At 40.8% G+C, this 288,358-nt stretch overlaps 9 protein-coding genes, 3 non-coding genes and 2 pseudogenes across 49 annotated transcripts; 7 read left to right on the top strand and 7 right to left on the bottom strand.

Annotated features, from left to right (window-relative positions):
• Positions 1–10,568: 10,568 nt before the first annotated feature.
• On the top strand, positions 10,569–10,642 carry TRNAT-CGU (transfer RNA threonine (anticodon CGU)). The gene has a single exon. It is a non-coding gene; the product is annotated as a tRNA-Thr (tRNA).
• Positions 10,643–25,983: 15,341 nt separating this feature from the next.
• On the top strand, positions 25,984–26,065 carry TRNAL-AAG (transfer RNA leucine (anticodon AAG)). Its single transcript has one exon. It is a non-coding gene; the product is annotated as a tRNA-Leu (tRNA).
• Positions 26,066–30,060: 3,995 nt separating this feature from the next.
• TRNAT-UGU (transfer RNA threonine (anticodon UGU)) lies at positions 30,061–30,134 on the top strand. The gene has a single exon. It is a non-coding gene; the product is annotated as a tRNA-Thr (tRNA).
• Positions 30,135–53,059: 22,925 nt separating this feature from the next.
• LOC117980555 (cytochrome c oxidase assembly protein COX11, mitochondrial-like) lies at positions 53,060–57,795 on the bottom strand (annotated as a pseudogene).
• A 3,393-nt stretch (positions 57,796–61,188) lies between these two features.
• ZSCAN23 (zinc finger and SCAN domain containing 23) lies at positions 61,189–83,277 on the top strand. 3 transcript variants are annotated; one of them, XR_008955653.2, is made up of 8 exons: positions 61,189–61,286; positions 64,192–64,323; positions 68,340–68,824; positions 69,075–69,222; positions 69,604–70,230; positions 77,969–78,080; positions 78,279–80,337; positions 80,840–83,277. XR_008955653.2 is itself a non-coding variant. In XM_063605214.1 (7 exons), the coding sequence occupies exons 4-6, from the start codon at positions 68,417–68,419 to the stop codon at positions 70,215–70,217; spliced, it is 1,170 nt and encodes a 389-aa protein (XP_063461284.1). In that variant the 5' UTR covers positions 61,189–61,286; positions 64,192–64,323; positions 64,481–64,613; positions 68,340–68,416; the 3' UTR covers positions 70,218–70,230; positions 72,625–76,180. The 3 variants fall into 3 exon arrangements, 2 of the variants coding, with proteins under 2 accessions (XP_063461284.1, XP_063461285.1); XM_063605214.1 differs by lacking the exons at positions 77,969–78,080; positions 78,279–80,337; positions 80,840–83,277 and adding exons at positions 64,481–64,613; positions 72,625–76,180; XM_063605215.1 differs by lacking the exons at positions 77,969–78,080; positions 78,279–80,337; positions 80,840–83,277 and adding an exon at positions 64,481–64,613 and having other exon boundaries at positions 69,604–76,180.
• Positions 83,278–94,361: 11,084 nt separating this feature from the next.
• LOC112440319 (U2 spliceosomal RNA) lies at positions 94,362–94,451 on the bottom strand (annotated as a pseudogene).
• A 10,506-nt stretch (positions 94,452–104,957) lies between these two features.
• On the top strand, positions 104,958–132,102 carry ZSCAN12 (zinc finger and SCAN domain containing 12). Of its 5 annotated transcripts, XR_004671884.3 has the most exons (6): positions 104,958–105,101; positions 106,291–106,760; positions 111,709–111,853; positions 113,011–114,157; positions 122,146–122,564; positions 123,884–132,102. XR_004671884.3 is itself a non-coding variant. In XM_063605216.1 (5 exons), the coding sequence occupies exons 2-5, from the start codon at positions 106,359–106,361 to the stop codon at positions 122,264–122,266; spliced, it is 1,815 nt and encodes a 604-aa protein (XP_063461286.1). In that variant the 5' UTR covers positions 104,958–105,101; positions 106,291–106,358; the 3' UTR covers positions 122,267–132,102. The 5 variants fall into 5 exon arrangements, 4 of the variants coding, with proteins under 4 accessions (XP_063461286.1, XP_054969255.1, XP_034817545.1 ...); XM_063605216.1 differs by having other exon boundaries at positions 122,146–132,102; XM_055113280.2 differs by lacking the exon at positions 123,884–132,102 and having other exon boundaries at positions 113,011–114,335; positions 122,146–122,254.
• A 3,490-nt stretch (positions 132,103–135,592) lies between these two features.
• ZKSCAN3 (zinc finger with KRAB and SCAN domains 3) lies at positions 135,593–155,211 on the bottom strand. 4 transcript variants are annotated; one of them, XM_063605217.1, is made up of 6 exons: positions 154,852–155,211; positions 144,796–145,259; positions 143,283–143,430; positions 141,390–141,472; positions 140,960–141,083; positions 135,593–139,348 (listed from the first exon to the last, which is right to left on the bottom strand). In XM_063605217.1, exons 2-6 carry the CDS (start codon positions 145,195–145,197, stop codon positions 138,489–138,491), a joined length of 1,617 nt encoding a protein of 538 aa, XP_063461287.1. In that variant the 5' UTR covers positions 145,198–145,259; positions 154,852–155,211; the 3' UTR covers positions 135,593–138,488. The 4 variants fall into 4 exon arrangements, with proteins under 4 accessions (XP_063461287.1, XP_003829715.1, XP_034817533.1 ...); XM_003829667.5 differs by having other exon boundaries at positions 154,749–155,210; XM_034961642.3 differs by lacking the exon at positions 154,852–155,211 and adding an exon at positions 154,398–154,723.
• ZSCAN31 (zinc finger and SCAN domain containing 31) lies at positions 150,344–196,157 on the top strand. 17 transcript variants are annotated; one of them, XM_057302454.2, is made up of 7 exons: positions 150,346–150,928; positions 151,308–151,432; positions 167,394–167,488; positions 168,344–169,204; positions 175,507–175,982; positions 177,751–177,901; positions 178,430–180,545. In XM_057302454.2, exons 5-7 carry the CDS (start codon positions 175,602–175,604, stop codon positions 179,116–179,118), a joined length of 1,221 nt encoding a protein of 406 aa, XP_057158437.1. In that variant the 5' UTR covers positions 150,346–150,928; positions 151,308–151,432; positions 167,394–167,488; positions 168,344–169,204; positions 175,507–175,601; the 3' UTR covers positions 179,119–180,545. The 17 variants fall into 17 exon arrangements, 13 of the variants coding, with proteins under 13 accessions (XP_054969262.1, XP_054969260.1, XP_034817542.1 ...); XM_055113287.3 differs by lacking the exon at positions 167,394–167,488 and having other exon boundaries at positions 150,344–150,928; positions 151,308–151,472; positions 168,344–168,497; positions 175,571–175,982; XM_055113285.3 differs by lacking the exon at positions 167,394–167,488 and having other exon boundaries at positions 150,344–150,928; positions 151,308–151,472; positions 175,571–175,982.
• A 2,330-nt stretch (positions 196,158–198,487) lies between these two features.
• PGBD1 (piggyBac transposable element derived 1) lies at positions 198,488–232,197 on the bottom strand. 2 transcript variants are annotated; one of them, XM_055113279.2, is made up of 8 exons: positions 231,875–232,197; positions 225,857–228,009; positions 223,566–223,999; positions 222,069–222,225; positions 220,611–220,699; positions 208,262–208,391; positions 207,229–207,325; positions 198,488–204,505 (listed from the first exon to the last, which is right to left on the bottom strand). In XM_055113279.2, exons 3-8 carry the CDS (start codon positions 223,959–223,961, stop codon positions 202,945–202,947), a joined length of 2,430 nt encoding a protein of 809 aa, XP_054969254.1. In that variant the 5' UTR covers positions 223,962–223,999; positions 225,857–228,009; positions 231,875–232,197; the 3' UTR covers positions 198,488–202,944. The 2 variants fall into 2 exon arrangements, with proteins under 2 accessions (XP_054969254.1, XP_003829718.1); XM_003829670.6 differs by having other exon boundaries at positions 223,566–224,019; positions 225,857–232,197.
• Positions 232,198–232,349: 152 nt separating this feature from the next.
• Positions 232,350–244,182, bottom strand: ZSCAN26 (zinc finger and SCAN domain containing 26). 7 transcript variants are annotated; one of them, XM_008955054.6, is made up of 5 exons: positions 243,150–244,182; positions 238,427–238,507; positions 238,022–238,339; positions 237,583–237,700; positions 232,350–234,175 (listed from the first exon to the last, which is right to left on the bottom strand). In XM_008955054.6, the coding sequence occupies exons 2-5, from the start codon at positions 238,439–238,441 to the stop codon at positions 233,274–233,276; spliced, it is 1,353 nt and encodes a 450-aa protein (XP_008953302.3). In that variant the 5' UTR covers positions 238,442–238,507; positions 243,150–244,182; the 3' UTR covers positions 232,350–233,273. The 7 variants fall into 7 exon arrangements, with proteins under 7 accessions (XP_008953302.3, XP_008953303.3, XP_003829719.3 ...); XM_008955055.5 differs by having other exon boundaries at positions 242,910–243,151; XM_003829671.7 differs by having other exon boundaries at positions 238,022–238,507; positions 242,910–244,182.
• Positions 244,183–249,393: 5,211 nt separating this feature from the next.
• Positions 249,394–251,924, bottom strand: NKAPL (NFKB activating protein like). The gene has a single exon (XM_003829679.5). The coding sequence runs from the start codon at positions 250,968–250,970 to the stop codon at positions 249,771–249,773; it is 1,200 nt and encodes a 399-aa protein (XP_003829727.1). The 5' UTR covers positions 250,971–251,924; the 3' UTR covers positions 249,394–249,770.
• Positions 251,925–258,007: 6,083 nt separating this feature from the next.
• ZKSCAN4 (zinc finger with KRAB and SCAN domains 4) lies at positions 258,008–265,946 on the top strand. 2 transcript variants are annotated; one of them, XM_008955046.4, is made up of 5 exons: positions 258,008–258,695; positions 260,733–260,880; positions 262,424–262,506; positions 263,481–263,604; positions 264,594–265,946. In XM_008955046.4, the coding sequence occupies exons 1-5, from the start codon at positions 258,360–258,362 to the stop codon at positions 265,454–265,456; spliced, it is 1,554 nt and encodes a 517-aa protein (XP_008953294.1). In that variant the 5' UTR covers positions 258,008–258,359; the 3' UTR covers positions 265,457–265,946. The 2 variants fall into 2 exon arrangements, with proteins under 2 accessions (XP_008953294.1, XP_008953293.1); XM_008955045.5 differs by having other exon boundaries at positions 258,011–258,782.
• Positions 265,947–277,353: 11,407 nt separating this feature from the next.
• Positions 277,354–288,112, bottom strand: ZSCAN9 (zinc finger and SCAN domain containing 9). 5 transcript variants are annotated; one of them, XM_055113276.2, is made up of 5 exons: positions 285,454–288,111; positions 283,329–283,821; positions 282,996–283,143; positions 280,346–280,432; positions 277,354–278,279 (listed from the first exon to the last, which is right to left on the bottom strand). In XM_055113276.2, exons 2-5 carry the CDS (start codon positions 283,746–283,748, stop codon positions 277,663–277,665), a joined length of 1,272 nt encoding a protein of 423 aa, XP_054969251.1. In that variant the 5' UTR covers positions 283,749–283,821; positions 285,454–288,111; the 3' UTR covers positions 277,354–277,662. The 5 variants fall into 5 exon arrangements, with proteins under 5 accessions (XP_054969251.1, XP_034817527.2, XP_003829724.1 ...); XM_034961636.3 differs by having other exon boundaries at positions 283,329–288,112; XM_003829676.7 differs by lacking the exon at positions 280,346–280,432 and having other exon boundaries at positions 285,501–288,100.
• Positions 288,113–288,358: the final 246 nt, after the last annotated feature.

Raw genomic sequence — 288,358 nt, 5'->3', positions numbered from 1 at the left:
CCTCTGGCCAGCAGCAGTAGCATCACTTGAGAACTTAGAAATGCAGTTTTCAGATCTCTCCTGGGCTCACTGACCCAGAAGCCCTGGGGTAGGTCCAGCAGTCTGTTTTCAAAAGGCTTCCAGTTGATCCTAATACATGCTAAAGTTTGAGGACCACTGCTCTAAGGAATGGAGAATTTACAGAAAATATTGTCATTTTGACATAGGATGAGTAAGGAGAACTTCTCTTGTACTTCATGTGGCTACTGACTGCTCTGCACAATCAAGCCACACTGCCTCCCACTCAGTCCTTAGGTGCCCCCAGAGTTAACATGGACAATCCAGCCATGCCCTTGGTTTATTAGTTTCCTCAGTCTCTGATCCACATCATCTTCATTTAGGTCCAAATTCAATATGTGTTATCTGACAAAGACTCCCTCCTTGACCCAACTTTAGTCAGGGTTCTCTGAGCCTTTGTGACATCATAAGAAATATGTTTATTTAGTCTTTCCTCCCAACTCGTGGCACAGAGCTTCTAAAATCCTTGTAACTTCCTGAGTGATAGGGATGATAAGAGGTTCTTTTGTTACATTTGGTCTTAGTCCCTGGTTCCCAACACAAGAGCTTTTAAGACCCGTGGAATCTCCTAAATAATAACTGTCTTTGTGTATGTTAATTAGATGACTGGTGGCTGAAAGTCCCCAGATAGCTTCAGAGTGAGGTCTGGTTGCCAGAGAAACCATCCATGGCGATTAAAGATTTGGAACTTTCAGCACCCCAGCCCACTTCTGAGGAGGGCAGAGGAGCTGATAATTGACCCAGTCATCAAAAGCCAATGATTTAATCCATCATGCTTGTGTAATGAAATCTCCATAAAACTCCTAAACAACAGAACTCATAGAGCTTCTGGGCTAGTGAACACACGGAGTTATTGGGAGTGTGGTGCCCCCAGAGAAGACACGAAAGCTCTATATTCCTCCCCATACCTTGCCAAGTGTATCTCTTCATCTATATCCTTTGTCATATCCTTTATAATAAACTGATGAACGTAAGTAAATGTTTCCCTGAGTCTTGTGAGTTGTTATAACAAATTATCAAACTTCAGGGGGAGGTCATAGGAACCCTCAATTTACAGCAGTTGGTCAGAAATATGAGCGACAACCTGGGACTTATGATTGACATGTGAAGTGGGGGGCAGTCTTGTGGAACTGAGCCCTTCACCTATAGGGTCTGCACTAATTACAGGTAGTTAGTGTCAGAATTGAGTTGCAGTGTCAACACCCAGTTTGTGTCTGCAGAATTGGAGAATTGCTTGGAGTGGAAAACCCACACATATGGTGTCAGAAGTATTGTGAGAGTATAGAAACACAGTCTTTTCTTTTAGCCTTCTCAAGGAGGCCTTGGCTTTTGACTACCTTCAGCAAGACTCCTTCTATCAGTTTACTGAGAATCTCCCCAAGTCTGGTATCTGCACAGATTATTAATCCTCTACCCTTAATTTCTAAGTCCTTAGCCTACCATTAGCAAGAATCCTGTTAGGCCAGTTTAGCAAGACTCTTCCTCCTTTTGATATTTGTGCTTAGTAATTTTCCATCATCTACGACACCTTCACTCTGCCTGTTGGCTTTAAATCCCCATTTGTCCCCATTGAGTTCAGTCTCTCTCGCTACTTGCAGTAGTCTTAGTCTTTACTAGCACTTTATCAAGTGCCAAAATAATCTTTCTTTAATATATATTTTCAAATACATTGTGATTTGGAGTAAAATTAAAAGTTCTCATTTTCTCTTCTTTCTTTACCGCTTCCCTTCCTGACCTCCAGCTGGCATTGCTCTGATTGCAAGTTTTCTCTTGCTCTTTCAAGTGTTAGTTTACAAACTTTCTTTTCTTTGAATCTCTGTGAAGTTCCTGGATAGGGATTCCATGCCCCTCTAAAATTTTCCTTATGAAACCATATTGACTGTCTACCTTTTCTTGATTCCTTGTAAAGGGAAAAGCAAACCAGTTTTAATTCTTTTGGACTCCTTTTGGCCTTTGAAATACAGTGGGGTCAGGAGTGGTGGCTCATGCCTGTTATCCCAACACGTTGGGAGGCCGAGGCAGGAGTTTGAGACTGAGCAACATAGTGAGACCCCATCCCTACAAAAAATAAAATTAGCCAGGTGTGGTGGCACACACCTATAGTCCCAGCTACTAAGGAGGCTGAGGTGGGAGGATTACTCGAACTCAGGAGGTCGAGGCTCCATTGACCAGAGATTGCACCATGTACTCCAGCCTGGGTGACAGAGTGAGACCCTGTCTCAAAATAAAATAAAATAAAATGAAACAAAACACAGTGGCCTCAACTCACCATATGAACCATTTTATAACCTCAGAGTGCCACCTAGAGTGTATGTAGAGCTTATACCAATTTTTAGATTATAACTTCAGAGGAACTAAGGCAAAGATACCTCAAGGATCTTCCCTTTTTCCAGGTCTTTATTCTTTTCTCTCTTTCCAATTTCCTCTGTATTTCTTTGCCTCCAGCCAGACAAGTTAATAGAAATGGAATTATCACCTAATAAGTTATGTTTGAAGACACTCTACACCTGGCAAAGAGAGCTTTATCTTTATCTGTAGAGCCTCAGAGTCATTTCTATTCAGAATACTGACTTTCTAGGGCTCCCCTTCCAAAAACAAAGAGTTCTAAGTTCAATGGCTCCTGAAATATGAGTTTGCTGTATGATTTTATTATATTCAGATATAGGAAATAGGAAAACAAATTGGATGGATAAAACCAATATAGATAGTACGTAAGCTAATAGCTTACAAGATAAGGCAAAATTCAGAAGATGTGTTAACTATAGATAAATTAATAAGTAGCTTGTGAGACAGAGGCAGAATTCATAAGTTGTGTTAAATACACATACAAGTACATTAGTAACATGGAAGATATGTTACAGATAGAATAAATAGAATATATGATGGAACAAACAATAGTGTTATTTGGAAAGGAGCAGAAAGATGAATGGTAATCAAAACTAAATGACATTCAACTTTTCTATCCTCTTATTAGAGAAAAATTGAGTCCTCAGACTGTAACTTTCCACCAAAGGAGGAGAGGAATTATTAATGGCTTTAATAATCTATTTTAAAAGCCTAATATAAAGTTTAAAAAATTGGCCAGGCATGGTGGCTCATGCCTGTAATCCCAGCGCTTTAGGAGGCCGGGGCAGGCAGATCACCTGAGGTCAGGAGTTTGAGACCAGCCTGGCCAACATGGCGAAACCCCATCTCCACTAAAAAATACAAAAATTAGCCAGGTATGTTGGCAGGTGCCTGTAATCCCTGCTACTTGGGAAGCTGAGGCAGGAGACTCTCTTGAACTCGGGAGGTGGAGGTTGCAGTGAGCCGAGATTGCGCCACTGCACTCCAGCCTGGCTGACAGAGCGAGACTCTGTAAAAAAAAAAAAAAAAAGTTGAAAAAGTAAATTTGCATAAATCACTGTATTTTAAGAGTTATAAGGGCACATGAGTACCTTCTGGCTTCAATCTATATTCATAATTTGCAACATTATGTAAAAACCAAGCTCTCAATGTCTGCTGTCAAGGAATTCTGAAACCAGCCACTTCATGCCTTCCTAAACCAGCACTGCATTTTCACAGACCCTATCTAAGTCCCAAATATAAACAAACTTTCAACTCTTTTTTCTAACTTGTCTTCTGTCAATTTAAGAGTGAATGGATAACTGATGTGGGCCTTGCATTATATGTATGGGGTATAAGGCCCAGGGGGAAAAAAAGACTTCCAGATCCTCCATAACTGGGTCCTTTGATAAGAACCAAAGCTCAAACCCATCCTACATTTTAAGGGGCCCCATCAGTTGGGGGACAGAAGGGACAGAAAACAGTATTCATGTGGGGGATGAAAAGCTTGTCTCAGGATTTTGAGGTGCTGTGGGGATTATGGTTCAACTCTGCTCTTGACAGTCCAAACTAATCAGGTCAATTTCCACAATTCCCTTCATGCAAAAAAAAAAATAAATTTGGCATAATATATGCCATCATTTATGATTATTTCTCATAAGTATTTTGGCAAATTTAAGTATCTCTTTATGCCAAACTTGATTCAGATTTTTTAATGTGTGCATCAAAACATCAGGTTTGTATCTCTCTGTTTAGAATAAAAGCTTCTCGAGAGACAAAACAAATATCAAATTAAAAATAGAACTTTACATTTGGCATATTTGACTCACTAAGAGTTTAACTGAATAGCAAAAACTCTCAATTCCATCAAATTATGTTTTCACAACAGCAGGTTCTGCTTAGAATATCATACTAATTGCCATGGCTAGTTAGGGAAGGATCACTATTTGAATCTAAACAGCAGTGACATCATATTCACTTGATGAAAAAAAATGCATGAGGGGACAAAGAGAGTCATCTACAGTAATCACACAGTTTTCACTTTAACAGACTAGGTTGTGGTGCTACTCAAAAAGAAAAGCAATAATAGGAGGAACTTGATGAGTCCACGGTGTCTATGAGATACTAAGGTGGAAATGTCTTGTAGGCAGTTGGCTATAATCATATGGCATTCTAAAAAGGTTTATGCAAGATTGTAGGGGTGGGTTGCCCCTACACACCTGTGGGTGTTTCTCGTAAGGTGGAACGAGAGACTTAGGAAAGAAAAAGACACAGAGACAAAGTATAGAGAAAGAAATAAGGGGACCCGGGGAACCAGCGTTCAGCATATGGAGGATCCCATATGGAGGATCCCGCCAGCCTCTGAGTTCCCTTAGTATTTATTGATCATTTGTGGGTGTTTCTCCAAGAGGGGGATGTGTCAGGGTCACAAGACAATTGTGGGGAGAGGGTCAGCAGACAAACACGTGAACAAAGGTCTTTGCATCATAGACAATGTAAAGGATTAAGTGCTGTGCTTTTAGATGTGCATGCACATAAACATCTCAATGCTTTACAAAGCAGTATTGCTGCCCGCGTGTCCCACCTCCAGCCCTAAGGCGGTTTTTCCCTATCTCAGTAGATGGAACGTACAATCGGGTTTTATACCGAGACATTCCATTGCCCAGGGACAGGCAGGAGACAGATGCCTTCCTCTTGTCTCAACTGCAAGAGGCATTCCTTCCTCTTTTACTAATCCTCCTCAGCACAGACCCTTTACGGGTGTCGGGCTGGGGGACGGTCAGGTCTTTCCCTTCCCACGAGGCCATATTTCAGACTATCACATGGGGAGAAACCTTGGACAATACCTGGCTTTCCTAGGCAGAGGTCCCTGCGGCCTTCCGCAGTTTTTGTGTCCCTGGGTACTTGAGATTAGGGAGTGGTGATGACTCTTAAGGAGCATGCTGCCTTCAAGCATTTGTTTAACAAAGCACATCTTGCACCGCCCTTAATCCATTTAACTCTGAGTTGACACAGCACATGTTTCAGAGAGCACGGGGTTGGGGGTAAGGTTATAGATTAACAGAATCTCAAGGCAGAAGAATTTTTCTTAGTACAGAACAAAATGGAGTCTCCTATGTCTACTTCTTTCTACATAGACACAGTAACAATCTGATCTCTCTTGCTTTTCCCCACACAAAATATTTGGAAGTTATCAGTATTCCAAATATGCAAGATATTTGGAAGTATTTTGAAAGGTTCAAAGATATGAGTGTGTGGAATATTCCTTTGAATACCATCTCAGAAAAAAGGGCAACCAAATATGGAACCTAGAAAACATCAAAATTAAAAGGTTGAATCTTCTACTTGCACTAGATTTTCAAGTTGGGAACATTTTACTCAAGCCTCTGGGAAGTTCTTGGCTAGAATCAGAGATTCCAGTGCCACAATTTCTCCACAGAGCTACACATTTGATATATTCAATATCTCAACTGTAATTTTCACTATGACCACATAAACCAGTGGAAGATTAAGTATCTCTTAATTAGGGTCATTGGCTTTTAAAATGCTGTGAAAATAAAAAACTAGTCTCTCTGAGCTCTTTGTTTCCTGCATATACCTTGTCACACTGCCTCCCCACAGCTTGCTACTTACCCACAGGCTTGGAAACAATCAGGAAGTTTGAAAATAAAGAACAGACAAAAATATCAGGCAAACTCACAAAAAGAAAGGACTCAAGGACTTAAAATCATGTGAGGTGGGATTTTGGACAACACTCATTAAATAAAACAAAGAAAGGTACTGCAAAATGCTAAAAATTACAGTTTAAGTGGAGATAAAGATTTTTGGTTTTTTTGATATTCATGCTCAAAATAAAGCAGCAACTTTCATTCAGCAGAAATTCAGTGGAGACACAAGTAGAAAGGCAGAGACAATTTAATAATTGACTTCAATTTATTGCTTTAAGTTCAAGAAATATCAGTGGACAAAGAAATAAGTAATATTATAAAAGACAAATAAGAATAAAACATTGACCTGATAGATATCATAAAATTCTTTATAGAGAAAGCACAATTTTTAAACTGCCCAAAGAAATTAAAGAATTGACTATACAATGATCTAATAAGAAAATAGCAAAATACTTTTTAATTTAGAAAATTAATACTGTGCTAGAAAATAGAGATAGAAATCAGCATCAAAATATAATCAGAAAAGTATAAAATGTTATACTTAATGTCAAATGCTTCTAAAAATATCTTTGCTCAAAGAGAAAATCAAAACTAAAATTACAGGCCAGGTAGAATGTCAATAAGACAACATATGTCATTACTGTGGAATGCTACAAAAGCAGGTCAGAGGGGAACATTTGTAACTTAAGTGCATTTTTTAAGTAAATGAGAAAGACTTTAAATAACTGAAATGCTGGTGAGTATTTCTCTTCAGAAGCAAGTAAAAGACCAACAAAACATACCAAATGAAAGCAGAAGAAAGGAATCAACAGAGAAAATCTGTTTACATGCTAGGAGAGCTAAGAAAGTATTTTTTGTAAATAAAACTGAAATACAAATCTGTGGAATGTCTAATTAAGGGAAAATATAAACTTAGAATTCAAAATTAGTGAAGAAGACACATTTACAAATAGAGATGAGATGTGTATCTCAAATAAAAAGCATTTTTTTTACAACTTTCTACCTCTGTATCTGATAATCCCTGATAATCTAAGCATAGTGAATGAGATAGGATTTAGGACAATATAAATTACCAATATTGATGTGATAATAATAAATAACATTGATTGAAGGCTTGCATGGCCCAGGCATCATACTAGAATTTTAAAAGCAGTAAGTCATTTAATATTCAGTATCATTATCTCTCAACAAATAAGCAACTGAGAATCAGAGGCACTATATGACACACTCAAGTGACACATCCTCACAGAATAATAACCACGGTAATAGATGAAGAGGCTGTCAAAAGTCTCTTTCCATTTCTAAGCCCCATGAAAAGGCCCTATTCTCTTAGGCCAGGTGCTGTCAAATTGTCAAGGATCAGGTAACTCTTGTGGGTTGAATAGTTTCAGGGCATAAGAAGTGGAAAACTGCCGAATCCATTCATTAAGGTTACCAAAACCTGACATAAATAGAACCCAAAGTAAAAACAAAACAAATCAAATGAAAACAATCAAATTCATACATCTAAAGATCAACATATCAAATAAAATGTTAATAAGTGTACGGACCAGCCCCACAGGGTCGGTGGGTCTCTCCCTGTGTGCAGCGACGAGAAAGTGTAGAAATAAAGACGCAAGACAGATAAAAGAAAAGACAGCTGGGCCCGGAGGACCACTACCACCAATGCGCGGAGACCGGTAGTGGCCCCGAATGTCTGGCTGCGCTGTTACTTATTGGATACAAGGCAGAAGGGGCAGGGTAAAGAATGTGAGTCATCTCCAATGATAGGTAAGGTCACGTGGGTCACGTGTCCACTGGACAAGGGGCCCTTCCCTGCCTGGCAGCTGAGGCAAAGAGGGAGAGGAGACAGAGAGAAAGACAGCTTACGCCATTATTTCTGCATATCAGGGACTATTAGTACTTTCACTAATTTACTACTGCTATCTAGAAGGCAGAGCCAGGTGTACAGGATGGAACATGAAGGCGGACTAGGAGTGTGACCACTGAAGCACAGCATCACAGGGAGACGGTTAGGCCTCCGGATAACTGCGGGCGAGCCTGACTAATGTCAGGCCCTCCACAAGAAGTGGAGGAGCAGAGTCTTCTCTAAACTCCCCCGGGGAAAGGGAGACTCCCTTTTCCGGTCTGCTAAGCAGCCGGTGTTTTTTCTTGACAATGAGGCTTCTGCTAGACCATCGTCCGCTCGGCAACGGGCGTCTTCCCAGACGCTGGCGTTACCACTAGACCAAGGAGCCCTTCTGCTGGCCCTGTCCGGGCATAACAGAAGGCTCGCACTCTTGTCTTCTGGTCACACCTCACTATGTCCCCTCAACTCCTATCTCTGTAAGGCCTGGTTTTTCCTAGGCTATGATTATAGAGCGAGGATTATTATAATATTGGAATAAAAAGTAATTGCTACAAACTAATGATTAATGATTTTCATACATAATCATATCTAAGATCTATATCTGGTATAACTATTCTTGTTTTATATTTTATTATACTGGAACAGCTCGTGTCCTCTGTCTCTTGCCTCGGTGCCTGGGTGGCTTGCCGCCCACAAATAAGTAGAATCTGGTTAGTGTGTGTAAGAATAACAAATTCAACAGAACCAAACAAAATTCACTCCAATAATTCCATTTTAAGTATCAAAACTCATTATTTAACAAATACCACATAGTGGTTTCATGACTTCTGTGGCTAAACAGGCTAGAACCTCCACACCCCAAGAGATTAGAGCCTTCATCCAGCGCTTTGGACTGCTTAGCCACTTTGCCTCCACGAAAAGCAATTATTTTAGAACGTTGTGTATATTACCTTCTCTATTCCCTTTTAACATACACTCATCAGGAATTTCATGTCCTCCAAACTGGCAAAAGTAGAGTTAAAATTGTGTGCACAGACCGTCTCAAAGATTCCCACCTGCCAAACATCCATCCTGATTATCTACCCTGTTATGAGTCCTCCCAGATATTGAGAAAAGACAGAATTCTTTTCGGGGCGTTCATTGCCCCTCTCTCCAGCCAACCAGGACCCAGGAGACCCGAGTTTCGGTCCCAGCGCTGTCTTTTATGTTACCCGGGTGTGAAGCAGGAGGTAGCCTTTACACCTGGGAGAATAAAATCCATTCGCTTCTAGAAAAATCAGTCATCGAGAAAACGCTTGAAAACCCCCATGGACGACCTGGCTCTGGGACTGAAACGGCGCTTAGTTGACGTCTCATTTTTGCCGGCTGCGTTTAGGAGTAGGCAGCAGAGAGTTATTCTTAATGTGCACAACCAGAAAACAGAGGACGTCCCCATCCCCAGCCCCAGCCTCCCATCTACCCACCTAGGATTCGAGTGCCTGCTTTTTAATAAAGTCCTTACTATGAAAGACGTGGAAAGAAACGTCTGTACAGACAGATCTACTTTTTGCTCAATGTGTTCAGGGCCTTAATTCCCAAAGTCCAGGACGGGAATCCTTTTGCGTTATGCGTGTCTTCGCATACTACCGGGCCCAGAGACGCTGTGTCCTGCCCTCTCCAACCCCACGAAAGCGTTCTGGGCGGGTCCCGGGTCTCCCCTCCCCAGTCCCAACCTCCTTGTCCCTCAACCCTCAGTCGTCTCAGTCCCCGCCTGCCCTGGGTGCCCTGGGCCCCGCAGACGCACCTGAATTCCCCCGGCCCTACGTAGGGCCTGCTCCTGGACGCGGAGCCGAAATCGGTTCAAAGCCCGCGGGCGGGGCTCCTTGCAGGTCCCCGAAAGGATGAGAACCGGGACCCCCCCCCCACCAACGGGACGTGCAAGGACGGGTTACAGAGGAGAACGCGTTATCTCCTCTGGGAGGCGATTTTCAGAACTTACTGCGGGAAAAAAAAAAAAAAAGAAAGAAAAGAAAAAAGAAAGAACCCCCAAAAAAACAAAAACAAGCCCAAGAGGAGCAGAAGAAAACAAAGGGTGGGAGAAAACTGGGACAAATTACTTTTTCTTGGTCAGTCTTCAAGTGTCGACCAAACTCCTTGAGGCCAAAGCAGTGGAGTCCTGCTCCCCGCCCCTCCCCCACCTCCGCACCCCTCCTGAGAGGCCCCACGTGACACAGAACTTTACTGGCCTCTTGAAAATGACATCACAAGACCTTAAGAGGAGCTAAACGGGCTGCCACCTGTAGCTGAAGAGTGCCTTAACGCCGAGGCCCACGGCTCCATGCGAGAAATGCCTGTTCCTTCTCTGATAAATTTGGCAGCTTCACGTACCCTAAGTGAGTGACTTTCAAGATTCAAAGGTTTTTTAAAATTATGTATAGATATATTCCTTTTAATCGTCTTCACGTATTGTATAGCTTTCTGTAATGCTCTTTCTTGGATTAATAGAAAAATCCTTTGACACTGTAGACTGCCGAATACGTTTCCCCGTGTATTCGTATGTCTTCAAAAGATACTGAGGAAATGAAGTGTTTCTCGAGTTGACATATTTTTTGAAGACAGCAGATAACTAACTAAACTCATTTTGTCAAAGTAAAATGAGATAGATTCACTTCTAAAAAGCGCTTCCGCGTGGCTCTATGGCTTAGTTGGTTAAAGCGCCTGTCTCGTAAACAGGAGATCCTGGGTTCGACTCCCAGTGGGGCCTCATGTTTTCCAGAGAAAATCAGCTGTTTCTGAAAATTGTTTTCTTGACGAGGAACTGCGTCCTCCCACTAATTGCCAAACATTCTCACCAAACTTAACAGCAGTAGAACACAATTGGATAAATCCCAAGTTGTTTAACTGCATCCTGCTCAGATTCCTTACTTTTAAAAAGTAAATTTTTAGGAGGAAGACAATGCAAATGCAAAACAGTGCGAAAGAATAATGCATGTGACCCACCTCAATCAATTTCGTATGTCTTGCTTTAAACTGTGGTAAAATGTTTTTGAGCACTTACAATGTGTTACAGTTTAAAGCATGTAGATAATTGTTGTAGGCATGCAGATAAATAAAATCTCTCTAGATTCTAAAAATCTCCAGCTCTATAATTGAATTCATAAGATAAGAAATTAATGAACAACAAACCCATTAGTAGCTACAAACAAAAATTAGGACATTTGCAGGGGCATGCTTGCCTTTTTTTTTTTTTTTTTTTTTTTGAGATGGAATCTCGCTCTGTCGCCCAGGCTCCAGTGCAGTAGCGATTCTCATGCCTCAGCCTCCAGAATTGCTGGGATTACAGGCGTGCACCACCATGCCCAGCTAATTTTTGTATTTTCATTAGAGACAGGGTTTCACCATGTTGGCCCGGCTGGTCTCCAATTCCTGCCTCAAGTGATCCGCCTGCCTCAGCCTCCCAAAGTGCTGGGATTACAGGTGTGAGCCACCGCGCTTGGCCTGTTTTTTTACTTTTTAATGAGAAATATTCACAATGTGGCTACTATGTTACTCTAAGTATCGTAAGTAGCAAGGTAAAACATTGGAAAATTGTCCCTATGTTTGGACCTCACTGCTGTTCATTTTGATTGGGACCTTGTTGAACTAGGTCACATCGGCTGTATTCAAACCTCAGCTGCTACATTTGATGGCTAAGGGACCTTTAGCAAATTGCTCTAGCTCCATGGGCATCACTTTCTTCACATGTGGAATGGAAATAGTAATAAGCCTACCTAATATAGTTGATGGGAGAGCTTGTTGAGTAAGTATACAAAATATTTTAGAAGGATATTTGGCACCTAAACAAGCAATAAAGTTCACTATATTGTTGCTTTTTATAATTTTTCTTATTTATTGAACAATTAGGGACAAGTGTTTAATCCTTTTACTCTGAAACTGCCTTTGCAAACCTATGACAGTAACAGAAATCTGACATGGCTGTGGCTGACTCCATCTTGCTTCTAGCCTCATGGGCTGGCTGTCTTCTCTCATTTCTGGGCATGGACCAAGTTAACTGTGGAGTCCCAATTGGGAAAAGGAGTCAGACTGGCGGGACCAAGGGAAAGCAAGAACAGAAAGCAGATAAGCTATAAGTCTGCCTTTCTTCATGGTCCAGGACACATAGCCCTCTTGTACAAACAACTCACAATCTTCCTGTGCTCAACTATCACCACACACCTGCAAGGCAGTTCATTTCAACTTTGGCATTATCAGTACTGCACAAAGCCCTCTTCAGTTTACAGCATAAACACTATTCTATAAAATCTCCAGCAAGCCTTTGTTTCTTTGCAGTCAGCTTCTCTCATGCTGATTTAGCCATTGCTTTCTTGCAACCTATTTTCATACTTTCTCTAATAAATCTGCCTTTCTAGGGTCTTTGCAGAAGTAATCAAGTTATGATGAGGTCATTCTGGATTAGGATGGGGCATAATCCAGTGACTGGGATCTTTATTCGAAGAGAGGGAGGTTTGGACACAGAGACACAGACATAGTGGGAAGACGGCCCTGTGAAGATGGAGGCAGAGATTGCAGTTACTGGCCACAAGCCAAGGAGTGAGACTGCCATTGCAAAATTATAACTGAGAAAATTATTACAGTAAAAGAGATCTGACCTAACTGACTCCATCTTGCTTCTAACCTCCAAGCTGTCCTTGTACATTCCTGGGTGTAAGCTGCAGTAACTTTGGGAGGAACTTAGTTTATAGTTTAACTTTGAAACAAGGATGATAACAGCTCTTTCCCAAAACAAACCCCCTTCCTGCCTAGGGACTAGACTGCTTTTGTAGGACTAACAAATTAGCCACAAGATTAGAAATTATGGTTTAGGAGTCATGCGGCTGGAGGCTACAAGATTCTGACACTCCCCAAATTGCTACTGGGGATAACATCACTATTCTATTGTAAACCCTACACTCAATGGATCAGCTGTACCACCCAGGTCAGTAAACTGGCTCATCTGATCTTGTGGCCCCCACCTAGGAACTGACTCAGCACAAGAAGACAGCTTCAACTCACTATGCTTTCATCTCTGACCCAGCCAATCAGCACTCCCAACTCACTAAACCCTACCCACCAAATTATCCTTAAAAACCCCAATCCCCATGTTTTGGGGGAGACTGATTTAAGGAATAATAAAACTCCAGTCTCCTGTACTCCTCTGCATGAATTAAACTCTTTTTCTATTGCAGTTCCCCTGTCTTGATAAGTTGGTTGTGTCTAGGCAGCAGGCAAGGGGAACCTGTTAGGTGGTTACAGGAACACCAAGGATCTCTGGCAATCATCACAGTTGAAAGAGGCAAGGAAGGGTTCTTCCCAAGAGCTTTTAAAGGAGCATGACGCTGTCCACATCTTGATTTTAGACTTCTGGCTTCCAGAACTGTGAGAAAGTAATTTCCTATCACTTTAAGCCACCCAGTTTGTGGTAATTTGTTATGACAACCCTAGGAAACTAACACAAAACACTAAAACAAAATTAGTGATTTATACTAGCAAGTAAATGAAATCTATTATTTTTCCTAAATAACAGATGACATCTGGGATATTCACACCTCAACTTAAAATTACAAACCTAGGGTATTCCACTTCTGTAGTTGTTTTACAGTAGCACAGAATCTTGGAAACCCTCTCAATTCTTTTTCTTCTTCCTAGTTTGTTTTTTACAGGCCACTACACCTGAAACAGCCATTGCAAAATTATGACAGTAAGAGAAATCTGGCATGCTGACTTCATCTTGTTTCCAGCCTCACTGGTTGGTTGTCTTTGCTCATTCCTGGGCATGGGCCAAACTAATTTTTGGAGAAATTTAGTTTATAATTTAAATGGTAATACCCCTTCCCAAAGACTAAACTGTTCTTATAAAACTAATGAAAGGCCACCAAGTTAGAGGATGAGAAGGGTCTGAATTCTAAATAACTACCAGCCATTATACTGGAGGTAATATGATTTGCAACTTCCCCAATTACTCTTGCACATAACATCACTATTGCACAACCTACAATATGGTGATGTCTTTTCAGGTTTTTGCATTTCTGACAACCACGTGTCCTCACCTGGACCCGCCAACCCATCCTGTGGCCTCCACCCAGGAACTGACTCAGCATGAGAGGACAGCCTCAATTCCCCATGATTTCATCTCCAACCCAACCAATCAGCTTGCCCCCTACCCTGGTCCCCTGCCCACCAAACTGTCTTTGAAAAACCCATAACCTCCATGCCTTCAGGGAGATAATTTGAGTACTAACGCCATCTCCCATGGGGCATGGCCGACCTCGTGTCTATTAAACTCTTTCTTTACTGCAATGTTGTGGTCTTTCTGGGTGCAGTGGACAGGAAGGACTCCTTGGGAAGTTACACACCTATCCCCACAATGGTGTAACTCTGTGAAGTTGTCCCATGAATCGCCCTTGGCTGTTTGGAGACATCTAGTAGATTACACCACCATTCCATTCCCAGCAGCTAATAACTGACGGATGGGGGAAGAAGTATAAAAGTCAAGTCCCTTGACTCAGTGACCACTCTGCTATGCAATTTATATTCCAGAGCCCCTGTCTCATGGGTCAGGCCAAAGCTAGACTTTGTGTGAGACCACATCTTTGTTTTGTTACTTGTCCTTCCCCATCCAGAGGATCATTTCCTCAATAAATCACATACTCATTAAGGCACATCCTTTGTCTTGGGGTATGCTTTAGAGAGTCTGACTTTGCTTCCCAGGCTGGAGTGCAGTGGTGTGATCTCAGCTCACAGCAACCTCCACCCCCCAGCCTCAAGCGATCCTCCCACCTCAGCCTCCCAAGTAACTGGGGACTATAGACGCAGGACACCATGTCCAGCCAACAAGTCCGGCCTAAAAAGACTTTCAAAGTAAATTTCTGGCCAGGCATAGTGGCTCACGCCTGTAATCTCAGCACTTTGGGAGACTGAGGCAGGCACTTGAACCTGGGAGTTCAAGACCAGCTTGGGCAACATGGCAAAAATCCCTCTCTATCAAAAATACAAAAGTTAGCCAGGCATGGTGATGCATGCCTGTGGTCCCAGGTACTGGGGAGGCTGAGGTGGGAGGATCGCTTGAACCTGGGTGGGTGAAGGTTGCAGTGAGCCAACATTGCACCACTGCACTACAGCCTAGGTGATAGAGTGAGACTCTGTCTGAAATAATAATAATTTAATAAATTCGTTTTACTAATTCTCCACACTCAATCAATTGAACAAAGTTTTCACATGGTAAAGTTCAGCCCAAGAACTTTACACATGAGGAAGGCATTCACATCGTGCATCAGATCCTGAAAATGAAACCTTTTGAAAATCCAGTGTGGAGAATGTGAGGGGTACCAAACAAATTGGTGGTTGATTGACCTTCATTGTTATGCTATTATAACTCTGTTTTCTTTCAGTGTCTTTTTTGCTTTGAATCAGAAAAACAAATTCCATTTGAAAGTCATTACTCAGGATTTATCTTCATTATTGAATTTACAAGGTGCAAGACCCTGTAAGGTATTCAGTAAAGTACCTATACATTATGACTGAGTATGAGCCCTCAAGTTACGACAATCTAGTACATGAGATAACAGCTTTAAAAAAATAAGACCTACATTGTAAGTCCGTAAATTATTAGTTTCATGGATATGATGTAGAAAATAGAAATAGTGCTATTCTTCAAATAAAAAGACATATAATACAGTATTTCTATGAAATTATCCTTTAAAAATGAAGGAGAAATAAAGACTTTCTCAGAGAAACAAAAATTGAGGGAATCTGTAGTCAGAAGATCTGCCTTGTAAGAAATGATCAAAGTTCTTGAGAAAGAAGGAAACGATACAAGTCAGAAACTTGGATCTACATAAAGAAAGGAAGAGGGTTAAAGGAGAATTAGAGAAAGTAAAATAAAACATTTTAGTTTTCTTATTCTTAATTGACCTAACAGGTAACACTTTGTTCAAAATAATATCAACAATGTTTCAATGATATAGCTTACAGACGCTGTGAAATGACTGACAATAATGTCATAAGGGGCTAGAGGGAGGAACTGGGAAGACTTATGAATACCTTTGTAGTGGTATAGTGTAATTCGAAAACGGAGTTGAATTAGTTGTCAGTGGATATTGCAAATACAAGGACAACCACTAAAAATGACAAAGTAAGAAATGTAGGCTGGGCACTGTGGCTCATACCTGTAATCCCAGCACTTTGGAAGTCCAAGTTGGGAGAATCACTTGAGGCCAGGCACCACTGTACTCCAGCCTGGGTGACACAGCAAGACTCTGTCTCTAATAAATAAATACATACATAAGAAGTACAGATGAATCCTGCTGGGCGTGGTGGCTCACGCCTGTAATCCCAGCACTTTGAGAGGCCGAGATGAGCGGATCACCTGAGACATCAGGAGTCAGAGACCAGCCTGGCCAACATGGTGAAACCCCGCCTCTACCAAAAATACAAAATTAGCCGGGTGTGGTGGCACATGCCAGTAATCCCAGCTACTCGGGAGGCTGAGGGAGGAGAATCGCTTGAACTCGGGAGGCGCAGCTTTCAGTGAGCCGAGATTGCGCCACTGCACTCCAGCCTGGGTGACAGAGCGAGACTCCGTCTCCAAAAAAAAAAAAAAAAAGCCGGGTGCAGCGGCTCACGCCTGTAATTCCAAAACTTTGGGAGGCCAAGGCGGGCGGATCACAAGGTCAGGAGATCGAGACAATCCTGGCTATCACGGTGAAACCCTGTCTCTACTTAAAATACAAAAAATTAGCCTGGCATGCTGGTGGGCGCCTGTAGTTCCAGTTACTAGGGAGGCCTAGGCAGGAGAACCGCTTGAACCTGGGAGGCGGAGATTGCAGTGAGCCGAGATCGCACCACTGCACTGTCGTCTAGGACAGAGCTAGACTCCGTCTCAAAAAAAAAAAAAAAGGAGAGAGAGAGAGAGAGAGAGAGAGAGATGAATCCACTATTAGAGCTGCAGAGACTTCAACAACCCTCAATCAGTAATTGACAGACCCAGCAGGCAGAAAATCCGTAAGGACACAGTTCAACAGAACAGCACCACCAATCAACTGTAAATAATTGACATCTATAAAATACTTCATCCAACATCAGAATACACATTCTTCTCAAGCTCACATTCACCAAGGTAAACTACATTCTGGACCATAGAACACATTTTAGTAATTTTAAAAGAAAAGAAATAATGCAAAATATGTTACCAAACCACAATGGAATTAAACTAGAAATCAGTAACAAAAAGATAACTAGAAAAGTCCAAAATACTTACAGATTAAACAACATACTTCTAGATAACAGATAGGTTAAAGAAGTTTCAAAAGAAATTTTAAAAAGTTTCATAATTAAAATGAAAATACAACTCATCAATCATTTATGAGATGAAGAAAAAACAATGTTTGGAGGGAAATTTATAGCATTGAATGCACATATTAGAAAAGAAGAAAGATCTAGAATCAATAATTTAAGGTTGCACCTTAAGCTACTAGAAAAAGAATAAATTAAACTCAAAGTAAACAGAAAAAAAGAATTAAATATTAAAGCGGAAATCAATGAAATAGAAAACAGAATTAATAGAGAAAATTAACAATACTACAAGCTGGTTCTTTAAAAAAAATCAGTAAAATTGATAAACCTCTAACTGTTAACTAATAAAAAGAAGAGAGAAGACACAAATTACTAATATCAGAAGTGAAGGAGAGGCCACTACTGAGTCCGTGAACATTAAGACAATAATAAAAGAATTTTATGAACAACTCTGTGCCCACAAATTTGACAACCTAGTTGAAATAGACCAATTCCTTGAAAGATATGGTCTACCAAAACTAACATGAGAAGAAATAAATAACCCAGTTAGGTTTATATCTACTAAAGAAACTGAAGCAATAGGAGAAACAGGCCCAGCTTTCACTGGTGAAATCTACCAAATATTAAAGAAAGAAATTACACCAATATTCTAAAATGTCTTCCAGAAAATAAAAGCAGTGAAAATACTTCCTAACTCTTTCTATGAGGCCAGCATTACCCTAATACCAAAACCAGACGAAGACATTACAAGAAAGGAAAACTACTGACCGTTATCTCTCATCAATATAGATGCAAAACTTCTCGACAAAATATTAGCAAATCTAATCCAACAAGACATAAAAAGAATGATACATCAGAACCAATTGGGATTCATTCCAGGTATGCAAGACTTGTTCAACCTTCAAAAATCAAGGCAATTTATTACATAAAAAGGCTAAAGAAGAAAAATCATATGATTATATCAATAGGTGCAGAAAAAGCATTTGACAGAATTCAACACCAATTCATAATAAAATCTCTACTAAACTACAAATAGAGGGGAACTTCCTCAACTTGATAAAGCACATCTACAAAAAATGCCACAACCAATACCATACTTAATTGTGAGAAACTAGTTGCTTTCCTGCTAAGATTAGGAACAATGCGAGAGTCTTCACTCTCACCATTCCTATTTAACATTGTACTAGAAGTTTTAGCTAATGCAATAAGACAGGAAAATGTCATCAAAGATATGCAGATTGGGAAGGAAGAAATAAATTATCTTTATTCACAGATAACATGATTATCCATGTAGAAAATCCCAGAGTTAACAAAAACTCCTGAAACTAATATGAGACTATAGCAAGGCTGCAAGATACAAGGTTAATATACAAAAGTCCATTGTTTTCATATATGCCAGCAGCGAACAATTGGAATATGAAATTTAAAACACAATACCATTTATGTTAGCACCAGAGAAGAAATACTTAGATATAAATCTAACAAAATATATGCCATACCTGCAGGCGGTAATCTACAAAACTCCTGATGAATGAAATCAAAGGAAATATATTAATAGAGAGATATTCCCTTTGCATGGTTAGGAGGACTCAATATTATCAAGATGTCAGTTTTTCCCAATTTGATGTATAGATACAACATAGTCCCAATCAACATCTCAGCCAGTTATTTGTGGATATTGACAAATAGATCCTAAAGCATATATGGAAAGGCAAAAGATGCAGAATAACTACACAACATTAAAGAAGAACAAAATTGAAATACTGACACTATCCCAGTTTCAAGACTCACTATAAAGCTATAACAATTGAGACAGTCGCAGTGACTCACGCCTGTAATGGTAGCACTTTGGGAGGCTGAGGCAGGTGGATCACCTGAGGTCAGGAGTTTGAGAGCAACCAGGCCAACATGGTGAAACTCTGTCTCTCCTAAAAATAAAAAAATTAGTCAGGCCTGGTGGCACATGCCTGTAATCCCAGCTACTCGGGAGGTTGAGCCAGGAGAATTGCTTGAACCTGGGAGGCGGAGGTTGCAGTGAGCCGAGATCGTGCCACTGCACTCCAGCCTGGGTGACAGATGGAAATTCAATGGAGAAAGGATAGTACTTTCAACAAATGGAACTGGAACAACTGGACATCTACATGCAAAAAATGAATCTAGACACCGACTTTACATCTTTCACAAAACTTAACTCAAAATAGATCACAGACCTAAATATAAAATGCAAAACTATAAAACTCATAGAAGATAACATAGAAGAAAATCAAGGTAACCTTGAGTTTGGCAACAGCTTCTTATGTACAACGTCAAAAACATCTTCGATAAAGAAAAAGACTGATAAGCTGAACTTCATTAAAATTCAAAATATCTGCTCTGCAGAAGACAAGTAAGAAAACGAAAAGGCAAGCCACAGGCTGGGAGAAAATATTAGCAAGACACATATCAGATAAAGGACTGGTATGCAAATTATACAAAGAATTTTTAAAGCTCAACAATAAGAAAACAAACAACTCAATGTAAGAAATAGGCAGATCTAAACATATATAAGATATACAGATAGCCAAGAAGCATATGAAAATATGCCCCAAATCACATGTAATTATGGAATTGCAAATTAAAGCAACAATGTGATACCCCTACACACCTATTAAAATAACTAAAATTCAAGACATTGACAACACCAAATGCTGACAAGGATGTGGAACAACAAGATGGTAGCTGATGGCTGAAGACTGCCAGTGCAAGTGCCCCAAGAGAAAATGGTAGATGCTGCAAAACCTTTTCTAACCTAGACTTTAACAGTTGCATAGCATTGTGTTTACCGCATTCTATTAATGGAGGCAGTCACCAAAGTCCATGTAGGTGTAAGGAAAAGTGACATACAATATAACTTGATGGGATGAGTTGCAAAAAAGAAAAAGTTCAGGCATGTTTTAAAACTATGAAGTCCACATCTTTATCTGAGTGACTGCACACATATATGATAATATAGAAGACAATATATATATATACACATTCTTTCAATGTGTGTATGTATGTGTATATATATATATGCATAATCATTGAAAGGATTAAAATCACAGAGAGTTTTTTCTTGTACACAGCAAAAATAACCTGAACATCAATAACATTTGGAGATATTTGAGAAAGCCACACATATCTGGAGATTAAACCATGGAGTTCTAATAACCCATAAGTCAAAGAAGAAATCACAGAGAAATTAGAAAACACTTTAAACTGAATAAAACTGAAAATACAACATATCAAAATTTGTGGGATGCAGCAAAAACCATACTTAGTGGGATAATTTTAGCATTAAACATTTATATTAGAAAGGAAGAAATGTCTCTAATCAATGTTCTCATCTTCTGCCTTAGAAATTTAGTAAAAAAGATAAGCAAATTAAATCCAAAGCAGGCAGAAGAGGAAAATACTAGAGTAAATGCCAATGAAATAGAAAACTGAAAAACAATAAGGAAAAACAATAATGTCAAAAGCTGGTTCTTTGAAAAGATTAACAAAATTGATACATTTCTAGCCATACTCTTCAGGAAAAAAAGAGAGAAGAGACACAAATATCACAAATGACAGTAGCCTGGGCATGGTGGCTCACGAACTAATTCCTGAGCAACATACCGAGACCCCATCTCTATATTTAAAAAATAAAAAATATATTAACAGAAAAACAAAAGAAACAAATGAAGGAGTAGATATCACTAGGGCTTCTACAAATAATAAAAGGACACAAGGAAATGTTTGTGTTATGAATGTATTTTACCAATAACTTTGACATCATAGATGAAATGGAAAAACTCCTTGAAAGACACAAAAAGTGTATTCAAGAAGAAATAGATAACCTAAATAGACCTACATCGATTAACTAAATTAAATCCGTGCTTTATAACATTCTTACAAAGAAACAAAATCTGGCCCAGATGGCTCCAAAGTAAATTCTACCAACTTTTTAAGCAATAAATAATATCAATTTTACACAAATTATTTCAGAAAGCAAAAAAGGAGGCCACACATCTGAACTCACTTATCAGGCCAGCATTACCCTAATACCAAAACCAGACAAAGCCATACAAGGAACGAAACTGCAAACCAGTGTTCCTCCTAAGAAGAAAAAAAATCCTTAAAAATTCAGCAAATCAAATTCAACCATTTATAAAATGATAACACATCATGACGAAGCAGGACATTCCCGGGATTAAACTCCAAGAATCCAAAGTTAGTGAAACATTCAAAGGAAAGACAAATTGGATTTTTAAACAAAAAGATACCGTTTACAAGAGCTTCAAAACTATCAAATACTTAAAGGTAAGTTAAAAAATGTGTGCAAGACCTGCACACTGAAAAACTACAAAAGATAACTGAGAGGAAGTAAAGAAGACTTAAACAAATGAGAGAAATACCATTGTCACTGGGTGGAGGATAACAAAGAGTGTAACACAGTCTACCACCAGAAGAAATAGTCCAGGATGTCAACCTACTGCATAGATTGTTTTAGTTTTTTGTTTGTTTGTTTTTGTTGTTGTTGCTTGCTTGTTTTTTTGAGACAGGGTCTTGCTCTGTCACCCAGGCTGGAGTGCAGTGGCTCAATTGTGGCTCCCTACAGCCTTGACCTCCAAACACTGTGGTTGGATATACTGAGATAGGGATTCCTCAGGCGTAGACACGTCAGGCAACCACGCTTCCAAAGTCAGCATTGCCCAGCAGGCATTGCAATGCCATGTTTCCCTTTCACTGGAGGGCACAATTTAAGGTCCAAATACTTTCATTAAGCAGGAGTACCACCCTTCGTTGAGTTGTCCTTCCTGATGGTCCTTTTTGTAGTTGTTGCTTGAGTTATTCATTCTAGTGCTTTAACACCACCCCTCCCACTCTGGGTGCCTGGAAGTGATGGAGCAAATCAAGGTCATTGTACGCCATAGGAACATGCCCATTGCTGCATTATCTGGGCTGTGAAGAAGGTGCCTTGGTCAGATTAGAGTCTGAATAGATATCTGAACACATGGCAGAGGTGTTTCTCCAGTATTTCAATTTTGTTCTTCTTTAATGTTGTGTAGTTATTCTGCATCTTTTGCCTTTCCATATACACTTCAGGATCTATTTGTCAATATCCACAAATAACTGGCTGAGATGTTGATTGGGATTATGTTGTATCTATAGATCAAATTGGGAAAAATTGACATCTTGATAATATTGAGTCCTCCTAACCATGCAAAGGGAATATCTCTCTATTAGTATATTTCCTTTGATTTCGCCATGTTGGCCTGGCTGCTTAATTATCCGTCCAACAGTCACTGGACCATATGGCTAGCCCATTTATAACAGCCCATGAGTCTATAAATAAATAGCAGGGAGTTGCTGTTGGAGTAGCCTGCACGGACATCAGTACCTCACAGAGTTCAGCACATTGGGCAGAGGGTCCTCATCCACTCTTAGTCAAAGCGTGGCCACCCTTGGGGTGGAGGACCACTCTTCTTGCATGTGTCCTGACTTTACTCCCTCCAGAAAGAACAATTAGGGGTAGGGCCACGGTCTCCTGGTTTTTGCTATGGTCAAGTGACCCTACATACCAGCAAGGGTAGAAGGGGAGAAAGGAGTGGGGGTTCAGATGTTTATGGGGTTTTTGGACACTGAGGTTTAAAAGACAAGAATCCTGATTTCTCGCAAGGGTAGAGGTAAGCCGATAGCATTGGAGGGCTTCAGGAGTGACACCATGATCCGTGGCAGGCAGGTGCTCATGCGCTATGGGTGGGGCCCTTTGGTCCATTTCTGACGGGGCAGGAGGACCTGCCTTTGAGGAGGATCTTGTCTCGTAAAAGCCTCCAAGGTCACTGGGACGGGACCACGTTGTCCACATCTTGTCGGGGAGCAGGATCCTATTTCTACCTGTCTATTGCCTTCCCACGCAAGACAGTTATGACTTCATGGACAGTTTTCTAGAGGGTTCTTCCTCTTGGGGAAGCCTCCTGCAGTAGGGAATACAGCCCTCTTGTTCCTATCAACACAAACTAAGAATGGGATAGGTTTATCTCGATCCCTGTCCTGCTGGTTCTGTCATTGGGTGAAGGCAAAACTAGAGCTGCAACACCAGAGTTATGGTCAGTTTTCTCAAACTGCGCCAGTCGGGTGACATTGAGTTTGCACTCCCCGTCACCAAACAGATGCATCAACCAGGCTGCATGAGACTCCCCAGAGTTGGAGAAGATGTAACAGCAGAAGCAGAGATCAATGATGCAGCCATGAGCCAAGCAATGTGGCAAGGAATGGATTCTTCCCTAGAACCTCCAGAAGGAAATCAGCTCTGCCACATGTTGATTATAGCTCCCTAAGACCCATTTTAAACTTCTGACCCCCAAAAATTTAAGATAATGCATTTGTATTATTTTAAGCCACAAAATTCATGGTAATTTTCAAAAGCTGCCATAGGCAACTGATACAGATTTATGGTATTTGGTGTAGATTGTGGTATTGTATAATACAGCAGTCAGGGCATTAAAATAGCATCTAGCTCACAAAGGAAGTTGGTAGGGTTCTTGAGGGACTGCAGCCTCATTTTTCAGTTGTGTTGTCTGTCAGTGATCCAGGAATCCAGATTTCATACCGAAAAGTTTAATGGGTGGGATATTTCTTTCTCAAGCAGAAGTATATGGAAACTACAAAATCACCATGCCCTCTCTGAGGTTCAAGCTCGGGACCTTCAGATTATGAGACTGATGTGCTGCCTCCAGGGCTAAGAAGGCACTGCTAACTGTCTTAGCAAGTCCGTTAATTATACTCTTTCAAGTTTATGTGAACTTTCTGAAAAGTTAGATTTTAAAAATAGAGTGTAAAATGAGAATGTATGCTATGTCATGTGTTTACTGTCCTTCCAAGTATGTCGTATGACTTGCAAAAATCATCTCGGGACTTTCCCCTTGTTTAAATAAATGTACAACACAGTGGATTTTCCCACTGTGCCTTAAACACCACTTTCTCCTGGGAGATGTTAGACTTCATTAGATTGCACACTACCCCCCAGCACAACATGTGTAAATTATGTAACTAGAAGGTGACATATGGACGCAAGGGGACTGAGCTGGGTCCACAGCCTGAAGATTCCCAGCCGGAAGCAATGACAGACGCAGAAAGCAGATAAGTTCTAATGAGATCATAGCTGCAGGCTTACCTGGGTCTGAAGCTACACCTCCTTGCCTGCCAAAGTTCTCCTTAAAATCAGTGTCCCTAACCATGTCACCTGAAGGATCTTTACAGGTCTAGAGCCCCAGAATAGTGTAAATAGAGGTGAGAGAAGGGGGAAGAGATGAGGTGAAATGATTGAGAAGGGAGAAACAATATACAAGGTAAAGTGATCTGACAAAGTGAAAATTGTCCGACGTTTGAAATTGTAGGGTTGAGGTGTAAATTTTCCACGTGCCATCTTAACTTAGGAAAAATAATTCACTCGACTGTCTTGTAAATATGTTACTTTAAAAAACTTCACTAACTGTAAAATGAGATATCTCACTGTCATTCATGAGACTGAGCACTTGATATAAAAAGTTCAGTAAATGCTAATAAATGATACCAATACTGATAGTAAACTTCACTGAGTGCTTATTATGAGCCAGGTGCTGTTTTAAGCAATTTACATGCATTTGCTAAAAATAAAAATTCTGCTATAGTTTTTTAACTCTTTTATTTCAATAGGTTTTGGGGGGAACGGTGGTGTTTGGTTACATGAGTAGGTTATTTAGCGGTGATTTCTGAGACTTTGGTGCATCTGTCACCAGAGCAGTGTACATTGTACCCAATGTGTAGTCTTTTATCCCTCAACCCTCCCCCACCCTTTCCCCCGAGTCCCCAAAATCCATTGTATCAAAACATTCTGCTGTAATTTTTAAAGGCAAGTTTTATTGTCTCGGTTTTACATATGAGGAAAGTGAGATCCAGTGAGCTTAAGTGACTTGCCAATGACCCTGCAGCTATTAAGTGGAGCTGCTGGCATTTGAAATATTCCAACTGGGGCTCTTTTAAAAAGGGTCAGCATCTAATGGGACAGGTGGGACTAAATAAGAAGATGAGCGGCGTTGGGGCTGCAACAGGGAAGAAGTCGGAGTGCCAGCCCAGACGGCGTTTGTGGGGTTGGAGCGAGCAGGCGACACATCCTGTTAGGGTCCGGAGAGGATGTGATACTCCGCACCAAATACAAACTGGTCCTCGCCCTGAACTTTAAAAACTAAGGTCATGAACACATTCAGCAAAAAAAAGCAGGTCTGTTTGCATAGTTCTTTCCACCTCTTTCACAAGAGGGAATCACGCACAGACACATAAACCAAGACGCGAGTTCCGGGTGGATGGGGATGACAGCTCCTCTGTTTTCTGGTTGCAAACATCAAAAATAACATCTTGCTCCAGACCCCCAAACGCAGCTGACAAACTGGAGACTCGATCTCAGAGTCCACAGAGTCCCCGTGCTGCGTCGGCCTAGGCGTGGGATTTCTAATCATGTTCTTAAGAACCGATTCTCTTGGGATTTGTTGGATATTAGGTACTGGCTTCCTGTCCCTTTACTCTCAGGTATTAGAAACAGCATGGGAGACAAATGCAAATCTCAGCTGCAGGACAAAGGACTGGGACTAGGAACCTATTTGTAGATTTTATCGGTAGTTGAGACCGCTACGGAATCATTTGTGTAGAAATGCTCTGAGAAAAAAAAATAGTAAGACGCAGAATAATCTTGTGTCTTTTAAATCATTAAGATGAGTCCTAATGCTGCACTAGCGTGGTAGCGTGGCCGAGCGGTCTAAGGCGCTGGATTAAGGCTCCAGTCTCTTTGGGGGCGTGGGTTCGAATCCCACCGCTGCCAGCTTTATTGCAAAATCACTAGGGATATCTAAAGCTCATTGAGATTTGCAAGAAAAACGTTTTCCACTGCGAGCACAAGGTAGGTGTTTAATCCTGATAATGGTAGGTTGAAAACCAAATAGCTGCAAAATCAGACGGCCATCAGTTATTTCTAAGACCTCCCCTCCAAGGGAGTATGTTCCTTTTTATGTTTTAAAAATGCTCATACAAAAAGTACAACTCACATGATTCAAAATTACAAAAATTCAAGAATACATACATAATGACAGTCTATTTGTGCCCCCACCCCATCCTGCCGGACACCCAATTCTGGACCCTCAGGCAACCAACCATATTAAAATCTGGAGTTCTATTAAAGGCATATTCTTTGCATATAGTTTTTTCACTATAAATACGCTTTCCAAACCCATTCTATTACACCTTGCCTTTTTCACTTTATGTATGTTGCAGCAATTTCCATGTCAACAAAGAAAGAGCCTCTTCCCTCTTTGTTTTGTCTGTATAGCATTTAGTTTTATAAATGTATCTGAATTTATTTCAGCAGCCATTTTTAACAATATAAATAATGTTGCAATAAATTAACTTGTATATCCGCATTTAATAAGTGCCTGGGATTAGAAAACGTTCTAAGAATGCAATCGCTAAATCAAATCATATGTATGTGATGATGATTTTGGTGGCTCTTGCCTTATTCTCCTTCCCTAAATATTACTAATTTATTCTCCTATAGGGCCCAGAAAGGACCTGTTTCCTCAACACCCTAACCAGCACAGAACATTGTAATAATGACAATTATCAGTCATTTAGCTCCAACTAAGCCCCAGATATTGTCATAAATTCTTTACATATATTGAGTCATAGAATAATCTCAATAATATATAAGGATGTTCATATAATCCACATTTTACAGAAAAGAAAATTGGAGTTGTGACCAATTAATCACATAATCACAGTCGTCTAAATCACATAGATTGTAGATGGAGGAATAAGAATGTCAGTGCCTGTGATTGAATGAAAAATGCCCCCAAAAGGTATCCATGCTCTAATTCTTGGAATCTCTGAATATTACCTTACTTTGCACAGACCCCCAAAAGGGGGGTCTTCGGAGAAAAAGTTAAAGATGAAGAAATTATCCTGGATTATCCAAGTGGAGCTCAAATACCATCACAAGTGCCTTTAATAGGGAGAGGCACAGGGAGATTACACAGTTACAGAAGAGAAGAAGACAATGTGACCACACGGACACAGATAGAAGCAATGCCACCACCAGCCAAGGAATGCGAGCAGCCACCAGAGGCTGGGAAAAGGTAAGGACATATTCTTCCCTAGAGCCTCCGGAGGGAGCATAGCCCTGCCAACACCTTGATTTCAGACCAGTGATACTGATTTTGGACTTTTGGCCTCCAGAACTGTGAGAAAAGAAGTCACTTATTTTAGGCCATCAAGTTTGTGGTACTGTAATTTGTTACAGAAGCTACAGAAAACTAATTCAACATCTTTAAGTGCTATTCGGCAACACTACCACAAACAACTGTTTTTGTTTTGCTGTTGTTTGCCAATCTGATATATTAAAGACATTATCTCACTGTATTTCTATAGTTTCATTTTTTAAACTTCTTTTACTTCTTACTTCTATATTGCTTTTATTATTAAATTGGTTGCACCAACTGGGAACAACAGATTTTATTGTGTCTGCTATCAACCTTATCTCAGGCAACAGATAGAAATGAATAGAATTAACTCTTTAAAACATAAGTTACAAATATTTTCCCCCCAGTTTTACTTGATGTTTTGTCACTTTGTTTATGCCTTTTTTGAGGGGATGAGGGTACATCCCAGCGGAATTTTTTAAATGTCGTTTAATGCAGTGAATTATGTTAAACTCTCATTGTCTCTGAATTTTGTGTAAAAAAATTAGTTTTCTGTACCAAAGTTATATAAAATTTCTGTCTTGGAATTTCTAGTAATTATAACTGTGGGTTTGTTTCATTCTTTACTTTTACAATTTGCTTGTATATGGAATTTATTTTAGTCTCATAGCTTTAAGCTTTTCTTTTCCTAAGTGGCTGTCCAATTAGCCCAACACATGTTTTGAATAATCTGCCTATTTCTATTGATTTAAGTTGCCAATGATTACAGTCTTAACCATTTTTTTCCCTCAACTTTTGAGTGTTTCCATTGGAGAAAAAAAACTATTTTGGTGGCCTAACAATGGTTTGTTCACTCTCTCATAATACCTGAGCATGTCATTTACTCAAGGCATACATTGACAGAAGATTCAAGTGTGGGAATTCAGTATGTCTGTTGTTTACTATTCTATTTATGAAGCAGCAGAGTCAGCCTCAAACATATTAGCAATCCCTGTTAATGTTTTTATAAATACAAATATTTATTTTTAATTTTCTAAAAGTAATACAAAGTTGTAACTAATTTAAGCTTTTATTATTAAATTAGTTGCACTGACTGGTGACAACAGATTTTATTGTGTCTGCTGTCAACCTCATTTCAGGCATAGATAGAAATGAAGGTGATTTCCTTTATTTTTAAAATCTAATAAATGTAATCCTTTATTAAAATTGTGTCTGTGGAAGATTCAAAATCTACAAACTATTAGAATTAATAACTAAATTTAATAAGGTGTCTTTATGCAGGGTAAATATAAAAATGAATTGTACTTTTAAACACCAGCTGTAAACAAGGGCTGGGCGCGGTGGCTCATGCCTGTAATCCTAGCACTATGGGAGGCCAAGGCGGGCGGATCGCTTGAGGTCAGGAGTTCGAGACCGGCCTGGGCAGCATGGTGAAACTCCGTCTCTACCAAAAAATACAAAAAAATTAGCTGGGCGTGGTGGCATGTGCCTGTAATCCCAGCTACTCGGGAGGCTGAGGCACAAGAATCTCTTGAACCTGGGAGGCAGAGGTTGTAGTGAGCCGAGATCGCGCTATTGCACTCCAGCCTGGGTGACAGAGTAAGATCTTGTCTACAAAAAAAAAAAAGAAAAAAAAAAAAGAAATAATTTTAAAGTATAATTTATAATAACATAAACATCAAATTTATAGGAATAAATTTAATAAAAGAATAAATTGAATGTTATGCCATATGTATGGATTAAAAGTTTATCAGTTCTCCCTAAAATTTATCTAGCAATCCAAAGGAATTCCCATCTAAATCCCAGGATAATTTTCCTTATTGCTTTTGTGGCAAAGAAATGAAGGTGATTTCTGATTTTCGCCCTGAGCTCTGTAATTATAAATCTTGGTAGAAACTTCAGAATTAATTGCTCAAATAATTCATTTTGGAAACAAGACTGAGATTCCAGAGAACGTTCGGAAGTTTCCTTTAATCAGCTCTAAATGTATTAACCTTTCCTAACCCAGAGACACATTCAAACAGATTCCCCTGTCTTGCCAAGTGCAGCCCAGAGAAGTAAGATATTATAAAATAGAACCTGACTGGTCCTGAGAGCGAGCTGAGATCAAGTCTAAAGAAAAATAAGCCCAGAAGACAATCTCTAGAGCGATGCTCACATTGGGAAGGGGTTGACGCTCCGGTCCTCCAAATAGCTGCCTCCTGAGTGCAAATGACTGTCAGAACACCATATGCCCAACTTGGTAGCCTACGAGTCTCTTGTGGAGTTCTTTTGTTAGAGGTTTTCCCTTAGGACATTGGAACGACGAATCATTAAAATGATAAAGAGTAGCACCTGCAAAATTTAATTTTAGGAAACTTTATCACATTTGGACAAACTAAGTAGCCTTGACTTTTACTTGTGGTTATCCTTGGACTAGCTGAAGCATTAATGGTCCTAACATTTAAGCTGCCCGAAAATTTTTTCGTTTGTATTAGTTCCGCAGTGCATCTAAGTAAGCAAAACGTATTTTTGGAGTTTGCCCCTTTTCTCACCGCAAATTGTTGCAGACTGTAGAGACGCTATGCCAAGAAGCTTTTACTTAAAAGCAGGAATAGATTCAATAGGCAACTTTACTGCGTATGTGGGCTCTATGGCTTAGTTGGTTAAAGCGCCTGTCTTGTAAACAGGAGATCCTGGGTTCGAATCCCAGTAGGGCCTCAAGGTTTTCATTTTCACTAGAAAGCCAGTTCTTCATTAACCTCTACTGTACCTAAATCTTCCACTGTATTCACTATACTGCAAGTTCTAATGCAATCAATTATAGGTTACGTGAAGGCAAAATTCCCAGGCTCAAAGAAGAAAATGAGAACTTTGTGAAGTTTTGAATTAAATTCTGGCAGCAGATCTTTTTTTCCAACAAATATTTATTGAGCTTCTCTGTGTATGCACAGATTCAAAACCTATGTAGATGTAGATTATGTCATCCCTAGAATCCAATAATCAGCTCTTTGGCTGATTTCACAAGAGTTCATATAAATTAATATACTACCATAAATTAATAAGTCTACCATAAAACAGATGGGAAATTAGCATATTTGCAGGGTCCTACTTGCCTTTTGAAGAGAACAGGAGGAAAATAATTTTTAAAACCCTGTTAACCCTCTTATAAAATGAACTAGGAACACTTTATAGTGACAGCCAGTTAGAAGCTATATTTGCCAGAGGCTGGTGCATCTCTGGGGTTGGAACAAAAGTGCTGAAGGAATAGAGCAAATCAAAGAAAATTTTCAAACATCCAAAGCTAATAAGGGCCAACCTTACTTGATTAGTTTCATTTGCATGTGTTTGCATATCTCATTATTTTGACCGTTAATTCAACACAGACGTATTGACTGCCTTCTATGTGCAAGGTACTGCTCCAAGTGCCAGGGGTAGGGCAGTTTAATAAATGCCAACCCCTCACCATCCCTCCACCCCCAAAAAATCTTACCCTCATGGACCTTATTATCTAGAAGAGTATGGAAGATAATGAATAGATAAAAACATAAAATAAATATTACGTCAGATTGTGGTGAATTCTATGGAGAAAAATTAAGCAAACAAAGAAGACGAGGAGTGTATGAGTAGAAACCAAGATTTCTCTGCCCTTCTTATAAGGCACTAGCAGATCTATTTTTTGTTTTCCTTTATCTTTTATGAGAAGTGATCATAGGATGACTCTGATCGCCATGTTATTCTAACAACCCTAGGTAACATCCTTAAACAGTGAATTGACTTTCAACTTTACCTTTGCTGCACCCTATTACATGCTGCCCCTCATTAGATCCCGACCCTGGACAGGGATCCATTCGAAGTCATATCAGAATGCCTGCGTACATCCCTCAGCTGTCCTCTTTAATAACTATGTAGTTTTGGCAAACTACATAACTTCACTGGGCTTCACTTCCCTTGTTTGTTTAATGATAATGGAATTGTTATAAGAATGTTTTCAAGAATAAATACAAATAAATTACTTTTTAACAAAAATGCTTTCAATAAGGGTCAGCATTATTATTATTATTTGAACAAACTTTTTTGGGGCCAAGTGTTTCGTTCTTTAAACCACACTTTAAGCTCTTATTTCATTTTATGATAAAAATCCCAAAGCTTAACAATTTACTAACTTCTACTAGCAAGTAAAAAAAAAACTATCTTTTTTTCTATTCATATATGTACAGAAACAATACAGAATTTTAAAATAATTAGGGAAATAGATCAACAGTTAAATAAAATATTTAAGAGAGTGCATAAAAATGTTAGCCTCATATATTCTAATTGAGGTAGCAAACATATATAGAAATTTACACAATAATAAAAATCAGGATCATCATGATTAAATTACATGCCTAAAAGCTCTTCTCTGAATTAAATTATGCTATGCACAAAAAATTTGGTTCATAAATATGCATTTTGGTGCATTCAGTGTGCTTTTGATTATGGCCACCAAGTATTTGGATATGTAGAAACACCTCAAAGCATTTCTAAGTTTAGCAATATATCTGTTTAACAGATAGAATTATGCTTCTGTTTTATTTGCTTTTTGTGAAATTTCTGAATCTCAAACTGCTATCAAAAGACTACATCTGGTTAATAAATTATTTGTAGAATAGAAAAACAATGAAGAAAACATCAAACAACTGTCATTGACAGTGGAACACTGTGTATTCAGAAAATAATTGTAGCACATCATAATGTAATAGATTCTGGCTGCATATGATCATAGTGGCCAATTTCATTATTTTTATTTATTCAAAAACACAGTAGACAATCCACACATGATTTTGCAACTGTTTTCTTTTTTTTGTACTTTTTTTTTTTTTTTTAGTAGAGATGGGGTCTCACCGTGTTAGCCAGGATGGTCTCAATCTCCTAACCTCGTGATCCACCCGCCTCGGCCTCCCAAAGTGCTGGGATTACAGGCGTGAGCCACTGCGCCCGGCCACAGCTGTTTTCTTATACAGTTGTAATGATTTTACATACTACGGAATAGTTGACCTAACATATTTTAAAAGTTGCATATGATAGTCTCAATACTTCAAAACTTACTGATAATCACAAATTATTTGCCCCAAAACTAGATATATGCTGGAACTTGCTGAAAAAGTAACCAAAATAATAGGCCTTGGGAGCAAACGGTTTTCTTATACATCACCTATTAAAAAGATTCTCCTATCAGCATCCCAGGATGGAACTCATACTGTGACAAAAGAATATACCTGTGTTACAAATCTATAAAACAACTTCATTGAAGGAAGTAGAGTAGAAAGCTGCTGAACTAAGTAACTTTGGAAATATAGTAGAGTCTGCAAGACTAAAGTCAAAAAGAACTGTATATAACATTGTACTCTAGTTGATTAAGTCGTTTAACAGGGGAGTATGGATTAAAAATTCTGAAACCCCTCTACATGGGTACTGGAATTGAACAATTAAATAAATGAATGCTAGATGGTGAGAGCCAGGCTTCTCACTTTGGGAGTGAAATTTTATAGACAAGCAAGGGAAGAAGGCTAGAATGATACAGGTGGTAATGGATTAAAATTGGAAATATCAGTATGAACTCAAATTTAGCTTAATATGGATACAAATGGATATATATTTATAGATATTTGTGTGTATATAATATGTATACATATTATGTATGTACACATGAAACACACATGCATGTATTTTGTTGGTCTGTCAGCTGAGAGGGCCTAAAGGCAACAATATCCCATTAGCAATAAGGACATCTATTGCCCAGATCTTGGTTTCTAAAACTATTTTCCAATAAAAGGAACCAGGGCTCCTTGGAGAAGTGGTGAATGGTAGGACCGGGTAGGAAATATACAAGATGAGCCTGGAGAATCTTGTAGTGCCAGAAAGTATGAAAGTGCTCAGAAACAACACGATGATGAGGGTATGTCAAGGGACATAGAACTCAACTAAAAGTCTTTCTAATTGCCAAAGAACCTCTGCAGATCTTCAGAACTCTCCCTCTCTGTAGCCCTCTTCTCCTTGGTACTTTGCCCGAGAATTTTAGTTACTTTGGCTTCCTTGAATGCTAACTCCCCAACTCTAGAAGATAGTTGGGCTCTGTTTAGGTTCCTGTGACTAAATGAGTAGTACTTTTTATTTACTGATACTGGATTAAATTTATAAATTTAATATAATTTATATTAATTTTTAAAGAAAAGTGATATATTTATGATGACCAATCCAAGAGCATAGAATGAATGTCCATTTATTTAGGTCTACTTTTACGTCTTTTTTCTTTGTTCTTAGTTGTTTAATGTGAATGTGGGATTGTTTTGTTTTTTGAGATGGAGTCTCTCTCTGTTGCCCAGGCTGGAGTGCAGTGGCGCTGTCTCGGCTCACTGCAGCCTCTGCCTCTCTGGTTCAAGTGCTTCTCCTGCCTCAGCCTCCCGAGTAGCTGGGATTACAGGCACGCACCACCACTCCTGGCTAATTTTTGTATTTTAGTAGAGACGGGGTTTCACCATGTTGGCCAGGCTGGTCTAGAACTCCTACCTCAAGTGATCTGCCCACCTCAGCCTCCCAAAGTGCTGGGATTACAGGCCTGAACCCCTGTGCCCTGCCATGGTGTGGGTTTTTACTATAGAAAATTCCTTCATTTCAAGGGTTCACAGGGCCCAGACAACCTCGGCTCCTTGCACTTACTTATGAATCAGAACCTGTAAAGACTCTCCCTTTTAGCCACTGTAATTAGATCAATTTGCTGAGCTTCTATTCTTAGATGGAGCCCTCTCCTCCTTTTAGCAGGCGAATTTCTGGATTTTCCAGTTCTGAGGGCCATCAGACGTTCATTTCCTTTCTCCTCATTTCCTCTCTTACAGTTGTTGTACCTTGCATTTGTTGGTGAGTAGTTCCTACTCAGTCATATTTGACAGTTTGTGAGAATACTTAATTACCTAATTTTGTTGAGGATATTGCTGATGGGATTTTGGTTGGTTTTCTATCCTAATTGTTATGCCTTTTTAATGGAGTGATTCAGAAAGACTCAGCACGTATATTACATCAATCATCTTGCCACAAATCTATTATTTTATACTTAACCAAAGTACTCTTTCTTCCCAAGCGACATATTTAAGTGTATGTTTTTAAAAGGCAGGATTATTTTCTACTGTTTAAATGTGGACAATCATATCACTCATTCCAAGTATCACAGAAGAAATCTGCTTGTCTTCCAGAGTTAGTGTCTATAGTGTTTCGTCTTCAAATCACTTATTCTGAGCTCCTCTCCTGCTTGATCCAGTCAAGTCTCTGAAACGAGCTCACAAGCTCATAGCAGTCACTTCAACCAGACATAGTGAGAGGTGACAGCGTGCTGGCAGTCCTCAGAGCCCTCGCTCGCTCTCGGCGCCGCCTCTGCCTGGGCTCCCACTTTGGCGGCACTTGACGAGCCCTTCAGCCCACCGCTGCACTGTGGGAGCCCCTTTCTGGGCTGGCCAAGGCCAGAGCCCACTCCCTCAGTTTGCAGGGAGGTGTGGAGGGAGAGGCGTGAGCGGGAACCGGGGCTGCGTGCGGCGCTTGTGGGCCAGCTGGAGTTCCGGGGAGACGTGGGCTTGGCGGGCCCCGCACTCGGAGCAACCGGCCGGCCCTGCCGGCCCCGGACAATGAGGGACTTAGCACCCGGGCCAGCGGCTGCGGAGGGTGTACTGGGTCCCCCAGCAGTGCCAGCTCACCGGTGCTGCGCTCGATTTCTCTCCGGGCCTTAGCTGCCTTCCCGCGGGACAGGCCGCGGGACAGGCCTCGGGACTGCAGCCTGCCGTGCCTGAGCCTTCCCCCGCCTCCATGGGCTCCTGTGCAGCCCGAGCCTCCCCGACGAGCGCCGCCCGTTGCTCCACGGCGCCCAGTCCCATCCATCACCCAAGGGCTGAGAAGTGCGAGCGCATGGTGCGGGACTGTCAGGCAACTCCACCTGCAGCCCCAGTGTGGGATCCACTGGGTGAAGCCAGTTGGACTCCTGAGTCTGGTGGGGACGTGGAGAACCTTTATGTCTAGCTCAGGGATTGTAAATACACCAATCGGCATTCTGCATCTAGCTCAAGGTTTGTAAACACACCAATCAGCACCCTGTGTCTAGCTCAGGGTTTGTGAATGCACCAATCGACACTCTGTATCTAGCTACTCTGGTGGGGCCTTGGAGAACCTTTGTGCGAATACTCTGTATCTAGCTAATCTAAGTGGGGACATGGAGAACCTTTGTGTCTAGCTCAGGGATTGTAAACGCACCAATCAGCGCCCTGTCAAAACAGACCACTCGGCTCTACCAATCAGCAGGATGTGGGTGGAGCCAGATAAGACAATAAAAGCAGGCTGCCCGAGCCAACAGTAGCAACCCGCTCGGGTCTTCTTCCGCTATGTTGGAGCATTGTTGTTTTGTTTTTTGTGATAAATCTTGTTGTTCATTCGTTGAGTCCACACTGCCTTTATGAGCTGTAACACTCATGGGGAAGGTCTGCAACTTCACTCCTGAAGCCAGTGAGACCACGAGCCCACCAGGAGGAACAAACAACTCCCAATGCGCAGCTTTAAGAGCTGTAACACTCACCGTGAAGGTCTGCAGCTTCACTCCTGAGCCAGCAAGACCACAAACCCACCAGAAAGAAACTCTGGACACATTTGAATATAAGAAGGAACAAACTCCAGATGTGCCACCTTACGAGGTGTAATACTCACCACGAGGGTCTGTGGCTTCGTTCTTGAAGTCAGTGAGACCAAGAACTCAGCAATTCCAGACCCAATAGCATTCCACCTTCAGACCTTCACATATGCCCTGCTGTTATGTACTTTGTTCATATTCTTTAGTATTAGATAAATGATATTTTTCCCAGGAAAACAACTCTCAGCAAAATACCTCTGAGGATAGGAACTTGTTTTTGTTTATTGTATTCCTAGAACATGGAAAGCCCTGGCATGTTATAGGTTTTTTCTGAAATATGACTGCTTCCATAGCAGTCTGTATTTCACCAGTGAGAATTTGTGACTTTTATGTTTAGTGTATTTTTTAATTTCGTTTAGAGACGGGGTTTTGCTATGTTGTCAACGTTGGTCTCAAACTCCCACCTCGACTTCCCAAAGTGCTGGGATTACAAGTGTGAGCCACCCGTACAAAGCCTCCTATTTTACTAGAGTCAAGAGTGAAGTTTCTGGCCACACAGCTAAACAAAATTAAGCTATTTAGACTGCTCTCAAACCTTAGCCCTGTGGGTTAGGAAACCTGAGTTAACTTTCCATTTTCTGTGAGGAGAAGATAGCAGCCTAATAAACAGCTATTTAGCCATTTTAGTGTTGGAGAAGTTAAATAGAAAATAAAATGTTAGATATCTATGTAGGAGGTTCTCCATGAAGAATGAACAGGCCATACGAACAAGCTGTATATGCATCTTGTCTATCTCTTGGGCTGTGTATATCTGCTTCTGTTTTGGATTCATACTCCGTTCATCTTGATTGTTTAGATTTACAAGTAGGAAGAAGGGGGAACTGTGTGACATAGCGCTGAACAACTTAGTGACAGCATCTAACAGCTTCTGAAGGGCAACTTAGAAAGGGAGCTTTGTGGATGAAAAATGTTGAGGTAAAAGTATTGTCAATTAAACAAGGATTTGGCCTTTAAAGCACTGTTTAAATTGCTTCTGTTCCACCTTGTCCAAAGGAGTGATTCACTTTGAGATATTCTTCATGTGATGGAATGAGTTAAAATTAAACCAGCCTGCTTAAGAAATAAAAGTAGGACCTTAATTTGATTGGCATTGTGCATAAGCCAGTTGAAAAAGATCATGAATCTTTTTTTTTTTTTTTTTTTTTTTTTTTTTTTTGAGACAGTCTTGTTCTGTCGCCCAGGCTGGAATGACGTGATCTCAGCTCACTGCAACCTCCGCCTCCCAGGTTCAAGCTATCCTTCTGCCTCAGCCTCCCAAGTATCTGGGACTACAGGCAAATAACACCACGCCCAGTTAATTTTTTTGTATTTTTAGTAGAGATGGAGTTCACTATGTTGGCCAGGCTGGTCTCAAATTCCTGACCTCAAGTGATCCACCTGCTGTGGCCTCCCAAAGTTCTGGGATTACAGGCATGAGCCACTGCACCTGACCAAAAGAACATGAATCTTGTCCTCAAGAAGCTTTTAATATGATTGAAAAGACCAAATAAGCACATACCCCAAATACTATAGACATGAGAAAAACAATTGTTTACTCATAACGTGTGCAAAGCACTCACTTAGTGTTTGAATTCTGAAAATGTGTGAGCCTTGCAAACCTTGGACAAATTACTTACCTTCTTTAAGTTTCAAATACCTCAATGAAAAAGACAATTAATAGTGTCCACCTCAAGGAGTTGTTAGAAAGCATTACAGAATCCATGTAAAGTGTCTAGGATATATTAAGCTATTATTATCATTATTATTATTAACACAATATTTATTTGCTTTCTGAAAATTGATGGGGTAAATCTGCCTTCCCTTGCTATTAAGATGAGATTAATGAGTGGAAAAACTGATGCAATCTATAATCATAACCAAAATGGTAAATTCAAGACTGGGTTAAATGATGTTTCTCCAGGGAGATTCACTCACAGTGACAGTCTCTAAGGGATCACTTATATACTGGGTAAGAACTGGTTTTAACTGCCTTTAATCAGACTTGGAGTGAGAGAATGTTCTCTGCCTTCAGAATTACATTCACCCTACCTGCTGTATTAAGACCTTTTGTGGCTCTTATTTAAGCCTTGGCCTGATCGTACCTGCTCCCATCTCTCAGGACTTTCTCCTGAGACTTTTCTCCTATCTAGACTTCAATAGCCGACAATGCCTGCTTAATACAAGCTCAAATGGAAGAGGTATGCTCTAGTGATGTCTCTTTCTACTCACACCAGCCTAAATAGCCTTGGATTTAGTTTTATTTTATTTTATTTTATTTTGAGAGAGAAAATGAAGGTTCTGAATGCTGGATAAAATCAGCAAAGGTAAGATGCCTCAGTGAAGCATTATGCCAAATCAATGACTGTCACTTGTTCATCTCAATCCCAAGTTATGTCCAAAAGATCCAGTTGTCTAGGAAAAAGGAAGGCATGAGAGAGCAAGTCAAGTCACTAAACATCAATTCTCTAAAAGCCAACACTCTGAAGGTCAATTTGAGAATCAAACAATATAAACAATGAATAATAAGCAAAATATGGAGAATATTTTTGAGCGGGAAGGATCTTGTTTTGCTTTTCTCCTCTGCCATTCTATATGTTAATGCATTTACTTTCTGTCAAATGTAGCTTATTGTCTTCTCTGTTTGTGGAGGCATATTCCTTTGCCACTGCCTCTGCCTCTATATTTGTCCTGGTCCCTGCCCTTGGTCATTCACCAGCAGCAACAAACCATCCTAGCCATGGATTCAGGTAGTTGTATGACATTTTGCAGATGAGTGGCTGGTCAAATTGACCTAGAGGTGACTGGAAGAGTCAGGAATCCAGCCTAGGATGAATAAATCCTCAAGCTAATCCTTACAAGCCAAGCTTAAAATTTACCATGTTTAGGAGGTCTTTCTTAATTAAATCATCTATTTCAATCAGTCCACACATAGGGGCCCCTTTCTGTTAATTGCATTTCTAATCTCCCAGCATCTCAGATGAAAGCTTCAGTTTCTTTTAACTCTTTGCTTTTATACCCATGCCTTGTTCTTGATTTCCACTGTCACTAAACAGCTGATCCTCTCAGCCTCTCTCCAGTAGCCTTCCAGACTTCCAGATGACCTCCTAACTTCGTGGCTTTTATTTATTTATTTATTTATTTTTCCACAAGAAAACATCTGCAAGTACCAGGCTCTTTTTTAATTCCCCATTTTGTTGCCATAAGAAATGTTCTAAAGTGCTGCTCCAATCATTGCATATCCCTCCTAAAAAATCTTTGTTTGATCAGACTCCTTAACCTAGTATTTAAGATTTCCATATCCTGAATCCAAGTTACTTTTACAGCCTGATTTGCCATTACACCACTTTATGCATGCTGTGCTGCAATAATCAATGATGTGTGTTTTTCATCCTTTCAAACAATGCATATCCCTCTAATGTTCTTCATAATCATTTACAAATATTAAGATACCTTCTATTCTTTATTTTTTATTTTTATTAAATACATATATGTTCAAGGTTAAAAAGTAAAATAATACTATGAGTTTGCAATGAGAAATAGCAGTTGTCTTCCTCATCACTCCTCACCCTCAATTCCTGTTCTCCTGAAGCAACAGGCTCTTAATATTTCAATGTTTTCTTCTATTTGCCCATTTTTCATTGTTTTTTTTTCTTTTTCTTTTCTTTTCTTTTTTTTTTTTTTAAAGACAGAGTCTCACTCTGTCGCCCAGGCTGGAATACAGTGGCACCATCTCAACTCACTGCAAACTCCACCTCTCCAGTTAAAGCAATTCTCCCGCCTCAGCCTCCCAAGTAGGTGAGATTACAGGTGCCCGCCACCACGCCCAGCTATTTTTGTGTTTTTTTTTTTTGTTTTTTTTTTTGTATTTTTTGTAGAGATGGAGTTTTGCCATGTTGCCCAGGCTGGTCTTAAACTCCTGACCTCAAGTGATCCCGCACCTTGGCCTCCCAAAATGCTGGGATTACAGGCATGAGCCACCATGCCTGACCTATTTGCCCATTTTTCTAATAATGAGCTTTACTCTATTTGAATTTTTCAGTTTTAAATATTATTTCTTACTTATCATAAGAAAATAAGATCTTTTTAACCCTTAATAACAAAGAGAGCAAGCAAGTGAGCAAAAGAGAAAAACGTATGCCTCACCTTTCAGATACTCACATATCACACTTTGGGCTAGATCAGCATTCAAGGTTTACACTTTTTTTGTTGTTGTTGTTGAGATAGTGTCTCATTCTGTTGCCCAGGCTGGTATGCAGTGGTGTGATCACAGCTCACTGCAGCCTCGACCTCCCAGGTTCAGGTGATCCTCCCACTTCAGTCGCCAGAGTAGCTGGGACTATAAGCAGATGCCACCTCAGCTGGCTAATTTTTTGTATTTCTTGTAGAGATGAGGTCTTGCTATGTTGCCCAGGCAGGTCTCAAACTCCTGGACTCAAGTGATCTTTCTGCCTTGGCCTCCCAAAATGCTCGGATTATAGGTGTGAGCCACTGTGCCCGGCCCTACACTTTCAAAATGCATAAGCATTAGCCATGGTGGAATCATGTAATGACCTATAGTTACCTAAAAATCTCCTCTCAGTGAGTTGTGTCATACTAAGTGTGACAGATGTTACCAATTTCATTCTTACTCTTTTCTTGGAGACATGGCTCCTGGTGCCTGTTCAATCCTGGTTGTTTTCTAGCAGTATCCAGAGCCCTGCCTTCACCATTGCCTTGGAAGTTCCTGTCATCCTCTTGTGTGGGTTTTCTGTTTCTTGTATGTTTTCCTCTTTTTCTACTTAATCCCTTATTTTGGTGACACATAACCTCTGAATAGTGGAGTTCCAGCAAGAAAGAATAAAAAAAATAGGGCAGAAAATTAGCAAAGAGATTCATAATAAAAATATTATGGCAGGATAATGAGGGGTTAAAGATTAGAAGAGGTGGAAGTTGAGGGGTCATCTGGAAGGCTACTGGAGAGAGGACTGTGGCAGTGGAAATCAAGGACAAGTCATGGGTATAAGACAGATGAAGGAGTTAAAAGAAATTGAAGCTTTAATCTGAGATGCTGGGAGATTAGAAATGCAATAAACAGAAAGGAGCCTATATGTGAAGATTGATTGAAATAGACGATTTAATCAAGAAAGACCTTCTAAAAAATGATAAATTCTAAGCTTGGCATATGAGGATTAGCTTGAGGATTTATTTATCATAGGCTGGATTCCTGCTTCTTCCAGACACCTCTATGTCAATTTGTCCAGCTACCCAGCTGGTGTCCCCAAGCTGGTGTCTCTAATAGCTTCCTAAGAAGCTGTTTCTGGAAAATAAAAACTACCCAAAAATGTCTTATTCTAATTTGATTGATTTTTTGCAGATAGAATTCTAGGTTGGAAATTATTTTTCTTCAGAATTTTTCAATCATTACCCCTTACCTTTTAACATCTAGTGTTGCTGCTAGTCCAATATAATTTTGATTTACACACACACACCCCTTCTGGAAGTCTTTGGGATCTTATCCTGATTAGTCTGAAAATTCAAGAATAACACAACTAGTCGTTAGTCTTTTGCCTTTCAATGTGCTGAATACCTGGCCACTCACCAGGTCCTTAGTTTGTCCTTAGTTTGGGAATATTTTTTTACTGTGAATTTCTTTGCTAATTTCCTGCCCTATCTTTAAAATTCTTTCTTGGTAGAACTCCACTATTCAGATTTGAACTTTGATGAGGGAGGAGGGAACACTGATTCTCTAATGTGCATTTTTCACAGAGTACAAGCATTTTTATTACATTCACCAGGGAGGAAATGTCTGGGAACAATGTTTCTAGTTTTTCTCAACTCTGTCATTCAGTTTTGAGAAAGGAAGAGGAATTTATCAGATTGGTAAATCTGACAGATGCAACTAAGCATCTTTGACTCAGCCACTTCCCTTCTGTCTGGTTGAATCCAGTCTGTCTTCAAGATTCATTCTGCTCTGCTTCTCCATACCCCGACCTACGCACAGATCCATTTTCTGTGTGTGTGGGGGGGTGTGTGTGTGTGTGCATGTGTTGAGGGGGTGGCTGTCCAATTGAGTCAATGACTGACAGGTACATCCTCTCAGGGATGCAGAAAAAGCAAGATGATTTGATTGCATAACTAAAACCATGATCTTCAAACAGCACTAACAACAAGGTGAACATTTTGACCTAAGTCTTTCTGGCATCAATGTCCATTTTTCATTTTGTTCTAAATTCAGGAAGAGAAGGCAGATGTGTTATTAATTAATTCCCCTAAACTCTGACAAGTCATGTACATAATCCTTTTTAATATATTTTTATTCATTTCTATATATTTTTGTTCTACTTTCTGAAAAATTTCCACAACCTTTCAGCCTTTTAAATTTTTTAATTTATACCATATTCTTAAGTTTCAACTGCTGTTTCATGTACTTTGTACCCTCACTTTTCCAGTAATCCTGTTCATGTTTCAAGGTGTCAATATCTTTTCTATGTTATCTCTCCTCCCTACACTGTTTTCATTCTGTTTATTTTTTTAATTATGTATTTATTTTTGTATCTCTAATCAGAAGCTTTCCTAGGACATTCAGTTATCCTGGTCCATTCCTACTTAAGAGTGAGACGCTACCATGCTAATTGACAGCTCTGTGTTAATATGTGGAGCTTGGCGATGTGTGGGTTTTGCTATTGGGTGATCAAGTGCAGATGCAGATTTTCATTTTAAAATCTTCATTTGAAAATGTAGGTGTTTCCAGAACTGTTTCTCAAATGATAAATCCTCAAAATTCTTATTTAGACTGTATAGGCATGACTACCAATGTTCTGGTTATTGAAAGGGGTTGAGAGTTGGGGGTCTCATAAGTCAGCAGGCAGACTGTAATTTAGTTGCCCCATTTTAATTCGGCTCCGTTACTCCTGTTCTCAGGTTTGCTGGTGTCCCCAAGCCTAGGGTGCCTTTAGTTCACCCTTACAAAGGAGCAAACCTGCTGCCCTGTGCCAGGGTAGGGGAGAAACAGGTATTTGCTATCATTGAAGAAGTTGGGCATCCAGGGCTTTAGCTGTTTTTAATACAGTCTCTCAGACAATGCTTTTGCTTTCAAGTCCATGCCACGCCCCTCACCTTCAGTGATCTGGTTCCTCCAATTCTTATGCCTTTATGGGTTTCTCCCATATGAATCTATTTGCTTGTTGACTCCCGGCATTGCTGAGTAAGTTTTCTGCTTTCTCAGGTCTTCTAAGACAATTACCACTAAACTACCTAATTATCAGCTTCTACAAAGTTGTTGACATTGTGTTTCTGCTGTGATCTCCTTTCTCATCCTCTTTTTAGGAGTTTATACTTTTTTATTCTTTTACCCCCATTTTAGTAGGTATAGACAAATGCATATGTTATATATGCCATGTTTAGCCTGGAATCTGTATCTTCAAGATCTAGTTAAATAGCACTCACAGGCCGGTCACGGTGGCTCACGCCTGTAATCCCAGCACTTTGGGAGGCCGAGACGGGCAGATCACGAGGTCAAGCGATCGAGACCATCCTGGCCAACATGGTGAAACCCCGTCTCTATTAAAAATACAAAAATTAGTCGAGCATGGTGGCGAGCACCTGTAGTCCCAGCTACTTGGGAGGCTGAGGCAGAAGAATCACTTGAACCCGGGAGGCAGATGTTGCAGTGAGCTGAGATCGCGCCACTGCACTCCAGCCTGGAGACAGAGCAAGACACTATCTGAAAAAAAAACAAATAGCATTCACATTCATGATCCCACCATCGGCTGGATTCCTACTTACAAGTAATTTATTTCATTTTCAAACTGTCCTTGTCATCGAGGATGACACTTAGCACATTCTTGGTTGTTGTTAGTTATTTATGCACATGTAGAAAGGTCCTGGTGTATAGATTTCTTGGAACAGAGGGTGGGTATGGTTGGTTTTTCCTATCCCACACTGCATAATATGGTGCCCCATGCTTGGTAGGCACATAAGTAATATTAATTTAATGAGTGAATGTATAAATAAATGACTGAATAATCAACTAATATATTCTCTGAATTTAAACATTAAGACTACATTCTATGTTTTGGGAATTGTAAGTATGATAATTTTCTTTTGAATGTATTTCATCTTATGAAATATTTGTCTCTAAGATTAGTTTATAAGGTCTTTAAATGGAGGAGCCATGTATTTCATATCATTTCTTGCAGTTACTACTTTGCCCTTTAGATACAAAATGCTCAAAATTAATTCCTTCTGAGTGGGAGGCAGAGGAGATGCAGGGCAAATTTAGCTCTCCCATTCAAAGGGTGATCTTGAGGGATACCTGCACCATCTGAAAACTGGATTTGGAGACATGAACTTACTCTTGGTGAGTAAGGCTTATGATTTAGAAGAAATATAAAATTACCTATGACCTTTTATCCATTCTTTCTATTCTCATTTTCCTCTCTAAACAGACAGCTAAAATTTTACTTTTTCTGACAAGCAGTCCACAATTACTGAGCTCTTATTGCAGTATATTTTTGCTTCTACTCAGTCACACCCAGTACACCTCTGTTTCAAGATTTATGCTGTACCTTCTACCTGAATGCTCTTTCCCCAAATTTCACATCTCCTTCCTTCTCTTTATTCAGGTCTTCACTCAAAATGTCACTTTATCAGCGAGGACTTCGTCAACTTCTTTATATAATAAAAATCCTTTTAGCATGCCTTATATCCCTTTGTGCTGAGTTATTATTCTCTCTAGTACTTATCACTACATGACCCATTAGTTATTTATCTATGTGTCTGGCGTCTGTTCCCTCCAACTGCACTGTAAGATCTGGAAGGGCAATATCTATTTTTTCCAATTGTGTACCCCTAGCACCTAGAATAGCGAATAATCCTTAATAGGTGCTCAAATAATTCTTATCGAATAAATAATTTCCTAAAGTATAAATATTTCTAAAGCATGGTCCAAAGACCACTTGCATCATCTGAAGTAATGGTTGAAAATACAAATTCCTGGGTCCACCAATGACTTACAGAATCAATATCTATGAAGATGCAAGGCATGAATATATATTTTGAACATTTACATTAAACAATGACAACACAAAGATAAAATGGCCTAATTAAATGCATAATCCAAAACCCAGTAAGAACAAACTAACATAATGAAGAGTAGATACATTGGTTCATAGGTGGATAAAACAAGAAAAAATAAAAGAATAAGCAGATTTGCATAGAATTAATCAGAAGAATTTCTTGGGTTTGACATAGTTATCCAAAGTGGCATAAATAATGTAATTATTGGCTTGGAGCTGGATGAAAGGCAGACCAGCTGGGTAAGGAGTATGTGATTTCTATAAAGAAACCTGCTCCAGCTTCAAGTACAAGTGCAAGATAAGAAGAGACGCAGATCTAGATCAAGCAGAAACCTCTCTCAGTGTATTCATTTCAAGAATTCTTTCTAATTATACTTGCACATAAATGTAGTTAACTTCACTGGGTGCAGTGGCTTACACCTGTAATCCCAGCACTTTGGGAGGCCAAGGTGGGAGGAGGATTACTTGAGTCCAGGAATTCGAGACCAGCCTGGGCAACATAGTGAGAACTTGTCTCTGAAAAAAAAATTTAGTTAATCATGAATTAGATGCCTATCTCTTGTTTTACGTGACACAAGCATGTATCACTATTACTCACATTTCATACAAAACATTCTCCTTCATATACTATAAAGATAGAATTGATAAAAGTCGAGGTTTCTTGTACTTTGAGTTGCTTTTTAAGGAGAGGGGTTACTTTGTGCTGATCCATCATCACATGATGTCACTCATTTAAAATAGCTTAGAATAAGGGTGTAGTCTGATTGTAGATATGGTCCTTTCCCTTTGAAACCAACTGAGCCATGTGCAATAATGATCTTGTCTTCATAACCAGTCTGTTCTTATTTATTGACTTAACTCATCTGTTACATACACCCACAATCCCTTCAGGGTTCATAGACCACACACTAAGGGAATTCTGATAAATCAACATTGTTTAGGTGGATCACTTTAAAACCAGATTTTAGTCACCCAGCAGAGAAAGAAATTAAAACCACACTTATAGATCCAGCCAGCAGACTGAAACAAGTCTCTCTGGTAGAGATAATCATTATGACAAATAAATATGTACTTTCTTTGGTAAAGCACTCTCAGAATTCATTCTCACATCTAATCTCCAAATCTCTGCTCCAAACTAGCAAACTCCTACAATGTTTCTTATGTATTATCCTTTTGCTCAGCATTGTCTTTTAATTAGCCTTGGAAGAGCCTGCTAGGATCTAACCCTGTTTACTTGATAGGTATGGAGAGGGCCATGAGGAGACTTGGCTTCCTTTTACCCTGTGTCCGTCTCAGTAAGGAGGTACAGCATTTTGTAAATATTTCATTTTTTAGAGCAATTTTAGGTTCATAACCCTCTGCCCCCACAAATGCATAGTCTTCCTCATTATCAACATCCCCACTAGGGTAGTTCATTGGCTACAACTGATGAACCCACATTGACACATCATTATTAACCAAAGTCCATAGTTCACATTGGGATTCACTCTTGGTGTTACACATTTTATGAGTTTGTACAAAGTTATAATGACATGTGTTCACTGTTATAGTATCTTACAGAGTAGTTTCGGTGCCCTAAAAATCCTCTGTGCTCCACCTGTTTATTCCTCCCTCCCCCTTAATCCCTGGTGACCACTGATCTTTTTATTGTCTGTGTAGTTTTGCCTTTTCCAGAATGTCATATAGTTGAAATCATATGGTACGTAACCTTTTCTTATTGTCTTCTTTCACTTAGCAATATGCATTTAAGTTTCCTGCATGTCTTTTTATGACTTCATAGTTCATTTATCTTTAGCATTGAATAATATCTCATTGTCTGGGTGTTCCATAGTTATCTATTTACCTACTGAAGGATATCTTGGTTGCTTCCAAGTTTTGGCAATTATGAATAAAGCAGCTATAAACATCTGTGTGCACATTTTTGTGTGGACATAAGGTTTTAACTCCTTTGAATAAATACCAAAGACTGCAACTTCTAGGTCATATGGTAAGATTATGTTTAGTTTTGTGAGAAATCACCAAAGTGTCTTCCAAGTGACTGTATCATCTTGCATTCTCTACCAGCAATGAATGAGAATTCCTGGTGCTCCACACTGAACTGGTATTTGGTGTCATCAGTGTTCTGAATTTCGAACATTTTAGGTGTGTAGTGGTATCTCATTCTTTCAATTTGCATGTCCCTGATGACATACGATGTGGAACATCTTTTTATATGTTTATTTGCCATCTGTATATTTTTTTTGGTGAGCTGTCTGTTAAAACCTTGGCCCATGTTTTAGTTGGGTTGTCTGTTTCACTTATCATTGATTTTTTTTGGCGTTTTTGATGTATTTTTAACAGTCTTTTATCAAATATGTCTTCCGCAAATACTTTTTCTTTCAGTCTATGGATTTTCTTTTCATTCTCTTGATGGTATGAGATTTTCAAGCAAGGCAACTTTATCAGACAAAAGAGGAAGACCATCTTGTCTAGAATAGGAAGGTGGGGGTGGGGTATCATGAACACTGTGTATGTACCATATACCCTCATTCTAATTCTTGGGTCCTACTCTTTATCATCAGTGCTCTGACTTACAAGAGACCTGCAGAATATTTTCAATTTATTATCTGGTGCCATTTTCTGTATTAGTCAGTTGTAAACAAGAAAAGCAAGTCTGATAACAAAAAGATAAGCAAAAAGAAAATATTAGAAGAGTAGTAGTTCATAGAATCAATAAGAAGGGTAAAGAATAAAACTTGGCACACACACAAAAGGCAGAAATGAGGAGAAGCAAAACAACCAAGATGCCACCCCTGGAAGAAAGCATATAGGACACATCGTTTGAAGTTGTCATTATGGGACATCAATCCAGGAAGGCAGCTTCTCTGTACTTTTGACAATCCCTTTCTCCTTCTTCATTCTTTTGCATAATTTCTACCCAGACTCAAGTCAGGGGTAGAATCATGTGATTAACCAAACTGAGGTGACATACTCCCTTTGCTGCCAGGCATCTGGGAGAATATGCAGCCCACCTTCCACTGGTTTCCTTAGTCAGACATAAAAGCCATAACAACTAAAGTCTACTAACCTATCACACATGGTTTTGAGTTGGGGGAAAAATGTGAAACCACTTTCTTTACTGAAAGAGCTTTTCAAATATTACTTCATAATGTTAATTATAGTAATTATTATATTCATTCATTCATTCACTGATTCATTATTCATTATTATTGTTATGATTTCTATTTAGGGTGTGTCCCATCTCTCCCTACTAAAACTATTTTTTCCTAGAAAAAGTTCTGTCTTCAGAACTTCTACCAACTCAGAACATTTTAAAAATCACTCTTATCTTACTTGATTTTAGCAGGTTGGTGTCACTGAGATTCAGTGAAGTACTTGAATGAAAGTTTCCCAGAGGATTTCATTCTCATGGGCTTTGTCAAATATCCATGGCTGGATTTTCTTCTCTTCTGTGTCCTCTTGACCTTCTACATGTTCACATTGTTGGGAAATAGTGCTATTATTCTGGTCTCTCAACTAGATTCCCAACTTCATAGTCCTATGTATTTCTTTCTCACCAGTCTTTCCGTCTTATATCTCTGTTTCACCACCACAACAGTACCTCAAATGCTGTTCAATTTAGGGGGCCCAACAAGAACATCACTTAAATAGGCTGTATGGCCCAGGCCTATGTATTTCACTGGCTAGCCTGTATTGAATGTGTCCTTGTTGGCATCGTGGCCTTAGACTGCTATGTGGCTGTCTGTAAGCCTCCAAGGTACACTATAATCATAGACCATAAGGTCTGCCTGCACCTGTCCAGCACTGCTTGGCTAATTGGTCTGGCCAATTCACTGCTGCAGTCAACAATCACAATTCAGTTGCCCCTGTAGAGGTGTATAGCTCAGATCTTCCTTTAGTTAGAGTCTGTCACCTAACAGTCTCTAACTGTAACAACCTTTGAGATCTGCTACAGCATGCTATCTGAGGCCAACTTCATGCCAGGGAGCTCCAAACCAAAGATTGAAGATGGTGAAGATACCAGGGCCTGCCAATTTGTCGCATACCTGGGATTTCTCTAGTGAGAAACCTTTATTCTAGAGCTCCCCATTGGCTGGCAATGGGGATGTGAAGTAAGAAGGTAGAGCTTAAACACCAGCAACCAAGGGACTGCAATTATCATAACAACCAGCACACACATAACTAGCACAATGAGCATGTGAATGGAGTGGCCAAGGTGGCAGAGATAAAGACTACACAAGAGTGCAATAGAATAAACTCCCATTTACTAAAGCAGAAATAACAGATGCTGCCTGTAAAGGTCCAAAGTTCCAGCAATAGATACCAATGCTAAGACTTCCAATGTCTTAGCTATTCTTGGTATGGGTTTAACATTCTTGTTCATATAGCCCCAGTCAAGACCACTATATAGGGATATTTGGGTTCATAAGCATGGAATCTCACAAAAGCTAGTGTGTGACCATACAAACTGGTGAGGAGACCCGCTTCCAGTAAGCCCATAATGATGGGACTCACTGGTCCTATTCCAAACCACATTATCTAGAAGCACCTGATCTGACAGAGAGTTGAACTGGCTTGCTGAAGGCACAGCTGCAGTACCAGCTCAGAGGTAATACGGCATTCTCCAGGATGCAATGTATGTACTACTGAATTAGAGCTCCTAAATGGTGCTGTGTCTCCAAAAGGAAGAAAACGTGAGTCCAGGAACCAAAACATGGAAGCAGGAGTGGCCCCATTAATCATTACTTCCAGTAGACCACTTGGGGATTTGTATTTCCCATTCCCACAATTCTGAGCTTGGCAAAATTAGACTCCTAGTCTCAAAGACAGTCCACTCTTGCCAGGGGATATAGCAAGAAGCCCATTGAAGTAAAAGCTACAACTGCCACCTAGGCATTTTGAGATCTTTGTGTCCAGGGATCAGAAGAGAAGAGAAGAGAAGGTAGAGCTGTTTTTACATAGTGAGATCAGGGTGGAATACATATGAAGCTCAGATGGTTCACTTAGTTGCCTCTTGATATACCCTTGTTCAACTGTAGTCATAGATGGACAACTAGACAAACAGAATAGAACAAAGAACCAAGAGAAAAAAATACTTTTATTCATAAATAAATGGGCCTGAGGATTAGTGAAGAAAAATGAATTATTCAATAACAAGTGTGAGACAATTGAGTATTCATGCAGAAAAATACAAATAAAATGGAATCACTGACTCATATCATACCCCTCCAAAATGTATCCTAAATGTAAAATATTACTTTATAAAAACAAAATTTTATATCATTTGAAAAAAATATAAGATCATATTTTAATCTTATAGGGTTAGAAAAATTTTTCTTAAACAATATCCAAATAGTACAATCCATATAAAAATAAAAATAAATTTAACTAAATTAACCATAAAATCTTCTGTGCCTCAGAAGACACCAATAAGCAAAACAGAGAGATAGGCCTCCAATTGGGATGTCAGAGATGGATCCAGGTTTTGTAGAACCTGAATCCTGTATAATCTGGGGGACCCTTTTCAAAAGTAGAATACAAAATTATGAATGTATAATTACTACAAATGCTCTTGCAGCCTTCAAAGCAACCCAGGCAAGTGAAGAATCCTAAATATCAAAGACGTGTAAGGAGCTTTTTATAAATCAGTAATAAAAAGACCAGCAGTCAAAGAGGAAAGCATAAAATGATGTGAAACTAGTAATTAACAAATAAGGAAATACAAATTAGAAGATTCTCACTAGTAATAGAAAAATGCAAATTTTAAAAATCATATATAAAATTATACCAATAAAACCGGAATAAGTTTTAAAGTCCAGGGATATCAAAAGTCGAAGAAGCCACTGTACTCCATAGGCGACAGAGCCAGACTCTGTCTCAAAAAAAAAAAAAAAAAAGGTCAAAGAGGATGTTGACCAGCAAGAACTCTCACACACTATTAGAAGGAGTATAAACTGAGAGTAAGTTAGCAATATCTAGTGCACAGATTTCCAGGTAGCCCACTGTGGCACATAGTTGGGCTATGAATGTGTGACAGGTGTGCTGTTGAGATACGGATCTCCTTACAGAGGCCAGGCAAGACCATAGGAAATTAATAACTATAGTTCTGGTTGCTTCTAGCCACAAGCAGCTTTATACATCGCTTCCAGTTTGTTATACAATTGTCACTTACTTATGTACCATGAGAGAAGAAGGGTTGAGAATAACTGTTTCTGTTAGAATTCTTAGTTGCAAGCATCAGAATCCACTCTACAGATGAAATAGTATAAGAATTTATTAAGAATATCAGTTGACTTAGAGTCTCCTGAAAGGCCAGAGAAACACTAGAATTATGCAGTCAGGAAAAAAAATGCCCAAATTTCACTCCCAGACTGCTCATACAAGCAATCCCACAACAGTGGATAATTATCATCACTTTCAATATGAACACGAAACACAGGACACTACAGCATGGATCTTGGTCACTTTTGCTTCTAAAAGTTCTTAACATGACCACACTGCTACCTCATTAACAGAATTCGGCATAGCATCCCCTTCCTCACAGTGCTCTCTTCTAAATTGAAGTTTTTCATGAATGCATCTTATTGGCAAAACCTATGTTACATGCCTGCTCACTACCTGCAGAAGAAGTTAAAAAATGGGTTTTTCTAGCACCTACCTTAAAAAGGTAGAAGTTATAATGGGGGAAAGTCATAGCTATAGGAAGGGTGCTCCAAGTATTCTGGGTAGCCACAAATATGTCAAATATTCACAACATCCAATACAATAAAGAGAAACATATCCCCTTCAGCAATTTCACTACTGGGTAAATGTCATTTTAAAAAAGCTAAATGCACTAGTGATGTCCTCACACATGCACAAAAGAAGATGTACAAGAATGTTCATGACAACATTGTTTGTAAACAATTTAATTCACACCAATAGGAGAATGATGAGTAAATTGGGGTACATTTATAATCTGGAATAGTGTACAGTAGTGAAAACGACCAGGCGTGGTGGCTCACGCCTATAATCCCAGCACTTTGGGAGGCCAAGGTGGGCAGATCACGAAGCCAGGAAGGAGTTCGAGACCAGCCTGACCAAAATGGTGAAACCCCCGTCTCTACTGAAATACAAAAATTAGCTGGGCATGGTGGCACATGCCTGTAATCCCAGCTACTCAGGAGGCTGAGGCAGTAGAATCGCTTGAACCCAGGAGGCAGGGGTCACAGTGAGCCAAGATTGCGCCACTGCACTCCAGCCTGGGTGACACAGCGAGACTCCTTCTCAAACAAAACAAAACAAAACACAAAACATGTAAAGCGTTAAGCAAAACAGATTAGTAAAGAAATAGTTTTAAAACATATATATATATATACACACACACACACACACACACACCACTTACGGATATTTTTAAAGTTATAGATAGATGCACAATCTAAAATGCACAAAAATGAAAGCCATCAAATTCTGGGATGATGGTTGCCATTTCTTTTTTGTCTTTCTCTCTTTCTTTTCTTTACTTTTTCAGACAGGGTCTTATTCTGTTGCTCAGCTGGAGTGGAGTGCAGTGGCACAATCACAGCTCACTGAGGCCTCTACTTCCTGGCCTCAAGCGATCCTCCCATCTCAGCCTCCTGAGTAGCTGGGACTGCAGGCATGCACCACCTCAACATTACTAATCATCAGGGAAATGCAAATCAAACTACAATGAGGTATCATATGATTCCAGTTAGAATGGCTATTATCAAAAGATGAAAAAAAAACATGCTAATGAGGATGCAGAGAAAGGGGAACTTTCATACACTGTTGGTGGGAGTGTAAATTGTATAGCCATTATGGAAAACACTATGGAGTTTCTCACAAACTAAAAATAGAACTATCAATCCAACAATCCCACTCCTGGTATTTATCAAAAGGAAAGGAAATCAATATATCAAAGAGATCCATGGACCCCCATGTTTATTGCAGTATTATTCACAATAGCAAAGATACCAGATCAATGTACATGTCCATCAGTGGATGAATGGATAAAGAAAATGTGGTACATTTAAGTAATGAAATATTATTCCACCATTAAAAAAGAAGAAAATCATATCATTTGCAGCAACATGAATAGAACTGGAGAGTATTATGCTACGTGAAATAAGCTAGACACAGAAAGACAAGTATCACATATACTCACATGCGGGAACTAAAAAAGTTGATCTAATGAAGGCAGACAGTAGAATGATAGTTATTAGTGGCTGGGAAGGATGTAGGTGTGGGGGTGAAGAGAGGTTGGTTAATGGATACAAACATATGGTTACATTAAAGGAATAAATTCTAACGTTAGTTGAGTAGGGTGACTATAGTTAACGATTTATCATACATTTTAAAATAGCTAGAAGTGAGGACTTGAAATGTTCTCAACAGATAGAAGTGATAAATGCTTGTAGTGATAGATATCCTAAATACCCTGACTTGAGCATTACACATTCTATGCATGCAACAAAATATCACCTGTACCCCATAAATACGTACAAATATTATGCATCAATAAAATAAATAAATACATAAATATTTTGAAGATAAATTTGATAGGAGTTTGATGGATTTTATGTGAGGGTTAAAAAACAGAAATGCCCAAGTTTCTGATTTGGACAAGTGAACAAAAGGGATGTTGGAAGATCAGATTTGGGTGCAGAGATTACAAGTTTGGCTTTGAACATGTTTTGTTTCAGATGCCTTTAAGGCACTTAAACATAGAAGGAAAAACAATCATGACATTCAATCATGGATTCAAATCAAATCTGGAGATGTGAATTTGAGACACATCCACAAATAAAATGAGATACCAGTAAACTGACCAAAAATTTAGAAAAGTTGTAACACTTGTTGCTCTTTCAAGTGTGAGGTGGTTACAGCCTTTTGGAAAGCAAACTAACAGCATCTATTGCTAAAAATACATATGTTTTTCCATCTATCAATACTACTTATGAGAACCTATGTCCTATAAATAAAATTGTCTGTGCAAAACAGGCGTGCATAAGAATGTATATTGCTGGATAACGAGGTTAAGAGATGGAGACCATCCTGGCTAACATGGTGAAACTATTTTGTATTTTAGTCTCTACTAAAAATACAAAAAATTAGCCGGGCGCGGTGGCAGGCGCCTGTAGTCCCAGCTACTTGGGAGGTTGAGGCAGGAGAATGGCGTGAACCCGGGAGGCGGAGCTTGCACCACTGCACTCCAGCCTGGGTGACAGAGCAAGACTCCGTCTCAAAAAAAAAAAGTGTATATTGCTAACTTGTTCATGATGATACAAACTGGAATAGTATGACTGTTAATAAATTAGCTATTAAAATAAACACGTTGGGGCCATTTTAAATAATGCTTAATAATCATTCCAGATGACTCACAACAGTTTCTAGTAGGATTCTAGAGGTATAAAGAAAATATGGCCAGGTGCGGTGGCTCACACCTGTAATCCCAACACTTTGGGAGGCCAAGGTGGGTGGATCACCCGAGGTCAGGAGTTCGAAACCAGCCTGGCTAACATGGTGAAACTTCGTCTCTATTAAAAACACAAAAATTCGCCAGGCATGGTGGTGGGCACCTGTAATCCCAGCTATCGGGAGGCTGAGGCAGGAGAATCGCTTGAACCTGGGAGGTGGAGGTTGCGGCGAGTTGAGATTATGCCATTGCGCTCCAGCCTGGGCAACAAGAGCAAGACTCCCTCTCAGAAAAAAAAAAAAAAAAAAAAAAAATCCACATATAAGGGTACCTAGTTAACTAACCCCTCAAAGCCAAGGGAGCTAGCGGATCAGGAAAACTGGATATGAGTCCTGGGTCTGTTGAGCTCAGCAACACACTTCATGTATCTGAGCTCTGGTTCTTTCAGCTCTAAAATGAGTAGTTTGCATATTTTTTAAAAAATTATTGAAATATGCATATACTTAGAAATACATAGCAATATGTGCACAGTGAAATGAAATACTGCAAAGTAAAACCATTCATATAACCACTACCAAGGTCAAGAAATAGAACCGTTACCTGTGCCCCACAAGGCCCCAGTTGTGCTCCCTGCTAAACTCTGTTCCTTTCCTTCTCCCTGTTGTGACTTCTAACATCAGATATTGGTTTATTCTGTTCTGAACCTTATATAAATGAAATCATGAAGTGTGTGTTTTTCATCTTTTTTTTTTTCATTTTCTTCTCTTTATTTTAGAAGAAAGTGGATGATCAGCTCACTAGCCACATCAAAGGTGCCAATTCTCTAAAGGGTAGACTCTGTGCAGCTTTGAAGCCTGGAAGACAATACCTACCAACATGTCAAAGCCACAGTGGAGCATTTCTGCTATGATGAAGATTAAATGGAAGAATAACAGTTCCAGGATAACATTGATTCCTGACAACAGCGTGAGATTTCAACAGAACTTGTTTGGAACAAATACTCACTTAAAACTTCAGCAGAAGAAAAATTACTTAGTCCTTAGGCCAACAAATTTAACTGCAGTGTCATATGTTTCACAGGCCTTCCTACATTTAGAAATCATCACACAGCTGTGATAACAGTAGATTATTTTACTACAAAATAATTGGAACAGATGAAAACATAAAATGTGAGAAACTGAATGTATTATTCAGGAAGAATATTGAGTGCCTTCATTTAACTAAAGTTGAATGTAAAAGTCAATTTGCACTTCTTTATAATCCTCTGGTTTGGAATTATAAATTGTTAAAACCTTGATGATTGTCATTTAATTATATTTCAGGTGTCCTGAACATGTCACTAGACTCTACATTGGGCAGCCTTTAAATATGATTCTTTGTAATTCTAAATAGTCTTTTTTTCTCTTTTTACTGCAACTTAACTTTTCTGTTTGGAACACAGAAAATGAAAATATTCAGAATAAGTTGTACATTTGATGACAAATAAATCACTATTAAAATAATTTACACTTTTTTTTTTACAAAGGTTTGTTTCCAGAAGAACTTTTGATGTCAGTAAATCTTCACAATCCCACTTGTACATTTTAGCATTCATGGACTTGTAATGATGATGCTTTGGCTAGCAGCCTAGTAGATGTATTTTATTTCAATTTCATGACACTACAATTTCAAAGTAATTATTCAGAACTCTGAATATAAAATAGCCCTAAATCTTAAAGGACAAATCAAATTTGAAATAAGAATTTAAATATTTGGACAAGCTGTTAGGGCTTGGTGACTCCTCTTCTACTTTGAGCTTTTAAAATACTGACTGTTCATAATGAAGGAAAATAGCAACCAACTCTTTTAGACATAATAAACATGGTCAGAAGTTCTGGCCTATGACTTGAAACAAATAACCCTGAGCATTCATTTTTGAAAAACATTGTCAGATTCTTTGCTATAAGTATGAAGAGTTAATAATCTGGAAGGGAACTATAGAATTAAGCTGAACCCATGCCTGCATATTTAAAAAACAAAGCGGCTTATTTTAATGCTATCAAACTCTTCAGTATGGTATTGAATAGTCACTCATACATTCTAGCTAGGCATGTGGGTTTGTTATGATAAAAGCTGAACTTGTTCTCTCAATTTTAAGTGAAATAAATTAGTTGAGAAAAAATAATTATTTAAAATATAAGGCTTCATATTATTGTACAATATTTCTCGTTTGAGAAGATAGGATACATGATTTTCCCAAAAATCACAACTTTGAAGGAAGACTTAGTTGCTGACTTCAGTTATATCCTGGAACTGGCAAATTGTGCCCTTCCTTTGCTTCAAAAAAAGTGTAAGAAAGAGTGATAAGATCAACATTAATCATTCTTGGGTCTTTAGCAAATTCAGGATCAATGTAGAAAAACACTGGCATATCTACTTCCTCTTGGGGATTAAGCCTTTGTTCTTCAAAACAGAAGCACTGTATTTTATTGAAATACTGTCCAGCTTCAAATGGAACAACATTGTATGTAGAAATTCCAATTAGTGGTTTGTCAGCAGGATTCTTAGCTCTGTAAAACCCCAGTGCAGTGTCTCCTGGCACCACATATATTTCTGTTTGCTGAGGTCTAAAGTTCCACTGAAGACTTGCATGCACATCTGCATCAAAGTTAATTTTAATGATTCGATCCTTAACAGGCACCATGTTTTCAATCTGGTCTGAGGCATGACCTGAAACTGCTGATCCTCCAAGTCCAGTAGTCTGGCAATAGAGCCGATAAAGGGGAACGGCAGCGTAGGACGCCCCCAGCATGCCCACGGCGACAGCGGCCACGTTAAGTGAGGGTCGTCTTGTTCCGCCGCCGCCGCCGCTCCTCCTCTTGCGCGCGCCTGAAAGGGTTTGAGCTCTTAGGCCGCCGCGGCGGCTGCAATGCTGGATACCGGGCTCAAAGGCTGCAGCGCTTCCATGTCTCAAGCCACCACAGTCGTCTCTGGGCACCTCCTGTCCCACTCCACTCTGGCCTAAGAAACCGCTCTACCCTCTCTGCAGCCGTGGCTGGAGACCCAGGGTGGATCCAGCGCCAGCCACAGAAAGCGACGCGCCTCCATCCCGGATGCCAGAGCCCTCCCATAACCCCCTGAACTAACAACCACCCGCCTCTCAGGGACGAGAGGTCAAATGTCGTGTTTTTTGTCTTCTTTTACTCACTGTTCTGGCTCCTTTTACTATTATGTTTGTGAAATTTATCAACGTGGTTTGTAGCTGTAGTTCATTCATTTTCATTGTTACATAGTATTCAGTTGTCTGAATAAACTTTTTTTTAAAACCCATCCTACTGTTAATGGACATTAGGGTTGTTTCCAGTTTAAAGCAATCACCAAAAAATGCTTCTAAGACATGTCTTTAGATGCAAGCACATATGCGTTTCTGGTGGCTGGGTCACAGAATACGGATACATTCAACTTTAGTAGATATGCCAGAGTTTCCCCAAAATGGTTTCACCAATGTACACTCTCATGAAAAATATGTGAAAATTCCCATTGTTTCATAATCCTTGCTGAAATTTGGCACTGTGAATCCATTTCTAGCAGGGATTTCAGCATTGCGTTTGTGATTCCTTAAGAAATATCAAAGGACCTATCATACTGACAATATGTAAAAGCCTGAAAACATACAGTTCATGAGGCTGTGTGAAGACAGGCACTCTCACACTTTGCTGTTGAGAGTACAAAATAACACAACCTCTACAAAAGTCTCTCTCTTATTGTTCATTGCAGCATTATTTGTTAAAGCAAAATATTGGAAGTAATCCAAATACCCACCCCCAAGAAACTGGTTAAAAAAATTATGGTACATCCACAGAATGAGTTATTATGCAGGTGTGGAAAAAGAGGACTACTTCAAAAACAGGACATTTCTAGGCTTTTCTGTTAGATGATAAAGCAAGGCATGAAAGAATGTATATAACATAACTTATGGGGTACAGAAGATAAATACTCATTTTTGCAAGAAAAAAGAGAAAAAGTAGGGAAGGGAGGAGGGAAGGAAGAAGGAAGGAAGGAGAGGATAAATAAATAATGAAAATTGGGTATGAGTATATGTGGTAAAGGGACTGGGGATGGAAGCAGAACTCCTCTAAACATACCTTTTTATATAGTGTGGATTTTGAACTAAGTAAATGTTTTGAATTGTCAAAAAAATTAAAAAGGGATGAAAGCAAACGCTGAAATGGAATATAAACAGAAACAAATGCTCCTAACCATATATCGTTTAAAATATAACCACAGAGAAAAGAATTAATTCAAATAAGGTATTTATACAGCTATACTCCCTTAATGGGATATAATTCAAAAACAAAACAAGCAAAGAAATTTTGAATTCTACATAGTAGATATGTTATTGCTAGTGATGTATTGGTATTATAATCTTGAAACTATTTTGTTTATAAGAAACTATTTTGTTTGAGTGAATTTATTTATGCTGTCGGGAGCCAGAGTTTTCACTGTGGGTGAAAAGAAAAAAAACAAATGTGCAACGGTGAAAAATGTAAAAGAATTCTGTGGAGTTGTTTTTGAACAGAAAGTATCTTATAAAATCCTCCATAAATATATAATATATATTATATATGTATATGGAGGATTTTATATCTGTATATAATATATATTATATACATATAATATATAGTATATATTATATATGTTATATATAATACACATATTATATATAATATAAAATCCTCCATATATAATATATAATATATAGGATAATATATAATATGCATTATATATAATATATAATATATAGGATAATATATAATACGTATTATATATAATATATTATATATGTAACATATTCATATATTCTAGCTCTTGTCCACTGAAGGAGCCTAGAGGCAATAATATGTCCTAGTAGTGAGAGGTGAAGCTGGCTGGGCTTCCGGTTAGGGTGGGGACCTGGAGAACTTTTCTGTCTAGCTAAAGGATTGTAAACACACCAATCAGCACTCTGTGTCTAGCTGAAGATTTGTAAATGCACCAATCAGCACTCTGTGTCTAGCTGAAGATTTGTAAATGCACCAATCAGCACTCTGTAAAAATGCACCAATCAGCACTCTGTGTCTAGCTAAAGGTTTATAAACACACCAAGCGGCACTTTGTAAAGATGGACCAATCAGCACTCTGTAAAATGGACCAATCAGTGCTCTGTAAAATGGGCCAATCAGCAGGATGTGGGCGGGGCCGAATAAGGGAATAAAAGCTGGCTACCACCCCCGCTCCAGTCAGCAGTGACAACCTGCTAGCATTGATTTTTGTGCTGTGGGATCTTTGTTGTTTCCCTTTTCACAATAAAACCTTACCACTTTTCAGTTTTTGGGTCTGCACTACTTTTAAGCATTGTAATGCTCACTACAATGGTCTGCAGCTTCAGTCCTTAAGTCAGCGAGACCACGAACCCACCAGAATGAAGAAACAACTGTAGGCACGCCACCCTTAGGAGCTGTAACACACTGCAAAGGTTTACGACCTCACTCCTGAAGTCAAGTGAGACCACGAACCCACCGGAAGGAAGAAACTCTGGACACATCTGAACAGCAGAAGGAACAAACTCCAGACACACCATCTTTAAGAACTGTAATGCTCACCGTGAGCATCCGCGGCTTCATTCTTGAAGTCAGAGCAGGAACCCACTGGAAGGAGCCAATTCTGGACACAGTAGACTGGCAGGAACCAATCCCGGACACAGTAGCAATGAGGTTATTCATTGCCCGAAATCCAGATCTTGGTTTCTATATACCATTTTTCACTGATGTACTGTAGCTTCATGAAGTAATGGTGATTCTAGGTTTAGGGTAGGAATAGTATAAAATGGGACTGAAATATCTTTTGTGAGAAAGTGAAGTGCACAAAAGCTGTTGGGAACTTATCAAAGGACATAGAAACCTGTTTGTGGCCGGGTGCGGTGGCTCACTTCTGTAATCCCAGCCCTTTGGGAGGCCGAAGGGGCAGATCACTTGAGGGACAGGAGTTCAAGACCAGCCTCACTAAGGCATAGTGATGTGTTCTTGTAATCCCAGATACTCAGGAGGCCGAGACAGGAAGATCACTTGAACCCGGAATGCGGAGGTTGCAGTGAGCTGAGATGAGATCGCATCCACTGCACTCCAGCCTGGAGACTTTGTCAAAAAAAAGAAAAGAGAGGGAGCAGTGTGAAAGGGCTCCAACTGACCAAATTTTAAATAATTTGAGCATCAACATAATAATGACAGTAATTATTTGTAAAGGAATCCATGAGTTCATCGTGATAAAATGAGACGGCAGGGAAAAGAAAAGGTATTCTTTGCAGGAAATGGCAACTAATAAATGTAGAAATGTGCTTCAGTTTCCTCACCTGTTAAATGGAGATAATTGTACCTAACTCACAGGGTTGTTATGCGGGGTAATGAATTAATACGTGTTAAAACACTATGTTGGCCGTTATTATATTGCCACGTGGAAGACAATGTGTCACCTAGTATCTCACTTAAGACTACAGACGGGATTCAGAGTGACGACCACAGAGGTGTGGAAACCTCCGGCCTTCCTAGAAGGAACACAGCCGGAACCGCTGTTCCGCGGAGAGCGGGCCGCGGTGACGCATTTCCGGCCTTTGTAGTTTATCATTCTTTGGGCTGCGGTTGTCAAGGATTCAGAGCCGGTGTGATCTGCGCCAGGTGGCATCTCCTCTCACGGATTCCTCGGTGAGCTTCGGAGTCGGGCTACCGCTGAGGGGCTTCGGAAGGGCCAGTCTGTGCACTGCGACCTGGACTGGGTGTGGGGATTTGGCGGCAGGGTCTTCCTGGCCAGAGATGGGCCGGGCAGGTGAAGGGCAGAGGAGGTTGCTCCGCAGCCTGGAAGGGCCTTGTTAACCAAAAGTCAGCGTCGTTGCCCCTACCCCTTTCCCCCACCCTATGTCTGTTCCTGAGCTCTTCAACCTCTCTGCCCTGTACTGATGGCACTCTGAACTCTCCGTATCTGCATCTTAGGATTCAAATAGATTCGGATATGAAGAAATGTTTGTATTTTCCGATGTCTTATTGTCTACTGTGGACTTATTTTAAAGAATGAGCAGGGATAGTTTTAAACTATGCCACAGCCTTTCTTAGTCTAACTCACATAGTATAAAGGCTCTTGCTGCTATCGAATTTTTTAGAAGAATAAATAGCATCTACTATGTGCCAGCCCAGCACTGTTCTAAGCACTTTACAAATATTATCTGCTTCTCATAACTCTATGAGATAGGCACTGTTATTATGTAGACTACACCCCACCTCTCTGTCCCGCCCCTTTTTAAAATTAACATACAAGAAGAAAATGAAGTTAGTAACTTGCCCAAGGTCGTAGAGCGAGTAGGGGGTGTAGGCAGGATTCAAATACAGGCAATTTGGCTCCAGACTCCATTTTCTTAAAACCTTTGCTATGCTAACTCCACTCTGTTCCTATATTAGCTTTACAGCTATAACCCGGGAAGTTACTTCGCTCATTTGAATCCCGTCCTTCTTTTGTACCTCAGTAGTCCTGGGCTTCTAGTTAGGATTTGATTGGAGAGAATATATCTGAAGACGTATATCTTTCAGTGTTTCTGCAAACCTGATGAAACAGCCGTTTCATTGGTTTGTGTGCATGTTTTCACCCACTCATCTTGTTCTTTGAGCAATAGAAAAAGATTACAGTCTTGGCCCTAAGGGAAAGTAGCAACTATTAATTAAACTACCATTGTACCAAAATTGTACATTATCTTATTAAAAGATTAATTTGCATGTTTATATGCCAGGTTTTGTGCAAAAACACTTTGTATGCATTATCTCATTTAATATTCTCAACAAGTTGGCAAGGCAGTTGTTGACCTCATTTCATATATGAGCTTGAGGCTTAGAAAAATCAACTAACTTGCCCAAGATCACTGCGTTAAAATTCACAGATGGCCTGGCACTATGGTTCATGCCTGTAATCCCAGCACTTTGGGAGGCCGAGGTGGGCAGATCACCTGAGGTCGGGAGTTCAAGACCAGCCTGACCCATATGGTGAAACTCCATCCTACTAAAAATGCAAAAATGAGCCAGGAGTGGTGGTGGGTCCCTGTAATCCCAGCTACTCCGGAAGCTGAGGCAGGAGGATTGCTTGAACCTGGGAGGCAGAGGTTGCAAGTGAGCCGAGATCGCACCACTGCACTCCCGCCTGGGCAACAAAAGCAAGAGTCTGTCTCAAAAAAAAAAAAAAAAAAAATTAACAACCAGATCTGCCTGTGTTCTCTGCTATCTCATACTACCTTCTGCTTGTCTAAGGTAAATAAAATATATGGGCTTATATCAACTCTATGTGTGCACATGTGTATACATGTGTATATACGATTGCAAACGCATAGAAAAGGACACATTCCAGTATTTAAGACTGTTTATTTCAGGGTAATAGAACTTGGTGAAAGAATTCTATATTCCTCTCTACTTTTTGGATTTAAAAAAATGGTTCTGAAGAGAAGTAATGGTACAAGATAGATTGTGACTGAGGGTGAAAGGTGGGACTCATACAGTACATGACATATGAGTGGGCAGTTGGAAGAGGGTGAGCTGAAATGGATAAAGAAGACTTCAGAGAGGATGTGAGATTTGAATCAAGCTGCAGAGATTGGGTAAGGTTCGAATAAGGGAAGAAGGCAAGACCAAGCTCATGGCGCAGGGATGAGAAACGCCTGATTAGAATAGTGAGAAGAAAAACCTGACTGGAGCTGAGAGTTTTTGCTTGTGGAATAGAGGAAACCAAGAGTGGAGCCAGACAACAGAAGCTAAAGGTCTGACTGGTTTTAAACTGTGCTTGAGAGTTTGGGAATTCATCCAATTAGTGAGGAGCCATAGATGGTGTCAGCGGAGGTGAGGGTCGTGGGATATATGATGATAAAGGCACATTTGTATTACATGCTGCTTAGTCTTCACCTACGTGCATGTCCTTGGTTAACAGCATCCTTCCATGAGGATGATGGTAGATTTGGGGGTGTTCAGCTTGCTGAGGCTCTAGGAGGAACCAACTTTAAAATGCAGATGTATTTTTTAAGGTAAGACTTATTATGCTAATTATATACCTGGCATATACATTGAGGTTGTGATCCTGAATGGAAGATTAGGAACTCTATGTTTGTGACGAGGAGGGCAGTATTACAAAAAACTGGGGAAGCCTTTTGGAGACACCGGGTTCAAAGAAGAACTCAGGTATGCTGGTGCAAGGATCTGGGTATTAAGGCCACCAGATAAAAGCAAAATCAGGTGAAGGAAAGCAAAAATGAACCCAGAGTATACACAGAAAATAGGGAAATTTGTATTTGGGAAACTGTATAAAGATTTGAAACACCACATCCCAGAAATGAATTTTTCTGGGCAGAGCTCTAAGCTTCAGCTGCATTGCCTTTGAATAGAAAAACTTTGACTTGAAACCAAGCGGCACAGGTGGTAAATAAGAAAAAGACGTTTTCGGACCCTAAAAGATTGAAAAAACAAGAAAGCATAAGTGGCTGTTTCATCCTTTGAATCCATGGTACGTTTATTGAGTAATGTGCGAGTATATATTCTGGATTTAGCTATTTGATATTTCTACCACAAAACTTTCTTACCCTAGAACAAATTCAGCAGACCATGTTTCAAGCCATGATGATCTCTTCCCTGGATGATTATCATAGCATCCCTCTCTGCCTCCACTTAACCCCAAGGTCATTGACACAGCGGCTAGAGTTATGCTTTTGTGTTAAATGTAAGTAAAATTTTGTTACCCCTTGGCTCAAAAATCCCCAGTGGTTTCCATATCTCATAGAATACAAGTTAGAGCCCTTACCACTGCCTTTCATGATCAGTTCCCAAGCTCCCTGCTTTATCTCCTGTTACTTTCCCTTTTGTTTTCTTTGTTCCAGCCATTGTTCAACTAGCTATTACCTGAAGAATCCAGGTGTGTTCCCACCTGCAAAAATTTGCACTTGGCAGTTACCTTTGCATGGAACAGTCTTTCTCCAGATAGCCATGTGACTTGCTCCTCACTTCCTTCAGGTCTGTTCAACCATTACCTTATCAAGGCCTTCCCTGACTCTATAAAATAGCAACCTTTCTTTCCCCTTACTCTCTATCTCCTTACCTTTATTTTCTCTATAGCATTTATCACTACTTCACAAATACTTAATTATTATCTGTTTCCTCTGACCCCTTTTCCTCATCCTGGCCCCTCTTTTCCCCAACAGAAGTTAGTGTTGTAGCAGTGGAGACTGTAAATTCTGATGTCAGATTTGTTGGGTTTGAATTGCAGCTTCACTGCTTACTATCTGTAACTGACTTGAACTTTGGACTAGTAACTTAAACTTTTCATATCTCAGTTTTCTCATCTGTGATATGGGGGTAATAATAGCACCTTATTTATGGTCGTTTTGAGGATTAAATGGGTTAATATATATAAAGCATCTGTAACAATACCTGGCACGTTAAAAGCACTATAAATGTCTGCTATTATTAATACTGTTATTAGGATGTAAATTCCATGAGACTAGGGACTTTGTTATAATTGCAGCTGTATCCCCAGTGCCTAGAACAGTACATGGAATATGGTAGGCTCTGAATATATATTTGCTGGTAGGCTCTGAATAAATATCTGCCAAGTGAATGAATGGTGTATGAAAAGTTATGACAGAAAAAGATAGTATGGTAGTCACAGTGGTGGTGAGTCGCACCAAGAAAAGTGGAGGAAGGCTGGGCGTGGTGGCTCACACCTGTAATCCCAGCAGTTTGGGAGGCTGAGGCAGGCAGATCACGAGGTCAGGAGTTCGAAACCAGCCTGGCCAACATGGTGAAACCCTGTCTCTACCAAAAAAATACAAAAATTAGCTAGGCATGGTAGCGGGTGCCTGTAATCCCAGCTACTCAGGAGGCTGAGGGGAGAATCATTTGAACCTGGGAAGCAGTGAGCTGAGATCATGCTGTTGCACTCCAGCCTGGGCGACAGGGTGAGATTCCGTCTCAAAAAAAAAAAAGTGGGGGAAAACATGAATTTGCAGATTCTGTCTTTAGAGGAAAAAAATCCTCTGTACACTTCCTGGGGTAGTGATTACAGAAGGTAACCAAACCAAAGATGTCAGAACTTTATGGAGAGGATTATGTGTGCAGGTTATCCGGAAGGATGCTGTCCCATGCCAGTAGTTTGTTTCCCCTTTGATAAATATAACCAATAATCACAATATGAATCTAATTTTTCTTCGGGTTGTAATGTGATTAGTGTTCACTTGTAATTTAAATACCTGATATGGTTTGGCTGTGTCCCCATCCAAATCTCATCTTGAATTATAGTTCCCAATTTCTCATAATCCCCATGTGTCGTGGGAGGGACCCGGTAGGAGATAATTTAATTATGGGGGCAGGTACCTTCATGCTATTCTGGTGACAGTGCGTTCTCATGAGATCTGATGGTTTTATAAGGGGCTTTTCCCCCTTTTGCTCGGCACTTCTCCTGCTGCTGCATGTGAAGAAGGACATGTTTGCTTCCCCTTCCACCATGATTGTAAGTTTCCTGAGGCCTCCCCAGCCATGCTGAACTGTGGGTCAATTAAACCTCTTTCCTTTATAAATTACCCAGTCTTGGGTATGTCTTTAGTAGCAGCTTGAGAACAGACTAATAAAATACCCTATTCTTATTTAATTTCACAATGCATGTCAACACCTTAAGAATAGTGTAGGGTTGCTGGGCACGGTGGCTAATGCCTGTAATCCCAGCACTTTGGGAGGCCAAGGCGGGTGGATCATCTGCGGTCAGGAGTTCGAGACCAGCCTGGCCAACATGGTACAACCCTGTCTCTACTAAAAATACAAAAATTAGCCTGGCCTGGTAGTGGGTGCCTGTAATACCAGCTACTCAGGAGGCTGAGGTAGGAGAATTGCTTGAACCCAGGAGGCGGAGGTTGCAGTGAGCTGAGATTGCGCCACTGTACTCCAGCCTGGGCAATAGAGCAAGACTCCTCAAAAAAACAAAAACAAAAACAAAAAACAACAAACAGAATAGAGTAGGGTTATTTTTGCAATGGATTACAACAATTTTACTTAAAACAAAAATATTTTATTCTACAGGTTATTATTCATTTGTGGGTCATAAAATCTATGTGGTGTGTCACAACCCACCACATAGATTTTATAACCCACAAAATCTGTTCCCAGCCTTTTTTTTTTTTGTCTTTTAATGAAATAGGTTTAAAAATAATTGTATGTCACTATATAGAGCAAGGATACATAGTGTTTTGTGAAATTATTATTTTAGGTATTTGTGTATCTCATAAATGCACAAACATATACTTATATACATATGCATGTGTGTTCTGGGTTATAATATAAAATATTTCTTAATAAGAGTCCTGGTCAAAAAAGTTTGAAAGTCTCTACTCGAAGATGGTGCTTAGAAATCACTGGGTCATATAATTGTTTTTCTTTCAGAAAATTGTCTTCATTAATTACTATCCTGGTAAAGATTGCTCATAAGTTTGTTATTGTTTTTGTTTTTTTGAGACAGAGTCTTGCTCTGTCGCCCAGGCTAGAGTGCAGTAGTGTGATCTCAGTCCACTGCAACCTCTGCCTCCGGGGTTCAAGCGATTCTCCAGCCTCAGCCTCCTGAGTAGCTGGGATAACAGGCGTGTGCCACCACGCCCAGCTAATTTTTGTATTTTTTAGCAGAGACGGGGTTTCATCATGTTGGCCAGGCTATTCTCGAACTCCTGACCTCAGGAGTCATAGACATTTGTCTTTTTATTAGCAGTAATTTTATTTTACATAAAATTGCCTACTCTCCACCTTCAAGTAGCTTCAAAGAGAAAAAGTTTCAAAGAAATTAAAGGGCAAGAGAAAGGTCAAATTCTACTCCTGTTTTAAAGTACTGGAACCAATATTTCCGTCATTTTAGTATCTCTGAGCCTAGACCACTGCAGTCAACTACTTTCTGATTCTTTTGCCTTAGCCTTAAACCACTAGGATATTCATTTAATCATACAATAACATAAGAAAAATAAGTGTTACCACTTTGGAGTTTACTAAGTAGCCAACTTCTTTGTGCTCATTATCCTCGTTTTATCTTTGTATCAACCTAGAAAGATAGGCAGTGTTGGTTTTAGGATTCCTGTTTTATAGATTGAAGAGACCAAGGCTCAAAACATGAAGCCCAAGACTCTGGAGGGAATACCTGCAGGTTGATGTCTCAGTCCAAGACCTTACACACTTTAAACCTAGATCTCCCTCCTCCATACCTCCTATGGCTGGAGGGACTCTACCTTCTATGGCTGGAGGGACTCTGCCTCCTCTCTCCAAGTGCATTTCTTACGGTTCTTATTCTTTTTATATTCTTTACTTTCCCTCCATCCTCCATTTGTTTCCCTTTTCTTCTTGATTCTTGGTGTCATCTGTGACCACTTGGGCCCAAAGTGTTTTTTTACCTTCATACAGCTAAAATTTACCCTGAATTTAGTATCTTGCTATTCAAATGGAAACCCAATATACTCAAGCTGATTTGAGCTGTTTCGGTCAGGATGATTGAAACAGTACCTTCCTTCAGAAAACTGTAGGCGTTTTTGTTCCATTTCTTTTTTCTTCCTATATTATCTGGATTCGTATTTCTAAAGTATCTATCATTAATCAGGTTTTGGTGTTCCTTCATGAGACAGAGTGACTGATTTTAGTGTAAATACTCCAGTCCCTCCTTGTCCTGAGGTTTTCTGCATTTTTATATTTTTTTCTTCGTAAATTATTGTCTAGATCTCGGGGTTTCCAGAAGAAAAGATCAAGGGAGAATTATCAAGAATAGATTATTTTTCTGAATAGTTAAACCTTTGATGGCCATAACCTTGACCCTTCAGACTGCAGAGATGCAGGAAGGACTTCTGGCAGTGAAGGTAAAGGAGGAAGAGGAGGAACATTCCTGTGGGCCAGAATCAGGCCTGTCAAGAAATAACCCTCATACCAGAGAGATCTTTCGTAGACGCTTCAGGCAGTTCTGCTATCAGGAGTCCCCTGGGCCCCGGGAGGCTCTTCAAAGACTCCAGGAGCTCTGCCATCAGTGGCTGAGACCAGAGATGCACACCAAGGAGCAGATCCTAGAGCTGCTGGTGCTGGAGCAGTTCCTGACTATCCTGCCCGAGGAGCTCCAGGCCTGGGTCAGACAGCACCGTCCTGTGAGTGGAGAGGAGGCAGTGACTGTGCTGGAGGATTTGGAGAGAGAGCTGGATGAACCAGGAGAGCAGGTGAGAAGATGGGAGAACAGGGATTTATACCTGTAAGAACAAGTATGGGGTTTCAGTGCAACAAGAAAAGGTAGAGGAGGAGGATTTTTTTTTATGCCAGACTTGATCTTCTGTAGGCTTTTAGTCTCTCTGCCTCTGTTTTTTCTTTGCCAGCTTCTTGGTCCTTCTTTTCTATCCAGTGGCCCTGAGGAGGCCTCCTTGCCATGTTCTCTCTGATATTGGGTTCCCAACTGTCCTTGATTTCCACCAGGTCCTGAGCCATGCTCATGAACAGGAAGAGGTTGTAAAGGAGAAGGCAACTCCAGGAGCAGCTCAGGAGTCATCAAATGACCAATTCCAAACCTTGGAAGAGCAACTTGGGTATAATTTGCGAGAGGTGTGCCCAGTTCAAGAGATTGGTGAGGATCAGAATTTCCTCAGACAGCCTACCTCATTCCCTGAATATTTATCAATTCAACCCATTTATTTAGTGTCTGCTGTATGCCAGGCACTGTGCCAGGTACCAGGGATACAGTGATAAACAAGGCAGATGTGGTCCCCACTCTCACGAAGTTTACAGTCTAGTGGGAGAGGCAGACAATTAAGTAAGCAGTTATAATACCGTGCATCTTTTCCCTGAGGTCTGGGTATAATAGCTTTAGAGTGGAAAAATAAACAGAAAAAGTGGCTACTTGTCCCCTTCCACCCATTCTCCTGGCCACTTTTTTTCTTTTGTCTTTGGAAAGATAATCTGTTATTTTTCATACTTCATGTTATCTTTCATGTTATCATTATTTTAGATGGCAAGGCTGGGACTTGGAATGTGGAGTTAGCCCCAAAGAGGGAGATTTCTCAGGAAGTGAAATCTCTTATACAAGTTCTTGGAAAACAGAATGGTAATATTACTCAGATTCCTGAGTATGGAGATACCTGTGACCGTGAGGGCAGATTGGAAAAGCAAAGGGTGAGCTCTTCAGTGGAGAGACCCTATATCTGTAGTGAATGTGGAAAAAGCTTCACCCAGAATTCCATCCTTATCGAGCACCAGAGAACACACACAGGTGAGAAGCCTTATGAATGTGATGAGTGTGGGCGGGCCTTCAGCCAGAGGTCAGGCCTATTCCAGCACCAGAGACTCCACACTGGGGAGAAGCGCTACCAGTGCAGTGTTTGTGGTAAAGCCTTCAGCCAGAATGCCGGGCTTTTCCATCACCTCAGAATTCACACTGGGGAGAAGCCTTACCAGTGCAATCAGTGCAATAAGAGTTTTAGTCGACGTTCAGTCCTCATTAAGCATCAGAGAATTCACACTGGAGAGAGACCTTATGAATGTGAAGAATGTGGCAAGAACTTCATTTACCATTGCAACCTAATCCAGCATCGGAAAGTCCACCCAGTGGCTGAATCAAGCTAGCTCCTTGGAACAGGTAGGGGATAATATTTCTTACTTTGTCCCTGCTGTGTCCTCTAGCATAGAAAAGTTCAAGGGAAAGCCAGTAAAAATTCCCTTACTTTTATGCAGACAGAAGCATAATATCTTAAATACATCTGCCGAGTTCTCTGATCAGTGACATCCACAGCTTTGCAATACTGAATGTTGCCTCTTGTGTTGATTTCATCATGTATGCTGTAGACCTAGTTTCACACACATCTGTGCAAGAAGTTTTCTATTTCAGGAAAACTTCTTCATCCTAGTTTTTAAAAACTTTTTTTAAAAGTTTAAAATAATTATATGTAGGCTGAGTACAAAATAATCTCAAATGCAGTTCACCGAGTATTTAAAAATTAACTTAAAAATAATTGTAATAAAATTCATAATATAGGTTTCCTGATTTCTTTCCATTCACATAAAATATGATAATTTGCTTTGTAACCTACAAAAAGGGGCAGATGAATCCTCCTATATAAATGTAGATTTATAGTAAGTTAGATTTCTATAGATTTTTTAGGTAGCCTTTAGGAACCAAGGAACTGAAGCAGCCATATGTTATTAGCAGCTCAGTGGCTCCTCATAACAAATATTGCTCATGATTTTAAATTTACGCAGAGGCTAAGAAACTTAGCTAAAAATCTGATATCTCACCTCAGATTTCTTATTGGAAAATACAGGCCTCTTTGTATTTTTCCCGTAACATATAATGAGCATTTTTTTGTTTTTGTCTTTTTCTCCTTTATTCAATATTTTGTATGGAAAATTTGAAACATATTCAAGATTGAAGAGTATGATCACTCTTTCATGTTGATTGTTTTTATAACCTCCACATTTCTCAGCATTTACTATTGATTACCACCAAGATCATAAATAAAAAAATTTATTTCCCTTAACATTGACTTAGTAACTCTTTACAAAGCTTTACACAACGTCCAGGAGACAAAGAAATGGAAAACCTATGGTGAAAACAATCTGGTTTGGAATACACCCAAATACCCAATACATAGCAAGTAACTTAAGAATAACAGAATCACTCTAAGGGACCTTAGAGATCACTTCTGCTTGCTCTTATTTGACAGATAAAAGGAAGTTCTGGGAAGTAACTAAGATCATACAGCCAGTTAAAAGCAGAGCTGGAACTAGAACCCTGTCTCCTACTTCCTAGTGTAACACTCTATTAAGCCACTGGAGGCATTATATCACCAAATAAAAATTACAAGTATATGGAATTTATAGGATTTATAAGTCACTGAAGTTGCTCAACAAACCCACCCATTTATATGTTTCAATAAATGCACAACTCCTCTATTTAATTTACAGTGGAGTCCAGGAAAGACTCTTCTCATTTATTCCTCATTGAAAGCATTTTATTTTTGTAATTATTATTTTTAGCTTTTAAAATTTAATTTACTCAGTAGGACTTTTTTAAAAAGATAATTCATTCTTCACCTGGTTCAAAAATCAAAATAATACAAAAAGGTCTACTTTCCCTTTATAAGTAGCCATTGTACTAGTTTCTTATGTATCTTTCAGTGTTTCTTTATGTAAATATAGGCAAATATGAATGTATAATCTTATTTCTTCCATTACTCAGGAAGATGGCATATTATTTATACTCTTCTAATACCTTGCTGTTTTCATGAAAGAATATAATCTTTAGAGATGTCCACATCGTAACAGAACTTCTTCATTCTTTTTATAAGTGAATAGAATTTTATTTGTTCATACTCCATAGTTTATTTAACAAACTCCTATAGATGAAAAATCTCACTATTTTAAAATGTTACATATTCTGTTTCATTCTTTTCCCCAGTTTAGTCCAAGTTAAATTCCTTCTGTTCAAAAGCTAACAGCTTTCATATGAGCTAGGAAACAAGGCGTGGGCAACCAGAATTGCACATAATTCTTCTACAGAGAAATGGAGAAGTGATGGGTGGTATTTTTCAGTTTAGTGTATTTAGTTCTATCACATATTCTTACACCTTACATATCAAACTGTTTGTGTCACTACTTAAGGCTTATTGTGGGTATTATAAAAAACTTATATTTCCTGAAAAGTATTTTTTATTGTGTCTTGAGGTTAAATTATTTCCAAGATAAATAGCTACAGATTTTTGAGTGAAGTTAAGAAAAATATAGTAGACTCGATTTTGAAGTAAAATCAACTTCTTAAGTAAATATGTATTCCATAAAGTGATGTAATACATATTCTATAGTATTCTGAGTTTATAAATATCTTAAATGCTTCTCCATTTAAGATAATGAGAAAAGTGAAGTCCAAAGTGCTTAAGCACTTGTAGTAATCTTTCTGTCTTTTATTGCCTTAAAAATTTTGTAAAGGAAACCAATTATGAACAAAGATAATTGTGAATTATATATGGTTTCATAGACACTTACACTTGGAGCCCTGAGACCCACTGTAGGCATCTGCAAACAACAGCAACAACAAAGTGGGATGGAAAGAAAAAAGAACAAAATATAAGAACATAAAAAAGAATCAGACAGAAGGTAAAATTAGATGCTAAAACTCTAGATTGGGCAAAAAATGTTGACCAAAGGAAAAATAAAAAGATAGATGCAGAGACAGAGTGTTGCCAAGAAACATGCTTCATCTTCATAATAATTATTAGAAATCTCTCTTATTTATCAACTGGTCCAAGTTTTTAGATACTATTGTCTTAAGCAGTGAAAATCTCACTGCCTTTTACTCCTCACACTTTTTATTACTTTCCATAAAATGGAGGACAGGGAGAAAAGCATAGTCTATAAACCACTGTGATTTTTAGATCTCCTTGAACCTATCCCCAGTTTTCTATGCCAACTGCCAATGGGCAGTGTTGAAAGCACTATTTCTTGATGATACCTGCACTAGAATCACCTGGGTTGTTGGTTTGAAGTGCAGTTTTCTCAGCCCCACCCCAGACCTACTGAATCAGTTTCTGAGGCAGAGCCTGAAAATCTGTATCTAATTAGCATATTAGTGGTCCACACACATAAGGTAACTATATAATTTATTGTCCAATCTGGGACACTTGAAAATGAAAAGGAGTGCTGTTAATAATTACACCAAGACAACAGGTATAAACCAGGAGGTATGGTCCCCATACTAATAATTTTTGCAATAGGCAGTATTTTTTCAACCAAGCATATAGAAAAGACAGAGAATCAGAAAGATTACAATGTTCTAGCATGAAAGCTAAGGCAGAATATATATGAAAAAGGCTGTTGGAGACTTAGGTGTAGCCACCTAGCCTGGTAACCCCCAGTAATAGATCTATTGGATTAGGAAAGAAAGGATGGGATAATATGTCTGCACAAACAAAACAGAGGGCCCCCCCATCCCGCCCCTAATTAAGACAAACCCATTGTTAACATAACTAGTTACCTAAGATTAACCTATTGAGTGAATGGTTTACCAGACAAGATGGACAACATCCTGGAAGCACAGGAGTGTTTCAGTGGTATAGGGACCGATGGAGTACAGTGTTCAACCTTATACTGTAGAAGAAAGTGAGAAGATAGAGTACTGGATCAGAGCTTGCAGTGTTAAGGCAAACAGTGAGCCATTTTAAGCAGGTAGTCGGATGAAGGGGAAGGGGGCAGATATTGTACCAAGTAGTTTCATAATTTATCACATTCACTCCACATCATTTGTTGGCTGTGGAGGAGTCCTCTTGCCACTTGATGGTACCAAAGACAGCTGACCCTGCCTTAAGTGTGTCAATAGATCTTCATAGCTATTCAGCAATTGACTCAAGATCATTGACTGCAGGGGTGGGGGTGGTGGTGGCCTCCCCTCATCACCCCTGACTTCTGCTAATTCATTGTAGAGGGGTATGTAGTCAGGGATCTATAAGCCCCAAACTTGCTAGTGGTTAAGTTACTCGGGGGGACCTGATTTATTTAAACAGTTTTAAAACAATGGAGAGCAAGCCAACATCTTCCCCGTTTTCCTCAGGTGGGTGTTGATTATTGCATTTGACCCTTGGGGGCAGAGTGAAGGTAATTGGACAATTTGTGTGGTACAGATAATACCAGACCTGGGGTTGGTTGGTTGGTTGGTTGTTTTGTTTGGAAAGCCCTTTATCTTCTGAGAGACATGACTAGGGCTGTGGGAGGAGCTCTGAGTGTGCCTGTGCCCAGACTCCTACAGCCCCATCAGCCATCCCAGGATCTTGGTTGGGCTCTAAGGTGCTCGCTGGGGCCGAATTGAGGAATCTCCCTGAGGATAGAGGGAAAGACCCTGACGCCTGAGACCCTGGAGGACCGGGGACCTAGGGAATGGAGGACACGGCAGGATCCAGTGCGAGCAGTCAAGTGTCTTCAGCAGGGGAGAGAGAGAAGTCAGCCCAGACTGAGTGGCTGCTGGACACAAGAGGTTACGACCCCTGTCGGCCTCAGCCTTTTTGAGGCGGCTTCTGCGCTCACAAAGGCGAGCCAGGTGGTGTGCACAAATGAACCACTGAGATTGATGGATCCTCCAAGAATCCTAGAGAGGCGGCAGAGGAGCCGGCCGAAGTGCGTCCTTTCTCCTAGAGAGGTGTTCAGGTTTTAGTGTCCTGGGACTGTGTGTGTAGGCGGTGTCCTGGTCTCTTCTACCCATGCAAGATGCTTTATACTTTCTCAGCGATCCAGAGATAACGGTACTCGGAGGGGGTGCTGTTGCCCCCTTTTCCAGGGCTTGCTGGAGTTCCCCTCTTTTACGTAGATCTCTCAGGATCAGGATTTTGTGTTTTGTGTCGGCTCCATCAGACATTTCAGAGATACAGAGAACTGAACAAAGCGCCGTACAGAGCTAGGTCTGTATGGATCACCCCCTTCTGAGATGAGGGCACAGACTTACCAGCAAGGAGGCCTCACCGGAATCCATCAGCTGACAGGTCCTTATAGCCAAAAGCTGGCTTCCGTATACGTTTTCTGAATCCTACGGCCGTTTTAACCTGAACAGTTTTTTCAGAGTTTTCATAAAAATCCCCTATGCTAATGGTCACGATATTGTGTATCTGTAAAGGCTTAGTACTTAAAGAAAAATACTTTACATGGTCCCCACAATTCTGCAAAACAGAGGGAGGTGGTACGTGAATTTCTCTGGGTAAGAAAACATTCAGAAGTTAGAACATTCAAGCAAGCATTTATTGAGTGCCACATAATGGGCCAGGCTTTATGTTGCAAAAATGGGAATAAGCCAGATAAAAGGCATTTCTTACTGTATAGTGTAATGGGAAAGACATGTTGCCTTGAGGAAAATAAACTTCGTACATAGGGATTTTGGAGGTGGAACGTTAAAGATAACTTCCCTGAGTAGGCAATAGCAGAGCTGTCTCTGTGGACTCTCAGAAGTTGGATAGCAAAGAGGAAATGGACCTTGAGGGATAGTTATAGTATGTGAAGGAGGGATCAGAAAACCATTTCAGAAAACCACAAGTAAATGAAGATGGGTGCATTCCAGCCTGGGCAACAAGAGTGGCAGAGGTGGGGCAAAGAGAGTAGAGAGTAACTGAAATATGCTGAGGAATTTAAAGTTTATAGGGTGGTGTGCTTTTCCATTTTCTTAATGTCACAGCACATAAAGAAAATTTGTATGCACACTTCCTGGCCACCCTGGTAGCTGAAGAGATCAGTATGCTGGTGGTACTCCTATAAGCCATTTGAAGCACCCAGTAAACTGTGGCAATGCACAGTAGTTGGGCAGTTATATGCTCTGTCTGGATTTAAGCAGAGGAGTAATGTAATCTTACTAGCTTTCTAGAAATATTCTAGAAGTGGTGTGGTGAATGAATTGGAAAGGGGCAAAACTGAAAGCAAGAGAGATAAGAGACTTGTAGTTGTTAAAGAAAGAACCAAAACCATAAGTTGGTGAAAGTAAGTCACTGGCTATAGAAATAAAGAGGGCACCAAGTGGAACTGTGTTAAAGATTACAGATTTAACTAGACCTGATAACTAATTAGATTGATGAAAGTGAGAAAGAAAAGGTACTGAGAGCACTGCCTGTCACATACTAAGTGTATTCTTTAAATAAAATAAATGTAGCCAGGGATAAATAGGCAGGTTTTTGGATTAAATTATTAGGTAAGTGTGGCACAATTTTATAAGAGATGGCTAATATTGGAGAATAAATTGGTCACAAGGGGAAAATGATGAATTTTTGGTGGTGAGTTGAAGATGCTTGTAAGACATACAAGTGAAAAGGTCTAATGCACCACTGGACTGTAAGGGCCTGGAGCTCCAAAGAAAGATTGGTATGAGAGAATCAGGCTTAGGAGTTTTCAGGTGAAAGCTGATGTCATCAAATGGTTGAGATTGCCCAGAATAAATATGGGATGAGAATAAGGCTGGATTTCAATTTAGGATACTAAACATTTTTTTTTTGATGGAGTTTTGCTCTTGTTGCCCATGCTGGAGTGCAATGGCTAAACCTCAGCTCACCACAACCTCCGCCTCCTGGGTTCAAGTAATTCTCCTGCCTCAGCCTCCCAAATAGCTAGGATTACAGGCACGCGCCATCACACCCGGCTAATTTTGTATTTTTAGTAGAGATGGGGTTTCTCCATGTTGGTCAAGCTGGTGTCGAACTCCTCACCTCAGGTGATCCACCCGCCTCAGCCTCCCAAAGTGTTGGGATTACAGGTTGGAGCCACCGTGCCCAGCTGGATACTAGACATTTTTGACAGGCAGAATAAGAGCTACGAAGTAGACTATAATAGTCATTAGAAACATATTTAACAGGTACTTATATAATACAGTCATGTGCCACATAGCAATGTTTCAGTAAACAGCAGACCACGTGTATAATAATAGTTCCATAAGATTATAATAACATATTTTTACTATACCTTTTCTGTGTTTAGATATGTTTAGATATACAAATACTTGGCTTTGTGTTATAGCTGCCTACAATATTCAATACAGAAACGTGCTGTACAGGTTTGTAGCCTAGGAGCATTAGGTTATACACTATAGCCTAGGTGTATAGTAGGCTCTACCATCTAGGTTTGTGGAAGTACAGTCTATGATATTCTCACAATGATGAAATTGCCTAAAGACACATTTCTCAGAACATAACCATGTGATTAAGCAATGCATAACTGTTCTTCCTCAGTGCCAAGCATTAGGCTAAACGCTACAAAAACCAACTTATGGAAGAACAACCAGAAGAGTATAGTGTTTCTTAGAAGATTGGGGGTAGTTAGCAGTGTTAGGTGCTGCAGGGGCATCTGGTAGGAAAAGGACTGAAAAATACCCACTGGGTTTGTGTACCAAGGGGGCCCTGTTTGTTTAACTTGGGACTGATAAGTCAGATGTGAGGTCCCCTGACTGACATGCACACTATTCTAAAATTAAAAATACTTTTGGGCCAGGCGCGGTGGCTCATGCCTGTAATCCCAGCACTTTGGGAGGCCGAGGCGGGTGGATCACCTGAGGTCAGGAGTTTGAGACTAGCCTGACCAACATGGTGAAACCCCGTCTCTACTAAAAATACAAAATTAGCTGAGTGTGGTGGCACATGCCTGTAATCTCAGCTACTTGGGAGGCTTGAACCCGGGAGGCAGAGGCTGCAGTGAGCCGAGATCGCGCCATTGCATTCCAGCCTGGGCAATGAGAGAAAAACTCTGTCTCAAACAAACAAACAGACAAACTTTTGAAATCATCTAGCACAATTCTTGGCACAGAGAAGTTGACTTATACAGGCATATGTCATTTTACTTGCACTTTGCTTTATTGCACTTCACAGATACTGTGTTTTCTGCAAATTGAAAGTTTGTGGCAACCCTGCATCAAGCAAGTCTGTCAACACCATTTTTCCAACATCATGTGCACACTTCGTGTTTCTGTGTCACATTTTGGTAAATGAGTATTTCAAAATTTAAAATTATTATTATATCTATTATGGTGATCTGTGATCAGTGATCTTTGATGTAATTTGCAATTGTTTTGGGGCACCGCTAACCACACCCATATAAGATGCCTAACTTAACTGATAAATGTGGTGTGTGTTCTGACTCTTCCACCAACCAACCATTCCCCCTTTTCTCTCTCCTCAGGCCTCCCTATTCCCTGAGACACACAGTGTTGAAATGAAACCAGTTAATAACACTACAGTGGCCTCTCAGTGTTCACATGAAAGGAAGAGTCTCACATCTCTCTCTTTAAATCAAAGGCTAGAAATGATTAAGCTTAGTGAGGAAGACATGTTGAAAGCTGAGATAGGTTGAAAGCGAGGCCTCTTGTACCAAACAGCCAGTTGTGAATGCAAAGGAAAAGTTCTTGAAGGAAGTAAAACCACTCCACTGAACACATGAGTGATAAGAAAGCAAAACAGCTTTATTGCTGATACGGAGAAAGTTTGAGTGATCTGGAAAGAAGATCAAACCAGCCACAACATGCCTTTAAGCCACAGCCTAATCCACAGCAGGGTCCTAACTTTCTTCAATTCTGTGACGGCTGAGAGAGATGAGGAAGCTGCAGAAGAAAAGTTAGAAGCTAGCAGAGGTTGCTTCATGAGGTTTAAAGAAAGAAGCTGTCTCCACAACATAACAGTGCAAAGTGAAGCAGCAAATGTTGGTGTAGACACTGCAGCAAGTTATTCAGAAAACCTAGCTAAGATAGTGGATGAAGGTGGCTATACTAAACAACATATTTTTAATGTAGATGAAACACTTTATATTGGAAGAAGATACCATCTTGGACTTCCATAACTAGAGAGAAGTCAGTGCCTGGCTTCAAAGGACAGTCTGCCTTTCTTGATAGGAGCTAATGGAGCTGGTGACTTGAAGTTGAAGCCAATGCTCATTCACTAAGCTGAAAATCCTAGAGTCCTTAAGGATCATGCTGGCTGGGCATGCTGTAATCCTAGCACATTGAGAGGCCAAGTCAGGAGGATTGCTGAGCCCAGGAGTTTGAGACTAGCCTGGGCAACATGGAAAAACCCTGTCTCTACAAAAAAATACAAAAATTAGCTGGGTGTGGTGGCACACACCTGTGGTCCCAGCTACTAGGGAGGCTAAGGTGGGTAGATTGCTTGAGCCTGGGAAGCAGAGGTTGCAGTGAGCCAAGATTGTGCCACTGCACTCCAGCCTGGGTAACAGAGAAAGACCCTGTCTCAAACACACAAACAAACAAAAAGAATCATGCTAAATCTACTCTGTCTGTGCTCTAGAAATGGAACAACAAAGCCTGGATGATAGCACATTTATTTACAGCATGGTTTACTGAATATTTTAAGCCCACTGTTGAGACCTACTGCTCAGAAGAAAAAAAGATTCCTTTCGAAATATTACTGCTCATTGACAATGCACCGAGTCACTGAAGAGCTCTGAGGGAGATGTGCAAAAAGGTTAATATTGTTTTCATGCCTGCTAACACAGCTAACCATTCCACAGCCCACAGATCAAGGAGTAATTTCAACTTTCAAGTCTTATTATTTAAGAAATACATTTTGTAAGGGTATAGCTGCCATAGATAGTGATTCCTCTGATGGATCTGAGTGAAGTACATTGAAAACCTTCTGGAGAGGATTCACATTCTAGATGCAATTAAGAACATTTGTGATTCATGGGAGGAGATCAAAATATCAACATGAACAGGAGTTTGGAAGAAGTTGATTCCCATCCTCATGGATGACTTTCACAGGTTCAAGACTTCAGTGGAGGAAATAACTGTAGATATACTGGAAATAGCAAGAGAACTAGAATTAGAAGTGTAGCCTGAAGATGTGACAGAATTGCTGCATTCTTATGATAAAATTTGAATGGATGAGAAGTTGCTTCTTATGGATGAGTAAAGAAAGTGGTTTCTTAGGATGAAATCTACTCCTGGGGAAGATGCTGTGAAATTGTTGAAATAACAGCAAAGAATTTAGAATGTCACATAAACTTGACTGATAAAGCAGTGGCAGAGTTTGAGAGGATTGACTCCAACTTTGAGAGTTCTGTGGGTAAAATGCTATTAAACAGCATCACATACCACAGAGAAATAGTTCATGAAAGGAAGAATCAACTGATGCAGCAAACTTCAGTGTTGTCATGTTTTAAGAAATTGCCACAGCCACCTGAGCCTTCAGCAGTTATCACCCTAATCAGCCATGAGTCAGCAGACATTAAGGTAAGACTCTGCAGCCTCAAAGATTATGACTCAGTGAAGAGTCCTGCATTTTTTTAGCAATAAAGTATCTTTTAATTAAGGTATATGCATTTTTTAGACATGCTACTTCACACTTAATAGACTGTCATGTAGTGTAAACATAACTTTTATATGCACTGGAAAGGCAAAAAAATTGTGTAACTCACTTTATTGCAATATTTGCTTTTTTGCAGTGGTCTAGAACCAAATCTGCAATATGTCCAATGTATGCCTGTAAATGTTAATTGACCCATCTGACATGCAATATAAGCATACCAAGTTGTGTGCATTACTTTTTGCACCTATTGCTTTTGATAATCATCTGAATATTTCACTGAATTTTCTAGATCTAAAAGCTAATAGTGTCTTATTCTTCACTCTTGAAGTAACTGAAATGTCTTTTAGTTAATTTTATGTCATTTTTTGCTTATTTATCTTTCACAGAAATTTTTTTTTTACCTTCACATTTTTTGCCTTGATACAGCCATTCACTCTGAGTAAATATGTTCCAGTTTGGAGCTGATCTCAACAATGATGTGTTATGCCTTACCATCAGCCTGAAGCATACGCACTGCTGCAGTGAGCCAGTCTTCTGAGCTGTTTCACCCAGGAATGCATTCAGACCAACTGCAGAAGAACGAAAGAAGTGTCAAATAGTTAAAGAATCTAGCCCGCACAGAAAGGGAGCTTCTGGTCAGGAGTTCTTCAGAGAGGATATGGTGGGTATTTACTTGGGCCTCAAGGGTCCAGCTTCAGGTTCTTTGCCATCAGTGGTGGAGACCAGTGATACACAGCAAGGAACACGTCTTGGAACTACTGATCCTGACCATCCTGCCCAAGAACTCCAGGCCTGGGTATAGGAGCATCCCAGAGTATAGGAAAGAGGCTGTCTGTACTGAAGAACTTGGAGAGGAAGCTGAATGATCTGAGAGGAAAGGTAAAATGAAGAAATGTCTTGTCAGATAGCAAGTATTATCTCCAGAGAGAGATAAGAGAGTTGAGATAACTTCTCTAGCGTAGTTAGAGAAAATGGCTAACATGTTATTGGCCAGAGTTATTTATTTTTGTTCTAGTTTGGTGAGTTTTTTTTAACTTGTAGGCCCTGTGTATTTTCCCCTCTTTGTCCGTTTATCCCTGCCCTTGCAGATGACAGAAAACTGCTTTCTGCCCTCCCATCGTGTGTTCCACAGTAATAATGGGATTTTAAGCTCTAACTTTCAGCAAATGTCACCCTCATTGAACTCCATCTAATTGTGCCCAGTTCCCCACCCTCCTACAGGGGACAAGAAGTGTCCCAACGCAAATAGTGTATCTGGCAGCCTCATAGGACTCACCTGGAGTCCGGCTCCAGCCAGTAAAGGGTCAACTCAGCTCTGAATGTTGGGAGTTTCACACTGTTAAGGAGAATGCTGAGGAGGAGATAGCAAAGAAGTTAGGAAATGTTGGTGTCTTTTTGCATTTTTCCAAATGAACCTTGTCACTAAAATCTCTGCATACCTTTCATTTAATCTCTATTGCCTATTCCACTTTTAACCTGTTCCTCTAAGCATACCACTTTAGCCTAGATTATGATTCTTTTCTTTCTTCACTTCTTTGCCTTAAAATTGTTTTTTTTTAAAAATCCTGCTACTCATGTTACCTTGCATGGTTCAGTTTCTCCCTTCTAATACTGCCAACTTCCTTAACCCAGACCTCTTATCACAAAGACAGGAGAATGTTTTTCTATATTGAAGCCAATAGAAAACTACTAAAAGGCTACATGCAATTAGTAAATTTTTAAATGTACATTTTTTAAATGAGTGTAGGAAACATAAAACTTTAGTAGGTGCATGCTTACTGGGAAAGCACGCATGCATGCTAAAATGTCATTATACAGTACATATTGTTTACCACTTGTTTTTTAGTTTAATATTACATTATGGATATCTTTTCAAGTTACATATAATACCTATATGTAGCTGACATACATTTCACTGCAAGGGTATTGAATTATTTTGTAACTGGCCTTAGAGGGTTTTTACATTGCTGCTTTTTTCTTTTTTTAAATACTACCAACTAAAAGCCATAAACTCTTTTCTTTTTCTTTTTTTCTTCACTCTGTACTATGAAAAAAGTTTAAGCATATATAAAAGTACAATTGTACTACTTCTAATAAATCCCCACAAACCTGTCACCCAGCTTCAACATTATCAGATTATGGCCAATCTTGTTTCACTTACAACTCTACTCATATCCCATGCTTTTATATATATATAATTTTAAAGCATATCTGAGCTAGCATAGTCTTTCAAATGTAAATATTTCAATATTTGCTGTAAAAGATATGAATTTTAAAAATGTAAACATAATACTATTTTCATACCTAAACAATTAACAGTAATTCCTTAATATCAATTTTCCAGTTTTCTCAAAGATGTCATAAACTTTTTTTTGTTCATTTTGTTTTTTAACTTATTTGAATCAAGATCCAAGGAAGAAAACACATTGTGATGGGTTGATATGTCTCCTAAGTTTCTTTTAATATATGGGTACCCTCTCCTGTTTTCTCTTCCAACTCACTTGTTAAAGAAAATGAAGTTGTTTGTCCTGTAGAGTTGCACACAGCATGGGTTTTGCTGTCTGCAGCATGTGCTATAGTCTAAGATGTTCTGTTGTCCTCTGTATTTTCTGTAAATTGTAGTAATGTACAGGCTTGATCAAAATCAAGTTTTAAGTTTTTTTGACCAGATAAATTTAATGAATTTGGCAAGATGGTGTGTTCTATTTGAAGCCTATTATTTTCTGTTTGTCTCTTTTTCTGTGGTGTTAGCAGCTATTGATCCTCAATACCTATAGCCAATAATCCATTAGGGGTCCCAAAATGGTGACATTCTAATTGTATCCTTCTTTCTTCATTTAATAAAGCTGGAATAGTTATATAAAGAGACATTTCCCCTGATTTTTTGTTTAGTTATTCAATGGTTTGTTTAGGAAAGGCAAGATAATTGCTTAAGTCACTCCCCACTACTTTGCTTTTTAAATCAGTTTTCAAAACAATGAATTAGTTTGTAGTCATCCTTTAAAACAGTGACCAGTTGTTAGTAATAGTGTCATTAGGAACTTTTGGATTGAAGCGTTATTTGATGTTTTTCAGTCCATAATACTATCCTTACTAAAGCTCATTTGTCTCCTCTTTGAGCAGTAGAAACCTTTTCAGTTTGGCATGTGAATCCTTATGACATGAACCTAGTCATCTTTGATAGTTTTCTTGCTGATCTGTATGATAAGATGTACGAGGCCCATCTTATAGTTTTCCTTACATAGTCCTAGAATTAATACTTTTTCCAAGGACCCCCGATTCTGCCTAATGGGAAATGGTATTTCAAAACCAAAAATAGGGCATTAGGAGTGCTTATGGCTTAGTCATTGGTCCTAGGCCTTTCCAGTACTCAGAGTTAGGAAAAAATTTAAAAGAAAGTGTGTATCATGAGTTCACATTGATAGTTCTAATTCACATTTACTACTTCGGGGTCTTAATCTCTTATCTTCATCTGTATCTCCTTTTAGAGGATTCTCAAAGACACCAGGAATGATAGAACATCAAATAATTACTCATTTGCTGTCCCACAATATATACACAATAGCCTCATAATAAAAAACATCAGCATTACCCACAAATATGATTACTGTAAATAGCTTAATGGTGGCGTGTGTGTGTATACACATGTTTTCTGTTCTTTTTGTTCTTAAGATATATCTCACTTGGGCTATACAAAAAAAAAAATTTACTGCTTTAAGGACATATGAAATAATTACTCTTTTATATGGTTATGCCACCAGTGGATATACACATAAGTTCCTTCTGTTATCTCTTCTGGCATGTAGTTCTAAAAAGTGCTTATTTCGTGAGCAAGTGATTGAGTAAAGTATATGTGAATGAGTGAATTATGCTGACATTTTCAGTCTCTTCTTTCAGATGATTTGATCAAAATGAAGAATGAGAATGTTCTTCCCAAACAAAAGAAATGAAATAACATGCCAACAGGAAAACACTGTCAGATTTGATGGCAGTATTCCTGAGAACTTTGTGTAGATGTCCAAATGTATGAGGAAAGACTAGGAAAATATCCAGAAAATACCACAGTGATGAATGTGGAATAATTTCTGCTCCAAACTCTGTCCTAATTCAGCATCAGAAATTCACACTGGTGAGGATTCCTATGAATGTAACAAGTATGGGAAAGCCTTTACTCAGGAGTGTAGGCTTCATGCAAATAAGAGAATTCACACTGGAGTTAGATATATAAATGAGAAGAATATGGGAAAGCTTTCAGTGCAAACACTGGACTCATTCATCGTTAAGAGAATCCATACTGGAGAGAGACCCTATAATAAATGTGACAAGTGCAACAAAGCCTTTGGCCAGTGGTCAGTCCTCAACCAGCACCAGAGGCTTCACACCAGGGAGATATGTTACTACCAGTGTAACAAGTGTGGTAAAGTTCACAGTCAGAATTCAGCTTTTTCATCATATCAGAATCCATGTTGGAAAGAAACCCTTTCAGTGTAATCAGTATAGTAAAATTTCTCTTTAACGTTCATTCCTTATTCAACACCAGAGAATCCACTCAAAAGAGAACTTAGGAAGTTGATAAATATGGATGGAAAAGGCTTTGCATAATAGCTTCTCACCTGACATTGAAATTTTGTGAGTGTCCAGCATCTGAAATTGGCAAGGCAGAATTTCTTCCCACCAGACCTTGAACTTGGTTTGGATGAGAACTGGCCCTTCAAAATGGTCCCCACCAAAATCCTGTCATTTAACAGAACAAGCCACTTTTCCCCTAACTGCTAATCAAATAAAACACTTTTGTGATTCAGAGTGGCCTGTGGACCACCAGTTCAGTTTCCAGATGTTTTACTAGTTGTTCCAAATTACAGTTCTCACAAAAGCTTAGACTGTTGTTTAATAATACTTTTTAGTGAAAACTTAAGTTGTACATAACATGCAAATATTAGATGATTAATGTATTTTAAATGTAGCTGCAGTGGTGATAATTTGTCAAGTCAAACATGTTCAGCATCCTTTTAGGGACAGCACAGTGAATTCTTGGGCCTTCCATTCCTACCTAAGTTCTGATGTATAACATGTACCTCCCAGCCAAGACTCCAAACAGGAAAGATGCTTTTTTTTTTTCCTCTCTCTCTCTCTTAGAGACAGGATCTTGTTATGTCACCCAGGCTACAGTGCAGTGGTACAATCATATAGCTCACTGTAACCTCGAACTCCTGAGCTCAAGCAGTTCTCCTGCCTCAGCCTCTTGAATAGGTAGGACTACAAGTATATGCCAACATGCCCAGCTAATTTAAAAAAATTTTTTTAGATGGAAACTCACTGTGTTGCCCAGGCTGGTCTTGAACTCCTGGCCTCAAGCAATCCTCTCACCTCAGCCTCCCAAAGCTCTGGTATTATAGGCATGAGTCACTGCACCTAGCTGCATTTTTTTTTTTAATAGAGGTGTGTTAATTTTAATTTGCATTAGGAAAACACTGGAGATACCCAAGCTGGTCTTCAAAGGAAGGGAATAAGCAGACTCAGATTTTGTTTATGGGCCAGGCAGGTAAATGAGTAAAGTAGTCCTAGAGTCAAAAAAAAAAAAAAGTGAAAACAAAACAAGTTTTATTGATTTATTATTATTATTAATACATTTTATTAGGGGTTCAGGAAAATTGCCAAAATCCTCTTTATTGATTTTGAGTTCTACTGCAGGAGAAAGATGATCAAGTTAATTGTTCATTTTGACCACCATAAACATAATGATCTTTTTATACTTTTGAGTATAGTGTAGAAAAGCTTACTACGTTTTACTGCTGAATCATTTAAATAATCAACTAATAGTCTTTGAACCATCATTAATTTTAATACCAGTCTGTAAATTATGTCATATGTATCCAGATGTGGTGGCTCATGCCTGTAATCCCAGCTACTTCGAAGGCTGATGTGGGAGGGTCGCTTAAGGTCAGGAGTTAGAGGCTGCAGTGAGCTACATTTGTGCTGCTGCACTCCAGCCTGGGTGACAGAGTGAGATCCTGTATCTAAAAATAAATAAATAAATTGGCCGGGCATGGTGGCTCATGCCTGTAATCCCAGCACTTTGGGAGGCCAAGGCAGGCAGATCACAAGGTCAGGAGATTGAGACCATCCTGGCTAACACGGTGAAACCCCGTCTCTACTAAAAATACAAAAAATTAGCTGGGTGTGGTGGCGGGCACCTGTAGTCCCAGCTACTCGGCAGGCTGAGGCAGGAGAATGGCGTGAACCCGGGAGGCAGAGCTTGCAGTGAGCCGAGATGGCTCCACTGCACTCTAGCCTGGGAGACAGAGTGAAACTCTATCTAAAAAAAATAAATAAATAAATAAAGTATGGCTATCCCATTCTCCATTATGTGCTTATTTCACATTGCATGCCTGTATCAAAATATCTCATGTACCTTATAAATATATATACCTACAGTGTACCCACAAAAATTAAAAAATTAAAAATAAATAACATAATCATACAGTGTTTCACAACTTGAAGTCAACTTCACAGGGGTCTTACTGTGTTGCCTAGGCTGATCTCAAACTCCTGCCTCAAACTATCCACCCATTTTGGCTTCCCAAAATGCTGGGATTACAGGCATGAGCCACTGCACCTGGCCTTAATATTCTTTATCATGAATATAATCTGTATTCTTATGTGAATGCAAAATAATAAATGGGAAGCTCTGGAGAAATAATTTGTCTTTTATCTTTGATACTCAAAATCACTTAGTAAGAAATTTTCCTGAATGGTCATCAGTATAAATTCCTCCAGAGGCATTTGTTTATTCCTCAGTCTAGTTTTGAAATGAAACCAGAAGAAGGTAAATAATACACAGCTATAAAGAAGTGAAGCTGGTCTGACTCCAGAGTCTGCATTCTTTACCATTATACCACCTCACACTTCTAACAGCCTTGAAGAAATATTTTTACATATATTACCTTTTGATTCACATAGTCACCCTATGAAGTTGTCAGGACCAGTTATTCCCGTTTTGCTGATAGGAAGTTGAGACAGTTAAAAACAAAATATGTACGTACATACCCAATGCTAGGAAGCAAATTAATAAATACTAGGGCTCTGTATCCCAGTCCATTGTTCTTTCCACTAGATGTCCATGGACTTCAATATCAGAAGCCCCCAGATTAAGATGATCTGGCTCTTATGTAAACTTTATCTTAGCCGGGCGCGGTGGCTCAAGCCTGTAATCCCAGCACTTTGGAAGGCCAAGGTGGGTGGATCATGAGGTCAGGAGATCGAGACCATCCTGGCTAACACGGTGAAACCCCGTCTCTACTAAAAATACGAAAAAAATTAGCCGGGCGCGGTGGCAGGCGCCTGTAGTCCCAGCTATTAGGGAGGCTGGGGCAGGAGAATGGCGTGAACCCGGGAGGCGGAGCTTGCAGTGAGCCGAGATCGCGCCACTGCACTCTAGCCTGGGCGACAGAGCGAGACTCCGTCTCAAAAAAAACAAACAAACAAACAAAAAAACTTTATCTTAAAGCAATTGTTTTCCCTTTCAGGAGTTGCACAGGGAAGAAAATTATCTCTTACAAGCCCTCAGAAGTGCTTCCTTCTTAAGCTTTTAGCCTCCAACTCTTAGAAAAATTGTTACATTTTCAGCAATTGTTCCAAGTGTCATGAATTCACAACTGAACGTAGAGTTTTTAAAAATTGCCTAGCCTACCTACTAGTTATCTGCGTAGGAAAACAGCTTACTTGGATGCTATCTTTAATCATAAGCATGAACAAGATGATTGTTTACTATCTTTCTTCAATAGGTTTAGACTCTTTTTACTCAAAGTGGTCAGAGATCAGCAGCCTTGGCATCACCCCAGACCAACTGAATCAGAATCTGCATTTTAACAAGATCCCCAGTTGATTGTTATATACCTTAAACCTTGGAAAACACTGCTCTACCCTATTTTCCAGATTTCCCCATGAAAAACCTCACAAATATACTGTTTTTAATTGCCAAAAGTATGTGAACTATTGAACAAAACCTCTTAGGTTGGTTAAAGAACAAATAAATTGTTCTATTTCATGAAACTTTTTTTGAGGCACAGGGAGAAAAAGTTTATCAAGTTAGTTCCCAATAACAAACGTGCCTAGCACTAAAACCTACTGTGAACAATTTGGAATTTACATCTTTATCGTTTTTTCTAAAGCTTATAAAATGTTTTCAGATGTTCTCCATTAATCATTACAACTCTGTGAACTAGTTATTGTCTGTTTTCTACAGATAAAGAGGCTAAGAAAGGTAAAGATTTATTTAATGTTAGAAAGTAATAAGCCAGAGAACTGGTTTAAGTTCAGTGGATTCCAGGTCAGTGTTCTGCAGTCCAGATCAAACAATTCAGCAGCGTCTATAAATTCCTAGAACATAGGCTGTGAGCAACTGAAGACATGTAAAAAAAGTTGAGTGCCTATTGTATGCACAATACTACGCAAAATGCAATAATATCTTGCTAAATTTTGAAAGCAATGTGAATTGGGTATTTCAAAGCCATGAAGGAGGGGTACCAAATAATTTGGTTTCTCTTGCCATTTAAAGTGGATTTTTCCTCCCAGAATCATAAGAGTGTATACATTTTACCTACTGAACGAACACTGATAAGTAGCACAGGAAGTTGAACTTTTGTTTTATTTAATCAGTTACTGACTAGAATAAAGTGATTGATTTATGATTAAATTGACTAATTTCTATTCATATTTGAGTATTTCTGTATCTCCCAAGTTGTTTTATTAGTTGTGCATTTCAAAGTTCTTGTTAATTGATGAAAACGTTTTGCCTTCTAGAGTAATTCTGCAAACTACCACTTTTCCTGTTACTTCCACACCTAATTAGGTACTACTCATTTGAGTTAAATGAAAATGATTTGAACACCTATGTGTAGTACAATGTAAGCTGCTACAGGATTGCAAAGATAAACATGGTGTCATGCCTGCATTTCAGGAAATCTAAGTTATAGTATATGAGAGTCAATATTAATAATTACATTTGCTTTGAAAGTCCTTTCAATTATATTAACTAATCCGATCTGTCATGACAGTGCATTGGTAGTTATATCTCCTAGCCTAGGAGTAGGTCTCAGTCTATGCCACGTGGGATGACTGAAAAAGGACTGGAAAATCCGCAGTCTTACTGGTTTGAAGAACCAAAGGACAGAGTTTAGGGGATCCCAGCAACTGTAAAGGGAGTGGGGTGGGAATCCTAGGAAGGCAAAAAACAGATAAGGGCAGCCCCAAGTTCTATATATAAAATCCACCCAAATTTCCCCATAGTTCCTGAACCATGCATCACAGAGTAGATTTCAAGTAGTTCAGCTATGGCTAAAATGTCAACTTAGGTTTCAGTTGCCATCCAGTACAGGAGTGACAATTTAAAGTTATCTACCTGCAGCCAGGCGCGGTGGCTCACGCCTATAATCCCAGCACTTTGGGAGGCCGAGGCGGGTGGATCACCTGGGTCAGGAGTTCGAGACCAGCCTGGCCAACATGGTGAAACCCCGTTTCTACTAAAACTACAAAAATTAGCCAGGCGCCTGTAATCCCAGCTACTCAGGAGGCTGAGGCAGGAGAACAGCTTGAACCCGGGAGGCAGAGGTTGTGGTGAGCTGAGATTACACCACTGCACTCCAGCCTGGGAGACAAGAGCAAGACTCCGTCTCAAAAAATAAATAAATAAATAAATAATAAAGTTATCTACTGCTTAAAAATACAAAACTCAATACTTTGGAAGAACATAACAGAATCCAGAGAGCCTACAACATATTCCCTTTTCCAGGGCTGCATCCAAAATTAGTTTATTAAAATTAGTAAATTGTGGTTAATTTTCAAGAGAAAGTAGAAACCACCCATAAGATGACCAAGTTTTAACATGTGAAGTGTAAAAATCCACATGGAAACTTATGTTTCTGAAATCCTTAGGTGACAAATATATTGAGCACATATTGGATGCCATCATCTCATTATTAATCCCTTTTAGATTAGGGAATCCCTTTCCTCAAGGAATACACATTCTAGGGACAGAGAACCGACAAACACAGAAGTATTGATAATTTTAGGTACTGATAAATGCTATAAAGAAAATAAAATAGGATGTTGTCATGGTGACTGGAGTGTGGTTAAAGGCTACTCTACCATAATCAGGAAAGGCCTCTATTAAGAGCTTAATAATTGACTGTATACTGTTTTTAAACCTCACAAATTTTTTTTTAATGTTCCCAGACAATGATAAGCAAGTTTATTTTTTAACCTACAGACACTTTAAGCATATTAAAGGCCTATAAAAGGCCTTTAAAAATCAGCACAATCATTGGCTTTCAAACTGTTCTCCAGAACCTTAGGTGACTCCTCAGATGTTACTTGGCAGTCAGCCATGGGCAGGATCAGGTCAGTCAAGCAGGGTTCTGGCATCCAGCCCCCTTTGCTTCACCTGAGAAAAGGCTCTGCTTTATTTTTAGGAATTTATTCAAATTCCTAAAAATGGTTTTTGCCAAATGCAGTAGTTCACACCTGTGATCCTGGCATTTTGGGAGGCCAAGACAGAAGGATCACTTGAGTCTAGAAGTTCTAGACCAGTGTTGCAACATAGTAAGACCTCGTCTCTAAAGAAAATTTAAAAATTAGCTGGTCATGGTGGCGCATGTCTATAGTCCCAGCTACTCTGCAGGTTTAGGTGGGATCGCTGGAGCCCAGAAGGTGAGGCTGCAGTAAGCTGTGATCGCACCACTGCACTCCAGCCTGGGTGACAGAGCAAGTTCCTATTTAAAAAAAAAGAAAAAAGAAAAAAAAATTCCTTTTACTGGTCTGTAAAAAGGAAGGGGGAATGGGATTAAAATCTAATGGCCTAATTTCTTGTTTCATTGGTTACAAAATAGACTCAGAGTTTATGTTACTTGCTCGAGGTCAATTTTTTAGTTGGAGACAAAATGAGGCCAAAATAATTGAGACCCCAGTCTGGTGCATATTCCTTGGCAACCCTGTCTCCATATTTATCAACCATGGCTAGTGAGTCTTCTCATTTTTGAGCCTGATTGGGTTTCTATTGTCTTTTTTTTTTTTTTTTTTTTTTTAAGACGGAGTCTTACTCTCTCACCCAGGCTGGAGTGCAGTCGAGCAATCTCTGCTCACTGCAACCTCCATCTCCCAGGTTCAAGTGATCCTCCTGCCTCAGCCTCCCGAGTAGCTGGGATTACAGGCAAGTACCACCATGCCCAGCTAATTTTTGTATTTTTAGTAGAGATACGGTTTCACCCATGTTGGCTAGGCTGGTCTCAAACTCCGAGGCCACCCAAAGTGCTGGGATACAGGCATGAGCCACAGCACCCAGCCAGGTTTCCATTGCCTTTCATATATTATTTCACTTCCTTTTCCTTAAAAATTCCTTATTTCGGTGAAATTACTACTTTTTTAAAAAAAATTTGCTTTATCAGAATGTATACTGCTGCTATGGTCTGAATGTTTGTGTGTCCCCAAAATTCATATATTGAAACCTAATCAGTCATCACTGTGATGGTATTAGGAGGTGAGGCCCTTTGGAGATACCCTCTTAAATAAGATTAGTGCCCTTATAAAAAAATGGCCACAGAGAGCTGCCATACCCTTCCACTGTGTGACGACATAGCAAGAAGTCACCATCATTGACCCTCACCAGACACCAGATCTGCTGGGGCCTTCATCTTGTACTTCTCCACTTCCAGAACTGTGAGAAATAAATGTTTGTTGTTTATACATCACCGAGTTTATGGTGTTTTTGTTATAATAGACTGAACAGATTAAGACACATGTACACTTTTTTCTTTCTTCCTTTTTTTAAGAGACAGGGTCTCACTCTGTTGCCCAGGCTGGAGTGCAGCAGTGCAACCATAGCTCATTGCAGCTTCAGACTCCTGAGTTCAAGGCTCAAGGGATCCTCCCACCTCAGCCTCCTGAGTAGCTAAAACTACAGACATGTGTCAACATGCCCAGGTAACTTTTAAATTTTTTGTAGAGACAGGATCTGACTATATTGCCCAGGCTGGTTTTGAACTCCTGGCCTCAAACGATCCTCCCTCCTTGGCCTCCCAAAGTACTCAGATTATAGGCATGAGCCACCACACCCAGCCACATGTATACTTTGCTTTCATTCCTCCTTTCCTTCCTCCTTTCTTTCTTCCTTTTTCAACTGAACCATCTAAAAGCAAGTTGTATGCAATCCCATTTACAATAGATACAAAAAAAAAAATACCTAGGAATATATCTAACCAAGCTTCAAAGACCTCTACAAAAAGAACTACAAAACACTGCTGAAAGAAATCATAGATGACACAAACAAAGGGAAAAGCATTTCCTGCTCATGGATTGGAAGAATCAATATCACTAAAATGACCATACTGGACAAAGCAATCTATAGATTCAACACTATTCCTATCAAATTACCAATGTCATTTTCACACAATTAGAAAAAACTATTCTAAAATTCATATGGAACCAAAAATAACCCAAATAGCCAAAGCAACCCTAAGCAAAAAGAGCAAACCTGAGGGCATCACATTAGTTGACTTCAAACTATGCTGTAAGACTACAGTAACCAAAACAGCACGGTACTGATACAAAAACAGACGCAGAGACCAATGGATCAAAATAGCCCAGAAATAAGGCTGCATACCTACAGTCATCTGATCTTTGACAAAGAACAAAAACAAGCAACAGGGAAAGGGGCTCCCTATTCAATAAATGGTGCTGAGATAGCTGGCTAGCCATATGCAGAAGAATGAAACTGGATTCCTACCTTTCACCATATAGAAAAATTAACTCAAGATGGATTAAAGATTTAAAAGTAAGACCACAAACTATAAGAATCCTAGAAAAGCATGAACCCGGGAGGCAGAGCTTGCAGTGAGCCAAGATTGCACCACTGCACTCCAGCCTGGGTGACACAGCGAGACTCCATCTCAAAAAAAAAAAAAAAAAAAATCCTAGAAGAAAACCTAGGAAATGGCATTCTGGACATCAGCCTTGGGAAAGAATTTATGATAAAGTCCTTTAAAGCAATCTCAACAAAAATGAAAATTGACAAGTGGGACCTAATTAAACTAAAGAGCTTCTTCACAGTAAAAGAAATTATTAACAGGTAAATAGACTACAAAATGAAAAAAAAATACTTGCAATCTGCATCCAGCAAAGATCTGATATCCAGAATTTATAAGGAAAACAAACAATTCAACATGCAAAGAACAACCCCATTAAAAAATGGGCAAATCACATGAACAGACGCATCTCAAAAGAAGACATACAAGCATCCAACAAACATATGAAAAAATGTGCAACATCACTAATCATCAGAGAAGTGCAAATAAAAACCACAATGAGAACCATCTTACACCAGTCAGAATGGTTGTTATTAAAAAGTCAAACAATAAGAGATGCTGGTGAGGCTGAGGAGAAAAAGGAATGCTTATACACAGTTCGGCCACTGTGGAAAGCAGTTTGGTGACTTCTCAAAGAACTACCATTCAACCCAGCAATCCCACTACTGGGTTATGTACCCAGAGGAAAATAAAGCATTCTACCAAAAATATATATGCACTTACATGTTCATCACAGCACTATACACAATAGCAAAAATGGAAGTAAAGGCTCCCTCATGTACCCCATGCTCCATGGAATCAACCTAGATGGCCATCAGTGGTGGAATAAAGAAAATGTGGCAAATATACACTGTGGAATACAGGTAGGCGCCACCACGCCTGGCTAATTTTTTTGTATTTTTTGTAGAGACGAGGTCTCGCTATATTGCCCAGGTTGGTCTCGAACTTCTGGGTTCAAGCGATCTGCCCACCATGGCCTCCCAAAGGGCTAGGATTACAGGAATGAACCACTGCTCCTGGCCAAATTACATATTCTTTATGTTTTTTATACATTTAAATAAATGTGTAAATGTTTTTTATACATTTAAATAAATGTGTAAATGTTTTTTATACATTTAAATAAATGTGTAAATGTTTTTATACATTTACACTTGATCTTAGCCAAAAGGCCGAGAAGCAATGTTTTTATACATTTAAATAAATGTGTAAATGTTTTTATACATTTAAATAAATGTGTACATGTTTTTATACATTTAAATAAATGTGTACATGTTTTTATACATTTAAATAAATGCCAAAACCACAGTATACTTTTATTAGACATATTTAACTTCGTTTCTTATACTAAGTAGCAGAGAAGGATCTATTTAAGAAGTCTTGGATAAAAAGAGACTCCAGGGTACCATCAGTTGTTGACTTAGGATAATAAGTATCCCAAATGGAGCAAGACTTCCACTAAACCTTGACTTGCTTATTTCTAGAGTGTCTCTGTCACATACTCTCATATTTACTGTGATCCCCTTTTTATGGTTGTCCATTATTAGTGAGTATAAATCAACCTCAGAATCATCATCTTTAACGGTCCTTTCCTGCTCCTTACCACTGGCTACTTTTCCAAAGATTTTATACACTTAGTCCATATTTCTACACTTACCCATATGCATCACTTTACCACTGCAAAAGTTTCAGACAATGTCTCCTTGCTCTCAAATATTGTCCCTTCTACACATCTTGATTGGCTTCCTATTGTGCTTTGCATTTTTTCAGTGACCTTCATCAGTCTTCTTGCTAACTACTTCCCTCTCCTACATGCAGAAGCCCTGTTACCCTCATCCTAAAATACTTGCCTCATAAATCTAAATTGTACTCATTGAATTTATGTTCTTCCTTGGATAGTTCGTCTATTTGTAGCTTCAGATGGTGATTCTAGAAACAAATACAGAAATATGTGTCCAAAGCAAGAAACATGAAGAAAGGGAACCACATAGGGAACTATCTGGCAGACCCAAAGGAAAATTTTGCAGAATCTCAAGGAGCAGTTAGGTACACTCCACGATTAAGAAACAAGTCAAACTCAATGACTCCAAAACGAACGTTATCCAGAATTTAGTACATAATCAGCATCAGAGGCTCATCTGAACACAGAAAGTCTTGCAGCATGGGGTACATGGGGGAGCCTTTACTCCAAATACAGACCTCGCTGAGCAGCAAAGAAAGCAAACTCTGAGCCCACCCACTGTTATGTGAAGAGTGTGGGAAGACCCTTAGATCAAAAAATGGGCTTATTCGTCAAATGGGAATCCAGGTGGAAAGAAAAACCCTGTAATGTGATGGGTGTGGGAAAACTGTTAAAGATCAGTTTTTAGTCAACATTGGAGACTTAATACAAGTGAAAAACACTTGTTGAAAAGGCTTTACTCAGAATGCAAGAGTTTTTGATGATCTTGAAAAACATTCGGAAGAGAAATGCTTTGGCTGGAATCAGTGTAGTAAAACCTTGATTCATCGGTCTGCCTTGATTCAGCATCAGGTAGTTTATATAGCAGAGAAAGCTTGTAAGTGCCATGACGGCAGGAAAGCTTCTGTACACAACTTATCCCTCTTCAGGAGATCCACTAGATGAAAACATTCTTTAAATGTATTCAGTGTTAGCCTTCAGTTAGAGAGCAGGCCACACTCAGCAGCAGAGATCCACTACGAAGATCCATTATGAGGTCCTATTTGCAGGATTTCTCCTGCGAATAGGACCGGCATGGGCAACCCAACATCTGTACTAAGAATGCTCACTCAGAGGAGAAAGAAGATACCCAGTAGGAAAGTGAGAGTCACAATGGAGGCCTTCCTGGAAATGATTTTCTGAAAAACAAGCTCTGTGAGCATAATGAGATTGAGACTAGTGACTCAGTAAAAGTCTTGTGAAACATCAGAACATACACTCTTCAAGGGAGAAATACCTCGAAGGTACTGACTGTGGGAAGCACTTAAGCCCAGGGCTTACTGAACTTTAGAAAACTTATGCAGGAGACCAATCCTACAATCTTCATTTTACATGAAGAATGTAAAAAGACTTTAAGTGCAAATGGTAGCTGTATTAGACATTTTTTTAAAAAAACACACTGGAGAGAGGCCCTACAAATGTAATGAATGTCAGAAAGCATCCTGCCAGTTGTTAGCCCTTAACCAGCACCAGTTTTTCCATGCTGGAGAGGAGCACTGTTATTGCAATGAGTGTGGCGAACATTTCAGAACACAGGCCTGTTTTACCATCTCTGAGTACAAACTGGAGGAAAACCCTTTTCAGTGTAAACTATGTAGTAAGTTTAGTAAACTATCTTTTAATTTGAGACTATCATAAAACAGCATAGTAAACAATATTGATTAAACATCAGGACAGATTTTATGATTGCTTTTAAAGTGGGAAATCTGCCTTTACTGTAAATACCTTATTTATCTCCCAGATTATTGACAAAGAAATTGAATAAACTGGTGTCAGACATCAAAGCAAGTTGTCTATATTATTGTAAATTCCATTTATTGTGAATGTATTATAACTAGGTACTAGTAGTAGAAGATACTTCACACATGGAAATTTTTTAGAGGTGAGGCAACTGAAGCTCAATGGAGTGGTCGTGTGCTCAAGGTCACTGTGACATATTTCACAAATGCTATCTTGACCCAGTTTGTAAGTTATGGCTAACAAATCTTCAATTCCCCTTTGCAGATAGTTTGCTAACCCCTATCCCAGTCTCTTTACTTATTGGTCCTCCACTCTCTGAAGCCACTGTGCACACACCACAACTGCCTCCCTTATTAGGGCCTCATTCTCTGAGGACAGGTACTAGACAACTAGGGACAGCCCCTATGACCCAGAGGCTATGAAATTAACCAGTTCACATGGAGCCCCTGAAACCGAGCTAACTCCACCTCCTTGCCATATATACACTGCCTTCTGCAACTCCAGCTTGCCGTTACTCTGTCCCTGGGTCCAACTCTGTGTAGCCCTGCATGGCAGCTTCTCTCTTTTGGAGTTGTAAGTAACAAAGTTCTGCTTTTCATCATCAGTATGTTGTGTCCCTTCATCAACGAATCTTTAAATTTTATAAAACAGTCACTCGGTTATTAAGTGCCAGAAGTGAGGTTCAGACCTATATCAAAATCTCTTAGATTCAGACTCTCTCTTAAATTGATGCTCTGCTTCTGTGTCACACTGACTCTCTCCTCGTGCTATCAAAATTACCTACTGTTGCAGCTCCCAACAGTGTTTCTTTTAGTGTTTGTGGAAGATATAGATTGCAGCCTTCCTCTTTTCCTTTATTCATACTCATATTCTTAATGCTTTGATTCAATCCTAGATGGAACTCAACAGTCTTCAATGTGGGAGTAATTTCCTACAGGGTCTCTAAGAGGTCATACAAAAATATCAGTTTTATCAAAAGATCAAAGTCTATGTTACACATACACACACACGCAGCAGATATTGTAGATTGGCCATGATATCTTAGTGATCTGTGAGTTTCAAAACCTAAGGACCTGTAACTCAGAGGACAATCCAGCCCTCCCAAAGAAACCATTTGTATTAAACAACAGAACTGCCTAGATGATGCTTCTAGGATAGGTACATTTTACTATTTTGTTAATATGTTCATATTGTTCATCTTGGGTATTGTTCGCCTTGGGCAGTAGCATCCGCATTTTGACAAATACTCAAAATGTTAATTTTCCTTTTTCGGGGACGGAGTCTCATTCTGTCACCCAGGCTGCAGTGCAGTGGTGCAATCATGGCTTACTGCAAGCCTCAACTTCCTGGCCTCAAGTGATCTTATCACCTCGGCCTCCCAAAGTGCTGGGATTACAGGCATGCACCACTGCCCTTTAATTTTTCTTTTGCTGTTGTCTTTTTCTTCTCTCTTTTTTTTTAAAACATGAAAACTGCCAACATGCTGTTGTCTTTTTCTTTAATCAAAGTTAGATAGGCTTATAATTTTTATCGACCACTTTGCACTGAAAGGTTTATAATATTTAAAAAATCAAACAGCAAACCAGGTTTTATGATGAAAAGCAGCAGACCTACTTTATTATTTGACAAACTCCCTGGTAGTCCTGAGGGGTACCTTTTCTATCTCTGGTTCTCCTAATGGTCACCTCCATATCACTAAGCAATTTAGTTCTATTACTTGTTGTTGTTAATTTTGTTTATTTACTCTTAACACTGCCTATTGAATATTTGCTATGTTCAATTAGAACTTAAGTCACAATCTTCAATATATGATTATGTTACTATTCTCAGTTTCTACTTTTGTCTCCTTGGGATGAAGGGCAGCTTAAATTTTTACTCACTTTTTACTTTTTTACTCGCTCACTTTTTAAAACAAGGTTTTATTCAATTTATGCCCAGTTATATGGCTCAGTATCTGCTTACCAGCATGGACCTATTGAAATAGTTTTCAGACTTCTTCTCAATCTGTCGCACATTTCTTAAAGGTAGATGAGAGATGACCAGCAAAAAACAAATGGTATCAATGGTTCATCAATTAGATACAATTTGATTTTTTTTTTAAACAGCTAGTTATGGACTCTCCCATTAGAGCTGTAGATAGGAAACAAAACATTCTATTATATCCATGTGAACCCTGAAAGTTCTTCCTTTATTGACATATTTACCTGTGTTCTTAACTATATGCTTTCTCTGAAGTACCTGTTTTCTCAACTATATACTTTCTGAAGCTCACAGAATTCACATCACAAAACTTTGTTTTGCTTTTGGCTTCTGTTTTCAAATCTGTAAATGAAATACTTCCTTTATTATCACTAATGATGATTTAGAGTTAAGAAATTAGTTTTTTGTTTTGTTTTGTTTTGTTTTTGAGATGGAGTCTCACTCTGTCGCCCAGGCTGGATCCAGTGCAGTGGCGTGATCTTGGCTCACTGCAACCTCCGCCTCCCAGGTTCAAGCAGTTCTCCTGCCTCAGCCTCCCAAGTAGCTGGAATTACAGGTGCCCACCACCATGCCCAGCTAATTTTTGTATTTTTAGTAGAGACAGGGTTTTACCATATTGGCCAGGCTGGTCTTGAACTCCTGACCTCAGGTGATCCTCCCCTGTCGGCCTCCTAAAGTGCTGGGATTACACGCATGAGCCACCACGCCTGGCCAGAAATTAGTATTTTTTAATAAATATGAGAATTTAAAATTTGGCAATATGTTAAATGTTTATATATTGAGTTTAAATACTAACATTTTTCCAGGTGAGAAATATGGATTTAAAATACAAAAATGTGATTTGACAACAACTGTTTTAGTATAGTTACCACAGGATCCCACAGTTTGATTTTTTAAAAAGGTTTCAGGTCTAACCCTGATTTGGTTTAGTGTCTAATGTGATTAAGAAATTGGTTAGTAACAAGAAATGGGCAAAGGATTCCCTATTTAATAAATGGTGCTGGGAAAACTGGCTAGCCATATGTAGAAAGCTGAAACTGGATCCCTTCCTTACACCTTATACAACAATTAATTCAAGATGGATTAAACACTTAAATGTTAGACCTAAAACTATAAAAACCCTAGAAGCAAACCTAGGCAATACCATTCAGGACATAGGTATGGGCAAGGACTTCATGACTAAAACACCAAAAGCAATGGCAACAAAAGCCAAAACAGATGAAGGGGATCTAATTAAACTAAAGAGCTTCTGCACAGCAAAAGAAACTACCATCAGAGTGAACAGGCAACCTACAGAATGGGAGAAAATTTTTGCAATCTACCCGTCAGACAAAGGGCTAATATCCAGAATCTACAAAGAACTTAAACAAATTTACAAGAAAAAATCAAACGACCCCATCAAAAAGTGGGCAAAGGATAGGAACAGACATTTTTCAAAAGAAGACATTTATGCAGACAACAGACAAATGAGAAAATGCTCATCATCACTGGTCATCAGAGAAATGCAAATCAAAACCACCATGAGATGCCATCTCACACCAATTAGAATGGCAATCATTAAAATGTCAGGAAACAACAGGTGCTGGAGAGGATGTGGAGAAATAGGAACACTTTTACACTGTTGGTGGGAGTGTAAACTAGTTCAACCATTGTGGAAGACAGTGTGGCGATTCCTCAAGGATCTAGAACTACAAATACCATTTGACCCAGTGATCCCATTACTGGGTATATACCCAAAGGATTATAAATCATGCTACTATAAAGACACATGCACACGTATGTTTATTGCAGCACTATTCACAATAGCAAAGACTTGGAACCAACCCAAATGTCCATCAGTGATAGACTGGATAAAGAAAATGTGGCACATATATACCATGGAATACTATTCAGCCATAAAAAAGGATGAGTTCATGTCCTTTGTAGTGACATGGATGAAGCGGGAAACCATCATTCTGAGCAAACTATGGCAAGGACAGAAAATCAAACACTGCATGTTCTCACTCATAGGTGGGAACTGAACAACGAGAACACTTGGACACAGGGCAGGGAACATCACACACCAGGGCCTGTCGTGGGGTGGGGGGATAGGGGAAGGATAGCATTAGGAGAAATACCTAATGTAAATGATGAATTAGTGGGTGCAGCAAACCAGCATGGCACATGTATACATATGTAACAAACCTGCACGTTGTGCACATGTACCCTAGAACTTAAAGTATAATAAAAAATAAATAAATAATAAAAAAAGATAAAAAAGAAATTGTTAACTATAGCCTATAAAAAATTACCTTATACTGTACATAATAATTTCCATAAAAATTGGAGCTATACCTGGCCTAAAATTTAGTTCAAGTCCTCGACATCAAGCTTTTTCCTAACTGGAAATTTAAATATCAACTACAAATTGAAAATTGCATGTTGACTATGTCATTGAAACGAAGGAAAGTTAATATTCTTAGGAAATAGTCTAATCAAACCGTTACAATCTAGTAAACATCTGATCTTGTTATCTATTGCTGCATAAACAGTTACTCCAAAACAGTGGACAAAAACACACCACCATGTTTTGGGCCAGGAATTTGGGGAGGACTTAGCTGAGAAATTCTTCTGTTTCATGTGGTGTCAACTAAGATCACATGCTGGTATTCATCTGGCAGTATAATTTGTCTGGAAAATCCAAGACAGCTTCACTGCCATGCCAAGTGCCTTGGCAGGGACAGCCAGAAAAGTGGGCTTAGCCGGGCTGATCTTCTCCATGTGGTCTCAGAGCTTCTTTATGTGGTCTCGGAGACACACAAAGCTCACTTTGGGGTCATTTTTTTGGCATCTTGAAGGATTCTTGCAACTCAGTCACTGGAAAGCAGGGTTGGCAGACTTCTTCCATGGTGGCTCAGGACTTCAAGAACAATTGTTCTAAAAGACAAAAAGTGAAAGCTGCTGCTCTCCAAAGGCTCAGGCCAGAAACCACAGCATCACTTTTGCAGTATTTTATTGGTCAAATTAATGATTAACCCCACTCAGATTCAAGGGAAAGTGACATAGACCCCACATCTTGATGAGAAATGTCAAATAATTTGTAGTCATCTTTAATTTTCCACAATACCTTTATCCACCTCAGATTTAAAGTCTGAAGGAAAAATAAGCCTTTTTTTGAAATCTTTTCCCAAATAACTTTTTTCTCAATTGTCTCCATCCCCTTTCAACCTCACTAAATAAACCTGGCACAATTATGAGCTAATCAAGTTTATACATGCTTTCATTTTCACAAAGTAACAAAGTGAGCTTCCAATATTACAGTTTTACCTTTTCTCTTAGTCTTTGAGTCCTAGATCTCAACATCTGCTTTTTTTCCCTTTTAAGTGCAGTTAGAAGGCTTATCAATATATCACAGGAAGCTTTCTCCTTTTTAAATGTTAGAGTTATTTGATTAGTAAAATGGTCAAAAAGTGTTAGTAATAATGTTAGACAAAAATTGTTTAAAATAAAGGTATTCTGGAGATCCATTTTGTCTGCTCTTTGTCTCTATATCCTTGTGTTTCTCTAGTGTCAAAAGACGGAGATTGGTTTTACTCAGAGTTCTGTCTTAAGCTCTCTTTGTGCTTAGATGCTCTTTTCTTCTGGCTACATTGCATCTGTGACAAAAAGTTGACTGTTTCACCTAGGTCCCTGGGAACTATGCCAAGTCAATCATCCTTGGTGCAAGCTGACTTTTTAAGTGAGACTTTCATATCAGCTTCTTACAGTAAGTCATGCCAAGTGGAACTTGGAAAACAACTGCGTTGCAAAAATCCTTCAAGATGCCTAGAAAAGGACCCCAAAGTGAGCTTGAGGGTCACTTCCAGGTTGAATTCAAGTTGTTGTCCAATAATTTCTCTGTCTGTTGTTTTCTGAGATGTTCTATGGCTTCAGGTGAGATTTGAGCCCTGGCACAGTGTGAGGAGGGATCTCTCTCTCCCTTCTCCGCAGACGCCCTGAAAGAAGAATCTATAGGGCTGGCAGTAGGGGGCAAAGGGCACTCCAGAAATCTGTCTTAGGCTGTTTTTTAGCACCACACACTTCATGAGATATCTTAATCGTTTTAACCATTACTGAAAGGTGGAAGGCTCCAAAATATGGATCTCAAGCTAACTCTCTTCTCATGACTCCTAGACCCACAAATCCCTAAACCAATCCATTAACAAATAGCAACATCTACAATGTAATGCTTCCTAGGATTTTGAACTTAACATGGCCAAGCTGTGCTCATAAATTTCTTCTCAAAATGCTACTTGTCATTTAGTGTCCCCTGTCTTGGTGGAGGGACCACCATCCTCTGACGATACCAGGCTTTTTTTTTTTTTTTTTTTTTGTTCTCTTATCCCCCACATAATCAATGATGAAGCCCTGATCCATTTTTCCTCCTGAGAATTTCTCAATTTCATCCCCTCATATTTAGCATTTTAAAAATCAGGCCTCCCCTGATCCCATTTAATCTTGTGTGTGTGTCACTTCATATTTTTGTCAAAGTATCTTTGAGATGGATTTCTAGAAGTGGTATTGCAGGAACAAAGGGTAAACTTACATATATAATTTTGCTGTATAGTATTATCTTTCCTACCTATGGGTTGTACCATTTTGCATTCCCACTAGAATGTTAAGAGTTTCTCCTTCCTCATGAGTAGAGCATGCTGTCAAACTTTTGTACCATTGCCAATCTGATGACTAACGGTACCTCAGTCAGCATAGTTTTTAATTTGTATGTTCATATTTTGAGTGAAGTTGAACATATTTACAGATGTTTGAGGGCTGCTAGCATTTCTTATTCTGTCAACTATTTATTTCTTTTGGCCATTTTCTCTATTGGGTTATTGGTTATTCTCAACTTTTAGGAGCTCTTTAGATATTTGGAAAACTAGCCCTTGCCTGTGATATGTTGCAAGCCTTTTTCTTTCCTTATTTTTTTTTTTTTGACAAGCAATACATTTTATTTTCATGTAGCCAGATTTATTATTTTTATGGGTTTTAGATTTTGAGTCATATGGTTAGATAATGTTTCCCCATTCCCACGTGTTAGAATTATTATTCATGTTTTCTTCTAATACATGTATAGGTGGATTTTTTATATTTAGATCTCAGATCCATTTAGAATTTATCTCTATTGTGATGTGTGGTGGGAAATACAAATCCAGTTTTACCTTTGCCAAACGGTTATCATCCCAGCACAACTTCTAAGTTCTTCATTTCCCTGTTGATATGTGGTGTCACCTTCATCATTTACTCAATATCCTTACATACCTGGATCCATTTCTGGTCTATTCTTTCTCTCTGTTAATACACTAAAATTATATGGGTATGTTCCAGTATCTGATAAGGTTGACCCTCACCATTTTTCTTTTTCTTGGGTTTCCTGGCTATTCTTATTTCCCCACTTGAATTTTATAATCAGTTTATCTAATTCCAGAACAATATTTGTTGATATTTTTGTTGGAATACTACAGTTGCATATGTATTTAGGGAGGACTGACCTCTTTGAGTCTTTCCAAGAATCTCATATCGCTTTCTGTTTGTTTAAATGTATACTTGGCCTTTTAGGAACGTTTTAAAGCTTTCCCCATAGAAGTTTTGTCCATTTCTTGTTAAGTTTATTCCTAGTTTCACTTTTTTGCTGCTCTTGTAAATATGGTCTTCTCTTCCATTATATCTCGTAACTCGTTATCATTGATTATTCACATATATGAAGGCCGTTGATTTTAGTGTGTTAACTTTATATCTTGCTATTTTACTAAATTATCCTTTTTTTATAGTTTTTCCATTGAACCGGGTTTTCTGACATATAATCATACATCAGCACATAAAAGAGAACATCAAAAGAATCGTGGATGGCGAAAGAGCCGGCAGAAACCAGCCGGCTGGCCGTTGAGAAGTCTGTGTGGAAGAAGTCCCTTCGCCACCGCTAAGCGCGGATTTGGGAAGGTCCCCCGGAGAACATCCCTTTGAGGCATCTCTAACCTCAGAGACACAGAATCCCAAAGTGAATGGAGATGCAAGGGATTTCCCTGTCTTAAGATCAGTTCTACAAGCCTCGACCACCCATCGGGTCGGGGGAAGTGTGGACAATGGCTGGGTAAAGAAGAGGAGAAAGATAAACCCGTTCCATTTACCCGCGGGCCTGAAAGCCATCAGCCTTCCTCTCACGTAGACGCGCGGAAACACTACCGAGTTGAAAGCCCCTTTCGCTCCCTTCCTAGAGCGGCCGCGGAAGTGCGCCCCGCGCGGGCTGGTTCTTAGACCCCCCGTGGCCGCTTCCGGTCTTTGTGGGTCACTTTTGATCGGTTCCGGGTCCCAAAAGGGTTCGAGGCCTCTTGCCTTCGCTCCGTAGGAGAGAGTTCTCTTCTGGCCCTGGGGGCCGCAGGTGAGCGATGTTGTGCTCTGTACTCTGCAGGCAGGTGGGCGGGAGATTGCTGTATTCCAGCTGCTGGGCCCCTCAGGCTCTGGCCGGTGCAGAGTGGACCCCGGTCCTCCCAAACCCAGGCGGATCCGCGGGAAGCTCTCCCTCCCCAAAGTGCGTTGGGACATTAGGATGAGGGTTTGGCTCCCAGTCTCTGCAGCAATTCCAGGCTGTAAGGCCCATCCCTTCCGCGTTTGCTTCGGGCTGTGTATCCTTGGGTTCAGCGCCTACCGACATTTCTGGACAGTGGTGGGTCACAGACGCTCGCCGGCGTCCTAGGGACCCTTTCCTGGGCCTTCCTCACTTCAGATTATAATCATAGACCACGAGGTTAGAGGGAAGCCTTAAAGAGTAATCTCTTCAGCCTTCTCACTTTATAAATGAAGAATGAGGAGCAGAAAGATTAAGTCCCTGAAGAAATAAATTTACATGACTGTAGCTTTTGTGATTTCATGGTTTCCACCAGACATCTGGACATTCAAAAGATAAAAGTAACTAATCAAGGATGTCCTAACCTTTTGTTATTATTATTTACTTGATCTAAATGTTAGTTTTATTCCATTTGTCTTTCATTTAGGACCAAATGAGAATAAGTTTACCAACAAGTCTTACTCTTAAGTCCTGAAACAACTTGGCACCTTTCCTCAGTCTTTCTCTTTAAATTAGTCCAATCTTTTTTTTTTTTTTTTTTTTGAGACGGAGTCTCGCTCTGTCGCCCAGGCTGGAGTGCAGTGGCGCGATCTCGGCTCACTGCAAGCTCCGCCTCCCGGGTTCACGCCATTCCCCTGCCTCAGCCTCCCGAGTAGCTGGGACTACAGGCGCCCGCCATCACGCCCGGCTAATTTTTTTTTTTTTTTTTTTTTTTGTATTTTTAGTAGAGACGGGGTTTCACCATGTTAGCCAGGATGGTCTCGATCTCCTGACCTCGTGATCCGCCCGACTCGGCCTCCCAAAGTGCTGGGATTACAGGCGTGAGCCACTGTGCCCGGCCTAAATCGGTCTAATCTTAAGTCTTTTCTATCAGAGTATTTTTCTGAGTAAGTATTGTACATTAATCCGGAGGTCAGATTTCAAAGGTCATAGTTAAGTTCTCAGAATTTGCAGTTTTACTTTATGGTGGAGTTTGTATTAATAATGATGGCTTATTCTTCAGGACTGTCCAGGAATACATTTTCCAGGTGAGATCTTACTTGAAACACCGGTAGCTCTAGCACAGCTAAAATGGCATCTACTTGGGCTATCCAGGCCCACATGGACCAGGATGAACCTTTGGAAGTAAAGATAGAGGAAGAGAAATACACCACCAGACAGGATTGGGACCTGCGTAAAAACAACACCCATAGCAGAGAGGTCTTCCGTCAGTACTTCAGACAGTTCTGCTACCAGGAGACATCTGGTCCCCGTGAGGCTTTGAGCCGACTCCGAGAACTTTGCCATCAGTGGCTGAGGCCAGAGACCCACACCAAAGAACAGATTCTGGAGCTGCTGGTGCTGGAGCAGTTCCTGACCATCCTACCTGAGGAGCTCCAGGCCTGGGTGCAGGAGCAGCATCCAGAGAGTGGGGAGGAGGTGGTGACTGTGCTGGAGGATTTAGAGAGAGAACTGGATGAACCAGGAGAGCAGGTGAGAAAAAAGATGTGACTTCTGCTTGAGAAAACATAAATTGTGGATTTCTAGGCCAGAGTGAAGAACAGCCATTTTTTCACAAAGCATGTTTTTGACAGTTTGGTGCATCAGAAAGGGGCATGAGTTTCACGGAAAGTTGGCTAATGTGGTCCCAACTTATTTATAACTTTTCTGTGGAAGGATTTTATATTTCTCTATTAAGCTACAAAATTCTGTTTGATAAACATGCTGCTCATCTTAGAAAACTTCTAAGACAAGAGAAGGTATCAAAGAGATGACAGTAGCAGGATGGGAAGCAGTCTCTTGGAGGGGCATCACTCTGTTGCACAATACAAATAATTAAGAATTAAGGTTTTGCAGATATATCCATTGCTCTGACTCCATTACAGGGTTTTAAAATGAAGAAATTAACTATTTCAGGGGAATGAGATGTGGGAGTACAATGGAAAGTTAGTGAGGAGAGCAGGGTGGGGAATCTGTGTTTCTTTGAGTAGCAGAAAGCCCAGTTAGGTTGGAAAGGTGAATTCCGAATAGCAGAGTTGAGATAGTGTCCAGGACCTTGAATCTCAACCTCTGGAATTGAGATTTTATTCTGTAGGACAGATGCCCCTAACCTTTTCTCCTTGAGTCTAAATGAGCTTTACTAATTGTAAGATGTAAAAGAGAACCAAATTATGTAGAACGTTTTTGTTTTGTTTTTAATACTAAAATGAGACAGTGGTTCTCAACCAGTGCCAATTTTGTGCACCAGAGGGCATTTGGCAATGTCTTGGGACATTTTTGGTTGTTATAACTTGGGGAGGTGCTGCTAGTATCTAGTGGATCACTCGGGGAGGTGCTGCTAGTATCTAGTGGGTAGAGAGGGCAAGGCTAATGCTAAACCTCTTACAACACACAGGACAGCCCCAGACAACAAAGTCAGTAGAGCCAATGCTAGGAACATGTCAGTAGAGCCAATGCTAGGAAACCCTGGTATAAAGAGTTTGAAACTTAGGGAAATAATGAAACAGAAGTATAATCTAGCACTGTGATACAAAATGCAATAGAGAGGGTAGGAACATGTGGCAAAAATATCTAAGTTTGAAATAGGATCATGAGGCCAGGCACGGTGACTCATGCCTGTAATCCTAGCGCTTGGGAGGCCAAGGGAGGTGGATCACCTGAGGTCAGGAATTCAACGCCAGCCTGGGCAACATGGTGAAACCCCGTCTCTACTAAAAATACAAAAGTCAGCCGGGTGTGGCGGGACATGCCTGTAATCCCAGGTACTTGGTAGGCTGAAGCAGGAGAATCACTTGAACCTAGGAGGCAGAGGTTGCGGTGAGCCGAGATTGTGCCACTGTACCCCAGCCTGGGCAACAGAGTGAGACTCCGTTTAAAAAACAAAACAAACAAACAAACAGAAAAAAGAAATAGGATCATGAAAGCGTGATTACCAAGGATGAGGCATGTCTTAGGTAAGAACTGTTTGGAAGTGATGACAGATTAGCTCTATTAAATAAAGAAGGAAGAACCAATGGAGAACTCTTTACAGAGCAATGTATTCTAAGCTAAACACTAGGGATTTTAAGCTTGAAAGACTAGTATAATGGAGACACTCCTAACAAAGTTAAAGACTGCAGGAAACAATTAAGCACATATTTACCGAATGTCTGTTTGGACTAGGTACTGTTTTAGGCACTGTGAATGCAACAGTGAACAAAACACAGGGGTTGCTGCTCTCATGTAGGTTCTGGTCCACTGAGACAGATAGTAAATTAAAAATCAACAAACCAGCCTGGGCAACATAGTGAGACCCCCATCTCTATAAAAAATACAAAAATTAGCCAGGCAGGTGCGTGTAGTCCTAGCTACTTGAGAGGCTAAAGTGGGAGGATTGCTTGAGCCCAGGAGATCGAGGCTGCAGTGAACCACGATCATACCACTGCACTCCAGCCTGGGCGACACAGTGAGACCCTATCTCCAAAAAAAAAAAAAAAATCAACAAACACCTACAAGATGTAGGTGGTAATAAATTCTGTTCAAACAACAACAACAATAAAAGCAGAGAAAAGGAATAGTGAAATAAGTGGGGATTGTGCTGTTTTCTGTAGACTTGTCAGAGAAGGTTTTTCAGACAGGTGACATTTACAGGAGAAATCTGAAAAGAGCAAGCCATAAGCTATCAGGGATAACAGCATTCAGGCAGAGGGTCTTAAAGTGAGAATGTACTTATCATGGTGGAGATGTGTTTGTCAAGGAGGAGATGAAATAAAATGCTTATAAGATTATATTATGTCAGAACTTGTAGGCCATTATAAGAATTTCGAATTGTATTCTGAGATGGAAAGTCATTGGAGAATTTTGAACAGAAGCGAGATATAATCTGACTTGAATTTTAAAATAGTCACTCTGGCTACTGTGAGAAAGTTCCACAATGGGGCTGGGGTAGGCATAGGAGTAAAAGGTAGAGGCAACGAAACCATTTTAGGAGCAATAATAATAAGCAGTAATCCAGGCAAGAGATATTGGTGACTTGGACTAGAATAGTAGCAGTGGGAGTGGTAAAATGTGATTGGATTCTGGATATATTTTGGAGCTAGAGCTTGACAGGGTTTGTTTTTATATAGAATGTGGAATATGAGAGAAAGTAAGTTAAGGATTATGCCGAAATATTTGGTCTGAACATCAGATAGAGTGGATTTGTCATTCATAGAGATGGTAAAGACTGGGAGAGAAGTGGGTTTGGGGTGGAAAGACAGGAATCAAAACTTAGGGTTTGAGCCAGGCACGGTGGCTCAAGCCTGCAATCCTAGCACTTTGGGAGGCCCACGTGGGCAGATCACCTGAGGTCAGGAGTTCAAGACCAGCCTGGCCAACATGATGAAAGCCTGTCTCTACTAAAAATACAAAAATTAGCTGGGTGTGGTGGCAGGCACCTATAATCCCAGCTACTCAGGAGGCTGAGGCAGGAGAATCGCTTGAACCCAGGAGTCGGAAGTTGCAGTGAACCAAGATCTTGCCACTGCACTCCAGCCTGGACGACAGAGTGAGACTCTGCCTCAAAAAAACAAAAAAAAACAGGGTTTGGACATGTTAATTTTGAGATTCCTATTAGAATCCAAGCAGAAAAGTTGAGCAAACAACTAGATATAATAAACTGGAATTCAGTGGAAGGGTCTGTGCTAGAACTACAGAATTGGGGCTTTTCAGAATACGCATAGTATTTAAAGCCACGAGATAGGATGAGATCATGAAGGGAGTAATGAGCAGTAGAAACAGAGTAACTAGGGAGGTACAAAGAATGGGATTCTTAGATGCAGGCAAAAGTAATTTGGTTTTAAATGTGCTGAACTTGTATTGCCAACCAGTTCTTTCTCTGAAAGCACTGCAGGGGCATATAATGGAGTTTACAGCTTGATTTCTGAGGCCTGACCAGAGATCCCAGAATAGAAGGCACAGCTCACAGTACTGGCCTTTTCCCCTGGCTTTCTTTTTTCAAAATATGAGATATCAAAACACCATTTTCTATACATCTGAGATAGCATTTTGCTGACTCTCGCTTTTATTCTGAAGACTGAGGCTACAAAATGAAAATGTATCAGGGAATAGAGGCAGTATATGGTGATTTCTTAGTTATAAAATTTAACCTTTGAAGAGAATGGGGGAGTAATTTGAGAACCTGTTGTATGCCAATCCCTGTGCAAGGTGGTTTATACAAATGTTATTTATAATCTCAGAGAGAGTAAGTAACTAGCCCAAGGTCACAGAGCTACTAGACTAAGAGAGAGAGTAAGTAATCCATGTGATTCCAAATCCCTGCTTTTTACAATACCTTGCTGAAGAAACCTGTTATTTTTAAATGCAAGAGGAAATAGGCCCATGGAAGAATGGGAGCCACCCAGTGGCTGAAATTGAATAAATGAGTTAACTGAGGGAGCAAGGGTCAGAGGGAAGCCAAAAGATTGAAGGCAAAAGTAGAGATGTAAGCCTTGAAAAAGAGAAGACATCATCCTAAGATAGAAGAAATGGAGAGGAGTATGAGGGTGGAGATAGATAAAATGAAGAGTAGATGATTTTTGAGATGATTGTGATCTTGGATAAATAGAAAATAAGATAATCTTCCCAGAGAGAAGTGGGACGGGCACCTCAGAAGAGCAGAGACTATTGGGAACAGCTTAGGGAATGAATATGGAAGAGATTTCTCTCCTTCCCTTCTTTTCCCTTTCTTTCTCCTCATTTGTTCCCTTCAACCTTTTTTTTTTTTTTTTTTTTTGGAGCTACAGTGTCTCTGTCACCCAGGCTGGAGTTCAGTAGTGTAATCATAGTTCACTATAACCTTGAACTGGGCTCAAGCAATCCTCCTGCCTTAGTCCCCTGAGTAGTTAGGACTACAGATGTGCACCACCATGCCCAGATCATTTTTAATTTTTTTGGAGAGATGGGGTCTTGCTATATTGCCTAGGCTGGTCTCAAACTCCTGGCCTCAAGCAATCCTCCCACCATGGCATCCCAAGGGTGCCTTTTTTTTTTTTTTTTTATCATTTCTCTACATTATTTACCTTTACATATCCCCTTTCCTTTTCCTCTTTCTCTCTTAATGTTTTATTTTACCCTAAGTTCTATCTTATTTCCTCCTTTCTGCCTCTTTTCACCTTTTTCTTCTCTCCTTTGTTTTGTCTTTCTCCCTTTCCTTTCTCCACTTCTTTAAGCATAAGATAAAGAGGTAAAAGTGGCACAACCAACATACTTTAGCGGTAACAACAGGAGAAATTACATCTGGGTGGAGAAGGGAAGATTCCCCAGAGGAGGCGACATTTATATTGGCCTTGAAGAATGGGTAGGGTTATGGCAGGCTTATATCTGGGAAAAAGGTCATTTCAGGGTTCAGCCACTGCCACAAATAGTATACTTTTTGTTTTCTGTTATCAGAGTGAGTCTGTCAGCTACATCTCATTTTCCTCAGGTCTCAGCCCACACTGGGGAACAGGAAATGTTCTTGCAGGAGACGGTACGTCTACGAAAAGAAGGAGAACCCAGTATGTCCCTCCAGTCCATGAAAGCCCAGCCAAAGTATGAATCTCCAGAACTTGAATCCCAACAGGAGCAAGGTAAAGAAGAAAGACCCATCTTGGGAGGAAGGGGAAGATGGGTAACATAGGACATTGGGGCTTTTTTGTACTTGCTACTGTTTCTGATCATTAAAGTCAAAAAGGCCGTCTCAGAATCTGATGGCTCATATATAGACTCTCAGACAGCCTAGTTTGTCACTCTTCAACCCTTACTTTTTTGTATATTCATATTCTTCTAAATTCTGGCTTTACCACTTAATTTAGTCCTTCTGATATTTATCTCTATTTATACTGACCTCCTTGCTATTTTTAGCCTTTATCCTATCAGACAATACCTCTATCTTCCACTTGCACTATATCCTTTCTGCTTCACTAAAGAAGCCTTTGCTCCATTATGTCTGCAACTAACTTTCAGATGGTTCAAGAAAAAAAAAATTTGTATACTTACAAAGAAAAGGAGTAATAGGCTGGGTGCGGTGGCTCACGCCTATAATCCCAACACTTTGGGAGGCCAGGGTGGGTGGATCACGAGGTCAGGAGTTCGAGACCAGCCTGACCAACATGGTGAAACCCCGTGTCTACTAAAAATACAAAAATTAGCTGGGCATGGTGGCGCGTGCCTGTAATCCCAGCTACTCAGGAGGCTGAGGCAGGAGAATCGCTTGAACCTAGGAGGCGGAGGTTGCAGTGAGCTGACATCGCCCCACTGCACTCCAGCCTGAGCAACAGAGCAAGACTGTCTCAAAAAAAAAAAAAAAAAAGAAAAAATAATAAAACAAATGTTGCAAAATATTAAAAGTTGGTGAATGTGTGAAAGATCCGCTACCTTATTTCTACTTTCTCTGTATCCTTTTCATTTTCATTTAATTTTTTAAGTAGGTAAAAATGTACATGGCTCAAAAACAAAAATTTTTTAAGTTATTTAATGAAAAGTTTCTATTCTACTCGATTTTCCCAGCCACCTAGTCTCTTCCTCCTACTCTGAAATAGGTTGTAACTGTTACTAATTTTTTGTGTGTCCTTCCAGATATTTTTTTGATGCATATGTTTTCCATATTGAAACAAATATATTTTGCTCTCTTTATCACTAAGATGGTAGACTCTTGCATTTTTTATTTCTAAACAGCTGCTTAATATTAAAATGTATGGATACATTTTAAAGGTAGAAAGAGGTAACATTTATGATCCCTTCTTAGTTTTAGATGTTGAGACTGGAAATGAGTATGGGAATTTAAAGCAAGAAGTTTCTGAAGAAATGGAACCACATGGGAATACATCCAGTAAATTTGAAAATGATATGTCCAAGTCTGCTAGGTGTGGAGAAACTCGTGAACCTGAAGAAATAACAGAAGAGCCCTCTGCTTGCTCCAGAGAAGATAAACAACCTACCTGTGATGAAAATGGAGTAAGCCTGACTGAGAACTCTGACCATACTGAACATCAGAGAATCTGTCCAGGAGAAGAATCTTATGGATGTGATTACTGTGGAAAAACTTTTAGTCAGCACTCACACCTCATAGAACATCAGAGGATCCATACTGGAGATAGACCCTACAAATGCGAAGAATGTGGAAAAGCTTTCCGTGGGAGAACTGTGCTTATTCGACACAAAATAATACACACTGGAGAGAAACCGTATAAGTGTAATGAGTGTGGCAAAGCCTTTGGCCGGTGGTCAGCTCTTAACCAACATCAGAGACTTCACACAGGAGAAAAACACTATCACTGTAATGACTGTGGCAAAGCCTTTAGTCAGAAAGCAGGCCTCTTTCACCATATCAAGATCCACACAAGAGACAAACCTTATCAGTGCACTCATTGTAATAAAAGTTTTAGTCGGCGTTCCATACTTACTCAGCATCAAGGAGTTCATACCGGCGCCAAGCCCTATGAGTGCAACGAGTGTGGAAAAGCCTTTGTTTATAACTCATCCCTTGTTTCCCATCAGGAAATCCACCACAAAGAAAAATGCTATCAGTGTAAGGAATGTGGGAAATCCTTCAGTCAGAGTGGCCTTATTCAGCATCAGAGAATTCACACTGGGGAAAAACCCTACAAATGTGACGTATGTGAAAAAGCCTTTATTCAAAGGACAAGTCTTACAGAACATCAGCGAATTCACACTGGAGAAAGACCCTATAAATGTGATAAGTGTGGGAAGGCGTTTACTCAAAGATCAGTCCTCACGGAACATCAGAGAATCCACACTGGAGAGAGGCCCTACAAGTGTGATGAGTGTGGGAATGCCTTCCGAGGAATCACCAGCCTCATTCAGCATCAGAGAATCCACACTGGGGAGAAGCCCTACCAATGTGATGAGTGTGGAAAAGCCTTCAGACAGAGGTCAGATCTTAGTAAACACCAGAGAATCCATAATAGAGGTGGTACCTATGTATGTAAAGAGTGTGGGAAATCATTCAGGCAGAACTCAGCTCTTACTCAACATCAGACTATCCACAAAGGAGAAAAATCTGTTTCTGTGTGATGACTACAGGGAAGTTATCTCACAGAGTTCAGGCCGGTGAGAAATACTATTTAGCTTTACAATTACTGGGGCAAAACTTCAGTCACCATTGTTATAAGGAAACCTCAGATATTTAATAAGAATTCACTGTGTGCTGCCCATTGTACTAGGTGCTGTGGAGAACAAGAAGGTAACCCCAAACTCTTTTCTCAGAGAGTTTGTAGCCTAGTTTGGGATAGATAAGATCCACATATTTAGTCATATAAGACTACAGGAGAGTAGAATAGATGCACCAGATGGTGTCGAATGAAAGTGGTACTTTGTAGACTATAAGTGCTGTAAATTCTAAAGGACAGGTTACTTTTGCCTGGAGTGGTCAAGAAAGATTTTATTTAAAATAAGGATTTGATGGGCAGACTTAGCAGTCAAAAGGGAGAAAGCGGGTAAAACAAATGTAAGCCAACGTAAGAGTGCGTGTGGTTTGGAAGCATCAGGGAAAAGACTAGCCAATCTGAAGTAAAAGGTTCATGCAAATTGGGCAATCAATAGCATTAAGTTGGAAACAGCTTGGGGACAGACACATAAGAGGGCCAGAGTGTGAATAATTTCATCTAATACTTTATAGCACTTGGACATTTACAGAGCACTTTTCTCAATTCCTAAAATACCTTGGTAAATCAAAAGCATTCTCCATTTTAAAAATGAGAATACTCTTGCCTATGGAGATGGCAACATAGCTATAATCCCACACAAAGAAAAAGACCAGTAACCTAAGTGCAGGTCTTTTGACTTCTAGTCCTGGCCATTACTCTAGTGATCCTCCAACTTTGATGAACATCAAAATCACGTTTGGAGCTTGTTTAACATCCCTGAATCCCACTCACATTCTGCTTCATTAGGCCTAGGATGGGAGTTGAGAATCTTCATTTTTATAGCTCCACAGTTACTTAATATACTTTAAAATTTGAGAAACGTTGAGTTGAATGACAGCTGACTTCATGGCTGTCTGTGAAGTGGGGAAGCCTGAACACAGTCCTATAAACTAAAGGCCACTGCAGACTTTTAGCACAAGGAGATCCTTACGGGGAACATGTGCCATCAGCTCTTTGGAGTGAACAAGGAATTAGACCCCCATCATGCCAAAAAACTAGGATTTTTAGGTGGTCTCTCCATCCCTTCAGATTTAAGTATTCAAAGAAAGAGAGACAGACCTACATTCCAAGGGTCTTCTGAGTGCAAGGCCTTGTGTTGTTTGTTTATTTAGGGGAGGGCCTGGTGCTCTTCTGTTTTATGCTTTACCTTCTTTTATTTCTCAGATCTCATGTTAGCACTATGTTCTGAATTCCCTAATAATTGCTCTTGAGAACTGATTTACATTTTGTTGGTTTGTTTACTTCTTGAGCACATAAAAGGACCCCAAATTAGAGATACTATCCCTTGGGCTTCTGAAAAATGAATCAACCAAAACTAGTTGACTCTAACCTTGCCTTGCTGAGTAAAAATTCTGCTTTGGATGAGAACCTGTCTTGATTATTTTAGTGGACAACAGATAAGCCACATGGAAGTACACATGGCTCCTGATCTGTCTTTTTATTTACAGAAATCATTCTTAATCTCTACTGAGATGGCCTGTTATTTCCTTCCTTTTCTACCCTGCCACAGCAAACTCCACAATTTCTGGGACTAACTTCCTACTACACCCCAACACAACTCCAGTCCTCTCTTCTCTTCACACTTCTAGCTGGTTAGTGGGTTTGAAGTGGTGAGACAGTGACAAAAGGGGAAGGGGAAAAATAAAAGAAGGGTAATCTGCATTCTTCCTTAGTAAGTCCCACTCCTAATTACCTTTCTACACAGCCCTGTGTCTTTGTCCCATCTTCTCTTCACTCCTGTAATATACTCCCCACCCCCATTTTCTTAGTGCCCCTGTCTCTTGCCTCTCTAGCCATAAACCCTGTATAGAATTTCATCCCTGGGTTGGAACTAGAAGCGTCTCTGGTCCTATAGGAATATTATGTTTCTAGCTAAGTTGTAAATATGAACACATATTCCCATAGAAATCATAATGGTATAAGTATTATAATTCAGGTATATTAGGTGTCAAATTGGCTTCTGGGATTGGAACTTACATGACTTTCTGTGTGGAAAAATCTTCTTGAGTTCACAAGAGAGAAAGGCAAATGAACAGTTGAAAAACAACTTACTCATAAGTTGAGGACTGCTTAGTTAGGCTTTTTTCATAACCCCAGCATTGGAGTTGCACACATGAGGCACTGAGGCAACTGGGATTGGAAACCTAGTTTTTTTCCTCCAGGAAACAAGGAACCCAGAGTGAGTCTGGGAGCTCTGTAGCTCTAAGTATGTGAGGCCTATGCTCTACCTAAGTTTACCCTGCCTCCCATTTCTCACATAATGAGAATGCAAACTTGTAACCAAACCAAGGTTCAGCTGCTTGCGGCTCCAAAGCCAAAACTCGGGAGAGAAGAAAATTGGTGCGAGGAAAAGCAGATTTATTCGGAGAGCCAGCAAACTGAGACGATGGTAGACTACTGTCCTAAAGTACCATCTTAAGTCAGTACAAATGTTGGGCTCGGCTCTTTTTATGTTAAGGGCAAAGGGAAGAGGACAGAGTTGGGATGAAGAGGTGACCTATGACCACAGACATCTGGGCGCCAGCAAGAGTCCAAGGAGGTTGGGAACTTCTTTGTCATTGGTTGGGTCACAATGCTCCTGCAAATCTTCAACAAAACATAATTGTTATACATACTTCTTTAATCCCAGAGTTAGTTTTTAAAACTACATGATTGCTGTTTTTGCATATTATCTCTGCTCTAAAATTAGCCTACATGGAGGAATAGGTAAAGGGTCCTTAAACAAAAATGGAGTTAGTTATGGTAGTTCTTTTGCTGTTTCACTGTTAGAAACTCTTCTCAGTGGAGGGGACTTTACTTAGTGATGAGAACCTGTGTGAGAATGTTCTCCTTACCAAACATGCTATGCATACTCCTTATCTAATCTGATTTTATAGACTTGTTATCCAAACTGAAATTACTGTTCATAGTAACTTCAGAGCCTCTCTTTTAATCTGACTGCTCACTGGAATGCAATCGTTGTTTTAAACTTGCCTTCTACTCCTCTGAGTGCCTTTACTTGGGGTCTTTCCAGTTCATTTTCTGCTTAATATGTTCTGTCATTGCGCACATTCCTCCATTTGCCTTTCTGCACACTACTTAATCTTTCTTATATACCTAATATTATAAAGAGACCATAAACAAAGACTCAGAACAATGGAATATGCCTATTATAGGAGGGTACAGTTCATACTTGTTTAAAAATAAATGTGGAGGCTGGGTGCAGTGGCTCACACTTATAATCCCAGCACTTTGGGATGCCGAGGTGGGCAGATCACGAGGTCAGGAGGTTGAGACCATCTTGACAATGTGGTGAAACCCCGTCTCCACTAAAAATACAAAAATTAACCGGGCGTGGTGGCACATGCCTGTAATCCCAGCTACTCGGGAGGCTGAGGCAGGAGAATCGCTTGAATCCGGGAGGTGGAGGTTGCAGTGAGCTGAGATGGCACCACTGCTCTCCCGCCTGGTGACAGAGCAAGACTCCATCTCAACGTAAAATAAAATAAAAATAAAAATACACGTGGGGGTTTTGTTCTGGTTATTTCTCATGCTTAAATACAGTTGTAGTACCAAAAAAAGGTGGAGTGACATGGAATTTCCAGGTAGGCATCAAAGAGGATTAAACTAGCTTTCCAGGATAAAGAGGAAATATAGTAGAATAAGGCTACTAATTGGAGCTAAATTGGCAATATAGGCAAATTGAAGGCCCTGAGGGGCAAATGGAGGATGTGACATGTTAGATATGGAATAGGAGTGCTACATTAGGGAATGCAGTGAAGAGAGAATGCTTTGTGATAAAGTCAGGAGTACATTTTGTGGATAAAATATAGATGTGGTGTGACAGTGACAAGATCCTAGGAAACCAGAAACCTCTGAAGCATTTTATGTATGTGGATTTTGAAATAACAATAACAGGGGGTGGGATGGAAACGAAGAATATAAAAGCGAAGCAGGTGCAAGGTAGAAATAATGGTCATCAATTGTAGTAACAATGGCCAGACAGAAGTATCTGTTGTAAAACTTGAATGAATCATAAAGCTTGCAAATAATATTAAGAATAAGAATAAGATTGACTGGCTTGTCTTTTCTAATTGGTTCAAGGTAAACAAGACATTAAGTGTTTAAGGCAAAAAGCATGGAGAGGTTGGGGAAGAGCCAAGTTTCTAAAGTAATGAAAAGTGAGGTGAGTTTCAACACGGGCTGTGAATGAAAACGTAACCTGACAATCAAACTGATTCCAGAGAGTGCAGTGGGAAGTGACTGCAGAGGAAAAAAGAATGGGGCCCTCCTTCCAAAAATAAATTGTATTAAGAGGTTGCCAGAGTTTGAGGTATGAGATGAAGCTAATGAGGAAAGACAGTGGGATTGAGCAGGGCTCCAAATTGAGACATCTCAACTGTATAATGAGGTTGGTTGTAGAGACCTCTAAGATACAAGAACTTAGACAAGTCTGCATTCCTGTACTCAGTACAGAAGTAGCCACTTTTGTTAATATACAGATTATTTGTAGAGTTGTTATAGTCAAAACAAAGCTGTTCTTATTGGCCATCTTTTGGAATTGAGAAAAGGATTTATTAATGACAATACTGCACACTTATTAGCTGCTTACTAAGGGCCAGACATTACTAAATGCTTTACTTACAACATTTCACTTTCAGCTGGGGAAACTGAAATAGATAAGCTAAAGCTGCTCAAGGTCCCGAAGTTAGTATGTGGTCAGGCCAAGATTTGAACCCAAGCAGCCCAGTTCCAGAGTTCACACTTTTAACCTCTGTGATACACTTCCTCTCTTTATTTCAGTTGAACAAACCATGTGTTGCAGTGGTAATTCAGTGTCTTGAGTAATTATCTGTAAAAACTTTTTATCTCCAGTCATTATTCTGAAAAATGATTCAGAAAGTCCTGGAGTCCAAACACCTCAGGTAATAATATTATCACCCCCTCTGCATACCAAATCTTGGATGAGGTTTGGCCAGCATAAACAGCTCTACTTCTTGTTGCCTGCACAGTGAGGGTGTCACAGGAGACATTCCACTTTAAAAACGGGCTCTTTATATGAAAAGATCACCCTTCTTAGCTTAGAATGATAAATCACTCTGCATTATTCTCACAGAATAAGGAATATTTGGCTGTCTAATTTAATACAGAAAGATTTAAAGATTTGTCCCCAAGTGTTGATAACCCATTATGTATCTATCTTTAATGCCAGTTTTCAAAAGTGATTTTATATTAGAAGATACTTCTTGGATTTAAAAATGCACACACACACATATATGTGATATATGATATTTTTCTTTGCTTAAGACTTACCAATTTTACAGTTCAAATGGTGACCCTCCTAACTCCACAAGGCCAGAATTTGAGCAAATGCTTGTTGTTCAACCTAGACATAATCATTCGATAGCCTTTAATTGAATCTCTTCCCAACTTTTATCCTTTAAACCGAAAAGTTATATACCACAGTCACTACAGCAGCTCATTTTATTGGAATTTCTTTGGATCCTCTCCCTCTCAAACGTTCTGTGTGCGTTTGGTAAGGAGTCCTCACACATTATTTTTTACTTGTATAGTATTTCTACATATATATATAAATGTGTAAAAAGTATGTATGAATATTTTTGTGTTGTAATTTGTATTTTATATATATATGACCTCATGTATATAATTTGATGTTGACAAAGCCAACTATGATAAGTGTTTTAAACTTTTCAGTTGATTAGCCCCCTAGCTTACATTGTAAGACCATCATTTACAGCCAGCAGTTTTCCCTTGATTTCATCTCTTGAAGAGACAGTTGATTCTCTTCATACACGTTAAAAACACCATTTAGGTGTCAGAAACCCATCAGTCAAGGCTCCCAGAGCTTTCACCTATCATAGTTCAAGTTAATCTCTAGGGTATATGTCTGTTTGCTCCTGCCAGTCATTTTCCTAAGCCCAGTTGGCCTGCTCCTGGAAGTCCCAAGAAGGGCTCCATAGTGGAAGCCATTTGTTACTTTTGATTTATGATTACATCATCATTACTCCTCTTCAAGCTTAGTGGGCATATCTTAGTGTTTTGATCTAGTGCCTTAGTTCTGCCTACTTCAGTAACGAATTTAGGAGTAGATGTCTCCTCATTTCATCCCTGATAAAGATTGAGGCAGTTTAGGGACTCTGCAGCTTCCTCTGGCCAAATTCCCTACTTATTCCTGAGATAGGGTTTAAGAACCTGGATTCTAGAGACGGATTGCCATGGTTCGAATCTCAGTTTACTAGCTAAGTGACTTTGGGCAAGGGATTTAACCTCTCGTCCCTCAGTTTCCTCCTATGTAAAATGACAAGGATAATAGTACCAACCCAATGTAGATTAAATGAGTTTACGAAGTGTTAGAATAGTGCTTGGCACATTAGTGCTTTACAACTGCTATTTTGATTGTTGTTGTGGGCTCTCTCAAATGCATTGTCTCTAGATGCCAGTGACCCAGGTCAAAATTTACCTTTAACCAAGCTGCATGTTTCCCAGACTGCTGCACAGTCCTCCTAGCCCTGAGATAAAAGCTCCCACCCAGGTATACTTTTACTTTCCTGCTGGAGAACTGATGAGCAGTGGCCAGCAGAGGACACTTATCACCCAAGCTGGAAAGGAGAGATTTCTTCCCTTTTGTCTCCGCCCCTGTTAGTTATCAGAGGTACCTAGCGGCCCCTGCTATCCGAAGTTTGCCTTCCGAGCTGCTCTTCCGACGTTCTGCAGCTGGAAGGCCGGCCTCGCACGGGTCTGACGCGCCCCGGCCTGGGAGCATGGGCCCCTGGGGTTACCTGACTGCTCAGCTGGAACTCGCGCTGCTCAGCTGGGGCGGGGTTCGGCCGGGCAACCACAGAGAGGAGAAAGCCTCCAGAATCCTAGAGAAGCTGAATGCTGAGACAGCCGTTGACGGCAGCGGCACGTGAAAGTACCGACCTTTCTGGCCTTTGTGACGGACCTTTGGAGGCGGGTAGTCTCAGGTTCGTGCGCTCCGGCCTTTCAGTGTCTCTGGTGAGGTTGGGCCTGATAGGTTGAGAGCTGCCAGGGGAAGTTAAGGATGACTTCCAAGTTTTGAGGTATCAGGAAAACTGGCTGTTGAGAAAAAGGAGTCTGGGTTCCCCGTTTGGTGAAAGGAAAGTTGGGTTCATTTGGGGAAATTATGTGATTCATGATTTTCCCAAGATCGACGCTGAGTACAAGAAAAGACAGAATCCACCTAGCTGTTGTGTGACTTTGAGCAAATTACTTAATCTCTCTGTGCCTCAGTTTTATTCCTCTGTCAGTGAGATTATAAGTGTCTACTTAAATGGCTGCATGCATGGTGCATTTTAAATAAATATTAGCTGTTGTTATTTTTCATTTCTGATGTTCTTATCTCCGCCGTTTATATAGGATATTGCATGTATGGTGCATTTTAAATAAATATTAGCCATTGTTATTTTTCATTTCTGATGTTCTTATCTCTGCCGTTTATATGGGTATTTTGAAGTGGGGGGGAGCCAAGGGAAGAGGGTCATGATCTTTAAAGTTTTATTAATAAAAACTTTTAGAGAGTAAAAGGCTAGCAGATGGGGCTAGCTAATAATTTGCAGTCACTTCTGCTTTCCTAATTTATTTACCTTCCTGACAGAGTGCCGTTTTCTTTCAGTGCCTTGTTCAGATAAGTGAGTTCTTGGCTAAAGAAGTAAACAAAATTTAGCTTCTGTTAACATTGTTATTTTATGCCTCAGGAAGAAGACCAGCTACAAGGAAATACTTCTGAAAAATCACTCTGAACCCCAAGCTGGAGTGAATCTTCTCCTGAGCTCTCTCATTCCAGAATGGCAATCTTGTTTCAGGAAAGATCTCTAATAGTGACTGATGGTAAAGGAAGAAGGCTGTGCCTAGAACAAAGAATCAGGCTGGCAAAGAAATCACAGGTCTTTCCTCAAACTTTAAATTGTTACTCTCTGGAGATAGCTACCTGGACTTTACAGAGCTGTCAGAAGACTTGGGAAGGTTTGCCAGCATTGGAAAAAGCCACTTGGACTTCACAGAGCTGTCAGAAGACTTAGGAAGCTTTGCCAGTAGTTCCTGAGACCAGAAATACATATTATGAAGCAGGTGCTGGAACAGGCCCTGGCCCCTACTTGTGAAGCTGCAGATATAGGTAAGATAATATCATCCAGAATGTGGAGACGAGGCAATCGATGATGCTGGAAAAGTTGAAGAGACAGTTTGAATGAAGGACAAACCACCGATGGGAAAGCTTGGGAGGATCACTTATAGCTTGACTAGCAAAAGGCTTTGGGAATAGGATAGAAAGCAGCAAACCTGAACTTTAGGATCCACCAGATGTCTCTGGAGCCATAACCCAACATTTCCCATAAATAGTAGGTTTTAATTCTCCTGCTATTTAGGTGCATCTCTGGGACCTCCTCTTTCTATATTGGGTTTTTTGTTTGTTGGGTGTTTTAACTTAGGATTTAGCTTCAAATTCCATTTCCCAAGACCAATTTTATCACATTGCCTTTAGGTCTCAGGCTAAAGGATATAACAAGATATGCTTTTGGCAAAGATAGTACCTTGGAATGAAAGGTTTCAGATCAAACCTAAGATCCTACCTTAGTTTACCTCTCAGTGTTATTGCCTTTTGATATGGAAAGCTGATGAGAGAGCATCTCTGGAGAGAAAGAAGAGGAGAGCCTCACGGGAAGCTTTTAGAACTTTTAGTAGCATCCTGTCCCCAGAAAACTTGTCTCTACTCATCTCCTTCTCATTATCTACCTGATTCGTTAAGTAGGAAATCTCAGCCATATTTGTAGGGGATTGGGGTTTTGATTTTTTCGACCCACTTAACTCCTTTAGCTTCAAAGTGTTGCTTTCTTACATTTTAGACATGAATATTACCTAGAAAATTTATTTCCCCACTGTTGATTTTCCAGTTTATTGATTTCCCCACATCAGATTAGTGTGTATTTTGAAACTGGTTTAGCTATTGTTTCAAGTTAACTTTGATCATATCCCGTTGTTTACTGATCCACTCAACAAATATTTATTGAACATTCTGTAGGTTTATAGTAGTAGCCAAGATACTTAAAGTGAGTAGAAATAGTCCTTTTAACTGTCCTTAACAAATTAAACTTTCTCTTGGTTTCATGATATTCCTTGTTTCTCAGCTTTGGATTCAAACTGATCTTCTCTTTTTTGATTATACTTTCCTGATTTCTTTTATTGTCATATTTTTGTGAAGAGTCTTCCATGCACTTCCAGTCTCTTTCTGCCTAGCTGTCTCTTCTCACCCAAATTGGACCCCCCTACTCCTACCCTGCCACGTGCCTTCACAAAAATGAGATGCTTGTTTAGAGACTTAGAAAAGGCATGCACTTTAGGTAAAAGTGGGTTTTATTTTTAATCACTGTACCCTATCATAAATCTCATTTCAGAAGAGACAACTGACATTTGAATTGTCTGTGCATTTTGTTTTAGATGGTGTTACTGAGAAGGAAACTAAGGACTTGGCTCCAAAACAAAACAAAACAAAATCTGGAGATGCTGAATTTTGTTGGGGGGAATGTCTGTAGAACTGCAACATCAATGCAGTAAGTGTAGTAAAAGCTTTAGTTTCTGGTGAGTCATTACTCAGCATCATGGAGTCCACGATGATGAGAATCTCTTTGCAATCTGTGCAATCAACAAGTTTTTGAAAGGCTTTTGTTTATAGTGGAACCCTCTTTTCCCCCTAGAAGAACCACCACAAGGAAAAATGCTGTCACCATAAGGAATGTGGGAAAGTTTTCAGCCACATGGCCTTATTTGACTTCAAAGAATCCACATGAGAGAGAGACTGCATAAATGTAATAACTGAGGAGGCCTTTGTTCAGCAAAGAAACCTTATACAAACTCGTATAAGGAATGTAGGAAGACCTTCACCCAGAAGCCAGGACTGACTGTGCACCAGAGAATCTGCACAATAAACATGATGAATGTGGAGATGCTTGCTTCAGCATTGGAGAATTCACAGTAAAGGGAAACCCTGCCAGTGTGATGAGTACGGAAAAGTCTTCAGAGGTTGGAACTTGGGAAAAATCAGTGAGTGAATTCATATTAGAGAGGCTCTTATAAATGAGAGGATTGTGGAAACTTGTATAGACAGAGATCAGACCTCAACAAGGGAGCCTCCACAGTATTGAAAAGTTAATATAATTAATGTAAGTGAGCAAGTTGTATGGGGAATGGGTAGTCTAAATTGCTCATTTTAGCCAGTAAAAACATTAAATTAGTTTCTTAGATCAAGAAAAGGAAATGTTAGAAGTTATTTTTCCCTTCCAGAGGGGTCTATATGTGTAAGCAACCAGGACTTTTGAAATAAGTTGCATCTCTGGATTTGTGATCTGTCTCCTGGATGATTATCTCTGTTTTAGGAGACAGGTATTTTTTCTTCATGCCTGCTCTAGTCTCATCTCATATCTTTAATTCATTCAGCAAGTATACACAATAGTATTATCATCTACTGTTTGTTGTAAATATATATATATTATTTTCTTTTTGGTCTGAGTAGGCTTGTATTGGTACCCTAGGACATAAAAATCACATATATCATGTTTCAGTAAATGCAGTGAAAGGAACTATATTATTAAATTGCTGGGAATTTCTATAAATTTGAGACTACCTTTATATTCTCCAACACAAGACCGTGTAGGTGTCCCTTCAGAGAGTATATTTTTCTAGCTTTGGCTTCTTTATTTTCTTTATTTTTTTGAGATGGAGTCTTGCGCCTGTCGCCCAGGCTGGAGTGCAATGGCACGATCTCGGCTCACTGCAACCTCCGCCTCCCAGGTTCAAGTGATTCTCCTGTCTCAGTCTCCCGAGTAGCTGGGATTACAGGCACTTGCCACCACTCCCAGCTAATTTTTGTATTTTTAGTAGAGACAGGGTTTCACCATGTTGTCCAGGCTGGTCTCGAACTCCTGACCTCGTGATCTGCCCACCTTGGCCTCCCAAAGTTCAGGGATTACAGGCATGAGCCACCATGCCCGGCTGTTTTTTTAAGATAGAAAAATATACTTCACGTATAGCCTATTGACAGATAATGACTGATATTTTTTCTTATAGATAACACATAATAAACATTGTGAAGACTAATAAGTAACTTGCTTATTCTTTTCAGTTCTAAAACCTGTAGGAAAGAATCTTTAGAAGCTGTCAACAAGTTGATAATGTAGCCCAATCTCTACCCATGATAGGAGAGTAAGGCTTATATATTTTATAGTAGGGCACTAAATACAGGAACCATGTATTTAAAAACTTTTTAGTGATTATCTCAGAATTCTAGGTGTCCCTCTGCTGTACATCCCTAAATTTTTTGCGTAGGTATTATTAATAAATTCATTATTTTCAAAGATGGACTGTGTTCTGTAAAAAGCTTTTCCAGTATCTGCAAATCACACAGTTTTTTTTAACTCTATTACTATTATATAAAATGATTTCTTAATATTGAACCAACCTTGCATTCCTAGAATAAACCTCACTTAGCCATGATGTGTTATTTTCTTAATATATTAATGGGTTTACTTGTTAATATTTTGCTTAGTACATTTCCTTCAATATTCATGTGAAATTGGTCCATAATTTTTATACTATATTTTTCAGGTTTAGATTTCACTCTTTTACTTGCATCATAAAAATAATTTAAGTCTGTGTTCATTTTTAATGCTCTAGAACAATTTATGAAGCATCAGAACTAGCTAATCTTTGAAGGATAGATTCTGATGTGAAACCTTCTGGGTCATATGCTTTTTTGTGGGATAATTTCTTGGTAACTTCCTCTATTCTATGAAAGTTATCTATTCAGGCTTTCTATTTATAATGGGTTCCATTTTGGTAATCTTTATTTGCCTTGGAAATTATCCATTTCATCAAGGCTTTCAAATTTATTTGCCTAGAATATGCAATGTAACCTAATGATTTTTAAAACAAATTTTATTTATTTTATTTTTTTAGAGACAGGGTCTTGTTCTTTTACCCAGGCTGGGGTGCAGTGGTGCAATCGTAGCACACTGCAGCCTTGAACTCCTGGGCTCAAGGAATCCTTCACCTCAGTCTCCCAAGTAGCTGGGACTACAGGCACACACCACCACACCTAGCTAATTTTTTTGTTTGTTTTTGTAGAAACAGAGTCTTTGTTGTTCATGCTGGTCCTAAACTCCTGGCCTCAAGCAATTCTGCTGCCTCAGCCTTCCAAAGTGCTGCGATTACAGGCATGAGCTACCATATCTGGCTTCCTTATGACTTTTTAAACAGCTTTATGGAAGGAAATTGATATGTAGTGAACTGTATAAGTGTACAGCTTGATAAGTTCTAACATGTATACACCTGTGAAACAGTCACTACTATCAATATGTCACCCAAAAAAGCTTCCTCATGTCCCATGATAATTCCTCCCACCCTTACCTGCACTCTTCCCCCCTCTCCAGGCAACCTCTGTTCTGCCTTCTATTGCTAATTTAGTTTGCATTTTCTGGAATTTTATGTAAATGGACTCATACAGAATGTTCTGTTTCCGGGGGGGTCTTGCTTGTTTTATTCAGCATAATGATTTCAACATTCATCGATATTGTTGGATGTATAAATAATTCTTTTTTTTTTTTTTTTTTTTGAGACACAGTCTCACTCTGTTGCCAGGCTGGAGTGCAGTGGCATAACCTTGGCTCACTGCAACCTCTGCCTCCCGGGTTCGAGCAATTCTTCTGCCTCAGCCTCCCAAGTAACTGGGACTGCAGGCATGCGCCAGCACGCCCAGTTAATTTTTGTATTTTTAGTAGAAACGGGGTTTCACTATGTTGGCCAGGATGGTCTCGATCTCTTGACCGTGATCTGCCCGCCTCGGCCTCCCAAAGTGCTGGGATTACAGGCGTGAGCCACCACACCCGGCCTGCTTTTGCAATAATTTTATCAGCTAAGCACCAGGTCTCCTGCCAGGTATTTGCACTACAGAAGTGTGAAATATTTACAGTTTATTGCTTGTATTTCCTGCGTTGGTCCTTTTATTTTCTTTTATCATGGGCTCTGAATTTATCTATTCTTAGAAGGTTTTGCATTCACCCTTAATCTAATGTATATATCTTATTCAATCGAGTTATTTGGTCAACTTATTTTGTAATTGGAATCATTATTGAACTCCTACTTTAATGAAGGTAACACTGAAGATTCATAATAGCTACTTAGTCTAATTTTATTTAGATATTCTAATCTGTTTTTGTTTCCAGTTCAATATTATACTAGTAAGATAATCTACATAATATCTCTATGTCCTCAAATATACTGATTTTAATTTTTTCTCATGGTAATTCTGTACAAGTTAGTCATTTAAGATATAAACAGTTTCCAGAAATGGTAGAAGAGTTCCCAACCATTTTACCACAGGACTGATGCTGTCTTCCACCACCCTGTTTTTGAAATATTGTGCCTGTTAAAATATAATTACTTAAGGCTGGGCTCAGTGGTTCTTGCCTGTAATCCCAGCACTTTGGGAGGCCAAGGCAGGCGGATCACCTGAGGTCAGGAGTTCAAGACCAGCATGGCCAACATGGTGAAACCCCGTCTCTACTAAAAATACAAAAATTAGTCGGGTGTGGTGGTGGGTGCCTGTAATCCCAGCTACTTTGGAGTCTGAGGCAGGAGAATCACTTGAACCCAGGAGGCGTAAGTTGCAGTGAGCCAAGATCAAGCCACTGCATTCCAGCCTGGATGACAAGAGTGAGACTCTGTCTCAAAAAAATAATAATAAAATAAAAATATATATAATTATTTAATATCTTTAACTTACTTTCCTGTTTCTTATTAACTCTCGAAAAGCATAACTAGCCAAGTTCACTCTCATTATCTGATGTATGTCTATACTAACAATCCATCAGCCACATAACAAGAATTCCTATCATTTCAGCAGCCACCCAATCTGAATTACCTGATTTACTCATTCAACAAATACTTATGTGCCAGGAAATGTAGGTATTGTTGTTAAAATGGTAAACAAAACATGCAAAATTTCTAGTTTTCACAAAGAATCTACATTCTAAGAGATGTAGGCCAGTTGACCAATGAACAAGTGAAAAATAATGTATGGGCATCCAGTTCCTGACAAGATGGAGCAGATACACTTCTCCCTATTTCTCCCACTAAGTACAGCTAAGACCCCTAGGCATTATATGTAAAACAAACAGGAAGACACTGCAAGTTGGAGGGGAAAAGGCATTTAGGACCTTCAGGATACAGAGAAAGACACAGAGGTGAATTCCCGTGGTATTTTTATTTTTATATTTTTGTTTCTGCTTCATATATCTTCCAGTAACAGTGGAGACCACATGAATTGGGTGCTAGAGAAGCCTACAACTCAAAAGTGCTGCAGTTGATTCTACCCAGGGAGTTATTTCAGTAATTGGATTCTTCAGTTATAAAATTTCTATTTGCTGTTCTTTGAAAATATCTTCTAGCTTTTGCTGAGACTATTTCTTTGCTGAGACTTTTTTTTTCAAGCATTTAACTAAATGCTTCCTGAAGCATTTTTATGGTGACTGCTTTAAAATCCTTGTCAAATAATTCCATCCAACAATACCAGAATACATTTTTTCTTTAAGTATCCACAGAACATTCACAAAGAATGACTACATACTGGGCCATAAAACAAACCTAACCAAATTTGCAAGATTGAAATCATACAGAGTATATTCTCTGGCCACAATGGAACCAAACTAAAAATAACAGACAACAGGAGAATCTCCAAACATTTGGGACTAAACAAAACAGTTCTAAATAATGCCTAAGTCAAGGAATAAGTCTCAAAGGGAAAAAAAAAATTAAACATAGGCCTGAATAAAAATACAACTTATAATATGTGAGACATAGCTAACGAATGCTGAGAGGGAAGGTTAGAGCTCTGACTGCTTGTGTTAGAAAAGAGGAATAGTCTCAAATCAATAATTAAGTTCCTACCTCAAGAACCTAAAAGATCAAGAGCAAAACAAACCTAAGGCAGCGGAAAGAAGGAAATAACAAAGATAACAGAAATCAATGAAATTAACGGGATAACAATAGAGAAAATAGTTGAAGCAAGAAAACCTGTTAGAATTTATATCATAGAAGCAGAGAGCAGAACAGCAGGTTGCCAGAAACTGGAGAGGGGAGGATGGAGAGAGGTTGGTCAACAGGTACAAAGTTACGATTAGATAGGAGGAATAAACTCTGGGGTTCTATTATTGCACAGTAGGGTGACTGTGGTTAACAGTAAAATACCGTATATTACAAAATAGCAGGAAGAGAGGCTTTTGAGTATTCTTACCACAAGAGAAGTGATAAATGCACAAAATGATGGATACACTACACTGATTGGATCATAATACAACATAGATATTTATCAAGATGTCAAATTGTACTCCATAGATATGTAAAATTACATTGTGTCAAATACATAAAACAATTTTAAATCAATAAAACAGGTAAACCTCTAGCAAGACTGGCAAAGATAAAAAGAAAGGCCAAATCACTAATAACAAGAATGAGAAAAGGGATATTATTACAGATCCTGCATTCGTTTGAAGGATCATAAAGGTAGATTTGAAAATTTGCACTCATAACTTTGACAACTTAGAAGAAATGAACCAATTCTTCAAAAAGTCCAGGTGGCCAAGATGAAACAGATAGTTTGAGTAGTCTTATAATCATTAAAGAAATTGAATTCATAATCTAAAAGTTTCCAAATCATCAGGCCCAGATGCCTTCACTGGAGAATTCTACCAAACATGTGAAGAAGAATTAGCACCAATTTTACAAAACCTGTTCCAGAAAATAGAAGAGGAAAGTATACGCTCCAACTCATTTTATAAGGTTAGAATTACTCTGATACCATAAGGAGACAATGGCAGCACAAAAAAGAAAACTACAGTCTAGTATCCTTCATGAACTTAGATGCAAAAATTCTCAACAAAATATTAGCAAATTGAATCTAGGTATTTATAAAAAGAAGTATACACCATGACTAAGGGGGATTTTTTTTTCCAGTACAAAAGTTTGTTTTAATATTTAAAAATCAGTGTATTTCATCACATCAACATATATATATAACAGAAATATTGTATAACCATACAATTGGCACAGAAAAAGCATTTGACAAATCCAACACCCATTCATGACAGAAACTTACAGCCCACTAGAAATAGAAACTTCCCACTTCATAAAGAACATCTGCAAAACATTTACAGATAACTTCATATTTAACAGCAAAAGACTATGCTTTAACCATAACATTGGGATGAAGACAAGAATGTCCACTCTCACCACTCTTATTCAACACAGCACTGAAAATACAAGCCAAAGCAACAGGCAAAAAATGATTAAAAGCATACAGATTGCTTGTAGATTTCATGTACACGCACAAAAGAAAACAAAATACAAATTGGAAACAAAAAAACCTGCTCCTATTTGCAGATTATATAATTGTGTGCATAGAATATTCCAAATAATCTATTACAAGTTTTGAATCTAATACAAAATGTAGCTAGAACTAGTAAATGAATTCAGCAAGGTTGCAAGATACAAATCAACATGCAAATAACAATCCTGTTTTTATGTACTAATAATGAACATTTGGACATTGACATTTAAAATGCAAAGCCATTTGTAATCACTCCAAAAATAATGTAGAAGTCTAACAAACGTACAGGATCTGTATGCTGATAAAATGCTGAAGAAAGAAATCTGAATAAATGGAGAGACATACCATGTATGTGGATTAGAAGATACAACATGGTAAATATATCGATTCTTCCTATGTTTAGGTTTGACACAAATCCTATCAAAATCTCAGCAAAAATTTTTGTAGATATAAATTTATTCTAAAATGTGCATGGAAAGGCAAAGGACTAATAACTAAATTTTGAAAAAATAAAGTGAGAGGAATCACTGTACCCGATGTCAAGGTATACTATAAACCTACAGTGATCAAGAGAGTTGGATATTATAGAAGGACAAACATATAGTTGAATGGAACAGACTGGAGGACCTAGAAATAGATCCAAACAAAAACGCCTAATTCTTGACAAAGGTGCAGAAGCCACTGAGTGGAGGAAGGATAGCTTTTTCAGACAATGGCAATAGAGCACCGAACATCTGTAAACCAAACAACAACAACAACAAACTCAAAATGGGTCATGGGCTAAAATAATACCTAAAATTTGAGACCTCTTAGAAGCATCAGAGCCTAGGGCTAGGCAAAGATTCTTAAAATTGACATCAAAAGCATAATTCATTAAATGAAATGTTTATGACTTTGTATTTATCAAAATGTAAAATTTATGCTCTGAAAGACCCTGTTAAAAAGATGAAAAGACAGCCGGGCACAGTGGCTCATGCCTGTAATCTCAACACTTTGGAAGGCTGAGGCCGGTGGATCACAAGGTCAGGAGATCAAGACCAGCCTGGCCAACATGGTGAAACCCCGTCTCTACTAAAAATACAAAAATTAGCTGGGCATGGTGGCATGCGCCTGTAGTCCCAGCTACTTGGGAGGCTGAGGCAGGAGAATCGCTTGAACCCGGGAGGCGGAGGTTGCAGTGAGCCGAGATTGTGCCGCTGCACTCCAGCCTGGTGACAAAGCGAGACTGTGTCTCAAAAAAAAAAAAAAAAAAAAAAAAAAAAAAAAAATGAAAAGACAAGCTACAGATAGGGAAAAATATTTGCAAGCCAAGTCTTTGACAGAGGACTTATAACTAGAATATAAAAAGAATTCACCAAATCTCAACAGTTAAACAGCAAACAATTTAACTAGGTATGGTCAAAAATCATGAACACACATTTTGCCGTAGAGTGTCCAACAATGGGCAGCTACTTGTGTCATTCACTGGACCATTTATGCCCCAGTGAATAGCGTCTTCCAGGCACCCTCACTCACAAGGTTGCTTAACTTTTTTCTTTTCATTGCAAGTTTTCCCCAAACTCTTATCAGCTGAATGTAGACACTTAAAAAAAAAAAAAGCAGATAAAGAAGTTTTGTGCAGACATTTAAAAGGTTACAATAGCAACTATCAGGAGAGCACATAGTCTGTTGGCCGGGAGCTCGCGGAGTGCCAAGTAATGTGGAGGAGTCCATCATGCAGAGTTAGCTGGAGCACCAGAGAATCTTCTTTCCTTAAAAAAACTGAGGTTGCGATATAGGCCAGAGAGAAATCAAGGGAGCACAGAAAGACCTGTTCCACACTGGTAAGCACAGACTTGCACTTTCATTTTTAAGCGCAAATCATCCACTCAGTCATAACAAACTTATTTTTTTTTTTTGAGACAGGGTCTCGCTCTATCGCCTAGGCTGGAATGCAGTGTCACCATCACAGCTCGGCTCACTGCAGCCTAGACTTCCTGGGCTCAAGGGATCCTCCTACCTCAGCCTCCTCCTGAGTAGCTGAGACCACAGGCATGTGCCACTATGCCCAGCTAATTTTTTTAATTCTTGAAATTTTCTGTAGAGACAAGGTCTCATTATGTTGCCCAGGCTGGTCTCAAACTCCTTAGCTCAAGCCATACTGCTGTCTGGGCCTTCCAAAGTGTTGGGATTACAGGCATGAGCTACCATGCCTGGCCTGCAACAAACTTTTAATAACAACTAAGGCATTGGGCAACTGGGTTCAATCCTACCTAAAGTAACTTAACCTCTAAACATTCATCAGGAAGTGGCATATGATATTGGATCCTGGAGAGTCTATTCACATCCTATAATCTAGCCAATGCAGTATAGCTATTAATACAATGGGAAGACTCTTACTCCTTCCTTCTTGCCCACCACTTAGGCAAGAACATGTGCTACTAGATCCTGGGAAGTCTCATCATGTGTCCTATCCAGTCCTGTGGGAGCACATCTATCTTTATTCTGAAAGGGCATTGTAATGTCACCAGCCCCATGTTTGGCACCAATTTGTCAAGGAAAAGCTAGCATATAGTCATGTGTCACTTAATGAAAGAGGTTATGTTTTGAGAAATGCATCATTAGACAATTTTGTCATTGTGTGAACATCGTAGAGTGTACTTACACAAACTTAGGCTGTTACTCCTAGGTTACAAACCCATAGAGCATGTTACCATACTGAATTGTAACCCAATGGTATTTGTGTATCTAAACATAGAAAAGGTACAGTAAAAATATTATAATCTTTTTTGTGTGACAGTGTTTTGCTTTGCCACCCAGGCTGGAGTGCACTGGCACAATCATAGCTCACTGTAACCTTGAATTCCTGGGCTCAAGTAATTCTCCCACCTCAGCCTCCTAAGTAGCTAGGACTACAGGTGCATGCCACCACACCCAGCTAACTTTTATTTTTGTTAGAGATGGAGTCTCGCTGTTTCCCAGGCTGGTCTCAAACTCATGGCCTCCAGAAATCCTCCCACCTTGGCCTCCCAAAGTGCTGGGATTACAAACGTGAACCACCATACCTAGCCTGTCATTATAAACTTATGGGGCCACTTTTGTAGATGTGGTCTGTTATTGACCAAATTATAATTGAGCAAAGTGTCATTATGCAGTGCATGACTGTACTTGATCAGAAAAGAAATAAGCCCTTTCTGGATTAAAACAGTTCAGCTCTCTATGTCTTTTTCTCACAAGATGGCATCAGAAGAAGCCATGTGACTGCAACACATATGGTGAAACATTTCGTTGCTGAGGAGCTGATGTTGTTCTGCAGATAAGCAGTTTATAGCTTGCAGTTATACCTTAAATGGGGAGAGGTAGAAAGCCTCATTCCTCATCAGAGGAAACTGTCTCAGGACAGCCTCCATGGTAGATAGGGAGGTGTGTGAGAAATGGCATTGTATCAGCTTCTCACACAACCTACCATGCACTCATGTTCTAGGTGAGTTATAGGGCTTACATCAGCTGGTGTTAAATCCTGGTCTATGTGGCTCATATGAAGAGATGCAAGTTGCCAGGCAGCCATGGTGCAGTCATTCCTCTGAAGGAAGAACTATTAAGTCGGCACCAAAGTGAGAACAGAAATGGATAAAATACCTTGTAAGACAGAAGATGGTTTAGGTCTTAGGTTCTTTGGGGGCAGAGATAATGTCTTGTTCATCTTTGATTCCTTAGCACCTGACATAACACAGTCAGGTTTGCTGAATGAATGGCTATAAACACATAATTTCTTTAGAAATAAGGGAAGACTTTTATGTCTGGAAATATGAATATGAATACTTTGGTCTCTGGCAGTCAGTGTCAGGAGATTTTATGTTATGTTAATAATACAAAAGAACAAATAGAACCAGTCAATTTTCAGAATCATTCATTTATCAGGAACTCTGCTAGATGCTGAGGATACAATGGTGATCTAGTTGTTTATCTCTTGTCCCTCAGCCTGCCTCATACCAGCCGTTCCCTATCCTGATCTGTAAGCAGGGTAGGGAGGCTACAAACATTATTTCCCAGGCTCCTACTGCCAATTGGAAGAACTGACAAAAGGGGGAAGCACGGGTTAAAGGTTTTAATGCTTTACCGAAACTGTAATACTATACTGTAGTTTTAATGTTGAAACTATAGTATTGTGATGGCCAGTTTTATATGTCAACTTGACCAGGCCACAAGGTGCCCAGATATTTAGTCAAACATCATTCTGAGTGTTTGATTTTGGATGTGATGAATCATTGCATCAGTAAACTAGGTAAGGCAGATTACCCTCCCTAATGTGGGTGGGCCCCATCTGATTAGTTGAAGGCAGGAAGAAAACAAAAAAGATAACGCTCCCTCAAAGGGTACTCCTCCTGCCCATCTTGAGGTGGGACATCAGTCTTTTCTGGCCTTCAGACTCCAACTAGAACACTGGCTCTTCCTGGTCTTGAACCTGCTGGCCTTTGGACTGGAGCTCACACCACTGGCTCCGCTAGGTCTCTAGTTTGCAGATAGGAGAACCTAGGACTTCTCAGCCTCCATAATCATATGAACCAATTCTTTCCAATAAATAAATATATATATACAAACATATATTATGTATAATATACATAAACCAGTATTATAAATACAAATATATATGTATACACATACAGACATATACATACATATTTAGACACAGATCCTATTGGTTCTATTTCTCTGGAGAATCCTAATATATGTTCAGAAAGTTTGGAGATCATGCAATGCATTTTTCTCAATTTAAGAATCCACTCAAACAAAGTAACCATATGGTTTATTACTATAATACAAATAATATACATTAGGATTTGTTAGATTTGTGTCCCCTAGATCCCTGAAAACCTTGAAGGACCAAGCCTTGGAAACTAGCATAAAAACAGGGACTTGGATAGTTCTATAAAGGATTTTGGATAATGATTCAATTTCTACTAAACAAAATACATACAGCAGGAGATAATATATCACAATGCCCAAGTCATTAACTATCAAAGGTGACCAGAAAAGTCTTGTTATATTTGAATTCCAGAGTTTTTGACTGATATTATAAATATGGAAGAGATTGCTGGTGCCAGAAACCGAGTGAGAAATGTGAGTAGATGCAATAATGAAAGCATATTTCTACAATAAGTAGAAGTGATACTAACAAAAAAGGAACTGTCTTTCCACAGTTGTCACACTCATAAGGCTTCTCCCATTGAGGGTTCTCTGGTGTTTGATAAGACCTGAGCTGCGACTGAAGCCCTTGCTGCATTGTTCATTTTGTTAGTGCACTTCTCCTTATTGTAGGAATAAGGTGAAGCACTTACACAAAAGTTTGCAGCAGAATAGTCATTCCGAAATACTTTTGTAGAAACAACTCCACTGAATGTATACATAATAAATACTACTTGTATAATGCTGACTAAAAATTTTCTCACTTGAATACACAAGACTAAAATTTTGACTATCATGATGGGAAAAAAAAAAGATGGTCTACACAGTATGTTTAACAAAAAAGTAGATAGCCTGAGGAATTAAATTAATGGTTCAAACCGTCATCATGAAAAATTGAGATGCTGTTACCACACAGGTGATTTGGGAATCAATGTATAAGAAGACCAAGACAGTCAGACACTAATAATGGCGTTCTGAAACCATAAGTGATACTTGGGCCGGGCGCGGTGGCTCACGCCTGTAATCCCAGCATTTTGGGAGGCCGAGACAGGTGGATCACGAGGTCAGGAGATCGAGACCATCCTGGCTAACACAGTGAAACCTCGTCTCATCATTCTCAGCAAACTATCGCCAAGAACAAAAAACCAAACACCGCATATTCTCACTCATAGGTGGGAATTGAACAATGAGAACACTTGGACACAGGAAGGGGAACATCACACACTGGGGCCTGTTGTGGGGTGGGGGGAGGGGGGAGGGAAAGCATTAGGAGATACACCCAATGTAAATGATGAGTTAATGGGTGCAGCACACCAACATGACACATGTATACATATGTAACAAACCTGCACGTTGTGCACATGTACCCTAGAACTTAAAGTATAAAATAAAAAAAAAAAATAGCCCGGCGTGGAGGCGGACGCCTATAGTCCCAGCTACTCGGGAGGCTGAGGCAGGAGAATGGCATGAACCTGGGAGGCGGAGCTTGCAGTGAGCCGAGATCGCGCCACTGCACTCCAGCCTGGGTGACAGAGAAGACTCCGTCTAAAAAAAAAAAAAAAAATTTGGTGTGAATCCATTGAGCTGGAGAAAGTATGAACTTAGCAGGAATAAGTTTTGATGCAGTTTACTATACAGTGTGTGTTGGGTGGTAGGGTGGGGCAGGATAGTATCGATTGTTTTAGGAGGCATTGGTTAGGCCCGAGAGAACTAAGATACTGAGCATTAGAATATTCATCATTTTATTCTGACTTGATGACTGATTTTCACACTGTCTGAATAGGAAAGTTTTTTCCTTAAAGAATAGCAACAGGAAAACATTAAAGAGTGAAATTTGGGCTGGGTATGGTGGCTCACACCTGTAATTCCAGTACTTGAGAGGGTGAGGCAGGAGGATTGCCCAGGATTTCGAGACCAGCCTGGGCAACATAGTGAGACCTCATATTTACAAAAAAAAAAAAAAAAGCAATTCCATGGATGGCACACATTCATAATGATTTAGTGATAAGCTTTTTAAGGCATTTGCACTAGAATAGAATTCCTAGTCTGGTAAAGAAATATGGATTCTTGGCCAGGCATGGTGGCTCATGCCTGTAATCCCAGCACTTTGGTAGGCTGAGGCAGGAGGATCATGAGGTCAGGAGATCGAGACCATCCTGGCTAACACGGTAAAACCCCGTCTCTACTAAAAACATAAAAAATTAGCCGGGCATGGTGGCACACACCTGTAGTCCCAGCTACTCAGGAGGCTGAGGCAGGAGAATCGCTTGAACCCAGGAGGCGGAGGTTGCAGTGAGCCAAGATTGTGCCACTGCACTCCAGCCTGGGCGACAGAGCAAGACTACGTCTCCAAAAAAAAAAATGGATTCTTTCAATCACAGTAACCCTGCTCTGCCTATGTACTTGGTAAGAAACACACTAGATTGAGTCACAATCTAGGTCAGAGAATTGGACACAAGCACAAATGGCCTTGGCGAGAAGTTCTTCAGAAACCTGGATAACATCAGATTTTCAGATCTATGAAGGTAAGCTCACTGGTACATTCAATAAACATTTATTAGCACCTGCAGAAAAGGCACAGAGGGGGATATAAGACTTTATGAATCTGACCAACTGTGGAGGATTCATTACAGTCAAAAAGAATGGTCAGAGAAGCAGCCCCCAAATCACAACCATCCACCCAGTAGACATCACCAAGTGCTGGTTTAGGGCAAGTAGCCAGTCTAAACATCCATTTAATTCTAGTGGGAGAGAACAAACAGTTTCAGGTCTTACCTCTTCTAGACAACTCTCCCGTAGCCTCCTATCAAATATGTTTTGATTACGAACCCCTTCTAGAACTTAGAAGATAATTTGTCTAACCCAGTCTACATTTTCTAACACCTGATAATGTGTAGTGGTAAATAAAGCTCAGCCCACAATTTCTATAGTTGAGACTCCAGGGGGAGTGGCTTCAGATCAGTGACAAATGAGCACCAACTCTGGCATGTATGGCATGGGTCACTGTGATAGGATGTTTTTCCCTACATGGCTTCTCTGATGTTGAACAAGGTATGAAATTCGGGTGAAGCCTTTTCCACATGCATTACACTGATAGGGTTTCTCACCAGTGTGGATTTTTTGATGTTCAATGAGGCCTGTATTCTGAGTGAAACTTCTTTCACACTCATTACATTTATAAGACATGGGAGTTTCAACATTTTCCAACTGGCCTTCCATCCTACTTTTCCAGGCCTCTCCCTGCTCAGGTTCCTGAACATTTTTATCCCCAGTATGGATCCTCTGATGTCTCAGGAGATGTGAACTTCGCCTAAAGGCTTTGCCACACATACTGCACTGATACGGCTTCTCCCCAGTGTGGATTCTGTGATGTTCAAGGAGGCTGCAGCTCTGGCTGAAGGTCTTCCCACAGTCATCACACTCATAGGGCTTCTCCCCAGTGTGGGTTCTCTGGTGCTTGATAAGGTCTGAGCTATGACTGAAGGCCTTACCACATTCTTCACACTCATATGGCTTCTCACCAGTGTGGACTCTCTGATGAATGACGAGGGCAGAGCTCCCAATGAAGGCTTTGCCACACTCTTCACATTCGTAGGGTTTCTCACCAGTGTGGATTCTCCTGTGTTTACTCAGGCCTGAGCTTTGAGCAAAACTCTTTCCACATTCATGGCAGATGTGCCGCCTCCCTCCTGTGGCATTTTTCTGCTTTCTTTGTAGCCTGCCCTCCTGTTCACCAGCTTCTGCACATGTAGGAATCTGGGCAATGTCTTCTCTCAGGTGGCACGATATCTTCCCATGCTCCTTTTCTGGAAGCTCCTCAGCTGGAGGCAAGTCCCTGCTCTTAGTCTGTTTTTCATCACCTGAAACAACAAATAACTGGCAACTGTGGCTTATGCCATGGAAGGAAAGCTCTGTGATGAGTACCAGGGAGGCAAGAATTACAGAGGTCTATAAATGCCTGGGATGAGGATTTAAGTGCTAGAATAAGGATGGGAATAAAAGGGGAGAACAGGAGTGCTGGGGAGGAGAGAGACCTAAGAATGGGAATGGGGCCATTGGAAAGGTACACACTGGGAGTGGAGGGAGTGGGTAGAAGACAGTGAGGATCCAGGACTATGCTGGGGATGTATGTGGTTGGATCCAGGACTATGCTGGGGATGTATGTGGTCGTTCTAAGTTCTAAGAATTGTAAGGCAGGGCCATGCACCTAGGATTAGATACTAAAACGGTTGAACAGAAAGTGACAGTAAATGGAGCATGTGGAAGGATTTCTGAAATACCTTTGAGAAACAGCGACTGGGAGGCTCAGGCTGGCAGATCACTTGAGGTCAGGAGTTCAAAACCAGCCTGGCCAACATGGTGAAACCCCATCTCTATTAAAAATACAAAAATTAACCGGGCATGGTGGTGGGTGCCTATAATCCCAGCCACTCAGGAGGCTGAGGCAGGAGAATCACTTGAACATGAGAGGTAGAGGATGCAGTGAGCCAAGACTGCACCACTGCACTCCAGCCTGGGCGACAGAGTGAGAGTCCATCTCAAAAACGAAAGAAATAAATAAACGAAACAGCGAAAGTGGAGAGTCAGAAATTGGGCACTGATCAATGATACGATAAAGACAGTTGTCTCAGTTCATATCCCAGGCAGAGGCAGGGTCCCCAAACAGAACTGGATTCAGTGCTGTGAATTTTATGCCACCAATTAGCTACGTGGCCTCAGACAAGTCAGGCAATCTTCTCAGCCTCTGCACCTTTATCTCTGAGGTCAGGGTCTATAGTCAATGTCTAAGGACACTTCTCTCACACTCTATGGTCCCAAGGCCCATTTCCTGAAGAGGCCTCCCAGCTTTCCTCTTCAGTCAGGGATAGGAACAGGAGGACATCAACATTTAGTGGGCATCTCCTGTGAGCCAGACCTGTACTCGGGGTTGTATCGACTTCAACCCATTTAACTTAACTAGAATACTGGCACGGAGAGGAGAAAGCAAGGTCAGAAGGGATAAGCAGGCCAGGTGGAGTAGCTCATGCTCATGCCTGTAATTCCAGCATTTTGAGGGGCCAAGGCAGGAAGATTGCTTGAGCCCTGGAGTCCGAGACCAGCCTAGGCAACATAGCAAAACTCTATCTCGACAAAAAATTAAAATTAAAAAATTAGCCAAGTGTGGTGGTACATGCCTTTAGTCCCAGCAGTTTGGGAGGCTGTGGTGAGAGGATCAATTTAGCCCAAAATGTTGAGGCTGCAGTGAGCCATGATTGTGTCACTGCACTCTATCCTGAGTGACTGAGCAAGACCCTATCTCTCAAAAACAACAAAAAAAGAAAGGGTAAGGAGCTAGTCAGTTACAGGCTTTCAGAAATGGTGATTGTGAATCCAAACATAACAGGGCTCAACAGCTTCCAATAGCTCAACAGGTTCTAATATACAAAGAATGCCAAGAAACCTTAACAGAAATTAGTGCCCTTTAGTCTTACCCAGGGAGACCAGGCTGCCATGGTTCTCCTGCTTTTCATCTCTACAGAGATTCCCCTGAGATGAATCCTGCTGTGTCCATTCAGGGGTGAGGGTCAGGGCCACATCTTCCACTTTCAACAACCCCTAAAACAATAGGTAATCCCATTGAAGAAGGGGCTGACCAAAATGGTGGAGTGGGGAAGATCTGGGAAGCACCCCCAGGCCCCATTCCTGCCAACAGCTAGTAATAAACAGGAAAAGCCTCTTAAGTGGGCACCTAAATAAAGTTAATGATAAACAACCTCGAGATAGATGAGAAAATGCAGATCCCATTTGAGATCTGTATGGAGGATCTAGGATGGGGGTAGAGGGGAATGGGGAGTGAGGAGTCTTCACAGGAAGCTCAATAGTAGTGAGGGGCACTGGGGGAGGGATAGGGCTCCAGCTCACCCGGGACTCTGGAGTAAGCCTAGAAGCTACCACTGCATCTTCTCTGCAGCATCCTCCATGGGCAAGCACGGGGACCTGGAGAACTAAGAAGGAAAGAAGCTCTGGATGAGATGTACCCTGGCATTCAGCCTCCCTGCCTTGTGCAATCTAAGTTAAATAACTGGATTAATAGATTCCTGTCTCACTTGATTGAGCCCAGGAGTCTGAAGCTGCAATGAGCTGTGATTGAGCCACTGCACTCCAGCCTGGGCAACAAAGTAAGACCCTGTCTCTGTAAATAAATAAATTCCTGCCAAACAAGTTTATACATAGTGTGCTCCTTTCCAAAATTCCTGGTCCCTACCAGCTCCAATCCTATGGCTAAAGATAACTGTTGTGCTCTGCAGATACACGAAAACAATGCAAAAAGGCAGGATCCTTGTGAGCAGTTGTGAAATAAAAAGAACATAAAAAACAAAAAAGCTTTCCATCTGAAGATCCTTTGAATTTTGCTAGAGATAGGAGGAAAAATCGGATTTTGGGTGAGTATGTCCTTAGTAGCCATTAGGGTGCTTTTTGCTCTGGATTTGAAAAGCTAAAAGGAGTCAGACAAAGCTGGGCTATGAAAGGCTAAGTAAGGGTCTGGCTTTATACAACGTATGGAAATTCAAGAGAGAGAAAAGTAAAGAACTTCAGGTTTCCTTATTATTCCTTATATAACTTCAGGAAGCATATATATATTCCTCATATATTCCTTATATATTCCTTATATGACTTCAGGAAGCATATATATTCCTCATGTATTCCTTATATAACTTCAGGAAGCAAATTTTTAAAGGGGCACAAAACAGGTGGTTTAGGCTAGAACCTCTGTTTAAAAATAAAGATCGCATGTTGGCTAGAACATCCCAGTGATGTGTATCTTGGGAACTTGTACATGTGTTTAAGACACATGAAAGGACATCTCAGAACACATACAGCCATTTCCTATGCAGTGAATTTCATATTGTTTTAATAACAGACCCAGGATTTAGAAGATTTATACCCTTTAATTTGCAATAGTCCTATAATTTATGAGATTGGCTGGCTGGCTTTACAGATTCTGTTTACTTTCTGCATAAGACTTCCCACTGTCATACGAATTGTATTATTAATGTGTTTATTTACCATCTTCCTCACTTAAATGTAAGCTCCACTGGGACAAGAACAGTTTCACTCACAGTTCCATTCCCAGAGCTAACTGGCCACCACACTGGAGGCCTCCATAATTACAAGTTAAAGAAGAACAAAGACAAGTAGCTGGTATACACAAGTGTGGTAGCTTACACCTATAATCCCAGCACCTTGGGAGGCCCAGGCAGGAGGATCACTTGAGCCCAAGAGTTTGAGACCAGCCTGGGAAACATGGTGAGACCTCAAATCCACAAAAAAGTTTTTAAAACCTAGCCAGGCATGGTGGTGCACACCTGTAGTCCCAGCTACTCGGGAGGCTGAGGTGAGAGGATTGCTTGAGCCCAGGAAGTGGAGGCTGCAGTGAGCGATCCAGAGGATCGCCTGAGCCCAGGAAGTGGAGGCTGCTTGAGCCCAGGAAGTGGAGTGCCACTGCACTCCAGCCTGGGTGAAACAACAAGACCCTGTCTCAAGAAAACAAAAACCAATACAACAAAACAAAACCCAAACAAGAACCAATTCTTTCCAAACCTAAGTTTTACTAATATCTTATTTACTATGTCCAGTCTTGGTTGAAAAAGCTTTCCATCATTATGTTGGAAATACTCCTTTTAGTCTCAGTCTTAAATGAGAGTTGATCTGTGATGGGCATATAAGCCCCCTATCAATGAATTTTGTTGGCTATCCTTAAATGAAATTGGATGAAGCCTGCAGAATTCATACTGTCTAGAAAATAATCCTTACCTCTATCTTGTAAGGGCTGGGATCCCAGAGATTCATGCTTGAGCAGAGCCTTCATTAGCTGAAATTGGCTACTTTGTGACCCTGGGGCTGGTGTCAATAGTGCCATCTTGCAACAGAGCAGTTCTTGCCCCTGGTCAACACCTGAAACCTAGAAATCATTTGTTCTTATTTTCATGTTTTCATCAAACACTTCCATAGAACTACCTAGGTGGCTGGCACTATTTCCAAGTGCATTATAAATGTTAACTCATTTAACGCAGAAAACAACAATCTTATAAGGGAGGTATTATTATTATACCCATTTTACTGATAGGGAAATTAAGGCACAGCCAGTTTAAGTAGCTAATCAGTGGCAATGCTAGGATGGGAGCTCAGGTAGAATGATGCCAGAGCACATGTTCTTATCATTACTCTATGCTCCTTCATATATACATTTGTGCTTTTATGAAAATCCATTGGAAACTGGTGCAAAATTCTCAGAGAATATTAATACCTTTTATTATCTGAAAAGGGGATTACAATCTCTAGTTTATGGAGTTTGGGGGACCCAAACAACATCACAGTATGTGAAATCACCTAACATGGCCTGGCATACGATATGTATGCAGGTTTCCTGCATTAAATGCAGGTTTCCTTCCAGACATTTATAGTTATTATAAAATTACAGTTTTCAAGTTACTTTCTCATGTGCAGCTCAGAATTTCCCACATCCTTTATAAAGAATGAAGCTAAGAGACTCGCACTGACTTTCCACTGTTACAGGCCTTGGGTGCAACAGACCCAAGTCAAGAACCTTGGTATCCAGCTCACCATTTAGAAGGCTCTGGCCACACAGGTCCTCTGACCTCTGAGGGTGTGTGCACAGGGACACAGGATGATGCAAAGGGGACACAGTCTCATAAAACAGGGAAGAACATGGAGGTAAAAGTCGGCCCATTTTCTACCAGAGGTTCATAACCAGTGGTCCATGAACTCCTTCCCACGTAGTCCATGAACTTGAACAGGACAAAAGCTAATCTTATTTTTAACTAGTCTTTAAGAGAAAGTTAGTATTTCCTTCCAATTATGAATGGAAGCAACAAATCAATGTAGCATAAGCAGTACCCACGACTTTGTCACCAATAGAACCTGCAGATGTTTTTACATCACATTACAACCAAGCAAACAGATACTTATCACTGCTTTGTAATTGCCAGTTATAAGCCCTGTCCGTAGGTTTTATTATTTAGTGTACTAATAAAAAAAAGTATGACTTTAATACAAATTTAATACTTTGCAAACTGTATGTTGATATGACTGCGTTCTTTTGTAATCCTTTATGGTTTCTTTATGTATTTAAAAAAAAAATTATTCTGAGAAGGAGTCCAGGGACTTCACCTTACTGCCAAGGAGGTTCACGGTACAAAAAAGAGATGAAGAACTCCTGGATGTTAAAGGAATGCCCCTCACTCCGATCTGGGATTTCAGGAGGAAACAGACCACAGCGCTCAGATACTAAACCTGTTCTTTCTACCTGCGGCGCCGGCTCATCCAGCTGCCTCTCCAAATACTCCAGTAGCACCACCACCTCCTCCCCGCTCTCTGGATGCTGCTCCCGCACCCAGCTCTGCAGATTCCCCGGCAGGATGGTCAGGAACTGCTCCAGCACCAGCAGCTCCAGGATCTGCTCCTTGCTGTGCATCTCAGGCTGCAGCCACTGTCGGCAGAGCTCTCGGAGCCGACTCAGCGCCTCGCGGGGGCCTGCAGCCTCCGGGTAGCGGAAGCCTCGGAAGCGCTCGCGGGAGCCCTCAGAACCCAGATCTGGGCTACTGGGAAAACCGGCTTCTTCTTCCTCCACCTTTATGACCAGAAGCTCCATCTGGTCTTCTGTAGACTGGGCATCCAGGGCTGTGCTTTCACTTAATTCTCTAGCCATCCTAGGCCAAGGCAGTACTCAGGCCTCACTCTAGCTTCCAGCGCTATTTCTGCAGAAGATCCCTGAAAGGTGGGAAATCATTATTAACCAGTAAACTTGCAAGTAGTCCCTTCTCTCCTGCCCAGGAGCCCAGAGACACCTCTGGGGAACTGCTGCAGAAATTTCTCCATGTTCAGTGGTTCTGCAGCTTAATCCTCTACACCACCCCAAGCCTGAATCCCATAGTAAGGTTCCCAAAGGATGTCCTGGAGTGATCCTGGACACCCCCAAGCCCCTGACTAATCAGGAAAAAAACTGAAATTGGTGAGGATCCAGGGCACTTCCTGGACTCTCTAGGAAGCTCCTCTCAGTGACTTGCTCAGAGTTATCCCATTAACAACCAGGTCTGTGGTTGTCTAAATTCTAAGATGACCCTAACGATTTCCTGCCCTAATCCTCAGGACTTTCAATATGAGATAGCAAGTCCAGACTGACTGGACTGATCCCAAAGAGCTGAATTCTACCGACAACCTCAATGACCTCATAAGTAGATTCCTCTCAGAGCCTCCAGATAATAGCCCAGCCCTACCAACACCTTGGCTTTGGCCTGGGAAGACCCTAATATTGAACTCAGCTGAGCCTGCCTGGCCTTCTGACCTATAGAACTGGAACAAATAAGCTGAATTTTTTTTTTTTTTTTTTTTTGCTTATTTGTTTGTTTTGAGACAGAGTCTTGCCCTGTCACCCAGGCTGGAGTGCAGTGGCATGATCTCGGCTTGCTGCAACCTCCACCTCCCATGTTCAAAAGATTCTTCTGCCTCAGCCTCCCAAGAAGCTGGGATTATAGGTGTGCACCACCATGCCCACCTATAATTTTTGTATTTTTAGTAGAGCCGAGGTTTCACCATGTTGGCCAGGCTGATCTCGAACTCCTGACCTCAAAAGATCTGCCTCGGCCTCCCAAAGTGCTGGGATTAAACACATGAGCCACTGCGCGCAGCCCAGATTTTGTTTTAAGCTGATAAATTTGAGGTAAATGTTATACAGCAATAGAAAACTAATACAGTTGATTCTATATCTGTGGGTTCTGCATTGAGAGATTCAACCAACCACAGCTGGAAAATATCTGGGAAAAAAAAATAACAAAAACAACAATTAAAAAATACAAATAAAAATACAATATAAAAAGTGTTTACAAAACATTTACATTGTATTTGGTTTATAAGTAATCTAGAGATGATTTAAAGTGTACAAGAGAAGTTGAGCCTGGTGCCGCACTACTGCAGTCCCAGCTACTCAGGAGGAAGAGGCAGGAGGATCACCTGAGCCCAGGAGTTCAAGGATGCAGTAAGCTATGATTGTGCCTCTGTACTCCAGCCTAGGCAACAGTGCAGAGACTCCATCTCTTAAAAAAAACATACAGGAGGATGTGTGTAGGTTATAGGAAAATACTATATGCCATTTTATGTAAGACTTGAGCATCCACAAATTTTGGTATCATTGGGGATCCCGGAATGAATCCCCCACAGATAGTGAAGGATGGCTGTACCAGGTCTTATCTGTGGTCAAGGTACTGTAGTAAGGGGAAGAAGAAAGAAAAGACAGAAGGCCCTGGACCAAAAGAAATAGAACTGAATTAAACCTTGGCTGCCTGCTAGTGAGACCCTCAATTATATCTGAAGTGAGGCTTGCCCAAAAAACTGGCATAATATTCACATTAAAATTCAGCTGAAAGAAGGATTTCTGCAGGCTCTTCGGATCTTTGGGCTGAAGGCCCTTCAGTTTCTCTCAGAAACATCAAGGCAGCCGAAAACATCACCAAGCCCTTCCCCTGGAGAGAGCATAGGCTGCCCCTGGTCTTTGCCACCTCCTCAATCTGCCACTTTCTTTCTTCCCCTTCAAGACTGAACTTCTTGAAAGAAAGTCCTTAGTCCCTGATTCTAGTCCTCACCTCCCACTAAGCCTTCCACACACTGTAGGCTGCAACTGCCAACACCACTAAGATTTCGCATGCAGAAGGAACCAAAGGTGCTTCCCTCAATTCCCATTTTCCATGGCCTCTTCTCAGGCAACTGGGCTGAGGATACTGTCCACTTCCAAAAACTCACTTGTCCTTACTTCAAGGAACTTGCTTTCTCCTGCTTTCCTCCTTCCTGGTTCTTCTCAGCTCCCATCATAATCTGGTTAAGTGTTCTGAAGCCAGGTTTCCTGAGGTCGTCAAAATCCTGGCTTTACTACCTACTAGCTCTATGCCTCCCTCTCCTTATCTGTAATAGGGATAGTGATAGCAGATAGGGCCATTGTAAGCATTAAGTAAGTGAGTGTATAAAGCTCTTAGAACAGTGCCTGGTGTGTGGTTGTAAGGAACATGGCTGTGCTGCAGCGAAGCAGGCATAGGCCGAGGTAAACATCCTGCACGACTCAGCAGGATTGGAGCGCACGCACACAATTCCGTGCATTATATAATCACAGTTATGTAGCCATAATCTGGGGAGGCTCATCACCTGGCTCTAAGATACTACTGTTTGTGAGGTGTATAAATGTGGCACTGACACTGTGAAAGAGCTGCTGAGTAAAGCCATGTCCCATCTACCTGCTGTCTCTCGAGTGTTCTTCCAGCTCCCTGCCCCCCATCCACCCACTCCCCTTGGACCTCAGCTGGGGCTCTAACCTGACATTTGGCATAGTGAGCAAGATGAGGTGAGTGGGTCTTCAGCCCCCAGGCTCCCGGAGCGGCTATGCAGCCACAGCATGAGCTGTGGCACCCAGTGGCAGCCGTGCTGCAAGGATGGGCTCTGGTGGAAACATGGGCGGCAGTGGACAGACCCTCCACGAGTGTGGAGAAGGTGCTGAAGCACCTGGAAATGCACAGGACCGAGAAGGAGTGTGCCTTTGCCAACAGAGTCAGATGGGCATTTGTGACTGTGATGCTGGAAGGGCATGCCCAGTCCCTGCTGGACGCAGTGCAGGGAGGAGGAAGAACCTCCGTTACAGGCTCACCCAGTGGTCTGCCAGAAAATAGAGCATGAACAGCCACTGGGCCCCAAGGGTGGGCCTAGAGACCCCCTACCATAGTGAAGCACACTGCTTATAGTGCTTGTACCCCCCACTGAGTTGTGGGAGTTAGGCAAGCAGTGCCAGCAGCATTTGGGGGAGACTCCCTGCCTGAATTCTGTCTCTCCGGGACAAAGGAGCTGATCCATTTCCTGCTCCGCCTCTGAGATGGAAAAGCTGGCTTCTTTAATTACAGTGTGGTCTGATGCCGGTGAAATACCAGAAACTGTCAGTAGATGGCAGTTGTATATAGACTTAGTGCAAGTCATTCGGGAAAAGGACATTGCTGGGCAACTAGGTCCCGCCGGAGCGTTCCAGCTCAAAGATTACCTGCTGCAGTCAGGCAGAAATGTAAAGTCTTTCCTGTTTGATTGGGAACTGACCAAGGTGCCGGGCTTGGGGGGACACCGGACAACCAAAGGCAATATATGGACTCGGCAAGCCACTGGTCCCTAACCCTGAATAAGTTTCCGGGCAGAGCTGCATTTATTGACGGTTATGAAAGCTGGTCAGTGAAAGTGAAACCTGTATCTTTGGACCTCGGGATCGGCCGCTTAGCTCCCTGCTTATGCACTGTGGATGTCTCTCCCATGCCTGAGGACAGGCTGTGGGTGGATGTTTTGCACGGCTTGGCAGCTGTGCCGTCTATCATGGATTTGATAGGCCACTTGACAACAGAACTGGGATGGTGCCACTGTGTGGTGGACTTGGCCAATGCATTTCTCTTAATCGACATTGCTCCAGAGAGCCAGGAACACTTTGCCTTCATGGGAGGGTGACAATGGACTTTCACAGTGTTGCTGCAGGGATATATGCATAGCCCCAACATATGTCATGATCTTATTAATGATGTTATATTAACCTCTGATTCTCTTGCAGATTTAGAAGCAGCAACGCAGCCTCTTGCCTGGAATTGGGATGATGCGGCTGAAACCACCTTCCTGGCAGCCAAACAGGCTATTCAGCAGGCACAAGCCCTATGGGTAGCTGATCAGGGGCACCCATTTAAACTTGATGTGCATGTGACCAGATAGTTTTGACTGGGGCTTATGGCATCACACAGAGCTCTTTAGAATGCCAGTAGACTTTTGGTCCCAACTTTGGAAGGGAGCTGAGCTCCAGTATTCCTCGACAGAGAAGCAGTTACTAACTGCATATGCTGCCCTTTAGACTCGCGACAGCCTGGCAGGATGGGCTACAGTCGTCGCGCGCATGACTTACCCAATAGCAGGGTGGGTATGCTCATGGGTAACAACCCACACACTGGGATGGCACAGACATCCACTTTTGTAAAGTGGGGTGCTTAAGCCTACTTGGAACAGCAAAGTATGCTAACTCAAGTCCCTTAGAAGCACAATTACAGGAAGTCTTAGGACCTACAGTCCTAATGCAAGATAAGGTTATGGGACCTGAGGCACCCCTAGATCCTGAGCCTTCACCTTTTAAGGAAGGGCATTCCCGCATTCCCAATGGGGCATGGTACACAGATAGGTCTAGCCAGGGTGCTACTGCTACCTGGACTGCTGTTGCAGCCCAGCCTAGTACCAACACCCTATGGTTTGATACCAGGTATGGACAAAGTAGCTAATAAACTGAACTCAGGGCAATGTAAATGGTGATCACCAAGAAGGTGACACCTATGGTAATCTGCACTGATAGCTGGGCAGTTTATCAAGGCTTAACCTTGTGGCTAACTACCTAGAAGTTATAGAAGTGGCTAGTCACTGACCCATGTAGGGCCAGGCCATGTGGCCAGATCTATGGGAGAAAGGATGACTTCCTCCAACCAGGTATGGGGACAAACAGTAACCTGTTGTTGCCCACCCCAACACCCTAAAGGTAGGGAAGCAAAAACCCTGGATTAATATATAAAGCAACATTGGGGTAACATCACCATGTAGTGATTGCTCACTATAACCTGAAATTATTGCTCCCTGTATTACTGTGGCCCAAGTGCCCAGAGCTTATGTGTCAGGCTTATGTGTCAAGCCTCTATGTATACATTGGGCCTGTGTGCCCAGAGCCTATATGTCAGACTTATGTGTCAAGCCTGTGTGTATCAGCCCTGGGTGCCCAAAGTTTATATGTCAGGCCTGTGTGCCAAACCTATATATTGGGCCTGTGTACCCAAAAACCTATGTCTCCCTCGGCCAAGGGGGTGGAGTGTAAGGTAAATGGATGTGCTTTGGTCAAGAATAGGCCGAGGCAGATATGCAGGCCAGCGTGACTCAGCGAGTTTGGAACGCAGGCGCACCACTCCACTTGTTATATAACCTGTTTGTGTAAGCTCATACTTGGCTTACAGCCACTATTGTCTGTAAATGGTATAACTGCCCTGCTGACGCTGTACATAGGACTTGTGCCCAGAGAGAGAGAGAAAAACTGCTGATCCTGTAAGAGAGAACTGGCCATCTTGCAGACAGACAGAGGTGAGCCAGGAATTAACAAGTGTGCCAAGGAGTACAGCTGTAAGTGTGGGAGCAGCAGGAGCCACAGAGCCGTTTGCTGAGAAGGGCTGCGGTCGGAGGAGGCAGCCGAGACAGAGGCAGACAGTGTGAGAGCTGCAGCAGCTGCTGCTGAATAAAATCATATTTTACCTGCCTACAGCCCCGAGTGTTCTTTCAACTACCTGCCACCCATCCAACAACTCCCCTCGGACCTCAGTATGGGCTGGAACCTGACACTTGGCATGACAGTGGTAAGTACCATATACATGTTGGCTAATAGTATAATTCACTGGTCTTTCTTTTTTTAAATAAGAGTAGGCCTGGTGGTTCTGTTCTTGACCTTTTCTTTTCTCTATCCACAGTCTTCCCCAGAACTATCTTTAATCACTCGCAAGGTTTTAACTTCTATTTCTAGGCTGTAGACTCCTGATCCCTATCCTGAGCTGCCTCCCAGACAGTCCTATATGGAAATCTTGCAAACAAATCCAATTCAATATGCCCCAAATCAAAGTGATTTTCTTGCTTCCTAATCTACTCCTTCCTCAGTATGGTATTATCTAGAAACAACAGCACCAGCCATCAGGTTTCGTCAGAGTCATCACTTTGTAATGGATGATTTCTGTATTTTAGGAGGGAAAAGTAAGATATTCTGAAAGACAGCCTATCCCAGAAGCCATGAGACCTGGGCCTGATCTAAGAGGGAAGGGAAACCTGAGATTCCTGTGAACCAGCTGGGACTAGATTTTAAACCAGAAGTGAGTGACTGCAAAATTATTTGACTGGACTCGGATGTCAGTAAGTCCCTCTTTACTCAGTGGAATGGAGAGGCTAGAAAATGTAAGGCTGGGCTGGGCGCAGTGGCTCACGCCTGTAATCCCAACACTTTGGGAGGCTGAGGTGGGCACATCATGAGGTCAAGAGATCGAGACCATCCTGGCCAACATGGTGAAACCCCGTCTCTACTAAAAATACAAAAATTAGCTGGGCGTGATGGCATGCGCCTATAGTCTCAGCTACTTGGGAGGCTGAGGCAGGAGAATCGCTTGAACCCGGAAGGCGGAGGTTGCAATGAGCCAAGATCGCACCACTGCACCTGCACTCCAGCCTGGCAACAGAGCAAGACTCTGCCTCAAAAAAAAAAAAAAGAAAAGAAAAAGAAAAGAAAAGAAATGTAAGGCTGGTAGAGGTTACAAAGGGAAAAACAATTCCAAGTCCGTATCTTCCTGAACCTCTATTCCTCAGTCCAACTCTCTACAGTTCAAAGGATGGTAGGGAATAGAAGGAAATTAGGAAACTGAGAGAAGCCATTGATTGTCACAAATGAAAAGTACCAGAAAATACTTCCTCCTAATAAGCTGCCACAAGAGATCTGGGGTACTGCTACATGAGCTAATAATACCAAAATAAGTGAGCCTAAATCTAATCTAGTTTTTAGATCCAAATACCAGTGTACAGGTGAAATATAGGAGCAAATTACATTAAAGGCTTTCAAACTTTGTTACATATTAGAATCACTGGGGAGCTTTTAAAACATCCTAATGCCTTGGGTACAATCAAGATCAATCAGGCTGGGTGCAGTGGCTCACACCTGTAATCCCAGCACTTTGGGAGGCCGAGGCAGATTTCCTGGGGTCAGGAGTTCAAGAACAGCCTGGCCCATATGACGAAACCCTGTCTCTACTGAAAATACAAAAATTAGCTGGGCGTGGTGGTACACACCTGTAATCCCAGCTACTTGGGAGGCTGTGGCATGAGAATCACTTGAGCCTGGGAGATGGAGATTGCAATGAAAAAAAAAATCAATTAAATCACTCTCTGGGGGTGGGACTTTTAATACATCAATAACTTTTAAAACTTTCTAGGTCATTCTGATGTGCAGCTGAGTTTGAGATCTAATAAGTTAAAGATACTAAAAAGAAGCAATCGACCAAATCCAGAATGTGAGGCATTTTATAAAACAGAAGGTTCAAGTTCCTCAACAAATAAATGGCATTTTTACCAAAAGGAGTGGGAGGGAATGGGAACTGTCATAGATTAGAAGACTGAACAGACTTATCAAATAAATGCAAATGGTGAACCATATTCGGACCCCACTGAAAACAACAACTGTAAAAAGACTGTAAAAAAAAAAAAACTCTAGAAATATTTGAGACAATTATTTGAAAATCAAGATAATGATATCAAGGAATTATTGTCAATTTTTTTGCGTGTGATCATGATACTATGATTATATTAAAAGTCCCTGTATATAAGAAATTGACACTGAAGTACTTGTGAGTGAACTAAAATGTTTCCATCTGCAATTTGCTATAAAATGAAAGAGAAGAGAGGGACGAAATGAGGAAAAAAAGAGATAAAGAAAGAGGGGGAGAGGGAGGGAAGGAAAGGAAGACAAAGAAAGGAGGGAGAGGGAAAGAAAGGAGAGAGGGAAAGAGGGAGGAAGTAAAAGGGAAGGAGGGAGACAAAAGGGAAGGAGGAGGAGAAGGGAAGGAAAGAGAGTGGAAAGGAGGGAAAAGAAGAATGAAAGAAAATGACCAAAAGATGATGGCTGAAGCTGAGTCATGGTTATATTGGTGTTCATTGTAACATTCTCTCTACAATTAAATGTGTTTAAATTTCTCTCCAAAATTTTAGAAAATTAAACAATGTCCTAACTTCTTTCCTTCCTGAATAATACAGTCAAAAAGCATTAAGGTAGGGTCAAGGAAGGCGAGAGAGAGCCACAGCCCAACCCAGAGTGAATCTGGAGCCCAAGTGGAATGAGGAGGGTGTCCACGGTGGGGAAGGGAGGAAGTCTATGGCAGGAAAACAACACTGATACATTTACATCATTTATTCCACAAACTCCATTTAGGTTTCACTACCTGGCCCCTACTTGGATCTGAGCCAAACTGATCACAGTGGGAAGGCACAAGATTGGGAAATTGGTTGCAAACACAAAGTATTTATCAAATCAGTAAATATACTGAAGATAAGGAAAGGAAAGTTTCTCATTAACAGAAAAGAGTTACAAGTCTATGAAAGAGCTAACCCTGTAAAAGTTGGGTTGAAATGAAGGGTGTTAGTATGAAGCCAGTTTCAGGCTAGGGCGCTCCTGGAAGCTCGAAAACTGGTGGATCTCCAGCACTAAGCAGGACATCAGATTTTTGCAAAAACCAGGGGTCCTAGTCCTTTTTCACTATTAAAAACTTCTATTGTTCCTCCTAATCTCCAGCCAAGGAAAAGGTACCCCCGAGTCTTAAAGCCTTTGAGAGTTTGAGTATCACAACGTCCAACACAAACCAGTTTTGGTCTTTGCTTTGGGATAGGCTCTTTTTCAGAGTATCTTATTTTTCCCTCCTAAAATATAGAAATCATCCATTACAAAGTGAATTGATGAATGACAGTAAAATTGAAAGCAACCGTACAAAAGCCAGTCACTAATGTGTCATCATAGTTATAAATAATAATAGTACCACTAATAAAAGCAAATCTTTAAATCATGCTTACTCTGTACCTTACCCATACGAATGCATTCAATCCTCACAACAACCCAGTGAGTTAGGGAATATTATCCCCATTTTACAAAATAGTAAAATGAGGCAGAGAGAGAGCTTAGGAACTAGTGAAAAGTCACACAGCCAGTAAGTGGCAGAGGCAGGATTTGAACCAGATAATCTGACTCCAACGTTCTGGCTCTTGGCCAGTACCACAGAATAATTTAAAGACCTTGAAACTGACCTTGTTACCAGGCAGTGCAAAAATGTAACGGCTCCCATTCTCGAGGCTTGTCTATGTGACCCATGCATCCCGTCTCCAAATACCCTCAAGAACCGACCCGGACACTCGGTAACGGCCCTAAACAAGGGACACCCATATTGGGCTCTACGCGGGAACGCCGAGGACCACTTCATTCCGCCGCAGAGCGCCCTTCCCTCCCCCACGGCTTCTCGCAGGGGTCTCCCTCCTTGGGAGCCGAGGCTGCAGGAACTGGGGAGGGAAGGGCCTCTCTCCACAAACACACACACACACACACACACACACACACACACACACACACACACACACACACACATACTCCTGCAAACGCACCTCTACCCGGGGACAAAAGAACTGCAAGACCGACAGGAGGAGAGCCGCGGGATGAGATTTAACCCCACAGTGGAAGGCAGACGCCGATTCACCCCATACTCACAAAGTGCTTCAAACTAGCAAACCACCCGCAGGGCGGGGCACAGAAGCCACTTCCGGGCCTCTCTAGCCACCTCCCTGACAGACTCTGTCGTTTGCTAGCTCGGCACCTTGTGTCCCCTCCCCTTTTGCTATTAAAGAGGCTTTTAAATTTTTATTTTTCCAGCTATAACTAAGGGAGAAAGGCAAGGTGCAGAATTCTTTTCATAATTTGCTATATTTGCGAATAGAAGAGAGTAAAAAGAATCTAAATTATGTGTGCGTGTGTGGCACAAAGAAGCCCTGGAAAAATCGGAAAATTAATAATAGTGGTTACCTACGAGAGGTGAACGGTCAGAAACTGAGTGAAAACGGGCACAAGAGTGAGAAGGAAAGTGTTAGGGTGCATGTTTTAAATGTACTTTTAATTTTAGAGTTGATTGCATTGCCTAATTAGAATATGAATTCTAAATACATAAATTTTAAGGAGCATGCTGCGTGGTTTACATAAAAAATCCAAGATAATCTAACACTCAAATTATGATGATTAATAAGAGAGTTTAGCAAGTTGGCTGGACTTTTTAAAATTCATGTTCACAATGACATTCTCCATCAAAATTATAAAAATAGAATTTTTAAAAGACATCTATCACAGAAGCAAATACTTACAAAAGATACCTGAATGGAAACATTAGTAACTTTATTCATTAGGGATAAGTAGTTGAAATATATACCTATATATATGAGACATATATATGCACCTATATATGAGACATATATATGCACCTATATATGAGACATATATATACACCTATATATATGAGACATATATATACACCTATATATATGAGACATATATATACACCTATATATATGAGACATATATATACACCTATATATATGAGACATATATATACACCTATATATATGAGACATATATATACACCTATATATATGAGACATATATACACCTATATATGAGACATATATATACACCTATATATATGAGACATATATATACACCTATATATGAGACATATATATACACCTATATATATGAGACATATATATACACCTATATATGAGACATATATATACACCTATATATATGAGACATATATATACACCTATATATATGAGACATATATATACACCTATATATGAGACATATATATACACCTATATATATGAGACATATATATACACCTATATATGAGACATATATACACCTATATATGAGACATATATATACACCTATATATGAGACATATATATACACCTATATATGAGACATATATATACACCTATGTATATGAGACATATATATACACCTATGTATATGAGACATATATATACACCTATGTATATGAGACATATATATACACCTATGTATATGAGACATATATACACCTATGTATATGAGACATGTATATACACCTATGTATATGAGACATGTGTATACAGCTATGTATATGAGACATGTATATACACCTATGTATATGAGACATGTATATACACCTATGTATATGAGACATGTGTATACACCTGTATATGAGACATGTATATACACCTATATATGAGAACTCAATATCATAAAGATATCATTCCTTCCTAAATTGATACACAAATTCAGTACAAAGCAAATCAAGATTCCAATTGTGCTCAGTGGAACTTGACTAGTTGATTTTAAATGTATATGGAATAATGAAAGAGTCACGAATCCAAGACATTTTTAAAACAAATGAAGGAGCTGCAGAAACTTGCCCTATATAATTTATTATAAAATTATAGCAGCTAAGACAATATAGTATTGGCACAACTACAGACAAATAGACCAATGAAACAGAACTGAGGACTGAGCAACAAACATGTATGTGTGGATGCTTGATATACGGTGGAAATTGCATTACAAATCAGTGAGGAATAAAGGAGCTACTTGACAAATAGTACTGTAGTATTTGGATATCTAAATGGAAAAATAAAATAAAATTGGGTTTCTACTTTATATGTTGCACAAAAAATCAGTTCCAATCAGCTAACTTACAGACTTTTAAAAGAAAATTTAGAGTAATTGCTCTTTTTTCTATTCACAAGTTTGCTTCTATAGAATCATTTTTTTATGAGCTCAAGTAAAACAAGATTTCTTTTAAACTGCACAAACATACAAACTATAAGGAAAACAATAAATAAATTTGACCTCATTAAAAATTAAAACTATATCAAAAGATACTAGAAACTAATGGAAAAGACAATTAAATTAAAAGGTTGGGAGAAGATATTTGCAACACATATAGTCAACAAAGGATCAGTCCACTGAATATATAATGAACATCTACAAATGAATAAGAGAGAAAAAAGCCAACAATCATACAGAAAAAAAATGGCAAAAAATATGCACAGGCAATTCCCAGAGAGGAATCTCGAATGACCAATAAACATAAGCATATACAGTTAATCATTAGCAATTAAATAAAGGCAAATTTTAAATCATTTTATACCAACACCTGAGTAATAACATTTGCTGATAAGAATGTGAAAATTTTGAGACTGTCATACACAGTTGCTGGGACTATAAATTGGTACACTCATCTAAAAAAGCAATTTTGAAATATATAGTAAAGTTGAAATATATGGTAAACCTGAAAATGATACACACATTGGCCCAGCAGCTTCAAAGTACTTACCCTGTAGGAGCTCTTGTACATAAACAAAAATGTTAATAGACTAGTCTAGGCCAGACATAGCTTTAGATGCTCAGGATATAACAAGGGCAATAAAAGGTAAAGACCCCTGTTCTCATAGAGCTAATGTTCCAGGGGAGACTGGGCCAAAAAAATAAAATAAAATAAACAAAAACAAAGAAAAGAATTAAGCAGAATAAATAAATACATAAACTGGAATGGAAGTTGATAAGCACTGCGATTTTTAAAAAGGGGAAGGAGAGGAAGAAAAAGAAGAAAATCAGGGTAGAGAGATCAGAAGTCCTGGCATGAGAGGGGGCTAAGTGCAATATAAATAAGATGGTGTAAGTCTAGTGACATTCTGGCCAAGATCTGAAGGAGATGAAGGGGTTAGCCCTGTGCATATCTAAGGAAGAGTGTTCCCAGTAGAGGAAACAGCAAGGGAGCCAGATTGGCTGAGGTGGAGTGAACAAGAGAGGGTATCAGAGATAAGGTTACTCTGGGATTTTTAAGCAAGAATTTTACTGAGCTGTGCTTTCAGGAATAACACTCACAAGAAGTTAAAGAAATAGGGCTAGGCAGAGTAGTTGAACTGTGGTGCAGTTACAGGAGAGGCTCCAGCTGATCCTCTCAGGAGCTCAAGGGATGGGACAGTCCTTAAGAATTGCCTTGCCTTGATATAAGGGGTATAAGGTGGAAGGAAGGTAACCTTCTGTGAGGCAACTTTTTGACCAAGGAAAATTCCCAGAGACAGGCTCAATTAAGAGACATCAGCTACCTACTCTCCTGTTCGTTTGGTGTAGTAAGAAATGGAAATAACTATTCCAGAATTATTCTTTCTTTCTGAGGAAATTTATAAGAATAGATTAGTAGAAAGATTTACAATTCCTAGTGTTGTAGCATATCTTAAAGTCATAAAGGATATTTACTGTCTCTCTCCTCTACTATCCATTCTAGATTCCCCTCATCCTTTACTATCATCTTTGTTCATTTAGGTAGTTTACCTTGTAGGTGACCAAAACACTCTGGTAACTATGTTCTTCTCAATTGTGGCTGCTGCACTTGTCCATTTAATAATAAAGACTGTACCGAGGAGGCTGAGTGCCGTGCCTCACACCTGTAATCCCAGCACTTTGAGAGGCTGAGATGGGTGGATCACTTGAGGTCAGGAGTTCAAGACTAGCCTGGACAACATGGTGAAACCCCGTCTCTACTAAAACTACAAAAATTAGCGGGTGTGGTAGTGGGTGCCTGTAATCCCAGCTACTCAGGAGGCTGAGACATGAGAATTGCTTGAACCTGGGAGGCAGAGGTTGTAGTGAGCTGAGATCACGCCATTGCACACTGCACTCCAGCCTGGGAGACAGAGAGTGAGACTCAGTTTAAAAAAAAAAAAAAAAAGATTGTACTGAGGAGAAGCGAGAAGCAAGAAGCAAGAGAACACCTAATGGATAACTTGAGTGACAAACTTCATTTTTCCCTGTCCCCACTGTGTAACAGCAGCCTTACCTTCTCTTGATATTGGAACCATCAACTTCTGCCAGGGTGGTGACTCCTCTTCTTGTGTGCTGATGTCAGAAAAAGGAGGCAAAAAAATCTGTGTGGCAGCCCTACCTTTCCATTTACAGGGACTCCCTGTTTGTCATGGTGAAAGTGTTCTTCTAGGAATAAAGACTTTTGAACTCACGGAGCCTAGAATCAAGAGGGTACATAGAAAGCACATCTTTCCCTCTGTGGGTCTCTAGGAGTGAGGGAATTCAGAGCTACTTCTACCTCTACTCCTTTGTTCCCAGGCATGCATAGTTGCATACTAGGAAACAAACACTACATAATAATTATTGTCTTAGGGTGTTTATACTTTGCTCTGGAGGATGACACCCCATTGTTTCAGGGTATCATATGTAAGTTGGCACTTTAGCTATGCTTTCAAAGGTTGTTCCATTGCTCTATCTGGCCAGCATGTTCCTGGTGGCTAAGTGTGTGATAGAACCAGTGGATCCCATGGTCATGTGCTCACTGCTACACCTCCTTTGAACCCATGTAAAGTTATGCCAGATCCTATGTCAGTGGATCAATGATTCTGTATGTTCTTGGATAATAGTACTAGCTGAGTCCTATGACCAGAAAAGGCAAACCCACACCTAGAATATGTGTTAATTCTAGTCAAGATGAATCACTTGCCACTGATGGGATTGGTCCCCTCATGATGTTGTATCATATCAATACTCAATATTAATTTTTGTTGCAAGTAAGTTGGACATTCAGTTGTAGCCAGGCACCACTGAGCGGGGAGGGACCATGCTGTTAGGCATAGATAGCCTCCATCTCTGCTGCTATGTTTACCTTGTCCATGAGTCCATCCTGCCAGCACTGGGGTAGCTAATGATGGAGGCTGGTTAATATAAACCAGCAAGGTCATTCTGTCTGCTTATTTGTTCATTGCCTTTTCCATGGTGAATATTCTGTAATGAGTTTTAATGTGTACAACAGAGATCTTTGGACTTTCTTCCCACTCTTATAGGTCCATCCACATGACTCTTTCCCAGACCTCTTTGTTTTCAATCTTCCAATCATTTTTCTTTTCTTTTCTTTTCTTTTCTTTTTCTTTTCTTTTTTTTTTTTTTTTGAGACACAGTTTCACTGCGTTGCCCAGCTTGGAGTGCAATGGTGCAATCTCAGCTCACTGCAACCTCTGCCTCCTAGGTTCAAGCAATTCTTTTGCCTCAGCCCCCTGTGTAGCTGGGACTACAGGTACATGCCACCATGCCGGCTAATTTTTTCTTTTCTTTTTTTTTTTTGTAGTTTTAGTAGAGAACGGGTTTTGCCATGTTGACCAGACTGATCTGGAGTTCCCGACCTCAAGTGATCCACCTGCCTTGGCATCCCAAAGTGCTGGGATTACAGGCGTGAGCCACCATGTCTGGCCCAATTTTTTTCTTCTAGTTCCCTAAAAACCAGACAAGACATTCATCATTACCCTAAATGTACTATATATATTTTTACCTGTAGCCACAAAGATAACTAAGTGCACCTAACTAGGTGTACCATTCAAAACTCTGCCCACTGGGTGGAATTCCCTTGACTACTAATGCCAGGATCACGTCAGAGAGGAGTTCTAAGATAGCCATCATCCATTTTCAGCCTTTAGTAACATACCATGATACTTAATCCAAATAATCCAAACTCAGTATTTTTCCTCCTTTGTCAATTAGTCATAAGGAACCTCCACCAATCACAACTATCACACACTCAGATAGTCACAGGGATGAGCTCAAAGATAGGTGCTAGTGTGGTTGAGATGGATGACAGGAACATGTGGGCCACCTACTCAGAAAGCTTATTTGTCCTCTAGTCCTGCACATGTCCAGTGCTGAACATACCACACACATCTTATGATGCACTGTTGCTGGACCCATCCAATCTGATATCTTGGTGGATCTGATAGAACTATGATAATTCTTCATTGAATATATCATTGAAGATATATTGGAACCATCAACTCCTGCCAAGGTAGTGACTCCTTTTCTTGTCTGCTGATGTCTTAGAAAAAGGAGGCCAAAAAACCCGTGTGACAGCCCTACCTTTCCATTTACATCTTCATTGAATATATTTCCCTGCTTCTGTAGAAAATGTATCTTATCAAGGCCTCCAACATATCACATTTTGCTCATGTGGTCTGAATAATACATTATCAGTAGAGTGAACCAATATAACACCCTTAGAATTGTATCTTTAGTCCAGATCCCTTCTGACTATAATATGATAAGGGGCAGGAGAGATAACATAGCCCCTGGGAAACAACCAGAAATGGAAACCTTTGTCCATCTTTTCATGCTTTTGTTCCTCCTTTCTAAGAGGGATGGAAAAGAATGCATTTACCAAATCAATGACTACACATTATATACCTGAGGTCATATTAATCTGTTATAGAAAATATACTGCATATAGGCCAGGCACAGTGGCTCACACCTGTAATCCCAACACTTTGGGAGGCCGAGGCGGGCGGATCATGAGGTCAGGAGATCAAGACTATCCTGGCTAACACGGTGAAACCCCGTTTCTACTAAACGAAATACAAAATATTAGCCGGGCATGGTGGTGGGCGCCTGTAGTCCCAGCAGGAGAATGGCGCGAACCTGGGAGGCAGAGCTTGCAGTGAGCCGAGATCCCACGACTGCACTCCAGCCTGGGCGACAGAGCGAGACTCCGTCTCAAAAAAAAAAAAAAAAAAAAAAAAGAAAGAAAAAAAAAAGAAAAGAAAATATGCAGCATATAGCATTGTAGCTGCAACTGGGGCTACTAGTTGGTTGAGTTTGCAGTAGTTAACTGTCATTCTTTAGAGTCTGCCTGGCTTTGTAGGGGGCTGGTGAGAAAAGGTGGGGGATGATCATGTCTACCACCCTTCATTCTTTTCATCTTTAAGATTGATATTAACCTTTCCACTCCCATTGGGATGCAAAAAATTTTTTTCTGAGTACTCTTTTGTTTGGGGAATGGGTAGCAGTTTCAGAAACTACCACTTGGCTTTTTCCAGTACAATAATTCTATAATAAACCCTAGCCCAAATGATCAATATGGGGTTACTCCAACTCAAATATGTTCATTCCAGTTTTATATTCAGAAATGAGAGAAATGATCAATGCAGGCAGAGAGTGTCTGTGGACCCACTATGAGCCTTATCTGGGCCAGAACTTTATTTCTTATCTGGCCCCTATATGACCACATCCTAACAGGGGGCCACAATGACACTCTGGGTACCTAGGTATCAATGTCAACTCACACTGTGTAAAAGGTTCATCCTAAAAAGCTTTGGATATTCCCCCTTTCTCCAATATATATCTAACTAAATAAATGTCCTGACTGCAGTCTCTCTGTAGAAGACTTGGAGAAATGTTCCATATGCTATTTGGTTTAGTGCTACATGGTCTTTCCTCTTCGGGACACAGCCAGTTCTGAGAACTAGCTGTAGTCCAAAAACTGCAGAAGGACTTGAGATGTTTTATTATGATAGTTGCCCTCAGCCTTATCACTTACCCTTGATTTTTAAAAAAGTATTATGGATCAAACAATAGCCATCTGTATATAAGCAACATCTCCCAGGGCCCTTGCCAGAATATTAAATCATAGTAGAGTGCCTCTATCTTGATACACTCTTTCTTATCCAACTTTATATATCAGATTCCTGTTGATCCAGCTCTCTTAGGATCCAATTCTATATGTGTGTTCCTAGGTTCTGACACTACATGTTGGCTAGGTCCTACTGCAACTTTGGTAGATAGTGTTTTTACTCCCTTTGCAGACCCAGTACTTATCTAGCCAGATTTTGCTGTGATGTAACCCTAGGAACTAACGTAGTGTCCAGGTGTGGTGGTGGGGTGTGTCCTGAGCAGGCACATCATCTTCAAGCAAGTAGAGAACACTAGGGAGGAATGGGATACTTTTGAAGGTCCACAGGGTTCAGGAGAATCTGAGGAGTCGAGACTTTTTGGTGCTTTGGCCTAGATATCCCTATCCTAAATCACAGAGTTCCATTCCTTTCCAATTAGCTCTCTGGCATTAGCTTAGCAGGCCTGCTGGATGTGACATCTTTTCTCGAGCTCTGCCACACATTCAGTTGAGCTCCAGGCCTGATCCTCAGCCTTTGCTGCCTTTCTGGCTGAAGGAGACTCTTTATATGGTGTCAGGGATGTCTCTGAATTTTTCACTTTGCCTTACATTCATAATCACCCAATTCCATTGCCTTCTTCCAATGCATCTGTGGTCCTCAAAAACAACTGTACTATTTCAAAGTCATTATAAATATGTTTTCTACCTAAATTCTAAAAAAAAATATTAGAAGAACATTCCTTCTAGGGCCTTTTGTGTTCCTACACATCTTACAGTGTATGCCAACAATGCAAAGCCCTGACCATTCTTTTGTCCACACCATTTCTCAGGGTTGTTTATGCAGGTTGTAAGCTACCCCAACTTTTCTTTGTTTTTAGTAGCCCCCAGGCATCCAAACCATGACAGTTCCATCAGCTCTCCAAATGAGGTAAGATAGAAGCCAGTCCCTTGGGCCACCCTCCAAAGAGCCAGAACAGAGGATGCATGCTCCAATTTTTTCTTTCTCCCAAGGAAGAAGTCATAAGCCAAGACATTCTCTCCTAGCTCTGAGCTGTGCGCACTTGGGAGAAGGGCTGACATGAGTCCTATGGTCTGAAGTTTGTGTTCCCCCAAAATTCTTATGTTTAAACCTAGCCCCTAAGGTGATGGCATTAAAAGGTGAGGACTTGGGAGTGATTAGGTAATGAGAGTTCTGCCCTCATGAATGGGGTTAGTGCCCTATAAGAAAAGGCTAGAGGGAGCCTGTTTGCCCCATCCACCAGAAGAGGACACATAGAAGGCACCATATCTATAAAGTAGAGAGAAGCTTTCACTCTATGCCAAATCTGCTATTGCCTTGACCTTGTACTTCTCAGCCTTCAGGACTGTGAGCAACGAATTTCTATTGTTTATAAATTACTCAGTTTAAGGTATTTTGTTACAGCAGCCTGAATAGACTAAGACATTGTGTAAAGTGAAATTTCAATGTAGCTGTTTTGGATTTGAGCTCACCTGGGGTACTGCAACTTTTTAACTTGATTCTGGAATTCTCATAAGGATATATTGATCCATATATAATTGTTAATCAGCGTTTCTGCAGGGGAACAGGGCTAATACTTCCTATTCTGCCATCTTTCTCTTGTAACTCCTAACCCAGAATTTTAAATCCAGTGGAAATGTCCTTCAAAAATAAGAGTGAAATAAAGACATTTTCTATTAAATGAAAGCTGAAAAATACTTCTCCAGCAGACTTGCACCTGCACTGCAAGCCAACCAACCAAACCAAAACCAAAACCAAACCCTAAAGAAAAACAAAAAACTTCAGTCTGAAGGGAAGTGACAGCTGGAAACTCAGATCTACAAGAAGGAATTAAGAGCATCAGAATGGTGAATATGTATGTGAATATAAAAGCCTTGCTTTTTAGTTAATTTCCTTAAAAAACAAGTGATCATTTAAAGCAAAAATAATATCATTTTAAGCTGGCAGTTGTAATGTACAGAGAAGTAAAATATATAAGAATACTACAAAAGATGGGTGTTTTAGTCTGTTGTCATGCTGCTATAAAGAAATACCCAAGACTGGGTAATTTATAAAGAGAGGAGGTTTAATTGACTCACAGTTCAGCATGGCTGGGGAGACCTCAGGAAACTTACAATCATGGCAGAAGGAGAAGCAACATGTTCTTCTTCACATGGCAGCAGGAGAGAGAAGAAGAGAACAGAGTGAAGGGGGAAACCCCTTATAAAACCTCAGATCTCATGAGACCTTAGTATCATGAGAATAGCAAGGAGAAAACCGCCCCCATGATTCAATTATTTCCCACTGGGCCCCTCCCACCACATGTGGGGATTATGGGAACAATTCAAGATGACATTTGGGTGGGGACACAGCAAAACCATATCAATGGGCAAGAGCAAAGGAATAATAGTGTCATAAGTTTCTGTCTATATGTGAAATGTAAATTGTTAAATATGCAACTAAGACTAAAATGTGAAGTGATACAATATTATTTCCAATTAGGCTGTGATAAATTAAAGGTGGGTATTGTAATTACTGTAACAGTCATCAGATTCCTACCTATTTCCACTGCAGCACTTAACTTATTCAGAAGTGGGTTTATGATTAAGTCTATAAAGTGTAAGTGATTCTACATTTGCATGTTTCTTCAAATGCCCTGGCCTGGAATGATACCTAGCAATGTGTTTACATGGTTCATATGCTTGTAAAATTTGAGGGGAAAAAATGGATTCTACACTTGCAGTTTCTTCAAATGCCCTGGCCTGGAATGATACCTAGCAATGTGTTTACATGGTTCATATGCCTGCAAAATTTGAGGGGAGAAAATGGATATTTTAGCAACAGGTGTTTAAACCACTGTTTGTTTCCATTTCTGACTCCCCATCTCTTATTTTTCTCTTGTTGAGTGGCACTGAAATAACAATAGAGAATTTTAGCATCTGGTAAGGGGACACTATCTTAGAAATAAGTCATTTTAACTACAATTTGAAAAGATATTTTGGCATGATTTAAGCAATAAATACTAAATTACAAAATTCAATAATTTATTAAAGAACTGAGAGCAAATTTAAATTTAAAAATTAATGGAGGCTAGGCATGGTGGCTCATGCCTGTAATCCCAGCACATTGGAAGGCCGAGGTAGGCAGATCACCTGAGGTCAGGAGTTTGAGACCAGCCTGGCCAACACGGCGAAACCCCGTCTCTACTAAAAATACAAAATTTGCCAGGCGTGGTGGCACATGCCTGTAATCCCAGATACTCGAGGTATGAGAATTGCTTGAACCTGGGAGGCAGAAGTCGCAGTGAGCTGAGATCAAGCCACTGCACTCCATCCTGGGAAATAGAGCATGACTCCTTCCCCACTCCCCTGCCAAAAAAAATTAATGGAATGTGAGAAACAAAAGAAATAAAGATAATAAAATCAATGGAAATTATTCTGACATCAGGAAGCAAATTATAACAAAAGAAACAATGTCAAATTATATGAAATCAGCAAGTCATTAAGAAAAAAAGCTAAACTTTGAATACAGTAAAAAAATATGCTCTTGGATTAATTCTCTAGTGAAGAAAAGTGAATCACTGAACACATTGAAAAGAGATTTAAATTTCTTGCACATTTTACATAAAATACTGATATTGACAAAGACATCATAATATGCCATTGACAATGAGGACATCTAAGACCAACTAGTTAATGTGTCATCAACACAGAGATTCTCAGATTAGTCCCCATATAAAAAAATTTGAATGTCCTGAAATCTTGTAGCTCATAATTGAAAGAAACTTGATAGAAGTTTACTCAAATGTCAACAATTTTAAAAAGCTTTTGATCAACCATGCTAGAGGAATGGCTACATTAACTTTTTATTCTTTCTAGAAAAATTTAAATTATGAAATTAACATACAAAGAAGCAGTCCAAGAACATAAAGCCAATAAATTAGGGGAGAGTTACTATAGAGGAGTCAGGCAGTTAAATAATAAAAATATTTTGTTATTTTTCTGATTTTTGTTTGTGATATTTGGAAGACTTTAAAATTTGTAGTATAGCTGGATGTGGTGGCAGCAGCTCACACCTTTAATCCCAGCATTTTGGGAGGCAGAAGCAAGAGGATTGCTTGAGCACAGGAGTTTAAGGTTGCAGTGATCACACCACTCCACCCCAGCTTAGTTGACAGAACGAGACCCTGTTCTGTCTCGTTGTGTAATTGTAATTATCATTACAATTACAAAAAAAATTGTAATGTGATGTAAAGAATGTATTTTCCATTCTATATTTATTTATTTATTTTTTGAGATGGGATCTCACTCTGTCATCCACGCTGGAGTGCAGTGGCACAATCTCAGCTCACTGAAAACCCCACCTTCCAGGCTCAAGCAGTCCTCCCACCTCAGACCCATAGGCATGTGCCACAATGCCTGGCTAATTTTTGTATTTTGGGTAGAGTTGGGGTTTCGCCACGTTGCCCAGGCTGGTCTTGAACTCCTGAGCTCATGCAATCTGCCTGCCTCAGCCTCCCAATGTGCTAGGATTATAGGCGTGAACCACCACGCCTGGCCTATTTTCCATTCTAAATCTCCATTTTTGTTTTTTTTCTTTTTCCTTCTTTATTTATTTATTTATTTAATTTTGGAGACAGGGTCTCAGTCTGTCACTCAAGCTAGAGTGCAGTGGCACGATCATGGCTACTGCAGCTGGTGATTCTCCCTGCTCAGCCTCCCCAGTAGCTGAAACTAATAGCATGAGTAACTGTGCCTGGCTAATATTTTTTATTTTTTGCAGAGACAGAGTCTCACTATGTCACCCAGGCTTGTCTTGAACTCCTGGACTCAAGAGATCCTCCCATCTTGGCCTCTCAAAGTGTTGGGATTACAGGCGTGAGCTATTACACCTGACTTAAGTCTCCATTTTCATATCTATGTTTGTACTTGTAATTTTGTATTCCTTTTCTCAAATAGGGTCTCTTGAATTGTATAAGCTGGGTCTCTTTCTGTCTGTATTCCTTGTTACATTATAAACCCCATGAGGATGAGGACCTTGTGTCCTTCATCATTGTTATATCCAGCAAGCCCTTGGCACAAAGATCGCATTCAATGGGAATCTATATAATTAATGAATGAGTTGTAAAAAATCAATTCAACCTCTTAACATGTATTATCTGTCTTCTCTATTTCTATTGCTACTGCCTTGATTCAGGCCCTCACTCTCTCTACCCTGGATTCTTGTAGTAGTCTCCTAGCTGGTCTCCCTGCCTGTAGTCTCATTTCCTTACAGTCCATCCCCACATGGCTGCCAAGATAACATTTCTAGATGTAAATTTGATCAGACTGCTCAAATTCCTTGGTTAGGGATCCAAAAAAAGTAAGAGCTGGTGCCCCTGCCACATATACCACTCTCCAGTCATGCTGATCAGCCCAGTTCTTTGGATGTACCAAAGGATTTCACCCCAGTTCTGCTTTTGTACATTTGATTCCCTCTCCCAGAAATTTATTTCCTTTGCTCCTTTTCCAGTGTACACTGGCAGATTCCTGCTGAGTCTTGTTTTGCCCCATTAGTTTTCCTCTCTCTTCCACGCCACGAATTCAAACTAATACATACATTTATTTCCTACATACGTACTTAGCATGTTCCAGAGGCTATTCTCATCGATTTACAAGCACTTATTTTATTTTACTGCATTTCACATGCACGTCTGTTTTACGCAGTTACTTGTTTACACGCTCTTCTTCTAGACTTTGGGATTCCAGAAGACAGAGGTTTGAGTGTAAAACACAAAATAACAAAACCACAACAAAAACAACTCTGTATTCTCGTCCCCACCATTACCATCTCTCCTTTGTGATGTCAAAGAGACCAGAGGAAGTGGACAGACTCGGGGAAGAATAGGTAAGTATTAGAGACAGAAAAAGTATGAAGTCCCTTCTGTGAGGACTAACAATAGTGATGCCATTTACAACCTTGATGACTGTGTTCTCAAGAAACAAAGCAAATGTCAACCCCGTCCATAGCTTCAACAGAGCATAACAGCTCTAACCGCAACAGAGCCTAACGGCCCTAACCACATCTGTCCCCAGTTGGAAAGTGTCCAAACAGTTCCAACTAGCCAGCACTTCCCCAACCCCTCCCCAACAGAAATTTTATTATAAAAGCCTCAGCTTGTAAGCGATCAGGATCTCAGCCAGATTCCTAACTGGAACTCTTCGCAGGCTTTTCCTGTAAATAAACCTGTTTGGCCGTGGAATTGCCTCCTGTTACTCGCTCTCTACGTTTATATCTTCCTAACACCTTCCGGCTCTAATGTTTTGCGTCTCGATGACCATCTAACTCCTAAATGCTGGGGGCCGCTCCCCATAGAAATGCCTCGCCGGATTTCTCTGCCTCGCACCCAGTGGGACTGGGATTTTTGGCCCCGGGGTTTGCAATAAGGGAGTCACCAAGAAGCAGCCACCTCTGGAATTCCTAGAAAGGAAAGAGTTGCCTGGCTTCAGCCAGTGGGCTCAGAACGGCTGACGCATTTCCGGCCTTTGCGGTTGATCGGTCATTGGGGTGCTGCAGCCCCGCCACCTGTTCCGTAGCTTGCCGGTGCCCCGAAGGTGAGTCTTGGCCCCTTGTCGCGACCCGCCAGGTTCCCAGAAGATTTCAGGTCTGTGCCTTGGACTAGGCGGGGAGGGAACGTCTGCGCAGGCGTGACCCCCGCCCCTACACATTCACTGGCCTGAAGCCCCCGTGGAGTAGGTGGAGGTCCCGCCCCTTATCCTGAAGATTAAACAGTCTTTCTTTGTCTGAGATAACGCCCGGAGTTCTTTGTCCTGCCTCCAAGACGATAAAGGAGCGCAGACACAAAGGTGAGGTTAGAGCGAAAGTTTAATAAGCGAAAGGAAAAAGCTCTCTGCCAGCAGAGAAGGGGTCCCGACCGGGAGTACCCATTATGGGGCCCGTTCTGGGGTTTTTATGGACTGGAAAGGAGAGGGAATGCGCTTAGTCTGCGGGCTGTCCTGGCGAACGCTTGACTCAGCTTGGTCCGGGACCAATCAGGAGCTGAAATGATGATTCATAGCTGCTGCTTAGCTTGGCCCAGGACCTATCAGAAGCCGAAGTGAAAGTTTGGCCCCGGACCAATCAGGGGCTGAGGTGATGATTCACAGAAGCTGGGCTTATAGTCCTAATAAAGGAAAGTAGAGCGCCTGCCGGAACCTACCAGAGCCCACCGTGTCCATACCCACAAAAGGAGAAGAAACTTTTCCTGGGAACCTGCTGACTATACAAAGGACAAAGGCATTATGTGTCAGGCCTTGTTCCCTTATCTGAGTGAGCTGGAGGTTCTGTGCAAGTTTTTATCCAAATGGGCCCGAGGTTTTTCTATCTATGCAGCCGTGGGCATATCTCTAGGCACAACACCCTGTGCTAGTTCCCTTATCGGTGCCTGCAACCTGATTTTTTCCCCAGGCTTAGTTTTATGTTATGTGGGGATAAGACACTAAATCATGGGCGGGGGCAGGCTCTCCAGGGACCCTTCCCTTGCTATCTACCTAAGGCAAGCTAGGTAGCCCTTTCACAGGGTGGTGGGAGAGACCCCTAGAGAGGTCGGAGCTTTGCGGCGAAACCGAGGTCCAGAGGTAGAGAAGGGTCTCTCCCTGTCAAAAGCCTTATTACCTATATACACGTAACTTTTATTTAATAAGTCAACATTATGCAATGTTTGTCGCATATGTTTTCTTTAAATATTGTAAAAACCACCAACCTCATAACTTGTCACCTCTAGTTTCTAATGCATCTCTAAAAATTAGGGACATTTCCCTACATAACCACAAGATTATTAGCAAACCCAACTAAGTGTAGGCGCTTCACCTAACACCTAGTTCATGTTTAAATCCTTCCACCCCCTGTTGTCCCACAGATGTCTTTTATACCTGTTTGTACCAACTAGGATCCAATCATAGACCACTCACTGCATGTAGTTGAGTCTTAACCTAGGGCAATTTTACTCTTTGCCTCCCTTCCTCCCATCCCATTGCCTTGTTGAAAAGGAGGCTCTTCCAGTCTTCCTGTAGTGCATCCCCATTTCTGGATTTGACTGTTCCCTCATGGTATTTAAGGTCTTCTTCTGTTTTCTTGTCATCGTAATTGGTATCCTTTGAGATTTATTTTACAACACACATGATTTGTGATTTACATGATCTCTTTGTTGCTATTGCTAATTATGCTGACGTGAATGAAAACATTCTCATGAATGAAAACATTCTCTTTTATGCTCTTTCTGCCATGTTTTTATTTCAGTGAAGGACAGTGGGGACACATCAAATTCTGCATTGTTTCACTCTTTGCTGTCTGACACCTCATAAACACTTAGTAAATATATGTGAAATGAATTCCTTTGTGGATTACAGGCAATGCATAAAAACTTAATCTTGTATTTAGGATGAGCTCTTCCACTTCCTCCAGGGGTATACCTTGTATACATTTTTAAAATTATGGCTTTTATTGTATTGTATTGTAACTATATCCTCATGAGCTATAAACACCTCTATATTCCAAGCTCTTAGCTCAGCTCCATAAATTGATTGTCCAGTGACTGAACTGCTTTTACAAAGGTTAAGCTCTTTCTCCTTTCACTTGTACAGTAACATCTAAACTAAGTGGAAGTCTTTCTAGATTCAGTGCAATAGTCTTCACCCCCTCCACTTTACCCTTTTTTTAACTCTTGCCTCTTCTGCTTCTACTCTTGCTTTCTGCTTCCACTTTTGCCTCTACCCTCATTCCCTCAGCTCATTCTCCATCCAGTAGCAGAGCTTCTCGGTACAGAATTCAGCCTTGTCACTCCCTTTCTTAAAGCCTTCAGTGGTTTCTCATTGCGTTTATAAAATCCTAACTCCTATGCCCTACATGATCTGACTCCTGCTTGGCTTGCCAGCCTAATATTTTGCCACTCTTCTGCCACATGACTGTAGACACTCCAGCCTCCTTTCCTGTCTTTGATGGCAGCATGCACTTCCTCAGGGCCTTTGGATAGTCCAGAGTGCTCTTCCCCTCCCTCATCCCTATTCTGTATGGCTCACTTCTTTTGCACTTAAGGGCTCGGCTTAAATGTTACCTCACTTCCCACTACCCCATCTAAATAGGCTGTTCATTTATTTGGTAACTCAGTGCCTAGTTTATTATCCTCAGTAATCATCACAACTCATAATTATTTTATTTGCCTCCTTACTTATTTTTGTTGTTGCTTTTATTTTTGGTTTGTCTTCCCCGTTAAAATGTATGCTCCAGCAAAACAGGGCCTGGTCCCGTCTTTTTCACCATTGTAGCCCTAGTGCCCAGCCAAGTACCTGGTATGTTACGGGTGCTCAATGAACATTTATTGACTAAATGAGCAAATAAATAGGTTAGTTACTAGTAATGAGTCTCTCCTTGTCCCTTGCCTCCTGGGCCTTAGTTGCTGATAAAGTCATAAGCTGAGTCAGCAGTCAACTACCTTTTATTTTTCCGTCTCCCTTTCATGAGTGTGGAAGTCCACTGCAGGTCCTGGAATGAAACAGTGAGCCTGGTTCCCTACAACCTGAGACACACCACATTTAATCCCCCAGGAGTTGAATTCTAGGATGTCTTTGACTGTTTCTGCAGTCAAGTCATCAGCTCCACTAACTACTCTGTGTTTGTGTTTCTGGTCCACTGAGATTTTTGTCTTGTATTTGCAGCTGGCCATGTCTTTCTCTTTATCCCCTTTTATATATCATCTCCCAATGCCAAATGTTTGGAGTCAATTTGGTAATTAATCATAAATTGGCCTGTTTCATATCACCCTGGAAATCTGAATCCAATCTTTAATGTTGCTTTTGAGCTGTTGTTGGGATGTTCAGGGGGACACCCCTGGTGGTATCTAGAGATGGGCTTCAGTACACAAATGGGAGGTCACCACTGGTCACAGTCTGTCCTGGATTTTCTTGAATATTTCTTCTAGTATTTTCAACTGTCTACTGACTATTAGCATATGAAGTCAATATTTTCTTTTGTTGGGTCTGTTTCCTCTATGAAATGAAGATATTCAATTTACTAATACTACTTTACTAATAATACCTGCTCATTGATATTTATGTAATAATTGCTATGGGCCAGGTACTGCGCTAAGCTTTTTATATGCGTTACCTTGTATAATCATAACACCTATAAGAGGAGTACTATGGTCATTAACGCTTAGAGAGGCCACAGGATTTGAACGTTATTCACTGTACTGCAGTGCTTCAGTAAAGATCATTTTAAATAGTTTATTCCATTTAATTTGTCAGATGTCTATCAAGTATTTGTTCCCTGCTAGGATATCAGATGACACCAAATTTGCATTTAATCGAATAAATCAGGTAAACAAAACATTGAAGATGCGTTCATAATTTTGTGGTAAGTCCAGACTTCTAAGTCTTCTAGGCATTTTAAAAATAAGAAGTGTCTGTAATCTGTAGCAGTTTGGGAGAGGAGATAGGAAGAGATGGGAGGACTGGCTGGGAACATAGGGTAATGCATATACATCCTGGGAACAGGGGTGGTTTGGGGGACAAGAAGAAAGAGTGTATTTTCCCTTCTGTGTTCCTTTCCCTGTCCTTACCATGGCTTGATGAAGTGAAAGGGGATATAGGAGGGGAGAATATATTTATTTGCCCAGAAAACATTTATGGAGCACTGACAGTGGGCCAGGCACTGTGCTATGCATTAAGGATAAAGACAGTTCATGGTGGCATAAGACCAGGAGGTAAATCCTAAGCACCAATTATGGGGAGAAGAATACAATTGATGGAGAAATACTCCACCTGTGGCTTTGGGTATGTGAGAGATTGCCTGTAGTGATCAAGAAAACAAAAAACAAAAAAAGCCAACTGTATCTCCATGGTTTCTCAATAGCATTAAAGTGCAGAACGCATATTTGCAGAACAATTTTTGCCTATAAACCTAAGGCCATGAGAAGCTACATGTTTAATAATAATGGAATCCAATACAAATTCATAATTAGAAATTTTCAGACTTTCAGTCTTCTGCACTGAAGACTCAACAAACCAAATTACCAGATGCTACAGTAAGGAGTAAAAAGATATACATTTGGCATTGGACATTGACAAAGAATAAATGCCATGATCTTTGTAACTCTTCAAATTCTCAATTCTGTAACATCATTTTATGTGAATATTTTATTAAGGTCTGTCTTTCCCATGGTAAATACCATAAAGTTAGGGACCGTTCCTTTATTCCAGACACCTAATAGACACATAATATTGGAATGAATTGAATAAATGCATTTTCACCCAATAAAGTGTAACTGAAAAACTTCCAAGTGATCTCAGACCTTAATAATTCAATTAGCATTGGGCAAAAATCATATAAAACTTAAATTACACCACTAAAGTCGACATTGTATCAGTTTAACTACCATTAAACTTCCCAACTTAAATGGCCACAACCTTGCAACATATTCTTACCATTTCCATCCTGAATCTTAATATTTTCTATAAATACAGATCTAACACCATAACAATGAAATAAAAGCCTTGATGCCTCTCAGTTTTCCATAAAGTCAAGTCTAACGTCTAAGCCTAGAGTTGAAGGCCATTTTCTATCCCATATAATGCATATTTCTAACCTCATCTCCTCTCACAATTTTACCCACAACCCATATTCTATAGTTCAGCTTTGCCTGTCTTTATCGCCATTGTGTGTGCTCTTAAGTACCTTTCCTCATGTTGTTTGCTTGATTTATGATGCCGGATACCTTCCTTTCTCTGCCTGATAAATTCCTTTTCATGATTTTAGTCTAATTCAAGTGTACTTTCCCCTAAGTCATATTCTTTCAATATTCCATACCCTGTCAGAAATTCTTTTTTCTATTCTTTACTCCCTGAATATTCTGGTGAGGCCTCTATTATAGCATTCATCATCTGATATTATAGCTGGTTTTATATATCCTGTTCTCCTCCTAGAGCTACCATATACACATATTGCCCAAGCTTTTAAATCACTTCTACAGACTGAATATCCCTTATCCAAAATGCTTGGGACCAGAGTGTTTTGGATTTCAGATTTTTCTGGATTTTGGAATATTTGCATTATACTTAACAGTTGAACATCCCTAATCTGAAAATCTGAAATATGAAATGCTCCAATGAGCATTTCCTTTTAGCATCATGTCTGTGCTCAAAAAGTAAATATCTCTTGCTTTTTTTATTCCACAGTTACCTAATTCTGCTTCCCAGAGGTTCACCCTTCTATATCAGTTATCTATTGCCATAATAATGTGGTATAATAAATAGCCACAAAACGTTGGTGGCATATAGTGATAAACTTATGTTTAGCACATAAGTATATGGGGCACAGCTTACTTGGGGTGGGCAGGCCCTATTTATACATCTGCATTCAACAGCTCTGCAGACCTCAGGCTAGGCCTGCTCACATGTCTGGCAGTTAGCTGGCTGTCAGCTAATCCAGGATGGTCTCATCTGCTCCACTGGGGTGATCTGGCTCTGTCCTGCATGTCTCTTATCATCTGAAAGATATCCTTCTTCTGGCAGTTTCAGAGGGCAAAAGTAAGCAAACCCAGTCACATAAGTACTGCTCAAACCTCTCCATGCATCACATTTGCTAATATCATTGGCAAAATCAAGTCATATTGTTGAATCCAGTGTCACAATGGAAGGGCACTGCAAAATATTAATACATGGCTATAGGGAAGGGGGAAGAATTGAGGCCGTTAACATACTCTGCCATAGCCTTTTCCCAGTTGCTAAACATATGTAAGTCAGTAACTATGTATACATTTTATTAACATAAATGATAGAATACCATTCATGTTTCCATACTTGGCTTTTTTCCCCACTACTTTATGATTTATTTCCATTAATATATAATGCTCTATCATCAGGTGTCTTCTCCTAAGGAAGATTAAATCAGAAAATTTTAAATCACAGTTATCCCTTTACTTAAAGCCAGAGTAAGCCTTCCAAATTAACCCCAGGAATGGCTTCAACAGAGGAACAGTACGATCTTAAGATTGTGAAAGTGGAGGAAGACCCTATCTGGGACCAAGAAACCCACCTTCGAGGGAACAACTTTTCTGGCCAAGAAGCCTCCCGACAACTTTTTAGGCAGTTTTGTTACCAAGAGACTCCTGGTCCCCGAGAAGCTCTGAGCCGGCTCCGAGAACTCTGTCATCAGTGGCTAAGGCCAGAAATCCACACCAAAGAGCAAATCTTGGAGCTGCTGGTGCTGGAGCAATTCCTGACTATCCTGCCTGAGGAGCTCCAGGCCTGGGTGCGGGAGCACCATCCGGAGAGTGGGGAGGAGGCTGTGGCTGTAGTTGAAGATCTGGAACAAGAGCTTAGTGAGCCAGGGAACCAGGTGAGAGGAGAAAGATGGACTTCTAGACATTAAATACTAAATGAAAGGTGGGGTTTGGTGACACAGGTTGGTTGGCTATAGCTATATGTATTAGTTCTCTGTTTTGTAACAAATTACCCCTAAACCTTAATGGCCAAGACTATGGTCATCTGATGACAAGACTCAGGTGGGCGGATCCACTTCCAAGATGGTTTACTGGTACAATTGTTGGTAGGGGGCCTCAGCTACTCACTGGCTGTTGGCAGGAGGTCTTAGTTCTTTACCATGTTGGTACTCTTCATGGGGCTGCTTGAGTGCCCTCACAACATGTCAGGTGGCTTCCTCCAGAGAGGAGAAGGAGAGAAAGAGAGAGAAAGGAAAAAGCCACAGTGCTTTTTTGTTGTGGGAAGTCAGGGACCCCAAACGGAGGGACCAGCTGAAGCCATAGCAGAAGAAAGTAGATTGTGAAGATTTCATGGACATTTATTAGTTCCCCAAATTAATACTTTTGTAATTTCTTATGCCTGTCTTTACTGCAGTCTCTAAACATAAATTGTAAAGATTTCATGGACACTTATCACTTCCCCAATCAATACCCTTGTGATTTCCTATGCCTGTCTTTACTTTAATCTCTTAATCCTGCCAGCTGAGGAGGATGTATATTGCCTCAGGACCCTGTAATAATTGCATTAACTGCACAAATTGTACAGCGTGTGTGTTTGAGCAATATGAAATGTGGGCACCTTGAAAAAAGAACAGGATAACAGCAATTGTTCAGGGAATAAGAGAGATAACCTTAAATTCTGACTGCCAGTTAGCTGGGCGGAACAGAGCCATATTTCTCTTCTTTCAAAAGCAAATAGGAGAAATATCACTGAATTATTTTTCTCAGCAAGGAACATCCCTGAGAAAGAGAATGTGCGCCTGGGGGTAGGTCTCTGAACTGGCCCCCCGGGTGTAGCCATCTCTTATGGTTGAGACTGCTGGGGTGAAATAGACCCCAGTCTCCCATAGCACTCCCAGGCTTATTAGGAAGAGGAAATTCCCACCTAATAAATTTTGGTCAGACCGGTTGATCTCAAAAACCCTGTCTCCTGATAAGATGTTATCAATGACAGTGGTGCCCAAAACTTCATTAGCAATTTTAATTTCGCCTTGGTCCTGTGGTCCTGTGATCTCACCCTGCCTCCACTTGCCTTGTGATATTCTATTACCTTGTAACGTACTTGATGTCTGTGACCCACACCTATTCGCACACTTCCTCCCCTTTTGAAAATCCCTAATAAAAACTTGCTGGTTTTTGTGGCTTGTGGGGCATCACAGAACCTACTGACATGTGATGTCTTCCCTGGACACCCAGCTTTAAAATTTCTCTCTTTTGTACTCTGTCCCTTTATTTCTCAAGCTGGCTGACGCTTAAGGAAAATAGAAAAGAACCTACATGAATATCAGGACAGATTCTCCGATACTTTTTACGACTCAGAAGTTATATACCATCTCTTCTGCCTCACTTTCTATTCAGTAGAGTTGAGCTATCAAGTACAGCCCACATTCAGGGGGTTGGGGGCGGGCAGTTAGATTCTACCTGGTGGATTTATTTTAAACCACCACACTTGATTGGGCCACTCTTCCCTGTTTTGCTTTTGGGTAATGAATTGAACTCTGGTCCTTCCACTGTGACATCTCTCTAGAAAATGTTTCATATAGTTCCATGTGATATCTTTCATTTAGTATTAGCTTGTACTCCTATAATCCCCCTCTTTAACCAAATATGCCTACCTGCCTTCAGGCTCCAGACCATGAACATGGACATTCTGAAGTGCTCTTGGAGGATGTGGAACATCTGAAGGTCAAGCAGGAACCAACAGACATACAGCTTCAGCCTATGGTGACACAGCTCAGATATGAATCTTTTCACCTCCACCAATTTCAAGAACAAGGTAAGGATTTTGACAGGTCCCTTCAGGAGATCTCTGGTGGGTCTATATAGGGCGATAGTTAAGACTGTGGACTCTGGGGCTAAATTGCCTGGGTTGGAATTTAAACGCTGCATTTAATAGCTCTGTGACAATGGACAAGTCAGGTAACCTCCCTGTGCCTTCAGTTTATGCATATTTGAAGTGGGGATAATCATAGCACTTCAGTCACAGAGTCATTTGAGATTTAAAAAGTTAACATATGTAAAACACTTAGAACAGTGCCTGCCTTGTAATGATTATAATATAGTGCCTGCTTATGTACATCCTCACTGGGAGCCTCTGGGTGCTCCCTCCAGCCATTTTAGCAGTGCTGATGACCCCTTACTCTACCAGCCTAAACATCCCTGTTTAACCCAACCTGCTCCTTAACTGACAGTTCTTCATTCCTAGAACATGTCTGTTTGATATCGATCTTTCTATTTCCATCCTATGATTGTATTCTTTCATAAAGGAAAGAGATTACATTGTTTGGTCCATTTATTATTCCAGATGGTGAAAGTATACCTGAGAACCAGGAGTTGGCATCAAAGCAAGAAATCTTAAAAGAAATGGAACATTTGGGGGATAGCAGACTCCAAAGAGATGTATCTTTGGATTCTAAGTACAGAGAAACTTGTAAACGAGACAGCAAGGCAGAAAAGCAGCAGGCACATTCCACTGGAGAGAGACGCCACAGGTGCAATGAATGTGGGAAAAGCTTCACTAAGAGTTCAGTACTCATTGAGCACCAGAGAATCCACACTGGGGAGAAGCCATATGAATGTGAAGAATGTGGGAAGGCCTTCAGCCGGAGGTCAAGCCTGAATGAACATCGGCGGAGCCACACTGGAGAGAAACCCTATCAATGTAAGGAGTGTGGGAAAGCCTTCAGTGCCAGCAATGGCCTCACTCGACACAGAAGAATCCACACAGGGGAAAAACCATATGAATGCAAAGTGTGTGGGAAGGCTTTCCTCCTCAGCTCATGCCTTGTTCAGCATCAGAGGATACACACTGGAGAGAAGCGCTATCAGTGTCGTGAGTGTGGCAAAGCCTTCATTCAGAATGCAGGGCTTTTCCAGCATCTCCGAGTCCACACTGGTGAGAAACCCTATCAGTGCAGTCAGTGCAGTAAACTCTTTAGTAAGCGGACACTTCTTAAGAAACATCAGAAAATCCACACTGGAGAGAGACCATAAGGGTGATGTTTGGGAAAGCCTTCAGTCATCATTGCAACCTTATTAGGCATTTTAGAATCCATACTGTTCCAGCAGAACTGGACTAATTCTGTGGACCCTCAGACCCCTAAATGGGGCCGTCTTGGAAAGTAAGATTTTCAAGTGGCTTATTCTGTTCTTATAAAATTTATTTTGTATTGCATTGAGCCACTTGTCTACAAACCAGGTGTTGGTGTCTCCTGTGTGGATGACTGTGATTGTAGGGGGTTGCTGGGTGGCCTTCTTATTCCCTAGCCTTTGGTCCATTTCTTATGATTTCCTTTAAAGGGACCAAATCTTATCTGGAAATAAATTGTTATGGAGGGGCTGTTTTTGAGCAATACTGCGTATTGAACAATTCTAAAAGACCAGTATCTATGTATACTTTTTAAAAAAAGATTTGCTAAGATCAAAGGATATTCAGAGGTGCATCTTTTTCTGTAAGAGTGACATTTTAAACAAATGTAAGGTTTTGGGGAATAAGAATCGTCCACATTCCCACAGGAAATCATTGCTATGGTCTCCCCTAGGAATGTGATAGATAGCTTCTATAATTATGCAGCATTATCCATGGTATGAAACCTGTAGTTTTAATGGTTTAGAAATCTATGTCTCATTTCATATCTAACTCATGTTTTTGATATGAATCAATATATATGTTGATATCATGAGTTAATATGAGTTTGACATGAATCATCAACATAGTATATACATATCAACATAACTGTGTTGATGATTCATATCAAATTCTCAATGCAGGTCATTACTGTAAGTTTTCCATTTTTGTTACAAATAATAAGTAAGATGATACTTCAAAATCTCTGTTCTTCACAAGGTACCTCTTTAATTCATAGCCTTTTATGTCAGCATTATTCTTCTTTTGGGGGTTGGTCAGCAACTTTGAGTGCCATTGCAAGCAGCATCATTTAAGTAGTTTTATAAAGAAAAGAAGTCTGATATCTTGGGCAGGTTGCTGCTTACTGGGGAGACCAGCATGCTTAGACATTTATTGTCAGGGTTAAACATATGCTCTGGCACCAAGTTCAAATCTTTCCTCCCCATTTGTGAGCTGTGGGACTTTAAGCAAGTTATCTAAATGCTGCTATGCTATAGTCTCCCCATCTGTAAAACAGAGGATGATACCAGTACCTTCCTCATAGGGTACATAAGATTAAATAAATACAAACTTGTACTTAAAATGTAGCTCTCAATAAATGTGCATTATGATTTACATACGAAATAATAGCATTTAACAAATGTAGGTAGAATTTTAAGTATCATGTTAAAATTAGGATACGAAATGCCTCTGCTGACATTCTTGTTACTCTTTTCTCCACAGTCAAAACCTGAATCAGAATATTTCAAAAGAGAGGAAATAAAAGTTCAGCTTAAAACTGTTCTGCCCTAAACCTTTGTCTTTGAAGTTTATTTTTAAAGCGTTAAAGAATACATACATATGTGTGTGTATTTTTTTTTTTCCTCATGGCTTAGGAACCATAAACAATTCTTTAAAAGTCACTTACTATTTTATTTGTCAATACAACAATTAGCAATTAGCTGAATTCAGATTTTCTGGAATAGTGTTTATGAAATTTTATAATACCTACAAATCACTTGAGATCTTGTTAAAATGCAGATTCCTACTTCAAAAGGTCAGAAGGGGGCCCAGGAATCTCCATTTTAAATGAGCAATGCACTCCTAGGTGCCTCAGATGCTGCTGGTTCATGGAGTGCACTTTGAGTATCAAGGTCCCAGACTACCCTGAGGATTAGTATGGTCCTTTTAATATGATACAGGCACCAAGCACATAATAGCTTCCTTTCCATCCTTCCACTTGCAACCTCTACATCAGTAGGTAGTCCCTAAACCTGTGCTCCCCTCACTGACCCACTGCCTGTCCCACCCTAAGAGGACTGAGATGCCTGTGAAGTGCAATGGGCAGGTGGGTTGAGGTGAGTTTGTAGAGCAAGGCAGTGTCCTTTGCTCTGGAATAGGCAAATAGAGCTAAATGTTTACCCAGGCAGTCTAAACAGGACCCATAAATGTTTACTTTAGGAAAAAGCTACTTCTACAGAGCTTCTGCTCCTCTTGCATGAGCTCACAGGGTGAAGGGAAAGGGGCTGTTTGTTGCATGTTTACCAGCACCTTGCAGACCTGCCAGTCCACACCCCCAGTCCTCTCTTGGGCTCTCCAAACTGCTTGGGCCACAGGAACAAGGTCTCAGCTGAGGTTTCCTTATCTATGGTGCTATGGCATGCCACACTTACCTTCAACACTGAAGCCTTGCGTGGTCCTTCTGTGACTCCAACCCCAGTGCTCAGATAGTCCCTTTCTCTCTCACCTATTCAGAAAAGCAAAGCTGACAGAGGAAAAAGCCACAAAATAGAAGACATAAGGGTGAAGGAGGAACATTAAGGGCATGAGATACATCCCAAATGAGTAAGAGAGGAGGAGGGGAGAGATAGGGATGTAAAAAAGGGCCCGAATGGGCATGCCTGTAGTAAAGAGAAAATTGAAGGGAGAATTTGGGAATGTTTCTGGTTTTTTTTTTTTTTTTTTTCCTAATTCTGTTTCATTGATCTGGTCCAAAGTGTTGTAGTAGTTGATGCCACTACTTCCTGCATTTGGCCTCATTGACAGTAACAAGAAGGATTTTCAGTGCCCCTGTTATTAGAGGAACACCAAGAGACCTAGAGAAGAAGGAAGGCTCAGACTGTGGATGGGGGCACTCTGTCAATCAGCAAACATCCACGGGGCACTTGTTAGGCCAGTGGGTACCATTGTAGGAACTTGGGATGCATCAGTAGAGCAGACAAAGTTTCCTGCCCTCATAAAGTTTACATTCTAGCAGGAGAGAAAAATAATAGACAATAATCATAATAACTACGTAGTATATTAGAAGGTGATGAAGTGCTTTTGAAACAGAAGAAAGTGGAGCAGCATGAGGAGTAAGATTTCCTTATATAGGGCGGGGGATGGGGGTCAGGGATGCTTCATTGAGGAGGAGACATTTGAGCTAAGATGTGGAAGCGAAGAGGGAGACAGCTTGATGCTATCTAGAAGGAGGATGTTCCAGGAAGAGAGATCAGCCAATGCAAAGGCTAAGTCATAGAATAAAAATTGTTTTCCCACTGAGGTTGTCAAGTGATCCTCACAATCATCCTAGAAGAGGAAGGCACAGGTGTTTGCCATACGTGTTTATTGTGTAAACTGAGCACAGTGAAATAAAAGTGATTGCTCAATGTCACATGCCTGTGAGGCGGCAAAGGTCTGCATTCAAGACTGACTGATTCCCATCTAGTGTTCTTTCCTATTAGGTATTGAGTAATTATTTTGAATGAGTAGCTGCACCCTGAAAGCACTGGAGGGAGGGGATGCGGGAGATAACCTGTTGGTATACAAGAGAAAGAAATGAATAGAATTCTGGTAGGTCAGCTGCATTAATGCAGATGAGGTACAAGAGGCTGGGGAGTGATTGGGAAAGTGCAGCATCCTGGGAAGGAAGGGCTGGGAAAGTGAAGACATATTTAAGTTTGCTGCTTGGTAGCATAGCGTAGCTGTAGTTTGTTACTACCTAGCTGTGTGACTTCTGCACAAGTTACTTCACCTCTCTGTGCTCTTGTGGAAAGACATGAAGGTTAGGTGGGTGAGGAGAGAGCTCTCAGGAGGTAAAGCAATACAGGTAAAGCCTGTAAATCCATCTGTGGGGCAAGTGGTGTACAGGGGTGGGGTGGGATCCAGGGTGGTTAGGAACTGGAAAAGAAGAACTAAACAGACGGTCCCAGGATGTTTGAGGAGTAAGGAAAAGAGTCTCCTACTTGCCTCTTTGCCCTAGATGGGCCCAAAGTGAGGAAGTTAATGACATGAAATATTCTCCAAACCACCTAAGGAGGCAGCAGAAGGTGGGTCAGTGGTGCAGGGCTTGCCCAGGCTTTTCCAAAGCCTTTTCAAGGTCCCCAAAGGCTTTGGAAAAGTCTCTGTTAAAGATCGGCTCAGCTCAGGGTGAGTCCCAGGGTGAGTGGGGTGATGCAGGGTGGGGATGTACACTGGGCTCCAGGCTAAAGCCCAGGAGTGACTGGGGGTGCATGGTGCAAGGGGTGCCAAGAACTGTGGTTGGATAAATGCCAACATTTTAAGAATAAATATAATAATGATAATAGACACTTCTGAAACACCATATGCCTAGCACTGTTCTAGTTCCTTGACATGTATTAATTCATTTAATCCCCATACATGATCTAAATGTGTAGTCAACTCCATTTTAAAGAGGGGGAAACTGAGGCACAGGGAGGTTAAGTCACTCACCCAAGGTCACACAGCTTGTAGGCAGCAGAGGCACCCTGCTGTATATGTAATGTTTCTGTAACAAACTTTTAATACATTACAAAAAACTTTTCCTTATCATCTATGTGGTTACCAAGTGGTGTACAGTTCTATGGAAAAGGCAGGATAAATACTTGTTTCCCTTTATTTACCTGTTTTCAAAATACATGGCTCCCTAGCATTCTCCAATGGTGACCATTTTCTTTTTTTTAAGAATAATTACAAACTCATGGATATAAACATACTTGAAGTGTTTCAACTCATTGCTGTCATTATCTTTACTGGTCCTCAAATTTTCCCATCTTCAAGTGGGAAGGTCTTCAACTTGGCACCTGAGTACTTCTGACTCAAGACCCTTGCTTTATGGTATGACAAGATGTTTCAGGCTCATGCCATACATTTCTTGCCTCTGATCTGGATTCAGTCATGTCTCCCAGGAATCCTGATTTCTTTTTGGGGATATGGAATTTCAAGATGACAAATTGGATGCTAGCAAAGGCTCATTGTTTGGCTGGTTATTGTTTCCAAGCCTTTTCAATAGAAAGACCTAGGAGACATATATCTGTGTATGCCTGTTTGTTTTTCTTTCTAATTCAGAACTACAGGGTTTTTACTTCTCTTTACATTTGTATCTCCCCTTGTATTATTATCATGTATTGCTGTATAATGAATTAACTAAAAACTTAGTAGTATAAAACAACGCACATTATCCTTTCCATGGGTCAGGAATCCAGGTATGGCTCAGCAGGGTCCTATGCTTCAGAGTCTCTCAAGATGAAATCAAGGTGTTGGTCAGAGTTGGCGTCTCATCTGAAGGCTTAACTGGGGAGGGATCAGCTCTAAGTTCACATGACTGTTGTCAGAAATCAACAAACCCTTTGAGGGTTTTTGGACTGAGGGCCTCAGTTACATGCTGACTGTTGGCAACAGGCAATCCTCAGTTCCTTGTCATATAGGCTTAACATGACAACTTGCTTCGTCAAAACCCCCAAGGGAGAGCATCTGCTAGCAAGACAGAAGTCACCGTTTTCTTTGTAACCTAATCACAGAAGTAACATCCTCTCAACATTGCTGTATTCTATTAATTAGACGCAAGTTATTTAAAAGGAGTGTGTTGGGGGTGATAAAGGGGAGGCTGGTGGCTGTGGCTGCTGCAGTTTTCTCCCGGTGCCCAGCAGAAATGGTGGCCGTGCAAGGTATGATGGGGCCGACCCAGTATCCCCTGGGACCCTCCTTTCTGTGCAATAAGGGCCCTGCACTTGCCAAGGCCGAGGGGCAGGGGTGAACGTGGCCCCTGTGGCTCTGTAGCCTGATAGGAATTTAAACCATCTCTCAGATGTCTATGGTAGAACTAAAAAAGACAGACTGCCAAGGGTCATCTGAAATTGTGATTGGGTCACTAATAATAGCAGGACAAAGTTAGAGATCACTACTCAAGCATAAGCCCCGGGTTCGTTCTCTTCTTTTTTCTTTTCTTTTCCTTTTATTTTCTTTCTTTCCTTTCTTTCTTTCTCTTCTTTCTTCTCTCTTTTTTTCTTTCTCTCTTTCTCCCTCCCCTCCCCTCTCCTCCCCTTCCCTTCCCTTCTTCGCTCCCTCCCTTCTTTTCTTCTTCTTCTTTTTTTTTTTTTTGAGGGAGTCTTGCTCTGTTGCCCAGGCCAGAGTGCGGTGCCACAATCTCTGCTCGCTGTAACCTCCACCTCGCAGGTTCAAGTGATTCTCCTGCCTCAACCTCCCTAGTAGCTGGGATTACAGGCATGCACCACAATGCTCAGCTAATTTTTGTATTTTTAGTAGAGATGGTGTTTCGCCATGTTGGCCAGGCTGGTCTTGAACTCCTGACCTCAGGTGACCTGCCCACCTTGGCCTCCCAAAGTACTGGGATTACAGGTGTCAGCCACTGCGCCCAGCCCCCAGTTTTCATAAGACTGCTATGAAGATGTTTGGTATAAAGGCTTGTGGAATGGGCTGCAAAGGACCCATATGACTTCCTTACAACTGTTATTTTGGCCCTTACTCCACTGTTCCTAGCAAGTGTTGTATTGTGTTGGAAATTGGCCAAGATGATTGAGGCCAGGGGTAAGGAGCAAAAGAAGAAACAAAAACGCCTAGAAAACATTGCAAAAGCTAAACAACTACGAAAGGATTGAAGGACTGAACAGGCTCTGCAACCAGAGGAAATAATGTAGAAAATTATGCAGCTTTGGAAGGACCTACTAAGGTTTCTTCTTTGGATTTCTTGACAGTATTCTTTAGTAAATGAAATTTGACCAAATGGAAGAATCATGTTAGTTCCGACCTCAATACTGTAGTAACTTTTAGGCTTGGATGTAGGCATTTATAGGTTTCTATTGACAGTTATTGTAAATTAGCATTTATTATGGTACAAATTCTTTATAACTGACTTAGTCATTTGCTGTTTAGCAGTTTACGTACTGAAATGAAAACATCCTGTGGGGAAAAATGACTTTATATTATGAACCCTACTCAAATGAACTCTATTTAAAATGGCGTCCCGTTTTGGACAAAGGAAATCAAGAATGTAAAAGTCAGAACTGTCCTGTCTGAGGTGAAAAATGTGCTTTGGCTTAAAAGAGATATAATGTATTAATTACATCTTTTATTATTATTACTTCTTAGAATCATTTCTGGCTTTCTCAAAATAATGTTAATCAACGAGTACTTCTATTTGCTGCATTTTTCTTACTTTAGCCTTTGAGACAACTGGTAATTATCAAGACATTTTACATTATTATTATTATTTTTTGAGATGGAGTCTCACTCTGTCGCCAGGCTGGAGTGCAGTGGTGGGATCTCGGCTTACTGCAACCTTCGCCTCCCAGGTTCAAGCTATTCTCCTGCCTCAGCCTCTTGAGTAGCTGTGACTACAGGTGCACACCACCACACCCAGCTAATTTTTGTATTTTTAGTAGAGACAGGGTTTCACCATGTTGGCCAGGATGGTCTTCATCTCTTGACCTTGTGATCCGCCCGCCTCAGCCTCCCAAAGTGCTGGGATTATCGGCGTGAGCCACCATGCCCGGCCGCATTTTTTAAAATGTAATTTTATAAAAAGATTCCTCTTACCTTGACTATGTAAAATACCACCTATTGGATAGAACACTTTTTGTGCTTTCAAACACTGCCATTTTCTTAGAGATGGCTTGTTGAGAGGAGTAACACTATAGTTTAGAGCTTGCAGTAAAAATGCCAAACACTGTAGTACCTTGGAACCAGTTTATTCTTGTGCTAAGCAGAACTGTAAAATAGTTAAAATGTCCTATCAAGTAATTCACTGATTACATAGACACCACTTTTGTTTTTTATTCCATTTTTTGTTTTAACTCATGTGGTAGTGATATTTAATACTTTCTGATCAAACAGGTTCAAAGTATATCTTTAAATTTCAAATTTCTTTTAAAGCTTTTTTTTTTTTGAGATGGAGTTTCACTCTATTGGTAGGCTGGAGTGCAGTGGTGTGATCTCAGCTCACTGTAACCTCTGCCTCCCGGATTCAAGCAATTCTCCTGCCTCAGCCTCCCGAGTAGCTGGGACTACAGGTGCGTGCCACCATGCCCGGCTAATTTTTGTATTTTCAGTAGAGACGGAGTTTCACCATGTTGGCCAGGATGGTCTCAATCTCTTGACCTCGTGATCCACCCGCCTTGGCCTCCTAAAGTGCTGGGATTACAGGGGTGAGCCACAGCATCCGGCCAAAGAACTCTTCATGAGTAACAGTGAAGTCATACTTCATAAGTGGTAAAGAAAAGTACAACATTTGGAAACATTTTGTTGGGCATAGTAGTAATTGGGTGAAAAAGGATAAATGATCTCAAAATAAGAATGTGCTGTAATTGGAAGGAGCTAAAGGATGTTTCTTTCAGTTAAGAAGTATAACTGGGATGTTTTACTATTAAACATGGCTTTTATAAATGCATGGTCCAGTAATTTTATTCACTGTTAGTATCTAATTCACTGTCAGCTTATTAGTGTTTTCTGTACCCCGATAATGAATTTTAAATTACAAAAATTGTCCAGTAGCTACAGTTTAAAAATGAAACTAGATATTGTAATAAACTTGATGATTTTTTATAAAGAGGTCCTGGGTTTTATTTTTTTTTGGAGAGACTAACATTTTAAGTTACATTATGTTATGCAGGTTAGAATTTCAATTACAACTAAGCATACTTGTAAACTTTTAGGACTATGTTCCTCAAATTTGAGAACCTAAGAACCACTGAGAATGTTTATGGACCAGTTTGAATAACACTTAATGCTATTCTTTTAGATTATCAGTCTCCACTTGGTGCCAGTGTGAGCAACACATTGTAACTGAAGGCACTGAAACAGTTCAGTATTTAGTCAAGATATATCTAAAATATGTTTGGTTTTCTGGAATCAAGCTGTTCATGGAAAGAATTTATGTACATATGTTTTACTTATGGTCATATTTTAGAGCAAAAGTATTGAAGCAAAGGATATAGTCATAATTCTCAGTTATCTACGAAAGTTATGGTTTCATCAGTTCTGTTGTAACAACGTAAAGGTATTTAACTAAAAGTGTTTTTCTATAATTTCTGTTAAAGTCTTAACACATGCCTATTTTGTATTTCTTTGACATATGCTGTTATTTTTTCACTTTTTCCTGTCATTTATAGAGCCTTTCTATATATGTGAGATCAAGATTTTACATTTGTGTGTGTGTGTGTGTGTGTGTGTGTGTGTGTGTGTGTAAGGGGCTGGGAAATATAGAGAATATTGTGAGGTTTGGGATTCTTCAGAAAAATCATCTCTCACTGCAACAGAGTACTATTGTTGAAAGAATCCCATTTACTGTTATCTAGAATACTTCTTTTAAGAACTTGTTTACCTATTATGTTGCTTCTGAAGTTCTGAGAACTAAGTACAATCAATTACCTTTCTATAGCTGGTTTGAGGGGAAAAAGAAAGCTATTCCCAGGTTGCCTGTAACAAACATTTAATCAAAAACAAGCAAATAAATAAAAGTTTGTGTGTCAGAACTTGAAAAAAAAGGAGGGGATTATGCAAGGCCTTGAATACTGGGAAGTGGGAGTACTGGGGGACATTTTAGAGGCTGTCACCCATACTTAGCTTCCATGTCAAGTATCCTAGTTCTCAAAGACAGTGGAGAATGACAGAATTAAAACATGATATCATATGTGCATTTAAAATTTTAATACCACTAAAGTGCCACCAAATTGGCTGTATATATATATATATTGCCACCAATTGCCAATATATATTCCCACTAGCACAGTATGGTTGTTATTCTGTATCCTTGCCCATTATCAAACTTTTAAACATTTACCAAGCTGTTAAATGTGTAATGGTATCTCACTTCAATTTTTAATCCTTGAATACTAATGACACTGCATCTTTTTATACCATTTATTGGCCATTTGCATTTCCTCCTTTGTGAATTCCTTATTCATATCCTTTGTCTGGTTTTCTGGTGAACATTTTAACTTTTTCTTATCAGAGGGTAGAAATTCTTTATATTTTAGATATTAATCCCTTGTTGTATGTGTGTGTGTGTATTTATATATAGAATATATGTAGATATACATATATATTTATTATATAATTTCGTTTTTTATAAAAATTAGGACTAACTCTGAAGATAAAATGCTGAATGGGAATCTTCCTGAATTCCAAAATTCTAGGCAGAGTGAACCTGCTACAAATTTTCAAGGCTCAACCTATCTGGAGAACAAGAGAAGTCCTAGTTGTGGCCATGCCAGTTCCCTGAGGTACAGAAAACAGCTGTGCAAGTCAAGGTGGAAAAAAACAGTCGTGTATGCTTCTTTAACATGACAGCTTGCCTGGCCTATTTTCTGTCCTTTCTTATCATAAACTTCCTACTGCCTGCTCCTGGTTTGCACTAGTCATTAGACATGGAATCAGGAATACAGACTTCTAGGAAAGAGTCCTTCATATCATGAAATCTGCAGATGACACTTCAGGCACCTCTGCTATCAGGATTCCCCTGGGCCTTGAGCGACTCTGAGACACCTCTGGGAGACTTGCCAACAGAGACTGCAGCCAGAGCACCCACACCAGGGAGCAGATTCTGAAGCTTCTGTTGCTGGAGCAGTTCCTGACCATCCTGCCTAAGAAGCCCCAGGCCTCAGTGAGAGAGCATCATCCAGAAAGCGGAAAAGAGGCTGTGACCTGCTTGGCCATGTAGAAGAGAAAGACTGATGGATCAAGACAGCAGGTAAGAAGGTAGAAGGCTTGGAGGTATAAAGCCAGAATGAGGGGCACTGACAGGTTGGCAGTGAGGAGATTATTTCTGAGAAACTTCAGTCTTTACTGAGCCAAGCTAAAGTTATTAGTTATTTGCATTTTTCTTTTCAACTTTCAAACATCACCCTTGCAGCCCTTGGTCTAATGAAACACTAATTTTTCTATGTCCTGCAATCTCTTCTCTAAGGATTTAGCCCTAATTCTCATAATAAACCTACTGATTCAGGGTCCAGCCCATCTCCATAAAAAGGACAAAATCTTGAGGGAAAAATTATCTTTGAGGGCATAGAAGGCATACTTAGTCATCCATCTGCAGCCCATAAAGACCCAGGTAAATGAGAACCTCCAAAACCATGTACCTTTCCAAAGACTGGTGAGAAGCGGAGTTTCTTCTGAGATGGAAGTATTGCCAGCTAAAGACATAGAAGTAATGTTCGGCCCATTTTTTATTCATTTCCCCTTTCATTAAAACTCTACTCTATCCATCTTCTTATGCCCAGTTGATGCATACAAAAAATTTATTAGCTAAATGAATGAAGATATGTGGGCAGAACCAACATCTACCCATTCCTTTTGGAAACCAAGTGTGTTTGGCCTCTTGTTTGTCCTATCATTTGAGTGGCCTGTGTTTAGTCTGTGTCTCAGCATAGACAAGAGAGAACTGACTATAGCCTTTACCATAAGAGTGTTGATGTGACCTTTTGAGAATGTGTGATCAGTGCTTAAGACACCTTCACATTAGCATGTAAATGTGTACCCACGATTACATAGCCATACACACAATTCTAGACTCAACCATGGCTCTAGGACCATGTGAAGAACCTTGTGTACTGCCCCTCACAGTTGGATGGCTGCCAGGTTAATTAACTCTGGCCTTTCTTGGCTTAGTCTCTCTCTCTGTGCTACAGGTACCTCCCTAAAGGAAAATAGCAAGATATAGAAAATATAAGCATCAAAGAAAGAAAAGAACATTAAAAGACTTCCTGGTGGCTGTTTCTTCCTATGAACTGGGGAGAAAATAACTAGGACCTACTCTGTAGAATCTCCTTCGTTAATTACAACTTCACCTCTCACATCTGCCTAATTTTGTTATACTCCTTTTCCTGGCTATAATATTTCACTTACTCCCAGTCCTCTGGCCCTAGAATAAAAATGTGAGCCACCTTTAGCTCTCATGCCTGCATTGACAAATCCCAGGTTTCACCTGGATATCCTTACCTCCCCACCAAGCTTGTTTTAGTTTCAGACTTGCCGATCTGCACCTCAAACCCCAAATTCTCATAAATGATAGCTTTTCTGCCTGCTTTTCTTTTGATGCTCTTCCTTGACCCCAGGTGAGACTATATAAACTATATTATTTCCCTTTCAACCAACCAGCTCCCCTCCCCAACTCTTGGGCTTCCTTAAGTCCAGGATGTGAAGAAGAATTATCAGCAAACTATATCCATATTTTTAAAAATTCCTTTTTGTCCATGCCATAGGTTCAACATATATTTGGTTGAGGCAATATATGGTTTTCTGGTTTCAGTTCATTGATGATTTGTCCTAGCACCTGTGCTGAAGGAAATTACTTAATGTGCCTCAGTTAGTCACGGATATCTAGATAACATTCAGCAGTCGACATGACAGTTGGGAATAGTGATTCCTAAATCTTAGAATTTAAATTTTATATATACATGTCATCGTTCAGGAATTAAAAAGTCAATTTTGTTAACTCTAACAAAACCTTAAGCAAAGAATGAAAGCAAGGGGTCCAGAGAGTCAGGATCCAGAGTGGCTCCTCATGATTCAGTGTTCAGCTTCAACAGAATATTTTCTGTCCTTTCTTTTTTCTTTTCTTTCTTTCTTTTTTTTTTTGGAGACAGATTCTCGCTCTGTCCCCTTCCTTCAGTTTTTGGCAGTGATCCCTTGCACACCTTTACCAACCCTCAAGCTTACTACACTTTTGTTTCACTTGATTCATCCTGTTCTCCCCCAAGATGGGGACCGGTTGACAAATTTCTTTTATATTTTCAGATCAGAATCTAAGGTTGAAGATATGGAGACTAAGAACAACAACAACAACAACAAGTGAAATAGCCTTAAAGCAAGAAACACCTGAATAAGTGAAACCCCCTAAAGCAATCCTATGCAGACCTCGAATCAAAGTTTTTCAGTCCTAAATGAGACAGAAGCAGTGAATGGGCAAACCCACAAGGGAAAAAAGGTTCACGTGACCTCCAGATCCACCCGAGGATGCATTTCCTTGCAAGGGAAAGACCATAAGAGTGCGCCAAGGGGAAGTCGGCGTAGGAGCAGCACTCCAACCAGACCCAGCACCTGCGTGGGCCTAGGGACTTCGGCCACTCCCCCAGCAAGCACTTAGCACCACCGCTGTGCGCATGCCTCCGGCAGTTAACCGTCTTCTTCCTCAGCGTCTATCTCGTACTCCACGCAGGCCCTACGCAAGCAAACGCTGCCGCAAGCGCTTCCTAAGGAGCTCAACCCGCTTGCAGCACCCGCAGGTACACACACAGGTGAGAGGCCTGATCACTGCAGCGGCTGCCACGAAACTTTCAGCCAGAGTTCCTGCCACATCCCGCACCAGCGGGTCCACATGGGCGAGAGGCCCTATCAGTGTGTATGTGGCAATGCGTTTGGGCAGATCTCAACACTTCTTGGGCATAAGAACCCTCTATTTAAAAAAAAAAAAAAAAAAAAAAGCCCAGAAAAGATGCTAATTGGTAGTGTGATGGAAAGAAAACCTTCGAGTAGAACTTGAATAAGTTTGGATGAATCAATATATGAACATTAAGAGAAGAAATGAAGAGCTTAATTCTTATACCAGAACTGCATCTATTACAGCATAAACCAATTATATCTTTGACCAGAACCTATACTTTACTAATAGTGGTAGTCACCTATTTCTGAGAGTGTATCAAGCTGGAGCAGGAGCATGGAAAATAAAACAGAGCTGGAGCTTGAATTGACACTGACATCATCCCTACCTTAGAAGACAAATATATGTATGTGTATATATACATACACACACACACACACACAGAGCAGAGCCACAGATATAGTCAATCTGAATACTTTGGTAAATTTGTCCTGGAGAGAAAACTTATCAGACAGTTGAATTTGGTGCTATCTTCCTTCTTCAGTCTGACTTCCAACATCAGAAACTCCATGTGCGCAAGAAGTCCCACTTTCATTTTGCTCTGAATGACAGGGGAGTGAAACCTCAGTAAAGAATGAATTTTACGGGACAAGACAGGAAAATGGTGAATAGGAGGCAGGACTAAATTGCAGCTCCCACTCAGATGGACAGAGCAGTGTGTGGAGACTAATATCGTGAACTTTTGCTCCAAGAACTACCACAAGAACATACCAGGAAAGCCAAGAGAACCCATAGAACCTTTGAAGGAAGTGGATTGCTCCTGCAGGCCCCAGCAGACAGCTGAAAAACTGTGGGTGCCCAAAGTATGAAAGGGGGATCATCTGCCCCTGAACACCCACCGTCACTAGGGAACCTGAAGGTCCAAATCACAAGAGAAGGATTTGACTTTACTTGGAGCGGAAACAAAATTAGAGAGCTAAGTGAAACACAGGGGTAGAAGCAGCAGCGGGAAGAGCCCTATGGGCGCTTGGTCAGGGAAGGGAAAAAGTCCAGGGACAAAGTCCAGGGAAGCCATTTCTGACTTTGTCTCAAAGAGGTCTTTGGGGAAGGTTGCTAGAGGAACTGAGAAAAGACCACAGAGAGAAGGAAACGTCCAGCTGAACTTTGTAAGAATTTTGACCAAATTCAAAATTTCTTGTACAGAACTCCCAGGAGGGGGTGAATCGGGAGTGCAGACACAACACAGAAACCACCTCAGGTGGGGAGGCACAAAACCTGAAAGCACTGCTTGCTTTCTCAGCTAGGAGGTTGGTAGGCTGGAGCAAGTTCTCAGCCCTGCTCACCTGCTGCCTGGAAATAAACTCAGTGCAGCTGGGGGAGTACAGTGGGCGTAAGACCAGTCTTTTGGGCTGTGTGGGAGCTGGGTGAGACCTGGCCTATAACTGCCAGCTTTCCCCAACTTCCCTAGCCACTCACGTGACTCAGCAGAGGCAGCTATAATCCCCCTGGGAACATGTAACTCCATTGGCCTAGGAACCATAATCCCATTCCTCAGCGGCCACAGCAAGCCCTGCCCAAGGGGAGTCTGAGTTCAGACATGCCTGACCCTGCCCCAACCTGATGGTCTTTACCCACCATGCTAGCTGAAGACAAACGACATAATCTCTTGGGAGACCTAGGGCCCCACCCACTGTCTGATCCTCCGTACACTACCACAGCTGATGCTGTCTTGAAAGTACCACCTCCTGGCAGGAGGCCAACCAACACAAAACTAGTGCAATAAACAAAACTACAACTAAGGATCCTCACAAGAGCCCATTTCACTCCCCTGCCACCTCCACAACAGCAGGTGCTTGTATCCATGGCTGAGAGACCTGAAGACTTTCACATTACAGGACTCTATGCAGACTCCCCCAGTACCAGCCCGAGCTGCGTGGCTAGATCCAGAAGAGAAGACAATCACTGCAGTTCAGCTCTCAGGAAGCCACATCCATAGGGGAAGAGGGAGAGCACAACATCAAGTAGTCCCCGTGGGACAAAAGAATCTGAACAGCATCCCTAAGCCCCAGATCTTCACTATGACATAGTCTACCCAAATGATAAAGAACCAGGAAAACAATTCTGATAATATAAAAGGTTCTTTAATGTCCCCCAAAAGATGATACCAGCTCACCAGCAATGTATCCAAACCAAGAAGAAATCCCTGAATTGCCAGAGAAAGAATTCAGGTTGATTATTAAGCTAATCAAGGAGGCACCAGAGAAAGGCAAAGTCCAACTTAATGAAATTAAAAAAAAATGAAACAAGCTACGAAAGGAAAAATCTTCAGTGAAATGGATAGCCTAAATAAAAATCACAACTTCTGGAAATGAGGACACTCTTAGAGAAATGCACAACACACTGAAAAATCTCAGCAATAGAATTCAACAAGCAGAAGAAAGAACTTCAGAGCTTGAAGACAAGGTTTTTGAATTGATCCAAAAAAGACAAAGAAAAAAGAATTTTAAAAAATGAAGAAAGCCTCCAAAAAGTTTGGGATTATGTTAACCAAATGCAAGAATAATTGGTGTTCCTGAGGAAGAAGAGAAATCTAAAAATTTGAAAAATACATTTGAGGAAATAATTGTGGAAAAATTCCCTGGCTCTGCTAGAAATCTAGACATCCAAATACAAGAAGCTCAAAGAACACCTGGGAAATTTATCACAAAAAGATCATCATCTAGGCACACAGTCATCAGGTTATCTAAAGTAAAGACAAAGGAAAGAATCTTAAAAGCTGTGAGGCAAAAGTGCCAGGTAATCTATAAAGGAAAACCTATCAGATTAACAGCAGATTTTGCAGCAGAATCCCTATAAGCTAGAAGGATTGGGGCCCCATGTTCAGCCTACTTAAACAAAAGAATTATCAGCCAAGAATTTTGTATCCAGCAAAAATAAGCTTCATAAATGAAGGAAAGATAGTCTTTTTCAGACAAACAAATGCTGAGAGAATTAGCCACTAACAAGCCAGCACTACAAGAATTGCTAAAAGGAACTCTAAATCTTGAAACAAATCCTTGAAATACACCAAAATAGAACCTCCTTAAAGCACAAATCTCACAGGACCTACAAAACAAAAACACAGTAAATAAAAAACAAAACAAGGTATTCAGGCAACAAATAGCATGATGAATAGACTAGTACCTCACATCTAAATACTAATGGTGAATGTAAATGGCCTGAAAGCTCCACTTAAAAGATACAGAATGGCAGAATGGATAAGAATTCACCAAAGAAGCATCTGCTGTCTTCAAGTGACTCACCTGACACATAAGGAGTCACATAAACTTAAGGTAAAGGGGTGGAAAAAGATATTCCATGCAAATGGACACCAAAAGTGAGCAAGAGTAGCTATCCCTGTATCAGACAAAACAAACTTTAAAGCAACAGCAGTTAAAAAAGAAAAAGAAGGACATTATATAATGATAAAAGGACTTGTCCAACAGGAAAATATCACAATCCTAAATACATATGCATCTAACACTGGAGCTCCCAAACGTATAAAACAATTACTATTAGAACTAAGAAATGAGATAGACAGCAACACAATAATAGTGAAGGACTCCAATACTCCATTGACAGCATTAGACAGGTCATCAAGACAGAAAGTCAACAAAGAAATGATGGATTTAAACTATACCCTAGAACAAACAGACTTAACAGATACTTAGAGAACATTCTTTCCAACAACTGCAGAAAATACATTCTATTCATCAGCACATGGAACATTCTCCAAGACAGACCATATGATAGGCCACAAAGCAAGTCTCAATAAATTTAAGAAAATTGAAATTATATCAAGTACTCTTTTTTTTTTTTAACTTTTTATTTTTTATTTATTTTTTATTTTTTATTGATCATTCTTGGGTGTTTCTCGCCGAGGGGGATTTGGCAGGGTCACAGGACAATAGTGGAGGGAAGGTCAGCAGATAAACAAGTGAACAAAGTTCTCTGGTTTTCCTAGGCAGAGGACCCTGCGGCCTTCCGCAGTGTTTGTGTCCCTGGGTACTTGAGATTAGGGAGTGGTGATGACTCTTAACGAACATGCTGCCTTCAAGCATCTGTTTAACAAAGCACATCTTGCACCGCCCTTAATCCATTCAACCCTGAGTGGATACAGCACATGTTTCAGAGAGCACAGGGTTGGGGGTAAGGTCACAGATCAACAGGATCCCAAGGCAGAAGAATTTTTCTTAGTACAGAACAAAATGAAAAGTCTCCCATGTCTACCTCTTTCTACACAGACACGGCAACCATCCGATTTCTCAATCTTTTCCCCACCTTTCCCCCCTTTCTATTCCACAAAACCGCCATTGTCTTCATGGCCCGTTCTCAATGAGCTGTTGAGTACACCTCCCAGATGGGGTGGTGGCCGGGCAGAGGAGCTCCTCACTTCCCAGTAGGGGCGGCCGGGCAGAAGCGCCCCTCACCTCCCGGACGGGGCGGCTGGCCGGGCGGGGGGCTGACCCCCCCCACCTCCCTCCCGGACGGGGTGGCTGGCCGGGCGGGGGGCTGACCCCCCACCTCCCTCCCGGACAGGGCGGCTGGCCGGGCAGAGGGGCTCCTCACTTCCCGGTAGGGGTGGCCGGGCAGAGGCGCCCCTCACCTCCCGGACAGGGCGGCTGGCCGGGCGGGGGGCTGATACCCCCACCTCCCTCCTGGATGGGGCGGCTGGCCAGGTGGGGGGCTGACCCCCCCACCTCCCTCCCGGACGGGGTGGCTGGCCGGGCGGGGGGCTGACCCCCCCACCTCCCTCCCGGATGGGGCGGCTGGCCGGGCGGGGGGCTGACCCCCCCACCTCCCTCCCGGACGGGGCGGCTGGCCGGGCGGGGGGCTGACCCCCCCACCTCCCTCCCTGACGGGGCGGCTGGCCGGGCAGAGGGGCTCCTCACTTCCCAGTAGGGGCGGCCGGGCAGAGGCGCCCCTCACCTCCCGGACGGGGCGGCTGGCCAGGCGGGGGGCTAACCCCCCCACCTCCCTCCCGGACGGGGCGGCTGGCCGGGCAGAGGGGCTCCTCACTTCCCAGTAGGGGCGGCTGGGCAGAGGCGCCCCCCACCTCCCGGACAGGGCGGCTGGCCGGGCGGGGGGCTGATCCCCCCACCTCCCTCCCGGACGGGGCGGCTGGCCAGGCGGGGGGCTGATCCCCCCACCTCCCTCCCGGATGGGGCGGCTGGCCGGGCGGGGGGCTGACCCCCCCACCTCCCTCCCAGACGAGGAGGGAGGATGCTCCTCACTTCTCAGACGGGGTGGCTGCCGGGCGGAGGGGCTCCTCACTTCTCAGACGGGGCGGCCGGGCAGAGACGCTCCTCACATCCCGGACGGGGCGGCAGGGCAGAGGTGCTCCCCACATCTCAGACGATGGGCGGCCGGGCAGAGACGCTCCTCACTTCCCAGATGTGATGGCGGCCGGGAAGAGGCGCTCCTCACTTCCTAGATGGGATGGCGGCCGGGCAGAGACGCTCCTCACTTTCCAGACTGGGCAGCCAGGCAGAGGGGCTCCTCACATCCCAGACAATGGGCGGCCAGGCAGAGACACTCCTCACTTCCCAGACGGGGTGGCTGCCAGGCAGAGGCTGCAATCTCGGCACTTAGGGAGGCCAAGGCAGGCGGCTGGGAGGTGGTTGTAGCGAGCCGAGTTCACGCCACTGCACTCCAGCCTGGGCGCCATTGAGCACTGAGTTAACGAGACTCCGTCTGCAATCCTGGCACCTCGGGAGGCCGAGGCTGGCAGATCACTCGCGGTTAGGAGCTGGAGACCAGCCCGGCCGACACATCGAAACCCCGTCTCCACCAAAAAAATACGAAAACCAGTCAGGCGTGGCGGCGCGCGCCTGCAATCGCAGGCACTCGGCAGGCTGAGGCAGGAGAATCAGGCAAGGAGGTTGCAGTGAGCTGAGATGGCAGCAGTACCGTCCAGCTTCGGCTCGGCATCAGAGGGAGACCGTGGAAAGAGGGGAGAGGGGAGAGGGGAGATGGGAGAGGGGAGAGGGGAGAGGGGATAGGGGAGAGGAGAGAGGAGCAAGACCTTTTTTTCTAAATCTATATCAAGTACTCTTAGACCACAGTGGAATAAAATTGGAAATCAACCCCAAAAGGAACTCTCAAAACCATGCAAAGACAGGAAATCAAATAACCTGCTCTTTAATGATCATTGGGTCAACAATGAAATCAAGATGGAAATTTAAAAATTCTTTGAACTGAATGATAATAGTGACACAACCTATCAAAACCTCGGGGTTACAGGAAAGGTGGTCCTAAGAGGAAAGTTCATAGCCTTAAATATCTATATCAAAAAGTCTGAAAGAGCACAAATAGACAATCTAAGGTCACACCTCAAGGAACTAGAGAAATAAGAACAAACCAAACCCAAACCCAGCAGAAGAAAAGAAATAACAAAGATTAGAGCAGAACCAAATGAAATTGAAACAACGAAAAACAATACAAAAGATAAGTGAAACAAAAAGCTGGTTCTTTGAAAAGATAAATAAAATTGATAGACCATTAGCAAGATTAACCAAGAAGAGAAGAGAGAAGATCTAAATAAGCTCAATTAGAAACCAAACGGGAGATATTACAACTGATACCATAGAAGTACAAAAGATTACTCAAGGCTACTATGAACACCTTTACATGCATAAACTAGAAAATCTAGAGGAGATGGATAAATTCTTGGAAATATACAACCCTCCTAGATTAAACCAGGAAGAAATAGAAACTCTGAACAGACTGTTAATAAGCAGCAAGACTGAAACGGTAATTTTAAAAAAGTCCAGGACTAGATGGATTCACAGCTGAATTCTATCAGACATTCAAAAAATTGGTACCAATCCTATTAACACTATTCCACAAGACAGAGAAAGAGGGAATTCTCCCTAAATTAATCTATGAAGCCAATATCACCCTGATACCAAAACTAGAAAAGGACATAACAAAAAAGGAAACTATAGACCCTGATGAATATAGATGCAAAAATCCCTAACAAAATACTAGCTAAGTAAATCCAACAGCATATCAAAAAGATAATCCACCATGATCAAGTGGGTTTCATACCAGGGATGCAGGGATGGTTTAACATATGCAAGTCAATAAATGGGAATTAAAGCAAAAATCACATGATCATCTCAATAGACACAGAAAAAGCATTTGACAAAATCCAGCATCCCTTTATGATTAAACCTCTCAGCAAAATCAGCATAGAAGGGACATACCTTAATGTAAGAAAAGCCATCTATGACAAACCCACAGCCAACATAATACTGAATGGGGAAAAGTTGAAAGCATTCCCCCTGAGAAATGGAACAAGACAATGGTGTCCACTCTCACCACTTCTATTCAATATAGTACTGAAAGTCCTAGCCAGAGCAATTGGACAAGATAAAGAAATAAAGGGCATCCAAATTGATAAAGAGGAAGTCAAACTGTTGCTGTTTGCTGATAATATGATCATATACCTAGAAAACCCTAAAGCCTCCTCCAAAAAGCTCCTAGAACTGATAAATGAATTCACCAAAGTTTCAGGATATAAAATTAATGTACACAAATCAGTAGCTCTGCTATACACCAACAGCCACCAAGCTGAGAATCAAATCAAGAACTCAACTCCCTTTACAATAGCTGCAAAATAAAATAAAATACTTAGGAATATATCTAGCCAAAGTGAAAGACCCGTACAAGGAAAACTACAAAACACTGAATAAAGAAATCATACACAACACCAACAAATGGAAAGACATCCCATGCTCGTGGATGGGTAGAATCAATATTGTGAAAATGACCATACTGCCAAAAGCAATATACAAATTTAATGCAATTCTTATGCAAATATCACCATCATTCTTCAGAGAGCTAGAAAAAAATCCTAAAATTCATATGAAACCAAAAAAGAGCTCATATAGCCAATGCAAGACTAAGTAAAAAGAACAAATCTGGAGGCATCACATTACCTGACTTCAAATTATAAGGCCATAGTCACAGAAACAGCATGGTACTGGTATAAAAATAGGCACATAGAGCAATGGAACAAAATAGAGAACGCAGAAATAAAGCCAAATACTTACAGCCAATTGATCTACAACAGAGCAAACAAAAACATAAAGTGGGGAAAGGACATCTTATTCAAAAAATGGTGCCGGAATAATTGGCAAGGCACATGTAGAAGAACAAAATTGGATCCTCATCTCTAACCTTATACAAAAATCATCTCAAGACGGATCAAGGACTTAAACCTAAGACCTAAAACCATAAAAACTCTATATTTAAAAAGCCCGTCTAGACATTGGCTTAGGCAAAGAGTTCATGACCAAGAACCCCAAAGCAAATGCAGCAGAAACAAAGATAAATAGATGGGACCTAAACCAAAAAGCTTCTGCAAAGCAAAAGAAACAATCAGCAGAGTAAACAAACAACCCAAAGCATGGGAGAAAATCTTCACAATCTATACATCTGACAAAGGACTAATGTCCAGAATCTACAAGGAACTCAAACAAATCAGCAAGAAAAAAAACAATCCCATCAAAAAGTGGGCTAAGGACATCAATAGGCAATTCTCAAAAGAAGATATACAAATGGCCAACAAACACATAAAAAAATGCTCAACATCACTCATTATCAGGGAAATGCAAATCAAAACCACAATGCAATAACTTACTCCTGCAAGAATGGCCATAATAACAAAATAATAGATGTTGGCATGGATGTGGTGAAGAAGGAACACTTTTACACTGCTGGTGGATGAATGTAAACTAGTACAACCACTATGGAAAACAGTGTGGAGATTCCTTAAAGAACTAAAAGTAGAATTACCATTTGATCCAGCAATCCCAATACTGGGTATGTACCCAGAAGAAAATAAATCATTATATGAAAAAGATACTTACACACTTATGTTTATAGCAGCATAATACACAATTGTAAAAATATGAAACCAGCCCAAATGCCCATCAATCAACAGTGGATAAAGAAATTGTGGTATATATACAACATAGAATACTACTCAGCCATTAAAAAGGAAGAAGATAATGGCATTTGCAGCAACCTGGATGGAATTGGAGACCACTATTCTAAGTGAAGTAACTCAGGAATGGAAAACCAAACAACGTGTGTTCTCACTAATAAGTGGGAGCTAAGCTATGAGGATGCAAGACCTGAAATTTGCTATATTACTCAGCATACTTAGAATACATTGCAATTTGATGGGAAAATTTTCTTTGAACGTCTTGCATGGAATAGGTGAATCTGTGACTACATTACACGCAGCTTACACTTTCACCAGTCATCCACATAAGAAACATACCCGTTGAAAGAATTCAAACCTGACCACCTGCCTTCCAGCCAGGAAAGGGACTGTAAATATTAGGATACGAAAGAAAGGCAAAGAGCTGTTGTGGCTACAACCCACAGAAATGAGGTGGAGCCTGTCTTCTCTACCCTCCAGACTAATCCACCAATACTAGACTTCAACACTAAGGAGTCACAGTCCGTATCATTCACTTTTCCAAGTGTTTCTCCTTCAGTTACCTATCACTGATGGCCTTAAGCCTAGACATCTCCTCAGGTGATTTCAACTTGGCCTTTATGTTGACTTTATGCCTATCTTTTCCTTCACTCTCCTGGTTACTTGTTACCCTGATTTGCCTGTTTCCTTGGTTTTCTTTACTCTTCTGACTTCTGCTGCCAACTCACACAGTCACCGTAGGATACACCTATCATTTCAATATTCAAAGGCAGTGCTTCACCTCTGGTTTTTCCTTTATAGCACTCTCCTTCAATATCCATGCCTGACCCTTCTCACTTACACACAATCCGATCCAGTTTTACACCAATGCTAAGGTTTTTAGTCTCTTACCACCTATGTTTTGTTTAGATCATTCTTACTTCATAGGCTGTGTCACTAGTTTGAACTATTGAGTCAGCACCATTCTATGGTTTCTGTAACATTGCTTGCATCTTAAAAATGGCATTCTCCAGATAATTTTTTTTAAGAGGTAGGATTTCCTTCTTTAAATGCACAAAATAGCTGGGCATGGTGGCTCACGCCTGTAATCCCAGCACTTTGGGAGGCCGAGGCAGGCAGATCATGAGGTCAGATCGAGACCATCCTGGCCAACATGGTGAAACCCTGTCTCTACTAAAAATACAAAAATTAGCTGGGCATGGCAGCGCGTGCCTGTAATCCCAGCTACTTGGGAGGCTGAGGCAGGAGAATCGCTTGAACTAGGGTGTCAGAGGTTGCAGTGAGCCAAGATTGTGCCACTGCACTCCAGCTTGGCCACAGAGCGAGACTGTGTCTCAAAAAATAAATAAATAAGTGCACAAAATGGTCAATTGAACAAATACATGATTTCCCATGTCTGACACAAAATTTGACATAGAGAAAGGTACTACAGTTCAACATTTTCACAGACAATTTTTAACATTACTTGTTACAATAGTCTTTGAAACTCTATATAAATGTCTGATTTTTAAAAGTATTATTTAATAACTTCATTACATATATCAGATTTACTTTGGGAGGGTACAACAGCATGTATAATTATTATTTTTCTATCTTATTAATGTCTGCACTATGTCCATTTTATGTACCCTAATCTGACAGATCAGCATTGTGTTCCAAGTAGAAATGTGCAACAAATCTCCGAAAATCCAAGGGGTCTAGAGAAGCACCTGGGTTACAGGCTCTGTGTAGTTGCCATGCATTGTTCATGGCTACATCAATCATGTAGCTCACCAAAATTGAGTACCATTTCTTGCTTCTTATCCTCACCCTGTATTTCGAAATAATTTGATCCATTTTAGCTACACCTTCCTTGCATTCATCATACACTTTTACTATGGATGGTTGACTTATCTGAGGGATTTCTTCGTTATCAGCATCACAACAGCTTACCTCATTGACTGGTTCTATGCCCACAGCATTGGAGCACAGACTGATAATGCCATCCCCATACCAACGACACAAAATTATCTCATTGTTTTCTTCTACTCGGAAATCAAAATACCCTCTCTTCATTTTTTTCATATGTTCTACATTCATAAGGGGACATTTTTCGGTCCTGTTCTCACGAATTGTTCCTGTTGCCCTCACCCCCTTCTTCTTCAAGGCTGACAACAATTTGACACTTGTAAAGAAGCTATCAAAACACAGGTGATAGGGATACTGACCTCTCTCTAAAAGAACATCAGCGAAGTTCATCACTAGATTTCCACCTAATCCAAGATCAGGATCCTCATCTACCTTCGTAGTTGATTCTTCTTGATAGGGTTCAAACCAAACCAGATAACCCTGTGTGGTTGTACCACACCAAATTTTATAGCCAATTCTAATAGGCTTTCCATTCAGGAATTGGTCACTATCAAAGCATTCACACATTGACTTATCAAAGCAATAGTATTCTTCCAGGGGAGCATACAAGAGGAAATTTTTATTCATTTGTTTTATGAGAGGTCTCAACTTTGTAAACTTATCTTTTTGATCTAGGTGGCCATTATCTGCAAAGTGCAGGTTTGAGAAAATCAATTCAAATCTGTCCCTTCTGATTGCATCTCTAACCAGGTTCTGAGCGGTGTCAGAGATTTCCCAATACATTTCCCTTCTAGGATGCCTCAAAAATCCACTCAAAAGTAAGACACCAAACACACATCTCATTTCCTGAACTGTGACTTCCAAGCTGACATTTTTCTGAGAAGCATAATTATTGGTTTCATTGACAATTAAGTTGAATGTTTCATCATCAAAAAATAATTCAAAAAGCTCTACTGGGTTCAACTTTTCGCTCTTGAGATTCAAAAGTCCAGAATCCAGTGCTGACCAGCTTGGAAAATTGGGTTTAATGTCTCTTTTGGTCCAACTCTTTTCTGGGGAACATGATACCTTTAACTTCTTTTGAGCAGGCTGGATCTCAGGCTCATTATCTTTTTCCACATCTGAGTCACCAGAGAATGAGAGGCCTTGGAGCAGTTCACTCACTCGAGCTTTGTCTTTTTTTCTCCCTTTTCGGGTAATGTCTCCTGCAGCATATTCCAAGGATGAGATGTGCATGCGGGCCCACAAATCACCTGGGTGACGGTCCTTCAGAGTGTTCAAATGTGCAACTGTCCTTTCAGTAGCAATAGGAGTACTACAAGGAATCTGGGGTGCACACTCTCTAGGAAAGAAAAAAAGAACATGTTATAAAAATCCTCAATCATATTCTCTCACACATGATAAATCTGCTGAAGCTTAAATCTTTTGGGGCTTGGGGTGGGTGTGGGGGGATACTTACTTATTTCTCTTAAGTTTCCATGGGGAGGACTTTGGCTAGATTAAACATTTCTAGCCACTCTCCACCTCTCACTCACTCCTCAGGATGGAACTAACTGTTGAGCCTGGGAGAAATAACTGAGTATCCTTGGTACACTCCTCCCTCTGTCCTCTTTAGGAGCAGGATGCAGACATCCCATGCTCCTTGGGGCCCCAAGTTGCATTGAGAAGACCTATGCAGAGGGACATCTGCTACACTCCTCCTCTGCCAGTACAAGCCTATTTAGCTCTGCCTTTAAGCCGTTTTTATCCAGTCTAACTTCTGTCAGTAAGAAACTGAGATTTCCAGAACCATCTATTTTACTCCTGCATCCCTGTCAATTGGTTCTGAATCTGAACAAGAAAAAAAGGTTATTATTTACCAGGTCTTCTGACATCTCTCACAGAATTTCTGAACATGGAAGGACTTAGCCCCTGCTAGTTCTACATTCATCTGATGTGGACATACTACTCTGGGGAAAAACAAATGAAACTCAACTCATTGCACTTGGACTGATTTTTATGGGGTTTACAAGGAAGTAAGCTAAAGTTACAAAGATGAAAAGTTTTTTTTTTTTTTGAGACAGAGTCTAGCTCTGTCACCCAGGCTGGAGTGCAGTGGCATGATTTCAGCTCACTGCCACCTCTGCCTCCCAGGTTCAAGCAATTCTCCTGCCTCAGCCTCCCGAGTAGCTGGGACTACAGGCACGTGCCACCATGCCCAACTAATTTTTGTATTTTTAGTAGAGACAGGGTTTCACTGTGTTGGCCAGGCTGGTCTCAAACTCCTGACCTTGTGATCCACTCACCTCGGCCTCCCAAAGTGCTGGGATTACAAGCATGAGCCACTGCACCCAACTGAAAAGTATTATTTTACACAAAGTTTTTAATTTTTAGATATGTGCATTTAATTTATTAGTGTTCTGTTGGTCAACTAGTCAAGTTTTCAAAGACATTTAAGAAGCATGAAGAGTATATTTTAATATAATTTACACTACATACATTTCTTTATGTAAAGTGTTTATCATCCAGGGTGTCTTCAATGTCTGCATGTATTCAACACATCCATCTTAAAGTTCCCTGACATCCATAACTTCAGTGACATTCCTTGATCACACTGAGTCTTTCTACTGTTGACATCTAAACTCTAAGAACCACAGTGCATTAAGCCCAATATTGTGAGGGAAGGAAATGGGAGTGAGAAATGGGAAAAAAGAGTAAGCTAAGAAAGTGGGGTGGGGGTGAGGGAGGGGGACTAGAAGGAGGGCAGGGGGCTAGACCTTTGATACCATGGTTAAGCTATTGCACCTAACCTGAAATAGCCTACCTTCACACTTTTTGTTATATGAATATCTTTATTATAGGCACTATGAATTACCTGTTAGTTGCCTGATACTAAATGTACCTACAGGCACAATAGCAGATTCCTATTCTCCAGTTGCATAACTCTGCTCTAAGTTATTGAACATCATATCTCTTCCTTTAGTGGAGCCTGGCTCAGTCTTCACTAATCTTAATGCAAAATTTCACTTCTCCTCTTGAGCTTTAAGACATTTCTACTTTAGCTGAGATTTAGCTCCCAGTTTCTCTAAGTTAAACAAATGTCAATAAGGAAAATTCACACCCCCTTCTCAGCTCTTTAGCCAAGTAGCCCACCTTGCTTACTCTCTCTTTTCTCCAGTCTCTGAGGACCAAATGGCCTCACCAGAAGCCAACCCTCTGCTTGTGATTTGTTCCCTCTCTTTCTGCAATCCTGAGAAGCCTCGGAATGTTGGGCATTCCCGAGGCTTCTCCACCTTGTTCCATTTCTTCAGAAGTTTCTTGCTTTGCATAGGAGTATCTGTTACAAGTTCATTCATTCCCACAACCAGCACTTATGAAGCACCCACCACTGTCATTCATTTCTACTTCATCAGCTAACTTTCCTTTTGACCTATACCTCGTTCAGGTCTCCCAATGGCGGTTGAAAATACAGGTTAATTTTCCCTTATCTGAAATGCTTGGGGTCAGAAGATTTTTGAATTTTGGATTTTTTTCAGATTTTGGAATATTTGCATTATACCAGTTTGGCATCCCTAACCAAAGATCCAAAATCCAAAACGCTCCAATGAGCATTTCCTTTGAGCATCATGCTGGTGCTCAAACAGCTCAGATTTTGGAACATTTCAGATTTGGAATGCTCAACCTGTACCCTGCTTGTCCTCTTCCGCTCTGACATTTCTTTCTTAACTGTCATGGCAGCTTCATCTGTAGCCCTCACTCTTGTTAAATTATCTGCCTTCTAGCTTCTCCACAGCTCCATAAAAATGTAAGGGAGCCCAGGGAAGGGTAATCAAGCAGGACAGACTGGATCAGGATAGGCTTCTTGGAGGAAACTGAGTATCAACTGAAGGTTTTGTATATTTATTGCATATTGAAAATTTTGAATAGGTCACTTTCTTGGCATGGACCTCCTATGATCACAGAAGTGAGTGGCAGTCGTCATATCTTATTCCAGAGAAGCAGGCCTTTGACCAATTGGTTTCTCTGATTCCATTCCAATTTCTTATATCTGCAGGATTTGATTCACTGAGGACCATGGACACTCACCTGTTAGGCTTTCCTGAGGCTTCTCCACTTTGTTCCATTTCTTCAGAAGTTTCTTGCTTTGCTTTAAACAATCTATCTTTAGTTACAATTTCTTCAGCTAAAATATAACATTAATGATTTAAATGTCATCTGTTATGTGAATTTTGAAAAAAAAAAAAACAACTTCCAGGGTAGGGAACAGATGTTCCAAATGAAACAAAAAACAAATCATATTGGTGTTTCAAGGGTGCACAGTTTCAGCAATCCTACAAAATGTGGCATGATATGGGAAAATGATAAGAAAGGTTAATTAAGGCACCAAAGCCCAGCTGCAGAGAGGGCCCAACAGGGCAGAGCACATTTCAAGAAAATTAGGCTGGGTGTTTTGGGAGGCCAAGGTGGAAGGACTGCTTCAGGCCAGGAGTTCAAGACCAGCCTGGGCAACATAGCGAGACTCCGTGTCTACAAAAAATTACCTGGGTGTAGCCCCAGCTTTTTAGAAGGCTGAGGTGGGAGGATCAGTTGAGCCCAGGAGTTTGAGGCTGCAGTGAACTATCATCGTGCCACTATGCTCCAGCATGGGCAACAAAGCGAGACCCCATCTTTAAAAAAACTAAAAAAAATAAAATAAACATGAACTGTCGTGTTCTTAGAGAGTGAAGATGACCTCCTCTGAGGTAAAGACAAGGTCAGACAGAGGTGTTCATGGGGCTTCCAAGTATGAAGGGATATCTGAAAGACAAGTTATATGGAATCCTTGACAGGGAAGAAAAAAGGGGAAAAGGATACAAAGGAGTCACTGAAGGAATCAGGGAACTGGAAGAGATGATCAGAGAAGATAACCACAAGAATCAGTAAACTGATTAGTAACAGAAGAAAATGTGATTGGGAAGGATGCAAAGTGATAAAGGCTAGAAGTCTGGAGGCAGAGGCCAGAAGAAGGGAAAGGAAGGGTGTGGGTCTGTAGGAAACGTGGCCTCCCAAGGGCCAAGCCAGGGTGAGTGACAGGAAAATGAGAGTCCAGACAGGGGTCCAGTCAGAGGCCTGGCCTTACTCATTGGACTGAGGCTCATAACTGTCTCCTGAGCTGAGTTCCCACAGAGGTTCCTCCGAGTCAGACTCAGATGTGACCACTTCTCTGCAGCAACGGCCTGGGCTGTTTCTTCCTCAGTCTTCACCAATGTCTAAAAAGACAAAAAAAGAAAATAGCCTCTTTGTTTTCACATGGTAAGGAATCCAGTTGTGAAGGGTGTTGAATACCACGCTGTAGACCGGTAGTTCCAGCCCCTCAGGGCATTTTGTAAACTTGTGGGAACCTTTCTGGTTATAACAATGAAGTCCACCACCACCTCAAGCCGATGCCATTCAGAGGGTGAGGCCACAGATGCTAGGCATCTTGCAATATGTGGGACAGTCCCACACTACAAAGAATTCTTCCACATCCTGCAGGACTTTTGAGTGTCCTCCTGAACCAAACCTACAATCAGTATAAATCAGCTACACTGAAACATAGGAAACCTGATGAGTTTTTATAGGATGATACTGAAAAAAAGTCAGTAATTCAAGAAAGTTAGAGAAGGAAGCTTACATCGATTAAAGACATTGTCACAAAAGTTGACTCACTTGGATTGTTCTACACACTATTTTACAGCATTTTCTATGTATTTGGTTGAACAGCACTTCAATATAATATTGCAGTTATAACAAATGCAATTAAACTGACTACAAATACCTAATGGAGTTTTGAGACTCCTTTTAACAGATTTGGAATCTAATGTAAATGCAGAAATCTCACTGAATTTCATGAACAAAGATTGTTTAAAAACATTTCAAAGCTAGTAATGATATGTAGGCTGGAAAAATCATACACTGAATTTATTTATTTGGGGGTCTGAGATTTTCTATCTCTCTGACACTGTCCCAAAAGGCTACCACATGGTTTCATTAGCCTCTTGATTTTCTCTCATTTTCCAATCTACTTTCTCTTTCTTGTTGCCTGAAAAAGGACATAGTGCCAGTCTTTTACAGAATGAATATCTGTTTTGACAAGGAGGGGGTTTCAAGACAGAAGATGTTTTCTCTTTAACTCATCATCACCCTATTCCAAACTACAGATAATTATTTTGATAATAAAAGGCAAAGCCCACCTCATTTAAACATAGGCCTACCTCAGAGATATTGCAGGTTCAGTTCCAGACCACCACAATAAGGCAAATATCACAATAAAGCAAGTCACAGAAATTTCTTGGCTTCTGAGTGCATGTGAAAGTCATGTTTACACTATACTATGTAGTCTATTAATTGTACATAAGCATTATGTCTAAAAACATATATATCTTAATTTAAAAATACTTTATTGCTAATACATGCTAATAATCCTCTGAGCCTTCAGAGAGTTGTAATCTTTTTCCTGGTAGAGGGGCTTCCTGAGATGTTGAACGATGCTGACTAATCAATGTGGTGGTTGCTGAAGGTTTTGGTGGCTGTGGCAGTTGCTTAAAATAAGACAACAGTAATGCTGGCCACCTTGATTGACTCTTCCTTTCACAAAAGATTTCTGTGTAGCATGCAACGTTGTTTGATAGCATTTTACCCAGAGTAGAACTTCTTTCAAAATTGTAGTCAATCATCTCAAACCTGCTGCTGCTTTATCAACTAAGTTTATGTAATATTCTAAATCCTTTGTTGTCATTTCAACAATGCTTCACCAGGAGTAGATTCAATCTCAAACCACTTTCTTTGCTCACCCATAAGAAGTAACTTATCTGTTCAAGTTTTGTCATGAGATTGTAGCAATTCAGTCACATCTTCAGGTTCCACTTCTAATACTAGTCCTTTCCACCACATCTGCAGCTACACTATCCACTGAAGTCCTAAACCTCTCAAAGACAATGATGAGTGTTGGAACCAATTTCTTCCAAACTCCTGTTAATGTTGGTATTTTCACCTCCTCCCTTGAATCACAAATGTTAATGGCATCTGGAATGATGAATCCTTTCCAGAAGGTTTTTAATTTACTTTGCCCAGATCCATCACTATCTATGGAATCACTATCTATGGCAGCTATAGCCTTACAAAATGTATTTCTCAAACAATAAGACTTGAAAGTCAAAATTACTCCTTGATCCATGGGCTACAGAATGTGTATTGTATTGGCAGGCTTGAAAACATTAATTTCCTTGTACCTCTCCTTCAGAGCTCTTGTGTGACTAGGTGCTCTGTGAATAAGCAGTAATATTTTCAAAGAAATCTTTTTTTTTTTTTTTTTGAGTAGTATGTCTCAACAGTAGGCTTAAAATATTCAGTAAACCATGCTGTAAACAGATGTGCTATCATCCAGGCTTTGTTGTTCCATTTCTAGAGTACAGGCAGAGTAGGTTTAGCATAATTCTTATGGACCCTAGGATTTTCAGAATGATAAATGAGCACTGGCTTCAACTTTAAAGTCACCAACTGCGTAAGCCCCTAACAAGTCAGGCTGTCCTTTGAAGCTTTGAAGCCAGGCACTGACTTCTCCTCTCTAGCAATCAAAGTCCTAGATGGCATCTTATTTCAATAAAAGGTGGTTTCATCTTCATTGAAAATCTGTTGTTTAGTGTAGCCACCTTCATTAGTGATTTTAGCTAGATCTGGATAACCTGCTGCAGCATCTGCATCAGCACTTGTTGCTGATGCATTTTATTTTATTTTATTTTATTTATTTTTTATTTTTTTAAGATACAGGTCATGGCCGGGCATGGTGGCTCATGCCATGACAGTTTATTTATTTATTTATTTATTTAATTTATTTATTTATTTTTAATTATTTTTTATTGATAATTCTTGGGTGTTTCTCACAGAGGGGGATTTGGCAGGGTCATGTGACAATAGTGGAGGGAAGGTCAGCAGATAAACAAGTGAACAAAGGTCTCTGGTTTTCCCAGGCAGAGGACCCTGCGGCCTTCCGCAGTGTTTGTGTCCCTGGGTACTTGAGATTAGGGAGTGGTGATGACTCTTAACGAGCATGCTGCCTTCAAGCATCTGTTTAACAAAGCACATCTTGCACCGCCCTTAATCCATTTAACCCTGAGTGGACACAGCACATGTTTCAGAGAGCACAGGGTTGGGGGTAAGGTCACAGATCAACAGGATCCCAAGGCAGAAGAATTTTTCTTAGTACAGAACAAAATGAAAAGTCTCCCATGTCTACTTCTTTCTACACAGACACGGCAACCATCCGATTTCTCAATGTTTTCCCCACCTTTCCCGCCTTTCTATTCCACAAAGCCGCCATTGTCATCCTGGCCCGTTCTCAATGAACTGTTGGGCACACCTCCCAGACGGGGTGGTGGCCGGGCAGAGGGGCTCCTCACTTCCCAGTAGGGGCGGCCGGGCAGAGGCGCCCCTCACCTCCCAGACGGGGCGGCTGGCCGGGCAGAGGGCTGACCCCCCCACCTCCCTCCCGGACGGGGCAGCTGGCTGGGCGGGGGGCTGACCCCCCCACCTCCATCCCGGACGGGGCGGCTGGCCGGGCGGGGGGCTGACCCCCCAACCTCCCTCCCAGACGGGGCGGCGGGCCGGGCGGGGGGCTGACCCCCCCACCTCCCTCATGGACGGGGCGGCTGGCCGGGCAGAGGGGCTCCTCACTTCCCAGTAGGGGCGGCCGGGCAGAGGGGCCCCTCACCTCCCAGATGGGGCGGCTGGCCGGGCGGGGGGCTGACACCCCCCCTCCCTCCCGGACGGGGCAGCTGGCTGGGCGGGGGGCTGACCCCCCCACCTCCATCCCGGACGGGGCGGCTGGCCGGGCGGGGGGCTGACCCCCCCACCTCCCTCACGGACGGGGTGGCTGGCTGGGCGGAGGGGCTCCTCACTTCCCAGTAGGGGCGGCCGGGCAGAGGTGCCCCTCACCTCCCGGACAGGGCGGCTGGCCGGGCGGGGGGCTGACCCCCCCACCCCCCTCCCGGATGGGGCGGCTGGCCGGGTGGGGGGCTGACCCCCCCACCTCCCTCCCAGATGGGGCGACTGGCTGGGAAGAGGGGCTTCTCACTTCCCAGTAGGGGCAGCCGGGCAGAGGCGCCCCTCACCTCCTGGATGGGGCGGCTGGCCGGGCGGGGGTGCTGACCCCCCCCACCCCCCTCCCGGACGGGGCAACTGGCCGGGCGGGGGGCTGACCCCCCCACCCCCTTCCCGGACGGGGCGGCTGGCCGGGCGGGGGGGCTGACCCCCCCACCTCCCTCCGGGACGGGGCGGCTGGCCGGGTTGGGGGCTGACCCCCCACCTCCCTCCCGGACGGGGTGACTGGCCGGGCAGAGGGGCTCCTCACTTCCCAGTAGGGGTGGCCGGGCAGAGGCACCCCTCACCTCCCGGACAGGGCGGCTGGCCGGGCGGGGGGCTGACCCCCCCACCTCCCTCCCGGACGGGGCGGCTGGCCGGGCGGGGGGCTGACCCCCCCACCTCCCTCCTGGACGGGGTGGCTGCCGGGCGGAGATGCTCCTCACTTCCCAGATGGGGTGGCTGCCGGGTGGAGAGGCTCCTCACTTCTCAGACGGGGTGGTTGCCAGGCAGAGGGTCTCCTCACTTCTCAGATGGGGCGGCCGGGCAGAGACGCTCCTCACCTCCCAGACGGGGTCGCGGCCGGGCAGAGGCGCTCCTCACATCCCAGATGGGGCGGCGGGGCAGAGGCGCTCCCCACATCTCAGACGATGGGTGGCCGGGCAGAGACGCTCCTCACTTCCTAGATGTGATGGCGGCCGGGAAGAGGCGCTCCTCACTTCCTAGATGGGATGGCGGCCGGGCGGAGACGCTCCTCACTTTCCAGACTGGGCAGCCGGGCAGAGGGGCTCCTCACATCCCAGACAATGGGCGGCCAGGCAGAGACACTCCTCACTTCCCAGACGGGGTGGCGGCCGGGCAGAGGCTGCAATCTCGGCACTTTGGGAGGCCAAGGCAGGCGGCTGGGAGGTGGAGGTTGTAGCGAGCCGAGATCACGCCACTGCACTCCAGCCTGGGCACCATTGAGCACTGAGTGAACGAGACTCCATCTGCAATCCCGGCACCTCGGGAGGCCGAGGCTGGCAGATCACTCGCGGTTAGGGGCTGGAGACCGGCCCGGCCAACACAGCGAAACCCCGTCTCCACCAAAACCAGTCAGGCGTGGCGGCGCGTGCCTGCAATCGCATGCACTCGGCAGGCTGAGGCAGGAGAATCAGGCAGGGAGGTTGCAGTGAGCCGAGATGGCAGCAGTACAGTCCAGCTTCGACTCCGCATGAGAGGGAGACCGTGGAAAGGGAGGGAGACCGTGGGGAGAGGGAGAGGGAGAGGGAGGTGCTGATGCATTTTATAGAGATGGCTTCTTCCTTACACCTCACAAACCAACCTCTGCTAGCTTCCAATTATTCTTCTGTACCTTCCTCACCTCTCTCAGCCTTCACAGAATTGAAGAGAGTAAGAGATGTGCTCTGGATTAGCCTTTGGCTCAAGGCAATGCTGTGGCTGGTGTGATCTTCTATCCAAACCACTCAAACTTTCTCCGTATCAGCAAAAAGCTTTTTGCTTTCTTATCATTCGTATGTTCACCAGAGTAGCACTTTTCATTTCCTTCAAGAACATTTCCTTTGCATTCACAACCTGCCTGTTTGGCACAAGAGGCCTCCTAGCTTTTGGCCTATCTCGGCTTTCAACATGCCTTCCTTACTATACTTAATCACTTCTAGCTTTTTATTGAACCTGAGAGGCATGTGACTCTTCCTTTCACTTGAACACATAGAGGTCACTGTAGTAGTAGTATTATAAATGGCTTCATTTCAATATTATTGTGTCTCAGGACATAGCAAGGACCAAGGAAAGGAAAAGAGATGAGGGAACAGCTGGTCAATGGAGGAGTCAGGACACATACAATGTTTATTGATTAGGTCTGACATTTTAAACGGGCATGGTTTGTGGCACACCAAAACAAATTCAATAGTAACATCAAAAATAACTGATCACAGATCACCATGACAGATATAACAATAAAGTTTGAAACATTTTAAGAATTACCAAAACGTGACACAGAGACACAAAGTGAGCACATGCTGTAGAAAAATGGTGCTGACAGACTTGTTCCACACAGGGTCATCACAAACTTTCAATACTGCAAAGCACAATAAAGTGAAACACAATGAAGGAAGTGTATCTGTAACCTCATACCTCCTTATTTTCTCCTTTTATCAGTCCATAATTTGTTTTGTAACTTATATTGCTTTCCTATGGCTCTTGTAACAAAGTACCACAACCTCAATAGTGGAAAACAACAGAATTGTATTATCTCATGGCTCTGGAGGCTAGAAATCCAAAATCAAGATATCAGTAGGGCCATGTTATCTTTGAAAGCTCTATGGGAGGCCTGGCGTGGTGGCTCATGCCTGTAATCCCAGCACTTTGGGAGGCCAAGGTGGGCACATCACTAGGTCAGGAGATCGAGACCATCCTGGCCAACATGGTGAAACCCCATCTCTACTAAAAATACAAAAATTAGCTGGGCGTGATGGCGCTTGCCTGTAATCTCAGCTACTCGGGAGGCTGAGGCAGGAGAATCACTTGAACCAGGGAGCCAGAGGTTGCAGTGAGCCGAGATCGCGCCACTGCACTCCAGCCTGGCAACAGAGCAAGACTGTCTCAAAAAGAAAGAAAAAGAAAAGAAAAGAAAAGAAAAAAAGCTCCATGGGATAATTTTCCTTGCCTCTCTCCAAGTTTTTAGTGTTTGTCAGCAATTCTTGGTGTTCCTCAGCTTGCAGATGTGTTATACAAATCTTTGCCTCAGTGATCACATGGCATTCTCCCTGTGTGTGTTTTCACTTGGGCATTTTTCTTTCTTTTTTTTCAACCCCTTGGTCAATTTGCAAATATGGACTTCTTATAAGAATATGAGTCATTAGATTAAGGGCTCACCACACGAATTTTTTTTTTCTGATTTTTGCGAAGAATGTCATTGGTATTTTGATAGTGATTACACTGAATCTGTAAATTGTTTTGGGAAGTATTGTCATTTTAATAATATAAATTCTTCCAATCCATTAGAATGGAATATCTTTCCAGTGTTTTTGTGTCCTCTTCAATTTGTTCCATGAGAGTTTTAGTTTTCCTTATACAGGTCTTTCACTTCTTTAGTATTTAAATGCTAAATTATAAATTATAAATAAAATACTAAAAAATATAAAATACCTAGGGAATTTAAACACTAAATTTAACTTAATTTGGTGTTTAAATTTTTAGTACTTAAATTCCCTAAGTATTTTATATTTTTTGTAGCTTTTGTAAATGCGATCATTTTCTTGATTTCTATCTCAGATTGTTCACTATTGAAGTATATAAATGCTACTAATTTTTGAGTGTTGATTTTTTATCCTGCAACTTTACTTAGTTTGTTTATCAGCACTAACATTTTTTTGGTGTAGTCTTCAGGTTTTTCGAGGTATAAGATTATATCATCTGCGAACAGAGTAACCTGACTTTTTGCTATCTGGTTTGGATGCCATTTATTTCCTTCTCTTGCATAATTGCTCCGGCCAGGACTTCGGGTATTATGTTGAACAACAGTGGTGAGACGGGCATTCTTATCTTGTTCCAGTCCTTAGAGAAAAGGCCTTCAGTTTGATGTTAGCTGTAGGTTTGTCATATATGGCCCTTATTTTGAGGTATGTTCCTTTCATACCAATTTTGACAAGGGTTTTTATCAAAAAGCAATGGATTTTATCAAATGCTTTTCAGCATCTATTGAAATAATCATATGGTGTTTGTTCCTGATTATATTAATGTGATATATCACATTTATTGATTTGCATATGTTGAACCATCCTTGCATCCCTGGAGTGAATCCCACTTGATCATGGTGAATGATCTTTTTAATGTGTTGTTGAATTCAGTTTGCTAGTGTTTCATTGAGAATTTTTGCACCTATGCTCATCAGTGATATTGGTCTGTAGTTTTCTTTTTATTTTGTATCCTAGTCTAGTTTTGGTATCAGGGCAATGCTGGCCTCCTAGAATGAATTTGGAAGTAGTCCCTCCTCTTCAATTTTTTTTTTTTTTTTTTTGAAGAGTTTGAATAGGATTGGTATCAGTTCTTTTTAAATGTTTGGTAGAATTCAGCAGGGAAGCCAACAGGTCCTGGGCTTTTCTTTGATGGAAGACTTTTTATTACAGATTCTATCTCGTTACTTGTTATTGGTTTGCTGAAGTTTTCTATTTTTTCATGGTCCAATCTTGGTAGTTGGCATGCATCTAGGAATTTATCCATTTCTTCCAGGTTTTCAAATTTATTGTCATAGTTGTTCATAATAGTCTCTAATGGTTTCTTTGTATTTCTGAGGTCTCAGCTGTTATGTCTTTTTCATTTCTGATTTTATTCATTTGGGTCTTCTCCTTTTTTGTTTGTCCAGCTAAAGACTTGATTTTGTTTACCTTTTAAAAAAAATCCAACTTCTTGTTTCATTGTTCTTCTGGGTTTTTTTTTTTTTTTTTGGTCTCAATTTCAGTTATTTCTGTTCTAATCTTTATTTGTTTCCTTCTACTAATTTCGGTTTGGTTTGTTCTTGCTTTTCTAGTTCCTTGAGGTGTATCATTAGGTTGTGCATTTGATGTCTTTTTACTTTTCTGATATAGGTGTTTATTGCTATAAATTTCCTTCTTAGTACTGCTTTTGCAGTATCCCACAAATTTTGATATGTCACATTTTCTATTTTCATTAGTTTCAAGACATTTTTACATTTCCTTCTTAATTTCTTCCCTGACAAATTAGTTGTTCAGAAGCATGCTATTTAATTTCCACGCGTTTGTGTAGTTTCCAAGGTTTTTCTTGTTATTGCTTTCTAGTTTTATTCCACTGTGATTAGAAAAGATACTTGATATGATTTATATTTTTTAAAAATTTGTTCAGATTTGTTTGTGGCCTAAGATATGGTCTATTCTTATGTCCCACGTGCTGATGAAAAGAATGTGCATTCTGTAGCAGTTGGGTTACATGTTCAGTAAATATCAGTTAGGCTTATTAGATCTAGCATGTAGTTTAATTCCATCGTTTCTCTGTTGACTTTCTGTCTGGATGATGTGTCAATTACTGAGAGTGGGGTGTTAAAATCTCCTACTATTATTGTATTGCAGTCTAACTCTCCTTTTAGATCTATTAACGTTTTCCTTATATACCTGGGAGCTCTGGTGTTGCATGCATAGGTATTTATAATTGTTATATACAGCTGGGCATGGTGTCTCACACCTGTAATCCCAGAACTTTCGGAGGTCAAGGTGGGCAGACTGCTTGAGGCCAGAAGTTCAAGCCAGCCTGGGCAACATGGCAAAAACCCAGGTCTACAAAAAATACAAAAAATTACCCAGGCATGGTGGCACACACCTGTGGTCCCAGCTACTTGGGAGGCTGAGGTGGAAGGATCACTTGAACTCGGGAGGCAGAGGTTGCAGTGAGCTGAGATGATACCACTGCACTCCAGCCAGAGTGAAAGAGTGAGACCCTATCTCAAACAACAACAACAAAAAAACCTCTGTGGCTAAGTGATTTTCTCTTATAGTATGCCTTCCTTTGTTGCCATTTTTAGTGAATTTATTATAGGTTTTTGCATTGTGGTTATCATGAGGCTTACAAAGAAGACCTTCAGATATAATAAGTTATTTTAAAGAGATAACAACTTATCTTAGATCCCAAATACAAGAGTAGAAACAAAGGCAGAAACACACAGAAAAAAATTATATGCTTTAATTCCATTCCTCTAGATTTTGACTTTTTGTTGTCTCAATTTATATCTTTATATTACCTATCTCTTAACAGGTTGCTAGCCATTATTGTTTGTCTTGTTTTGTTTTAAAGATATGGTCTCACTCTGTCTCATTTCTCCAGGTATAGTGTCAGGATCTTACCATGTTGCCTGGGCTGGTCTCAAACTCCTTGTCTCAAGTGATCCTCCCACTTCAGCCTCCCAAAGAACTGGGTTTACAGGCATGAGCCACTGTGTCCAGTCCTATTATTGTTTTTGATAGGTATGTCTTGGGGCTTCACAGTTGTGAGTATACTGTATGTCACTATTACAGTAATAAAGTATTCTGGGTTTGTCCATGTACTTAATTTTATCAGTGACTTTTATGCCTTCAAAAGTTTTCTTTATGCACATTAGTCTTCTTTCCTTTTAGACTGAAGAATTCTTTAGCATTTCTTGTAAGATGTGTCTGGTGGTGGTGTACTCTCTCAGCTTGTTTGTTTGGGAAAGACTTTCTCCTTCATATATGAAAGATAATTCTGCTGGATACAATATTCTTGAATGTCAGTTTTTTTCTTGGAGTACTTTGAAAATGTCATTCCACTTTCTCCTGGCCTGTATGATTGCCATTGAGAAGTCTATTGCCAGACAAGTTGGAGCTCCTTATTTGTTTCTTGTCTCTTGCTGCTTTTCAGATCCTCTCTTTTTCCTTGACAGTTGAGAGTTTGATTATTATATGCCTTGGAGTAGTCTTATTTGGGATGATTCTGTTCAGTGTTCTCAGATCTTCCTGTACCTGGACATTTATATCTTTCACAAGTTTTGTGAAGATTTTTGTTATTATTTCTCTATTTTTTAAATTTATTTTTAATTTATTTTATTTTAATTTTTTTGAGATGGAGTCTTGCTCTTGTTGCCCAGGCTGGAGTGTAATGGCATGATCTCGGCTCACTGCAACCTCCATCTCCCAGGTTCAAGCGATTCTCCTGCCTCAGCCTCCCGAGTAGCTGGCATTGCAGGTGCCTGCCACACCTGGCTCCTTTTTTTTGTATTTTTAGTAGAGACGGGGTTTTGCCACGTAGGCCAGGCTGGTCTCGAACTCCTGACCTCGTGATCCACCCACTTCAGCCTCCCAAAGTGTGGGATTACAGGCATGAGCCACCACGCCTGGCCTATTCTTTTTTTAAAATAGATACAGGGTCTTGCTGTGTTGCTCAGGCTGGTCTCAAACTCCTGGCCTCAAGCAATCCTCCTGCCATGGCCTCCCAAAGTTCTGGGATTACAGTTGAGAGCCACTGCACCCGGCCTATTGTTATTTCTTTGAATAAGCTTTCTATTCTTGCTCTTGCTCAGCTCCAAGAGCAGACTGTTTAAAGGATGGCTGCCTCTAATATGTGGTCTCCTTGCACACACTTGATTCTCCATCATTCCACTTTCTGCCATGAGCTAAAGCAGCATGAGATCCTAACCAGATAGGCTGATGATCTTGGACTTTCCAGGTTGTAGAACTTTGAGCTAAATAAATCTCTTTTTAAAATAAATTACCCAGTCTCAGGAATTCTATTAGCAACACAAAATGGACTAAGACAGAGCCTGTTTCCAAATCAGGTCACATTCACAGGTACGTGGGGTTAGGATTTTCATATATCTTTTGGAGGGACATAATTCAATTTACAACATCTAAGCCTTACTTCAATTAAGGGCCCCACTTTCTCTGTCTAGTCTTGTATTATCTGACTCAATACTAGTTTCATTCCACTGTCCACCTATACCATTGCCCTTTGATTTTCTTGGGCTTCTGGTCTTCTTATTCCTCCTTAATTTGAACTTACTAATTATATTTCAGTGCAAACACCTGACTACGTTGTTATTTCCTTAGTTATAATTACATCAAGCACTTGCATTTTGAAACACTACTTTTAAAATAAATAACTTTTTTGTTTCTACATTATACCATTAAATTACATTTAAGGGAATTATGTTGATTTTCAGAATGTGCATGAGTAGGTTTTATTTTCTAGATACTTCTTATCAGGAAGTATTTGTTAATAACAGGAGGCACTGGGTCTGATAGAATTAAAAATTAATTAGAAGCCATAGAAGAGGACTGAGCAAGTGTCTCGAGGAAACTGATGTGGCAGCAGTATGCAAGAGGACTTAAATGAGAGAGTTATTTTTTTTTTGTAAATAAATGACTAGGAAAATGAATGAACCACTAATAAGAAAAAAAACCAGAGTCCATTTTGTGAAGAAGATGTTACGTATTACCTTGGATATATAGAATTTCCATTATTATCACCAAGCATTAATTGCATACATGCTGAATATAAAGTAGTGTGAGAAAGGGCCCTTATTCTAAAGCTGGGGAGATAAACCAGAGACTTCAAATGAGTGGAGCACTTTCTGAAACCAGGAGCCTCACTCCACCCCTCACTCCCATGCCTTGAGATTTGGACGTGCCTCCTGAACAATGAAATGAGGCAATGGCATATAATCAATACAAGCTCCTCGAATGATGAAACACACTTTGTGATATTCTGTGACAAGGTGAAGGCAGAGGGACTATGCCACCTGAATGGCTCTCAGGATGATGAGTGTGAGCCAAGAGAAGGGCAAGGAACATGGAATGAGGGAGAAAGACCACTACTGATATTCCTACAAGCTTGGGCATCCTACTTACCTGGGACCTGACTGGGTTAAACACAGGCACTACAGCCTTGTCTCTGGGGTTTTTTTCCTGGAGATGAGCTGATCCGTGGGGAACAGGCCCTGCAGAGAGAGAGGGCAAGAGTCCTAAATGAGACATGATGGCCTTTAGGGTACCCTTTTTGGAGACCCAGCCTTTTCCCCCAAATGTTATGTTTGTTAAACATTCAAGAACTAAGACGTAGATTTTACAGTGTGAGAAAGAGCATCACAACTGCTTTCATTCTGTCAGAAATTCTAAAATTCTACAACTTTAGGGTCTCTCACCCAAAAAATGGAGTGGGATTTATGAACTCATAAGGTGCTTTACAGTCATGCACTTTCACATAAAGAAAAAATAAAAATCATAGACAAAAATAAAGGGGAGGAAGAAGCTGGTGATAAAGGAAGGATCAAGGAGAGAACACAGAGGCAAAATAAAGGATGTAGAGAGTAGAGAGATGAGACTGAGGGGAAACAGGAAAGCAGAAGAAAGGAAGATGGAGAGAGAGACAGGAAAATGAAGATATTTAAAAAAATAGAGAAGAGATGTTAGCCATGAACTAGAAAAACTGTTAGGAGGTACTGATCCCAAAGAACCAACAATAATCAAAATGGTGATGATGACTGCACAAGGCCAGCCACTGTGCTGTTACTTTAAAAGATTATTTCCAATCCTCAAAATAATCAAGAAGGTCCAAATTATTGCCTCCAAAATCCTAGGCACATTCAGAAGAATCACAGCTGAGTGCAGAGTACACACAGAGATCAAACAGATAATTGTTGATTAACTGAATAACCTATTAAATGACTTGCCTAGGTCACACAGTTGGCAGTTGGCAGATGGCAGAGTACAAAATTATCAAATGAAGAGCACATGTGGTAATTCTAACCCAAAAATATAAAATAGAACATCACTTTTCTTTGCTCTGCTTTTCTTTGCTTCCATAATGGATCACTATGGAATGTTTTTATTGCTGTTGTTGCATTTCTAGAAGGAATAAAGTTTGCTGGAAAAAAACAGCCTTGCCCCGATTCACTTTTACTATTATATGTACTTGTCCACAACACATACATACTAAATAAACCAGCTTAAAATGCACAGTGTAAAATAAAGCAGGTCTTTACAAGTTTGTTCAGATACAGGGTTAGACAAAAAAATAAAACTTGACGTTGGTCAAAGGGTATAAACTTGCAGTTATAAGATGAATAAGCTCTGAAGACCTACGTACAGAATGCTGACTATAGTTAGTAATAATATATTGTATACTTGAAATTTCATGAGAGTAGATCTTAGGAATTCTTACCACAGACACATAAAAGGTAACTGCGAGATATGTAAGTTAGCTTGTGGTAATCATTTCACAATGTATACAAACTTGAGGTCAAGAAGGCTGTGCAAGTGTCAGTGGCCAGCTCCCAGTGTCCTCACTAAACTCACTCTAGCACTCACCACTCACTTCTTGGGGGTTCCCTTGAGGACGCTGTGGAGGTTCACACTTCAGGGTGGTTATCCCAGGCAGGAGCTGGAGGCTCTGACACTCCAAAGAGACTCCTTGATATTCTGCCACCATTGGGTGCATGTCCTGTCCCTGAATATAGACAGAGGCCTGGAAACAAAAGATTTATTTTGAAAGGGCATGCATATATGGACTGCATGCTAAGAGCCTGGCATTGTTCTACATGCTGGGGATACAGCAGCAAACAAGGCAGAAAAGACAGGCAAAGGATCCCAGCCCAGAAAAACAAAAACAACAAACAAGTGGATGTTTAAACTAGCTGGTGAAAATTTAATGAGGAACAGGATATGTACACCACCTCAAAATGTCTCCCACAGATTACTTAGTAATTACAAAGGGGAAAATGGTAACTTTCTAGTGGAGAAATTTGACAGGTACCACCATAACCTCATCAGTAATGGGACAAATCATCACTACGCACCTCCTGAAGTAACACACTGAGAACACAACATTACCTCTGTGGTATTCTAGCCAAAACGTGCAGCCTGAATCATGAGAAAATATAGGACAAACTCAAATTGAGGGATAGTCTCCAAAAAAACTAGCTGTACTCTTCAAAAATAACAATGTCATGACAAAGACAGCAGCTACTCCAGATTCACAGACTAGAGATATGGCAACTAAGTGCAATATGTGATGCTGGCTTGTATCCTGAATCACAGGAAAATTATCACAAAGAACATTATTAGGATAACATGGCAAAATATGAATAAGGACTAAGGTTATATGATAGTATCATAAGTTTAATTTCCCTAAACTTGATTTTTGTATTCTTGTTATACAAGAGAATATCCTCACTCTTCAGAAATACACACCGAATAGCCAGGTGCAGTGGCTCATGCCTGTAATCCCAACACTTTGGGAGGCCAAGGCAGCATGATCACTTGAGGCCAGGAGTTCAAGATCAGCCTGGGCAATATAGTGAGACCCCACCCCCGCTACAAAAAATTAAAAATAAATTAGCCAGGCATGGTGGCATGCACCTGTAGTCCCATCTACTCAGGAGCCTGAGGTGGGAGGATTGCTTGAGCCTTCCACCATTGCAGTTCAAGGCTGCAATGATGCTATGATCGTACCACTGCACTCCAGCCTGGGCAACAGTGAGGTAAAGGGATATAGTGTTTGCAACTGACTCTCAAATAGATTCAGGAAAAAAAAATACTGCATATGTGTATGTATGTGTGTGTATACACATACATATGCATCTTGGGGGGGGGAATGCACTTCCTTGTACGAGTGTGTACACAACAATGGGACCTCATCAAACAAATGTTAACAACTGGCAAATTTGGATGAAGAGTTTTACGGGAGTTCTCTATTCTTCTAATACTTCTATAAATTAGGAGTTATTTCAAAATAAAACGTTAAAAATAAACCGATACATGTCCCCCTTTTCTTCTCCCACATCACCACACACATTCTCTTCCCACCTGTTGTCCTGTGTCTCCACTTCCTGTCTCTAGATTCTCCAGCACTGTCACTGCCTCCTCTCCGCTCTCCAGAGGATATGTCTTCACACAGGGCTGGAGCTCCTTGGGCAGGATGGTCAGGAACTGCTCCAGCACCAGCAGTTCCATTATCTGTTCCTTGGTGTGCATCTCCGGTCTCAGCCATTGATGACAAAGTTCTCGGAGTTGGGCCAGAGCTTCCTGGGGTCCGTGAGCCTCCTGGTAGCAGAAGTGCCGAAAGCGCAGGCGGCAAATCTCCTGAGTGTGGAAGCTGCCCTCCTGTGAGTTGCACACCTGCTCCCAGGTGGGATCTTCCTCCTTCACTTTCACAAGGCCATCTTCATTTTCAGGAGCAGGGCCTGGCAAAGCTTCATACATGTTGAGCTTAGAGGCTAAAGCTTCACTTAGCTTGGGGTCTATATTCAGAAATAGAGATCTGAGGCATAAGAATTTATCAGCAACATGCAAATTATACGAGCTTCAAAACTGTATGTAACCTACTTACATTTTTGTCCCCACTGTAGGTAATGCTCAAAAGCTGAGCCTGCTTGCTTCTATTATCAGTGAAATGAATCAGAAGTATATTTTGAACTAGTACTAAAGGGCCTGAGTCCAAAGGTAAGGGATGTAGGACATAAGGGAAGAAGTGTTAGCAATAAGAAAGCTCGAGTAGCTTGCACTTCAGCTGGGGAGAAGGGATAATTTACCCATTGAGGAGGCAGATGGCTGCCTTCATGGACAAATAATACAGTCTCAAAGGTCATCTATATCTGTGTAACTCTCATTGAATATTCCACTTTAAATGTAGGTGTAACAGAATGTTTCCAAAGTCTCCCATTCTCAAATACCTTTTGTGATGAGATTTTGCCACTGTTGTCATTCAAGGGGTGGAGTCTCTTTTTCCTTCCCTTGAATCTGTTCTGGCCTATGACTTGCTTTGACCAGTGGAATACAGCAGAAATGACATTGTAAGAGAGAGTGCTGCTGTAGCTCTTGGCTCACTGCCATAAGACTGCCATGCTGTAAGGAAGCCCAAGCTAGCTATACAGAGGTCATGTGGATAAGAACCAAAATGCCCAAGTTAAAGCCCAGCCAGGCCTAGTGCTCAAATAATTCACCAGCTGAATGCAGCTCTATTAGTAACTCCAGGTGAGACCAGTAGAACCGCCTAGTCAACCCGCATAATCCTGAGGAACAATAAGCTGAGCTTGTTTTCAGCCACTAAGTTTAGAGTTTTATTTTTGATGCAACAATACATAACTGAAAAACAGTAGACATGCATCAAGTTCTTTTATTCCCTCTTTTCATTTTTTCCTTTGTGATCTCCTTAGTCACACTTTCAATATATCTCTGTTCCAAGAAGACTCAAATCTTTGGCACCAGCTTGCTTTTTGCACTCCAAACCCACATCTTGAAATGCCAGCAGCTGTGGGCCTCTACTGCACTATAATTTCAACAGATCTCAAACTGAAATCAGAGTCCCTCAAAGCTGCATTCACTCGGTATTTCTCCATTTCTACTGGCATCACCATCATCTTCCACGCATTCAGTCTTTTAAACAGCCTCTATACACAATCAGTGAGTCAATTCTTAAAAACGCCTCTTGCAGCCATTCTTTCCTTCTTATAATTTTACTATTATTTTCATTCACTGTTACAATAATGTTCTGTTACGGTATTCCTGCCCAACTCCCCGCTTCTATGGTCACTGGATTAATATTCCCTAAAGCACAATTGTGACCATATTCAACATACCTCACACACACATAAACACACACAAAGTTTTCATTAAACTCGTTGAAGTAAATTCAAACTCCCCAGGATCTAATCTTTACTGGGTTTTGCTGATTTGTTTGTCACTCAATCAACATTTGTGGAGCATCTCATTATTTTCCAGGCATAAAGTTAACTCTGGAATAAAAGACTTGGTTCCTGCTTTCAAGAAAGCCATGGTCTTCCCAAATTTCTTATGTCACTGCCATGCTAAGTACTCAATTTTTTTCCACCCACTCTATACAGTCAGGACCGCCCTTCTAAGGGTAAATTCCCAAGGCCCAGCGTAAATGTTCTATTGTAAAACCTTCCCTGGCAACCCCTAACCCTAACATATAGACAGGAAAAGTAAGCCACACAGGTTGAGATGGGGTATTCCCATAGAAAACTGCACCCAACCCTCATCTCCATCTCGTATTACAGATCACCAACCCCATCCCCACCCGGGTTCTTGAGGACAGGAGTTTATCTCTGCATAGACTCTACATGCCCGGCACGTACCTGGTATTCAACAAATACTGATGGGCTTCTTCACGAATGCACGTAAAGCACCTGAGATGCCAGCAGCCAGCACCCTCAGGCGCGCCCCTGAATGTATTTTTCTGAGATTACACCCAGCATCTAGCACCGCGCCAGGCACTGAATACCGGCGTGTCTAATTGTTGGTTAATGGACCAGAAGTTCAGGAACGCGCACAACAAAGACGTAGCTGACCTCGTGAAAGGCTCCCGAGGGAGCTTAGAGGCCCGGTGCTCCCCTGTCGGGAGCGCCGGTTTCCCCAGAGCCCGGCCCGCTGGGCTGGCGGGTCTGGCGGGCTCTGCCGGCGCCTCCAGCAGCTGGGCGGGTACAAAAGCTTCTCCCTGCGCCGCGCCCGCAGCGGAGTGGCGGATTCTGGCGGGTTCCCTGCCTCTCTAGGAGCACGGCCGCTCGTCTCTCTGGTGAGCCGGGAGGACCCCCGCTGCCACCTCCCGCCCCGCCCAGGTCACTCTCCGCCGCCGGACCTCAGGCCCATTCGGACGGTGCAAGCACGCCCCAAATTTATGTACATCATTTCGATTGAAAACCAACACAGTGGTAAATGTCTGTCTTCGGGGTCATCACTGGCTGGTAGGAGAGACAGATCAATAAAAAGACCATTATAGTAAGCTGTACAAATTATTTTCTTTAAGTATACATAATATATGCACAATAAAAAAGTCAAGTTGCAAAAGGACCATAAAACGAAAAGTGTCCCCTCTTTAGAGTTAACCATTGTATTTTGTTCATATTTATCTAGGACACTACCTGCCACACAGTAGCACTTAATGAACATTTTGTTTAGTGAATAAGTATTTATACATTTTAAAACACTTATGGTATCATAATGTAATTTTGCACCTTAGCTCTTTTCGGTTAAGACAACTTGGAGATCTTCACAGAGCAGCTTATTCTTTAACAGCCAAGTAATACTGTATGGGTGTTCCATAATTTACTTAACTATCCTATTGATGCATACTTAGGTTATATTTTTTCTTTAAAAGCAATGCTAGAGGGAACACCATTCAATACCTTTACATTCTTTTAAGAATATATTTCTAGGATAAATGCCACATATTAGAACTGATCAGCCAAAGGACACGTGCATTTAAAATGCTGATATGCAAGTTCCCTATTTGATTTTTAAGGGCACTTCTGTTTAAGAGTAAAAGGAGACTTTAGTAGAAAAATTAGTAAAGGATATGAACATTACTACACACAAGTGACAAATTAACATGTGAAAAGATGTTCAATAGTAAAAATATAAAAAACTCTTTAAAAAACAGACCTATTATTTATTCATTTACCTACTGAGTTTTGGCAATTATGAATAAAGCCGCTATAAACATCTGTGTGCAAACTTCTGTGTAGACACTGGTTTTCAGCTCCTTTGGGTAAACACTAAGGAGGGCGATTGTTGGATCACATGGTAAGAGTATGTTTAATTTTGTACGAAACTACCAAACTGTCATCCAAAGTGGCTGTATCATTTTGCATTCCCACCAGCAATGAATGAGAGCTCCTGTTGTTCCACATCCATACCAGAATTTGATGTGTCAGTGTTCTGGATTTTGGTCATTCTAATAGATGTGTAGTGGCATCTCACAGTTGTTTTAATTTGCAATTTCCCTGATGGGATATGGTGTGGAGCATCTTTTCATATGCTTATTTTCCATCTGTGTATCTTCTTTAACGAGGTGTCTGTCAAGGTCTTTGGCTCATGTTTGAATCGGGTTGTTTCCTTATTTCTGAGTTTTAAGAGTTCTTTCTATATTTTGGATAACAGTCCTTTAACAGATATTTCTTTTGCTGTGGTATATGCAGACAATGGAATATTATTCAGTGCTAAAAAGAAATAAGCTGGCCAGACACGGTGGCTCAAGCCTGTGATCCCAGCACTTTGGGAGGCTGAGGCAGGTGGATCGCTTTGAGCTCAGGAGCTGGAGACTAGCCTGGGCAACACAGTGAAACCCCATCTCTACTAAAAATACAAAAAATTAGCCGGCCGTGGTGGTGTGCGCCTGTGGTCCCAGCTACTCAGAAGGCTGAGGCTGGAGAATTGCTTAAACCCAGGAAGCAAAGGTTGTAGTGAGCCAAGATCGTACCACAGCACTCCAGCCTGGGCAACAGAGTGAGACCTTATGTCAAAAAAAAAAAAGAAAAAAAAAAAAGAAATGAGCTATCAAGGCATGAAAAGACATTGAGAAAATTTAAAAGCATATTACAAAGTGAAAGAATCCTGTCTGAAAAGCTACATACTGTATGATTTCAACTACAAGTTGAGTATCCCTTATCTGAAATGCTCGGGGCCAGAAGTGTTTCCAATTTCAGATTTTGGAATATATACATACACTATGAAATATCTTAGGGATGAGGCCCAAGTCTAAACATGAAATTCATTTGTTTCATATATACCTTACTCACATAGAGCTAATTTTATACAGTTTAAATAATTTTGTGCATGAAACATAGTCTTTTTTTTTGAGATTGAGTCTTGCTCTGTTGCCCAGACTGGAGTGCAGTGGCACAATGTTGGCTCACCACAACCTCCGCCTCCTGGGTTCAAGCAATTCTCGTGCCTCAGCCTCCCAAGTAGCTGGAACTACAGGTGCATGCTACCACACCCGGCTAATTTTTATATTTTTAGCAAAGACGGGGTTTCGCCATGTTGGCCAGGCTGGTCTCAAACGCCTGACCTCAGGTGATCCACCCACCTTGGCCTCCCAAAGTGCTGGGATTACAGGCTTGAGCCACTGCACCCAGCCGAAACAAAGTCTTGACTGGATTTTGTCTATGACCTGTCACGAGGTCAGGTATGAAATCTTTCACTTGTAGCATCATGTTGGTGCTGAAGTTTCACATTTTATCACAAGTTATGCATTTTGGATTTTGGGTTTTCAGATTAGCTGTACTCAACCTGTATACATGACATCCTGGAAAAGGCAAAACTATAAAGACTGTAGAAAGGTCAGTGGTTGCTAGGGGCTGGAAAAAGGGAGGGATGAATAATAGGTAAGGCACAGAGGATTTTTAGGGCAGTGAAACTATAATGGTGGACACGATATTATGTATTTGTCCAGACCCATAAAATGAACAATACCAAGAGTGAACCCTAATGTAAACTATGGTCTTTGGGTGATAATATGTCAATGTAGGTTCATCAATTGTAACAAATGTCACCCTGGGAGGGGATGTTGATAATAGGGGAGGCTATACATGAATGGGAGCAGTGGGTATATGAGAAATCTTTGTATCTTCCTCTCAATTTTGCTGAGAACTTAAAACTGCTCTAAAAAATGGTTTATTAAAAAAAGCAATCCATTTTGTACACATCAGATTGTCAAATATTCAAAAGAATAATTCCCAGTTTACGTGGGTATAGAAAATTGGGCATTATCATAGGCTGCTAACAGGGTGTACAAATTAGTGTAACTTTTCTGGAGGGCATTCTGGAAAATGCATCAAAAGCCTTAGAAAATATGCCTACCTTCTGCCTCATTGATTCTCATTATGGGAACTGAACAAAGAAAAAAATTCTGTAAGTAGGCAAAGTTGTATATACAAGGATGTTCACTGAAAAATTGTTTATGGTGATCAAACTGTAAATGACGTAAATGATGAACAATGGGGACATATACCATAGAATACTGCACAGCTTATATGGAAAATTATCTTCCACAAACACTTTAAATAAATCTGCAGGGATTTGTTTGAAACCTTTATTAGAAGGAAACAGTATTCTATGGACTCCCAAGACCAGGATATATATGGATTGCAGAGGCTGAGGGCTGAAGTTGCCACACCTGATTCTCTCGGAGCCCTCATGGGATTCCCACTTCAGGAGTCCGCTTCATTTTTTTGTTTCTCAGTTTGTCTCTATTTGGTTTTCATGTGGCCACAAAAATTGTTCCAGTGTGCACTTGTGTCCTCTCTTTTTCTATGTATATTTTAGACAGGGTCCTGTTCTGTTGCCCAGGCTAGACTGTAGTGGTGCAATCATGGTTCACCACAGCCTTGATCTCCTGGACTTGAATAAGCCTCCCATCTCTGCCTCCCAAGTAGCTGGGACTACAGGTGTGTGCCACCAACCTAGCTAATTTTTTTTATTTTTTGTAGAGATGGGGTTTCGTCATGTTGCCCAGGCTGGTCTCAAACTCCTGGGTTCAAGTGACCCTCCCATCTTGGCCTCCCAATGTGTTGGGATTACAGGAATGAGCTACTGCACCTGGCCTCCAACTCTGTATTACTTTTGGGTTCAAATGCCTAATAAACACCAATCAAAATCTGTGATCCAATGTCAAATTCCTATGGGCATCTAAAGCCTGGCTTGAGGGTCCCTTCCTGATCCAATCATCAGTGGTGGGGGACAGGTCACATGGCAGGCTGCACACTCAGAATTATGGCAGGAGTGGATTAGAACAGGGTGTGAGGATAGGTAAACTGACTATCCTGTCTGTTACAAATAAAAATTGTTCATGACATAAAGTCCAATGAGAAAAGTCAATTGTTCATGTGTGAAAAAGACCAGTTATCTACAAATCTACATTAACAGGTTATATCTGTACCATGAACAAGATGATTTGTTTTCTTCACATTTTTCAAGTTTTTTAAACAATGGATATGAACTTCTATCAGGCATAAATTAATAAGAATTTATGAAGATATTAATACAAACTATTAGGGTTATTTTTCCCCTTTCCTATTTTCCCATACTACTTTTAATGGCAAACTACTTAGTAACTTTATCAGTTTTTTAAACAGTGAGTGAATGGGAAATGGAGAAACAGCGACTTCCCACTTCACTGTATATTTGGATATTACAGGATACTACTCAAACAGAAATGCCTGATCAGTAGAAAATATTGCTGCAATATATCCCTCCTGGGTTCCTGTCCTCTGAATAGGGATTTTTAATTTACCTTTCAGGGTGTCTTGCACTGCAAGCAAAACCTTGAGATTTGTTATGACATTTGCCCTTTGTTAAATGTTTCTATAACTTTTAAGAATTAAGTAGTAAGAAGACATTATTAATTAAATATACCTCTAGTTGACATTTATGCCCAGGTGGATATGGGTCTGACCCAAGGGAAATAACGAGAACACCATCTCCTTTGGATCCATAAGGAAGAAGTAAGTTGTTTAAGGTGTCAATACATTTAGAATGTTTACACCTGTTCTATAAAATCATCATGGAGAAAGCCAATATACGTCTTCCAGATAATTGTGAGGGAAAGTACTTCACACTTTGAATCTTTTCATTTTCATAATAGTAATATATTCCATGTACTTTCTTAAACTGAACAGAATCAAATAGATTTAAACTATGAGATGGTGCTAAATGTTTAGATACCGATCTTAACATAGTCCTCAAAATACTTGGGGGAAAATTCCGGACATCAACTTAATTTTACTCATAAAGGCAGAATAAAATATACATAGCTTTCTGGCTTCCTAAGCAACACACTACAACTGATTTTACATGAAATCTTTTAGTGTCTCAAAAATTTATAGCTGAAGGCCGGGCGCTGTGGCTCACGCGTGTAATCCCAGCACTTTGGGAGGCTGAGGTGGGTGGATCACCTGAGGTCAGGTGTTCAAGAACAGCCTGACCAACATGGTGAAACCCCATCTCTACTAAAAATACAAAATTAGCTGGGCATGGTGGCACATGCCTGTAATCTCAGCTACTTGGGAGGCTGAGGCAGGAGAATTGCTTGAACCCAGGAGGGGAAGGTTGCAGTGAGCCAAGATTGCATTATTGCACTCCAGCCTGGACAACAAGAGCAAAACTCCGCATGAAAAAAAAAAAAAAAAGCTACAGCTGCTTCTATGACAGATTTGTTTTCCCTCCAAGAAATTGTACTGATTGTTGCTTTTGATCAGCTTAACTCTCCCCTTTATCCTTAGTAATGGAAGCCTAATTTTCAGCTGGGCACTCTGCAGTCCAGAATAAGACACACTTTCCAGCCTTCTTTGCCTAGGTTTTGCCTATGACATACTTACTAAGTGATTTTTGGAGAGGTTGCTCAAAAGGAGGTGACTGAACTGGGATAAGCCTCTTTTTTGGAGAGGTTGCTCAAAAGGAGGTGACTGAACTGGGATAAGCCTCTTTTTGTTCCTCTGCCTTTTGTCCACATTTTGCATGTGATAACTGGAGCTTCAGCAGCCATCAAGGATGGACTAATTATCTCCAGTCCTTTTCTATTAGAGAGAAAAATAAACTCGTATGAAGTCGCTCATGCTTTTTGTTTTTAAATTATATGCAGCTGAATCTAGTCCCAACCACTACATGAGGGTTCACTGATCTTTTCACATTGGAAGACCGAGAAGTCTTCTCTGGACAGGAATATCCTCTGCAGCTACTAACGATTAGTAAGTGGTATTTGTCACTCTGGTGATATGTTTTGGAGTGGACGCCCCTAATTTTAATATTCTTCATCTGTGACATTCTGGTATTCACAATATAAAGATCATGATCTCCTCTCCAAGCTGACTTTATTGTTTAACTTCCGAAGTATTCCAGAACAAGCAACATTTCAAAATTGCATCATCAATATTAAAGGGAAAAAGTCCAATTTCTTTCATCAGACATTTACTGAATAGTGTCTATGCAGCAGCCACTATACTGGTACTGGAGTTATCAAGTCAGACAGTTGCTATTCAGATTAATTCAGCAAGGTTCATTCAAATTACTCATGAAATCTCTTTCAAAGTCTAAGTAAAACGTTGATTTATAACTTGAATCTTGACATAATGTGGTGGGGAATGGCGATGGGAAATGGTAAAATTACATGAAGCTAACCCTGAAGGCAAGTTCTGAAGTTCACCAGCGAAAATTATCTTTGCTTTTGAAAATGCTTCCACTGGGGAAGGAAGGGGTAAGGCCAGTGGGAGGAATGAGGTGAAGCCACTGGGGGAAAATGTTCACCATTAATCTGTACTTTAAAGACACCTTTGAGAGTAGTATACTTCCAAACATCATCAGTTTTCTTTCATAGGAGAAAGTTGCTATAGCATATCCAAAAATATCAATCTTCCCTTGTTCTGCTTAAGCCCGCAAATCTGTGGGCACTTGATTCACTGCTGACTTCAAAACTCTTACTCAGTCATGAAGCTCTCTATTGCTTAGAGTATATAACCATGCAGTTATGTTACACGCTCTGAGATGTCCTGCAGTGAAGAATGCTGTTTAACTTTGATCCTAGCATATCATCTACAGTGAAATTATTGTGGTCCAAAGCTGACTTCAAGGAAAGCAAAGGAGAGAGAATAGAGGCAGGGAGCCTCCAACTCAGCCCCCAAGAATTTTCTGATGCCACAGTGGGCTACGGTGACTTTTCCTAAAGTGCTGTTTGCTAGTCAATGTGCCTTCTCTGATGTTCTACAAGGAGAGAACACCTCATCAAGCCAGTTTGTCTTTGTGGTGGTATCTCTGATGTTGAAAAAGACCTGACCTTTGCCTGAAGGCTTCTCCACATTCACTACACTGATAGGGTTTTTCTTCATTGTGGATTCTTACATGCTGAGCAAGGTGTGAGTTTAGTCGGAAGGCTTTCTGGCATATGTTACACTTGAAAGGTTTTTCTCCAGTATGAATTCTGTGGTGTCGAATAAGGTCTGAGGTCAAACTGAAAGCTTTTCCACACTCGTTACATTGATGGCTTTTGGAGTGACTATGGATTCTCTGATGGTGGGTGAGGAGTAAGGCCTGACTAAAGGTTTTTCCACACTCCTTGCACTCACAGGGCTCCTCCTGACTGTGAATTCTCTGATGTCGATTAAGGTGAGAGCTGCGCCTAAAATTTTTTCCACAATGGATACATAGATAAGGTTTCTCTCCAGTATGAATTCTGAGATGTTCCAAAAGGCCTGCATTCTGGCTAAAGACTTTGCCACACTCATTGCACTGATAAGGCTTCTCACCAAGATGGATTTTCTGATGTCTGACGAGGTGTGAACTCCTCTGAAAGGCTTTCCCACACTCATGACACTGATGACCTTTCTCTCTAGAGAGGACTTTCTTATGTCCTGTCAGACTGGAACTCTGACACACATCAGACTCGCAGAGTTTCTTTCCCGTGTGTGTACTCGCATGTTCAATCAGGTCCAAGTGCTGGATGAATCTCTGCTCACATTCTGAGCATTTATACTCAGTCTTCTCTTTGGGCTTGGCCTGATGCCTTTCCAAGTTAGAGCCCTCATTATGAGCCTCCATGGGTTCAGATATTTTCCCAGATGACTCTACTCTTCCACAAGAGTCTGTTACTACAATAAGCTTCCCATTCTCAATCCTTGTCTCCTCACCTGCAATATTAAATATATACCACCAATTACTTGTCTTTTGATGCTTGGGGAAAGGAATCTGCAACTAAAAGGAAAAAAAATTTAATGAAGCCATGTGTGCAAAGTAAAAACATTGTGGATGCTTGTGATTGCGTAAAACAGTTACAGAATGGTACACAAGACATTGTTAACTGTGACTGTCTTTGGGGAAAGATGGGGAATTCTGGTGGGAGGTGACTTAAATAGTTTAAATTTTATCATGGGATACCACACACAGAGAAGCTAGCAAGCAAGCAAATAAACTGTCTTAAAGGGCATGGCTGTACAGTCTTGAAGATAACTTGTCACATGGAAAATAAAAAAAGCTAGGTTAATTGAGGCCCCCAGGGCCCATAAGAAAGGGACGATATTTTAACTGAAAATGAAGAAATGTAGATGTGGTGCCCAATTTTATCACTAACTGTGTAATCTTAAAAAAGTAAGGTAAATCATCTGGGCTCTGTGTCCTCATCCATAAAGAAAGAATAATGTACTATAAGACCTTGACAATAACATGAAGTTCACAAAAATGCCTTCGCCTTTCCTAATCTCCTTGGACAGCAGTAACTGTTCTCCTGTGTGGTTCAACAGAGCTTTTATCTCAACGCTATGATAATTTATTCATGTCTGTCGCTCCCTGCACCCCTGATGCACAATGCCCCAAGAGACTGTAAGCACATGCAGAGCAGACTTTGTTTTCTCTAGCACAGAGCCTGGTACATAACAGACATTAAACAAACGTTTACTAAATAAATGGCCTGTGTCCTAAGGGTGAAATTAAATGAAAATAGAGAAAACTTAAGCTCAGATACACAAGCAGACGGGTGAGAAGAATGTGAAGTTTTTGTTTTGTTTCATTTTATATTTTTATTTACCAGTTTTTCTTGTAGCTAAGGATAACTCTTTAAAGGCTAGGAGCATGACTGGGGATGCAAAGTCAGAATGAGAGAGTAAAAGGAAAGCTGGATGGAGAAAATAGAAGAAAGACTCTAAGCAGCACTAATAACAAACAAAAGAGGGTTAATCAGTGTGAGCAAGTTAATTCAGCAGATAAGTAAAAAGGAAAGAGTGGATGACAGCTGAAAGGAAAAGTGAAAGTGAAGGAATTAGTAAGGAGACATCAGAGAAAGGAAGGTCACAGGTGGGGAGTGAAGAAATTAAATAATGTAATAATGTACTGTGTACAAAGACCCGCTACAACAGAATGAAGTATTCAGTCCTACACAGGGGCAGGGGGCAAGAGTGAGATATTAAGGGAAAGGAATAAGACTCTTCCAGTAATGACATAATCACATATACAACTTTAAAAAAGCAAGAGAGGATGAAACCAAAAAACAACCTGAACTTTGAATATAAAATAACATTTTTAACAGATCCAGAGGGTAAGGGACATTTTCAAGAGTCTACTGACATTACATTCACTTTTTTTGAGACATGGTCTTGCTCTGTTGCCAACGCTGGAGTACAGTGGTGCAATCGCATAGCTCACTGCAGTCTTGAACTCCTGGGCTCAAGCAATCCTCTTGCCTCAGCCTCCCAAGTGGCTAGAACTACAGCTGCATGCCACCACGCCTAGCTATTTATTTATTTTTTGTAGAGGACAGGGTTTCACTATGTTGCCCAGGCTGGTCTCAAACATCTGGCTTCAAGCAATCCTCCCACTTTGGCTTCCCAAAGTAGTGGGATTACAGCAGCCACATTTACTTTTTGTATTTAAACTATACACCCATCACTGATTACATGGTAATCATTTCTGCAGGCTAATTCATTTCTGCAAGGCTATTGAGAAAAGGTAGGCCCCTTTCTTTCAGCTACTTTATTCAGGATGCTCCCAGAAGAAAGGTAACTTTGAAGCTGACTTGGAAATTGAACAGAGGAATAGGTAGCATGTAAAGCATGATTTTACATATAAAACCAGTCATTCATCAAACAGACATTTATTGAGGGTCTACACTAGGCCAGGGACTGTAGCTGACTCAGAAAACAAAACAAAACCCCTTCCCTTTTAGTCTGGCAAGAGAAAAAGAGAAGCAAACTAGAAACTGCAATATAATGTAATTAGTTCTATGACAGAAAAAAAAAGAAGAAATGAAAAAATGTAAGGAGCAAAAATTAGGAAGAAGAATTTCAGTGACAAAGAAAATAAAGGAGGCTGGGCGAGGTGGCTTGCACCTATAATGCCAGCACTGTGAGAGGCCCAAATGGGAGAAATGCTTAAGACCAGGAGTTCGAGACCAGCCAGGGCAACAGAGGGAGACCCTGTCTCTACAAATAATAATAATAAAAAGCCAGGTGTGGTGGCACACACACCGGTAGTCCCAGATACTTGGGAGGCTGAGGTGGGAGGATCACTTGAGCCTGGAAGGTCAAGGCTGTAGTGAGCTATGACTGCACCATTGTATTCCAGCCTGAAGACAGAGCAAGACCCTGTCTCAATAGAAAAACAACAACAAAAAAGAAAGTATAGAACCAAAAAAAAAAAAAAAATCCAGGTGACATTTAGAAATGAAAGATAGTGGCCATTTACAATAATTTGAAGGAAATTTAAAAAAATGAGTAATGAAGCATGTGGCTTTCTTTGCCTTGATTAAGAAACTAGCAGTACTTGTTTTTTTTTGTTTGTTTGTTTGTTTTTTGAGACAGAGTCTTGCTGTGTCGCCCAGGCTGAAGTGTAGTGGCGTGATCTCGGCTCACTGCAATCTCAGCCTCCTGGATTCAAGCAGTTCTCTGCCTCAGCCTCCCGAGTAGCTGGGATTACAGGCACCCGCCACCAAACCTGGCTAATTTTTGTATTTTTAGTAGAGACAGTGTTTCACCATCTTGGCCAGGCTGGTCTTGAACTCCTGACCTCGTATACCTACCCGCCTTGGCCTCCCAAAGTGTTGGGTTTACAGGCATGAGCCACCATGCCTGGCCACTATTTGCTTTTTTAAGAGATGTTGCCCAGACTGAAGTGCACTGGCACAATCATTGCTCACTGCAGCCTTGAACTGGGCTCAAGTGATCCTTCTCCCTTAGCTTCCCAAGTAGCTGGCCTGGCACTGCTTTTTTTATTCACCCCTACAGTAAGAGGAAGAAGAGCAAGGTGAAGGTCCAGGTTCCCTTTGTACCCTTTTCTTGCTATTTTGTTCAGCTAAAATATTTGGGGTGATAGACATCTCTTATCTCTTGATAGTGGTCCTGATTAGACCACAATTATTTCGCATTTGTGAAAACTCATTGACCTGTACATCTAAAAAGAGTGAATTTTACTACATGTAAATTATGCTTCAGTAAACCTGACTCAAAACAAAAGCAAAAAACAAAATACAAGGGTGCTAAGCACAACCTCAGAGGGAAAGGCACAGTCCACCACGTCTCACACACAGAAGATGCAATCCAATTCTTACCCTTCTCTTTCTCAGGCTTTGTAACTTCACACTCATGCCGAACCTGCTGTTCCTGTACTCCTTTCAGAGGGGCCATCTCCTCCACAAGCATTTTTTGTTTCTTTGGCTGGTCTGGGTCCTAGGGACAATTAGGTATATGGAGGCATAATTAGATATATGTGGGTTTAGGAAACTGCTGTTCAGTAAAACACCTAGGTGTTAAAAAAGAGAAACCCCAGAGGGGCAAAGAAAAGAAGATGGGGAATCTGGTGCACATTCAGTTTTCTCCCAGCAAGGGCCAGGTAAGGTTGAGGTAAGACCTAAGGAAATTAACAGCTAGACTGGAAAAAAACTGAATCAAAGCTTAGTAATTCTCCTTCCGCTGATGAGCCCATGTCCACCTGTCTGGCCAGAGATCTCAATTCCTGCATTCCTGAAAAAGAGCACATCTGACCCTTACCACCTGTTGTCCTGTTTCTCCAAGATCCAGCTGCAAATCCTCCAGAACAACAACCACGTCCTCCCTGCTCTCTGGGTGATGCTCCTGCACCCGGGCCTGGAGCTCCTTAGGCAGGATGATCAGAAACTGCTCCAGCACCAGCAGCTCCAGGATCTGCTCCTTGGTATGGGTCTCGGGCTGTAGCCACTGTTGACAGAGCTCCCGGAGCCGACTTAGTGCTTCTTGAGGTCCTGTGGTCTCTTCATAATGCAACTGCCTGAATTGTTTGCACAATGGCTCCTGTCCAAGGCCTTTACTGTTTCCTTGCAGCTTGAATCCCTGTTCCCAAGTAGAGTAGTGATCCTCCCTCACTACCCGAAGCCCCTCCTTCTTCAGATTCAGGGGAGCCAGGGAATGGGCACTCACCAATGCTGTTGCCATCCCCAGCTTCAGACTGCTCTCCTTGTTTTGGAGAACTTTCTTTGGACTGTATCTTCAGAGACACTCCTAAAATTATAGTAACAAGAGTGACAGAAACAGTAATAGTACTGCTAACAAGAACAGTAACATTTTCTTGGGTTTATACATTTCCTATTATCCATTTTTTCGCTCTGAAACAACCATTTCTAAACATACATATAGAAGGAAAAAACTATCTTACAGAATACCATCTAATGTAGAAGGAATAATAGATTTGAAAAATCACCATTTTGTAGCCCTCAAAATAACTGAGGCTAGGCACTGTGGCTTACACTTGTCATCTCAGCACTTTGGGAGGCTGAGGTGGGAAGACTGCTTAAGCCCAGGAGTTTCAGTCCAGCCTGGGCAACATAGTGACACCAGGCATGGTGGCACACGCCTGTAATCCAAGCTACTCGGGAGGCTGAGGAGGGAGAACTGCTTGAGCCCAGGAGTCTGAGTTCAGCCTGGGCAACCAGAGCAAGACCTATATCAAAAAAGGAAGAAAAGAGAGAAAAAGAATGAAAGAAAGAAAGAAAAAGAAAAGAAAAAAGACAAGTGAAAGACAAGGAAATAGAGAAAGTTTTTTCAGACAAAAAAGACACCATAAAGCTGTTGGATGTTCAGTGTAGTAGTTAGTTATGGCTGGGAAAACGTTATATGGAGCCGGAATCCTGGGAAACATCTACATGTAAGAAACAGAAGTGAGATGGAACTGGAAAGGTAGGAGGAGAAAAAAGACAATAGTATCCAGAAGGTCAAGGAGGTCTATTTCTGTAAATGTGGAATGGTGGAAAGACCCTGGGCCTTAGACAGGCCTGGGTTCCAATCCAGCCCTGTCACTTACATGTTGTGACCTGGGGCAAGTTACTTATCCTTTTGGACTTAGTTTACTCATTTGTAAAATGAAGATAATACCTAATTCACAGAAGTTTTGAGGTAAATGAGATAATTCTAAAGAACAGAAGGAATTCACTGATTTATAAGGGAAATGATATGAGCACAGTGTTCAAGAGTGTGAAATGCTATAAGATGGTGAATTAATCTAAGACCTGGCATAGACACTTGATTCAAAAACAAAGATGTCATTAGCGACCTCTGTGAAGGTAATTTTGGTAGTGAGAATAGCTAGCCTGCCATAGGAAATGAGAAAATGGAGAGTGAGCATAAATGACAAATTTCAAAAAAGTAATACATTGAATGGAACAAGAAAAATAGGGCAGAAACTAGAAAGGGCTAATGTAGAGTATAAGTATTTTTGTGACTTCAATCACTGTCCTTATGCTGATGATTTCCTTATTCTTCAGGTCAGATATCTCAAGTGTCAGACTTGAATTTCCTTCTGCCTATTTGGGACCAGGATACCCTACAGAAGCCTCTCAAATCCAACATGTCAAAAATGAACTCAGACAATTCCCTACCATCCTTTGGGGCAGGCCCTTGGTATGTGGGGATTTAGCATTCTTGATTTTGACTATGCTTGAGTATCCCTATAGATCAGTGAAACACCATCTGTCAGCTGCTGACACATGCCTTTGAATCAATGTGCATGCGGTAAGTGGGAGAACGGGAGAAGGCTCACTTAATCAGTGGCTTAGCCTCCAAACAGTTTGCTGTTATGTATTCCTGAATGTGTATATAGTTAACATTTCCCAGCTGATAATTATTTTTCTTAGTCAAAATGAACTTAAACTTTAAAAAGCCAATTCCTAGTATTCTTAATATAAGGAAAAAAGTCCAAGAAAGTGATGATTATCAGTGAAACCCCGTGTCTACTAAAAATACAAAAAATGAGCCGGGTGTGGTGGCACACGCCTGTAGTCCTAGCTACTCAGGAGGCTAAGGCAGGAGAATCACTTGAACCCAGGAGGTGGAGGTTGCAGTGAGCTGAGATCATGCCACTGCACTCCAGCCTGGGCGACAGAGTGAGACTCTGTCTCCAAAAAAGTGATGATTATTAGCCAGAAAATAAAAGATGGGTATTGTAATGGTTAATTTTATGTGTCAACTTAACTGGCCACAGGGTGCTCAGATATTTGGTCAAACATTATTCTGGATGTTTCTGTGAGGGTGTTTTTGGAATGAGATTAACATTTAAATTGGTAGACTGTTGACTAAAACAGACTGCCCTCCATAATGTTGGTGGGCCTCATCCAAGCAGTTAAAAGTCTGACTAGAACAAAAAGGCTGACTCATCCCTGAGTAAGAGAATTCTTCCTGTCTAAAATGCTTCAAACTGAATCATCAGCTTTTTTCTTGCCATCAGACTTGGAACTAAAACAGCTCTTACTGAATCTCAAGCCTATGGCCTTCAGACAGGAACTACACCATCAGCTCTCCTGGTTCTCAGGCCTTTGGGCCTGAGCTGGAACTAAACCATTTGCTCTCCTGGGTCTCCAGCCTGAAAACTCACTCTGAAGATACTGAGACTTGCCAGCCTCCATAATGACCTATGCTAATTCCCTATAGTAAATCTCTTTCTAGATCTCTACCTATCTTTACCGATATAGATAACCTAGTTATACAAATAATGACACAAATACAGGCATATGTATATATATACATAATTCGTATTATTGTTTAGGTATATATACCTGTATTCGTATTTTTTATATATACCTGTATTCGTATTATTATATCTATAGAGATATCTATACCCATATCAGTATATATCTATGCCACATACATATATATATACTGGTATCTATATCAGTATTGGTATATAAATAAACATGTGGTATGATGTTGATATGTATATATAGGGTATGATGTGTTTTTTTTTTTTTTCTTTGAAATGGAGTCTGCCTCTGTTGCCCAGGCTGGAGTACAGCAGCGCAATCTTGGCTTACTGCAACCTCTGCCTCCCGGGTTCAAGTGATTCTCCTCCCTCAGCCTCCCGAATAGCTGGGATTACAAATGCCTGCCATGACACCCAGCTAATTTTTGTAATTTTAGCAGAGACAGTGTTTCACCATGTTGGCCAAGCTGGTCTCGAATTCCTGACCTCAAGTGATCCACCGTCCTCAGCCTCCCAAAGTGCTGGGATTACAGGCATGAGCCACCGTGCCTGGCTGGGTATGAGGCTGAATTAGTGGTGAGTTCATTTCTATAATGTGATTAAATATATCAAACACAATATATAATAAATAATTTGATAAACTGTTTTGGGAGAAGCTCCATCTACCCAGCTATTTGAGCCAGAAAACTGACCATTCCTTCCTCCTTTAATATCTCATGCATCTGATCAATCAAGTTCTATTGATTCTATTGCTTAAATATCTCTCAAATCAATCCACTTCTCATCCCCTTTGCCATTTTCTTCTCCTACCCAGACCACTGTGACAAACAGACTGGTCTGAGACACCAATCTATTTTCCACACGCAAACAGTGATCATTCTAAGGAGGATATGAAATATTATTATGTCCCTGCTATGCCTGTTACATATAATGGCTGATTATTACCCTTAGGATCAAGTTCAAAACATTTAATATGGTTTAAATTGTTTTTTGATCTAATAAAGTACTTTATTTCATCAAATTTGCAATACTCCTTCTTGCTCCTTGGCCCTTCCACAGCTTATTCCTTCTGCTTGGACCACCCTCCAACCCTCCAATTTTCTTCTTGTTAATGCCCACTCACACTTCATGTCTCAGCATAATAAAACAATGAGCCAGGACAACTATACTACATGTTTCACATATATTAATTATTTAACCCTCACACAACCCTATAAAGAAGACACTATTCCTAATTTCTTCGTGCAGAGAAGGAAATTGAGACGGGGAGAGTTGAAGAACTTACACGAAGTACCAAAGCTAAACCTCAGATCTTTTCTCCAGTATCTCTTGCACCCACAGGCCCAAAACCTTGGATTTATATTTGCCTTCTTACTGTCACACCCTACATCTGACCCAGTAGCAAATATTATTGTCTCTATTTTCAAAGCAGATCATAATCTGATCACTGGCTCAAGATATCCTTATCTCCCACCTGAATTACTTGGAATTTTAAAAAATTACTCTTAACTTTTAAGTTTTCTTGATTCCATTCTTGCCCACCTACAATCTATTATCATCATGAGTCTCCAAGTAAAGAAGCTTTAAAACATAAGTCAGATCATGTTTTCTTCTGCTCAAAATCCTCCAAAAACACACACCAAAAAAAGACAAAATTCCTTACACGATACAGTTCCCATTTCCTCTACACTCTTCCTCTCCATACCCCACTCTCTCTGACATCATTCCCTACAAAGGTCGCCTTTGTTCACTGCTCCAACCGCTCTGGTCTCCCCGTTATTCCTCAAATATGCCAAGCAAGCTCCTGCTTTAAGACCTTTGCACTTGCTATTCCCTCTACCTAGAAAGTTCCTGACCGCAAAAGCCACTTAGGTCTTTCCACCCACCTCCTTCAGATTTCTGCTCAAATATTACCTTCTCGGTGGCGCCTACCTTTAATATCTACTTAAAATTGCGCTGAATGGATGAAAAATATGCAGCAGAAGGTTGTACTCTGTTTACCAGATCCACAGCTTCATCACTCTCATAGGCCCCAGGGCCGACACCTCCGCTACGGACCCCGCCCCCTCGGTCGAGGGAAGATTCTCTGCACCCGCCGGGAAGCAGCTGCTCCCTAGGCCCCTAGGCCGCAGGTCCGCCCCAGCCCGGGGCCCAGCTCCAGGGTCCGCTCACCTGGCCAAGGGGCCTCAGAGGACCCAAACGCTCTGAAACACCGTCTTAGCTCATCGCCGAGTGTCAGCTCTAGCTCTTCGGAGCGCTTTCTTCTCCGCTCTAGGAACGCTGGAGGACCTTGGCTCGATGGTGCTGCCGCTTAGGCATCGCAGAAGGAGACTAACATGGGTGCTGCCTGCTGAGGACGGCTGGGAGGGTCATTTCGTTGTGAGCTAAGATTGTTGGGGGTTTTTTTTTTGTTTTTTTTTTGTTTCTGTTTTTGTTTTTGTTTTCTCATTTTAAAGTGGATGTTTATTTTATTCATGTAAAAACAGGCCAGCTCCGTTGAGTGTTATCACAAACGGCCAACATTTTCACTTTGCTCACATAAATAAAACACACATACTTCGCCATTTTTCGCAATTTAAAAATTCATCAAACACAATGGCAAAAATAATTGTCAAAGTATTTCGAAAATTAAACTAAACAATGGACATACGTTTGGATTGAAAGGTTTAAGGTAAGAAGAAATTAGGGCTATTACTGTGAGAGAAAATAAATCAACAACACTTTGCAATCAATGTAAGTTTCAGGGGGAATAAAAGGAACAGATATCACTTTATCAAAATAAATTCTACAACAGAGAACAGAAATAGTCTCTCTTGCCCACAGCATCACAAACTGGGTTTTTATAGTTTTTGAATAAGATAAACTCTTTGAATGCTTATACATTGCTAGTGGGAATGTAAATTAGTTCTGCCACTGTGGAAAGCAATTTGGAAATTTCTTAAAGAACTTAAAACAGAGCTCTCATTCGACCCAGCAATTCCATTATTGGGTATATACCCAGAGGAATATACTGTTCTACCATAAGGACCATGCATGTGTATGTTCATCACAGCACTTTTCACAATAGCAGAAACATGGAATCAACCTAGATGCCCATCAATGGTGGACTGGAAAAAGAAAATGTGGTACATAACACCATGGAATATCATGCAGCTAAAAGAATGAGATCATGTCCTTTGCAGCAACATGGATGCAGCTGGAGGCCATTTATCCTAAGCCAATTAACACAGGAACAGAAAACCAAATACTGCATGTTCTTACTTATAAGTGGGTGCTAAACATTCAGTAAACATGAACACAAATGGGAACAACAGACACAAGGACTTCTTGAGGGTGGAGGGTGAGAGGAAGGTGAAGATTGAAAAGTTACCTATAAGGTGACAAAATCATTTGTACACCAAACCCCAGCAGTATGCACTTCATTCATGTAACATACCTGCACATGTACCCACTGAACCTAAAACAAAAGTTGGAAGAAAGAAAAAAAAAACCTTTAAAAAATCTGAACAAACTTTTGTGTTTAACTGATCAGTTGACAGAAGCTTTGAAATATCATTAAATATACAAAACATTGTACTGACATGTAATTTATTCAGTGTTTCAAGCATTGAAATTATCATAACAGAAAAAAAAAACAACCAGTTTCATTATCACAAGCAGTTATCTTTTCTTCTTAAGTGTCTGAATGTATCTTTGAAAGCATATTTTTAAAGTAAAAATTAAATATGTTTACTTTAAAACTTTTCATTAGGCCAACAAATCTAGTCAATATGTGTTACTAATTAGAAGTCAATATTCTTTCTTGAGAGGAAAACTCATATATCTTATTTTTTAATATCTAGAAAAGGACCTTTTCAAAAATTATATAAGGGATAAACATAAAGAAAATTTAATTTAAATAGAAAGCAAATACTATATCCTATTTACTCCCCCTCTAAAATTCCCTACTATGACTAGTTTCTTAAATCTGTCACTTTTATTGTCAAGGCTGAGATTATTGCCATTGCACTGGATATCCCATGAAAATCAAAACCTTTAAAGTAGCTAGACAAAGAAGAGTTTTTTTAAATTTTCAAGGTGTGCATTTTTCATTTAAACAGTCTGTTTGTACCTTTTGGGAGGGGTAGGGGTAGATAAGGTGAGAATAACTCAAAACACTGTTATCACCAGGAGAGACAAAATACTAAAATACAAATCAATTTTCAAACTTGAGGTTTTCATTTTCCAGGATTATCCTTATTTTTGTAAACTATAGTGATCATGTTTCTGCCAGGTCCATTCATACGATATTCAAGATAAGAACTTTCTTTTCCATATTATCAGTAGAGATGCTATTGCATTATGAGTCATGTCACCATGCTCCAGCATAAGATTTACAGTTCTTATCTTCTGGTAATGATGCTTCCTGCTCTTTTCTCTGCTTCTTATACATATACAGCAAGGTCTCATTCATTACTCTTGAGTTTTAAAATAAGTTATTTGTCCAGTGATTGTTCTAAACAATCAAAGCCTACAAATGAATCTAACAAATTTATAGCTTAATATTAGGAACCTATAACTTTAAGTCACCCATATTAGGCTGATAAAGAAAAATCATATAATCTTCACAAATGCTACAATGTCATTTCATAAAACTCAACATATATTTCTGACTAAAAGCAGAAACTCCTAATAAAAAATAAATAGATGGATGATTCCTTTATAAGGCAAAAATAAATACATCTCAAATATACCAAAAACCTCCCTTATATTTGATGGTGAAATCTTAGACATATCCCCCATAAATTCAGATTAAAGTCTAGCTGAATTCGTTAGGCTAAGAATAAAAAGAGCAATTTTGCTAAATGTATGATTTCTTACTCCCTAAATTGCTGGTGGCTAAGGTTAAGAAACACCTTCCCTTGTGCTACAGAACTTTAAAACAAACAAACATGAAATACACATTAGACCCCTTATGCCAGTGGGAGATGTTTATATTTTGTGAAACACTACTTTTGTTAATTCCACAAAGTCATATAATGATGGTCTGTGAGAACATTAATGCTATTTCATAAAATGTATCAATTGTAAATCAGCACAGCCTCACTAGTTTGCTTTCTTAGGCTGTTTCTCAGCACTGAATAAAACTCAGTGTAACTCTAGTGGCTAAGACAAGTTATTTGATCTGTTCAACTTCCTGCTTGAGCAGAGTGAAATAATAAAGTGATTCTGATGGTTTCTTGAAATGTAAACGTAATACAAAATTTTCGTTATACTGTTTTTCTTCTATTTCACAATCCATAGCTACATACTCTGGGCAAAACTACTTCAAAGGAAAAGTTGTAACCCTTTTTATTAGCTCCCCTGAGACAACAGTGATCTGCAGTCAAATTCCAACTCTTGAAATCTCTTTTAAGGCAGATTTATTGGCCAAGTCCCTCTCTAATAGCAACATTAAATGGCAAGTTAAGCATAACTACAGCAAAAAAGCTATCATGAGTATTCCACTGTAGGCATTAGACATACTATTTGTTGCATGGTGTGTATTTTATCTTTCTGGGAAAGAAGCTCACCGATCTTACCTTGGCTTACTTAGAAGTCAGTTTCTCAGCTGCATCTTCTTCCAAGCGAGAAAGATAAAGATATTTGTTTGGCCACTGTTAGAAAACCTTTTTAGTCTTTAACGGGCATTATAGTCAAGTGTCTCTCAGAAAAACAAGTCAAAGGTAAATAACACGGAGATATATTTGCAAGATATTTGATAAAGATCTAATTTATTAAAGAGTTTTTATGACCAGTTAAGAAAAAAGACCAACAACGCTATAGAAGAGTAGACAAAGGTTATCAGAGGAGCAGTTCACATACACACAAAAGAATTTCAAAAGACTCGTAAATACATCTATGAAAGGATGCTCTATCTTACTTTTAATAATAAATACAAATAAAATGCCATTTTCACCTTAGATTGGGAAAGATCAAAACGTTTGAAAATACAATATTGGTGATGATGTTGGTGAGTGTGTAAACATAGAAGGTGGTGTTGCAATATCTACTAAAATTTAAAAGCACACAGAGCTTAAATCTAGCATTCTTAGTCTTTCCTTGACCACTATATCAAAAAAGTTCCCCCCAATTCTGTCTCTAGCCCGTTACTTTTTTCACATCATACTGTAATTTGTAATTTTTGCCTGTTGGCTTTTATAAGTCTGTCTCCCCCAGTAAAATGTAAAATTCTATGATGGCAAGGAGCAAGTCTAACTTGTTTCTTGGTTTATCCTCAGTACCAGCCATAGTGCCTAATACATAGAAAGCACCTGATATTTTCCCTTTGTTTCAATAATTCTATTTTGAGGTTAGCATTTCTAGATGACCAAAAGGATTCTTTTTGACCTAATATTCATCTATTTTTAGTTGAATATGCTACAGATATACTGTCACATATCCACAGAGGCTTTCAATATAGTGCTCTGTGATAGTAAAATACAGAAAAACATCTTAACCATCCAACAAAATATGGTGCTTTCATATAATGGAATACTACAAGGTTATCTAAAAGAAAGAAAGATTCATATGTATTGATATAAAACATCTCCAGGATGTATTAATTGAAAAGATCAAGGTGTCAATCCATGTGTATCATGTGGTATAGTTTGTTCTAAAAATGGAAATACGCACATGTAACAGCATGTCTATCACCAATATGCCACAACACCCTTTGGCAAAAATCTCAAGGTGGTGTGGTCCAGTATCAGCCATGTCACATCCTGTGGAAGGGTAAATGTGCCCTTCCACATCACACTGCCCTGTCAGATTCTAGAACCCCATTTCCTCACCTTCAGTTCTCTGGGGGCTAATCAGTCTTTTGAACTTTGAAAAGGGGGTTATCCAAATGAGATAGTTTGGCTAGTGTTGAATTAAAGTCTCAGGGGCCAGGCACATATCACTGAATGACAACAAAGGCCTTTTAATAGACCATGAATGGAGCTCACTCGGAAGTTTTCCCAAGACTGGTGCCAGCCAGTCTCTTGTTGCTAATTCTCCTGTCCTTGTGGTCCCTCCTGATCTGGTCTTCTCCTCATGAGTTCTGCTAACTACCTTATTCTTCTTCTAGTTCTTTCTCTCTTGTTAGTTCCAACTGCATCATTTTGTAAGTCTCCCACCATTTCTCAGACCTTGATCAAAGTGAATCATTCCACGGGGGTTCGGGCTGTGAGAAACAGCCTGCCTTTTATCATATTCTGCTGGGAAAAAGTGCAAGGAACATCACATTCTGTGGGAACAAGAGCCAAACTGCCTCATCATGGGAACACCTTACCAACACATAGCAGTACATAGCAGCAAGCCATACTGCCCAGACCCCTCCCACCTAGGCCTATAAGTACCCCAGCCTGTAAGCGGTGGTGGGCACTGGCATTAGGCTGGTTCCCCACCTCTGTAGGTGTTATGCTGGACATAAAGCCTGCATTTCCTGTTGAACTGCCCTCTGTGTGTATGTCTTTCTTTAACCCTTGTCTTCCCTTCACAACCTAACGTGTGTGTGTGTGTGTGTGTGTGTGTGTGTGTGTGTGTGTGTGTGACTAGGTCTCGCTGTTATTCAGGCTGCTCTTGAACTCCTAGCCGTAAGCAATTCTCCCATCTCAGTCTCCGAAAGTGCTGGGATTACAGGCAAGCCATCATGCCTGGGCCTTCTTCTTTATACCTTATCATTTTTTCTTTCTCTTGCTAGTCTAGGTGGCCCTAATCTACTCAAGCGCTCTGATCTTCATCTTTTATATCTCTTTTTATGAATAAACCCTATATCCTGTTAAATTAGAATCTGACTTCTAATAGTCGAAGCCAAGTTTTTCTTCAAGAAAATGTTCACTTTTAGCACATGTACTTTCATTATACGTTTTTTAAAAAAGCATTCGAAACTGTAGTATGCGTCTATGGTTGTCTATCCCCCTTGCCCAAAATTACCCTGATTTTCATTCAAGAATCCATTCCTCTATAACTGGTCTATGACTCCACAGATAAGCCATTCTATTTCCTAAGCAACAACACTTGTTTTGAGTGGGCATGTGACCCAAGCTTATCCCATTATGGTGAATCTCTGGATTCTTGTTTGGATTAGCAACTAAGAAATGTTCTCTCTTCAGAGGTGGACCAGAAAAAAGATAACCAAACTCAGGAGCTTTGGCAGCCTTTTTGTTATATAAGGGAAACCAGCCCAAGGAAAATGACCCTTGGAAAAAAAGTGGAGAAGAAAGCCAATGTCGAATTAAAGCCATGCAGAAAATCCATCCTTCTTCTAGACTTTTCATTTGTAAGAGCCACTAAATCTTTTCTATTTTCTAAGCCAGTCTATTAACTGAAAGTAGAAGTATACACTTGATTGAATCCTTTGTTCTTTCTGGGCTTCTTTTGGTCCCCCCGGGGCAAATGAATGGCAAAAGAGTAACGAGCGAAAAAAAACTTTAATAGCTTTTAATCTTTATGCTGCAACATATACTCTTGTATATGCACAGAATGTATATTCTGTATATAAGACACCAAAATATATATTTTTGGGGGAAAGGTGTCAGGGGCTAAAGTGAAAGATTCACTTTTTACTAACTCTCCTCCTATAATGGTTGAATATTTTTAAAAGCATGTGCACATATTACTTTTTAAAGTTAAAATAACAAAAAAAAGCTGCTAAAGATATCTCAAAAGAAGCTTTTTCCTGAGGGACTTACTAATATGGTAAGTACAGTAGCACTGTAAAGCCTTTTAACACTTTTGGTCACATAAAATTTTTGTTGTTAAAAGTCCTGCTGTGCAACAAGTAAGTCCTTACTTGTCATCTTTCCCTTTTGTCTTTTTGTACACCATCTCTCGGAAACTGGCTAAAATCTTATTTTCTCTCTTTCGTCTCTCTTCTTGGTTAAAGGATGCAAGAGCTCTCTTCTCATCAGCACTGTAGATCTGGTTCTCCTTACGCAGTCGTACAGCCTCCATTCTGCGATGCCTGCTACCACTCATGACATAACCTGAGCATTCAAAAGAACCGATCTCTTCACTTGTCAACCCAATTTCACCTCTTCGTGGGATTCGCTTTCCAGCTTTTACATACTCAGCCATAGCTGCACCTTCACCGGGAAGCAAAGCATGGCCATACTTCAAAGGTTTTTCATCTTGAGAGGTATGTATTATAGGTGCTTCTGGCCCTATTAAATCCATAGTATCTGCCACATTTGGCTGCTCCATCCAGGTAGCTTCTGACAAGTCCTCTTCTGAGTCTTTACAGCTTGAGTCACTGGATTCTTTTTTGGTCTTCTTATTCTTCTTTTTCTTTGTTTTGTGTTTCTTTTTCTTCTTGGCTTTAACTCTCTTTTTATCATCATCAGAGTTAGAATTTGTGTCAGACTCTGAGTTACTGTCACTATCAGAATATTTCCTATGCTTTCTTTTAGACGACTTATTCTTTCTTTTTTTCTTGTTTCTTGAACGACTGGTCTTCTTTTTCCTATGTTCTTCCGAGTTGGAATCTGAACTGCTGCTTTTCTGATGCGTTACCTCTTCTTCATCCTCAACTGGGGTATATTCGTCAGAATCTGGCTGAGGGAACTTTGGAGACGGCCCCCACACTTCAGGCGCTCCCAACTCCCCAATCCTCTCTCTCTCCTTCAGCCTCCTCTGCCGATAGCTCTCTTCCTTCTCGTAGTCTTCTGCTGACTGCCGTTCTTCTGCATAGCAGTGACGATGGTGGCGATATCCACTATACGAGGTCGACCAGGAGGACGCGAAGGCGTAGTTGCGGAATCTTGGGAGCCGCCCTCGCGACCCAGAGCGACTAAAGAGGTAAAGAGCGCCCACGTCCGACTCACTCCAAGGAGGCCTGAGGCCCTCACGGCCGCGGGAGTGAGAGCGGGAACAGCCATCCCAAGAGGAACATCTGCTCTGCGGGGATGGTGGGCTCCCCGAGGAGCTGCGTCGCCTTCTCCGAGAGCCCACGATGTCCTCGGAATAGCTGGACCGGGATACTGGGGGCATGAGCCGCGCCTCAACGCTGGGCGGTTACTACAGACCCAGAGGATGGCTGGTGATTCGCGGCCACGCAGGCGCACTAGAATCGGCCTCCCACGCACGGCTTCCGCTTCCTGTCAGTTACCAAACGGAGAACGAATCCGCGCGTGTGCTATGTGGGGCGGGCCTTGGCTGCGTGAAGGCTTCTTGTGGGAAGTAGGTAGGATTAGGGTGCGCCTGTTTTTAGGACTTATATTCCCCAACTTGAGCCGTGTGGGAACATAAAAGGACGAATTTGCGTCAATGATCCCCTCTACTGTTGGAACACCCACTTCTCTTTTTCGATTTCGCTTTTACCATTTTGCTTCTCACCCTTTGTTCTTCCCTTTCATTTCCACCTCCTTAACTTTACCCCTCTGTGGAAGATCCCTACTACCAACGCTCCTCCTTTTTTCCTTCCTAAAAAAGGAACTTGTCCACCCTCTTCGTGGAGGAAATATGTTTAATTAATCACTTCCCAACCCCCCTTGTTACCACTGGAAGCAAGAACCAAAACTTCTTTTGGAATCAGTTTGAGCTCACCCTCTAAGCTAGGTGAAGGCCAGAGTCGTACTTTTTTTTTTTTTGGAGACAGGATCTCACTCTGTCGTCCAGGTTGGGGTGCAGTGGCACGATCATGGCTCAGGGCCGACTTGACTTCCTAGGTTCAAGAGATCCTCCCGAGGAGCTGGGACTGCAGGTGCCCACCACAACGCCAGGTTGATTTTTTTAATAATTATTTGTAGAGACCGTTGTCACTTTGTTTCTGAATCTGGTCTCAAACTCCTGGGTTCAAGCGATCCTCCCACCTCAGCCTTACAAAGTGCTGGAATTACAGGTGTGAGCCACCATGCCCGGCCCAGAGTCATGATTTTAATTGTTAAATTCACAGACTTTTCCACTCTAGAAACACACAGAAGCATCCCACTCGATCTTGTAGACAGATGTCTTTCTATCTAGGGAGACTTCTTCAGAAACTTTGTAGTTTGGAAACCACTTTCTCGATACACATTAGATCTCACTCTCAGAAATGATAAACATTTTATGCAAGATCATTTATCTCTCATCTTAAAATGTAAATAGGCATTAACATCATCTTGGTTCTCTCTAATTAAGTTGATCTGCTCAGTTGTTTGACAGCCAGGTCAAAACTTAAGAATGATGCCTTCCTGATGCTAGAACTCTAAACAACAAAATGGGGGAAATTAAATTGAATAAGACCAAATTATATCATTTGCTCTAAGTAGAATTTTAGTACTTTGATTGAAGGGGATAAGAATTGGTTCCATACATAAATTATATGAATTTAGGAACTGGTAAACAGCAGGGAGTATTATATGTGAATGGTCACATGTATAGTGAAAATATATGGATAGGGTGAGTACTATAGAGTTTGTGTAAGTAAAGAAAATTTTCTTTTGGAGTTATAAACTACTTGATAGGCCAATGAAATGGATATGTCTTACTTGGATAATTGTAAATTTAAGCCATTTAGTATCTGATGTAGACTTGAATTACGAAGCTGGTTGATGAAATACTTCTTTCAGGTAGCGACACAGGAAAATGAAATTTAGAATATATTTTTGATCTTTAGAAAAGTTATGACCTAGACTAGGGGCTGGCAATCCTTTTCTGCAAAAGGCCAATAGTAAATATTTTAGGCTTTGTGGGCCAAGAGGCAAAATTGAGGATATTATTACATACTTTTTTTTAAGACAAAATATACATTTATTTTAAATGATAAAGCATAATCAACAATTTGTTCAATTATTCCAAGGAAGAGATAACTGTTTTTTTTAATTTTTATTATAAGTTCTGGGATACATGTGTAGAACATGCAGGTTTGTTACATAGGTATACACACGCCATGGTGCTTTGCTGCACCTATCAACCCATCATCTAGGTTTTAAGCCCCACATGCATTAGCTATTTGTCCTGCTGCTCTCCCTCCCATCCTCCACCCCCCACAGGCCCTTGTGTGTGTTGTTCCGCTCCCTGTGTCCATGTGTTCTCATTGTTAAACTCCCACTTATGAGAACATGCAGTGTTTGGTTTTCTCTTCCTGTGTTAGTTTGCTGAGGATAATGGCTTCTAGCTTCATCCATGTCCCTGCAAAGAACATGATCTCATTCCTTTCTTATGGCTGTATAGTATTCCATGGTGTATATTACATACTTATAACAAAAGAAAAAGCACATTTTCATTGATGCAATATAATTATATTATTATTCAAACTATAATAATTGAGTATAATTTTGCAATGCATGTTTTCTAATGGGAAGAATGAAATTGTTTTTTGGATGAATAACATTTTGCTTAATTAGGGTTCTGCCCTTGTAGGTCAAAAGTAGCCATAGACAATATGTAAGTGAATGAGTATGGCTGTGTTCCAACAAAATTTTATTTATAGACACTGAAGTGAATTTCATATGATTTTCACGTTACTAAATTTTATTATTCTTTTGATTTTTCCCCAAGCCATTAAAAAATATAAAGATAATTCCTCACTCAGACCATTAAAAAACAGGGCATGGCGCAATTTTGGTCTGTAGGCAGCAGTTTGCTAACCCCTGACTTAGCAGAAAAAGCAGTGGTGCAAAAAGTATGCTTATAGGGATAAAAATAAATGCCTACCATACCTTTTTAATGGGAGGATGGGCTTTTATTTTCTAAATTTTATTTATAGATGAGCAAATGTTCATTTGCATAGAGCATAGAAATATATTTGAAGAACTTTAAGAAAATAGGGACAGTTTTTGAAATAACAATACATTTTAATTATCAAGGAAAGTACCAGATGTTGAATGCTCAGCTAAAATGGAATTGTTCTCACAGGTAACCTTTTACTACCTTTCTTAAAATTTCTCAAAATTGTTTTTCATAAATCTTTCCTCTAGTTTTTATTTTATTTTATTATTTTTTGAGACAGGGTCTTACTCTGTTGCCCATGCTAGAGTGGAGTGGTACTATCATGGCTCACTGTGTACCCTTGACCTCCTGGGCTTAAGTGATCCTTCCATTTGAGCCTCCTGAGTAGCTGGGACCACAGCTGTGTGCCACCATGCCCAACTGATTTTTGATTTTTTGTAGAACTAGACCCTGTCTCTAGACAGATGTTGCCCAGGCTGGTCTTGAACTCCTGGGCTCAAGTGACCCTCTGACCTCAGCCTCAGAAAGTGCTAGCATTACAGGCATAAGCCACCATGCCCAGCTCCCAATTTTTATTTTAAAAACTTTCAAACCTACAGAAAAGTTCAAACACCCATATATCATTTACCTAGATTCACTAGTTGTTACGATTTGGTTTCTTACTCAATTGAAAGAAAATTGCAGACATTATGATGCTTCACCTCTAACTATTTCAGTCATGAATGCATATAAAGGACATTTTCCTTCATAATCACAATATCATCCTATGCCCTGTCTGAAGTCTCCTTAATCCTATTCTGAGAGTAGTCCCATTAGTTTTCTAATGAAGGATTCTAACTCAAGGTCATCAGGCACCCCTTTCCCTTATCCAACTAGCCCCAGCCTTTACCCCCCAGGGCCCAAAAAAGTAAGCCCAACCAGGACCACCAGGAGTAGGGCCCCATATAAGCCCCTAAAGTCAAACCTATGTCCATTGCAGGAGGTAGCTGATGGAAATGGAGGAACACTTAGAGTACATGGGGCATTGTCTATCTCTAATTTGGCTTTATACAAGGAAAAATTTGGCCAGTTTTCAGAGAATCAAAAAAAAAGGCTTATACATTTTACCATATTCTTTAATTTAACTTGTCATGACTTGCAAGTATTGTCATTTGCTTGCTGTGCCATGAAAAGAAAAAAGGTAAGGAAAAATTGTGTGGTTAAGCCAGTCATTTATGACAAGGTTATAGAAATAACTCAGGGAAAATGAGAAAATCCCACTCTATTTCAGGGTCATTTTGGTGAAACACTCAGGAAATATACTAATGCAGACTCAGACTCCCAAAAAGGACAAGCTCTCCTAGGTATGCATTTTATTACTCAATCTGCCCCTTATCCTAGGAGGAAGCTATAAAAAGCAGCAATAGGACCTCAAACCCCTATGAGCCATTTAAATATGGCCTTTAAAGTTTACAACAATAGGGACAGGGCAAAAGAGATTTAACAATAGCCAAAAAGTGCAATTATTAGCAAATGCTTTAAGTCCCCTGACCCCTGAGGGTTACCCATCCTGAAATAGTGTCACAAGATGGGTGTCTGGAATGCCCAGAGAAGAGCCCCTGACTTGCCAGCCCAAATGTATAGGTTATTTACTAGCCAAACAAGATGGAGTCTGTGCAATTAGTAATAAAACCTGCTGCACATGTAGTAACAACTCTGAACAGGTTGAATTTAACATTCACAAGATCTATAAGCAAGCTACCGGGTTACATATCTATAATCAGGGCACTGAACCCAACTATATCTGGTCAATTATCAGAAGTGCCATACAAAGTCTCACCTAGTTTTATCTCTCCTAGGACCTTTAATAGCCATCTTGTTATTACTAATCTTTGGCCCTTGCTTGTTTAACGTCTTTATAAAATCTGTGTCTTCTAAATTACAACAGTTCCAGATAAAGAAAATGCTGTCGCAGGGCTTCCAACCCATCCCATCTACTGACCCAGAAAATAAAAGCATCCTGCCTTTAGATATGGTATCCAGAGATTTTTACTCTTCCAGTGCTAGGCAGGGCCTATGCCCATAAACTAAGCAGGAAGCAGTTACAGAAGATGGACCACTGCCCTTCTGCAGCCTGCTTAAAATTAAGGAGGCATATCTAATCTCTGAGGGAGGAATGAGGTAGGAGGCAGAATTCAACTCCAGAAGTGGGGCTCCAACACCTGACCAAATTGAGGACTAGCTAAAAGAGGGAAGAGGCAGTATCACCTCTCCACCAGACATACCCACCAGTGTGCAATGTCAGTTTACCATTGCCATGGCAACACAGGGAAGTTGCCACCCCTTTCCATGGCCATGACCAAGTGACTCAGAAGTTAATACCCCTTTTCTAGAAATTTCTGCATAATCTGGTGCTTAATTTGCATATAATTAAATGTAGGTATAAATGTGACTGCAGAACTGCTTTTGAGCTGCTAGTCTGAGCACACTGCCTAGGGGGTAGCCCTGCTCTGTAAGGAGCAGTACCTCTGCTGCTGCTGTACACTGACACTTCAATAAAAGTTGCTGCCTAATACCACTGGCTTGCCCTTGAACTCATCCCTGGGCAAAGCAAAGCATCCTTTTGAGCTAAGCCCTAATTTTGGGGCTCACTTGTCCTGCATCATTCTGTTCTATAGAATGTCCCACATGCTGGATTTGGCTGATTGATTTTTTAAAGTGTCATTTAATTCCTTAACTCTCAAACTCACCTGCATGTTGGAATCACCTAGGAAAGTTGGCCAGGCGTGGTGGCTCACACCTGTAATCCCAGCACTTTGGGAGGCTGAGGTGGGCAGATCACTTGAGGCCAGGAGTTTGAGACCAGCATGGTGATGCATGTCTGTAATCCCAGCTACTCGGGTGGCTGAGGCACTAGAGTCACTTGAACCCAGGAAGTGGAGGTTTCAGTGAGCCAAGATTGCGCCACTGCACTCCAGCCCTGGGTGACACAGCAAGACTCTGTCGCAAAACAAACAAAAACAACCAAAAAATGTTATTAATGCCTGAGTCCCATCCTGTGACATTCTGATTTAATTGATCTTGGTTGCAGCCTAGGTATCAGGATGTTTTAAAAGCTCCCCAGTGATTCTGTGTGACACAGAGTGTGAAAACTGCTAACTTAACTTATTTCTGTAAATATTTGGATCTAGAAAAGTACTTAGATTCAAGTTCACTTATAAGGATACTTCATGGGCAGTGCCCTCTACCTTCTGTGGTAGCTCATCAAGAGAAAGATATTTTGTAGTATTTTTCATTTGCAACAGTCTTTGGGACTTCTCATTTTCTTAAGTTATGTTATTTCTTAATCCTTGGAATGTAGAGGCATAGACAAAGAAAGAAAAACTCAGGAAAGTACTGACATGATATTTTTTCCCCTCATAAACTACTGAACTTGCATTTTGTAGCTTCTCCATTCCACTGGGCAGAAAGGGGCTTACCGAAGTGTCCAGTCAAATAACTTACAGTCAATTATGGCTTAAAATCGAGTCCCATCTAGTTCAAAGAATTCTCAGGGCTTTCTTCTATTATAGGATAGGCCTAGTTTGTCACATGCCAGGCACTGTTCTAAGCACTTTACACAAGAGTGCTCGCAACATTATCTAATCCCTAGTAATGCCTACAACATCCCTATCTACTATTACTTTCCCTATTTACAGATTGGAAAAGTCGGGCACAGGGAGGGTAAGCCAGGATTACACAGGTAACCTGGCTACCTGCGTATCTAGCCACTGTGCTTGACTGTGATTGGGGGCTGGGAAGAAACAGGAAGGAAGAAAGCAGAAGAGAATGGGGTCCCTGAAGCCAGAGACTAGAGAGTTTCTGGAGGTGGAGAGCAGCATAAGCCTGATTGCCAGAGAAGCAGCCATGGAATGTGCAAAGTGGTGTGTGGGGGAGTGGGACAGTGTGTTGAGGATTAGTGGGAGGTGAGGGCTACAGTCAGGGTGGGGAGGAGTAGTCTGGCCTTAAGGAGGAGGAAAAAAAGTGACAGATTAAGGGGGTGAGTGGGGAAGGACCAAGGGCAGCCACTGCTCGCTCCAGGCAAGTGCCTGGTGATGTGTTCTGCTGCTTTGATGTTTCTGAGAGAGACTAAAGGTCCCCCTGCCAGGGTTCTTGGGGCTCTGGGGAACCCCTGCTTTCCAGCTCAATTTTAGTGTCAATTTTATGCCAGCTGCTTAAGCAAGCTTTACATAGGAAAGAAATATGAGCCACAGCGGCATCCTTCCAGGATTTAAAGGCTCAGTCCTATTTCTTATGATCCAAGGTCTGTCATCCTTTCCTTCTCTATCCCTTAACTGCCTTCCCTTGCGTGGAGGTAAGGACAGGGTAGCTAATGGGTTAATTCGGAGACAACCACCGAGAGAAGCTTCCTAGAGAGCCCAGGAAGTGGCCTTAGTTCCCATCGAGGCTTCCTGTGCCCCAGCCTCAACTTCCCTCCTATGTCTGGAGAGTGATCACTTTCACTCCCAAAGACATCCTTTGGTGATACTTACTGTGGGATTCAGAGTGGGGTGCAGAGGACGACCCTGCAAAGGCACGGACTATAAGAGAGATCTGTGCAGCTGCGCCTCAGGGGGTGTCCTGGGCCCCTGGGCATGACAGGAGGGGGACCACTTGCAGTTCTACTGGAAAATTTACCACCTTTCCAGAATCCTCTGAAGATATACAGGTCGCAACTAGAGTGAGACCCGAGTACTGCCTTGGGTCAGAATGGCTAGAGAACCGAGAAAAAACGCAGCCCTGGACGCCCAGTCTGCAGAAGACCAGACGGGGCTCCTGACCGTGAAGGTGGAGAAGGAGGAAGCCTCCGCCTTGACGGCGGAGGTGAGCGCACCCTGCAGCCCTGCTCGGGGCCCCGAACGCTCCCGCCAGCGCTTCCGAGGCTTCCGCTACCCGGAGGCTGCGGGCCCCCGCGAGGCGTTGAGCCGGCTCCGAGAACTCTGCGGACAATGGCTGCAGCCTGAGATGCACAGCAAGGAGCAGATCCTGGAGCTGTTGGTGCTGGAGCAGTTCCTGACCATCCTGCCGGGGAATCTGCAGAGCTGGGTGCGGGAGCAGCATCCAGAGAGCGGGGAGGAGGTGGTGGTGCTATTGGAGTATTTGGAGAGGCAGCTGGATGAGCCGGCGCCGCAGGTAGAAAGAACAGGTTTTGTATCTGAGCGCTGTGGTCTGTTTCCTCCTGAAATCCCAGATCGGAGTGAGGGGCATTCCTTTAAGATCCAGGAGTTCTTCATCTCTTTTTGTACTGTGAACCTCCTTGGCAGTAAGGTGAAGTCCCTGGACTCCTTCTCAGAATTATATTTTTAAATATATAAAGAAACTATAAAGGATTACAAAAGAACACAACTATATTGACATACAGTTAGCAAAGAATTAAATTTGTATTAAAGTCATATATGTGGATTTTTATTACTGCACTAAATAATAAGACCTAGGGACAGGGCTTATAATTGGCAATTTCAAAATGGTGATAAGCATCTATTTGCCTGGTTGTAATGTGGTGTGAAAACGTGCAGGTTTTGTTGGTGACAAAGTCCTGGGTACTGCTTATGCTACCTTGATTTGTTGCTTCCATTCATAATTGAAGGAAATGTTAACTCTCTCTTAAAGACCAGTAAAAATAAGATTAGTTTTTGTCCTTTCTAAGTTCATGGACCACTTGGGAGAAAGTCCATGGACCACTGGTTATGAACCTCTGGTAGAAAGTGGGCCTATTTTTACCTCCATGTTCTTCCCTGTTTTATGAGGGACTGTTTCCTCTTTGCATCGTCCTGTGTCCCTGTGCACACAACTTCAGAGGACCTGTGTGGCCAAATCTTCTAACTGGTGAGCTGGATACCAAGGTTCTTGACTTAGGTCTATTGCACGCAAGCCCTGTAGCAGTGGGAAGTCATTGCAAATCTCTTAGCTTCATTCTTCATAAAATATGTGGGAAATTCTGAGCTGCACGTGAGACAGTAACTTGAAAACTGTAATTTAACTATCAATGTCTGGAAGGAAACCTGCTTTTAATGAGGACATAACTATGTGCCAGGCCCTGTGTTAGGTGATGTCACATACTGTGATCTTATTTACTGGTCTCCAAAACCTCATAAAGTAGAAATTATTATCCTCATTTTTCAGATTAGAAAATATATTAGTATTCTTTGAGAATTTAGCACCAGTGTCCAAAGGGTTTTCGTAAACACACAGATGTATATAATGAGGGAGCCTAGAGTAATGGTAAGAACACGGGATCTGGAGTCATTCTGTCTGAGCTCCCATTCTAGCATTGCCACTTATTAGCTGGGTGACATGGGCAAACTGCTTAAACACTGTCCACCCTTGGCTGGGTGCAGTGGCTCACGCCTGTAATCCCAGCACTTTGGGAGGCTGAGGCGGGCGGATCACCTGAGGTCGGGAGTTCGAGACCAGCCTGACCAACATGGAGAAACCCAGTCTCTACTAAAAGTACAAAACATTAGCCGGGCGTGGTGGCACATGGCTGTAATCCCAGCTACTAGGGAGGCTGAGGCAGGAGAATTGCTTGAACCCCGGAGGCGGAAGTTGCGGTGAGGTGAGATCATGCCATTGCATTCCAGCACTTTGGGAGGCTGAGGCGGGCGGATCACCTGAGGTCGGGAGTTCAAGACCAGCCTGACCAACATGGAGAAACCCAGTCTCTACTAAAAGTACAAAACATTAGCCGGGCGTGGTGGCACATGGCTGTAATCCCAGCTACTAGGGAGGCTGAGGCAGGAGAATTGCTTGAACCCCGGAGGCGGAAGTTGCGGTGAGGTGAGATCATGCCATTGCATTCCAGCCTGGGCAACAAGAGTGAAATTCCATCTCAAAAAAAAAAAAAAACAAAAAAACCAACAACAACAACAAAAATGCTGTCCACTCAGAAGAGAGGATCAGGGCCACATCTCCGTTTTCAGCAACTTATCATAAAAATCCAAAATAATAGCTCATAGGGTTGTTATCTATATTAATTGTGTTAATATCATAAGGCTTGTAGAAACAGTGCCTAGAAAATAGAAATCACTTGCACATGGAAAACATAGAAATGTTGGGTAGATAACTAAAAATCGTGACTTCTAGGTTCCCGTTGGTGACCAGGGGCAAGAACTGCTCTGTTGCAAGATGGCACTATTGACACAAACTCAAGGGTCTCAAAGTAGCCAGTGCCAGCCAATGAAGGCTCTGTTCAAGTATGAATCTCTGGGATCCCAGCCCTTACAAGACAGAGGTGAGTATTCTCTTCTGGGTTGTATGAATTCTATAGACTTCATCCAATTTCATTTAAGGATCACCTAAAAGATCCATTTACAGTTACTTTATATACTCATCACAGAGAGACTGTATTTTAAGACTGAGACTAAGAGAAATTTCAAACAATGGTGAAAAACTTTCCTAACCAAACTAGGACATAGTAAATCTGATTTTATTAAAATTGATGTCTAGAAAGAATCGGTTTTTTAAACAACATGGTGATCTCCATTCATTAGATATATTTAGGGAGCCTTCATCTATGGTAGCCAGTGTTGTAGGCACTGGGGAGAGAGCCACCAATAAGATAGAATTCTTGCTTTGATGGAGCTTACATTCTAGCAGGGAGGATAGCAAATAAATTAATAATATAATTTTAGATATTGTTAAGTGCTATGAAGAAAATAAGGCAGAATTTGTAAAGCCAGCCAGAACATTCCAGGGATAGTAGGACTGCTGCAAATAGAAGAGTGTAAATCTAAACCCTGTAAAGCCTGTGACTGGAAGAGTGAAAATCACTTAATAGGAAGCAGCTGTGTGTTCCATGCTGTTCCTCATCTGCTGTGAACATCTGGGCCGATTCCTAAGACATACAACACTTGGACATGCCATCCAACATGCAATCTTTATTTCTCAGCAGAGTTTCTGGCCTAAACCAACTTATTTTCTGCCCCTTGCAAATTGACTTATTGTAGGGAAACCTAAGGTTTCTTCTGCTTCTGAGTCTGAGCAAGTTCTATTTAAGCAGTCTTCCATCTTCCATTGCCTCCTTTCTGGACCCAGCCTTATTTGACTCCTCCTAGTTTTTCTTTTTCTTTTTTCTTTTCTTTTTTTTTTTTTTTTTTTGAGATGGGGGTCTCACTCTGTTATCCAGGCTGGAGTGCAGTGGTGAGACCTTGTCTCACTGCAACCTGTCTCCCAGGCTCAAGCAATCCTCCCACCTCAGCCTCCTGAGTAGCTGGGACCACAGGCCCATGCCACTACACCTGCTAATTTTTTGTAATTTTGGTTCAGACAGGTTTCTCCAGGTTGCCCAGGATGGTCTCGAATTCCAGAACTCAGGCAACCCACCTGTCTCAGCCTTCCAAAGTGCTGCGATTACAGGGATGAGCCACTGTGCCTGGCCTCCTCCTAGTTTTTCATACCTGAAGTGGAAAGCATCCTAATATCTACTAAAGACATTTTAACCAAAACAAAACAAAAACAAAAAACCCTTTTTACTCCCCATCTCCTAGCAAAATTCAAAACCCAAAGGTCTTCAAATGGAAAGCTTTGTTATGTTGCATTCATTTCACCACTCCTACCAACGATTCTGCACGTGGTTTTTGTATATCTGCAGAGTGCACCAGACTTCTTTCGGCCCTAGGACTGGAGCTGGTGGGAATCAGGCATTTTTGAAAGGAACACATTCTGTATAAACTTATTGGCAAGAACTTACTGCCCCAGTTTTTGAACTTGGATTTTGCAAGGTGGGGAGGCTGAATACTAGGGTAGTTCTCATCCAGAGCTTCTTTCTTTCTTAGTTCTCCAGGTTCCTGGGCTTGCCCAGGGAGGGTGCTGCAGAGAAGATGCAATGGTAGCTTCCAGGCTCACTCCAGGGTCCCAGGTGAGCTGGAGCTCCTCTCCCTCCCCAGCACCCCATACCTTTCACTACTGTTGGGCTCCACATTAAGTTCCTCCCTCCCCAGTCCTACCCCACCCCTATCCTAGATCTACATGAATTTGAGTTTTCTCATCTATCCCAAAGTTGCATATAATTGTCCACCTTCATTTTGGTGCCCACCTAAGAGGACTTTCCTGTTTCACAACAACCTTGGAGTTTTCTTTGTACTTCTCAGATCTTTCCTCCTACATTTCTTCGGTCAGCCTCTTCCTCAATGTGATTTTTCTCCTTCAACAAGGGCAGTTCCGCAAAAGCAAACTGAAGGTTTTGTTGGGATGGTCATTCTGTTTTGCTTTTTAAGATACAATAAGCTGTGCTGTTGGTGAGGGATATAAAGGCCTGGCCCTTGCCCTCAAAGAACTTATACTTGAAAGGTCAGATAAGGCATAGTTATCTTGAAGTTATTTATATTACAATATGAACAATCTTTTCTCAACCTAGATTTCAATTTACTACTCAGCCTTTCCTGTCCTGCTTGAAGATCTCAGTGTTTGAGGCTGTGTAGTATCCTTTTTTTCCCCTAATTTTTCTCACTTCAGTTCTAGATTTCATTGTATTTTTGAAGCTATTAATGTAAATGAACCCCTACGCTCACTTTGCCAAAGCATACTGCAAATCTTTTGAAAATTTTGGACATAGTTCCATTCCTTTTGCTGCATTGACCCTTGTCTTCTAAACCTTTTTACTTTCTGGACTGTTTAGATATTTATATGAAAGTACTTATCCTAAAATGTGTGTAATATTTCTTTCATTTGGCAGGTTTTCTTGATTAAGATGTTATTAGAGATAAAGCTAAATTGGTGTAGGTGTGCCACACTTGCTCCTTTTTAAAGAGCCTCTTTAAAGGGGATGTTCATTCTTTGCTTTGGGGGTAATTTTGGGCAAGAGGAGCTAGTTAGGACTACCTATTGTTTTAGGGGTTGCTGAAAATGGAAGATGTGGCCCTGACCCTCACTCCTGGGTGGACACAGCTGGATTCATCTCAGGTGAACCTCTACAGAGATGAAAAGCAGGAGAGCCATAGCAGCCTGGTCTCCCTTGGTAAGACTGAGACACTAATTTGTCTTAAGATTTCTTGGCATTCTTTGCGTATTAGAACCTATTGGGCTGTTAGAAGCTGTTAAGCCCCCATTATGTTTGGATTCAGAATCACCATTCCTGAAAGCCTGTTACTGACTACTAGCTCCTTACTCCTTCTGACCTTGCTTTCTCCTCTGTCATGCCAGTGTTCTAGTTAGGATAAGTGGGGTGAAATTGACACAACTCCTTGTACAGGTCTGGCTTATAGGAGATGCTCAGTAAATGTTGATGTCCTCTTGTTCCTATCCCTGACTGAAGAGGAAAGCTGCGGGTGGGGTGGGGGGGCCTCTTCAGGAAATGGGCCATGGATTCAGAACGTGAGAGCCAGAAGCAACCTTAGACATCAACTACAGACCCTGACCTTAGGGGTGAGGGTGCAGAGGCGTAGATTACCTCACTTGTTTGAAATCTCATAGCTTATTTGTGGCACAGTGGGGGCTCTACCTCAGAACTCCTAGCGCCAATGCCAGTTCTGTTTGAGAACTTTGCCTCTGCCTGGGCACAGTTAGAGATGACGGTCCATGTCATTGATCCATCACCAATTTCTTTGCTTTTGCCATTTCTTGCAGGTGCTTCAGAAATCCTTCCACTTGCCCTGTTACTGTCACCCTCTACTCACCCCTTTCAAAATCTAATCCTAGGTGCATGGCCCTGCTTACTATTCTTAGAGCTTAGAACTACCACATATGTCCCCTGCATAGTCCTGGGTCCTCACCATTTTCCCTCCACTCCCAGTTTGTACCCTTCCAATGGCCCCATTCTCATTCTCAGGCCTTCTTCCTCCCCAGCACCCCTGTTCTCCCCTTTTATTCCCATTCTTATTCTAGCACTTAAATCCTCATCCTGGGCATATATAGACTTCTGTAATTCTTGCCTCCCTAGTACTCATCACAGAGCTTTCCTCCCATGGCAGGGCATAACCCACAGTTGCCGGCCATTTGTTGTTTCAGGTGGTGAAATACAGACTAAGAGCAGGGACTTGCCTCCAGTCAAGAAGCTTCCAGAAAAGGAGCATGGGAAGATATCATGCCACCTGAGGGAAGACATTGCCCAGATTCCTACACATGAAGAAGCTGGTGAACAGGAGGGCAGGTTACAAAGAAAGCAGAAAAATGCCATAGGGAGTAGGCGACATTATTGCCATGAATGTGGAAAGAGTTTTGCTCAAAGTTCAGGCCTGACTAAACACAGGAGAATCCACACTGGTGAGAAACCCTATGAATGTGAAGACTGTGGAAAGACCTTCATTGGGAGCTCTGCCCTTGTCATTCATCAGAGAGTCCACACTGGTGAGAAGCCATATGAGTGTGAAGAATGTGGTAAGGTCTTCAGTCACAGCTCAAACCTTATCAAACACCAGAGAACCCACACTGGGGAGAAGCCCTATGAGTGTGATGACTGTGGGAAGACCTTCAGCCAGAGCTGCAGCCTCCTTGAACATCACAAAATTCATACTGGGGAGAAGCCATACCAGTGCAATATGTGTGGCAAAGCCTTTAGGCGGAATTCACATCTCCTGAGACATCAGAGGATTCATGGTGATAAAAATGTTCAGAATCCTGAGCACGGGGAGTCCTGGGAAAGTCAGGGTAGGACGGAAAGCCAGTGGGAAAATACTGAGGCTCCCGTGTCTTATAAATGTAATGAGTGTGAGAGAAGTTTCACACGGAATAGAAGTCTTATTGAACATCAAAAAATCCACACTGGTGAGAAACCCTATCAGTGTGACACATGTGGAAAAGGTTTCACTCGAACTTCATACCTTGTTCAACATCAGAGAAGCCATGTAGGGAAAAAAACTCTTTCACAGTGACCCATGGTATTCATGCCAATATTGGTGCTCATTTGTCACTGAACTGAAGCCACCCTGGAGCCCTTAATGGTTACAGAAATTGTGGACCAGGGCTTTATTTACCACTATACATCATCGGGTATTAGAAAATGTAGTCTGGCTGAGATGATGAGTTATCTTCTACATTCTAGAAAGTGATTGGAAGAAGTCATTTGATAGGAGGCCATGGGAGAGTGGTCTGGAAGTTGTAGGACCTAAAATAGTTTGTTCTCACCCAGTGTATTTAAATGGCCTTCTGGACTTGTTAATTGCCCTCAGCCAGCACTTTAGGACATCTGGTTGGATGGCTCTGATGTGGGGGGCTGCTGCTCTGACCATTCATTTTGCCTCTAATGAATCTTTCACAAATTGGTCAGATCCATGAGGTCTTTTACTCTTCTTTGTGCCTTGTATGATAGGTGCTAATAAACATTTATTAAATGTACCAGTAAAATGGCCTTTGTACCAAAAATTTGATGTTGTTTATATTTCTGAGAAATTTCTAACTTATGCCATTTGAATTTATGTATTATTCTCTGAGGTTCTAGATTCTGGGCCAATCTAGTGTATTTGTTGCCACGTACATACTGTTTTCAGAATTGGGGTGAGGGAATCCATATTTCTCTACCATGATAGTAGAGATGAGAAGAATGCCTTAAACAGCTTCTTTATCATTAAGACATTGTGAGATTGCTCCATCCATAGAACTCCACTGTTTGGTCAATGTTAATTATGTTAGTTCACATTAATTTTGCTACTCTTTAGGGGGAATCTTTCACATTCAGGTAAATAAAAATCAACTTATTGAGTTAGATCAAAATGATTATTATGAATTTTGAACACATTCTGTAACACTTACCATCTTGTTTCTTACCTTTTAGTTATCTTGGGCCGACCAAGTGCTAAGACGTCATCTGTGTCCCTCTTCCCCAGTTTATAGCTGACTGTGCATCAAGGCTTATGCCAGCTAAGCTTAAACTTTCTCCAGGTCCGAAGATTCATACCAAATATTTATAATTATTATTCATGGTTTCAAAACTGCCCTGTCAGTTGGGGACAGGAAGATCAGGTTAGAGGCAGTCTATGAGGATAGAAACTTACATCTGAGTGGTAGGAGAAAATGTATCTGTTCAGGCTGGGTGCCATGGCTTACACCTGTAATCCCAGCACTTTGGGAGGCTGTGGCGGGCAGATCACATGAAGTCAGAAGTTTGAGACCAGCCTGGCCAACACGGTGAAACCCCATCTCTACAAAAAATACAAAAATTAGCCAGGCATGGTGACACACACCTGTAATCCCTGCTACTTGGGAGGCTGAGGTAGGAGAATTGCTTGAAACTGGGAGGTGGAGGTTGCAGTGAGCCGAGATGGTGCCACTGCAGTCCAGCCTGGGTTTCAGAGTGAGACTCTGTCTCAAAAAGAAAAAAAAAAAAAAAAGAAAATGTGTCTGTTCAGAAGCACATTGGGAATCCTAGGTATCTGATGAAAAAGATTGTACAATATCCAAAGTGTTGATATGTGATGTCAAGGCTCAATGCTGTGAGTTATTCACAAGAAATAAGAATTTTTTGATATCTTCTGCTTTCACCCAAATCACCTGCGATGCTTAAAGACTGATTTCTTCCGAAGTGCTCAAGTGCCTATTACCATCTTCCAGCATTGCCAGACTGTCATGAATGGATTCTGCTTCTGATGAAATCCCTGACCATGTTTTATTCAGTCACCAGCATGGTGTTCTTGTCTATCCTCAAATACCCTTTCTGGATTTCTCCTCTGAAATACCACAGGCTGACCAGAGACTTACAAAACCGTAGAGCTCTCCCTTTATTAATTCCCTACAATCTTTTATTGCCTTCATTATCTCCTTTTCAGTCTAATTTAAAACTTCTTTAGAATTCCAAAGTTCTGTAGACTTTCTCCGCTCAATCTTTTCTAGCCTTTTCAAATTTCTTTAAAATCAGCTTTATTTATGTTATTTCCACAAAGCTAGCCATTTCCTTTTCTCCTTTTTCACTTCTCCTAAATATTTGCTAAATAGCTCTGATTTTACACACTCAAACTCATTACAGACAACTCTGTTAACTTTTCTGTGATATTTGTTTCTGATGTTACATGAAGAGATATATGTGAAAGCCTTTTACAAACCAGAAAGCATTATACAAATATAACTTCCTGAGATTAACTAAGGACCACTGTGCCTCCTTTCACTCCTGCGCCTCCAAGCCTAAAAGTCTTCTCTGTAGAGGAGGGAAATATTGTAGAAAAGTACTTTTCAGTGTCTGCTATGCTAGAAAAGGGAAGAAATAAAGCCTCTATTTGTGTGTGTGTGTGTGTGTGTGTATACACACTTAGGCTTAGGTCTTTAGTACAGTCAGGTTGGTAAGACTTGCACACAAATAAGGCAGTGTAATGATAAAATGCCTTATGAGTGGTAAACTGAGGCTTGTAGAAATTCAGAGAAGGAAAAGGATGCTTCCAGCTGTGCAAGCTGTTATTATATGGACAGGGTGACATGTTAGAAAGCTGAATGGACTCACAACAACTTTGTCCAATTGAGTAAATAAAGCAAGTTTTAAGAGATAGGGACATTGTAGGGGCCTTCAGTGCCAGAGCAAAAAGTTTAAATTTTATTCAGTAAGCACTGGGGAGCCATGATATTTTATAATCAAAATATTATCTAGGAAACTTTATCTGGTGTATTATATAGTATCAAATAAAATCATTTTGCTTACAGTCTTTTAGATACTCCACTTTTGTATAAAACAGCGGTATGTGTTTATAAATAGCTGAATTATAAAATGAGTTTATCTGTAGCCTATTGAAAGGATGGCCAAAAAAGTTATTTTCCAATGAAATTAGATCCAGTAAATTACTTAGTTAAGATATAAGCAGTATATAAAGCACAATAAAATGCCACTTTTCATATTTTCTTAAATTGCTTTTAGGCATTTTAGTGGTGACTAGTCTGCCATTCTATTTCATTTCTGTAACTGAAGCAGCGCAGAAATCTTCTATTTTCTTTTTTCTCCCTTTGCTTGAATAGTAACTGGTTATAGCACTTTTTCTACTTCGATAGAATGAATGGTTATAATGAAAAAAGCTTTTGATGAATGGCACTCTTGGATTTGTTCTTAATTTTGGCAAAGATGTATATAATTCTGCAAAAGACTTTCTCTGCCTCTTCCTTTAGTGAGAGAGAAAAAAAAGGTAGGAATGACAACTTAACTCCTAGGATTCTGAGGATCTGCTTATACAAATAAGAAGTGCTAAGTAAAAACTCTGAAAATGTTGCTAATTGGTAGAGAAATGGAGATTAACACTTTGTTAATGGAAACCTCCATATAAAGGAATTATAATTGTTTAATAATAAAGACTATATTTTAAAAGTGTCCTGTAACTATTTGACAGTATTGGTCTTCTTATCTTCTAATAATTTCCCAAACCTATCTGGTACCATTTCCTCAATTATTCATGATAAGAACTTTAACCACTAATTCAATTCAATTTATCTACTTTTCTCTGAACACTTGTTTTAGTCCATTCTTTGTTTTTCCTCATGATAGTCAAAATTGGGCCTGATAGATTCAAATGAGGAAGCTTTATTTTTCAGTCAGCCTTGTATAAGTAGTGTCTATTTTGTACATTTCAAAGGGAGTTGCTATGACAGAAATTTTTCGGGATGACTACTTTCCAGGACTACTTTCTTGTGAACTTTTTTGTTATGTATCATGTTCCCTTATTATAGAAGTATCCTTTCATTGTTGTATTTACTCAGATTTCTTACTTGGTTTCTGGCATTTGCAGTCCCCTTCTATTTACAATGTCAACCTATGACCCTGGATTTGAATGCAGCAAGATTTCCTGGACTCCTTTCCCAATTAATGGTTGAACATTGGGGTATATTCCTGCCTGCTTTTAAGTATTTTGTTGAATTGGAATATTACCCAAAATCCTCTGCACATTTTTTCAAATTCCTGTTTTTACTGCCATTTCTAAGGTTGGTACTTCAAGGTTTTCAGAGATCTAGGAAAGCAATCCTAATGTAACGTATTTGTAAACAAGTAATAAACCATATGATTATTCCTTTCCTCTGAGTGAATTCTTAAATAGATAATGGATTGCATAATTTCCAAACTGTCAGAAAATAACTATCATTTCAGGTATTAACTAAAGCATTAAAACCTTTAACAATTTTCTCCCTTTTTTCTCTCCCACCAGTTCTGCCCGTAAGCATTGGGAGCTTGGGAAATGGAGTTTGTAGCCTTACAGACACACTTAGAGCACAGGGTATACAAGGCCTGCTGCGGGGCTGAGATATATGAGGGATACAAGAGATAGACGAGATATATGACTGGCTTTTCACTGTAACCTCAGCACCTAAAAGAGTTCCTCTTAGATCAGTGAATGTGGAAATTGGCTGACTCAACTTTTTCTTTTGTACTGTTTAAGTAAATCAAGATGCCTTGACAGCCAAAGTATTTGCATATCTGCTTCCAGAAATACTAGGCTTTCCCTATTTCTAAACAAGTTATGTATTCCTAACCATTCATTCAACAACCCCCAATTGCTTATGTCATGTCTATGCTCAGGCACTAAGGAAATAAAGATGAACAAGATGTTGTCTTTGCCCTGGAAAAGCTTGAGAGCTACTCTCTATTTTTACCTGCTAGGTTTTGATTTGTAGTTTACTTTTAAGGTAGATTCAGAAGCTGATCATTTCTCACCACCTCCACTGCTACCATCTTGATCTGAGCCACTCTTGCTCTCCCATGATTATCACTATGGAAGCCTACAAATGAGTCCCCTTACAGTTTCTTCTCAATATATCAGTCAGAGTAACCCTTTTTAAATTCCTGCATAATCTAAGTGGGATCACACACATCATTCTTCCACTCAAAACCCTGCAATGGTTTCCATTTTCACCAAAATTAACAGCCCAAGCCCTTACAGAAGTAGCAAGGCTCTTCACAGTCTGCCTTCACATTACCTCTCTGACCTCAACGTTTTTTTTGTGTTTTGTTTTTTGTTTCTGTTTTTGAGGCAGGGGTCTCACTCTGTTGCAATTTACCTATATAACAAACCTGTGCATGTACCCCTGAACCTAAAATAAAAGTCTAAAAAGAAATACTTAAAGTGTTGAAGAATACAACTGTCAATCTTCTGAGCAGACTGAGTTAATAAGGGCTCTCTAACTTACTGCAGACACATAGAAACTACCATTCAGGGGTGACGGTTAAATGAAAACATGTTAACACAAAGCCTGAGAGAATCTGCAGTTGCTAAACAAACCACTGAAACATGTGCTTCAGTGAGAAGAAAAATGAATCTTCCAGAAAGCCCCAGTGAGTAAAACCAATTTGTTAAAATGTATACATGGAAATCTAGTTAATCATTGATGATAAAAATCCAATAATAACAACAATGATAATAACAATGATCACTTTGGGGGAAAGAAAGCTTAAAAACAAGTAGAAATAAAATATTAATCAATAATGTTATGTAATATTGGAGGGGGTTGATAGGAGGCATTCCAAGTTTTGTATAATATGGAGAAGGGTGAGGAAAGAGATTAGTTTCATAATCTCACAAGCCAGGTGGGCATATGGACATTTTATGCCCATGTGTAAATGTATAGTTTTCAAACATGTAAATAGGGGGAAAATAAGAAAATATAACCAACACAAGACAGGAACTAACAAAAAATCAAAGAAAGATCATGAAAAATAGAATGACAAAATCAGGTGGTGGAAATAAATCAGTAATCATAACAAATATCTATGGATGAAATGGATTCACAGTTATAAGATTTGGACATAAAAATATTGTAAAAGGATATTAAAATCAATTTAAAAAACATACTGCTTAGGAATGCATATATATGAAATAAAATTATATATAAAAAAGGAAAGCAAGAAATGATAAAATTGGGATTCAGGATGATGTTCCCGCAACTGGAAGAAGTCAGGTAGCTGAAATAAGGAGTACCAAATGATTAGATGTATATGTGGTTTTCAAGGTCTTTTGTTTTGAATGGCAGGTTAAAGAGTGCTAATTTAATTATTAAAAATAACTACTTAAATTAAGAAAGCAATAATCAAAAGCATGCCATTCGTGGGCTGACATCGTTTGGATCTGTGTCCCCATGAAATTTCATGTCAAATTGTAATCCTCAATATCGGAAGCAAGCCCTAGTGAGAGGTGATTGGATCATGAGGGTGGGTTTCTCATGAATGGTTTAGCACTATCCCCCTTGGTACTGTCCTTACAATAGTGAGTTCTTGTGAGATTGGGCTGCTTAAAAGTGTGTGGCATTTTCCCCCTCTCTTTCTTGCATCTGCTCTGGCTATGTGACATGCCCACTCCCTTTTCACCTTTCGCCAAGATTGTAAGCTTCCTGAGGCCTCCCCAGAAGCCAAGCAGAGCCGGCATCGTGCTTCCTGTACAGGATACAGAACCATAAGGCAATTAAACCTCTTTTCTTTATAAATTACCTAGTCTCAGGTACTTCTTTAGAGCAATGAAAGAATAGACTAATACATGGACCAATGATATTAGCGTGTTATGGATCACATAAAGGAATATAAATAATACAATTCTGTGCACTTGATATCCAAAGGAAATCATTTTTTAAAATGCAAAGGGGTGAGAAAGAGATACTAAGCTAATAATCTCTAAAAGATTTTGGCCTAGTTACATTAGTATCAGACCACATAAGCATTGTTAGTGATAAAAAACATCATGATTAAAGGAATAATTCCTCAAGAAGACATGCAATTCCTGAACTTCTATATACCTCAACTCATAACCTTAGAATATGCAAAGCAAAATTGACATAATACAAGGAGAAACTGACAAGTCTTTTCCCCACAGCAAAGTATTAACAAACCTCTCCCAATAATCAATAGATCAGGCCAGGTGGGGTGGCTCACACCTGTAATCCCAGCACTTTGGGAGGCCAAGGCAGGTGAATCACTTGAGGCCAAGAGTTCAAGACCAACCTGGCTAACATGACGAAACCCCAATTCTACTAAAAATACAAAAATTAGCCGGGCATGGTGGCATAAGCCTGTAATCCCAGCACTTTGGGAGGCCAAGGCAGGTGGATCACTTGAGGCCAAGAGTTCAAGACCAACCTGGCTAACATGACGAAACCCCAATTCTACTAAAAATACAAAAATTAGCCGGGCATGGTGGCATAAGCCTGTAATCCCAGCACTTTGGGAGGCCAAGGCAGGTGGATCACTTGAGGCCAAGAGTTCAAGACCAACCTGGCTAACATGACGAAACCCCAATTCTACTAAAAATACAAAAATTAGCCGGGCATGGTGGCATAAGCCTGTAATCCCAGCCACTCAGGAGGCTGAGGTTGTAGTGAGCTGAGATCGTGCCACTGCATTTCAGCCTGGGTGACAGAGAGAGATTCTGCCTTAAAAAAAAAAAAAAAAAATCAGAGGGCAAACAAAAACTTCGGCTATAGGAAAATTTGAATACAGTTAACAAACTCAAAAAACTGATATTTTAACAACAGAAAATCTGTTAATTCACCACATTAAGATCAAAGGGGGAAACACTATATCATCATTTTAACATAAGCAGAAACATTATTTGATAAAATTCAATACTCATTTGTGACAAAGACTTTTACTGAATGAGGACTAAATGGGAATGTTCTTAATATTATGGAGGATAATGATCAGAAACTCACAACAAATATGATATGAATCATTAGATGAATCCATTCAAAATCAGGAATAAGATGACTATTAGTATGATTTCTACCTAACATTGTCCAGGAGAGATTGGCCACTGCATCAAGACAAGAAAGGGAAATAAGAAAGGGAAGAAATAAAACCCTCCTTATTCACAACAATATTATTTTTAAAATTCAATGTTAGTTCTCAAACAGAGCTAAAGAAACAATCGAGGGAGATGTTTTGAGAGCAGAACAGAGGTAGTGAGTGGGGTGGGAAGAGCAGGGAAGGAAAGAAGTTAGGATCAAAGAACATTTAGATGGATTAGTTGAAACTATTGCAGAACAAATGGAATTTACATATGATTAAATGATTAGTTAGGGTATAGACATATATGAAAAATGGAGAATTTCATTCAATACAGAAACATTTACTTTTTAATATTAATTTACTTTTAAAACCCATGTGAGTACAGTCTGTAATACACTTTAAAAAAAAATGAGGCAAAAGAAAAAGTCTCACAAAAACTCCAACTTAAAACTCTCTCACCAGTATGTCAGATACTCCTTTTGCCTTGGCATATTATATGCAAATTTGGTAATATCTCTTTCTATTTGTTTGATGCAGCATTTTATAGATTGCATTGTCCTTTCATATAGTCATGTGCTACATGTTTCAGTCACCTAGTGACATTGTAGCTATCTTAACAGCTTAGTGCAATGCATTATTCATGTGTTTGTAGTGATGGTGTCAACAAATATTTTAAAAATAAATTTGGTGTAGTCAAAGTGTACAATGTTTATAAAGTCTACAGCAGTGTACGGTCTTCACATTCACTCTTCACTCACTGACACCCTGAGCAACTTCCAGTCCTAAAAACTGCATTCATAGTGTCCTATACAGGTATACCGTTTTTTTTATCTTTCACACTGCATTTTTACTAGATTTTTCTATGTTTAGATACACAAATACAGCATTGTGCTACAAATGTCTGCTGTATTCAACACAGTAGCATGCTGTACAGGTTTGCAGCCTAGGGGCAACAGACTATACCATCTACCCTAGGTGCGTAGTAGGGTATACCATCTATGTTGTGTAAGTATATTCTATGATGCTTGTACAGTGACAAAATCATACAACAGCACATTTCTCAGGACGTATCCCTGTCATTTATAGGACTGTAATTGCTATCTGCTGTTTTTCAAAAACAATCCTGCAAATAGGAGGATAGGTGAAGAAACTGGGGCCTGAGAGGTTACGTGTGGTGATGCATGCCAGTGGTATCCTGCCCAGGTCCCCTTTTCCAAGTCAGTACACCCATTCTCCAGTTGCCAGGAAGGTCAGTGCACCCACTCCCTGATTATCATGAGCACTGGCTGCTAATGGCTCACAGTCATCACCTTCTCTGAAGAATTGTCCTTGGACAAAGGGAGATAATCTATTCTCTCCGGGAAGTCCTCAATCCACAAGGCACTGATTGAGGTACAAAAGGCTGGTCCCTTGCCTCAAGGGTAAGTTTTGTTCCAAAGATCCTTCCTCCAAAGTAGACTAAACTAGACTTAAGCTCAGACCACATCTTGCTCAGCCCACTTCCTCTTCCATATCTTGCTTCCCTCTCTGCCTTGCAGCGTTTTTCCTGCAGCTTATTTTGCCTCAATAAATTCCCTAGACTTGAATCCATGCCTAGGCTCTGCTTCTAGGAAACCCAACCCAAGTGATTTATCCAAGGTCCAAACTCTAGAATTGATTAGGCATGGACTCCATCTCAGGGGTCCTGACTCCTGGTCCACTCCTGTTTTTTAACTATACCATGTGGTATTGAGACATAACAAAAAAAAGAGAAGAGGCTACTTTAATATTTAAATTTTTGAATTTTAACTCACTCAAGACGATTAATGTCATCAGTAATAGGTAATTCCCATACCATTTGTTTGGTATAGGAAGGTATTATATTTAACATTTCTGTCAGATGATCCTGGAGTTTATCATTTAAACCTACTATGACACGAAAATTCTTCTTAGGCTTCCCTACAATGTGTAGAACTTTTTCCTGACGCAAAAAAAGAAATGGGTGTCTTAGTTTAAGCTGATATTTTGTGGAGTTTTTAGGTGATGCTACGTATTAGGTAACTTATTTTCCCTCTGATGGGAAAGCGTTGCTAAGGGTTTTGACTTAAAATCCAACTTCCTTGGCCACTCATTCAGTGGAGAAACAAGAAAAAAGAAACATTTTACAATCTGCTCTCTCTGTGAAGTCTGCTACCTGAGAGATTCCTCTGCACAATAAAACTTGATCTCCACAATCCTTTACCTTAGCCTAAACATTCCTTTCCATTAATCCCAGGTCTTCAGATAAACTCAACCAATTGTCAAGCAGAAAATGTTTAAATTTACCTACAGCTTGGAAGCCCACGCTTTGATTTGTCCCGCCTTTCTGAACCAAACCAATCTATTTCTTAAATGTATTTGGTTGATGTTTCATGCCTCCCTAAAATATATAAAACCAAGCTGTACCCTGACCACCTTGGTCACATGTTCTCAGGACCCCCTTGAGGGCTGTGTCATAGGCCATGGTCAATTGTATTTGGCTCAGAGTAAGTCTCTTCAAATATTTTATGGAGTTTGACTCTTTTCGTCAACAAGTTCATGGGGTTCACTATGCTATTCCACTTCTGTTTGAATCTTACATAAAAGAGTTAAATTACATAATCCCCAATTCAAGAGTTGACTGCTCTGCAACACATTTAGGAGTTACTGAAAACAGTGCAAAACTCAACTGTGTATGGACTCATCCTGAGCAAATTGCAGCACTTCTTTTCCATCTCTCAGGAAACCTCCGAACATTTAAATCAAATACATAAAGGGAAGAGATGGGGTTGCAGCCTTAGTAATCATAAAAGGGAGTAAGGGAGGGCAGGCAAAGAGCCTTGGGAAACCTCAAGCCTCAAGTCTTTAGTCCTAAGAAAGGGAGATTCCTCCTCTCCATGAGTAAACTTCACTGAGAAAGGCTTCCTCTGGGGCAGAACACTTAAGGCGACGTAAGTCTTCTCCAGTTTTTAAAAAAATTTTCTTCCTTTTTAAATTTTTTGATGGAGGCAGCATAATTGATTTTTTTTGTTTTGAGACAACGTTTCTGGGTTTGTTTTGTTTTGTTTTGAGACGGGGTCTCTCTCTGTGGCCAGGCTGGAGTGCAGTGGCATGATCACTGCATCTCAAACTCCTGGGTTTAAGTGATCCTCTCACCTCAACCTCCTATCTGGGGACTACAGGCACACACCACCACACGCAGCTAATTTTAAAATTTTTTCTTTGTAGCAACAGGGTCTCACTATGTTGCACAGACTGGTCTCGAACTCCTGGCCTCAAGCAATACTGTGGCCTTGGCCTCCAAAAGCTCTGGGATTACAGGCTTGTACCACCACACCTGGCGTACAATTGATTTTCTTAAAGATCTACACAGGGAAGAAATTTTTTTCTCTAGACCTAAGCCAAGCAAACAGAAGAGAAAGACTGAGGACATTTCAGACAGTAGCTAGCATCTTACCTGGATTAATCCAGTTCTCTGATGTGGCCTGGTACTCAGGATACAGATGACTTTCTAACACTGAAGATGTGATAGAAAAACTCTAAGGGAGTTCCAGGTGACTAAAATGTTGACATCTGGTATCAGTACAAAGCTTGACATCATAAAGAAATTGAGATTTGGAGTTAAAAGCCAAGGTTTAACTAAAAAGGTGTGACGTTACAAGTTAACATTAGGAGAATCTAGGTGAAGGGAATATGAGAACTCCATCTCTGCAACATTTCTGTAAGTCAAATATTATTCCAAAATTAAAGCATTACTAAAAATAAAAGTTCAGGGTTTCAGCCTTGGCTCTGATGCTTGGATTTTCTAAGCCTTGGAGTCCTCATCTGTAAAATGCGATAATGATAACGCTCATTTCCCTGTGTGGCTGTTGTGAGGACCAACTATGGTTAAGTAAGCGGACACACACTGCAGACACTGAAACACACAGCCAATGCTGGTCACTTTCCAAGGGAGAGTCACGTAGGTGTCAGAGAGAAGCAGTAAGGTAGAAAAGGTGTTTATAGTGTAGACCCTGGTCACAGGGAACACCAAAGACCCAATTGTTATAAACCATCAGTAGAACTCTGTTATCCTTTGTAGTTAAACACAGATACCAAATCTTTCAGGCATGTTGGCTGTGGCAGTGCCATTTATTATATTATTAGAAGGGTTTAGCAGCCATCTCAAAAAAATAAATAAATTATAAATAAGAGTGACACAGCTAGTAAGAGTAAGAAAGAGGTAAAACGAACAAAAGAGAAAACAGTAGCTTCAAACACCCAACTTTCCTTTAAGGAAGTCCCTGGGCCTTAAGTCAGGATTTGTTTCAAACACATTTCATGGAGAAAGGAAGAAAGAGGCATTTTCTAGTCTCAACCTGCCCCACACAACTTGGGTGGTGATCTGGAAAACTTGCTCATAGCCAAGCCCTAGACCAGCTCAGCCACTGTGTGGATCTTCTGATGGCGAATGAGGTTGCAGTGTCGATTAAAGCTTTTCCCACATTCAATGCACTGGTGAGGTCGCTCCCCTGTGTGGCTTCTCTGATGTTCAATGAGAAATGAACGCCGACTGTAGCTCTTACTGCACTGGCTGCACTGATACGGCTTTTCTCCTTTGTGGATTCTCTGATGCTGGATAAGACCCGCACTCTGACTGAAGGCCTTCCCACACTCCTTGCAGTGGTACCGTTTCTGTATATTGTGGATTCCTCGGTGATTAAAAAGACCAGAACTTCGACTGAAGGCTTTCCCACATTCATTACATTCATAAGGTCTTTCTCCAGTATGAATTCTTTGATGTCGAATGAGACCTGAGCTCTGAGTAAAGCTCTTCCCACATTCTTCACATTTGTGTTGCCCCTCTCCTAAGAGGTTTCCCCACTGCCTCTCTATCCTATCCTTATGTTCACCAACTTCTCCATGTGAGGGATCCTGCTGTGATACCTCCCAGGTCTGCTCATTAAACATTTTCCCATGTGGTTCCACTATCTTAGGACAGTCTTTCCTTAGCACCAACTCTCTGTCCTCAGTCTTGATTACTTCATCTGAAACAAAGAAAAAGGCTAGGTAAGTGTCACTTGTTCCCTGAGCCTATGGGAAGGTGACTATGTCTATAAAAATATATCATAGAAAAGGAAGTGGGCTAGAAACAGAAGGGCTAGTGTGGTAACACCTTCCCCTACGTAGGGAGGAACGTTTGCCCTCTTTGGCATAATGCAGGTCAGTCCATCCCCATGTAGACTTGGCCTGAGTCGTTGTTTTTTATTTTGTTTTTTGAGCCAGTGTCACTCTGTAGCCCAGGCTGGAGTGCAATGGTGTGATCTCAGCTCACTGCAGCCTCCATTTCCCAGGTTCAAGCGATTCTCCTGCCTCAGTCTCCCAAGTAGTTGAAACTACAGGCACGCACCCCCACGCCCAACTAATTTTGTATTTTTAGTACAGACGGGGTTTCGCCATGTTGGCCATCCTGGTCTTGAACTCCTGACCTCAGGTGATCCACCCACCTCGGCCTCCCAAAATGCTGCGATTACAGGTGTGAGCCACTGCACCCAGCTGGCAGTACCTTTTTTATACTTCATAGGGAGGGATGGTTAAAGATTAGGGTGGCTTCTCTGGAGTATTCCCTTACACCTCTCTCTCCTTTCTGAGATAACCTCAAAGTGACCCTTTCCAAGGAAAGTTACTTCATGTATTCATTCATTCATTTTCAGAACAAGTATTAAACTTCTACTACTTAGGTGCTTCAGGCAGTCCAGTAGTCCCCACTTATCTGTGGTTTTGCCTTTACAAAGTTTCAGCTACCCACAGTCAAGCACAGTTCAAATATACTAAATGGAAGATTCCAGAAGCAAACAATTTTTTTTTTTTTTTTTTTTGAGACGGAGTCTCACTCTGTCGCCCCTTGGCTCACTGCAATCTCCGCTTCCCGGATTCAAGCGATTCTCCTGCCTCAGCCTCCCGAGTAGCTGGGACTACAGGCACACATCACCATGCCTGGCTAATTTTTTGTTTGTTTGTATTTTTAGTAGAGATGAGATTTCGTCATGCTGGCCAGGCTGGTCTCAAACTCCTGGCCTCATGATCCATCCGCCTTGGCCTCCCAAAGTGCTGGGATTACAGGCGTGAGCCACCACGCCCAGCACAAACAATTCTTAAGTTTTAAATTTGGCACCATTCTGAGTAGTATGATGAAATCTCATGCCATCTGGCTCTGTCTCACCCAGGACATGAGTCTTCCTTTTGTCCAGCATATCCACACTGTACATGCTGCCTGCCTGTTGCACAGATAGTAGCCATCTTGGTTATGAGATTGACTGTTGCAGTGTCTCAGTGCTTGTGTTTACATACCCCTTATTTTACTTAATAATGGCCCCAAAGTGCAAAAGTAGTGAGGCTGGCATATTATTATAATTGTTCCATTTTATTATTAGTTATTGTTGTTAATCTCTTACTATGCCTAATTTATAAATTAAACTTTATCTTAGGTATGTATAGGAAAAAAATAGTATATACAGGGTTCAGTATTACCCTTGGTTTCAGGCATCTACTGGGGGTCTTGGAATGTATCCCCCTTGAATAGTGAGGACTACTATACTTTATGACTTTCAAATCCACAATTATCCAAGGTGCATTCCCATCATAAGACCTTTGCTCTAGTGCTTCTCTCTTCCTGGAAACTTCTCACCTCAAATGAAAGCAAGGCCCACTCTCTCGCTTCCTTCAAGTCTTTGTTCAACTCACCTTCTCAATGAGGTCTATCTTAATTCTTCTATTTAATATCACAATCTGTTTGCCTCATCCGTAGCACTCTTAATCTCTCTTATCCTGTTCTATTTTGCCTTATTCCATAGCCTCATCACCTTTTAACACACTGTATCATTTCTTTACTTTTATATTTATTATTATCTCCCTCTTGCTACAATCTAATCTCTACGAGAGGAGGATCCTTCTGTTTTATTCCTGAGAATCATGCCTGGCACATAGTCTGATTTCACTTTGCAACCCAGAAAAAGGCCAAGGACAACAGACCCAGGCCTCCTCTTTTGACCAAAATATTTGCCTCTTTCTCCCATATCTAACTGTCCTGTCTCTCACACACAAGAATAGGTACCTCTTAGGACTCCTCTGTTGTTAGGCCATGTTTCTCCTCCTCCTTTTAGCTGGGGGATCACAACAGGTTTGGAAAATAAAAATGTGCCTGTAGAGAACAGATGGGCCCCAAGTGGGATCAGTACTGCCCTTCTCCTCAAACTTCGTATTAAATCTGAAATCCATAAGGGAGCTGGGTAGAATATAAAAATTCAGACATTTCCCACCTTTTAATGATTACCATTTATACAACTTTCATGATTTATGAAGCACTTTCAGATATATTATCAAACTGACTCACCACAAAACTCGATGTTATTATCCCATCTCTTTAAAGAACTATAGAAAAATATGGGCCAGGCGCTGTGACTCACGCCTGTAATCCCAGCACTTCGGGAGGCCGAGGCGGGCGAATCACGAGGTCAGGAGATCGAGACCATCCTGGCTAACACAGTGAAACCCTGTCTCTATTAAAAATACAAAACATTAGCCGGGCATGGTGGCAGGTGCCTGTAGTCCCAGCTACTTGGGAGGCTGAGACAGAAGAATGGCATGAACCCGGGAGGCGGAGCTTGCAGTGAGCCGAGATCGTGCCACTGCACTCCAGCCTGGGCAACAGAGCGAGACTCCGTCTCAAAAAAAAAAAAAAGAAAAATATGGGAAGATACATATATATGGGTAGACAGACTATATAGAGAAACGTCTGCAAAATATGCAGCAAAGTGACAAGAGTAGCTACCTCTAGGGAGTAGGATTTGGAAAACTTCCATTTTTTACTATATAAACTTTTGTATTATTTGGATTTTTAAATAATCAGCATAACTTAAAAAGAAACTCAAGCTTACCTATTAAATATTGCTTGGCTAAGAATCTGAAAAGCTGGAACTTGAATTTGGTCCTTGTAATTTCAAACACTATGTTGTTTTATAATATTGGCTTTACCTAAATTTGTAACACATACCTGCGCTGATATCCTACAAGGAGAACACTCCAGTCTCCAGATGCCCTCTGGATATTCTCCTACAGCCATAGTAGATGCTTAATAAACACTTGTTGAATGATAGATGGATAGATAAGTGGATAGGTGGAAAATATAGATGTGCTTCTTGGAAAAGGGGATTCTCAGCAGGGTTCTAGATGCAGTTTGGAAGGTAGAAGAAAGGAAGTGGCTAGAAAATAAAAGGTCCAAGTTCATAGAGAGAGGAAGAAGAAAGAAACAAATTGACTGGAAAGATGCTCATAAAGAGGGACAATGATATCAGAAGCAATTTTAATCTGATAAAGTCACAGAAGCTATAAGAAGGTCTGCACAGAATTTACTCAACACATACACTTTAATTTAAATCAAGAGATGAGTTCCATGTAATAGAAATCCATAATTGCTAGGGTAAATGAAATAAACAGAACCTAGGGACAAAGAGGCAAGGGAAGTTGCAGCTTTGATGCATATAGGGGTAATATGAAACTGAAAACAGTAGAACCTTGCTACAGATTGATTGTCAGAACATTAACAAAAAGTCAGTAAGAGGGCATGATTTTATGTGTGGGAAATCAGACAAGCTAGAGCCAATTCCTGCAGGGAGGGCTAGAATGGGAAAGCAGCTGACTCAGTCCCAAGTGCTCAGTACTATATCCACAAGGGTGGTCACTGCCACCACTCAGAAGATTACAGAGAAGGAAATGGCAAAGTCTGATTTCACTGGATTCTCCCATACAGTTCTGCCACTTACTAAGCATATCTCATATCTTTCTACTGCAAGTATGAACCCAAATCAGCAAGGGTGGCACTGGTGATTTGTGACAATAGTGACCATGTATTAAGCATAATGCATGCCAAGTGCTTTTCATAAATTGTATTTGATACTCACAATGACTTTCTGAGGTACATACTGGTTACGGACTAAATTGTATTCCCTCACATATGCTGAGGTCCTAACCCCTCAATATGATTATATTTGGAGATAGGGCCTTGAGGAAGGTATTAAAAGTTAAATGAGGTTATAAGGAAGGGCCCTATCGGGTAGGAATGGTATCTGTCCTTATAAGATGAGAGAGCTTGCTCTCTCTCTGTATGCATACAGAAGAAAGGCCATGTGAGGATACAGCAAGAAGATGGCCATCTATAAGCCAGGAAGAGGCCTCACCAGAAACCATACCTGATGGTATCTTGATCTTGGACTACTAGCCTTTGAAAATGTAAGAAAATAAATTTCTGTTAAAGACAACCAGTCTGTGGTATTCTCTTAAGGCAGCGCAAGTAGACTAAACCAAAGCTATTATCAACCCCATTTTGTAGATGAGGGATCTGAGGTCAAGTGGTTAAGTAATCTGCCCAATACAAGCAGCTTCCATGAGGTGATGCCAGGATCTGAACCTGTCTGTCAAACCTTGAAGTCCATTCTCTGAAGCTGTGCTCCACAGCGATCCCTGAAAGCCTTCCTCATGTACCATGCATCAGAAGTCCAGAGAGCTTCCAGGGTGGTACTCAGGGAGAAGTCTGCACGCAGGGAGAAGGGTCAAAGATGAGCACACTAGGCTCTCAGAAGAACTGACCATTACTGCTATCTGGTAAGGAGTCTTTGGGTCTCCTGTTTTCCCAGCTCTGGGTTTATTGTTTGTTTTTGCTTGACCAGGTGAAATTCGTTCAACATCAAATAAATGCTGTCCCTCACCTGCCTCTCCAATAGAATGGCACTTCTGAGCAGAGTCACATGTGAGCTGTGGCTCCTTAGGCTGGGACTGAAGGCTCAGTGGTGTCTGCTCTGCTAGAGGCACCATCTCTTTACAGAGGACTTCTTGTCTGTGTCTGTGGGCCACCATCTGGGGACAAAAAGACAAGATTTGACTTTTGAAGAAATTAACTGTCTGAAATAAACACTTCCAAGAAAGAAGGAAACAGGAAGAGAGTATTTTATCACCAATGTCAAGGAGACACAAAGCAGAAGTTACAAGGATTCTTGGCATGCCAAAATACACATTTTTCTCTAGCAAATCTCCCTTCCTACCTCATGTTGTGGTTCATCGAGCTCTCTCTCCAGATCCTCCAGCAAAATCACAGCCTCTTCTCCACTCTCTGGACAGTGTTCCCTCACCCAGCCCTGGAGCTCCTTGGGCAGAATGGATAGAAACTGCTCCAGCACCAGCAGATCCAAAATCTGCTCCTTTGTGCTCACATGTGGCCTCAACCACTGGTAACAAAGTTCCTGGAGTCGAGTAAGAGCCTCCCTTGGTCCAGGGGTCTCTTGGTAGCACAGCTGTCGAAAGTGCCTTCGGAAGATTTCCCTTGCCAGTGGATTACTGCGTTTCAGTCTGGATTCCTGCCATTGAAGGTGACTTTTTGCTTCCACTTTCATTGTCAGAAGTTCTTCCCATGCCTCGGGAACTTGAACACCCAGGGATAAAACCTCCTTTGAGTTTGTATTCATCTTGACCTTGAACAGCTTAAAAGGTACCCTCCAGCTGGAGCTATGCTTCAAGACAAACCTTGGAGGCGCTTGCCTGAGCAGTAAAAATAAATTATTTATATAGAAAAATGATAATAGCTGATGACAGAAACTGATAATACAAGCAATTATCATAGGCCCTAAAGCTCTTCTCTGAAAAGTGATTTGGTGACCAAAGGATGGAAATAATGGAAATATATATATTCATAATGTGCAAAGAGCATAAGCTTTTAAGTTACCCAGATATGGGTTTTCTTTCTTTCTTTTTTTTTTAAAATGGGGAATTTCACTCTGTTTCCCAGGCTGGAGTGCAGTGGCATAATCACAGCTCACTGCAACCTCAAACTCCTAGGTTTAAGTGATCCTCCCACCTTGGCTTCCCAAAGTGCTGGGATTACAGGTGTCAGCCACCACACCTGACCCAGACCTAGGTTTTATTCTGATCCTAATATTTACTAGTTGTGTGACCTTGTGCCAAGTTTTTAAATCTTCTTTCAATCTTGGTTTCTTTATGTGAAGAAGAAATAGCAATAATACTTCACAGAGTTCATGGAGGAAAACAGCCCATGAATTAGGGACTGCACCGATCACTCAGAAAGTCTGAATAAAAAGTTTGAACTCACTGTATAAACATCAACTTAGAGAAAGAATAAATGGAAATATTGTTACTGTCGACTAAATGAATGAACCAACATTTACTTTACTATTTACTTCAGTTTTCTTAATCTTCAAAACAACCATTTAAGGTTGGTATTATTTTCACTAAATTTACAGAAAGAAAGGCTTAGGTGGATTCCAAGTCCTGGAGCTTTCCACACCGCCCTGCTGCTACTGAAGAATAACAGTCAACACTGCACAAGTCTACAATATGCTTTCAGATACAAGACTATATTTCATCCTCACAATTACCCACTGAGGTTTTATTATAATAATTATTTCACTAGATAAGAAATGGAAGCCAGGGAAAGTTAAGTAGATTGCCCAAGGTCAACTTCTTTTTGAGGACAATCCTAAGAAGCCAAAGAAGCCCAAGTTTTCTCCACAGACGCAGGAAGCCCCTGAAACCCATGGGGGTGTTCCCAAAATGTGTGTCTCCAAAATGTCAGGAAGCACAGCGCAGCAGCTGAATTCCAGCTTGAAAGGCCCTATGGCAGACATCTGGGGAATCTGAATTGGGAGGTGGAGAGAAGTACAGGGAGACCCAGAATATGCCCTTTAACGGGCTCCTCAGTGATTTGTATGTATTATAAGGTTTGAGAATCAATGAACTAAGGAAAAGGGAATCGGGAACTGCTGCATTCTGCGCTTGAAAACCAGTCCATTCAACGCCCCTTAATTTGCTTTCAGAATCTAGAGGTAAGAGGATATACAGGTTCTCCATCGTGAAGGCTGCCAAAGTCTTAATTGTCCTTAACTTCCTCTCCCGGGTGTTTCTTTCCCTGAGTCCTAAGCCTGTTGTCGTTATTCACCGAGGTGACCCTTCAGCCTCGCAGTCCTCCTACAACCCTTTCTTGTACAATGTCCCCACAGCTGGGGATGACCACTCTGGTCTAGGGGACGCCCGAAGCCGCCCGGCACTGACCGCCGCCCCCTCCTCCGGCTCCCACTTCCCAGCGGCTGAGGTTCACTTTCCACACCCCTTTTCCAGCCCCACCCTCCCTGACCCGCCTCCATTCCCGGTCCTCACAGCCAACTCACGAGACCCGGAACGCGCAAGGAGGGAGAGGGGGTTACCGGCCCGGCGTTGCTAGAAGCGCGGCACGAACAATGGCCGGGCAGGGAAGAAAGATGCCGACCTCTCCTCGAAGGCGGACGGAGCAGAGGCACTTCCGGGCCGGTCTAGGATTCCATGTCTCGATGTCCGGCGTTCACCTTGCTTCGGACTCAACCCCCAATTTCCTGGCGTCCAGTTCTTTTTCAGCAGTGAATCACATAACCAGAATGTCATACGTGTGTGGGCCGCACACAGGTTTTAAACGGAAAACGTTGTTGAAGCATAGACCGTTAACTATTGAAAATGCTGATTTTTAAAAGCATTTTTAAAATTAATACATTATTTATGGTTTAAAAACCCTCAGACAATACCAAAATTAATAAAGTAAAATGTCAAACCCCACCTACCCCTCCTTAGTCCCACTCCCCGAGGCAGCCACTGTCACCGTTAGCCTGGAATTTGTATATCATTGTGATCCTCTCTCACACACACAATGGCATTATTTTATATTTAGCCTTTTCTCCCCCGCTTATTTTAACGTTTTCACTTCATGTATCCTAAACAGCTTTACTCATCATGTAAGTCTAACTTATTCTATGGGTGCATAACAGTCCATAAAGCAATTTATTTGTCCAGGCCCCTATGTATTCTTTATTTAGGCATCTGCCTGCGTGCTTGCCTTCTTTCCTCCCTCCCTTCCTCTTTTCCTACCTTCCTCCCTCCCTTCCTGCCTTTCTCCCATCCTCCTTTCCTTTTCTTTCTTTCTTGTTTTTGTTTGTTTTTTGGTTTTTTTGCTGTAAAAGTTTTCTGGAGTTTTAGTGATAATAATACAAAATCAAACCAAAACCAATTAAATAAATTTGTCACCCAGGCTGGAGTGCAGTGGCACCATCATAGCTCACTGCAGACTGCAACTCCTGGCTCAAGCAATCCTGCCTCAGCCTCCTGAGTAGCTGGGACTACAGTCACATACCACCATGCCCAGCATTTTTTTTTTTGGTGGGGGTAGAGACCAGGGTCTTGCTTTGTTGGCCAGGCTGGTCTCTAACTCCTGACCTCAAGTGATCCTCCCACCTCCGCCTGGCAAAGTGCTGGTACAGGCATGAGCCACCATGCCCAGCCTTAAATAAATTTTATTGGTACAAAAGAGCATAATTGTAGGTACTGTTAGTCATTCATCAGTTTTACTATGCCAACCAGAATGATGGTGTCACGTAGATTAAACTATATTCTGTTTGTTTTAACAGAATCTTATCATTTATTTTATTAAAGCAGTAAGAAAGTATCTTGTGTGTTAATGGAGGCTCCATGATCTGTTTTAACTCCAAAACGGTAGTAGCTCGGAAAATTTCTTTATTATTTTCCTCAACCTAGCCTTCTGAGGGCATTAAATAAACCCAAGCTTTATGCTTTACTTCTTTTTCTTTCAAATATCCAGTAAGTATATAATCAATAAGAGCACTAACATGCAGAAAATTTGCTCAAAAATCCTCATCACTTTTTCTACCATACCATGTTCACTTGCAAATCCCTCATTACAAACTTTCCTAACAAACTATGAAATGAGAGTAAATGCTCAATTTCTCTTGGACTTGAATAGACTGTTTAAATATGTTATTATTTTCCATTTTGTATGACCATCTGTGACAAGTAAATGCAATTTAATATTTGTATGAAACTTCTTAAATGTCTCACTGGCAGTTGGTTAGGGTCTCTCACTGGTTTATATGTGCTTGCTAAGTGGGTCAACTATAGGGCTCAGGCAGGCTCCAGCCCAGAGTCAAGTGGGCAGCACGTTGGACTTCACCATGGTTAGCCCTGAGAGAGACTGGCTTTCATTTGTCTGTTTCCGGGAAGATTCCACTATAGCAGTACTTTGATGAGTGTCCTGGGACAGAAGGGATTATTTTTAACGTATAACTGGGAATCCGTACTGAATATTGAAAATGCCACACCAACTCAAAGACAAGAAATACTGACTGCAAAATCAACCAAAAAGGTTAAGGATTACCTGAATCTAGAAGCAGGCATATTGGGATACTAACTCGGCTGTGGGTTATGCCATAAGCTAAAAAAATTAAGATGAAATAAAACAAAAAGAAAGAAGACAGACAGAAAGAAAGAAAGACAAAGCAAGCAAGAAGGAAGGAAGGAAGGAAAGAAAGAGAAAGAAAGAAAAAGAAAGAAAGAAAGAAAGGAAGAAAGAAAGAAAAGAAAAAAGAAAGAAAGAGAGAGAAAGAAAGGAAAAGAGGGAGACAGGGAAAAAGGAAGGAAGGAAGGACTTGGAGGATTGGTGACAAAGAGATTATTGATGGAACTAGCTCGTATGTGGATAGATCTCTTAGAATGGATACCAAATGTACAAATATTTGTGTCCTGTATGAATCTTCATTAACCCACTGTGTCAGAGGGTTTCAGTAAGCAAGTGAACAAGATGATGGTGAAACAGAACATGGACTCCTCCTCTTCACAGCCTACTGGGATCCCTCCTTAAGCATGAAAATAAAGGAAAAATTGTGAGTCCCTTCAAGGGAAATTCCAGGCACCCTGCAACCAGCAACTAGGGAAATAAATTAATAACCTGCTAAGCAAGATGATAATAATAGCATAAACAATAGTCACCCAAGTGAGTCAGAGTCATGAGATGTTTGTTTCCTTATAGAAACTAAAGATAACATTTGACATATGTCATTGAGTTGAGTTGTTTTTCAGAAACCAGGACCCCCACCAGATGGAAAATGTTGGTCACTGTCATATAGACCTTGACAGACAGGAACCAGAAGATGGATAAGGAAGTTCTAGAAATTTTCCAGCCTTTAGCGCACATTGGAGAACCCCCTCATCCATGCCTTAAAAACTCTTGCTTGTAAGCCATCTT

Source organism: Pan paniscus, chromosome 5, assembly GCF_029289425.2.
Source record: "Pan paniscus chromosome 5, NHGRI_mPanPan1-v2.0_pri, whole genome shotgun sequence".
NCBI lineage: Eukaryota > Metazoa > Chordata > Mammalia > Primates > Hominidae > Pan > Pan paniscus.
This window is presented reverse-complemented; position numbering and strand designations above follow the sequence as displayed.

Bases quoted from the DNA above. Each gene is read 5' to 3' on its own strand.
- ZSCAN23 (XM_063605214.1), top strand. From the start codon at position 68,417: ATGGCCATAACCTTGACCCTTCAGACTGCAGAGATGCAGGAAGGACTT. The intron at 68,825-69,074 runs GTGAGAAGATGG...GATTTCCACCAG, and splicing joins TGGATGAACCAGGAGAGCAG to GTCCTGAGCCATGCTCATGA. The intron at 69,223-69,603 runs GTGAGGATCAGA...TCATTATTTTAG, and splicing joins GTGCCCAGTTCAAGAGATTG to ATGGCAAGGCTGGGACTTGG.
- ZSCAN12 (XM_055113280.2), top strand. From the start codon at position 106,359: ATGGCATCTACTTGGGCTATCCAGGCCCACATGGACCAGGATGAACCT. The intron at 106,761-111,708 runs GTGAGAAAAAAG...CATTTTCCTCAG, and splicing joins TGGATGAACCAGGAGAGCAG to GTCTCAGCCCACACTGGGGA. The intron at 111,854-113,010 runs GTAAAGAAGAAA...ATCCCTTCTTAG, and splicing joins TGAATCCCAACAGGAGCAAG to TTTTAGATGTTGAGACTGGA.
- ZKSCAN3 (XM_063605217.1), bottom strand. From the start codon at position 145,197: ATGGCTAGAGAATTAAGTGAAAGCACAGCCCTGGATGCCCAGTCTACA. The intron at 141,084-141,389 runs GTGAGCTGGAGC...CTATTGTTTTAG, and splicing joins GGCTTACTCCAGAGTCCCGG to GGGTTGTTGAAAGTGGAAGA. The intron at 139,349-140,959 runs GTAAGACTAAAG...TTGTTGTTTCAG, and splicing joins TGGCAGCCTGGTCTCCCTGG to GTGATGAAAAACAGACTAAG.
- ZSCAN31 (XM_055113287.3), top strand. From the start codon at position 175,602: ATGGCTTCAACAGAGGAACAGTACGATCTTAAGATTGTGAAAGTGGAG. The intron at 175,983-177,750 runs GTGAGAGGAGAA...ACCTGCCTTCAG, and splicing joins TTAGTGAGCCAGGGAACCAG to GCTCCAGACCATGAACATGG. The intron at 177,902-178,429 runs GTAAGGATTTTG...TTATTATTCCAG, and splicing joins CCACCAATTTCAAGAACAAG to ATGGTGAAAGTATACCTGAG.
- PGBD1 (XM_003829670.6), bottom strand. From the start codon at position 223,961: ATGTATGAAGCTTTGCCAGGCCCTGCTCCTGAAAATGAAGATGGCCTT. The intron at 222,226-223,565 runs GTGGGAAGAGAA...TTTTGTTTCCAG, and splicing joins GTGGAGACACAGGACAACAG to GCCTCTGTCTATATTCAGGG. The intron at 204,506-207,228 runs GTGAGTGTCCAT...TTTCTTTCCTAG, and splicing joins GCCTCAGGAAAGCCTAACAG to AGAGTGTGCACCCCAGATTC.
- ZSCAN26 (XM_003829671.7), bottom strand. From the start codon at position 238,441: ATGGCAACAGCATTGGTGAGTGCCCATTCCCTGGCTCCCCTGAATCTG. The intron at 237,701-238,021 runs GTAAGGGTCAGA...AATTGTCCCTAG, and splicing joins GAGAAACAGGACAACAGGTG to GACCCAGACCAGCCAAAGAA. The intron at 234,176-237,582 runs GTAAGAATTGGA...TTAATATTGCAG, and splicing joins AAAGCCTGAGAAAGAGAAGG to GTGAGGAGACAAGGATTGAG.
- NKAPL (XM_003829679.5), bottom strand. From the start codon at position 250,970: ATGCCCCCAGTATCCCGGTCCAGCTATTCCGAGGACATCGTGGGCTCT.
- ZKSCAN4 (XM_008955045.5), top strand. From the start codon at position 258,360: ATGGCTAGAGAACCGAGAAAAAACGCAGCCCTGGACGCCCAGTCTGCA. The intron at 260,881-262,423 runs GTGAGTATTCTC...TTTCTTTCTTAG, and splicing joins CCAGCCCTTACAAGACAGAG to TTCTCCAGGTTCCTGGGCTT. The intron at 263,605-264,593 runs GTAAGACTGAGA...TTGTTGTTTCAG, and splicing joins TAGCAGCCTGGTCTCCCTTG to GTGGTGAAATACAGACTAAG.
- ZSCAN9 (XM_034961636.3), bottom strand. From the start codon at position 283,901: ATGATAATTGCTTGTATTATCAGTTTCTGTCATCAGCTATTATCATTT. The intron at 283,144-283,328 runs GTAGGAAGGGAG...TTTTGTCCCCAG, and splicing joins TCGATGAACCACAACATGAG to ATGGTGGCCCACAGACACAG. The intron at 280,433-282,995 runs GTGAGGGACAGC...TGTTCTCTACAG, and splicing joins CCATTCTATTGGAGAGGCAG to GCACATTTTTATTTTCCAAA.